This window comes from Lagenorhynchus albirostris, chromosome 3 (assembly GCF_949774975.1).
Source record: "Lagenorhynchus albirostris chromosome 3, mLagAlb1.1, whole genome shotgun sequence".
In the NCBI taxonomy this organism is placed as follows: Eukaryota; Metazoa; Chordata; class Mammalia; order Artiodactyla; family Delphinidae; genus Lagenorhynchus; species Lagenorhynchus albirostris.
Genome location: NC_083097.1, coordinates 169,139,110 through 169,407,742, shown reverse-complemented (window position 1 = coordinate 169,407,742; position 268,633 = coordinate 169,139,110). Strand labels below are relative to the sequence as shown.

General features: G+C 57.6%; 9 protein-coding genes, 1 long non-coding RNA gene and 1 other non-coding gene across 38 annotated transcripts; 7 read left to right on the top strand and 4 right to left on the bottom strand.

The window, feature by feature from the left end:
• Positions 1-11,497: 11,497 nt before the first annotated feature.
• On the top strand, positions 11,498-18,093 carry LOC132518747 (uncharacterized). The gene is made up of 3 exons (XR_009539943.1): positions 11,498-11,557; positions 15,929-15,993; positions 17,958-18,093. It is a non-coding gene; the product is annotated as an uncharacterized LOC132518747 (long non-coding RNA).
• Positions 18,094-59,641: 41,548 nt separating this feature from the next.
• Positions 59,642-59,748, bottom strand: LOC132518981 (U6 spliceosomal RNA). Its single transcript, XR_009540086.1, has one exon. It is a non-coding gene; the product is annotated as a U6 spliceosomal RNA (small nuclear RNA).
• Positions 59,749-78,154: 18,406 nt separating this feature from the next.
• Positions 78,155-113,929, top strand: TCF3 (transcription factor 3). 11 transcript variants are annotated; one of them, XM_060145677.1, is made up of 19 exons: positions 78,155-78,344; positions 80,264-80,395; positions 83,591-83,663; positions 96,940-97,013; positions 97,173-97,251; positions 99,968-100,035; positions 101,298-101,427; positions 102,099-102,148; positions 103,365-103,467; positions 103,550-103,719; positions 103,810-103,942; positions 104,351-104,409; positions 104,511-104,589; positions 105,372-105,445; positions 105,802-105,963; positions 106,038-106,140; positions 108,697-108,826; positions 109,011-109,239; positions 111,090-111,299. In XM_060145677.1, exons 2-19 carry the CDS (start codon positions 80,324-80,326, stop codon positions 111,153-111,155), a joined length of 1,854 nt encoding a protein of 617 aa, XP_060001660.1. In that variant the 5' UTR covers positions 78,155-78,344; positions 80,264-80,323; the 3' UTR covers positions 111,156-111,299. The 11 variants fall into 11 exon arrangements, with proteins under 11 accessions (XP_060001660.1, XP_060001665.1, XP_060001664.1 ...); XM_060145682.1 differs by lacking the exon at positions 111,090-111,299 and adding an exon at positions 111,531-111,678 and having other exon boundaries at positions 78,156-78,344; XM_060145681.1 differs by having other exon boundaries at positions 78,156-78,344; positions 109,011-109,246; positions 111,090-111,271.
• LOC132517795 (basic proline-rich protein-like) lies at positions 94,991-119,837 on the bottom strand. 5 transcript variants are annotated; one of them, XM_060145685.1, is made up of 4 exons: positions 119,662-119,837; positions 101,382-101,574; positions 100,990-101,124; positions 94,991-99,998 (listed from the first exon to the last, which is right to left on the bottom strand). In XM_060145685.1, the coding sequence occupies exon 4, from the start codon at positions 98,595-98,597 to the stop codon at positions 97,629-97,631; it is 969 nt and encodes a 322-aa protein (XP_060001668.1). In that variant the 5' UTR covers positions 98,598-99,998; positions 100,990-101,124; positions 101,382-101,574; positions 119,662-119,837; the 3' UTR covers positions 94,991-97,628. The 5 variants fall into 5 exon arrangements, with proteins under 5 accessions (XP_060001668.1, XP_060001669.1, XP_060001666.1 ...); XM_060145686.1 differs by having other exon boundaries at positions 101,388-101,574; XM_060145683.1 differs by having other exon boundaries at positions 101,397-101,574.
• Positions 118,679-122,575, top strand: LOC132517796 (cytochrome b-c1 complex subunit 10). The gene is made up of 3 exons (XM_060145688.1): positions 118,679-118,832; positions 121,769-121,917; positions 122,417-122,575. Exons 1-2 carry the CDS (start codon positions 118,783-118,785, stop codon positions 121,887-121,889), a joined length of 171 nt encoding a protein of 56 aa, XP_060001671.1. The 5' UTR covers positions 118,679-118,782; the 3' UTR covers positions 121,890-121,917; positions 122,417-122,575.
• A 7,894-nt stretch (positions 122,576-130,469) lies between these two features.
• Positions 130,470-141,797, top strand: MBD3 (methyl-CpG binding domain protein 3). 5 transcript variants are annotated; one of them, XM_060145666.1, is made up of 6 exons: positions 130,476-130,769; positions 136,451-136,610; positions 137,206-137,304; positions 138,169-138,259; positions 138,718-138,895; positions 140,039-141,797. In XM_060145666.1, the coding sequence occupies exons 1-6, from the start codon at positions 130,660-130,662 to the stop codon at positions 140,229-140,231; spliced, it is 831 nt and encodes a 276-aa protein (XP_060001649.1). In that variant the 5' UTR covers positions 130,476-130,659; the 3' UTR covers positions 140,232-141,797. The 5 variants fall into 5 exon arrangements, with proteins under 5 accessions (XP_060001651.1, XP_060001649.1, XP_060001648.1 ...); XM_060145665.1 differs by having other exon boundaries at positions 130,490-130,769; positions 137,167-137,304; XM_060145667.1 differs by having other exon boundaries at positions 130,498-130,673; positions 137,167-137,304.
• A 3,707-nt stretch (positions 141,798-145,504) lies between these two features.
• MRPL54 (mitochondrial ribosomal protein L54) lies at positions 145,505-147,423 on the bottom strand. Its single transcript, XM_060145664.1, has 3 exons — positions 147,264-147,423; positions 146,462-146,618; positions 145,505-145,883 (listed from the first exon to the last, which is right to left on the bottom strand). The coding sequence occupies exons 1-3, from the start codon at positions 147,379-147,381 to the stop codon at positions 145,751-145,753; spliced, it is 408 nt and encodes a 135-aa protein (XP_060001647.1). The 5' UTR covers positions 147,382-147,423; the 3' UTR covers positions 145,505-145,750.
• Positions 147,424-148,202: 779 nt separating this feature from the next.
• Positions 148,203-156,274, top strand: APBA3 (amyloid beta precursor protein binding family A member 3). 3 transcript variants are annotated; one of them, XM_060145661.1, is made up of 11 exons: positions 148,203-148,329; positions 148,981-149,583; positions 149,672-149,711; positions 153,473-153,618; positions 153,750-153,836; positions 153,933-154,094; positions 154,451-154,630; positions 154,750-154,962; positions 155,614-155,733; positions 155,827-155,967; positions 156,056-156,274. In XM_060145661.1, the coding sequence occupies exons 2-11, from the start codon at positions 149,008-149,010 to the stop codon at positions 156,125-156,127; spliced, it is 1,737 nt and encodes a 578-aa protein (XP_060001644.1). In that variant the 5' UTR covers positions 148,203-148,329; positions 148,981-149,007; the 3' UTR covers positions 156,128-156,274. The 3 variants fall into 3 exon arrangements, with proteins under 3 accessions (XP_060001644.1, XP_060001643.1, XP_060001645.1); XM_060145660.1 differs by having other exon boundaries at positions 155,614-155,967; XM_060145662.1 differs by lacking the exon at positions 154,451-154,630 and having other exon boundaries at positions 155,614-155,967.
• A 92-nt stretch (positions 156,275-156,366) lies between these two features.
• Positions 156,367-177,386, bottom strand: TJP3 (tight junction protein 3). Its single transcript, XM_060146745.1, has 21 exons — positions 177,209-177,386; positions 173,277-173,333; positions 173,051-173,160; positions 172,217-172,319; positions 171,635-171,983; positions 169,829-169,932; positions 168,614-168,773; positions 168,228-168,336; positions 165,751-165,809; positions 165,448-165,514; positions 165,143-165,299; positions 164,202-164,310; positions 163,845-164,082; positions 163,041-163,252; positions 161,808-161,903; positions 159,430-159,500; positions 158,799-159,009; positions 158,611-158,711; positions 157,986-158,273; positions 156,974-157,020; positions 156,367-156,595 (listed from the first exon to the last, which is right to left on the bottom strand). Exons 1-21 carry the CDS (start codon positions 177,224-177,226, stop codon positions 156,493-156,495), a joined length of 2,769 nt encoding a protein of 922 aa, XP_060002728.1. The 5' UTR covers positions 177,227-177,386; the 3' UTR covers positions 156,367-156,492.
• A 12,444-nt stretch (positions 177,387-189,830) lies between these two features.
• Positions 189,831-249,915, top strand: PIP5K1C (phosphatidylinositol-4-phosphate 5-kinase type 1 gamma). Of its 8 annotated transcripts, XM_060145656.1 has the most exons (19): positions 189,831-190,025; positions 218,587-218,618; positions 220,045-220,137; positions 221,992-222,122; positions 222,951-223,068; positions 228,206-228,358; positions 229,659-229,958; positions 230,699-230,904; positions 232,612-232,695; positions 233,929-233,977; positions 235,850-235,934; positions 237,589-237,750; positions 238,548-238,686; positions 238,777-238,809; positions 239,970-240,074; positions 242,582-242,681; positions 244,100-244,177; positions 246,731-246,814; positions 247,110-249,915. In XM_060145656.1, exons 1-19 carry the CDS (start codon positions 189,932-189,934, stop codon positions 247,110-247,112), a joined length of 2,049 nt encoding a protein of 682 aa, XP_060001639.1. In that variant the 5' UTR covers positions 189,831-189,931; the 3' UTR covers positions 247,113-249,915. The 8 variants fall into 8 exon arrangements, with proteins under 8 accessions (XP_060001639.1, XP_060001640.1, XP_060001641.1 ...); XM_060145657.1 differs by lacking the exon at positions 244,100-244,177; XM_060145658.1 differs by lacking the exons at positions 244,100-244,177; positions 246,731-246,814.
• Positions 249,916-251,569: 1,654 nt separating this feature from the next.
• Positions 251,570-264,496, top strand: CACTIN (cactin, spliceosome C complex subunit). The gene is made up of 10 exons (XM_060145650.1): positions 251,570-251,785; positions 254,120-254,606; positions 257,165-257,260; positions 257,719-257,864; positions 258,638-258,800; positions 258,887-259,001; positions 262,162-262,354; positions 262,866-262,988; positions 263,079-263,359; positions 263,860-264,496. Exons 1-10 carry the CDS (start codon positions 251,613-251,615, stop codon positions 264,348-264,350), a joined length of 2,268 nt encoding a protein of 755 aa, XP_060001633.1. The 5' UTR covers positions 251,570-251,612; the 3' UTR covers positions 264,351-264,496.
• The last annotated feature ends 4,137 nt before the right edge of the window (positions 264,497-268,633 follow it).

Sequence of the window (268,633 nt, the reverse complement as noted above, 5' to 3'; positions counted from 1 at the left end):
CGGCTCCCCTCGCCGCCACCTCCCGCCGCCTTGCTCTCCGCCCGCCCCGGCCCCTTTCAGCGCCAGGCAGGCCGGAGTGGGCCAGACTCCGGGCTTCTGGGGTCCCCTGCCTCTGTCTCCGCCGTGCCCCCTGGGGACTGGTCGTACCCGGGGACAGTGGGCGCGGGTCGAGGACAGACTGCCGAGGTGAGGCTGGGGACCTTGTCTCTGGGTCTCTGATTCCCTGTCTCTCCCGAGGGTCGTGAAGGTTACTTTCCTACCTGGCACCCATGAGTCCATCTTTAGGGAGTGCGCAGGAGCGTGGCTGAGTGGAGGTCTGTGATCGTGCGCCCCCCGACCCACACAGACCCCCCAGGAGGTGGTCCCTCTGCTCGTTCACCTCCCTCTATCTCAGCACAAGTAGGGAGTCACAGCCCCCTACAAAGGTCTCTCTGGAGCGAGTGTGCTGAAAGGGGGTCCTCAGGCTGGGTCACGGCCTGTGCCTCCCAAGTGTCTGGATCTGCCCCCATGTGTGGGCACCTGGGCCTCAGTTTCCCCAGCTGTATAATGGAGCGCCTGGCCTCAGGGGTGCCCAAGGCACCTCCCACTTCCAGGTCCTTCTAGTTTCCTTCATCTCCAGCGTGGGAGCGGCTTGGGGGTGACTCTTGAAGAACCCCTCTCCCCCTCCAGATCAGGCAGGCTGAAGGCACATCCTCCCACCTTCCCACAAAGCCCCGGTCCAGCTCCACGCTCTCCCTGGGGTTTCTCCTATTTTTTTTTTTTTTTTGCAGTACACGGGCCTCTCACTGTTGTGGCCTCTCCCGTTGCGGAGCACAGGCTCCAGACGCGCAGGCTCAGCGGCCATGGCTCATGGGCCTAGCCGCTCCGTGGCATGTGGGATCTTCCCGGACCGGATCACGAACCCGCGCCCCCTGCATCAGCAGGCAGACTCTCAACCACTGCGCCACCAGGGAAGCCCCGCTTTTAGGGGGGAGCGAGGGTGCTCCTTTTCCTCACCACGTGGAGACAGGTGAGGTCCAGGGATCTCTGGGAACTGGGATAAATGAGGGGGCCTCCCACACTCAGAGAGACCCCCCCCAGGTAATCCCTCTATTGGAATAAGATGCAGATCAGGGAGGGGAGTCTGGAGTGGCCAAGCCAGACCCCAAGGGGTGTCCCCATCTGAAGGCCAGAGTGTGGGCTGAGGAGGGACTCGCCAAACCGGCCCCACCCCTTCTTCCTTCCCCATACATCTGCCCCAGGGGGAAACCTTTGCCTTTTCCAGAATGGGGAGGGGAAGGGTAGAGCTAGTAAGCCCTCTGCTAGGGTACCCTGGGAACCCCCACCTCGAGGGGAGGACTAGGGCTCTAATCTGCGGGCGGAGGGAGGGGAAGACCCTATCAGCGAGCTAGCCCCCCCCCCACCGCAGACCATTGGGGCAGCCCCTCCCTCACCACCTTCAACAGGATTCCCGCCCCTGTAGACGCGGCTACGCATTGGAGGTTTGATTCTCTGAACTGCCACTGGGCTTGGACCCTGTGCCAGGGCCCTTTCTGTGTCTGTTTCCCCTTCTCTGACGGGGAGGAGGGTGCCTTCCTGCCTGCCCCAGCTGAGAGCCTGGGGCACATCTGTGTTTTCCATCATAGCGGGAGAGGGAGGTGGGGGTCTCTGAGTGTGAGGGAGTTGGGGAACCAGGATGAGCTGACCCCCAGCTTTGGAGAATTGGACAGTAGAATGGCCTGGGGTGGGATAGGGCTACAAGGGACCCCTCTTCGTGCCTTGTGCTCAGGACTTAGCATTTAGCGGCTGCCTACGCTTTCCCAGGCACGCACACTCTTCACCGAGCCCCAAGGGGAAGTTGCACGGCTGCTTTGCTTCTGCCTCAGGTCCAAGGTAGACTGTGGCACTGATTGTTCTGCCATTCTTCCCAAGGGCCAACACTGCCCCCAGGTCCAGGTCCATGACGTTTTCAATTCAGGACTTATATACAGTTTCAGGTTATAGATCAGTACACCCATATTCCAGGTAGGAAAACAGAGGTGGCAGAGATGGGCAGGTCTGGACAAGTGAATATCACCCTCCCCATGCAGATTCCAAGTCTGGGAGGTTGGGTTCTGGCTGTGCGGGGCTCCAGCCCCCCGCCCCCCCATCTCACTCGCCAACAATCACAGATAATTAAAAATAATCGTGGGATCTAAAAATCAATCAGCCTTCATAAAATGATCGCATCCCAGGCCCAACAAGCGCAGATCAGGCGGGTGCGGGGGGGGGGGGGTCTCTATGGGTGGGAAAGCTAAGGTGGAAGGAAGTGCTCCCAAAGTCAACCAAGGGGTGCTCTGTGGGGGTCAGGGCCATGCAGCCTTTTACCTCCATCTTTATATAAATATTTCCTCCAGCTTCTCACTTTCACTTTTATAACAAGCATGTGTGCCTTTTCTAACGGGGAAAGCGTCCATTTTGAAAGAGGAAGACCAGCAGCTTTGAGATGAAGGAGCCCCCTCCCCTCTGCTGCCTCAGGACACCCTGAGCACCTCCACTAGGCAGGGGATGCCAGGCGGGGGAACCAGGCTCATCCAGGTGTGCGCAGTCCTGCACCCCTTTTAGGCTGGACATTCAGACACCCACAGGGACAGGGATCCCGCTCCCGCAGAGGCTATGGTCCCCCTGGGAGATTGAGCAAAAATTTGCCACCCTCCAGAGAGTGAGCGGAGAGCCCCCCTGGAGCTCCGGAACCGGCTTCCCCCACCAGTGGCCTTTTAGTAATTAGTAAAATAGAATTGAGCTGACCACGGACGGGCCGGTGGCTCAGGCCCTGATCGATCTTGGGTCATTAGGCAAATTGCGGCAGGGGGAAGGGTGGGCTGGATGGGGGCAGGGCGACACGCATCCTCGCCCCTGCCCCGACCTTGGCCACGTGGCGGAAGCTCTCTGGCCTCAGTATCCCGTCCAGGAAAATTGGAGTTTGACGCTTGGAGCCCGCGTCTGTGCCTGGGGGTGCCTCGGCCCACGCTGGGCTGCCTCTGTCAATGCCCACCCTCTCTGTGCACAGCCGGGCCTGGGAGAAGCCGGGAAGTGCAACACCGCATCCCCCTTACCCGGGGGCTTGCAGCGTCCCGCAAGCGGCAGGGAGGCTTGGCTGGAGCTCGGGCCTCCTCCCCGCTCCGGGGGGCCCAGCCGTCTCCTCCGGTTCAACACCCCCAATCCGCCCCAACTCGAATCAGTACCGTCCACCTCCTCTCTTCTTGGACAGGCAACATTCCTTGTTGTTTTGACTCCAGATCGCAGCCAAAAATATGGGGGGGGGGGGTGTTATACTCAAAGTTTTCCCTTTCCGGGCCTCTGCTAGGCCCCTGCACGGTTCTCTGCTGATTCTGTGATTCGATTTGTCGCCCACGGAAATGAAACTCACCAGCCGCTGCGCACCTTCCTTTTTGTTTAGAGCGAGGTTTTAATAAATAGTGACGATTAATGTCCCCCTTCCAGTCCCGCCCAGCCCGAGATCCGTGTCAGCCCCAGGTACAGTCCCCCAAACCTGCAGACGCCCCAACTTCTGGCCGGCTCGCACTTGGCTGGGCCCACGTGCTCCTCCAGACTCCTGCGCCTTCGTTCGGGCGGGGTCGGAGGACTTTATTTAGATTGGGGGTGTGGGGGGAGGGCGCTAGACTTTTCCTGCCCGGCCGGGGGTCCCGGCCCGGCTGCCCTCGCGGCGCCCGAAGGTTCCAGTCTCGGACGTTGGGTGTGCGGACATCCCAGCGCCGAACCTGGGGCGCCACGACGTTGGGGTTTCGCAGCTGGCGGGCAGAACGTCCGAGCTTCCTGCCCGCGGTCGCGGGGCGCCGGGTCGCGCTGGCCCGCGGGGTGGATGCTCCCGCGGGCGTGTCGGCGACAGCTGCGCCCGATCGATCCCCGCGCCCGCCCTGGCTCCGTTGCCCGCGCCACGCCGCGCGGCTCCATCGAATCCTCATCGCTCCTGGGCCGAGCCTCCCGCCGCGCTCTCCGCAAACACCAAGCTTGTTTGCGCCCGGGCACCCGAACCGGGAGCCCGCGGCCGGCGGGGGGTTCCCTGGGGCCCCGCGTCCTCGTCCCTCTCCCCCAGCAGCTCGGCCTCCGCGGGCCCGGGAGTTCCAGGCACAGATAGCGGAGAGAATTCCACCCCCACCACTACGACTCCGGGTGGGTGGTCGCGGCCAAGCCCGGGCTGGAGCGCGGGGCGCCCGGATTGCGGAGCTTGGGCCCGCACCTCCTGCCAGGTCTGGAAAGTGACCCGCAGGGGCGAGGGTACCCCAGGGCTCTGGAGATCTGCTTGCTCACCTCCCGCCCGCTCCGCCTGCTTTCGCTCCCTCTGCGCGCCGGGGATCGCGTGCAGGTCCCGGAGCTGGGCTGGGGGCCTGGAGCCTAGGACGCCGACCTTGTAAATACGGAGAGGCCGAGTTGGAGGCGCAGCCAGAAGGGGCTGGGGACACGAAGACGCCCCCCTCAGGCCCGAACCCCTGGTCTCTCGGCTCCTTCGTGATCACAACCCGTCGTCCCCACCCCCCCACCCCCCGCCGCCTGCTAAGTGAGGAAACTTCGACCTTGTTCCGCGGTGTGCAGTCGGGGAAATTGAGGCCAGGCCAGGCAGGGCGCGGGCTGCGGCCTCCCGGAGGATGGGAGAAGGGGGCGCCCCACTACCCAGCTCCGCTGACCGCGCGGCCCGGGCATCGCAGGCCGCTGACTTCCCCGGCGCAACGAAACCCGCTTCTGGCGCCCGCTCCGGAGAGGCCGGGCCATCCCCGCGGCCAAGCTCCGGCCCCGACAGTGAAGCGAGTCCCCCCACCCTGGGCGGTCCTGAGCGTCCTCTGCCCTTCCCGGAAGGGACGCTCCTTTGACAAGTAAAGGTGTAAATATATATATATTTAATCCACTACGCTTTCGTCCTTGCAGAAAGGCGGCCCGCGGATCTGGACCTGGGGGTGGGACGGGGCACGGTGGATGGGTTCGGGGAGGCGCCAGGCCGGGTGATCCCGGCCGGACTGCAGCGGGGCTGACCCTGGGGTACCTCCAGGAGCTACCTTGGCCCGGGTCGCAGCGCGGGCTCTGCTGAGCCCGAGCACGCCAGCTTCGACCCCCGGGAGGGTCCTACCCTGGATCCCCAGAGCCCCGGACGAGACGACAGAGGCGGGGGTGGGTAGCACAGGCCTGGGAGAGCGCCCACTTTTCCGATACGGAGACGGAGGCCCAGCGGGGACGGAGGACTCTGCCCCCCCCACTCGGGGAGGGTCCGACGCCCCGCCCCCGTGGGTTACCCTCCGCGGCATCCGGCAGGGGAGCCTCGCCCTGGCCTGGCGCCCCATTAATGCGCCATTTATCTGAACACACCCGTGCCCTTTCCGCTGGGCCAGGAAGGGGGAGGGGAGGCAGAGGAGGCTTCCCGGCCCCATCCCCAAGGCTGCCCGCCCCCTACCTCCTAGCTGCCCTCTAGGTCTGTCTCTTTTGCTTGCACCCCTGGGGGCTGAGGGGATCTAGGAGACTTGTCTGAGGGACACTGAGAAGTTGAGAATGGGACCGGGGTGCGCGCCCCGCCAGGCAGAATCTACACGTCAAGGACGGAGGAACGGAGCTGGGCTGTTCACCTGATTTAACAAACCCCTCTGCGCAGTCCCCACCCCGGAGCTGAGGCTGCAGCCCCCGCCCTCCAGGTGTAGCTCCTCTACTTGGGGAGGAGGAGACAAAGATTACAGACACTCTTGCCCCTGAGGGCAGGACTGGGGGGAGGGAGCAAACTTCCTGGAGGGGAGGACCTCGAGGCTGGGTTTTGTACAACGTGCAGGAGTCTGAGTCAGGTAGGCGAGTCCACGGATGAAAAGACCCCTTCTAACTTGGGGCAGAAGGGAATGGAGCAGGGGCAGGAGGCTGGCGTTAGCTCACAGGCCTTCATCAAGGAAATATTTGTTAAATGAGTCAATGAGATAAAACTGGGACCTGACGGGAGGGGGTGGGTGTCAAAGCCAGGCCTTGAACGCCAGGCTAAGTGGGGCTGGGCTTTCTCTCCTGGGCTGGGATGCCAGCAGGAGGGGGTCCCAGTGGCCTCTAGAACAACTCCTTCCAGCCCCAGTCTGTACAAAGAAGCATCCTCATGGATGTGGTGGGGGCTGAATGCCTCCCCCTCCCCCCAGGGCGGTGACAGTGGGGGAGGGAGAGGTGTTTGTTCCTGAGCCCAGCAGGTGAGTCACCGAGGTGTGCGGGAAGGAAACAGTTTTCTCCTTCCTTCTATCAGCTGCCGCCTTCTTCCTCCCTCCCCAGGTGTGTACATGAGGGGGTTCCCCGAACCCTGGCGGGTCACGCGCCCAGCAGAACCCGGTTCTACCTGCCTGCCCTCCCCCCACCCCAGCAATGCTTGCTGTGCGCTTGGGGAGGTGAGACTCTGGGGGAGCAACGCTAATCATCCCCATTTTTCAGATGAGGAAACTGAGGCCCTGGGAGGTTCAGGGATTTGCCCCAGACCCCCAACCGGTGAGCCGACCGACCCCAGGCCTGAGTCCCAGTGTGTGCCCAGTTTGCATGTGTTGTGGACACACCGGTGTGTCCAGCTGGGGATAGAGTTGGTCTTGGCGGCAACGCTGAAGTCCCAGCCGAATCTGTGGGGCACGGGGTCCAGCTACACAGAATATCCCTGCCTGCGGTCCCTCCCTTCAACCCAGCGCTTTGGACAGTCCCAGGGACTCGGGGGAGGGGTGATGAGGAGGAGACTGAGAGGGACACTCCAGCCTGCACTTTCAGGGCGTCCCCTATTCAGGGCCTGTGAACCAGCAGCCGAGCCATGGGGGCTAAAGTTTGGAGGGGCTCCTGCCTCCTCCCCCATGACTCCCACCCAGCCAGATAACCATTAAAGGAACTGGGGAAAGGTAGGGTCAACTGGGCTCCTCCAGAAAAGGCCGCTGCAGTCCCGCTTGAACTCTCTCCAGCTTGACTTCTGGGGAGCCCCGGGAGTGGGGAGAGCAGAGCCTGGCCCAGACACCCCAACACGGAGGGACTGAGAGGGTCTGCCAGGAAGGAGAGGGGGGTCTTGATGCCCCCCTCCTCCCTCTTCCCTCCCCCATCCCTCCCCTTCCCCCACCTTCTCCAGCTATTCCTCCCCCTCCTTCCCTCCCCCACTTCTCTCCTCCCCTTCCCCCTCCTTCCCTCTCTCCACTCCCCTCCCCTCCGCTGCTAACAGCTGTAACTGCTGGTTAACCCACTTCCTTAACAAGCACCCTGGCCCCCAGCAGTCCCTGCCGGCTCCCTGTGTAATTGCCTCTGTAATAAATCCCCTACTTTGGCTGGGTAGGGACCCAGCTTCCTCCTCTTTACTTAAGATACACACACACACACACACACACACACACACACACACACACACACACACACACACACACGCATGCATGCACAACATAACATTTCTATTATTATCGACCTCAAACTCCCTGTGCATCGGGAGGGAAGAAGCCAGGCTCCCACTGGCTGTGTCTCCCAGGGGAACTTGGAGGGAGAGACCCTCCAGCCCCCTCCTCGCCTGCCCTCCACATAGAGGGAAGGTAGGCGGGAGGGCAAGGGCCCTGGTGGAGCGAGAAATCAGGGATGTGCTCCCATCAGGAGGGTCCCCGTGTGGGCTGCTAGACCTGGGGGGCGGGGGGTCCCCAGGACCATAGCAGTGGCAGGAGGGAGAGGGGTTGGGGAGGGCCGAGGGTCATCTGGTCGACCCCTCGCTTGTTTTCTGGGTGAGGAAACTGAGGCAGAAGCCAGGCTCCTGCCTCCCAGAGTGCTGAGCAGCTCTCGGCTGCCTGGGAAAAGCCCTCTGAAGGTCCCAGAAGCATAGCGGGGGACAGGGTGCAGGGGGACGACCCATGTCAAGCCAGCTAAGTGCCGCCATGGCTGATTCGACCCCTCTGAGGGGCGGCCCATTTCACAGATGGGAAGATTGAGCCTTGTGCTGGCTGCTCCGGGGAGCCACTGACCCCCAGGGGCGCCAATCCCCTGTGGGTGCCTCTTTGGCTCAGGGTCCTTGGTACCAGGGCTTCACCCCCCCAAAGGCAAGGGTGAGTTCTGAATGTGAACCCCAGTTCTCCCTTACCCACCTCACGGACCCTGTCAGCGCCCCAACGTACTCATCTGTGGAACGGACACAACACATACTCGGTGCAAACCCGAGGACACCTGGGTGATGCCCAGGAAATGCTTGTGCGGGTGCGACCACCGAGCTGTGTCTGAGGGAGAGCGAACCGGGTGGGGGTCAGAGGGCCCCCGAGGCAGGGCCAAGAGGACAGAGCCTGGCATTGATCTGCACATTGATCCTGGGAAGCGGCAGGAGAGAAGGGCGAGGGGCGGGCAGAGGCGAGGGGGGCTCCTCCTTTCCCCTGCAGGCCCCACAGGACCCCGGCCACACTTCACAGGAGGTTCCAGGGCGGCGGTGCCAGGCACATGGTGGTGGATTCAGGCGCCTCTGGTTAGCCAGCCCTCGTTTTGTGTGTTGGTTCTGGAATGCCCAGTCTGCCACTGTACGAAGCCCCTGATTTTCTGTTTCTTGTACCTTCCCAGGGCTATTTTTTCCCCCAGTTTCTCTGAATGGGGCAGAAATGACTGGGCAGGGGCAGGGCTAGGGCCCTGGTTTCAGCATCCTTGGGCATCATTGAGCTGTGGGCCTCAGCTCACCTCCTGCCCCCGATCCCAGCAGGTGGGCAAGGCCAGGGTGGTCACCCCCCTTTTATGAGTGAGGAGACTGAGGCCCCAGCTCCCCCGCTACCTTGACAATCACAGACTTGGGGTGTGAGCTCAGGCCCCCGCTGGTGGACTCTGGGTAACACACCCAATTCGTTGTGCCTTGGTTTCCCCATCTGTAAAATGGGGATCACGTTGAGTTACTGTGAATTGATTCAAGGGAAGTGCAGGGCCTTTGTTCTAATGAAGGTGGCTGGATGCATACTCAGGCCTGTGTTTGGAACCCGGGGCTGCACAAAGCTGCACGGAGGCAGCTCTGGAAGAGGGGACTGGAGGGTCTGAGGACCACACCCTGAGAGGCCCCACTGTGATCCCGTCATGTCTCGCTTCATCTGCTCTCCACCCAGAGTGTGCACTGCCCTGCCTCTTACCTGCTGTCTCTCTCCCAGGCCTGGGCATCCCCTGAAGGCACAAACAGGATTTGGGGTGCCCTGGTGTCCCCATCGCCCCGCTCAGGCCAGGACCGCTCAGTAGGGACGGACACCTGCCCGGAAGGTCCGTTCAAGCGTGCTTCAGCGGCAGGCTGGGGCCTGTGCAGTCCCTGAGGACAGCTAAACACATGGTGTGAGCAAGCATCCTGCCTCAGCCCTGGGCCCCTCATCTTCCCTTTGGGGGGGCTCTGGGAGGGGCATGGGGCCAGGCCTTTGTCCGGGGGTTGGAGGGGGGTCCCCAGCAGGCTGGTGCAGGGGCTTCACGTTGCTCGCTGGATCAACTGTTTCCCTGAAGCAGCGCTTTCCGTCCTGCCCACAGATCGATGTGTGGGTGGAGGTGCGTTTGCAGAAGATTATTGATGCTGGGGCAGCCCCACCATCCAGCTGTGGGTTCAGGAGCGGGGAGGAGGTGACGGCTGGGCAGCCTTCCTGCTGGTTCAACCCTCTCCGAGTTTGCTTTGCAGATCAGTCTCTGTACGTGTTTTCACTGAGGGTCCGTGATGGGTGCCTATAGCCCAAGATCTCAAACCCAATCTCCTGGAATTGAGCCCAGCTTCTCATCCAGATTCTCTATTCCACTTCTTAGCTGGTGTCCCTGGGCTGGTTCTCACACCCGCTCTGTGCAACATTTCCCTCATCTGCAAGAGGGGGTTTTACTGAGGATGAAATGAGAGAATTCATGTCAAGCCCTTAGAACAGTGCTCATCTGCTGAGCAGATGGGAACTGCTATCCTTATCAGCCTGTTTTGGGTCCAGAAAGTTGGGATGGAGGAGGTTGCAGAGGGATAAGGCAGCCAGAGAAAATAAATTAGAAATGAGGTCGAGAGAAGCTGTAGCTGGAAGAGAAGTTAGTCCATAAAACCCACAGCAGGTGGTTCTAAACCCAGCAGGTGGGCCACAGTATTGGCTCTGAGCTCCCCAGCAGGCAATGCGAAAAGAGAAGCACTTGCCGGTATGTTCATGCTTATGGCCACGCATACTTTTGTGGCCATTGCTAAGCCTGGTCCTGGACGTGTGCATGCGAGTGTGTGCCCGAGCAGGGTGTGCTCAGCAGAATTTTAATGGCCACGGAAGCTGCACCCACAGGTGTTGCATCCTGTATAACCCCCTCCCCGTGAGTGTGGGCTTGCGTACCACCAGTGGAATATGGCAAAGGTGATGGGTGTCCACCCATAATTACACTGTGTTATATAAGACCCTATCCCAGCAGAGATTCTCCTGCTGGCCTTGAAGAGGTGCGCTACCATGTTGAGAGGGGCCCCTGGAGTGGAGCATGTGTTGGGAAACAGCGGGCACGCTCATTACTGAAAGCCAGAAAAAATAAAGCAACCCGGACTTCAGTCCTACAACCACAAGGATTGAATTCTGTCAACATCCACGTGGGCTTGGAAAAGGAACTTGAACTCTAGAAAGGAACTCAGCCTGGCTGATACCTTGACTGTGGCCTGTGGGACCAGAGCAGAGGACCCAGTGCCCTGACTCCTGACCCACAGAGCCTGACAGATCGTAGATGTGTGCTGTTCCAAGCTGGTAAATTTGCGATGCTTTGTTATGCAGCAGTAGCTAACTGATACATGGTGTGCCGTGCTCTTGCTTTCTGCATTTTGATCGGGCATCAGCTCAGGGGAGGGTTCCTGCTCCTTAGTCAGTCATGCACCTGATCATCATTGGCACTCACATTTATTGAGCACCGACCGTGTGCCAGGCTCTGCACTAAGTATTTGATCTGGGTCATCTTGGTTCGTCCCTTCTCCTGTCACAGGAAATTGGGATGCTCACCATGCTCGTTTTCCCTACAGGGAAGCTGACACCTGAAGGTTGAAGTGAGCCCCCCCAGAGCATGCAGACGGTAAGCCGGGCCTTGAGGGTGTCTGGCCCCAGGGCCCCCCCTTTGCCTGTACCTGGAGGTATGGCCCTTGTCTGGATCTCACCAATCACTGGTGCTTCCCCTGGTGCGGTGGCCTTCAGAGAGAGGATCCCCTGTTGAATCAGTGCCCCAGAGGTGGGGGGCTGGCTGGCTGGGCATCAGGGAGTCTTCCATGGGACTGTGAAACCTGCTTATGTTTCAGAACCACTGAGAGTCGGTTCTGGTGCCTTGGGGTCCCACACAGGCTGCTCCCTTCGGAGGAGGTCTGAGCACCTCACTGGCCCTCTTCCCAGAGGCCGCTCCTCCTGGCTCATCGGGGCTCAGCTGGTGTCAGGGCCCTAAGGAAGTCCCTGACCCCTCCCTGTTTCACAGTCTCACACACCTATGTGTCTCTCACAGCGGTCATGTCACAAGTTGTAATGATATCTTTTTTCCTGGAATTTTTGGGTTAGTACCCTTCTCTGCTACCAGACGGTGAACTCCAAAAGGGCAGGGGTCAGGGGCCGCCTGGTGGTGGCTGTGGATCCAGTACCCTGCGTGGTGCACGGTAAGTGCCTAGTAACCGGCTGCCGTACAAGTGAGTGAGTGAACGAGGGATGGGTAGATGGATGGATGGATGAACAAATGAATGGGCCTCCCTACCTTCCTGCTTCTTGATCGTCATGAAAATAAGGCAGGCATATTGCAAACAACCCGAAGATGTATCTCAGCCTGGAGCTGCTGGAAACACCAGCTCCCCTGGCAGGGCGCATCGACCCACCTTGGGGCGGGTGGGCATCTGGCTTTGTGCAGGCAGAGGTGGGGGGCTTGAGGCGGTAGGGAGCTGCGATCAAAACCCACCCGGCAGCAATCAAAACACCCCCACCCCACTCCCGGCCATCTCTGCAGACACCCAGGCCTCCACAGCCAAGCGCGGGTCTGCTGATGGGGGGCTGCAGCGGTGTGTGTGTATGTGTGTGTAGGGGGGATAGCAGCCTCTGCGGCAACCAGGATGGAAAAGTCCTCTCAACACACAAAAGCAGGAAAGGCACATTAAAACCATTATCAATATTTTGCCTGGAAAAAATACAAAAAGCATTTTCTTCTCTGAAAAATTAATAACCTGAAAGACGGGGAGGCTGGGTTTGATGTCTGGCTAGTGGGGATAAGGTGAGGCTTTGGTCCCCGCAGTGGGTGCCTGGGCCCCTCTGAGCAGGCCTCCTCAGCCCCCACCTTCTCCTAGTCCCGGCCGAGGCCCCAGGGGGTCCCTCAATTCACCCCCATTCTCCCCTCTGGGGCGGGGGGCGTCCTCCTCATCTGAGTTCCTCCCAACCCTCCCCAAATGAGCCATGATCTCTCACCTGTGTTTCTGCTTGTCCCTCTGCTCACTCTAGGAAACTCCTATTCTACCTGCAGAGCCCAGTCCCAATGCCCCCGCTCTATACAACTTCCCCACCCCTCCCAGATAGAACCTTCGCTGCCCTTCCCCAGCTGCCCGACTCCAGCACCCTCACTTCCCTGCTCCAGGGACTCCTGAACACTAGGGCTCGCACTCTGGCCCACCCAGTGCCCCCCGCCCATCTCCCCATCAGCCTGGGGGCTTCCTGAGATCCAGACCAGAGCTGGCCCTTGGGACTTTGGCATCTCCCAGCGCAGTGGATCAGTGTCTGGACAATGAACAGGGCTCGTTTTGGGAGGTGGCAGTTCCCTCAACCCTCTTCCCTCCCTGCCTCCCCCTTCCCATTCACCCTTAGGCCCGGAGAGAAGATTCTGGAATATGGCTGTGGAGGAGGGGCAGAGCCACACTCTCTTCAGGTCTCAGTTTCCCTGTTTTTGAACAAGGGGTTTGAGTCAGATTTGAAATTTTGGAATCATTTATTCACTCTGGCGTTGACTCTGCTGCCTCCCATCCCCCCCACCACAAGGGCGAGGCATTTTTCTCATCTTACTGGGGACACTGAGACCCAAGGAGGTCCTGGGAGGTGTCTCTCAGAGGTCCTGCGTTCTGACGAATGAGGTCCCCTCCCATCGAGAGAGGACTGGGGAGCTGTTCTTGGTGCTGAAGCTAGAACCGGAGGTCTTCAGTCTGGGGAGAGGGCTTCCCCACCCCCAACCTGGCCAGCTGAGCTCCCTCCCCTGCCACAGCGTTCAGAGGCCATGTCCCCTCTCCCCAGGCAGGCTGGACAAGCCCAGTCCAGTCACATCGGGTTGTCCGCCCTCCAGTTTGCTGCCATCGCATCCTGAGGGGGCTCCCTCTAGCCCTGCCCCCTGTCTGGTCCCTCCCTGCTCTGTAGCTCCGGCGCCCCACCCCATCTTACCCAGCCCCTCATGTTAGCCCCACAGGGCTGGGAGTACCAGAGCCCAGCTCTGCCTCCCTCTCTGTTGAGCAAATGGACAATTGAAAGTGGTGGCATCTGGACACTGCTGGGTGACCCCACTCAGTCCCCGGTCCCTCTATGTACCCCAGCCTCCCACCTCCCAAAGCAAGGCTGCAGGAATCCAGAGCCTGACTCGGGTGGTCCTGGAGGACTTCCTGGGGGAGGTGACCCCACCAGAATCTGGACAGATGGGAAGTAGGAATGGTTCTCCTTCCACCACCACCCTCAACCCTTGAGCTGAGCTTGAAAGCCTGGAAGGGGGCAGCATCTCATCCTCCTGGAGGGGAGAGAACGGAGCTCATTAGGGGAGGGGATCAGACACGCAGCTTCGGCTGGGCGGGGGAGGCGCTGACAAGAGGGAATGTTTTATCGAGGTGGCTGCAATCTCTCTTCCAAGGCCAGCGGCCCCTCAGATATTGAGTATCCCTGTCGATGCCGCTAGCTGTAAGTGGAGGAAAAAAATCGCTTAATGGGCTGCTTGAGTCTCATCAGGTGGGTGGGTGCCGGGTGGCGGTGGACCCTTAAAGGGGCCTGTGTCCCCCCCTCCTCGGGCTTGCGAGGGCTTATGGAGGGGGGGGGCTCCTGATGGCTGCTAATAACCCTTCAAACAGTGATCCCATTTGCTGAGTTCCTGCTACAAGAGGCTGTGGAGTCTCCATTTATTTTAATCTTATAATCGCTCAAAGGATCTTTACTGCACCTACTGTGCGCCAGGACTGGACGGGGCGCAGGGGGAGCAGGGGAGTTCAGCCTGGGGATGACAGACCTTAAAGCGTGACCCAGACTAAGGGGGGCTGAAAGGGGGACTGGGGGCTGGACAGGCAGCTCCCCAAGAAGAGCACATTTGCCTTGAGAGCTGTAAGGAGAGCAGGAGTTAATTAAGTGAAGTGGGAACAGCATATGCAAAGGCTTGGTGGCAGGAGGAGGGCGAGCTTGGCAGCCGCTGTGTCCTGTATCTGTACGAGCCCCACACAAAGATGTGCCCCCGTTGCTTTGCTCAAATTTGAGCATCGTTCTCACTGTTTAGTACCTAGCTTTTTTTTTTTAATAATAGACTCTGCTTTTTAGAATAGTTTCAGTTTCACAGGAAAAGTGAACACTGTGTAGGAAATTCCTATATACACCCCCACCACACACACACACACACACACACACACACACACACACACACACACCGTCCTCTATTATTACCATCGGTGTGGTACACGAGCTACAATTAATGAACTGACCTTAATACATTACAAGTGATTGTTATCGGTTGAATTTTGTCCCTTGCAAAAGACACTGAAGTTCACCTGTGAATGTGACCTTATTTAGTAATCGGGTCTTTGCAGAAGATCAAGTTGAGATAGGCATTGGGGTGGGTCATAATCCAACGTGCCTGATGTCCTTATAAGAAGGGAACATCTGGACACAGAAGCACACACACAGGGAAAAGGCCATGTGAACATGAAGGCCAAGATCGGGGTGGTGCTTCTATAAGCCAAGGTCACCAAGGATCACCAGCAATCCCCAGAAACAGGAGAGAGGTCTGGAACAGATGCTCCCCCAAGCCCTCAGAAGGAACCAGCCCTGCCCATGCCCTGAGCTTGGACTTCTGGCCTCCAGAGCTGGGAGGGAATCATTTCTGTTGTTTAAGCCACTCAGTCTGAGGTCCCTTGTTAGGGCACGTTAAGGTCCATAACTTGCATTAAGGCTCACCCTTTGTGTTGTAAGTTCTATGGGCTCTCATGACATAATACTGTTCATCCAGCATTACAGCATCATACAGAATGGTTTTGTAGCCCTAAAAACCCTCTGGGCCCCGCCCATCCATCCCTCTTCCCCCAATGGCCGCATCACTGATCCTACTCTCATCTCCAGAGTCCTGCCTTGTCTAGAATGTCCCAGAGTTGGAATCACAGTGTGTAGCCCTTTCAGACTGGCTTCTTCCTCTCAGTCATGTGCATTTAAGGTTCCTGCGTGTCTTTCTATGCATGGCTTGTTAGCTTTCTTCTTAGTGTGGAGTAACATTGCATCTTCTGGACAATCCGTCCACCTAGTAGAGGACATCTCGGTTACTTCCGGGTTTGGGCAGTTAGGAATAAAGCTGCCGTCAACACCCCTGTGCAGGTTTTTGTGCGGACATAAGTTGCTGGCCCCTTTGGGGCAACTAGCCTTTGCACTGAATACCTCTTGGGAATATTCAGTGCCGCTGCCTGGGCAGCACTCGCCTTTGGAACAGCTGTGTAGTGCTCGGAGCTGCCGGCACTCTGTAACTGATTTCAAGAGCATCTTATCCCTGGCTTTTAGGCTGTTTCCAGATTTCTACTGGAACAACGAATGCCTCTAGGAATATACTCTTATGTAAATATTGCCCCACTGTGCATGCCCCCATGGGATGGGGTACATTTCTAGCAGTAAGAACACAGGCCAGGGGAATTCATTTACTATTTATTGAGTACCTACTGTGTGCTTGGCATGGTTTTAAGGGGCTCAGGACCCAGGGAGGAAGGGGACAGATAAAAGTTCTTGTCTTCGCCAAGCTTGCATTTTCAGTTTGGGTTTTAATTTTTTGTTAGATGTTGACACATCATCTTCTGGAAAGATCCACTCAAATGGACCCAATCACCACAAGTGTTTAATTGTGAGTAATTGTGTGTGTGTGTGATGGGCCTGTGAGAGGATCCTGGTGTCCCCTGTCCTCCTGGGCTGATGGAGATGGAGGTGGGGGGCTCCTAGTCAGGGTCCCTCGAGGGGCAGGAGTAGCCCGTAAGCAAACACGTCAATCACTCGATCAGTCGAATCAGGTTAATAAAGCTGCCAGATGGAGAGATGGCTGCGGAAATCCATGCGCCGGGCCAGGTCCGACAGGGAAAGTGTTCCAGGACAGCTGACACCCAGCAGGGCCGGTGCTTGGATGGGGTGGGAGGCACATCCCAGGGTGGGGGGACCTCTTGTCTAGGCCTCAGTTTCCCCATCCATCAAGGGGGTTTCCACGGCCGCCCTTGGCACAGTGTGCCGGTACCTACAGTCCAGGCCACTGTTCTTATCTACGGGTGTCGTACTCTCGTCCGGTCGTCCTGTCCTGGGCTCTGGGGACTGAGGACCGAGCCATGCTTTGGATGCGGAGCCCTGCCCTCAGACAGCTCCCAGGGGAGGTGAACATTTATGGAATGAATGCATCTCAGCATATTGTCCTGAGTGGGGCACCTGAGGCTCGTGAGAGACTGAGCAGGGCAGCAGTGAAGAGGTGCGGACCCGTGTTCCTGCGGCAGGGGCATCATCAGAGAGAAGGCAGGGAGGCCGGGCAGGGGCAGAGCGGTCTCGGGAAGCTGGGAGCTGAGCTTGCAGGAGCGAGGAAGGCAGGAGGGGCAGAGGCTCAGACACACAGCCTCACGCGCTCACGCATGTGTACCAACAAGGCACGTGATCCCAAGCACACGCACGCCTATCTAACCTGTAACCACTCACACACGGGCATGCACAGTTCTCACACACACGTGCAGAGGCATGCACTCACACACGATGCCTCCCACACACTCCTGCACATCATCCACATACTCACAGGCACACACACAGCTACACGCATGCATGCACCCACACCACACACACGTACCAACTCACCCTCGCACACCCATGCACACACACTAAGAAGACACGGTCAGGTGCACAGACCAGCCTCTGCCCCCTCCCCCTCCCCGCCCCCTCACACAGTGCACACACATACACACACTCACACCCGTTCTGTTCACATGCTCAAATGCACCCACATTTGCACACTCACACACACGCATTCAGGACTGCCTTGGAACCACTCACACATCACACACCCAAGCAGCCATTGTCAAAATTGCTCAGCCTGTGATAAAATCCAGCTTTTTCATCTTGCACACGAATTGGCCAGCCTCTCCCTCCCCCACCCCACTCAATAACCAGGTTAAAATAAAAATGGAATTCCAGCATCTGCTTTCAAAAATAACCCCACACACTCCACCGGTCAATGCAAGCTTCCTCAGCTGCTAAGAATTAGAAAGGCAAAGGCCAGGGAAGGAGACTGGGTGCAGTATGATGCGAAAAATAAAATAAAATAAATGCAAAACCCAGGGAGGCTTGCAGCTTTGTAAAGCGTGTCTGTACTGTGCACAGAAGCCAGGGAGGAGGCCTGAGCAGAATGACCACAGTTGATTTTAGGTGCGTGAGCCTGTGGCCAATGGTTGTGTCCTCTTCTATTCCTTTTAAAGTGGTTATAGAACTGAATTTAGAGTTTCCACCTCTGCAAAACAACGCTGATCTGTGGATGTGTGTGTGGGATTAATTGAGATCATTTAAATAAATCTCTCAGCACTGGACTTGGTACAGGATACATATTAAAACTGTTATGTACATTCAATTTTTTTTAACAATCACATATTTGCATCAAATAATTAATTCCTGTTTCTCACCCTCAAAGAAATATTTTTTGCCCCATGCCAGGAACCCTATCATTTTATTATAAACAGCATCTTTAGTTTTACAAAAAAGCTTCCTTTGACAAAATCCAATTGTTCTTTTTTTTTTTGCGGTACACGGGCCTCTCACTGTTGTGGCCTCTCCCATTGCGGAGCACAGGCTCTGGACGCGCAGGCCCAGCGGCCATGGCTCACGGGCCCAGCCGCCCCGCGGCACGCAGGATCCTCCCGGACCAGGGCACGAACCTGTGTCCCCCGCATCGGCAGGTGGACTCTCAACCACTGCACCACCAGGGAAGCCCTAATTGTTCATTTTAATAAACCCAATTGACTGTTGGGCGCTTTGGGATTTTTTTTTTAACTGGAAGGTTTAGGGCAGCACACATACCCCCACCTCCTTCAAAATAACCAGTGCCTTTTCTGAAGTCTGTACCCTTGCGTCTGGGCCTCCCTGAACTTCTGTGAAAGGGGGGTGCCCTTTAAACAGGAAGATCCCACAGCATCCCCGAGTCCTTAATTTCAACATTATATTATAGTTTAAATCATTGTCCTTCCTTACAGGGGCAGCCAGTGTGTAGGACCCAGTAAGCACTGGATAAATGTTTCTATCTCCTTTGGGGGGGGGTGACTAGTGGTCACACAGATGTGGCAGAAAGAATCCAAAGCCCCTGAGCCACACTTTCTGGGTGGCAGGCCCACCTTCATCCTATGACCTGTGAACCAGGCAAGGCACTGCGCTCTTACGAGTCTTGGTTTTCCCAGCAAGGGAATGGGGCCAGCCAGTCCAGGGAGATGGCCAGGTAGGGTTCGCAGATGCAGCCCCGTGCATGCTGGGGCCAGGGGAGAGCTGGGGAGGGGTCCTCGCCCCGCCTCCTCACCCCCTACCCTGGCTATTCAGTCGCCCCCACCTCAGGAAGCCGTGCATCCCCGAGATAAGACACGGGTCAATAAACTTTTTTCCAAGACGGGCCGGGTTGCTCCATCCTCCCCAGGCCCCCTTTCCGCCTGCATCTCCCTCCCCACGCCGGGAAAGGTCAGACGGGAGGCGACATCGACCCTCGCCCGGAGCCAGGCCCTCGGCCACGCCGCGGCCGCGCTGACCAACTGACCACGCGCAGCCGGGGAGCCCCGCGCGCTGCCGGCCAATGGGAGCGCGCCGAGCTGCTGTTGCTGGGCAACGCGGGCCGGGAGGAGGGGCGGGCCGACGTGCGATGGATCCGAGGCGGCCACGATCAATCCGGCACCCGTGCGCATGCGCGGCCCGCGGCCGGGAGGGATGCTGCAGCCGGCGCCCAGTGGCCATCGATCGCAGCGGCCCGAGGCTCTTAATAAGCTCGGAAAAGGGCTTAAGGGGGGGTGGTGCCCCGCCATCCGCCACCTCCTCCCCTCCTGCTCCTTTCAATAATAATAACTACAACAACAGCAGCAGCAGCAGCAGCTCACGTTCATCCAGCGCTGGACCATCCACTTATAATCTCCCAACATCCCAGCCAAAGGAGCCCGTTGGTGCCCAGTTTCATCCCGGAGGTGCATGCAGGGGCCACCCCGGGGCAGCATCCTGTCCCCACCACCCACCGGCTGAGTGGCCTGGGGCAGGGGGGCTCCGGCCTCAGGGTTCCCACCTGTACCGTGAGGTAAAGTAGTACCTGCCCGGTTGGGGTCTGCGAGGTGTCCCATTAAGCTCTTTGTTTCTAAGTTGGCATCAACCATGTTTTGTTCTCAGATGGGGACCCTGAGGCCCAGAGAGGAAAAGTCACTGGCTCGGAGACTGCACCTGTTACAAATTCAGGGCCGTCCCCACTCCTCCCCCTCGCTTCTTTCTGCCTCAGATTCATCTTTTTCACAATATTTATTGAGCATTGACAGACAGCTAGACTTCACTAAGTGCTTTGCACGTGCAAGAGTACAGGTTCTTCAAAATCCTGTGCACTTGGGTAATGTATCCCCATTTTACAGATGAGGAAACAGGAAAAATGAGGCAAGCATGTCTGGAGGATCGAGGCCCCTCCCTCCTTCTGAGATCAAGGTGTCACAGGGCCGTGCTCCCTTGTAAAGCTCTGGGGGGGGATCCTTACTGCCTCTTCCAGCTGCCTGTGGTTGTCAGCAATCCTGACGTCCCTTGGCTGGTAACCACATCACTGCAGACTCTGCCTCTGTTGTCACATGGCCATCTTCTCTCTGTCTCTGTGTGTCTCTCCTCTTTTCATAAGGACACCGGTCACTGGATTTAAGGGTCACCCTAATTCAGGATGACCTCATCTTAGCTAATTACAACGGCAAAGATTGTATTTCCAAATTTCCAAATAAGTCCACATTCTGAGGTTCCGAGTGGACATGACTTCCGGAGGACATTATTTGATTCACTGGGTGGGCATGGAGGGAGGCAGATATGATGGTGGCCTTCTGCATGGTCTCAGGACATTTTTCCATACAACTGGCTCCGGGCTAGGATCCCAGGGAAATGCTGACAGAGGCAAGAGGCTTTACCAAAATGGGCTCATGTGACCTCCAGCTGTCATGTGGTCAGTGTCTTTCACTTTATCACATGGGTATCTTTCCATGTCATTAAAATTTCTCCTCCTCCATCACCTCTAATACCCACCCAGCATTACCCGCAAGGAGGAGACATCTCTTTATCAATCCCCTTCCCTTGGAAAGCAAGGCTAGTCCCAGCACATGTTCTTTTTTTTAAAAAAAAAGTAAATTTATTTATTTATTTATTATTTTTGGCTGCATTGGGTCTTCGTTGCTGCGTGCGGGCTCTCTCTAGTTGCGGCAAGAGGGGGGCTACTCTTCGTTGCGGTGCGGGGGCTTCTCATTGCGGTGGCTTTTCTTTGTTGTGGAGCACGGGCTCTAGGAGCACGGGCTTCAGTGGTTGTGGCTCGAGGGCTCTAGAGCGCAGTCTCAGCAGTTGTGACGCGTGGGCTTAGTTGCTCCGCGGCATGTGGGATCTTCCTGGACCTGGGCTGGAACCTGTGTCCCCTACACTGGCAGGCGGATTCTTAACCACTGCGCCACCGGGGAAATCCCCCAGCACATGTTCTTTTGGCAAACAGCAAAATAGCACAGGGTAAGTGGAACAGGATGAAATCAGTTGGGGATCAGAACGTGGAAAATAAAGACGCCCCCACTGCCGCATGTCTGAAACTGGATAAAAAGCATTTAAAGTTTGTTACCCCACCTCAGGGGTGGGGAGGGGAGGCAGTATCACCAAAACATAGACAGATGCCCAGAGATGGGAATGGGCAGCCCTCATGGTATATTGTTCTTTGTAGTTGAGGTGAAATTCATATAACATAAAACTGACCCTTTTAAAGTGTACAATTCAGTGGTAACTAGTACATACACAGTGTTGTGCGATCACTACTACTGTGTAGCTCTGAAACATTTTCATCACCCCAAACTAAAACCCTGTCCCCAGTAGCCATCACCCCACCACCATCCACTCCTCCGCCGCCCCTCCCCCAGCCCCTGGCAACCACTAATCCACTTTCTGTCTCTGAATTTCCCTATTGTGGACCTTTCCTATAAATGGAGTCACACACTATGTGGCCCTTTGTGTCTGGTTTCTTTCTCTGAGCTTCATGATTTCAAGGTTCATCCATGTTATAGTGTGTGTCAGTGCTTTTTTCCTTTTTCTTAAGAAAATTTAAAAATTGTGGTAAAACATACATAACAAAATTTACCACTTTAACCATTTTAAGTGCATAGTTCAGTGGCATTCAGTACATTTACATTGTTGTTCAACCATCCCCACCATCTGTCTCCAGAAATCTTTTCACCTTGTAAAACTGAAACTGTCCCCGTGAAACACTGACTCCCCAGCCCCTCCCCCAGCCCCTGGCCCCCACCATCTACTTCCTGTCTCTGTGGATCTGACTCTCCAGGGACCTCCTGTGAGCAGGATCAGACAGTATTTGTCTTTTTGTGTCTGGTTTATTTCATTAAGCATCATGTCCTCGAGGTTTATCCATGTTGTAGCAAGTGTCAGTGCTTCACTCTTATTACGGCTGAGTAGTACATAACAATTCCATCGTACGGATGGACCACATTTCGTTTATCTGTCATCCGTTGGTGAATGCCAAAACTTTGGGTTATGGTGAATAATGCCGCTGTGAACATGGGTGTACCTTGGTGACTTTTGACCTCATTAACTTCCATGTGGCAAGTCCTGGGGCAGCAAACAGACCCCATATGGGACCAAGCATCCTCTATCCAACCCCACATGGGCCTCAAGACCCCAACTGAAGGGAATATACCAGAAGGGGTTCTGGACAGAGCCCCAGGTACGGCACAGGACCCACCTGAGTTCGAATCCCAGCTGTGTGACTTTGGGCAAGACAGTTTCCTGATTTGGGCCTCAGTTTCCTTGTCTGTAAAATGGGGGTAGCGAGCTCATTTCTTTCAAGCACAGTGCCTCTGTATGCAGAGCGAGTCTTCAGTGAACTTGCTGTTGCTGTTATGATGATGATTTTGAAATGATTGTTGAGTATCCTCACGGCTGCTAGACCCTCAGAAGCCCACACCCCCATCTCCTGCCTCTTCCTCCCCCCGCCCCAGGCATCCCCAGCCCTTAAGCAGCATGTGAATGCTGGACTTATTTCTGATTTATTCTGGGCCCCCAAAGAAATACATTTTCTTCAATTATTAATCATCGAGGTGTGAGAGATACACAGGAATGAAATTAACTGCCTGACCTTTGAGGAGAAGGACGCAGGGGTGGGGAGAGGGCAGCCCCTGTTCCAGCAGAGGTCAGATGGGGGTCCTGAAGTGGTGCTGAGACTCCAGGGTGGGTGAGGGGGGACTCATGGAAGAGACCAGAAAGGGGGTGGTCTGGTGAAAGGAGTGGGGGAAGGGAAGCCCCTTCACTTGTCTCTTCTCTTTTTTTCTCTTTTCTGTTTACCTCTTGGGAACCGGTCAGGTGGGGTCACACTGGTGGTGGGCTGGGGACTGGGTTCAAAGGCAAGAGGGAGCTGAGGGGGGTAGGACCCCCCCAGGTGGGCCTCAGCTTCCCTGACTGTGGGAGGAAGGTTCCGGCTTTGTGTCCCCAAAGCCCCCACCCCAGTGTCTGCTACAAATGCCCCCCAGTACCCCCTTAATCATGGCTGGGAGACACAGAATCAGACACAGCCCAAAGGAGGCCCCGGGGTGGGGCTTGGAGGATGAGGAGGGCTTTAGCAGGTGCACTGGGTGGGGACAGGACTCCTAGCAGGAGGACAAAGTCCGGGTGGGATGAGAGCACGCGTGACAGCAGCTGGGGCAGCTGGAGCACCGCTGGCTGGCTGGCGTGTGGCTAGACGTGCAGTGGGGCATGTCACAGGCTGCTGTCCAGCTAAGGTGCCTGGACCAGCGTCGGGGAGCTATGGGAGGGTTAGAGCAGGGGAGGGGCCAGTTCAGAGCTGGCCTTGAAAGGTCTCTGGGGGAGCCCGTGTGAGGTTAGGGCAGGAAGTGGTGACCAATGCGCCCTGGGGGTGGGGCAGGGGAGGCCAGGCCATGCCAGGACCGAGGCATAGCTTTAGGGGGAAAGTTGCTGAGCCACTTGTCACTCCAAATCCTCCAGAGGCTCTCTTTTACCTCCGGGATTAAAAGCTAAAGCTGCCACAAACACCGTGCACCCTCCTTCCGAAGACAGGTCCCAGTCGCTTGTCCTGAACGCCCCATGTGGCATCCAGCCTCCAAGCCTTTGCACATGCTGTTCCCTCTGCCTGAAACCCTTCCCCCCAGCTGAGAAGGAGAGGAGAATCACCCCAAAGATGGGAGGAAATGCAGAAGCCATAGACAGCAAGTAAGTCAGGAATTCTCGTTGGGGTACAGGTTACCACGCCCATTTTACAGAGGCAGCAACTGAGGCCCAGAGAGGTTAGAAACGCACTAAGGTCACACAGCCCAGCAGTGGATGAGCCAGGTTTTCTGTCTTAATTTCATATCACCCACAACAGCCAGGGAAGGATTTGGGGGTCTGCACGTGCACCGGGGGATGCTCTCCCCAGGCCCGGGGTGGGTGGGGGCGGGCGCGTGGGGCCTCTGCGGTGGGAGACTGGTCTGCTGGCCCGGTCCCTGCCCCCAGCCCACTGCGGCGGCCGCGCCGATCAGCAGAGAGCGATCGATGGAGTATTGAGCACTTTTCAAGCTTCGGTGATTTTCGTGGATTCAGTGTAAACCACAGCCCAGGCCCCCCGCTCCCATCGACCTCGAGCGGGGGCGCCCCTCCCCACGATCCGGCGCTGACAGCTCCTGCTGCCCGAGGCTCTGCACCCCAGCACGCCGCGCAGGGCCGCCCCCTCTCCTCCAGCAATCGTCCCGGAGAAGGTGGGGGCTGGAGGGCACAGACAGGGCAAGGGAAGGGGGGAGGTGCCGCGTGCACAGAGCCGGGGCGGGGGGTGGGGCCCTGGAAGGTGTGGGGCGGGGAGGGGCCAACTCGGTGTCAGGGGGTCCCTCGGGAAGGAGGGCGGGCTGGGAGAGCAGAGGCTGGTCTCAGGCTTCCCACCCCTGCGAGCATCTCTCCTTGTCTGGAATCCTGTTCTTCCCCTCCCAGGCCTGGCCCTGCTGCCAGCTCCAAGTCCAGTGGCTGCTTCTGCTTCTTGCGACACTCTGCCGTAGGGCTCCCCTCCCCCCGACCCCCATGCCGTCCTATTCTGAGAATGGCTTGCTGCTCCTGAGCCAGCAGGAGCTCTCCTCTCGCAGCACCTGCACAGGTACAGTAAATACTCGGAAAGAGAGTAACCGGTGCAGAATAGTCCCACTTAAGCACCTTTGTTCACCCACCCACGTGCCCACTCATCCACACATTCACCAGCGTGCCCATCAGAGTATTCATCCATCCACCTGCTCATCAAGTCACTCAACCCACCCACCCATCTGCCTTTTCACCAAGACACTCGTCCAGTATCCACCCACCCATCCACCCAGACAGTCAACAAGCCATACATTCACCAACGTACCCGTTCATCCAATGCCTCCTCCATCCTTCCATCCATCCATCCGTGCTTCTGCCTACTCACCCATTGATTTACCCACCCATCCTCTTACCCATTCATCCATCCATTTATCTGTTCTTCTAGCCACCCATCCATCCATCCATCCGTCCATCCATCCATCCGCTAATTTGTCTATTCATTCCCCCACACATTACACCCCTATTCACTCATCTGGCCATCTACTCACCCACCTACCCATCCACCCATCCATTCATCCACCCATCAGTCCATCCACCCATCCATCCACCCACCCATTCATCCATCCATCCATCCATCCATCTATCCATCCATCCATCCACCTAGTGATTCACGTGTTTATTCCACCCATTCATCCATCCACTTATCTATCCTTCTATCCACACATCTATCCATCCATCCATTCATCCATCCATCCATCCATCCACCTAGTGATTCACCCACCTATTCCACCCATTCATCCATCCACTTATCTATCCTTCTATCCACCCATTCATCCAGCCACTGATCTATCCACCCAACCATCCATCCACCCATACACCCATACACCCATTTGTCTATCCATTCTCCCACACATTACACTCCTATTCACTCATCTACCTAACCACTCAACCACCTACCCATCCACCCATCCATCCATTCACCAAACCTTTCACCCATCTTGCATGCGTTCACCAACTCACCCATCCATAAATACATCCATTTGTTTATCCCTTTATCCAGCCACCCATACAGTCAACAATCCATGCATTCACCAACATACCCAATGACCCATCCATCCACCTAGTGATTCACCCATCTATTCCACCCATTCACCCATCCACTTTATTCTTCTATCCATCCATCCATCCATCTGTCCACCAAGCCATTCACCTGCCTCCCCATGCACTTACCTATTCATCCGTCCAGTCGTCCCTCCATTTATCTATCCTTTTAGCCATCCACTCATCCTTCCTCCCACCATCCAGTTTCCAACCAAACACACATCCATCTGCCCATCTATCCACCCATCCATTTACACACCCATTCATTCATCAACCCTCCTACTCACCCACCCATCCAACCACCCTCCTACCCATCCACTGATTCATTCACCCTTCCATCCGCCTGTCCATCCACCCACCCACCCACCCATCTATTTATCAATTCACCCATTCATTCATCCACCACAGGCATTTTCCATGGTCCTTTCTGGGCCATGGTGATGCTGCCCTGTGGAGATAAAGGTGAGTCTGAGCTGGCCCCCGCCCCATAAGTTCCCAGACCAAGGACATTTTGCTCTCGTGCAACAACCATGTTCAGCCCAGACAAGGGCTGACACTCACTGCCCCCACCCCGGCTGCCCTGTCTCTTTGGACTCCACCTGCAGGATCACTCAGCAGATCTTTATTGAAACACGGCAGGGAAAAAGCTGGTGAGGCCCCTCACGGAGCTTCTGTTCTAAGGGGGAAGACCGGGGGAATAAAACAGCAAAGAAGCCAAGAAATTAGAATCATTTGCTGCAAGACTGATTCCCAAGCTCTCTGTTCCTGGCTGGACTGGCAGGTGGGGGCAGGTGTTTGTCTCCCTCCTCTTCTCCCAGGCCTGGGGGATGCAGAGCCAGGGTACCACGGGCCCCAGACCCAGGGTGGCCTCAGGTGAGGGGGGCAGCCGCCGGAAGCAGGGATGGGGGGCCGCCATGTCACAGCAAAAGAAGGAGATGGCGGCTCTGAAATCCCCCTTCATAATTAATAAATGAAGAATATGGTTGTTAATCGATGCAGCTGTGAAGAGGGTATTGATTCCAGCCTCTTGCTATTTTTTGTGTGTGTGTGTGCCGCTTAGATTTTTACACCTCATTTAGAACAAGGCTTCCCTGGGGAACTCTTAAAACCAAAAGATATTTGCAAGACTCCAGTGGGGCAGGGGGCAAAGGAGGCTGGGCTGGGAAAGCTGGGGGGCAGGGGGGCTAGGAGGCAAGTAGCAGCAGGCAGGGTGGGAGAGGAAGGCGAAGAAATATTCTTCATCATCAAAGTTGCCGAATCACTGTGTCTTCCCTCGAAGCACACATTTGAATATCTGATTAAGGATCAATTACTGTGGGTATTGGGAAAGGTCATTGGGAAAATTCACAGGAGGCCATGGGGGAAATTCGTGGGTAGAAAAATAAATCCCGTTATTATTTTTTATTACACAAACACTGCCTGTCTGTGGTGGCAAAAATGTATTAAAATGAGGGTCATCGTCCCTTACAACCAAAAGTATCCATCCCACCGTTCCAGAGAGAGACGTTTCAAGATTTCTCCCATACAGACATGTACATTTGTGGAAAATAATTGTACCTAAATATTAAAGAAGTTTGCAAAAATGGCTTCATACATTGTCTGTGATCTGCACGAAAAGATTAGCAGCTCTTTCTGATTAAAAAAGTAATATGTCACCGGGATCAGAAATAATTAGAAAATATTGAAAAGAACGGAGAAAATCTAATCATTGGTAATTTCATGCCTTAGAACTGAAACAGCAGTTCTCTCCCTTAAAAAAAAAATTCTCAGGTTTAGGCACCAAAAAAAAAAAAAAAAGTTTTTTCGTATTTTGGAATAATTTTAGACATAGAGAAAAGTTGCAAAGATAAGGCAGGGAACCCCACCCCAGCCCCTACCCTCATGGAAACATCTTGTCACTGATGTGTGTGTGTTACGACCGAGAAATTAACACATTTATATCTTATAGCCTTGATCTGTATTTCACCAGGTTTTTTGTAATATCCTTTTTCTGTTCCAGAATCCCATGCAGTATTTCATATCACATTTAGACCTCTCTTCTTTTGCGGGACGCGGTCCTCTCACTGTTGTGGCCTCTCCCGTTGCGGAGCACAGGCTCCGGACGCGCAAGCTCAGCGGCCATGGCTCACGGGCCCAGCCGCTCCGCGGTACGTGGGATCTTCCCGGACCGGGGCGCGAACCCGTGTCCCCTTCATCGGCAGGCGGACTCTCAACCACTGCGCCACCAGGGAAGCCCTAGACCTCTCTTCTTTTGATCCATAATAGTTCAGGCTTTTTTTCATGCAGATGTGCTTAGGGATACGAATACACCCATTTTTATAAACAGGGAATCAAAATGTTTTTCAGTCTTTCTTCCCACTTAATGTAATATTGAGAATATTTTTAGGCCAGCAGATATCCATCTTTTCTACAATTTTTGCTAACAGTATTTTGCTTGCTGACATAACTGAGTTTCTTTCCTTTTCCTCTTTTTTAAGATCGAGATGAAATTCACATACCATAAAATTAAGCATTGTAAAGTGTGCAATTCAATGGTTTCTAGCATATTTAGAGTCGTGCAACCAACTTCACTATCAAATTCCAGAAGAGACACCCCATCCCCATGAGCAGTCACTCCCCCAGTCCCTGGCAACTACGAATCCACTCTGTGTCTGCGCATCTGCCTGTTCTGGACGTTTCCCATCAGTGGAATCACACCCTGTGTGTCCTTCTGTCTGGCTTCTCTCACTGAGCATCGTGTTCTCAGGGTCCGTCCACGCTGCAGCGAGTGTCCGTGCTTCACTCCTTTTCACAACTGAGTGATATTCCCGTGTGTGGAGGGACCACATTGTTTATCCATAAACCACGGATGGGTATTTGGGCCGTTTCTACCTTTTAGCAAATGTGAATCATTCTGCTGAAAACACATGTGGTCACATATTTGTTGGAACACCTGTTTTCAATTCTTTGGGGTACATCCCGAGGAGTGGAATTGCCGAGTCATATGGTGATTCTATGGTTAAATTTTTAAAAATATTTATTTACTTATTTATTTATTTTGATGGTGCTGGGTCTTTGTTGTGGCAGGCGGGCTCCTTAGTTGCGGCATGCAAACTCTTAGTTGCGGCATGCATGTTGGACCTAGTTCCCTGACCAGGGATCGAACCCGGGCCCCCTGCATTGGGAGCATGGAGTCTTCACCACTGCACCACCAGGGAAGTCCCTATGGTTAACTTTCTGACTATCCAATTTTATTTAATTAGCCACCTCTCATTTAAGGCTTTATAATAATTTTCTCTTGTTAAGAGCGATCCTGTGATGAATATCTGTACCACATCTTCTCTGATGGTTTCACAAGTTAAAGGACAAGTTAAAGGTTTCTTTTCATTTGAAAAGAAACCTTCTCAGAATTGTCACCAAATCATCTCATTGAAAGGCTGTCGACACCCACATCTGTTCCAGTGGTGGGTATCATTATTCTTTTTAGTGTTGCTGCCCTAATAGGGAGGACATAGCATCTTATTTTAATCATCTTATCTCATTTGGGTCATTTGTCACTGCTTCTGTGATGTTTTGCTCATTTTCCATTGGGGGTACCTAAGTTTTTTCTTAAGTTGTAAGATCTCTTTACAGATGGAAGACGCGAACGTTGCCATTCATGTTTTCATATTCTTCTAGGTTAGTTAACCGTTTTCTATTTTTGCTTCCGGTGTTTTATTTTTAGCCCAATTTCTCTCTTTATACTTTCTGCCTTTGGTCACTTGCTAAGGAAGCCTTCCTCTCCACCAAATGATATACATCTGACTATCCTCAGATTGTTCTTTGTCTTTCCGGTACATCTGTGCTTTCACTACTTATGTTTAGAAATTTATTCCACCTGGGATTTATTTATCTCCATTTTACTGTCTTCCACAGCTTGTCACCCCGTTGTTGCCAGTCTGCAGAAAGCTCCTGTTGGTTCTGCGTATTTACACTGTAATTATCGTTAACACCTTGATGCCGCTTTATAAACTCTCTTGGGGTTTCCGCAATCCAATGACACCATCCCAAAATAGCAATGAGTGATTTCGTTTCCTATTTCAGCTGTACCCTGATTTTACAGCCCCCATGGGCATTGATTCAAGTGTTACCGCCCCTTCCGTTATTAACGAGGGCTATTTTGTTATCCTGCCCTATGGAGCTGGCTAGCACTTCCACGGTGGAGTCAACCCACCCTGACGATGTTGACAAATTATCTTCCATTGCAGGGATTTACCGGAAAGCTTCGTGGAAAACAGAAGGGGGCATGAGCCCATCAGAAGGACCTTGCCATCCCATTCAGCCCTCACTCTTGAGGTGCAGGCTTCAGGAATTTGGGGTTACCTGGTGCAGGTCCTGGGGTTTAGAATGGACCTCATGCCCAGCTCCCTGTTCCCAAGACACATGTGGGTCCCCAGTGAAAAAACTAGAAGACGCTATTGGGAACCTCTCTCTCGGAGACTTCCGTGAAGATTTCGTGTAGTTAACAACGATGCCAATGCCGGCAGACCTGTCCATTTCTTCATCACGTTAAAGGTAGTCTCCTTTTCCCGTTTTACCTAGAACCTCTGGCAAGTGTTTGTGGCATCTCCTGAGGAGCCCTTGGTTCATTTCCTCCGATCTATTAAGACGGTGAAGTCTATTTTTATTTGAATAGATTTTCTAACACTGACTAGCTTCTGCCATCCTGGAACCAGCTTTAATTGATGACGGTGGGGTGTTTTTTCTTCCAATATCTCTGGATTCACCTGGATGAGATGAATTTTTTTTTTTAATTTATTTTGTCCTTTTGCAGTTTTAATGGGTGGAGGTGGTCTGCAGATTTATTTTTCCTTTTATCTTTGGCAGGTTTAATATCGGGGTCCGCTGATATTGTTAAGATCATGGGGGCCATATGAATTTCCTGGGCAGCCGTAACAAGTACCACAAATGGGGTGACTTAATATGACAGAAATGTATTCCCTCACTGCCTGAGGACCAGAAATCTGAGGTCAAGGTGTCGTCAGAGCTGGTGGCTTCTGGAAGTATCTGAGGGAGAGTCTGTTTCTTGTCCTTCTGCAAGCTTCTGGGGCCTCTGGTAATCCTTGGCGTCCCTTGGGTTTGGCAGCGTAATTCAGATCTCTGCCTTTGACTTCACACGCACTTCTTATCAAATTGGATTTAGGGCCCATCCTACTCCAAGTATGACCTCATTTTCAGCTAATTACATCTGCAAAGACCCTATTTCCAAATAAGGTGACATTCTGAGGTTCCGAGGGGACGTGAACGGGGAGGGGGCACGGGACACTAGTTACCTCGTTGAGGGGTGTTTCTCATTTTCCCAGGCTTTGGGATAGTTAAATGGAATCACGTTGACTTCTCCTTTCTTTAACCTTGAAGGAAATTACCTGTGAAACCATCTCCGTCAGGCACCATCTCTTTTTTTGTTTGTTTGTTTCGTATGTTTAAAAATTGAGGTGACGTCCACACAGCACAATTAGCCGTTGTACAGTGTACAATTCGGTGGCGTTTAGTGCATTCACAATGCCAGGCAACCATTGGCTCGCTCTCGTTTCAAAACCAGTGTATGGGGCTTCCCTGGCGGCACAGTGGTTGAGAGTCCGCCTGCCGATGCAGGGGACGCGGGTTCGAGCCCCGGTCCGGGAGGATCCCACATGCCGCGGAGCGGCTGAACCCGTGAGCCATGGCCGCTGAGCCTGCGCGTCCGGAGCCTGTGCCCCGCAACGGGAGAGGCCGCGGCAGTGAGAGGCCCGCGTACCGCAAAAAAACAAAAAAAAAACAAAAAAAACAGTGTACTATGCTATCCACAGGCCAGTTTACTTTTTCCCAGCAAAGGTGTGGAGGTTTTTCCCCACACCAAAAAACTGTGAGACATCAGCTGAATGTCCTAAATTTAACTCAGTTCTTTTTTTTTTAATAGTTGAACTCTTATTTTTATTTTTTTAATTTTTTGACCACACCATGAGGCTTGTGGGATCTTAGTTCCCTGACCAGGGATTGAACCCCAGCCCTCGGCAGTGAGAGCACGGAGTCCTAACCGCTGGACCGCCAGGGAAGCCTCTTAACTCAGTTCTGATACCATCTACCTGAAGACCACGTCAGATCCCACAGGTAAGGGCTCAGTCCCACAGGACTGCCCCCACTTCAGATGGCAATGGAAAAATCCGGGCTGTCACCTGTGTTATAAACCCAAGGGTCCCATGACCCCCTCCTCAGCTTCGATTAATTTCCTAGAGTGGCTTCCAGAATTCAGGAAACCAGTTTACGTACTAGATGGCCTGTTTCTTATAAAAGGATACGACTCAGGAACAGCTACACGGAAGAGATGCCTAGAACAAGGTATGTCAGAAGGGCTCGGAGCTCCCATGTTCCGGGGACCATCCTCCTGGGAGCCCCCTGCCATGTGTTCAACAACCCAGAAATTGTCCGAACCCCGTCCTTTTGGGTTTTTATGGAGGCTTCGTTGTTGCATGATTGATAAAATCACTGGCTGTTGGGGATGGTGAACTCAACGTCCAGGCCCTGCCCCCTCTCCAGAGGTCTGGGGGGTGGAGCTGAAAGTTCCCATCCTTTAATCACTGGTTCCCTGTCCTTAGGGACAGTCCCAAACTCACCTCATTAACATAAACTCAGGCTAGTTGAAAGGGGTTTATTGTGACTCCCACAAGACCCCTCTATTTCTCTTGTCACTTAGGAAATTCCAGCATTTTACGAGCTCTGTATCAGGAACAGGGACAAAGGCCAAATATATATTTATTTTTATTAATTTCAATATCAAAGCACTCCAGTGGAAAACCCCTACCTCATTAGCATCACCCCCAGCCCCTCCCCCAGCCCCTGACAACCAGGAACCCACTCTCTGTGTCTGTGGATCTGCCCGTTCTGGACGTTTCCCATCAATGGAATCTCACCCTGTGTGTCCCTCTGTGTCTGGCTTCTCTCACTGAGCATCATGTTCTCAGGGTCCGTCCACATGTTATTGAGTGTCAGGGCTTCTCTCCTTTTCACGGCTGAGTGACAGTCCCGTGTGTGGAGGGACCACGTGGTGTTTATCTATCATCTGTTGATGGGCACTCGGGCTGCTGTGAATCAGGCTGCTGTAAACATTCATGAACAAGTATTTGTTAGAACATCTTTTTTCAAGTATTTTGGGTAGAGACCCATGGCTTCACCTGAGGGCAAAGCTCTCTCATGTTTTTCCTTGTGTTCTGCTGCTTTTGGGGTCAATTTAGAGAATTTACGTTTTTCCAAGAAAATCATCCATTTCGTCCCAGTTTTCACGTTCGTTAGCATAGGATCCTCCATCGTTTTATCTTTGTGCAGCTAAACGTCCTCGGTATTTATGGTTTCATAGCCTGTCTTTCATTCCTAATTCTCATTTGTGTTTCTTCTCTCTCTCTCTTTCTTGATTCCACCAGCAGGTTTATCTATTTTAGAGTGTTTTCCTTTTTTTTCAGAGAAGCAGCCGTGGGATTTATTTATTAATTCTGCTGTGTTTCTCTTTTCTAACTGGTTAATTTTGGCTTTTATCTTTATTAATTTGTTCCTCTGCTTTCACTAGCTCTGTTTTGGGGTTGTTGTCTTCTTGAGATGCTGACTTTATTTATATTCACTGTTTTTTCCTTTAGCCATAAAAGCGTTTTAAGGCAATGGATTTGTGCCTGGCCATCACCCGTAGATTTTGGGGAGAAGAGTTTCATTCTCATAATTTTTCAAGTACTCTGGAATTGTTTTGATCCGAGAATTAGTTCTTTTTAAGACTTTGGTATTTATTTCTAGATTTATTCATTGTGGTTGACAAACATCGCCAGCGTTCTTCCCACTCTTAGGAATGGATTGGGATTTCTTTGGGGCTCAGTAGGTGGCTGGCTTTTTTTTTTTTTTTTTTTTTGCGGTACGCGGGCCTCTCACCGTTGTGGCCTCTCCCGTTGCGGAGCACAGGCTCCGGACGCGCAGGCTCAGCGGCCATGGCTCACGGACCCAGCCGTTCCGCGGCACGTGGGATCTTCCCGGACTGGGGCACGAACCCACGCCCCCTGCATCAGCAGGCGGACTCTCAACCACTGTGCCGCCAGGGAAGCCCCTTATCCGTATTTTTAATCATCCTTAGGTGAAGGCAGATCTGAGACGACTACCATTTGCTAGAAAATAGTGTTCATGTCTTCTCGCTGAGTCTCCTGACTGCTGGTCCGTCCTCTCTGTAGTAGAGGCGTGAGACCTCCCATCTCCTGCTGGTGCGGGCATAAGGTGGTCCCACCACATAGAAGTCCGGGCATGTCTCTTTATCCCATGTCCCAGCAATTCTTCTCTTGAGTGAATGTCCCAGACAGATGAGGGCTCATGTCCACAAAAACAGACTTGTTGGAGATCATTCATAACAGATTTGTTCATGAGAGCCCCAAACTGGACATAATCCAATGTCCATCAAACCCAAATATCCCCATCTGCTTCCATTTATATGAATTTTGAGAACAGGTGAAACTGATTCTTGGTGATGGAGGCCAGGGTAGTGATGACTTCCAGGATATAGACTGGTTGGGGGCACGACAGAGCGTTCTGGGGATGGAGACGCTGTAGCTCTTCATTGGGATGAAGGTTACAGAGGTGTATCTATATATAAAGATGCATCTAGCTGTAAACAACAAAATCCTCTCTGGTGATTCTAAACTGAACATTGGCATTGCTGCCATTCAGCCCCACGATGGGGAAAGGGGGAGGAGACTGGGGGAGGGTGTCAGTAGTCACGTTGTTTTCTCTGGATATGTTGGTGAGCTCCCGTCTTGGCTTTCTGTTCATCCCAACAACTTAAAACAGTCCCTTCAGGCATGGCCGTATCCAGCTTCTGACCAGATCTAGGGAACTGCTCTGCCTCTGCATGGGGACACCTGCCTGGGTTCGGCAGAATAACAGCCCTACAAAGACGTCCCCATCCTGGTCCTGGTACCTGTGGACTTGTCACCTCACGGGGCAGAGGGGACTTTGCAGGCGGGATTAAGTTAAGGTCCCTGAGACAGAGATGACCCTGGATTCCCCAGGGGGCCCAGCGTCATCTCAGGGTCCTTATAAGAGGGAGGCAGGGGGGTCAGAGGCAGAGAGAGACGGGAGATGCCGCGCTGCTGGCTGTGAGGATGCAGGAGGGGCTGCGAGCCAGGGGTGCGGCGCCTCTAGAAGCTGGAAAAGGCGGGAACCGCTGCTGCCCTGGAGCCTCCGGAAGGACCAGCCCTGCCCACGCCTGCATTCAGCCCCGTGAGGCCTCTGACCTCCAGGGCTGCGTTGTTTTTAAGCCACTATCTTTGTGGCAGTTTGTTATCTCAGGAATGGGAAACTAAAACCCCGTGATTGAGGGAGGTCCCCCGTGCACCGGGGAAGGAGAGTCTGGCTGTCACCGGAAGCCAAGGCAGGGAGAAGCTTTGCTAGCTGCAAACACTGAGCCCATACGCTCTCCCATCGGGCAGCCCTCAGTGGCCGTGAACCGTATCCAGGCCCACTGAGGGGTCCCTGTCAGCCCTGGACGATGCCTTCAGCGCCTCTCCAACCACTGTCACAGGGAAACAGGCTCCTGGCTGTGCCTCCACCCTGTTCCGTAGGTCCAGGTGTGTCCTGGGCAGTGGGCTGGATGCAGGAGGTCTGGGGGCGGGGGCGGCGTTTGACCTTGCAGACTGGACGGGGAAGGAGGGGCCGAGTGGCTACGGGGTGGGGAGCCAGGGGCTGGGGGGGGCTACAGGCTGGCTGGTAGCATCCATCTCCCGGGCCAGTCAGCGCTCCCCAGCAGATCCATGCGGGTCGATGCAAAATTAATTAGAGTAATCAACTCGGCCGCAGCACCAAAAGCACCCACACGGGTTTCGGCCACTAATTGGTGGGAGCTGACAGTGTGTCCCCTGTGTCTTCAAGGTATTAACACTCCTCTCCCCACCGTAGATTAATTACCTTTTTGCATCTTGCACCTTGTGCGTTGCTCCTGGACCGGCCCTTCCTGAGGAGGAGGAATGGGGGTGGTGCGAGAGGGGGCCGCGTAGCAGACTCTGGGCCCCCTCGTGTCCCCCCAAGGATGTGGAGAGAGACTGAGACCCAGAGGGCAGCAGATGGCTGCATCCAAGCCTGGAGGTGCAGCCCCCGTGAGCCAACCAGGCCTTGGAAGCGGTGGCCTGCAACCCTGTTGGGTGTGGGAATCACAGGGACAATTGTCCACATATCCATCTACCCGTCTGTTCATCCATCCACGTGCATGGCCATCCATCCATGCATCCATCTGTCCATCCATCCACCACTCATATATTCATAATCCCTCTGTCCATCCTTACATCCATCCATCCATAGACCCATCCATCCATCCATTCGTGTATTAATAAATCACCCATCCTCCATCCATGACTCATTCATTCATCCATCCATCCATCCATCATCCATCCATCCATCCATCCTTACATCCACCATCTATAATATGTTCTTCTATTCATCCATCCATCTGTCTGTCCATCCATCCATTCATCTATTAATACATCATCCATCATCCATCCACAGACCCATAGATTTATCCATCGTCCATCATTCACCCATCCTTCCATCTGTCCATTCCTCAGTCCACCCAACCATCTGTTGACATATGGATGTGAGCACTTATTTACATACCTAGTCTGCCTACGTATTCACTTACCCATCATGGTTTCATTCATTCATTCATTCAGCCAGCCATCCTCCTACCACCTAGGCATTCATCCGTTGCACCGTCTACCCCTCAACTCCCTCCCCCATCCCATCAAAAGGTAACACTTAATGGATTGCTTACTGGGTGCCAGGCCTTGTTCTAAGACCTTCAGCTCTTTTCTCTCATCTACCCTCCACCCGCCCTTCCATCCTTCGAGCCGTCTAGCCATCCACCTGTGTCCCCATCCATATGTCTGTCTCTCCATCTTCCAGTCAACACTTACCTGGCCCCTCAGGGCAGGGGTGACTTATAGCTGCTGGTCCCTAGAAGGGACCCTCAGTCCTCTGCCAGGGGAAGGGACAAGCCTCAAAGGCTGGGAGACGGAATCTGAGTGACAGGAGTGGGGTGTGCGAGAAAAGGCGGACATTTCAACCGGGAAAGAGTCCTGAGCCCTGGGCTGGGGAGGCAGCTCTGCTCTCAGGGGACAATGCTGCCAGCGGTGAATTTTAAATTACAAGCATGTTTACTTTATTATGTGCAGTGGCAAACAATATTTTCAGCCACAGCAAACAGAACAGAGCAAAAAGACTGCTATCTCAGTCCCCCTCCCCAGGGACGTGCGTTATGTGGAGTCTGGGATCTCCTTCCAGGCACAGGCTGGGCTTGTGCGAGCATGTGTGTCATCCACCCATGTCTCTTTTGACACTCTCCAACCTCACAATTGTCCCTGGACCACTGGTCCACGCGAGCACTTAGAGATGGGCAGAGTTCGAGGGCCAGTCGGGTTTAGTCTGGTTCTGGGCAACAGCCTACCGTGTTGCAGTGAGCAAAAACCACAGTGAGGAAATTCCCAGAAGAGGAAACACAAATAACCAATCACACGAAAAACCGGAATTCATGAATGAAAACCTCAGCGTTCCGATCTGGTAGAATTCTTTTTACACAAGGAGCGGTGCGTTTGTTAAAACGCATCAAACTGTAGACTAAGATCTGTGCATTTCACTGTGTGTAAATTCTACCTTGTTTTTATCCCTTTTAAAAACGTTTTTGTACTGTGGTAAAATCTATATAACATAAACATTTACCATCTGCACCAGTTTAAGCGCACAGCTCAGTGGCACTAAGCACACTCACACTGTCGTGCAGCCATCTCCACCACCCATCCCCAGAACTTTCTCATCTTCCCAAACTGAAGCTCTGTGCCCATGAAACACTCACTCCCCACCCCTCCCCCAGCCCCTGCCCCCCACCATCTATTTTCTGTCTCTGTGGATCCGACTCCTCTAGGGGCCTCTTGTGAATGGAATCAGACAGTATTTGTCCTTCTGTGTCTGGCTTATTTCACTGAGCATCATGTCCTCAAGGTTCATCCACATGGTAGCAGGTGTCAGAATCGCCTTCTTTTTTAAGGCTGAATCATATTCCAGTGTCTGGATGGACCACACTGTGTTTATCCACCATCCATCAGTGGACCTTTGGGTTGTTTCCACCTATGGCGGCAGGGAATCATGCTGTTGAGAATATGTGTGCACGTGTACTTGTTTCCACACCTCTTTCCAATTCTTCTGGGTGCATATCTAGAAGTGGAATTGCTGGATTGTATACCTCGATGTTTCAAAGGTTAAAAAATGCCAACTTCCCTGGCTGGCATGGATGATGGCAAACATACATGCTGAGACACAACTAAAGGATGTGTATTTTGTAAAGGTGCTTTGGAGGTAATTTGAGAAAGTGTATCATCAAAGCCTTAATATTTGTCTCCTTGACGCTGAGGTTGTCCTGAAGGAAACTCCACAGAGTGTCCAAGTGCCCATATTCAGGGATGCTCTCGGCTGTCCTGTCTCCAACAGAAAGAAATTGGAAATGACCTAAGTGTCCAAAAGAAGACCATTTGTTCAATAAACGATGACATATCTGTGTCCGGGTATTGAAAGTGATGACTGCTGAGTATTTATTTGGGAAAATGTTCACATTATACTCTTGTAAATTGACAAGAGTGGAGTGTTTTGGATAAACCTACAGACAGAAAGAAAAGATTCCCGTGAATAGGAAAAAGAGTGAAAGGGCACACACAAATGTTTCAGAGCAGATATTGCAATAGTAGGACAGTGAACTAGTGTTCTGGGGCGCCTGAAACTAAGTAGCACAAAGTGGGTGGTTTAAAGCAACAGAATTTATTCTCTCCTAGCTCTGGAGGCCAGACGTCTGAAATCCAGGTGTCAGCGGGCTCGTTCCTTTTGAAGGTTCCACAGGAAAAACCATCCCAGGCTTCTCTCCCCAGCTTCTGGCGTTGCCGGCAATCCTTGGGTTGTGGCCACATCACTCCAATCTCTGCTTCCTTCTTCACATCACCTTATTCCTTGTGTGTTTCTCTGTCTTTTCCTTCCACCCTAAATCCAGAATGATTTCACATCTCAAGACCCTTAACTCCTTACATCTGCAAAGACCCTATTTCCAAAGAAGGCCCCATTCCGAGGCTCCGGTGGACATGAATTTTGGGGGGATGCTATATTCAACCTATGACAGATGGACTGGGTAATTTTTCTTTTATTTTCTCTGCTTTTATCAGGATTTTTTTAAATGTCTATAAGGTTAACAAATTACTTTTGTAATGTGAATAAAGCTCACATTATTTTAATATATGAAACTATATCACAGGGAGTTCCCTGGTGGTCTAGTGGTTGGGATTCGGCACTTTCACTGCGAAGACCCAGGTTCAATTCCTGGTCTGGAACTGAAACCCCCACATGCCACACAACGCAGCCAAAAAAGAAAAAACCAAAAAGGAAAGGAGGGAGGGAGGGAGGGAGAGAGGGAGGGGGAGGGGGAGAGAAGGATCACAGATTTGATCTTCTATTTAAACAGAGCTGAGGAATGGATTGTGACTTTTCTGGGCAAACTGGGATCCAGATGAAGATCGGTTTTTTGGGATGCAGCGATGGCTGGGGTTTGTAGTGTTTTTGGTCCCTCCACTAAGTAGCCCCCAAGTATGGAACAGAATTTGTTGACTTTGGGTCTATCCTGTTTGCCTCTCCCCTCACTGTCACGTCTCAGCACATGCAGGTCCCTCGCCCCTTGAACTTGCAGCCTAGAAACAAGAACTTGAACTTTGTCATGTTTGTTTGTAGCCTAAGGGTCACCAGGACCTGAGTGAGTCTCTCTCCTTTGAATAAAGGTGCCTGTGTGTTCATGTTGGGATGTGGTGGGCCCTGAGTTTGTGTGCCTGGAGACTCTTAGCAGGTCCTTCCCCACTTTGGTCTCCTGTGTCACATCTGACCTCCCTCTCCTACCATCTCAGCCCTGGCCAGTGCTTCTGTTACCCTTTGAGCTGAGCCAGAACTCAGGCTGAGTCCTTTTTCCATTCCAAGCCTCAGTGTTTCTCTCTCTAAAAGCGGGATGGACAGCAGGACCCACCTCTGACGTGGCCACCGTGAGGAGTCTGATCTGATCTTAAGAGCAACAGGGAGCCAGCGAGTGTCTTAGCAGGAGAGTGGTACCATCAAGTTGGCATTTCAGTCCCTCCAGCTGCTGTGACCAGAAGGGTGTCGGTAGGCAGGAACTGCTGGCCAGGGCACATGTGGGGCCTCCCCACCAGCTGTGGAGAGATTGACCCCCCAACTCTGCTGGCCTTTACGCAGGCCAGGGCTTCTGAGGCAGGGAGAGAGCTCTGTCCTTCAGACCACCCCAGGAATGCCTGCTCCTGGGGGGTTTCTTTATTTATTCCTGTTTCTATGTAAGGATGTGTTATCCTGCTGGCCTGGTGGAGTCAAAACTGACAGAGACAGACAGACAGACAGGGAGGGAGGGAGACAGACAGAAACAGAGACAGTGTGAGCTGCTGCTGTGGCTCTAGGTTCTTTTCTATCCTCCACCTGCTGCCCCTTCTCTCTCTGTTTCTGTCTCTCTGTCTCTGGATTCTCCCAGCCCACTGCCCCTCCCATACTGGGAGTTGATGCAATGGCTTTGGTGGGATGCTGGCCAAGTGTCCACCCAGAGGCCTGGGTGGTCTTGCCCCGTTCTGTCCAGTTGGGAAGAGAAGGTGGACACCTGGGACCACCAGCCTGGTGTCCACATGTGGGCAGCCCAGCCGGGGAGCCCTGGGAGAGCCAGCTGCCTGGCACCCTCAACCCCTTTGACTGTGGCTCCCTGAGGGTCCCTGCTGTCCTGGCGGCACCACCAATGGCCCAGGGTGACCTCTCCAACACGGCCAGGCCGCCAGGCACAAAAGACAAGGCCAGAGGGTCCACCACACACACAAATGTTCACACACGTCCACACACATCTGCACAGACCACACCGATGTCCACATTGGGGCACACGCTGCCCGGACATCTACACAGGCCACTGGTGGGCACACAGATACCGATGCAGAGCATCGCTGCCACACGGCTGTGTGCACAGGTGCACAGGCAGACAGGCATATGTCCGCGGGCACCCATGCACATGCGCACCCGCGCCGTCCATTCCCCCATCCCAGCCCCTTGTGCCCCTCCCGCTTCGATCTTGGCTGCTCTCGGCTCCTGGAAACACCAAGAAGCCATCGATCCGCAGCCTGGCCGGGGTGGAGGCTCCCGGAGGTCCGGCCACACTCTCCCCGGGGAGCTCCTTCGGGGGCCTCTGTGCGACCCCAGGCGCCCCCTGACCCCGCCCCCACCTCCGGGGGTGGAGTGTCTAGATCCCACAGTAGGTGCTTAATAAATGCCCCATTGTGGGGAGGGGGGGAATAGTTCAGGAAGTCAGCCAGGCCCTAGGCCGTGAGAGGGGCTCTCGCAGGCTCCGGAGCAGAGCCTGCCTCCCCCTACCCCCAGAGTCGCCCAATAAAATCATGAGGGAGGCCCAGTTACACGTGAGTTCAGCAAAATAATGACTATTTAGTGCAAGTGGGTCCCGAGGGCGGGTGCGGGTGCTCGTCCTCGTACTGGTGGCGCCTGTGGGGATCCAGCCCCCATCCATATAAGCCCCGCCCCCACCCACATAAGCCCCGCCCCCACCCCAGTGAGTGGGGAGCTAGGTTCAAAGCCCCTGTGGTCGCCCGCAGCCGGGACAGACGTGCAGACGGGAGGAAGTGCTAAAACTTGCACTTGCGCTAGAAACATATTTGCTGCTTCTACGAAATTCGAATCTCATCCGGCTTCCTGTGTTTTTTTCCCTCTGGCTGAGATGCTGGCTGAGAGCACTCCCCAGATCAAGATACTTTTATAGGAGGAGAAACTGAGGCTGGGAGGCTGGGGGTGGGGCATACCCCAGGTCACAGCCAGGGCAGAGGGACAGCAGGATTTATTTGAAAGACATGGAGACAATGGGGGGGGAGGGGCAGAGAGGCCTTGAGACCCACAGCCTAACGGGCAGGGACAGAGTTGGATAAGCGCAGCCCTGTGTGGCCCGGGCCAGGCCAGAAGGAGGATTTCAATCTGGGAAATTCATGGGGAGGAGCAGTCAAGAAGGGCTGCCTGGAGGAGAAGGCATAGGAGCTGGGGATGGAAAGAAGTTGGGGTTGACCACCCATGGGTAGGGCCTGCAGGCTTGGTCAGCCCCAGCTGCACAAGCATCGCTGCCCCTTCCTTGACTCCCCCACTCTCTCCCTTAGGAAGGAGGCACCCCATGCACAGGTACTGGCTGCTGACGTCCGTAACTCCCTCTCCCTTCCCAGCGGCCCCCGATTTCCATCCCCAAGAAAATTACGTGCCAGAGGTAGAGCCAATCAGAGGGGCTCATCCGGGGCTCCGGGGATTAAGTCAGGGTGGTCTTGTGACTTAGGTGATCCAATCAGAGCAAACCTCAGGCCTTGAATTGCTTGGGGACAATGAGGGATGTGCCTCTCTCCCTCTCCTTCTCTCTCCTTCCTTCTTTCTCTGTCTCTCTCTCACTGAGCTCAAAGGAGGGAAGAGGCTGCTAGCCATCAACTTGGGGTTCTGGTGACCAGGCTGTGCCGCTGGATCGAGCCTTACCTGCAGCTGCTACCTTTGGCCTTCAGCTCATAGGTCCATTCCACGGTTCTATTATTGGTGGCACTGAAATCCAGTTTCCTGTTTCTCATACCCACAAGCATCTGCCTGCTAAGGGAGCCCTGCTTATCTCAGGGAACTGGAGTTGTTTTCTGAAACTCACCCCCACTTTGCAGATGAGAGCCCTGAGACTCCAAGGGGTTGAGAAGTCAGCCAGGGTCCACCCCCAGAGGAAGATTCAAACACGGGGTGGGGAAAGGATAGGGAGTCGCTGGGTCTGCTCATCTGTAGCACAGACCCCACCTCACAGATGGCAAGGGTCCAAACGGATAAGGCATGGGGTGCTAAGCCTGCAGCAGGCAGGGCCAGGGGGCTGGGACCCCACCAGGAATGCAGACCAGGGCAGCTGCGGCAGCCCAGTGGCCAGCATAGGATTTTCCCATGGAAATCTCATGGCTTTTGTGATGGAAACTTGTTCAAACTTGAACAGTCTGCTGACAAAGGACATTCAACCAGGGTCTGGGTGGGGGCCCCAGGTCCACAGGGAGGTGAGGCTGACGTGGTCCCATCCTGGGCTGGGGGCTCCTGGGGGTGCTTTCTGGGGGAGATGTCAGGTCCTAGCTTGGATTCTGAGAGGGAGAAAGAGAGAGAGGTACAGACTTTGAGAGAGAGGTCTCTGAGAGACAGAGAGAGACAGGGACAGAGGGAGAGACAGAGAGACACTGAGAGGGATAGAGACAGAGAGGGACAGAGAAATGGAGCTTAAAAGAGAGACAGAGACTCACAAAGACTTACTGGAGAAGCAGAGGCCAACAAGAAAGGAGAGATAAAGAGATGCAAAGACACAGAAGACAAAGAAACACAGAGACATGGAGACAGACAAGATAGACAGAGACCCGCAAACATGGGAGCTGCAGAGCAGGGCCCGAGACCCTGATGTCTGGCCACAGAGGTGCCAGTCGTGCGTGCACATCTGACCCAGCCCGCCTCTCCCCCCACCAGCACCTCCCAATTAGAAGAGAGAAATCCCCAGTCTGTCTGCCTCGCCAGTTATTGATCTGCCTTCGTGGCTGTGGCTGGGAGCAGGTGGGGCTCCAGGGGGCAGCCTGGATGCCAGCCCCGGGCCTCCCTCCATATATCAGTATCATTATGATTCACAGGGAGCACCCCCTAGACTGAGGGGCTCAGCCCAGACACCCCCAATACCCGTGGGCAGGTGGGCAGAGGGCCAAAGGGGATCCACCTTGTCTCTGTCCCGTAGGAAGAAAAGACCCCAAGATCCATGGTCCCCCTACCCCGAGCCACTGGGCTGCCTCGGGTGGCCATCTCAGCCTCTCTGATCACCTGAGGGGTGTCCATAGGACCCCTTCCTGCCCAGATGCCAGGGACACAGGCACCCAGGACCTCCTGCAGATAGCCTCTTTGTTCTGGAAAGGGAGAGTCTCCTCCTTCTGGGCCCTCTCCAGTGGTCTCCACGTGGCTCAGCGGATCGAAGCTCAGGCCTTGGAGCCAGGCACAACCAGATCTGACCCCAGGTCGCACGGGGTTGGGCCAGCCCGGGTGTCCACGCCGGTCCAGTGGGGCAGTGTCCTGGCCATGTGGGATGCAGCGACAGTAACCCCAGAATCCTACTGCAGCTACTGGCAAGCAAGGACCTCGGCCCAGGCTGGCTCCTGTGCCCGGTCTCCATTCCTGGGGAGCCGTGCTGAGTGGACCCGAGGAGGGTTTCAGGGGACGGAGGTGAAGAAGACCACCAACCCCTCTCAGCCCCAGAGGCTCTGAGACCGAAAGTGGGTCCCAGACCCCAGCCTGGACCTGCCAACCACTTTGGAAAAGCCGCATATTCGCGTTCTCAGAAACTGGCTGTTGGAGAGAGGGTGAGGGAGGATGGGACCCCTTCACAGACGAGGGTGCTGGGGCCAGACCACAGCCCATGCTCTACGTCCTGCCTCGCTTGTTCCCCGAGCCCCGGGACCCTCCATCCACAGGCTCCAGTCTACACCAGCACAGTACCATCAACCACACGGCTCTCCGGAATTTTCTCCTGCTTCTTAAACGTGATGCTTGGAGCAGGCAAACTCCCCGAGTCTGCGAGTGGTGGGGCCCAACCTGGGGCTTTCATGACCTGCTGGTGATGGGTGACAGTCCCACCCGCCCCTCCCCGGCAGCCGGGTCCAGCCCATCTCTCAGGGGGTCCCTGGCTCCTATCAAGCCCAGAGCGCCTCTGTGGACACCCCCCCCACACACACCCCTGTGGAAGGCAGGCGCTGCCAGCACCCAGCGGGAAGTTCATGCACTTGACACGGAGGGAGGGCGTCTAACACACGCAGGGGACAAGCCCGATCGGCAAGGAGGTGACCCAGGGACCACCGAGCTTCCGTCAACTGATACTGTGTGTGTGGCCCACACCAAGAGGATGGCCGGCCACCGGCCCAGGAAGGGGTCAGGACCAGGGCCTCCCTGGCAGGGGTAGGGTTCTCACCACCCAGGCAGCCCCCGGGGTCACGGGACTCAGCTCCAAGCCATCCAAAAGGGCTTCTTAAACAGTCTCGTCGTCCTAGCCAACTCTCCTCTTCATCAATGCATAAAAATCATTAGGCACGGGTCCCGAGACCCCGATCGTAAACCGGCAGGTCCCTGGGGCCTGCGCCCGGTCGGCGAACGGCATCCATCCGGAGGCTCGCCCGCAGCCCCCCGCGCCCCCGCCCCGCCCGGCCCTGCGCTCGAGCTTCTTCCCGATCGATTTTATGAAAGCAGTTAGGGGTTCGCAGGGTTTCCGCCAGCGCTTTTATGCCCCTGTTTAAAAATTCTTAATTAAGCAGGTTTTTTCTGTTTACACTTGAACTAATTACACTTTTAAAACCAACAATAAAACATTAGGCCCAGGCTATTAAGGGCTTCGGCAGAGGCCTGCGATGCGGCCCATCCGAGCAATTCAGGAACTGGGTCCTTCCGCGGCAGATAGGGGTGCCCGGTGGCAGGCGGGTGCCCGGCTTCGCTCAAGAGGGTCCCTGAGTCTTATCCGCCTTCCTGGAGGGTGGGGTGGGGGACAGCAGGCAGCCGCCCGGGCCTGGCTTCCGCCCGCCCCCTCTGCGGTTGACGGAGCTATTGATCCCCCGGCCCTCCCCACGGCCCATCCTTCCGGGGATCCTCGGAGCACCAGGGTCTGTGCCAGGTGGGGCCCAGGGAGCGCGGGAGGCCGCAGGGGCCCAGGCGGGGTGCTCGGGGCCAGGGCAGCGGGGGCCGTCGGGGCCAGCTCAGCACCTGAGCTGGGGGCCTGTACAGGGCACCATCGGGGCCAATGGGCATTTTCTGTAGGACCAGCGGTCCCTGTTTCGTGTGGGATGAAGCCCCCATGCCTCTGGCCACCATCTGAAGCTCTGCCCGAGCTGCACCCAGCCCCCCGGGTCAGCCTTGCCCCCCACCACGTGGGCAACTCTCCCCGGGTCACTTGTAGTGATTCCACATACTCTAGACAAGCCCTAGACAGTGGCTCACGGGTTTCCTCGTAGGGGAAGCTTTCTGGACTCTGCAGCTCCCCCTGGACCAGCCGGGTGGCCACCAGGAAAGCTTCCATACCTGATGTCTGCCTTGCCTGCGGTGCAGTTCCGGACCCTCGGGGGTTCCGGCTGTGGGACCTTCTTCTGTCCCCACGAGTCACCAGGTGATCTCCAGCAACACAGGGGCCACTCTGAAGATAGCCAGCAGGGCCCTGGGGGCCCACTGGGGGCCTTGGCCCAAGCCCACCAGGCCCCGTGGAAGGTTCCAGGCCCACAGGCCACTGCATTCCTCTCCTGACAGCCCCGCTCCATTGCCCCAGGCCCCCGACTTGGCCAGCTTCACTGGCCTCAGGGCCCTTCCGTGTCCCCATCAGTGATGGCCCTGCAAGCCACCCATCTCCCAGCTAGAGACGCTGTCCACTGGCCCTCGTCTGGCCCCCACAGTTAGTCCTTCCAACAGTCTCCATCCTGCGTTCTGAGTCTCCCTGGAAGGGGCTGCCCCTGCAGCCTCCCTATGGCCTCGACTCCTCCTGGGCCTGCACCTCTGCTCTCACTCCTTTGGACCAGGCTGCAAAGGGCCAGAGAGTAAATAAGTTCAGCTTTCTGGGCCGGACAGTCTTCGTGAGGACAGCTCAGCTCTGCCCTTGTAGTGAAAGCACCGTAGGTGATGTAGAAGTGAGTGGGCGTAGCTGTGTGTCAATAAACTTTATTGATAAAAACAGGCCAAGGGCCACATTTGGCCCTCAGGCCATAGTTTGCTAACTCTTGATCTAGACCACCCCCAACACTGACCTCAGGGGGCTCTTTCTCACTCTCAGACCTGGTGCATACCTCCCCTGAGCTAAACCTCTTCTCTGCCTCTTCATTGGTGGGGGACAAAGGTCCCACTCTCCTGTCTTGGCTTGGAAGGCTCTTCAGGGCTTTGGCCTAGCCTGCCATCACTGCTGCCATTTACAGCCATGCTTTCTCTCTCACTGATGCTGTTTCCTGTGTCATCCACCTTTATCACCAGGCAAACTCCTACTCATCCCTCAAAGCCCCAGCTCCAATGCCCCCTCCTCTGCGAATCCTCACCTGGGTCCCAAGCATGGCTTTTGACCATAACTTCTCCCCTGCTCCACCCCCAACCCAGCCTTGCCACCTGGGCTTAAAAATATGTGTCCAGCCCTGTCTCCTCCCAATCCCAGGGATTCTTCCAAACCATGTCTTGGCCATGGGAGTGCTTTACCCAAGCCAGCCAATTGTGTAGTACCTCCTCCCTCTGGTTGTGCTAATTGGTCTAGAAATGAGCATGTGACCCACACTGGCCAATAAAAGCCCTTCCTTGGGGTTTTTCAGTCAGAGGCAGCAAGGAGGAATCCTTCCCTCCCTTACTGAGAAAACAGAAGGCTGTGTGCTTGGCACCGTGGGGACTCTTGCAGGGCAGCTGGACTGGGAGAATGAATCGGGCCCCTCTTTCATGCAGACAACTTGAAATCAATTACCATCACCACCAACACAGGGTAGGTGTTTCATAGACGGAACAAATACATAACCACAGCTCCCTTTTCCTCCCCAATCTCCTACTAATTTCCTCCACAGCTCATATCACCATCTTGTCTACCTTACATTCAAAATATTCAGTTATTCCTTGAGTGTCTCTCCCACTAGAATGCCTGTCTATTCACAGCTGTCTCCAGGCCCCAGGATGCAGGAACCGAGGCATAACGGGTGGGGCTTTGCTGCAAAATGAAAATGCAGGACCGTCTGTTCTGAGAGCAAGAAATGATGCGTCGTTCAAGGTGCTAAAATACAAAGCTTTTTCCTTTCTCCCTCGGTGTGTGTCTCTCCACTTGTCATGGTTTTTTTAACACTTGCGATTCCATGTCTTTCTAAGTAACGAAAAATGAAAAGTTTGAATGATCAGCAGGGACATTACCACCTGTTTTGTGCAATTCAGGTCGTTCTTGCAAACAGATACAAGATCGCGTACCTCGTATGCGCAGCGTCGCCAAAAACACAGTTTGGATTTTGTAGCCTGCGCCGGCATAAGCGTTTTGTTCTCATCAGAACAGATGAAACACAGCCCCAATCCTGGGTGTTTTCACTTCACTTCTGGACATGTGAACATTCTGCCAATGCTGTGGACGCTGGTGGTGCAGACAGGGCAGCAGGAACGTGGGGGCTCGCATTTCGTGTGTGGGTCCTGAGCTCACATCCTGCTCTGTGGTCCCAGTGGCCATCACTTACTAAACACAAGGTCAGAGATCAAATGATTAAGAGTCTCAAGAGGGTGGCAGCAGGGTGTTAAACCAAGTGTAGAACCCTCGGCGACTACACAGGTCGCCCGCCTGCAAAGCCAGCCCTGCTAGAGAGGCCTGGTACACAGCAGGTGCTCAATAAATGCTTGTTGTGAGAGTGATGGAAGTTGGAGGTCATCTAACCCCAGGGGCACAAACAGTTTCCGCAGCCTCAGAGGCTATGAATGGTGTCCCGGCTGCAAGGTAAGATCGGGATGAGAGGGGTTGACTGCGGGGGGTGTCCTCTGTGATGATCGGAATAGTGGCCCCCAAAGACACCCATCCCTAATCCCCGGGCCCTGAGGATGTGTCACCTCATGAGGCAGAGGGGACTTTGCAGGTGGGATTAAGTTGAAGGTCCCTGAGATGGGGGGGTGATCCTGGATTCCCTGGGGGGGGGCAGTGTCATCACAAGGTTCTTATAAGAGGGAGGAGGGAGGGTCAGAGGCGGAAAGAGATGGAGATGCTGCATTGCTGGCTGTGAGGATGGAGGACGGGGCCGCGAGCCAGGGATGTGGCTCTTCTAGAAGCTGGAAAAGGCGGGAACAGATGCTGCCCTGGAGCCTCCGGAAGGACCAGCCCTGCCCACGCCTGGATTTAGCCCTGTGAGACCCACGTCCGAGTTCTGAACTTGAGGACTGAGAGAGAGTGAACATGTGTGGTTTAAAGCCCTAAGTTTGTGGAGTTTGTTACAGCAGCAACAGGAAACTCATACACCCCCAACCTGCATGCTCCCGCCTCCCCACTGTGGAGGGAACCCTGTTTCATCCGTCCGAACCGTTAGTCTTCTGCAAATTGATTCTTTGAAAAAAGCGGTTCTGCCACTACGTGCAAAGATTTGAAGCCCCGGTCTGACCCCATCTGCCAACCACTCGGACAGGGAAACTGAGGAGAAGGGGGCAGCAGGGGGTCTGAACGATGGTCTGACTGAGCTGGGCTGAGCGTCCACCTCCTCAAACCTCTTGGTTTCACACCCCCACTTTCTCAGGTGCACGTTCAGGAGTGTAATGGGGCAGCCTCTGTGGAAAACAGTTTGGTGGCTCCTCAAAAAAGATAAACGTAGAATTATCACATGATCCAGCAATTCCACTCCCATGTATACACCCAGAAGGATTGAAAGCAGGGACTCAAATAGACATTTGCACGCCCATGTTCACAACAGCATGATTCAAAACAGCCTAAAGGAGGAAGCAACCTAAATGTCCATCAACAGATGATGGATAAACACAATGTGGTCCGTCTCTACGGTGGTACATCACTCAGCCACGCAAAGGGGTGAAGCCCTGACCCTCGCGACAACATGGATGGACCCTGAGAACATGCTGCTCAGTGAGAGAAGCCAGACACAGAAGGACCCACAGGGTGTGATTCCACTGATGGGAAACGTCCAGAACAGGCAGATGCGCAGAGAGTCGGTTCCTGGTTATCAGGGGCTGGGGAGGGGGATGGGGCGACTGCTGATGGGGACGGGGTTTCCTTTGGGGTGACGGAATGCTCTGGAACTAGAGGTGATGTTTGCTCACAGCTGTGAATGTGCTGAAAATCGCTGAACTGTTCACTGTAACATAGTTAGCTCTACATGAAGTCAATTTTACCTCCATGTTTAAAAATCCAGGGCTGCAACCTGAGGCTGCCGTCGCCCATGCCGATCGCTGCCCTGGGGGTGGGACCGCGAGGCCACACGGTGACCGTGCAACTTCTGAGGGATCCAGGGAAGAGGCCCCTGCCCCGGCTGCCCCACCTCACAGCCCCTCCCACGACGCCCTAGGATTCCAGTTCCTCCACCTCCAAAACTTCTCATTTTTTTTCCTGTCTGCGTTTTAAAGCCGTTCTGATGGATGTGAAACCTTTGATATTTGTAGCAGAAACTGGAGGCTGGGGGCTTCGACCCCTCCAACTTCCACCCACCAGGCTCCAGCTCCTGGGAGAACTGCCTGGTTTTCAGGCAGGGGTGGGGTGGGGAGACTGGGAGGGTGAGGCTCCGCTCTGGGTGCAGCCAGGTGAGGGGATGTTCCTCCTTTTCTCCTCAGTGTCTCCTCCCCAGCACTGGGGCTGGGGGCCTCCCTGCATCTCAGCACCCCGGCTACTGTCCACCAGAGCCCCACCTTCCCTCTGGGACACCGGGGTGGCCTGGGCCATGTAAGGACTCAGGTGGGAGCACTTGGTCAAGGATCAGCATCTCGCCTCCTGGGAGGCCCTGGGTGGGACCCCAGCCACACACATTGAGCGGCTGGTCCGCCTGGAGCGTGTGGCAGCCGTTCCCAGCCTGACATCAGGGTGGCCCCACCGCCCCAGCGCTGCCAACCAAGACACCCTGGGGGTGCCCTGGGCTGAGTCTGCTTCCTGAGCGAGGGGACCCAGAGATGGCCCACTGTGCAGGGCTCCTGTGTCCAGCATGACTTTGGGCCAGGACAGCCAGGGAGCCGTCGGGGAGGAGAGGCTGCAGGTCAGCGCGTCACCCCCTCCCCAGTGTGGGGAGGGGACAGTGGGCAGGCAGGGCCGAAGCAGCCCCCCAATCTGTGCTGAGTGGGTGTGAATTCTGGGCTCAAGTGGTTGTCAGCCCAAAGCCACAAGTGGACCCAGGTCAGGGCAGGGTGGGGAGGCCGTCAGCTCAGAACCAGCAGGTACGTGGGGGACGGGCCTGGTGGGCCCAGGGCCTGGAGGGGAAGGATGGGGGACACAGGCAGGAGGTGGGAGACACTGGCCTGGGTGGGGGGCTGTGGCTGGAGGGGGAAGATGGGGGGCGGCCGGAGGCAGGGGTACCATCAGGGCTGGTGTCTGCGGTGGTCCAAGCCCCCTGCCTACAGCTGCCATGTCTCTGGCTCAGCCGCCTTTCTGCGGGCAGGGGGAGCGTTTCTGAGAAGGAGAAGCAGTCCCTCAGGGTCTCGGGGCTTCTCAGAACTGTCTCCACCTCTTCTCAGAACTACCTCCTCCAGACCCATCCCCGGGCCCCAGCCTGACTCACATCAAACTACCACCTGCGGGCTCTGGGGAGGGGGTGAGCTCCCTGTCCCTCAGGGGGTGGAAGCGGTCGGAGAGGGGGCTGGGCTCAGACAAGGGCATGCCAGTCGGGGCAGCCATTTCAGAGCTGGGAAAACTGAGTTTCAAAGACACGCAGACCTGCTGCAGGCTGTTCCCGGGAGTTTAGAGGGACGCCGGGGCCCCTAAGGGGAAGAGGCAGCCCCTCCCTCCTCACCCCTCCCTGCCTGCCTGCCTTCCACACATCCAGGCTCTGGGGACACACCCGGGGCAGGGGGCCCAGCCTCCCCTGCAGGAGGTGAAGTTGTAATGAGGGTGGAGCTCATTTTACATGGGCAACCTCATCTCTGGCACCAGTCTGCGGCTCCAAGATCAGAAGACTTCCTCAAGGCACAAACCACCCCCATTTTACAGATGGGGAAACTGAGAATCAGAGAGCCCAGTGGCTGGCCCAAGGCCCCCAGGGGCCAGTGGGACTGGCTGCTCTGGCGAGTCTGCACAGGACCCCACTCAGCCGCTCCCTGACCATCATTTTCCGAAGTCGTCGTTTTTCTCTAACCACCAGCATCCTTCCCGCCAGGTCCAGAGAGGAAGGTCAGTTGGCCCAAGGAACAGGGGCACCTGGGGAGCCCCTCTCAGCCGCCCTGGGCAGATATGATTATTGTTGTTGTTGTTGTTATTGTTCGCCTGGCGCTCAACCAGACCCAGATGGGGAATCTGAAGCCTGGAGGAGGCTCCCTGCCCTGACCCCTCAGGCTGGGGAGTTTGTGTACCGTCTCCCCATGGCAGAGCTCGTAGAGGGACCACACACAGCTGCCCCTGCTTGCAGACCCCTATTAGCAACCTCTTTTCCATCCACAGGAAGCCCCACTGCACAGATGGGTAAACTGAGACCAGCCAAGTGGGGGAGCCGCCCGCCTGGGTGGCTCTTTGATGCTGGGCCAGGAGCAGTTTGCTTCCAGACCTGGCCGAGCTCACAACAGCAGCCGGATACTGTCGGCGCACGTGCAGGGCTGGGATTCCAGCTCAGCGGCTGGGCCTGAAATATGTTTATGAATCATAATTCCAGGCAGCCCTGAGCCATCAGGATCGAAGCCTTCTGTCTGGGCTCAGGCAGCTATGAAGGTAGGGGTGGGGACACATTACCACCTGTGCCTCTCCCCAGGCCGATGGAGGGGTCCTCCCTGATTTTCCAACGCCCTCCCCTTAAAATTGGACCCTAGGGACTTCCCTGGTGGTCCAGTGGTTAAGACTCCGAGCTTCCAATCCAGGGGGTGCCCGTTCGATCCCTGGTCAGGGAACTAAGATCCCACACGCCTGGCAGCAAGGCAAAAAAAAAAAAAAAAAAAAAAAAATTAAATCTGAATCTGGCCACTTCTCTCCACCCCTGTAGCTCCCGTCCGTGACGCCCCTGGTTTCCTGCCTGGACCTTGATCCCCCACCTCCTCCTTCCTTTCCTCCTGCCTGGGACAGCCTCCGTGGGGAACCAGAAGGGATTTCCAAAAGACAATTGCATTGTTGCCTGCCCCCTACCTTCTGGAAGCCCCCCATGGCTCCCTCCCTTCTCAGTAAAATCCAAATCCCCGACCACCCCACCCACTTTTCCAACCCGGGGTTTGGGGCTCTTCCACTCCCCATCCCTCACTCTGCCTGCCTCAGGGCCTTTGCACGTGCAGATCCAATCCGGGTCTTCTTGTCACCTAGGCAGCTCCTTCTCCTTACTCAAAGTCCTCTCCTTGGGGAGACTTCCCTGCCCCCCCAAGCAGAGCCTCCAATACCCCTTAGGCTCCACCCCCACCCCCATCCCTCCCTCGCACCCCACTCTGCCCCACAGCCCTGGAAGCAGTCCGTGTCCAGTTCTGTCTGCCACCAGCCTCCGGGACCTCGAGACAGAGACCTCTCTGGTCTCAATTTAATCCAAATTCTTCCCGGGTTGGGGAATATTTGCTACCTGAGCCCTGCCCTCAAAGAGGGGAGACCTTGCCTGACTCGCCTAGGCCCAGGCCACGCCCCATATCGACCACGTCCACATGTAAATTCAGCGCGCTTGCCACCACCCCCACGCAAGCCGCAAGCCGCCCCTCCAGAGCTCTGCTCCTGACCAAATGCCCCATCCCGCTTCCCTCCCCGCGACTCCAGAATGGTTCCACATTTGGGGGCTTTCGAGAGCCCCTTCATACCTCCCCCACTCTCCACCCCTTCCTGGTGGCATCGATTTGCCCCCGGCCACCCTCCACCTCAGCCCTTCCTCCTCCAGGTCTCAGTCCAATGCCCCCACCTCCAGGAAGCCCTCCCTGAATCTTTCACGGTTTTCTAGTTAGACCTTCATTTGTTTGTCTCTACCACAGAACAAGGTCACTTCCGATGTCCTCACTGCAACGTTCCCAGTGCCCAGACCGGGGGTTAGTACTTAGGAGGTATTCACAATATCTTTGTGTAAACATGCAGGAATGCGGGGTCTCAGTCCCCTCTTGGAGGGTTCCTGAAGACCCCTGCCTGGCCCGTTGGCCTTGGGAGGGCAAAGGTCTGCCAGGCTGGGCTTGTCTAGAGGGGTGTCCTGGGAGCTGCCTGCACCCTTCACGCCCTAGGATCCCCCCAGCCTGTTCAAGCCCACTGACCCCTGAAGACTTGGGGTGCCCTCTTCCCTGGCAGAGTTTGGGGTGCAGGGCCTCCTGGGGGATTCTCCACCCCCCTCCTGGCCCCTGCCCTGATACAGCAAGTGCACAATCAATGCCACAGTGACCACCCCCAAAGTCCCAGCCCTCAGAGCAGGAGGCGCCTTGGGATGTGTTTAAACTACATCCTAGAGCTCGATGCCCGGTTCACATGACTTCCTCTGCTCCCAGCTGACACATTCAGAAACGGGTGCTTTGTAGCCCTTTGCCAGGATTAAATGAAGTGATACTTTGGGACTTCCCTGGCAGTTCAGTCGTTAAGACTCTGCGCTTCCACTGCAGGGGGCACGGGGTTCCATCCCTGGTTGGGGAACTAAGATCCCGCATGCTGTGCGGTGCGGCCAAAAAATAAAATAATAAAATAAGATAAAATAAAAAATTAAGTAATACTTAGCTCTAGGCTGGTCCCATGACCCGCTGGGGGATTGTTACGTATTATTACCTTACTCCTTCCTCAGCAGGCTCCTTGCTCATCTGAGCAACGCCCCACTTCACAGATGTGGAAACTGAGGCCCAGAGAGGGGCTGCCCCTGCCCAGACTCCTCTGGCCGCCGGGCCTGGTTGGAAAAGATAAAGCCGTGAGCCGTTATCAGCCAGAGCGACGTGACGGATGAGCTGGAGAAATCCTCGCCGCCGTCCAGCTGCCCATCGATCGGGCGCTCCAGCCTCCGTGGCCGGCCACGATTAATTTATGTGGGACTGGAGAACACTAATTAAGTCTGTTTAAGAGGAAGTTAACTTTAATGCCCTGGCCACCCGCCTCGCTCACTGTGAGAGCTGCCGGGAGTTTCCGCGGGCGCCGGGGAGACCCCAGACGTGGACCAGCGGTGCCGAGTCTGGAAGGGAGCCAGCACTGGCCTGCCACATACCACCAGGCCACTGAGACCCGGCTCCCGGCCCTGCGAGATTCAGCTGTTCCAGCTGTGCACAAAGGCATGGGAGGCCCTCCTGGGTCGCACGGTAGAAGCCTCAGGCTGGCCCGGGAGGCTAACCCTGCTGTCAGGATGTGATGCAGGCAAAACCACCGCCACTGCGAGCCAACTCCAGCCTTGGTGTGCTGGTACCTCTGAGCATGAGGACAAAGGCTGGTACAGAGTAGGTGCTCAATTAATCCTCCATTCTCAGTGGGGCTTCTCGCTCCCACTTGCACCCAGTGTTGAGTTATACATCTGGGAGGCGCAGAAACTATCAACAATTGTAAAGCAACTATACTCCGATAAAAATTAATTTAAAAAAATAAACAAATCTGGGAGGCAGATCGGGGCCCCAGCCCTCCCCAACTTGAGCCCCCACCCCCGTGCCCTCCTGCAAGAGCACAGAGTCCTCAATGGACCCTGGAACCTTGGTCTCAGTCTGAGCCTCCCCTTCACGCTGCAGCCGGGCAGGATTTCTAAGGAAAGGATGCCCTTTCACACCTCTGAACCTTTGCAAGCTCTGGTCCCTCTGCCAGGAATTCCCTTCCCTCTTCACTCAGAAAATACCCACTTTCGCATCCTTCAAGCCCTCCCCCAGGCCCGGCCCTCAGCCCCTCTCTGACCCCCTGCCCCATCCCTGGATCTCTCTCTCTGACCCCACACTGACCTCCAGGGGGTTGGAAATATCTGTGCCCAGCTCTGTCTCCACTGCATCTGGACTCACCAGCTGGGGCTCCAGGTCACCCAGGGAACAGAGAGGTGCACCTGGGGGCACGAGTGAATGAATGAACAACTGACAAATTCTCACAACAACCCTGCAGTGAGAGATTATTGTTGTCATTGTTGTGATTCGTGCCTGCTGGGCAGGCCTGCTGCATTTGTGGAGCCTCAGTTTCCCCATCTGTAAAATGGGCACTGCAGCCCTCAGAGGCTGGACCAGAACCAAGACAAGAGGCCACAGCTGGGAGAGCTGAAGACACTGCCAGCTGGCCTCCCCAGGGCCCCTTGGACGTGCCCGCTGAGGGGACCAGCTGAAACTTCACACAGTCCCAGGCTGAGAGGGCCGGAGCTCAGCCTTCATAGTGAGCAACATGCAGAGGGGGGACTGTGGGTACCAAGGCAAGGAGAGTATGGGCCTCGAGATCCTGGCCCCGGGGCCATGACCCTGTGGGCAGTGGGCAGTGGGGAGCCCTGGCAGGTTGTAGAGCAGGAGAGGGCCCTGGTTGGATGACTGGTAGAAATGGCTTGGGTGAGGGACTTCCCTGATGGTCCAGTGGTTAGGACTCGGCATTTTCACCACCGAGGGCCCAGTTCGATCCCTGGTCAAACAGTGGGATCAAACAAGCCATGTGGCCAAAGAAAGAAAAGAAAAGAAAGAAATGTCTTGGGTGGGAGAGATGGAGACCAGGAGTCTGAATCCTGGCTTTGACATTTGCCTGCGTGTAACGCAGCCACACGGTGCCTCAGTGTCCCCTTCTGGACAAGGGGGACAATGACTGTGTCCATGACAGACTTGGGACCTGCTGGCCAAAGAAGTCAGCAAGGGTCTTGGGAGAGGAGGAGGGAACAAAATTGGCCCCAGGCCAGCAGGGACCTAGACATTCCTCAGGGGAGAGGCGCCCACCTCCCTCCTTAGATGCTTTGCCTCCCTGAAGGAGAATAAAGCAGCAAACCCCGAAAATCTCAGAATCCTGACATCCTGAAATGCCCGAATCTCCATGTCCCAGAACTCCGAGATCCCGGAATCCCAGCGTCTGGGATGAGCGGTACCCCTGGTGCCATGGAGTTTGTGTCCCTTTACACCTTTCTTCCAACCCTCATTCCTGCGTCTCTGCCACCTCCAGGCAGATTTCAATGACTACCCTTATTTTTAGATTTTTTTAAAAATAAAAACTTATTTCATTTGTTTTACTTTGGTGCACCTATTTTCGTTCATACTTTTCTTAACTTTATTAGTAACCCATTTCAGTGGAAATTTGATGGAAAATAGTTTTCACTTCTTTGAATAACAAACGGAGCAATGAAGAATGGCAGGTATAATAACATCTATGGATAGTCAGTAGTGGTGAAAATATTAAAACAATGTAGAAGCATTCAAGTCGTAACAAAGTTTAAGCTTAGATCCTCAGTAAAACACAGAGGCAGATGAAGCAGTGGATCCAGTGATGTGACTAATTTAGTCTCTGTGGCGTCCATAGGCTCGTTTATTAAATGAATGTTTTCTGTTTGTTTGTTTTGTGCTTATTTTTTTTTGCGGTACGCGGGCCTCTCACTTCTGTGGCCTCTCCCGTTGCGGAGCACAGGCTCCGGACGCGCAGGTCCAGTGGCCATGGCTCACAGGCCCAGCTGCTCCGTGGCATGCGGGATCTTCCCGGACCAGGGCACGAACCCGTGTCCCCTGCATCAGCAGGCGGACTCTCAACCACTGCGCCACTAGGGAAGCCCCCTACATGAATGTTTTAAATCTATCTTGATTTAGATTTCTTTTTTACATCTTTATTGGAGTATAATTGCTTTACAATGGTGTGTTAGTTTCTGCTTTGTAACAAAGTGAATCAGTTATACATATACATATGTTCCCATATCTCTTCCCTCTTGCATCTCCCTCCCTCCCACCCTACCTATGCCACCCCTCTAGGTGGTCACAGAGCACCGAGCTGATCTCCCTGTGCTATGCGGCTGCTTCCCACTAGCTATCTACCTTACGTTTGGTAGTGTATATATGTCCATGCCACTCTCTCACTTTGTCACAGCTTACCCTTCCCCCTCCCCATATCCTCAAGTCCATTCTCTAGTAGGTCTGTGTCTTTATTCCTGTCTTATCCCTAGGTTCTTCTTGACATTTTTTTTTCTTAAATTCCATATATATGTGTTAGCATATGGTATTTGTCTTTCTCTTTCTGACTTACTTCACTCTGTATGACAGACTCTAGGTCCATCCACCTCATTACAAATAGCTCAATTTCGTTTCTTTTTATGGCTGAGTAATATTCCATTGTATATATGTGCCACATCTTCTTTATCCATTCATCTGATGATGGACACTTAGGTTGTTTCCATCTCCTGGCTATTGTAAATAGAACTGCAATGAACATTTTGGTACATGACTCTTCTTGAATTATGGTTTTCTCAGGGTATATGCCCAGTATTGGGATTGCTGGGTCCTATGGTAGTTCTATTTGTAGTTTTTTAAGGAACCTCCATACTGTTCTCCATAGTGGCTGTACCAATTCACATTCCCACCAGCAGTGCAAGAGTGTTCCCTTTTCTCCACACCCTGTCCAGCATTTATTGTTTCTAGATTTTTTGATGATGGCCATTCTGACTGGTGTGAGATGATATCTCATTGTAGTTTTGATTTGCATTTCTCGAATGATTAATGCTGTTGAGCATTCTTTCATGTGTTTGTTGGCAGTCTGTATATCTTCTTTGGAGAAATGTCTATTTAGGTCTTCTGCCCATTTTTGGATTGGGTTGTTTTTTTTTGTTGTTGTTATTAAGCTGCATGAGCTGCTTGTAAATTTTGGAGATTAATCCTTTGTCAGTTGCTTCATTTGCAAATATTTTCTCCCATTCTAAGGGATGTCTTTTGGTCTTGTTTATGGTTTCCTTTGCTGTGCAAAAGCTTTGAAGTTTCATTAGGTCCCATTTGTTTATTTTTATTTCCATTTCTCTAGGAGGTGGGTCAAAAAGGATTTTGCTGTGATTTATGTCATAGAGTGTTCTGCCTATGTTTTCCTCTAAGAGTTTGATAGTTTCTGGCCTTACATTTAGGTCTTTAATCCATTTTGAGCTTATTTTTGTGTATGGTGTTAGGGAGTGATCTAATCTCATACTTTTCCATGTACCTGTCCAGTTTTCCCAGCACCACTTATTGAAGAGGCTGTCCTTTCTCCACTGTACATTCCTGCCTCCTTTATCAAAGATAAGGTGACCATATGTGCGTGGGTTTATCTCTGGGCTTTCTATCCTGTTCCATTGATCTATATTTCTGTTTTTGTGCCAGTACCATACTGTCTTGATTACTGTAGCTTTGTAGTATAGTCTGAAGTCAGGAAACCTGATTCCTCCAGCTCATTCTCAAGATTGCTTTGGCTATTCGGGGTCTTTTGTGTTTCCATACAAATTGTGAAATTTTTTGTTCTGGTTCTCTAAAAAATGCCAGTGGTAGTTTGATAGGGATTGCATTGAATCTGTAGATTGCTTTGGGTAGTATAGTCATTTTCACAGTGTTGATTCTTCCAATCCAAGAACATGGTATATCTCTCCATCTATTTGTATCATCTTTAATTTCTTTCATCAGTGTCTTATAATTTTCTGCATACAGGTCTTTTGTCTCCTTAGGTAGGTTTATTCCTAGATACTTTATTCTTTTTGTTGCAATGGTAAATGGGAGTGTTTTCTCGATTTCACTTTCAGATTTCTCATCATTAGTGTATAGGAATGCCAGAGATTTCTGTGCATTAATTTTGTATCCTGCTACTTTACCAAATTCATTGATTAGCTCTAGCAGTTTTCTGGTAGCATCTTTAGGGTTCTCTATGTACAGTATCATGTCATCTGCAAACAGTGACAGCTTTACTTCTTTTCTGATCGGGATTCCTTTTATTTCCTTTTCTTCTCTGATTGCTGTGGCTAAAACTTCCAAAACTATGTTGAATAAGAGTGGTGAGAGTGGGCAACCTTGTCTTGTTCCTGATCTTAGTGGAAATACTTTCAGTTTTTCACCATTGAGGACGATGTTGGCTGTGAGTTTGTCATATATGGTCTTTATTATGTTGAGGAAAGTTCCCTCTATGCCTACTTTCTGCAGGGTTTTTATCATAAATGGGTGTTGAATTTTGTCGAAAGCTTTCTCTGCATCTATTGAGATGACCATATGGTTTTTCTCCTTCAATTTGTTAATATGGTGTATCACATTGATTGATTTGCGTATATTGAAGAATCCTTGCATTCCTGGAATAAACCCCACTTGCTCATGGTGTATGATCCTTTTAATGTGCTGTTGGATTCTGTTTGCTAGTATTTTGTTGAGGATTTTTGCATCTATGTTCATCAGTGATATTGGCCTGTAGTTTTCTTTCTTTGTGACATCCTTGTCTGGTTTTGGTATCAGGGGGATGGTGGCCTCGTAGAATGAGTTTGGGAGTGTTCCTCCCTTTGCTATATTTCGGAAGAGTTTGAGAAGGAAAAAATATGGAACGCTTCACGAATTTGCGTGTCACCCTCGCGCAGGGGCCATGCTAATCTTCTCTGTATCGTTCCAATTTTAGTATATGTGCTGCTGAAGCGAGCACTAGATTTTTTTTTTTTTAATGGCAGAATCTGGGGACTTCCCTGGCTGTCCAGAGTGTGAGAGCTTCACGCTCTCACTGCCTAGGGCCCGGGTTCAATCCCTGGTCGGGGAACTAAGATATCATAAGCTGCACGGCGCAGCCAGAAAAAAAAAAAAAAAAAGGCAGAATCTGGAGTAAGGAAGTGGGAGAGCTTCACGATGTGTATTTTCTGTTCCTGGACCTCAGAAACTCCAGTCATGGGTTCCCCAAAAGCTGAGCCCAAGACCAGGGCTGAGTGAGGGTGGTTATCCAGGAGCCCACCCAGGAAAGATCTCGAAGGACACACCCCAGAATGGTCACTGTCGAGGACAAATGACGGGCACTTATCCATCAGGTCATGGAGGGATATTGCCCCTCGCCTCCAGTCCCTCCAGAAGCACATAGGAGGCCTCAGTCTCGCTGGGAAGAGGCAGCTGCAGCTATGCTGAAATTACAGGGGCCACGGGGCCAAGACTCTGGCCCCCAAAGTGTCTGCTGTTGGGGGGGCATTTGCTGAGTGTCACCCACACTCTGGGACAGACAGGGTCCCTTCCCTCAGCCAGGTGAGGCTGGCAGGGAAAACAGAGGACAAACAAATCACCAGGACAGAGTCACGGGTGTTAGAGACGTGAAGGAGGCCCCTTGGGGTGGGGAGGGTCAGGGAGGTCGGCAGCGACAGATGAGTTTGGATTTTCTCCACGGGGCACTGGGGAGCCATAGATGGCTCTTGCACAGAGGAGGGATGTGATCTGATTTTTGTTCTTGAGTGTTCCCCTGACAAGTCTAAGTACGCCAGCAGGCAGGGAGTCTGGGAAGGATGCACCAGGCAGCGGGCACAGCGTGAAAAAGAGAAGAAAAGCCACGCTTGAGCATTTTAGCCCGTGGACAGCTGGCTGGGCTGGTGTTTGCTTTCCAGAAGCAAGGCAGCAGGAGGAGGGCTGGTGAGCGGTGGAGTGTCCAGAGGGGTCAGTCTGAGTTCTCACCACCCTCCCCGATCGCTCCGGGGCCTCCAGGGATCTCACTTCCTGCTCCGGCCTCAGTCTCCCCGTCGGCCCAGGAGTGTTGGTGTAACCCTGACCCGCTGGGTTGTTTCACCCGGACATTGGCTCCTGGTGCCCTGGAGACCCCCAGACCTGAGCCTGAGCCCCTTGTCTGCAACCCTGGCCCTGCCGCCCACTGGCGTCCCCTCTCAGGCAACATCTTCATTACGGAGCCGAGTTGTTTAAATAAATGAATTAATATTGACGAACCATCAGTGACCTAATAAATGATTAGTTAAGGCACACATACATCACGCCGCGGGGATGCCGGGAGCCCTTAATTACTGCTTCGGAGGGACCTGCAGGGCCACGGCCACTGCCCTGCACCCCTTCCTGGCCCTGGGCCCCTCCCTGGTCACCCTGCTTCTCTCTGTGTCTCTGGGGCTGGGCAGGAAGGCAAACCTGGCCCGTCGCCCCATCCCTGCCCTCGCTCAGGTGTCCACGTGTCCTTGCAGCAGCCTCGACCCAGCCTCCCCGCCTGCCCCCAACGTCCCTTCCCTCCCAGCGGCCAGGAGGCCTGGTTCAAAGCATGACTCTTTCCTCATCCGCGTATCACTCTAATGCCTCCTGCGGCTCCCCAGTGCACTCCAGAAAAAGACCCCAGACCTCCCCATGGCCCACAGAACCTCCTGCATCCTGCTGTTCCCTCCGCCTGGAAGGCTGTCTCCCCTCTGGGCCCAGGCCACCCTGCTCACCTCAGCCTGCAGCCCCTCGGGGTGGATCTAGACGGATCTATGGGGTGGGGATGCCCCAAACCCAGGCCTGGAGGCAGCAGGGGGGACGGACGCCCAGCATCTGGGGCATCGGCCCTCCTCTGGCAGCCTTGTCCTGCTGCTGCCTCCGTTTCCCTAGCAGGATGTGAGGGGAGGTCCCTGCGGGAGGGGGTCAGATCTGAAGGACTGCTGGGTTCATTTCTTCTCTCCTCTCCCTCCACCCAGTGTCCGCTCACCACGGGCGCCTGGCCCTTCGGGGGCCCCAGGCTCAGGGACAGAGCCCGAAACAGATTCTCCCAGCCTGCGTAAAGCTGAGGGCTGAGCCAGGGGGAGGGATGGGGCCCTGCGTGTCTCCTCGCCACTGCCTGGAGACCCAGCCCTTTGGGGGTCTACAGTGGGGTAACATTGTCCAGAGAGGGCAGGGGGCCTGCCAAGGCCACACAGCCCAGTGGCCTCAGACCCTGCTCTAGGAGGGGCGGGGGCGTCCGTGGAGCTTCTCAAGTCTTCGCGGCCCTGAGCTCCTGGGCCAGCCTCTCCCGCCTCCCCCACAAGGCTCTTGATGGCCGGGGGCTCAGGGCTGGGGCACCCAGCAAGGCCATGGCCAGTGGCTTCTGGGAGGGGGTGAGACAGAGCTAAGAGGTGGGGAGACATGTGACTGCAGCAGAGCCCAGAGACAGAGATGGAGAGAGAGGGGTGGAGAGAGACAGAGAGATAGGGAGAGACAGAGGGTCACAGAGACAGAGAGACAGGGAGACAGAGGGACAGGGAGAGACAGAGGGATGTAGAGAGATGGAGGGCTATAAAAGGGCACACGGCGGGCCCCTGGGGGAGCCCTGTGCTGGGGTGTGCAGGGAAGACTCTGGGAGGACATGGGTGGATCCCTCCTCCCCAGCCCTCCCGTTGCCCAGCCCCCAGGCAGCCCCTCCCATGGTCACCTCTGGGCCTTCACGGTGCATCTATTAAGCTCCTGTTGTGTGTAGGGCCCTTCTGGCTGGCTGGTCTGGGATCGCCTGTGGGCGTGCTCCCCTCCCGGGACCTCCCTCTACTCAGACCCCCCCCTCCAATGGCCAGGCCCCTTCCCTGTGTGCCGTCCCTGGTGAAGCTCTCAAGGTCACACTGTGTGGTTTGGGCCCAAACCTGGCTGGTCCCCACTTTTGTCTAAACTGCCTCCCTGGCTCTGGGCCTCAGTTTCCCCACATTCAGAACCTCAGAAATACACGATCAAGCCCCTTTCCTCAGAGATCACCCGAGGGTCAGGCAGAGATGGATCTGGGTTTAGAACTCATCTTCTGGGCTCTGCAATAAAGCCCCACCACCTCCCTGACCCTGTTTCCTCCTTTGTAGGCCAGATGGGTCATATTTCCTGCCTCACAGGGCTGTTGAGGGGACGAAGGCGGTAGCTGGAGCATACAGTCTGCACTCAATAGATGTTGGGAATGATTGGATGATAGAGGTTTGCGGGATGATGAGGCTGGGAGGGTAAGCAAGAGGCGACATCCAGCCTAAGCCTTTTGGATTTAATTTATTGCTATTACCATTACTGCTAAGCACTATTGTTTAGCCAATCGACAAACGTTCACTGTGGAGCATTTGGAAGTGGGCCTCAGGGAGCCTCCGGGGTGAGCGTGGGTGGACGTAGGAATCAGCTCTCGCTGTGTATCCTGGCAGGTGTGCTCACGTGAGGGCCAGCAGGGTCCCGCATGCGCACACAGTAGGTGGTCAAGGAAGTCCGCATGTGCTCTGGCGTGCCCCTCCCACCCACTCCCCAACCCACGGAGGAGTGTGTGAGCCAGGCGGGTCCTGCGCGCTGCCTGCGCGGCCCGGTCCACGCGCGTGGGCAGGCCTCGGGTGAGTGAAGCTTTCTCCCCAAGCTTCAGAAGTTGGTGGTGGAGGGGACGCCCCAGCCCCGCACAGGCGCGGAGGCCCGTTAGTCCTCCCCACGCTGTCCTCCCCACTGGCCGCCTCCTCCGCCCACAGTGGGGGGTGAGTCTGCCTTCAGTCCTGCCCGCCACGCTCAAGCACCAACCAGAGGCCTTTGCAGGTGCAGAGCGGGGTAGGGTTGGTGGAAGGGCTTGTCCCCCAAACCGGTCCCTTCCCGACCCTTTCCAAGTGACCCGCCGGGGACGCGCCCCAGGAATAAGCCGGGGGCTGCGCGTTCTGGCTCAGCCCCTCGGGCTTGCGAGAGCTCAGGCCTCGGTTTCTCCGTAAAATGCGATCATGGGCTCCGCCAACCCACACCAATTGTTGCAGTGATGCGAGAGGCCGCGTGTAAAGCCTTCGCAGGACAGCGGGACAGCACAAGCCGCAGTTATTATTGATGGTAATAATACCAATTGATTATGTTTTTCTATATAGTGACTATTGGATTCACGCTCCCCGCACATGAGGCGCTCAATATATGTGGCTGGACAACGGCACACCCCTCTGTGCGCCCCAGTTTCCAAACATACAAGATGGGGGCACCGGTCATCCACCCCTTCGTCCCTCCCGGGAACACAGGGCCTCCCGCACCCGGGAAGCCCCCAGCGTCCGGGCCCGAGACCCAGCCCCATTGCCCTTCGGGGAGCCGTTTACAAGAAGCCTGCAGTCCCGGGGCGGCCCCCGCCAGGCTGCTGTTCCCAGCCCATATAATCTAATCGTGTTTCCAAGGTTGCGATCGATAACCCGAGGCCGCGCCAAAACGAGGCTCTTAAAGGGCCAGCGGCCCCGCCCGGCAGGCGGGGAGGGGGTCCCCAGCTGCCCCCCGGTACCTGCGGTACCTGCCGCAGGGTGGGAAGGCCCTGGGTAAAGAAAGGCTTTTGCGTCAGCACAGCGCGTTGCGGGCCCCCACCCCCAGGCTGTGTGGTCCTGGGCCAGCAGCCTGACCTCTCTGAGCTGGAGGTGCATCCTCTGGAAAAGGGGGCCCGGGAGGCCCACTGCAAACCACCTCCACATCTGCACCTCCCCGATGGGGAAAGTGAGGCTGAGGTATCTTCTGTGCTCTGCTGCGCCCCCAGCCACAGTGTCCCCACTCAGCCCCCCCAAGATCCCCCGAGGCTCCCATGGCCCTGCCTCCCATCCCCTCGGGCCAGGGCTACCTGTCTCAGGATCTATACAAACGCACTTAGCAATCAATGTCCTCACAGGCCAGGCTCATCGACCTGCCACCAGGCCCCCTGTGGCCCCAACCCCTCTGCCCTGCTCTGCGAAGCTGTGCCCCCCACAGCTGAGGAAGGGAGACAGCCAATTCCTCCTGGTGTGTTTGGGGACCTTCCCCTGCCCGGAAAGGGAAAAACCTAAAGGCCCCTGGGGGTAAACTCTTCAGAAGCAGTGATGGAAGAATAGTCTAGAAGCAGTGATGGTGGAATAGTCTAGCAGCGGTGACAGTGGAATCTTCTAGAAGTGGCGATGGGGAATATTCTAGAAGCAGTAATGGTGGCCTGCAGTAGCAGTAATGGAATATTCTAGAAGCAGTGATGGTGGAATAATCTAGAAGCGCTGACAGTGGAATCTTCCAGAAGCGGTGATGGCAGCCGGCTCAGGAACTGGAATGTGGACTTGCCTGGCGTGCTGTGGACACAGCCCTGGTTTCCAGGGCCAGCTCTGACCAGTGCCCGGCCAGGCGGCCTTGTTGTCAGCTGTAAATTGGGCTGAGGAGCAGGTCACATGTCGTGAGTGCTCGGAAGAACAGGCCTGGACCTGACTTGGAGTCACTGTGTGCCCAGGGCTTGCTTGATCTCTGACCCTGCTGACCCTACCCCCAGGGACCCTCTCTCTCCCTCCACACCTTGCCACCCCCACCCTGGCTGAGGGACCCCTGTCCTAACCCTGCAGCATCCCCCCACCCCACGCTCCAGGCCTGACCCCACTTCCTTGTCACTGTCCAGGTCCAGGGTCGGGGCTGCCGGGGTGAGAGGAGACTGATGGAGCCCCTGACCCCATGGCCACCGTTGCCAAGGAGATGGCCCCTGGGGGCTGGGCGGGGGTGGCCAGGCCGGGGGTGACAGGGAAAGAGAGAGGGAGGAGAGGGAGGTAGGGATAGAGAGAGGGGATGGACAGACAGAGGGAAGGACAGAGGCACGGAGGGAGGGGCGCACATCAGAGCCTCCTGGGCAGCATGTCAGCTCTACCAACAGCTGCGGGGTGGCCCGGGAACCGGCATTCACCCTCCCTGTAGTCCACCTTTGATGCACCACTGATGGCCTTCTGTGTGCACACTGGGCTTGGACCACCCGGGGTCAGCCTGCCTCCATGGTGGCCTCTCATCCGTGCACGCCCAGGAGACCAGGCGAGGCATCCTAGAAGAGGGGCCAATGGCACAGGGCCCCACAGGATGAATAGGAGTTTGAGGGGTGGAGAGGGAACAGTAAGGAAGAGTGGTGTGAGTGGAGAGGAAGGGGTGGGAGGCTGGGGTATCAGGCAGGCTCCCTGATGGTGGCACTTCTCCGAGGCTGGTGGACTGTGGCTGGTTGTCAGAGCCGGGCATAGATTTCCCATAATCATGGGGACTGCTGGGCATGTCCTTCAGACAGTCGGGCCTCTGAGCTGTTTCTCAGGTAGGTGCCCATGGGGTGCTGGACATGAGGGGTGACTTCACAGAGCACAGGTCATCATGGGGGAGAGGCAACAGTCGACCCCGAGACCTGGGCAACAAAGGAAAGAAATGGGGTGGGGGACCTTGTGGGGGCCAGTGCTGGCCAGAGGTGACGCCAAGCGGGGGACATGCCAGCAGAGTCCTGGGGAGGTCTGGGCCAAAAGCCATAGCAAAGGCCTAGATGTCAACTCGGCCAGAAGCTTCCTGTGCAGGAGCTGGGAGTTTGGAGCAGGTGACATGGAGCCTGTGGCCACCGATGGGAGGAGACTGAGGGTAGGCCATAGAGAGAGCAGGGAGGGAGCTGGATGGGCGTCAGGACCTCGGGGAGGACAAGGATGGCTTCACGGTAGTCAGGCAGCTGAATTGGTAGGAGGGGGTCCTGCTGGGACCAGGGTCTCCGAGGGGGGGGCCCGAGTGTGGGCTGTGGCTTTGAGTGAGCACAGGTGTGTACACAGATATACACATGAGCATGCCTGAGCACACGTTCATGTGCCCCATCACAGTGCACATGTGTGAGTGCCCCATCACAGTGCACATGTGTGAACACGCAATAAACATGCCAGAATATGTGGACACGTGTTTGCCAGGACATGCAGATATGCCAGGCAGCACGTGGAGACTTACACGTGTGACCATGCTGGAGGGCAGGCGGACAGATCAAGGCACAAAGGAAACGTGGACGTCTGGGAATGGCCAGCACGTGTGCACACGCATGAAAAAACATAAACACGCCTCACGGGTGCAAACACAAATGTGCGTGCATGTGCATGGACACGCCAGGGCACACGTACAGATGTGAACACAGCTGAGCACTCTATACCCAAACGAGCTGTTGCAGCCCGTGTGGGCACCCACGTCAACGTAGACACGCCAGCGTGCAAGCAGGACCGAGCGCGTGAGCACAGCTGAGAGCTGCGTACACGCGAGCACAGCGTACTCGCACGTGCGAGGACCCGCCCGGGCACGCGTGGACTTACCTGCGCGAGTCGCAACGCCGCCAGCACTCAGAACCCACGGGCACAGGGCACGCTCGTGCGCAGATGGTGGCCGCTCACAGCAGGCGCCCCGCGGGTTTCTGGGCGGCGGGCGCCCCCTAGTGGAAAATGGCCGCGGCCCGGGCCCGGCAGCGCGTTTGTCCCGGGTAGCGCAGAGGAGGGTCCAGACCGGAAGACCCCAGCGCCACCGGGTCAGGCCGGGAGTCAGCGTGGGCGTAAAGTGGTCAGCTTAGGGTGAGAATGGGACGGGAAGGTTTGGAGAAGCAGGGCGGGAGGGGTCTGGACAGGGTCAGGACAGGGCAGCCGGGTCGGGCCCCCATTTCTTTTCTCACCATTGAAGCCTCTCCATTCCGCCCATTGGCGTCCGCGCGCCCGGGTCCGGGGAGTCTGGCCCGGCTCGGTGTCCCCGCACCCGGGGGCTTCCCGGGGTCCCCCAGCGCGCGGTGGTCTCCATAGGGTGAGGGCTCCGATGCCGGAGGAAAACCGGCAGCCCCACCTCGGGGCGCCACCAGGTGGCAGCACGCGCCCAAGTGCTCACCTCGGGCCTGAACCCCAGGACCCCGAGTCCCCAGGGTCCAGCCCCCGCCCCCGCGGCCCCTGGGAGGGGAGCGGTCTTGGGAGGACCCTGTGTGACCCCAAGCACGCGGCCTCGTCGCTCTATGCCTCGGTTTCCCAGCTTCGTGATGGGGACCTGGAGGTGACAGGGCTGGACACATGCGTGGGCAGGGTGGCTCAGAGCACCGCTCAAGAGGTGACCTTGTAGGGAAAGGAGGAGCACACCCGGCGCGGGGAGGGAGGGGGCTGCATGTGCTAAGAACCCGAGGTGGGCAAGTGGGAGCTGGAAGGCGTCCTGAGCCTGGGTTGAGAGAGCCTGGGGCCAACTGTGGGGCGCACCGCACCCACCACGGGGGCTGCAGGGAGTGGGGGTGGGGGCGGGGCTTCTGGCCTGAACGCAGGAAGTGGGGATGACTGCTGCATCCAGGGTCTATGAGAGAATCCGCAGGTTTTAAGGCAGTCTGATCCTAAATTCTCAACTTTCCCGTTATGGGATGCTCAGGATGGAGCCGCCTGCAGAAAATTCCAGAATCCCCATTCCCGCCAGGGTTGATGCCCCAGTTTCAGGAGCAGAGACCCGGAGAGCCCTCGGGGACATGGTCCCTGTGACCCGAGGGTCAGGGATCCTGTCCGCAGAGACCCAGCCTGCCCCCCCCCCCGCCCCCGCCCAGTGAGGACTGCCCCTTCCTCACCCCTCAGCAGTTCCAGAGTTTCTGCACCTTTAACATAATGCGGCAAAATTAGCAGCTCTGCCTGCATTAATATGCAAAAATGCAAATCAGGGGGTGATTAAGCCACAGCCCCCAGAGGATATTTCTGCCTGGATGGATTCTATTGTCAGGGAAGTGCTGGCAGAGGTGGGGGGATGTGGCCTGGGTGGTAAGGGTCCTGGGGGGGAGGGTCACCCAGCTCCCTGCCTCTGCAGCGTCTTCCTTGCTGCTTCACACCCTGGGGGGCCGGGGGGTGTGGGTACGGACACAGTGGGCAGGGTCAGCCAGCTCAGCTTGCTGTGAGACCTGGGGGTGGGGACCCAGGAACTTGGCTGAGGGTGGCCCCAGGCCTCAGGGCTTTTGCATAGGCTGGGGCCCCCACCAGGATCGCTCCTGGCCTCTGTATCCTCTCCCCGGGGCCCTCTCGGGCCACCCAGCTCGGACCCCCGACAGGTTTAGATGCCTATAACGTGGCTCCTTGGTGACTGTTTCTTCCCAGGCTGGCTGTGACCCACCCCCACCCCCACCCCCGTGCCCTGGCCCGGAGAGGGTGCCCACAAACACTCTACAGGTGGGAGACTTGCTCGGGGTCCCCTAGCCCATGAGAGGTGTGTCCCAGGCTCCCCATCTGGGGAGGGATAGAGACCACAGTGAGGGTACAGAGGCCCGGGTGTCCTTCAGTTCATGGAGTCATGCAGGCGGGTCTAAGTGAAGGGGGGATTCTAATGCTCTGAAATGGGGCCAGCCCCGCCCCCAGCCCCGACGGAGGAGGCAGAGAGCGAGAGAGGGGAGACAGAGACAGAGACAGAGACAAAGAAACAGAGACCCAGAGAGACAGAGGGGGACGGGCAGAGAGAGAGATAAAGAGAAACAGAGACCGAAAGAGAGAGAGAGAGACACACAGTCCCCGTGCAGCCCCTCCCCGCAGAGCCCCAAGCTGGCGCGGGGCCAGCCACCAGCTGCTGCCTTCCCCTCCCCCTCCCCCTCCCGCCCTCCCTCCTGCACTCCGGGTGGGGGTTGGGCCCCAAGAGCCCCAGCTGCTGCTGCCACACAAGCAGGCCCGTTAGGCGCCCCACCAGCTGCCCCAGGACCCCGCAGCCCCCTGAGAGGGAGGAAATGCCTTTGCCTGTGCGGGGGCTTCTAAGTGCCTCTCTCTGCCTGACCTCAGGCCTCTCCCTCTGAGCCTTGGTTTTGTCACCTGTGAAATGGGGACCACCATCCTCCCCAGCCTCTCCACCCAGTGGGTGCCCACCGTGTGCCAGGCCCAGGCCTGGGGGCTGCCCTGCAGGAACTGGGGTGGGGGCACTGAGCAAGCAAATCAGACAGTCCTGGGCATTGGTTGGGCGAGGGGCGAGGTGAAAAGCCAGCATAATCGGCTGGAGAGTGAGGGAGAGAGGTGCTCCCGGCCAAGGGACCAGCCATGCAAGGGCCCAGCCGTGCAAGGGCCCTGAGGTCAGAATGAGGCGTGGTGTCCAAGGAGCAGGGAGGAGGAAGCCAGTGTTGCTGCAGGGGCTGGAGGGAGGCCAGGTCAGAGGGCACAGTCGGTGCTTCTGCCCCCAGTTTGCTCCTTCTCCGGATCGCCCCCCACTGAGGCCTGCCGGGACCCCAGCCCTGGCTGGGAGGTGTCATTGTCCAGCCTGACACAGCCAGGCCCCAGGCAGGGAAGGAATTCGGAGCTGGTTGTTCTGGTGGGTGAATTTCTCGTTCTTCTCTGTCCCCATTCTGCAGACCTTATAAGTGAGGCACAGAGAAGTCACGGGCCGCCTGGGGCCAGCTGGGGGTGGGAGGAAGCCAAGGAGCAGTGAGGGGCCAGGCCCCACCCAGACAGCAGGGTGATGGGGAGGTCAAGCCAGAGAAACCAAGAGCTGGGTGGTTCCGAGGGTCTGAGGAAGGACCTCCACTCTCCAGGCTCCATGCAAAGGGGGAAACTGAGACAGGGACCTTCAGAAGGGATGCTCCGTCACCCCGCATTACCCAGTTCCTCTGGGCAGTGCTTGGGGCCGTCCCTGCCCTCGGGGAAGGGGGCCCTCCCTCTGTGCTCCCCTAGCACCTGCCCGGAGACCAGGCAGCCCAGCCTCGCCCCTGGTGGGTGGCGTGCTCACAAGTCTGCTTTACCTGGTGAGAACTTGGGCCCCGAGTAGGGAAGTACCCCACGCTGGACTCTCTCCTCAGTGCTCCCTGTACTTGGCATAGTCTCAGGGTCGCCCTTTGTGGGGGGGCCTCCCTGGGGCACCTCCCTGGCTTTCCCCCCCAAGGACCCCGGGGCAGCTGGAAGCCTGCTCCTTCCAGGGAATGCCCAGTGAGCCTGGTCCCCGAGGGGGTCAGGGATCCCCCAAGTGGAAACCCACCCCACCCCATCCCATGGCTCTTCAGAGACCCAACTTCAGCCATGAGTTGAAAATGAAACTTTCTTTTAAGTTAAAAAATACCAGAACACACACACTCACACAGAAATACAATCCAACCTCTCAGCTCATCCCACCTCGTGAATATAAATATAAAGTAAGAACTGAAAGTTCCCCCTCCACCCCGCACCCAGAGGAACCGCGGAACCCTTGGGGCATTTCCTCCGCCTGTATTTCTTCAATACACACTTTTTTGCGTCGCAAAAACTTTACTCTCAAAATGGCACCATGGGTCTCGAACTTGCATTTTGTCTGAACAGTCCACCTCGGATGTCCTTCTGGCTCAGGACCGGTGTGCAAACTCCCTCTGCTGTCAGGCAGGGTGGTTTTCCTTGTTCAGTCACACTGGAATTTTCTCACGCATCCCCGGTTGCCCGCACGGGTTGTTGGGTTGTTTCTGAGTATTAGCTGCCACAAACCTTGTTCTAATGAACACCCTCATTTTTATTAGATTCCTGAGTGTTAGGGCTGGAATTGGAGGGAGTTCAAAGGGATTCAGAGCTTCTGTTTTGTTTTGGTTTTTTTTGCGGTACACGGGCGGGTCTCTCACTGTTGTGGCCTCTCCCGTTGCGGAGCACAGGCTCCAGACGCGCAGGCTCAGCGGCCATGGCTCACGGGCCCAGCCGCTCCGCGGCATGTGGGATCTTCCCGGACCGGGGCACGAACCCGCGTCCCCTGCATCGGCAGGCGGACTCTCAACCACTGCGCCACCAGGGAAGCCCAAAGTGTTTTCTTATTTGCGTATTTGTTTACACTTTTTTCAGTCATGAGTGACTAAGCTTCTTTTTCTCTGTCTCTCCAGTGGCCATTTGTGTGTCTTCATGTGTGAATGAATTGTTCCTTTCTTTGCACAGTTTTCAGTTTGGTTGTTTTCTTATTGATTTGTAGGAACTCTTTGTATACGAAGGACCCAAATCCTTATTCTCTTACCGTGTGGAAAATATTTTCTCCCCAGATGTCCCACCTCATCTAACCTCACCTGTCGGTTTGTTACAACTCAGAAGCATATTTACGGAGTCACATTTGAAGATGTTTGTCCCTTTATACCTCTGGCTTTTCTGCCTTTTCCACCCCCAAAGAAGGTAAGGAGGTGGGGGGAGATGGGAGGCCAGCCTTTTCAGAGTTTCCTCCAATCCTGGGAGCACAGGGAGCTCAGCTGAGTCAACAGATCCCACCCCACACACGCTCCCTGCTGGCTGCACAGGACAAGTAGGGGCCAGGTGGAAAGATTGCAGGAGATGCTGGGCAGAAAAACTGCATCATGTTGATGGGTGACACCATTGACTTGCCCCTTGTAAGCACCTACCCAGGGACCCTGCCCTCAGATGGTCCTGAGCATGGAGCCCTGCTGAGTTCGCCGCCTGGTCAGGTGGCTTTGGTCATGTGGCTGCATTCCTCTGGGCATCAGTTTTACCATGTACAACACGGACGCCGTATGGTCACTGCCTCACAGGGCTGAGGTGAGATTCAGTGAGATGATACCTGCAGGGAAAGTGCCACTGAGCAGTTCCTGGGGCCCGGAGATGACCCAGTCCAGCCCTGCCCAGGGTCATACAGCCAAGACTCGGGGTGGGGTGGGGGTGGGACTTGAACTCAAACCTGTTGGGGAGCAGGGCTGAGGGGCTGGGAGGAGTCCTCACGCTCCGGGTCCTCCCCTGGACACCCACCTGTCTGGCCCCAAACCTGTCCCTAGGAACCAGGAGCCCTGCTGGACCTCGGCTGCCTCACTGCCACCCTCCAGGCCTCCACAGCACCTGGGATGCCCCATGCCTCGTGGCGTGACAGTGAGCAAGGAAGCTTGGGCCCCCACCCGGGAGCCCTTAATCTGGCGCGAGTGACGGGGTGACAGAAACGGCAAAAAGACGGATGAATGGTGACAGGAGTTATAAGACAGGCAGGGGGCCTGGCCTGCCCTGCTGGCTGGGAAGGCTTTCTGGAGGAGGTGGCACCCAAGCTGAGGGCCGAAGGATGAGGAGGAGAGAGTCAGGCACAGCAAGAGGAAGGGTGACCCGGGAGGAGGGCACAGCCAGGACAAAGGCCTGGAAACTCACGGGGGGCTGGGGAGGGGCAGGCAAGGGGTCCCAGCTCCAGACAGGGTGGCTGGGACCAGGGTCGGTGCCAGGGCTCTCCAGGGCCCTCAGTGCACACCAGGGAACAATTTTGATCCCCCAGGCCACACCCAGCCCTGGCCCCAGCTGTGCCCTCTTCCTGATCACCCTCCCTCAACCTTTCAGTCTCAGCTCCTGTGTCCCCAAGGAAACCACGTTGCCCTCCTGGCTTTCCCCAGCACCCTTGAGTAAAACCCACACCCCTTAGTGTGGCAAGGTGCTGGCAGCCAGGATGTCCCCCTGTTCCTGGAAGGCACCAGGGAACAGGTGAAGGAGCTTGGGCGGACAGGTGAACCAGGTATAGGAGGCTGGCCTGCCTTAGGCAGGGGCCAGAGCCTTAGTTTGCCCATCTGAGCAATGGGTGGTTCCCACCGCATGAAGCTCAGGGGAGCTGCAGGGCACTGGGGAGAAGGGTGTGCCCTGGGTAGCTAGGAGCACCCCCATGCCGCCGCAGGCAGAAGTCAGTGGGGCCACCCTGTGGGTGGGGCCATGGGCAGCAGCAGGTCCCCTGCCCTGCCCCCCTCGCCCACCCCCACCCCCGCCCCAGAACTGGGCCGAACAATGCCTGGGGGCCAGTCCAGGGGGAGGCGCCCAGTGTTGACACGGGCCGCCCCGGAATGTGGTGGGACAGGCCCCCAGGGCCCCTGAGTCAGGAGCTGTGGGCACCGGGCCAGGAGGAGGAAGGGCAGCCCTCGACAGGTGGCACCAGCCCCCCGGGGCGGATGGGCACAGGGCAGGGGGAGGGGGCAGGTGGGGGGCCCGGGTGGGAGAGGCTCAGTGCGGTCGGGCTTGGGCCAGGGCCAGGGGCTCAGCTTGGTCTCAGGGTTTGATCCAGGGTAGGGGCTCAGAGCAGAATTGGGGCTCAGCTTGGGGCGGTGCTCATTCATTCATTCGTGCAGCCCCTCGTGGCCAAGCCCTGGCTCTGCCCCCTGGGGCTCTGTCCCCTGGGGCCTTGGCAGGGCTGGGACTGGGACGCGGGCTTCCTGTGCCCCATTCATCCCTGTCACTGGCCCTGAGACGGCCCTGCTCAGAGGAGGGCACCACTACTGAGGCAGTGAGGTCCCAGGCCTCACACCCAGTGCCCATAGGTGGCTGCCTCCTCACCCCCACCCCAGGCAAGCCTTCTGTTACCCCTCAAACGTACCCCCAGCCCACCCAGCTCACCACCCCACGGCCAGCCCCTCTCTCCCCTAAAGATCATCCTTCCTCCTCCCCTTTGAACTTGCAGCCTCCAAATGGCACCACTGGGACCGCTTCTCTCTCCTGCTCAGATCCCCACGAGGCTCCATAGTGACCCCACCATGGAGACCCAGTGCCCCTGACCTTCGCTCATCTTCCCTCCAATTGTCTGGGCTCCAGCCTCATGGCTTCCTGAAGTAACCTGTGCAGTGCCCCCACTCCCAGTGCTTCCTATTCTTCACCCACTGATATCATTCATCTTTCTGGTCACATCCAAGTGTCGCTGCCCCAGGGAACCCACCGCAGAGAAGGGCAAGTTTAGAGCCCCTCCTCGTGCCCCGGCAATGGGGAGGACGAGGCTGGGGCTCCAGGCACCCACCCTGCCCAGCCCTCCTGGCCCTCTGGCTCCCTAGGACAAGCTCAGGTGGAGGGACGGGGTCCCCTCCTTATGCCCACGGCTGTGAGCGCCAGGGGAGGCAGGCTTGGGGAGTGGCCAGCAGTGCTGCTTCATCGTCCACTTTATGCCCGCCACGGCCAGCACCTCCTCCCTCCTCTGCAGAGGGTAAGAAGCCCCCCACCCTGTATCCAGCGAGAGCCCTTGGCCCCAGACCCGAGCAACAGGCCCTGCAGAGACCTCTCTCCCAGAATCCAGGGAGAATGAATGAATGAATGAATGAATGAGCCCCGATGATGTCTGGGGTGGGGGTCATGGTGAGCATGGACAAATCGGGGCCAGGCCCCTCCACAGGGGTGGCTTACCAAGCCCCCAGCTCCAGAGGCAGTGCCGCCCCCTGCTTCCCTCGGGACCCTGAACCTAGGTTTGTGTGTGGGGTCTGGCTCGACTGATAAGGGCCCCTCCCTTCCTCCCGGGCTTCAGAAAAGCAGGGAGGGGCTGGGTGGGGGTGGGAGAGTGTTGGGGGTGGGCTTGTTCACAGCCCAGGAGAAGGTGCCCACTCTGGAGACAAATAAGCACGATGTCAGCAGGGTGGCCCCCAAGTCCTAAGTCCAACTGCTTTCTCTCCGTGCTCAACCGTGGCCTGCACAACTACTGTCTTCTGGAAGTTTACACCACCATCCCCATGTTCTGTCCCCAGCTGCCCCACTCACTGGTGGGAATCTGTCCTTGGCATGAGTTTGCTCAACCAGGAATGGGGTCCTCCTCCTCCTCTGGGTCCCTAACCCCGGCAGCGCACAGTAGGTTTGGCTTGGGGGGAGGGAAGGCAGCCCCAGGTGGGGAGGCAGGTCCCTGGCTCCAGCCTGCCTGCCCGGCTGGCACCCAAAGGAGAACAAAGGCCGCAGTCAGGGGGGGGGGGGCGGGCTGTGGCTGGCCTCGAGGGGCCCCTGGCACCAGCTGCTGGCTGCCTGTCCCCATGCCAGGGCCCTGTAGGGCACACCCGGGCCTCGGGGCTGGGCAGAGCTTGTGGCTGAGTGGGGCCCCCACGGGCTGCTCCTCCCGGTGACTCAGCCCCAAGCTGGGTCTCCCCAAGGAAGACAACGGTGGCCTGTGGGTGCCGGGAGGGCCTTCTGGCAGGTGTGAGCCCCAGCGTGGACTGGGCCCCAGGGAGGAGATTTCTAAACCTCATTTTCCTCATCTGTACAATGGGTTTAATCACTCAGGCGTGAGGACCTGACAGCCAAACATATGGATGGAAAGAGCACATTTGGGACTAAAGGGAGGAGCCTTTTTAAAAAATTAATTAATTAATTTATTTTTGGCTGTGCTAGGAATTTGTTGCTGCGCACGGGCTTTCTCTAATTGCGGTGAGCGGGGGCTACTCTTTGTTGCGGTGCACGGGCTCTAGGTGTGTGGGCTTCAGTAGTTGTGGCACGCGGGCTCAGTAGTTGCGGCTCTTGGGGTCAAGAGTGCAGGCTCGGTAGTTGTGGTGCACAGGCTTAGTTGTTCCGCGGTATGTGGGATCTTCCTGGCCCAGGGATTGAACCTGTGTCCCCTGAATTGGCAGGTGGATTCTTAACCACTGCACCACCAGGGAAGCCCTGGGGGGGGAAGCCCTGGGGGGGGAAGCCCTGGGGGATGCCCTGGGGGGGTAGCCCTGGGGGGATGCCCTGGGGGGGAAGCCTTTGATGGCTCATCTTGCCTTGGAGGATGGGGACTGGACAGGTCACAGTCACCAATGTGCGCCAGTGTCCAGCACCAAGCTTGGCACACTATCTGTGCTCAGTATTTGCATGGCCCATGAATGGATCATTCCCCTGCTTCGGTGGGTGTGTCAACTCCAGGAACACTGGCCCCATGCGGGTTAGAACCTTAGCATTGTCGGGGGAGAGGGTGCTGGCCCGACCTGAGTGAGGCTGGGGTCCCGGAGGGGCCTCAGCCTCAGCCTGGTCCTTGAGAAACCCCTCAGGCTAGGAGGAAGCCAGAGCAGACCATGGACTTGTGCGTTCATGGTTGGCCCAGGGAAAGACTGTGGGCTGAGGGGACCCTCATTTCGGACACCTAGGTCTTACAGTGGGGAGAGGCCGCAGGATGAACACACATGTCCTCAGCACCTACTCTGTGCCCATCAGCACCTACTCTGTGCCCATCACCCTTCCATTCTCCTGATGGGGAAACTGAGGCCAAGAGAGTGGCAAGAACTTGGCCGAGGTCACAGTGATGCTGGGAGGGATGAGGGATTTGAACCCCGACCCCAAGACCCTCAGTCCTCTCCCCAGACCTGTGGCACATGGAGGCGCTCTGGCCCAGACGGGGTCAGGGTGAAGGTCAGCCCAGTTTGCATGTAGCAGGAAGAGGCTTTATTAAAGGAGCCCCATGAGCTCCCCACCTGCCCCTGGGGTCTTCTCCACCCCCCTCCCCCCAGGACCCCCACTTTTCTTCCTTCCTTTCAGCCCTGCTCCCTGGACCGAGGGCTGCCCTGAACTGTGGGAACTCAGGGCTGCAGATGGGGTGGAAGAGCCTTCCAGGCAGAGGGTACAGCCAGGGCAATGGCCCAGAGATGAGAATGAGCGTGGCAGGTTCTGGAATAGTGAGGAGGAGGAGGAGGCCGCTGAGGCCGGAGCCCAGTGGGCCAGGGGTACCCGTGGCCTCTTCCCAGCCTGCAAGGGAGTGTAGCTTTCTCTCTGAGGACACAGGGGGCCACGAAAGATTGTGTTATTTTAAATTATATTAATTATTATTTTTATTCTGTAGGGTCTATGGTTCCCAAAAGCTGAAGAGCCCCTGGCTGTGTGTGTGGGGCCTTGGGATCTAAGTGGACTCTCAGACCACTGAGAGTCAGAAGCCCTGGTCCGGCCTTAGTACTGCCCAAACTCAGGTCCAGATCCCATTTTATGGATCAATAAACTGAGTCTCAGGCAGGCAAAGGCAACCAGCAAGTCAGAAGCACAGAGCGGGTTACACGTGGGGCTGTCTGACCCTAAAACAGAGCTGGCATCGGTGGCCTGGCAGGTAAGATTAGTCTGAATCGTTCTCGGGGGGGGGTCTGAAACGCTCGCCACACCCAGCACCGGGGTCCAGCATTAGGAACTCAGATACGACCGAGCCAAAACGGCCGTGCGGGCGGCCACGCAAACCTGAAAATAAAACTGCAAGCCCCACCCCCTACCGCTTCTCGCGGCCTCTAGCTCAGAGAGTCCTGCCTCTTCCTTCATTGGGACGAGCGAAGGGGGCGGGGTTGAGGCGGGGCCTAGTTACGAAAGGCCGAGGGCCCCGCCAATCAGGCTTTCGCACTCTCCGATTGGCCCCAGTCGCTCTGCCTTATCTTTCCATCTCACTGCCCTACCCGCTTGCGTCACGCAGTGCACTGAGACCACGTGCGCCTCCGCGCTGGAAGATAGTCCCTGCCCTCGACCCCGGCCGTTGGCCGACGGAACCCCAGCGCGCCCGCTCCAGGCTCCTGACTCCGCGGGACCTCAGCCGCGTTCAGCGGAAGCGTGGGGCGGGCGGCGGCGGCCGGGCGAGCGGGCAACGGCGGAGGGATCCGCGGACGGCGGCGGGGCGGGGCGCGCGCGGGGCGGGGCCTGGCAGGGGCGGGAGGCGGGGCGCGGCGCGGGGTGGGGGGCGGAACATGTCTCCCGCCGCAGGAAGATGAGGCAGCGGCGGCGGCCGCGGGCGTAGCGGGCCGGACCGAGCCCAGCGACGCGGCCGGCGGGCACCGCGGGCTCCTCGCACGCCGCCTCCGCCAGCGCCTTGGCCGCGTAGGGCCCGCGGGGCGGATACGCGGGGAGCCGGGCCACGCGCCGCCGCCCACGCGCGCCCTTCGGGGCCGCGACGCCCCTTTGTCCGGGGGGGCCGTTCATGCCGCCGCCCCCCGTGCGCTGCGGGCCGGGCCACGCCGAGCAGGTGAGCGCGCCGGGACCGTCCGCCGCTTGGTGTCCGGCGGGCCGGGCCTTCCCGCACGGCGGCGGGACGCGGGGACCCGGGGACGCGGGGCGGGGGCGGGCGGGGGGCGGGGGGCGGCGCGGCCGGAGTCATTGTTCTCCAACTTTGCGCGCTGGAGGGGGCCGGCGACGTGGAGTGCGCGCTCGGGCCCGCGCGCCCCCGCCGGCCGGCACTTCGGGAAAGTTTGCGGAGCCGGGCGGGGGCGCGGGGGGCGCCGCGGGGCCGCCCAACTTCGCGGCGGGGCAGCGGCGCAGAGGCCGCGAGCGCCCCTTCCCCCGGGGGCCCGGCCGGCGGCGGAGTTTGGAGGGGAGCGAGTGAGGGAGAGGGAGCGTCCTTTTGTCTGCGGGGAAGGTGCGCCGCGCGCCTGCGGGCTCGGGCCGGGGGCCGGGCCGGGGGCCCCATCTGTTCCGCGCTCCGCGGGCACGGGCGGCAGCTTCGGGGCGAGCAGCGCGGTGGCAGCGGCTGCGCCCCGAGCTTCAAAGGGTTCCCGGGCTGCGCCGCCCGCACCGGCTGCGGGGGGTGGGGTGGGGATTGGTTTCCCGGGCCTCCTCCCACCCCTCCCCCCCCAAAGGAAGACGTTTCTGCTTCTCTGCTCCCAGGGTGGCTTCACACGTCCTTCGAGTCCCCTTCGAGCCCCCAAAAGTTCTCGTGACACCCCAGAAGTGTTTCAGCTCTTCTAGAGAAGCCTGTTTAGCCCCCTCAGATCTGCCTTAAAATCGGTTTCAGCCACCCCACGAAAAAGTGCGGTTTCGTACTTTTCAAAAAAAGTTAGTTTCACACGCTTTCCAAAAAAGAAAAAGCTTCGCGGGGGAGGGGTTGCGCTGGGGCATCCGTTTCACACTCGTCTCCAGTTGGCAAACAAAGCGGGGGTTTCTCCGCTTCTGAGGTCGGGTCTCCCTCGATCTCGGAACCCCCTTTCGCTCGCGACCCCCGCCCGCACCTGGGGCTCGGGGAAGAGAAGCTGGCGGGACTTCACTGTCTGACTGTGGGACGGAGACCCTGTCTTCCTCTCTTTTCAGGGTGTGGGATGGGGCCCGGCAGGTGGATCCCCCCCATGCTAGAATGGAGCCCCTAGGGACCATGCGGGGTGGGGGGAAACCCTGGTCTTGGGACCCCCACCCCCGCAAGGGATGTTTTCAAAGTTGCTTAAGAATAATTCCCGGATACATCATGACAATAAAACAATCTAGGGTGTTGTTTTTTTTTTTTTTCCAGAATTTGGTTGTTTTTTATGGGGGGGAGGAGGTTAAGTGTAGTGGGAAGCTTTGCGGGTAGGTCCCTGCGCGGGGCGTCCCCCCTATTTAGTTGTGGAGCAGGAAGGGGGTTTCGCCGTCTTGTGGATTTCTTTTGCTTTGAATTTGGGGGTGACCGGGCCTTCAACGTGCTCTGACAGCTGCTGGGGGGGTGTCACCAAATTTCCCTTGGGGCGGGGCCGGGTCGCCCCTCCCCCTTCCTGGGGTGGGGCCAGTGGAAAGCCTGAGGGTGGGTGGAAATGGGAGAGGTGGCGGGGAGAGGGGCGGGTTCTGGCTAAGCTGGGAAGGGACCACTCCACCCCGCATCCAGTTTAAAATTTGCAACTTGATTCCTTGGTGGTCGCAGAGGGAGTTCAGGGAATGTACTCTGCGCTCCCCCCACATTGTTCAAACTCCCTGAGGGCTCTGGGGAGGGGTCTCTAGGGGCCCCAGTCCCTGAATTCTGGCTGTCCCACCCCCATGTCTCAGAGTCTGGGAGGGACGCAGCCTTGGAAGACCCAGATCCAGAGCAGTTAGAGGGGCTCTTAAAGAGTTCTCCCCCATCTGCTCACCTCAGCCACTGTCACTCATAGCTCTTCTTTTCTCCACCCCTCACCTCTCCTTGCATCCGTTGCGGGCACCCTGCAGGGCTGTCTCTAGGCCTGAGGAGCCCACCCCCGGTCCCTGGCTCCCCGTTGCCGCTGGAGAATGAACCAGCCACAGAGGATGGCGCCCGTGGGCACGGACAAGGAGCTCAGTGATCTCCTAGACTTCAGCATGGTGAGCGGCCCTCTCCGTCCCCCCCCCGTCGTCTCCCCCCTGCCCCCCGCATGCCCAGCTGTCCACACTCCTGCGTCCCCCAGACATTGGGAAAGAAGCTTGTGCCAAAAACACTGCCAGCATCTGGACCTCAAGCTCCTATGGGTTAAAGAGCCCCAGGTGGGGCTAGGGGAATTGGGGCGCCCTCGGATGGATGGGTTGACGCCTCCGCGGCGGGGTGCAGCTTTGGGGCCCTTGTCGGCTTCCAGAGGCACCCGTCGTCATCCAGCTGTTTGCCCAGGCACAGAGTGGGTCCAACCCACCACTTTTCAGTTGGGGAAACTGAGGTCCGGAGCGAGGGAGGGACTGCCCATGGCCTTTAGCTTTTCTCTGGGGAGGCTCGGCTGTGAGGCCCCAGCTTGGCTCTGGGCATGCAGTGACCTTGCCTTGGGACCTGTAAAACTGTGTGATCGGGGTTATTCATGCTCTCGTGGGTGCTAAAGATGGTGGGAGCCCATAGTCTAGGTGTCCTCTGTGGAGACCTTCTGTAAATGAGGAGAGGTCACAGGCAGTGGACGTGTGATTCCTCAGTTTATTGACACGAGAGCCAGTGCCGTGGGTCTACGGGGTGGCGGGGGGCAGGGGGATGTCCTCACACTTCCCAGGCGGTGTGCTCCATTTGACACAGCCCGTTCCCCAGCCAGGCCGATGGAGGTTCAGAGAGGGTACTGCCTTCCAGAGGTCACACAGCTCAGGCGGGCCCAGGGAGGCTGGGAGCTGGACCGTCCCTTGGAGGGCTGGGGGCCTTGGTTTGCCTGTCTGTGCAGTGGGCCACCTGTGTCGGGGGGAGGGGGGGTGGTCTGCGTTTCCTCACAAACCCAGGAGCTGTGTGTGGACTCCCTAAATCCTGCCCCCACCCCTCCCCCAGCGAGCACTATTTTGGTTTGAAATGGGTTCAGGGAGGATGCTTTCGGTCTGAATTTAATTCTCTGCCGGTATGAGGCCCAGGCCACTGAGGTCTGTCGAAACAAAAGTCCCCAAACTGAAACGACATCATCCGCCCTGCGGAAAAACACAGCCCACGGGACGGAGCGGCCGCGGCTCCGGAAGGGCCATGCCGGTATTTTTAAGCCCCGTTTTATTTTTGCGTCCCAGCTGAGGAATCAGGGGTGCTGTTCAGTTGTTTTTTTGTTAAACTGACAAGTCACAGACCACTGGGCCAGAACAGACCGGCTTGGGGGTCAGGGGAGGGGGTGGTACAGGTTCTGATCTCGCCCCCCCCACACCCACAGCCTCAACCACTTGCCCACCACCCCCTGCTGTCCAGGGGGTCCAAACTCCCCCGCCCCCCAGCTCAGACCCATTTCACAGATGAGGAAGGTGAAGCTGAGCGTGCGAGGTGCCCAGTGTGTGTCCTCTGGGAAAACCCAGAACTGGATTTTTGTTCGACCTCCTTGTTCCCGTGAGGAGAGAGGCCCTGAGGCAGCCCCCCATCACAGGAGGCTCACACCCTTTTCTTCCCACCTGCCCCAGAGACACTGAGTTAATTTGTTTTTTTGAAACAAATTTTCGACTGAAAAAATTTTGAAGGGAAAGCGCTTCTTTGGGGTAGGTCCCTCTAAAGTCAAGGAGGCAACTGCCAGTTCAGTGCCAGGAAAAGCGGCTCCTCCTAGCTGGTGAAACTGCACCTCTGCCCCAGCCCTGAGCTTCGCCTGCTAAGCTGGTGGCTCCGAGGGGGTGTGGGCCTCAGGTGGTCCCTGGGTCTGACGACAGCCGTGAAGGGCGAGGGGCCGGGGAGGGTGCTGTGGGCTTGTCTGGTGGCCCGACCGTGCTCCTCTGAGCTTTGCGTGTGCAGAGGCCCTTACGTGCCCACGATGCCCACGTGCGTTTGGGTTTCATAACAGCCCGCGCGGTGCGAACGCTGCGTCCGTTTCACAGAAGGGAATACTGAGGCTCCGAGGGGGGTGTGGGGGCCTGGCTGGGCTGATCACAGACCTTCAGTGCCCGCAGGACACAGACCAGTTCCCTCCACCCACCCCACCCACCCCGCGGCAAGTGCCACGTCAGCGGCCCCTGGCACCCTGGAGGGCGAAACAGAAACAGAATTGAGCACCACCCCCCTCAGACTCCTGATCCCCAGGCCTGCCCCTCCCCCAGCACAAGCCTCAGTGTCCCCAGCAGGAAAGGGGCCCGCCTTGAAGCCAAGGCCCTGGGTGCGGTGAGCACAGCCCTGCCCCCGGAGAGGACTACAGACCCCGTGAGAACCCGAGTCCTGGGTGTGCCTGGGTGCACACCTGCCCCGAGTCTGCACTCGCCCTGCCAGCTCAGCCTGTGGCCTCAGTTTCCCCTTCTGGAGAACAGGGTGTGGGGGCAGGACCCCCTTTCCTGGGTCACTCCCAGGGCTTGTGATGCTGCCCCAAGTCATGCCCACAGAACGCACACCCCCATGTCCTGCTTGTCAGCCGCTCCCCACAGAGCCTTAATGCTGATTGCGGCCACTCTAAATTGCTTGGTCCCCAAAAGAACCTCTGAAACTCAGGCCGTTGGGGCAGGGCAGGGTCATGGTTTGTTTCTTCTGCAGCACGAGGGTTTGTTGATGTTGGGTTTTCCCAGTTAATGCTGCTAAGCTGTTTAATCTTGAGGGACTTAACACTGGGTTTGGGTGAGCGAGTTGGGGGGGTCGTGGCCATGCACTCACACTTGGTGCCCGCCCACCCGGGAGAACTGCACTGTCATTGGCCGGGAAGGGTGCAGCTCTGAGCCCGGAGCCCGGCTCGTGGGGGCCTCCCCGCTCACCATCCCAGTGGTGGGGCCTGGCTGTCTTCCCTGCACTCCCACCGCTCGGGGTCAGGGGCTCGTGGGGAGGTGGATGCCGGGCTCCTAGGGTGAAGGTCGGGGTCCGCGGCTGGGACACGGGTGGGACAAGCGATCCACCTGGGAGTGTAAATGATCTCATTTTTTATAAAGTCAAAACTTGGAGAAAACTTTGGATCACTTTTAAGCGGATACATTGTATCAAATGCCTTCATGTTATTTCATTCCCGTAAAACAAATACAGAGGTAAACAGGGGAGTTTTCCCTGCTCCGGAGGGGCACCGGGGAGCCTCTTCCCACCAGGGCCCTCGGGGCGCCTCGGGCCTCCTGGGGGACAGGACCCCGGCAGAGCTGTGGCCCTGGGCTGTGCACCCCCCCCTCACCCCCTCTTTCTCCCCGCAGATGTTCCCCCTGCCGGTGGCCAATGGGAAGAGCCGGCCCACCTCCCTGGCCGGGGCCCAGTTTGGAAGCTCAGGTAGGACCCTGCTGGCTGCCTGGGGGCTTCTTGTTTGCTTGAGGAGATCACCGCGTGTGAAGGGTGGGCCCATGGAGGGTGAGGGGGGGCAACCGTGGGGTGGGGCTGGCTGCCGGGCGCAGTCTTGTGGACTAGGCACTAAGGGGAGAGGTGTTTGGGGGCAGCGCTCAGGCCCGCCAGGTGGAGTGGGGGTGAGGGGCCTGGGGCGGAGGTCCAGGTGCCCATGTGGGCGTGCGGTGGGGGGATGGTGAGCCTAAGGGAACCCCAGGAGGCGGCTGCCGCTGTGCTTGTGTGATTTGCCTTGGGGCTAAGGGAGGGAGCCCCGTGGTCAGCATGGTGTCACCGTCCACCCTGCCCCGAGAGCCTGGCCCCTGGTCCGGGTGTGGGGGACTCTGTGACTCACGAGGGCCTGGGTGAGCTGGGCACTTGAGCCTCCAGGGTCTCCTTGGCCCCAGTGGGGTTCTGGGTGTCCAGTCTATCCCCAGGGAGGGAACCTGAGGCCCAGGAGGAGTGTGATATGGAACCCCAGCTTTCTCCAAATCCTGTTCTGATCCTGGCTGTTTTCATTCAAGTATGTATTAGGTGCTGATCGTTGATGAGACCTGGCACTAGTGTGATCACCTGGCCTGGTTTGTTCGAGGTCTGGGGGGGGTGTTCCTGGGATCTGGGACTTTGAACGTTCCAACTGGGGTCATCCCAGGCACACCTGGATGAGCTGGTCACCCTGCCTGGTACTGAGTGCAGAGGACATGGCCCAGGGAGGACAGATGGCATGGCCTCAAGGAGCATAGAGCAGGGGTCAGGTTGCAGAGTGGTGGGGAGGGCAGTAGGGGCTGTCTCCACAGAGGTGTTTGGATGTTTGAGCAGAGGCGTGGGGGCTCAAAGGCCCTGGGGCAGCACCATGCCTGGCGAGTTGGAGGAACAGTGAGGAGGCCTGTGTGGATGGAGCAGAGTGAGGGAGGGGGAGAGGGAGGAGGGGTGGGGAGAGGAGGGGGGGAGGGCAGGCCGTGCAGGGCCTTGTGAACTCGGGCTTTTGAGAGGAGCCACGTGCATGGGGAGGAGCCCGCTCTGGCTGTTGGGAGGATATAGGGGACCCCTTGGGCAGGCCAGAGCTCTGCACGGACTTCAGTATCTTTTTGGGGTCTTGGGATGGGGGCCGTGTCCCCCCATGTCTCTGGGGTCCAAGATGGAAAGGTCTGTCTTTTCCAGATTCTATCAGGGTGTCTAGTGGGCTCTGGCTGGAGGAGGAGGGGGTTTCAAGGGTGGTTTGTACTCCCCCCACCCCCCCCTGCAAAAGGAGGGACATCGTGTTGCTGACCCCACTGCCCCACGCTGGCCTTCCTGTCCGCCTGAGGAAGTGGCCTCAGGGCTGGCCAGAGTCCTCCCTGAAGTGTGGAAATCCCCACAGGCCACCCTGCCTCCCCATTCCCAAAACAGCCCTGGGGAGCAGGGGGTGCTGCTGCTCCCCTGCCTCAGGCAGAGGGTCAGGCCCCGGCAGGCTTCCTGGAGGTGGTGGCACAGTCCCTCCCTCATCTTCCCCCAGGTCATCCCCCTGCTCTCTCCTGTTGCTCAGTGTCCACTTGGGGCCAGTAACCCCCAAGGAAGGGGCCCCTCCAGGACACCCCATGCCTGGCCCAGCCTGACTGGGACCCCTGTGAATTTTGCAGGTTGATTTTGTGTGGTTTCTGTAGCTGCAGCCCGCTCAAGGGCCCTGCCCTGGCCACTTCAGGTGGGGAGGGTCCAACCTTGTCCCGCTGCACATCGGGCTGAGTTTTCTTCTTCCCCACGAGGGTTGTGGTGTGGTTGGTCCAGCCCAGGAGGTCTCCAGTTCTGGACACACAGCTGGGGACCCCTTTCCCCAATTCATTTGAGCAGTTAGTGCTGTCTGGGGCGGGGGAGGGGGCACAGGACCGGGAGCCCTAAGACCTGAGCTCAGAGGTTCCCTCCTTGCTGCCGCTTCAGGCACAAGGCAGGCCGTGTCACCTGACACAGGTGGTGTGACTGCAAGCCTCAGTTTCCTAGTCTGTAAAATGGGAGTCTCCCCATCGGCAGAAGGTTCAGCGAGTCCTTGGGCGTGAAAGTGCCTTATAAACTGAGGCGTGGGGCGCATCTCGGTGTCTGCCTTGAGGGGGTGCAGGGGTTCGCAGCTCCAGACCCGGGAGCCACAGGATCTGAGACTGGTCCCTTTGGGGGGCTCTCCCAGCTCTGAGCTCATTTCCCTACTCCCTTGTTGGTGGAGCTGGAGACTCCAGGGGAAGGTGGGGGGGGTGGAAAGGTTGGTGGTCCAACAGCGGGATAGGGCTTGGGGAAGTCACCCCTTTCTGAGCCTCAGCTTTTTTCATCTGTAAGATGGGTCACCGCCCTGCAGACGGGCAGTGTCGCTTTAAGGGGACAAGAGTTTCTGAACGCTAGTAGGTCCCGCTCAGCCACATTCTCCCCTTCACCCTCCTTGCACGTCTTGGCCTAGTGTCTCTCTACTTAGAATTCCTTTGAGTCAACTTGCTTCTTTTAGATTCACTTCGAAAGGGCACTTCATGTTAGGAGAGGAGCAACCCAGGCCAGCGGGGACAGGTCTCTGAGGAGGGGTCTCTGAAGGTCTCGGGAAGAGGAGCTGAGCGTGTGGGGTGTGCGGGCTGCTTGCGCCGTCCCTGAGGCCAGAGGATTTCTCCTCATCATCTAGAGCAGAAGACTGCAGAACGGGGATAATTTTTCCACTCCCTCCCTTTTGGGAAACCCCAAGGCACAGATCTCTCAGTGGCAGCACGTCCTCTGCCACAACCTACAGGGTCCGAGGCCCCACGAGATATGGGGAAACACCTGCTGACACCGGAGGAGACGACGTCTTCCCTGTTTTCCTGTCTCACAGCTTTCCTGGTCTGTGTGACTCTAAAGGTAACGTTCCCTTGGGTACAAACCTAACAGGTAGGCAAGGCGACATCTACCCTGGTTCAGCACAGCTGTGCGGTTATGGCCTCAGAGTAAGTTTCCGGCTAGAACTGCCAGCCGTGGACTTGCTTCCACAGTAAGAATGTCCCTCTGGCGTCCCAGTGCTGGCTGTTTCCAACCTCCTCCAAATGTGCCGTTTCAATGGGCATTTACATGTTAATCATGGGCGATTATCTTTCCAAAAGCAGATTGGCCAGATGAGTTATTTTTTGATGAATTTCTGATCACTACCCCCTTTTTTCTTGGATTTAGTGAACTTTTTATTTTGAAATAGTGATATATTCACAGGAAGTTGCAAAGAAATGTGCGGGGCGGCCCCACACGCCCCTCCCCAGCCTCCCCAGCTGTCAATCCTGCAAGTTCCTCACATGACACCAACTCGGGAGGCTGACCTTGGTACGATCTACAAGAGTTTATTTGGATACTGTAGTTTATTCACAAGATCTGCGTGCCCACATTTGTGTGTGTGTAGTTCTGCTTGGTTTTATCCCGTGTGTAGTGCCATGAAGCCACCACCGTGGTCTGTTCAGAATTGTTCTATCGCCTCATGACCTCCCACCTGCTGTCACCCACCACCCACCACCCCTCACCCTAACGACCCCTGATTTACTCTTTTCCATCTTCCCAACTTTGTTGTGTCGAGAATGTTACATACATGGAACCATACAGCATGGAACCTTCTGAGATTGGCTTTTTCTGCTGAGCACAGTTCCTTGGAAATCCCTCCAAGTTGTTGGCTGGATCAACAGCTGGTTCCTTTTTATTGGTATCTGGTGAACTTTTTAAAACAACAGCAACAGTAACACTTATCAACAGCAACTTAAGTCAACATTTGTTGAGCGCTGTATGCCAGGCACTGAGCCTGGATAGTTTATTCTGAGTCCTCACTCCTCACAGGTTGGTGAAATAAGGGCGATTGTCATCTCCATTTTACTTACGATGAAGCTGAAATTCAGAGTTTATTAACCATCTCAGCTAGCCACCCAGTGTTGTTTCCCTGTAGTGTCTTGTACTGCTGCACTGTGCTGCACTTACTGATTTGTAAGAGCTTTTTATAGAGGAAGGATGTTAGTCTTTTGTGATCTGCAGCCTTTTCCTAAGTTTTCACTTATAACCGTTGTTGATGATGGAGACTTTTAATTTTCCTCAGTGCTTTACAGGTTTCAGTTTTATGTTGTCAAGTCTTCTATGTTGTTCTAGCTTTGGTGCCATTTCTGCAAAATCCTTGAGAATTAGATGACACAGTCCATTCTGCATTGCAGATGTGACAGTCATGAATGTGCCTGTACCTCATTCCATCAAGTTGAGGAATATACGGGAAAAGATGCTGGAGGGCAGAAGAGCATGCCTTTGCAGTTCTTGGCAGAGCAAAAAAGTGAAAAATAAGTGGGAGGTAGAGAACCTCAACAGTGAAGTGATCAAGGTTGAGCTTATGCAGCAGTTCCTGGCCAAGGGCACACATCCAGCTCACCCGTGGGAGTGCTCAGAACACACACCCCTGGGCCCTGGACCCAGAGACACTGATAAAAAGCCTGGGATGGGGCCTGTAAGAGTTTCCAGGCAATTCTGAGGGGCACCTCCAGTCAGAAGCCCTTACCTTTAAAGGCCATGCCTTGTAAAAGAGATCATACCGTTCTTATAAAAATTGGTCACATACCGTGCACAGAAAAAAACCTGTAACATAAAGAAAGTGACCAAAAAAAAGAAGTGACCAAAGTATAAGCCATATTCTTTGAGAACAATGTGGTAAAACTGGAAGTGAAAGACCAAAAAGCGTAGAAATAAGTAAAAAGCTTAATGACTTGGAAATAACAAAATTCTTTTTTGTTTATCTCTTGGGTTAAAGAGGAAATTAAAACAGGCTAGATGGAAATCAGCAATAATCTAAACACACTGAAGCTACAAGGTGCAGCTAAAGCTGTATTTAGGGAAGAATCATAGCTTTTGACAGTCTTCAGATACAATGAAAAGAAATGGAGTAAGCATTTAATTTAGGAAGTTCTAGGACAACAGAATAAACTCAAGAAAACCTTTCTTGGTGGTTCGAAATACCTTAAAGCATTTCCTAAATTGCCATTTACCCATGAATTTTTGTCTCATCTTTTTACCTTCCTGTTACTTTAGTACTACCTGGTGTCAGTTACCGTAGCTTTTTAGAATTATTACTAAATTTTTTTTTTCTTTTTCTTTTCTTTTCTTTTATTTGGCTGTGCGGGGTCTTAGTTGCAGTGTGTGGGATCTTCGTTGCCACATGTGGGATCTTTAGTTGTGGCGTGTGGGATCTTCATTTGTGGCATGTGGGGTCTTTAGTTGCAGCATGCAGAATCTTTAGTTGTGGCATGTGGGGTCTTTAGTTGTGGCATGTAGGATATAGTCCCCTCTCCAGGGATCAAACCCCAGGCCCCCTGAATTGGGAGTGTGGAGTCTTAGCCACTGGACCACCAGGGAAGTCCCCTAGTTACTTTAGCTTTGTGGTGTTTTTATAGTCTTCAATTGTTGTTTTTCAGGGTCCCCCACCCCCACCCCATATTCAGACATGCTGATTCTTCTTCATGATCTTTAGAATAACTGTTATGTCTCCTCCCACATCCCTCCAAAACAAACAAGCCTACCTGTTGGGATTTTGATGTTATGTTAAATTCATAGGTAAATTTCGGAAGAACTGTTTGTGTTTATAGTAGTGCATTTTCATATTTTAAGAACTTGGTGTTTTCTTCCTTAAGTTTTGACCCTTAATATTAAGTTTTTAAGATAAACTTTGAAAATGAAAGCATAAGGCACTTAGCCATTTTATAGTTTTCTTCCTTAATTTGCTCACATACTTTTGCAGTGAGGGTTGTTTCTAGGTGTTTTAGGATTTTCCATGCTGTGGTTTGGGGATCTTTTTTACCATATTTTCTACCTGGTTGCCTCCTGACATCCCCTAATTATTTGCATTCTTCCCTTGGCTTGGTTTTCCAGGTAAATCATCCTCAGGTCTCTTCCATCCTGGTGCGGAGGCCATGTGCCTTTTCACATCAGCAAGTGTTCGTAGAACCACATTGGGTGTGTGCTGTTTGGCTTCTTGTCAGCAGGACCGAGCCTGATCCTGGCTGTTGATTCAAGATAGATCTCTCTGACTGTCTGTGTTTATCATGTTCAGGGCGTTTCCTTCTGGTCCTATGTGACCATCCACGCGAGTGATTGGCATCACTGTGGTGTGTTGGGTGCCTCAGGACAGCCCCTGGTTTCCTCCTTCCCCACGTCCTGACGCTGTCCATTAATGGTTTTTCTCACCCAGCTATTCCCTGAATTTTGGGTTTGGTCCATATCCTTGTTTAGCTGCCAGACCAGATCTGCCAGCATCCGTTTTGCATTTTGCCTGCGTTCCCATGTCGTGTGGCACTGAGGCTTCTTGTGGCTCCCTGCCATGTTTCTGCACCAGTTTCTCTGGAACAGTCTCCAGCAAGTGGGGCCCCCCATTCTCTGGGCACTGGGGAGCAGACTGCCACCCTGTTTGCATGTGACACTTTCCCCAACTGCTTTATTTCTGCTGCGGCGATTGGCCTGTTGCGATTTTGTCCACTCCTCTTGTAAATTCTAGCATTTTGTTAGGGGGGAAAAAATCATCCGTTTCAGGCACATTTAAAAATGGTTCATGTTGCATTCTTTAATAATATAGGAATCCGGGCTTCCCTGGTGGTGCAGTGGTTGAGAGTCCGCCTGCCGATGCAGGGGACACAGGTTCGTGCCCCGGTCTGGGAGGATCCCACATGCCGCGGAGCGGCTAGGCCTGTGAGCCATGGCCGCTGAGCCTGCGTGTCCGGAGCCTATGAATCCATGTCTCAGTCCTGAATCTACTTATTCTTTTCGTTCCCTTGTCCTGGACCCAGCTGTCTCGTGTCTGTATTGACTTTTTTCCCAAAGAATCTGCTTCATTGACGAATCGATCTTTATCAATTAACTGCTTTTCTCTTCACTAGTTCTATTTAATTTAGTTAATTTATCCTTTTTTTTTGCCATGCCATGTGGCTTGTGGTATCCTAGTTCTCCAACCAGGGATCGAACCCGGGCCCTGGCAGTGAAAGCGTGGAGTCCTAACCACTGGACCACCAGGGAATTCCCCACTACTTCTGTTTTAATTCCTCCCGTTTTTTTAGTTTTTCTTTTCTTTTTTCTCTTTTGACTTTTGAATAGAAGGCCCGTTTGTTTATCACTGTTCTCTCGCCCAGTAATCATGTTGAGGGTTATAGATTTCCCTCCGAGGACCACTTTGGCCATATCCTGTTGGTTTCAATAATGCGTATTTTCGTTATTTATTTTTTTATAGATTCTTGGTAATTTTTTTTTTTTTTTTTTTTTTTTTTTTTTGCGGTACGCGGGCCTCTCACTGCTGTGGCCTCTCCCGTTGCGGAGCACAGGCTTGGTATATCTATGTGCGTCGGATTGTCTTCCTGAGTCACTCGTTCCAGAACTGTTTTCTGTAGGTGCTGTGTTCTCAGCTCTCAAAACAATTGAGTCTGCATTTGTCTTACACTTTCCATGCTTTTATTTTAGGTTTTCCCGTCTTTATACTTTTTCCTTGCAGTCGTGCCTGGTGTTTTTTCTTGGGTTGGGTTTGGAAGGCTGTGCTGCTGGTGGTTCTAATGGTTTTAGGGAATGTGCTGAAGCCTCCCGAGTCTGGCTCCTTCGGCCTCAGGAGTGAAGTCACATCTTGTTGTCCTGCAGGAAAGTGTTCCTCCCCAACCCTCCTGTTTGGTATAAACACGTTGCCACTCTTTAGAAATGTTGTTTCTCTTTGTTCGCAATGTTTGTGTCCGGCTGAGAAACACGTGTCCTTACTGTGTTCATTCTGCCACTTACGAGGCTTCAGTCTTCTCATCTGGGAAGTGAGGTTGATGGCGGCCACTTAAGGGTTCAGTGGGATAAACCACAGGAAGTGCCTGAAGCAGCACGACACCTGCGGGCTCTGGTGCCCGTTCTTGGGATGGCGTCGAAATTCCACTTAGTTTAACTTAACGCGTGGCCCAGATGTGCTCAGCATCCCTGCACCATTGCGTCCTCCAGACTCGCAGGGTCTGTGCTGGGACTCCCCTCCCTTGGGGTTGTTCTCCAGGGAGGGGTGCGGCTCTGGATGTGCACCTGGCTCCTGCCTCTTGTGAGGGGCAGTGGGTTGGGGGTGGAATTCCTGGGCCCTCGCCTTCCTTCTCTCAGCTCCAGCCCCATGGGTGTGTCATCGTGCGTGCGCAGCCTCCAGGGAGCGTGCGCGGGTTTTTCCGGGTTTTTCTCTAACTCCAGGTTTGGGTGTTTTTCCTGTTCCTCCCGGGATGCCGGCTCCGGTGTCTGGGCTCGTGTTAGGCCCTCGTGTCTGTTGTCTCAGAATCCCCCCTTCCCTGGTGTTTGGGGGCGTCTCCAGAACCCACCCTTCTGTTCGATCACCTTTTCTGCATTGTCACTTCTGCCTCGCCGCCTCTGACGCTCCTTTTTTTTTTTTTTTTTGCAGTACGCAGGCCTCTCACTGCCGCGGCCTCTCCCGTTGCGGAGCACAGGCTCCGGACGTGCAGGCTCAGCGGCCATGGCTCACGGGCCCAGCCGCTCTGCGGCATGTGGGATCCTCCCGGACCGGGGCACGAACCCGCGTCCCCTGCATCGGCAGGCGGACTCTCAACCACTGCGCCACCAGGGAAGCCCCTGACGCTGCTTTTAAAATCTCTTGTGAATTGGCAGCAGAAACTTCTTAGTTTTTCCTGCTTTGGCTCTTACTCTCTCCCTGAAGCCTTATCTTCCTTCTATTCTACCGCACCCACAAGCTCTGCAGTTGCCTTGAGGATGCATGGTGGTGGTCTTAGATGTGCTTCTGGGATAAATCCTAAATCTGTGAATGTCCATCTTCTGTGTTCCGCGCTTGTTTCGCCCTGGGCCTGTTTCTTGCAGGGAGGTCCCAGCTGGGATTCTGAGCTCATACTTGGCTGAGTGGTGGGGTGGGCGAGATCCTCCCAACCTCGCCCTTGGACAGAGGGGTCCCCCTTGAGACTGAAGCAGGATGGGGTCTTTCTGCTGTTGCTTTGGTCACGAATCTGAAATTCACAGGAGGGAGGGGGCAGGGCAGTTTCTGCAGCTGGGGGACCCCGTTCCTCTGAATTACCACGCATCTGTGGGCCCCCCACCTGAGGACCAGCTCTGCCCATTGGGGAAGCCTCTGGGGTTGGGGGGGTTGCAGCTCCGGGGGTTCAGGAGAGGTTGGGTTGGACCCAAGCCCTGGTTTGGGGGACCATCTGCTCTTGGAAATGGTGGGCTGTGCCCTCCACTCACTTCCCCTCCAGCCTCAGATCCGCTTGCTTGGGCGCAGCTCCAGGTCCCCTGTCTCCCCACCCCCACTTTCAGGGGCAGGAACGGCAAGGGCTGTGAGCCGCTCCGGCACTTTTCCTCCAGCCACTTGGAACCTGCTCCCTCTGGCGGGAGCTCCCTGGCGCCCTGGAATTCCTAGCAACTTTTGAAACTCTGAAGGCCAGAGACAAGCGTAGCTGCTTGTGAACACGGAGGGGCGAATGAAAAAGGGGGCGCATATAAGGCATGAGGGGGTCTGGGGCATGTCGTGCATCTCCCCGCAGCTTTCCTTCAAGTCTGAAGTGATGTAAGAGTTCAGAAGTTGCCCCAAACATCACAGGAAGAGAGGTGAGGACCCCACTGGCCCGTGCAGGGAGGCCCCGGCCCACTTGAGGAAGGACTTTCTCCTGACTCACACCTGTGTTGGGCTTGCCCCTCATGAGACCCCAGGTGCTGCTGAACAGGCCACCATCCCGTTTCTCGGGGATTTTAATTCTAAGGGGAAAAAGCCAGAGGGGGAGCTGACGGCCTTGGGGAGCTGATAGTGGCGGGAAGGAAACACTTACGTGAGGACCAGCAGACGGCTGCCCTCAGGTGCTGTTAATTTTTTCTCAGCTGTGATCATGGTGCATGGTGGTTATTTTTATTGCCGTTGCTACTTTAGTCTTTACCTGGGGGGGCCACACGTCCAGCACAGCAGCCGCTTAGCCACACAGGGTCATCTACTCGTGCGTTAATTAACATCTCGTCGAGTGGGGAGCTCTTTCCGCCAGTCCCGTGGTAGCTGCCTGTGACCGCAGGAGGATGGCACTGCCGGAGGACATTGTGATTGGCTGGATAGTTATCAGAGCAATGAAGAGGCCAAAAACAGATACTTGTCGAGGTTGTTTGGGGGCCAGCCCTGTTCAGGCAATGCTGGGGACAGGGGGCCAGCAAGGCAACCTCCCTGACGGGCGATGAAGGTGTGGGGACCACTGGGGCAGAGCTTGGGTCGGGGTTGGGGATCTGCTCACTTGTTGGGCAGGGAGGAGTGAGCTGGGGGCGAAGGGCGGTCAGGGAGGGGTCTAGTCTTTACCCTGAGAGCAGTGGGGAGCCATGGGAGAGTCTAGAGGGAGGGAGGAGAGGCAGGTTTTGCTTCCAGAAGCTCCCATCAGGCTGCTTGGGGTGGAGTGTGGGCAGGGAACCTGGGGTGGGGGGGACACTGCTGTACGGATGGGGCTTGACCCAGGGGACACAAGGCCGAGCCAGGCTCTGATCCGAGACCACGGGTAGGGGGCAGTGGAGTGAGGGAAGGGGAGAGCACGGCTCCTGGGATTTAGCCCGGGCACCTGGGTGGTGGGGTGCTGACAGAGCTGGGGCTGCAGCACGAAGCCCCTGACGACCATGGCTACGTGACAGGTTTGTGGTGGGGACGGTGCAGGGCCATGCCTAGGCCCTGTGACCACGTCTTCTCCACACTCCAGGTGCTGAAGTCTGGTAGTCTGGCTACTTCATACGGAGGGACTTGCTCCTGGAATCTTCTCCGTGCCTGGGTCAGCAGACCTTCCCTGTGAAGGGCCAGACAGCTTCTATCGCAACTGATCTCTGCGTTGTAACCAACACCGCTGTATACAGGGAACAAACGTCCGTGGCCATGCGCCAATAAAACTTTACTGACAAAAGTAGGCAAGGGCCATACTTGGTCCAGTCACAGTTGGCACACCTGCCCTGGAGGAATCAGCCGGGACGGAGGCCCCTCAGAGGGGCCTGCCCCCCCATGTCATCCAGCCAAGGGGGTGTCCGACACCGGCTGGAGCCCGGGCTGGGCGCGTCCAGCTGTGCCACACTGGTCATCCTGGCGGCAGCCCTCACGGTGGGCAGTTCTGTCACCCAGGCTGTCTCGGATCAGATCTGAAACTCCGAGGGGCGGGTGGTGCCCTTGGGCACACCCAGCCCTCTGCTTGTCCATCTCCCACCTCTTCCTGGGGGCAGGGCTGGGTCTGAGCAGAGAGATGACCTTTCCGGGGGCTGCCCTGCCACCACTTCACCTCCAGCACTTCAAAAAAAAGAAATTATATTGCAACAGCAACGTTTCATTCTATTAGTACATTTTAATTAGAACGTGAATAAGAGATGTTATGAATATTCATGATTGGGTTATTTAAAATGCATAATTAACCAGTGGGGGGTTAATAACTATTAATGGCAGCGGTGGGGGAGGGCCCATCCCTCTTTCTGTCGTCTGGTCTCCAGCAGCGGGGAGGCTGGGGCTGGGTGAGGGGGGTTTTACCAGAAAGGGCAGAGCAGGGCCTGGTTGCCTCTACCTGAAGCTTGTGGGGCCCAAGTTGGAGGGGTCCCTGGGTGTCGGCCTCAGGAGAGCCCGTCACCCTGCCAGCCCTCGGTGGTGGGGTAGGGGGGTGGGAAGGCCTGGCTTTGGCCTTGGACCTGGCCTCCTGCTCTCTTGCTCAAGGGTCCTGGTGACTCTGGGGCCCGTGGTGGATGCCCATGGGGGTGGGGGACCCAGAGCCGAACGAGCTCGTGGGCGGGCACCGGAGAGCGAGGGGATGACAAGTGGCCGTGGAGGGAAACGGGGGCTCGGGTGCTGGGCCTTCTACCAGGGTCACCCCCCCTTCACCAGCTGCTCTCGGCCCCAAAGCCCAAGTGGGGACTCAGGACCTTGGGGTGCAGACACCCCAAACCTGGCAGCACATGTTAGATGGATTTGTGGAGACCATGGGAGCTCCGTCTGACCCCCTGCCCGCCAAAGCAGCCCCCAGCTCCGCATTGTAATCACATTGGAAATTTTTGATTAGAAAACAGAATCCAACCGAGGTATATGAATATTTATCAGACTGGGAGATTAATATGCATAGTTATGCAAATCAGATAGCAATTAAACACCAACTCCCCAGGGGAATGATTAACTCAGAGGCACCAAAAGAGAAGGATGCAATTTGAAAGAAATTTTTGGTACAGATGCGCAGAGGAGGGCGGGGTGAAGGATTCCGGCTGGGGTGTTTGGGATGTCCACCACGTGGGGTCGGGGGTGGGGTGGGGTACGTCCCCTGGCACAGATGGCAGGGCTGGGCACGGCCTCTCTGGCTCAGCCTGGCCTGGGCAGCTTTGACTCAGACTCGTACGTGGACACCCCCAGCCCTGCAAAGTAGGGCGTTTGTGACCCCATCTGAAGAGCAGGGAAACTGAGGCACAGGTGGGAGGGGCCTGGGGACTGCTCCCGTTCTGCTTGTGCAGGCCCTGAGCCCCGTGGCCCTTGATGGACGGTGTTGGAGCTCACGCAACCGGGAAGGGTGCAGGCCCGTGTGCCTGCCTGCTGGGAAGATCCGGGTCCTGGGCTGGGCCCCTGGGCTAGTGTTCAGGGAGATAAGGGCCCTGCCCTGCCCACCCTCCATCGAAGGTCCTTGTCCCCACGGTGGCTAACCCTGCCACACCTGGGCCTCCCGGGCCCCGCCTATCTTACCGGATTGGATTTCTCCTTCCCTGCCGCCAGCCTGTGCCTGGCGGGTAGTCCGCGGCAGCTGCCGCTGTTACTTCAACAAAGGGACAGCCCCGCCTCTCGAATTGCCGGCGATGGGAAGGGGGAGGCTCCCACTCTCGAGATGAGAGATATCCTTCATTCCCATTCCCTGACGCCTTCATGAACCTGGGCCAGAGGGAGGGACTTGGGCCTGGGGAGGGAAGCCCAGAGTGCAAGTGAGGGCTCCGTCCAGGGTGGGCTGGGAGCTGCACGGGTGGGTAGAAGTGTGCCCCAGCAATGGCAAGTTTGCCAGCAGCTGGTGGTGGAATTGTTTCTTGGGCCGTGGACCCAGAGGTCTGCTTAGTGCCGGTGTGTCCGGGGTGCTTGCCGCTGGCAGTGGTGTCACCATGGGTAGTGCTAGGGTGGGTGCATCTGGACGGGCTCCAGCTCCAGGCTGGGTCGGGAGGGGCCTGGAAAGCTTCCCAGGTCGAGTGAGGGCTCCCCGAGGCGATGCGGCTGGTGTGGAGCGGCCAGGGGCCGGGCCCCTAACCCTGCCTTCCTGCCCTACAGGTCTCGAGGACCGGCCCAGTTCGGGCTCGTGGGGCACCGGCGAGCAGAACAGTTCCTCCTTCGACCCCAGCCGGGTGAGGAGCCCCTGGAGGCCTGAGACCCTGGGGTGGGGGTGGGCGAGCGCGAGGAGAACCCCGGCCTGGCCTGCAGGTGCTTTGGGCTCTGTGGCGCGGTCACATCCTGACCCAGAGGTGTCCCTGAGCCTCCCTCATCCCTGCCCGTCCCCTCTACAGACCTACGGTGATGGCGCCCACTTCAGTGAGTCCCATGGCACCCTCGCTTCGTCCACATTCCTGGGACCTGGGCTCGGAGGTGAGTGTCCACGTGGTCCCTGCCCCCACCCCCGTGCCCGCTCGGTCCTCGAGCACCAGGGCTTCCGGGATGGCCACCCAGAGCAGAGGACACAGGTGGGGACCAGCCAGGTGCCTGCCGGGAAGTGGACTCCGGAGTCCTGACAACCTGGGGAGGCCGAGTCTGAGGCCGGCCCCCTCGCCTGCTCTCCCCAGAGCACCGGCATCCTGACCGTGAGAATCAGCATCGGGACCTGGGTGAGGGTCCCCTCTCTAGCCCCAGTTTCCCGACCTGGGGATGGGGATTCTCAGAGCCTTCTGCGTAGCCAGTGGTAAGGACTCACCTGGCTCCCTAGGTCTGAAGGCCCACCCCCATCTCGCAGATGAGCAGACTGAGGCTCAGCGAGAAGGGACCCGGCCTCTGGGACCCTCAGGCCCTGGTTGGGTGTCCGAGCGCTGGCCCTGCTGAGCCTGGGCCCTCCCTGTTCTGAGGGAGTGTCGGGGTGACTGCCAAGCTGGCATCTCTGGAGGTTGAAAGGGGCCGGGGGGTGAGTCAGCTCCCACCTCAGGGCCTGGGCTGCGCACTCCTGGTGCTCCTGAGACACGAGGTCCTTGCACATGACAGCCGGGTGAGGTAGGCTCCTTTGGCACCGTCCCCAGCGGTTCCCAGGCCGAGGTGCATGGCGGCGGGGTTGGTGGCTGCTGGGGGAGGTGGGTGAACTCTCGTTGCCGGGCCCAACCAACCAGTGGGGCAGCCAAGGCCGGAGGGCCTGGGGTCCAGCCCTTGTGGACTGGCGCATGGAAGGAGCCAGACGGGCGAGTGTGGCCTGGGTGCAGTCCCAGGCAGGAAGGGGGAGCACAGTGTCCGGCACCCACTGTGTCTAGCGGGAGTCTGTGTGCATCTCCCAGACCAGGATGTGAGGGCTGGCCGGGTGGCCTCTGCACCTGCCACGACACCGGTTCCCCTCTGCTGTTCCTTCCTCCGGCTTCTTCCTGGCACGGGCAGTTCCCACGGCCGGGCCTGGTCAGCAGGGCCCAGAGCCCAGCTGTGCCACACACCCGCCACACGCCCCAGTGGCCGAGGAGCTCGGAGAGTGCAGCAGGGAGCCCAGGCCAGGCCCAGCGAGACAGTGGGGAGGTGGGCGCAGTTTCGGCCTCCCTGGGCCCTGGTTTTCTTGCCTGTGGACTGGGGCTGGCGATAGCCATGGTGGGGCAGCGGGCGGTGAGTGCCAGGCCCAGGGGGCGAGGGTCGCTCTGTTCCCGTGGGGCCCCCAACCTGGTCCAGCTCCTCGATGAGACCTGGTGGGTCTGCTCTTGGTGTCTGTCCTCCTTCCCCCTCTCATACGCTGATGCCCAGGCCCGGTGCATGGCTTGGGCACCCGCTGTATACCCACAGGGCTCGTGGGTCTCTCAGGTCCCCTCCCAGAACCTCTGTTTTCTCTCCTTGCCTCCCTCAGCCTTCCTTTCAGGATGCCCCTGCTTGGTGCCTGCTGTACGCAGGGTCAAACCACAGCAGCCCCACCCTGCAGTGGGGAGCCCAGAGCCCTGGCTGGGCTGGCCAGCTTTGCTTCCCACGTCCACCCTGGGAAGGGAGGGAGGAGTGCACCCTCTGGACTGGGGGCGAGTCCCTCTGGCCTCCAGGCTGTGGTTTGTTCATCCCTAAATGGGCCCCGTGTCGCCTGCCCTGAGCTTGAGCTGGTGGCGTGGCCTGTGAGGCATCTGCTGTGTTGGTAGGAGCGTGGTCCTTCTCCCTGTCCCCTAAACAGCATTTGCTCCAAGAGTCCACTTGAAATTGTCCTTTTAAAATCAAGGGGAGAGGGAATTTCCTGGTGGTCCAGTGGTTAGGACTCGGCACTTTCACAGCCGAGGGGCACAGGTTTGATCCCTAGTCGAGGAACTGAGGTCCCACAAGCTGCGCAGCGTGGCCAAAAAATGAGTAAAAATATTCAAAAAATAAATGGATAAAGGGGAGAATTCCCCCACACCCCCTGCCCAGTTTGAGAATAAACCAAATTAGTCAAGCATTCTGATTTCTTGCTCACGGTAAGGCTGGTTAAGGTCCACCCTCAGTCAGGACAGGTGCCCAGCTGAAGCCAGAAACAAACTGAAATTGTCCAGGTACTGATGGATCCAGGGACCTGCTTCAGGCGAGGCTGGATCCAGGTGTTTGTGTAGCTGCAGGAGTCTGTTCATACCAGCTGCTCTCTCGGGCAGGCTGTCCCCCCACAGCTCGGTCTTGCCCACCCACACAGAGGAAGGGCTCCTTCGCACTGAGTGGCTTGAATCCGCATCCCCAGCGATGCCACATGCTTGTTTGTGAGCTGACCCTGTCCAGGAGCTGGGGAAGGAGCCCAGGGCCTGGGTGCTGAAACTTGCAAGATACCAGGGACCTCGACCTGTCCCCTGGGAACCCAGCACCCTGGGGAGTTGACACCTCATGACCTTGAACAGAGGAAACCAAAGCTCGAGAAGGGCAGGGGTGGGGAGCCGAGTCGGTGCTGTCCCGCTCTGGGGATGGGGCACGGGGGGGCCCTGGCGGGTTTGCAGAATCCTCTGCGGGTCATCTGGGGATAGCGTCTGGCTGGAGCCCCACTTGTCCCTCAGCCCCTTGCCACTTGATGGGGAGACCAGTGTGCCACCACGGTTTTCAGTGTCGTGAACTTGTGGAGAGCCTGCTGTATGCGGGCGTGTGCCGGCCTCTGGGTCAGCTCCGGGTGACCCTCCTTCCTCTTCCACAGGCAAGGGCGGCGAGCGGGGCGCGTACACCCCCTTCGGGAGAGACGCAGGGGTCGGCAGCCTGACTCAGGTGAGGCTGCGTCTGCAGGGTGGGCAGGGGAGGGCGTGGGTCCCGTCGGCCCCCAGTGGCCCTTGGAGCCTGGAGAGCCCCCGTCTCCAGGTGGTTAGGGATGGGAGGTTCCCAGTGGGGGCCACAGTTACCGCTTGACTTCTCACCCCACCTTGTATTCCCTAGTTTTAATTTGAAACGAATTCGTCCCAAATTGCCTCCTGATCTGGGAAGGCTCAGCCAAGTGCTGGTCACTCTCCAGCAGCCGCTGAAATGGGCCCGGTCCCTGGGTCAGGCCGGGTGGGTTGTCGATGGGGAAAGGGGAGGCTGGGGTCCAGCCTGTGGGGCCCTGTGCACAGCTGAAGGGGTTCCAGGAGACACCTGCCCGCCAGCCTGCCCCCAAGTGGCAGACAGGGAAACCGAGGCCAGCCAGGTAGACGAGGCCTGACCCTCGCTCCGTGCTCCCAGCCTTGTGGTCCAACCTCGGCACAGTCCCCGGCCTGGGCGAGATTGTCACCCGTGGCCACCCCACTGGGATGCTGACGGGCCAGTTGCCTGGCACAGTGGTCCCTTGTGGCCTCCTGTCCCGCCCCACCTGGTCTCTCTCCCGCCCCACGCCCGAGGGCTTTATTCCCTGCCTGCAGTCCTGGAACCTCAGGGTGCAGCTAGGCCCTGCTGCAGGCAGCACCGCCTGTGTGCACACTGGGCCTCAGCCAGGTCACAGCCACTGAGTGCCCGTGGGCCCCCAGGTCATCGGCCAGGGGCAGAACGTGCATGGCCCCATCTGTCCCCACGACACCCCTGAGCCGTGGAACGTCTGACATGCCCATTGCACAGACAGGAGAGCCAAGGCTGCAGCACTGCGCCTCGAACCCCAGTCATTGTTGCTTTCCTGGGAACAGAGTCTATTTCAAACGCATGTCTGCGAGATTAAACCGTTTACCTTAAAAAAAAAAAGGGGGGGGGGATACGTACGAAGTAAAACACACAGATTCCCTTGACACCTGAAGCATAGTTGTGCCCGTTTAGCGCCCAGACAGCAACACATCTTCAGGCTTGACGGTGTTTCTCTCCTCATCTTTTTCCTTCATGAAAATGAATCGGTGGTATCTTAGATAAGAGAAACGCCAGCGGTGTCAGCAGGGAGGGACCTATGCCCCAGGTCACTGTCACCCCAGGACCCTGCCATTGGCCTGGGCCCTTGCTCTTGCCTTTGTTGTTTTAAACCAGAATGGCCTGGGGGCTGGGCAGGGGACCGGCTGCTAACCCTCCCCCTCCCTCAGGCCAGCTTCCTGCCCAGCGAGCTGGCCCTCAGCAGCCCGGGGCCGCTGTCGCCCTCGGTCGTCAAAGGCGGGTCCCACTATTACTCCTACTCCGGTCACCCTCGGCGGAGAGCTGCAGATGGCGGCCTGGGTGAGTGGGGCGGTGGTGGGGACGGCGGTCCCTGTGGGTCCTGGCGGTCGCGTCCTGTGAGGTCGGGCAGTGCTGAATTGGCGCGGCGAGGGTTCCACAGCCCTTGGTCGCTTCCCCAGCCATACACACCCTGCGCACCGTGCGGTTCTGTCGAAAGACGCTTCGTTTAGCGAGGTTGCTTTGATTTAGTGATGCTAAAGTCACCCACCCAGAAGTACACAGGTGCCAACGCAGGCCCACAGCGAGTGGGACCGGGATCCCAGCTTCCCGTCCGGGCCGCACTGGAGCCGGAAGGCCAGCGGCACCTGGCAACCATGGAGGCGCCCAAGCCAGGGTTGGGGCTTAGCAGTTTCAGCGAGGGGGAGCTTGCAGGTCCGGGACTCGGCGACCGGGCAACTGCCAGGAGCTGGGGCTCGCGGAGCAGGCACCGGCTCCCGTGTCCACGAACCCTGCGACCCGGCTCTCGGCACACACCCGCCCCCTGAGTTCACCACGTGGGCCTGAGGCTGGTTTAAGTCATTCTCTTAGTAGGGGAGCTTGGGGGTCTCTTCTCCGAGCTGCAGGGTGGGACTGTCTCCCACCCCCTAGTGACAGGAGTGTCCAAGCGGGAAGGGCCCCAGTGGTGAGGGCGGGAGCCTGGCCAGGGGTGCTCACTCCTCTTGTCCCAACAGACACGCAGCCCAAGAAAGTCCGGAAAGTGCCGCCGGGTCTCCCATCCTCGGTGAGTTGTGGGACAAACTGGCCCCACAGGCCGAGTGCCTCTCGTGACCCCCTCCCGAGGGTGGGCTGGCCCTGCGTGGGGTCTGACAAAAGCCCCATGGGCCCAGCTGGACTTCTTCCCTGAGGCCCCAGCCCTGAGGTAGTCGGGAAGTCCTTCCTTGGGTCTAGCCTGGGTCCCTCCTGCTTTCAGAGAAGGTGGTTTCCTCTGGCCGAGGCGCCTCAGAAAGGGTGTGAACGGGGTCCTGGAAGCGGGAGTGGGTGGGCATCCTGGCAGCCAGTTAGAGGGTTTCCCGCCCCATCCGCCCTGCTTGGAGCTGCCCTCTGTCCTCACCCCATGCCTGGTGGCTGGCGGGCTGCCAGGCCCAGCAGATGGTGCTGAGCCGTCAGCGGCTCCCAGCCCCGTGCTCCCGAGACTTAAATCACGTTGGGAGAAAAGGCACTTTGCTGGACTCCCCGGCTCAGCCACCACCCTCTCTGCTTGCCTTCTGTGCTGAGCCCCGGAGGCTGATGTGGCCCGTACCAGGCCGTAGGCCCAGAGGCTGTTTTAAGACTCAGCTCGTGATGTCACGTCCTGGAACATCAGAGCTGAGAGGCCCCTGAGCCCACTTTGTCCTACCATCTCTCGGCACTTGAACCCCGCTTTCTGCTCCAGTGCCGGGGCAGACGTGGCCAGTTGACCCCAGCACTTTCCTGCAGTGCCCAGCCGATCAGGGTCGGCACTGATCCTTGAAAGCCTTTGCTGTCTTACTGCTCTGGGGCAACTGGGGCAGAATATTCACCCAGGGCCCTGCCTCTGAGGCCCCCAGGTCTCGTGTGATCAGGGCTGGGGTTAAGGCAGGTTCCAGTGCTGGGGGCGGCACAGCTGGGCTCTGCTGGATCAATAGGAGTTTACTGGATTAAGGAGGGAAAAGGCAGTCTGGGCTGGGGGTCCAGTCTACAGAGGCCTCAGGCGCAAGGCTGGGACTGTGGGGAGGGCAGCAGGTGGGGGTGAAGGAGGAACAGCAGAGAGAGGTGGTAACGCGAGCAGAGCCTCAGACGCAGGGCTGAGGTGCGGTTCTAGAGGGAAGGTTTGGAGAAGCACAGGGAAGTGGGTGGTGGGGTGGACAGCCCTCCAGGTGGAGGGGGAGACCCAGCAGGGGGAGCTGCGAGGCGGGGGCTGGCCGGTCCCCACCCCCCCCGGCCCCTCCTGCCTCACCATGCCCGCTGGCCCAGCACAGGTGTACCCACCCAGCTCAGGTGATGATTACAGCAGGGACACCACCGCCTACCCACCCACCAAGACCCCCAGCGGCACCTACCCTGCCTCCTTCTACGTGGCAGGTACTTGAGGGCTCGCCTGGGTTGCCTGGGGCGGGGCCCGGGCTCCCTCTGCCCGCCCACCTCACCATTCCCCTCTCCGCAGACGGCAGCCTGCACCCCTCGGCCGAGCTCTGGAGCCCCCCAGGCCAGGTGGGCTTCGGGCCCATGCTGGGCGGGGGCTCATCCCCCCTGCCCCTCCCGGCAGGTGGCGGCAGCTCCGTGGGTGGCAGTGGCAGCGGTGGGTTTGGCGGCCTGCACCAGCATGAGCGCATGGTAGGCCCCGTGGGGTGGCCGTGGCCGGGGCGGGGGAGGTGGGTGGGCAGTGCCCCGTCTGACCCCTCCTACCCCGTCCCCTGCACACAGGGCTACCAGCTGCACGGAGCAGAGGTGAACGGCGGGCTCCCGGCTGTGTCCACCTTTTCCTCGGCCCCCACGGGCGCCTACAGCAGCGTCTCCAGCCACACACCCCCTGTCAGCGGGGCCGACAGCCTCCTGGGTACGGCCCCCTCACCCCACACCTCCGGTGGGCTCAGGATCCAGCCCTGGGTATCATCATTAACCGCATCCCCCTTGCCTGGCTCGGGCTCCTCGGGCCCCCTCAGACGTTTCAAAGTGGTTCCTCGATGAGTAGGTCCCACTGTTCATTTGGGGAAACTGAGGCGCAGCGAGGGGCTGCTCACCCCGAGCCCCACAGCCTGCCTGTCCCCAGAGCACTGTGGAGGTACGTGGTGAGGCGTGAGGAGACACCCGACAGAGACCGGGGCTGCCCAGGGCCAGGCTGGGGCATCCGTGCAGGCAGATGCGTGCAGAAGGGAGCTCCCCGTCAGCCGGGGCGAGCAAGCCCAGCCCAGGTGCTGGGGCTGCTGCATCCCAGAGGCTGGGCCTCACCTCTCTCCACCCACAGGCTCCCGTGGAACCACGGCCAGCAGCTCTGGGGACGCCCTTGGGAAGGCGCTGGCCTCGGTGAGACTCGGCACGTGGTGGGTGGCTGGGTCGGTGACCCAGGAGGCTGACTCCTGACCAGCCACGTGGTGGCCCTTTCTCTCTCCCTGTCCCCGTCACAGATCTACTCTCCAGACCAGTCAAGCAATAACTTCTCATCCAGCCCCTCCACCCCCGTGGGCTCCCCACAGGGCCTAGCAGGTCTGTGCAGCATGCTGGGGGAGGGGACTGGGTCTGCTGACTAGCCCCGGGTGGGCGGGGAGCTGGACAGACCACATGCCTCAGAGCTCACGTTCCCTTGGCCGTCGAGGAGGGCTCCCTAGAGGATGGGGGGCTTCTAAGCCAATGCTCCTAGGTCACAGCAGAGGCAAAGGTCAGGAGGTGCGACGCGGCAGGCCATGCGTTGTGAGCGTGAGGGGCATGTGGGATCCAGCGGGGGGGCCTGGGATGCCCAAGAAGCAGAGCAGCCCGGCCCGAGGCTCCTGCCTGGACTCCAGGACATGGGCATGTTGGCATTAATTCACCCCAGAAGCTGTTAGGCACCTACTGTATGCCTCATGTTTGGCTTTGCCAAGGGGGCCGGGTCCCCTGTCCCTAAGAGGTTGTACCCGGGGCTCAGCGAGGGGCCGTGGAGAAGTGAGGGCCACGGTCTCCAGAGGGCACACAGGCCTGCACGGTGCCTCTGGGGCTCCGGTGGGGCGGGACTGGGAGGGGCCGCCTGCCCCGTGGGTTTTGCAGTTGGAGAAACTGAGGCTCAAAGATGTGACCTGCCCACTGGGTTCACACCCCAGCCTGGCAGAGCTGTCGGGCCAGCTGGGCTGAGATTTAGACGTGGGTCTCTTAGACTGCTCTGTGGGCGTGGGAGCCCCTGTGTGGCCAGTCTGGGCATCACAGCCGCAGACTCCCAGCCCAGCCTTTCTCCTTTCCTGGGTCAGGCTGCACCGACCACCCCCCCCCCACTCACGCGCATCTGCCCCTTCCAGGGACGTCACAGTGGCCTCGAGCAGGAGCCCCCGGTGCCTTATCGCCCAGCTACGATGGGGGTCTCCACGGCCTGGTGAGTGTCCTGGGGGCTGGGGAGGGTGCACCCTCGTGGGAGCGCAGGGAGCAGAGGTGCTTGTGAACACACAGGGACACCCGTTTGGGGTGGGGGGTGGCTTCGCATGTCTGCCATGGCCACAGAGCCACATCCTGTAAGAGGTCTCAGGTGTCGTGGAAACAGCAGAATGTGCGACAGGACAGGTGCCCCTTGACCAGGTTAAACTTCTCAGCTAATTTGTTGGGAATAGGGTCCAAAGCTGGTGGGTGGCCAAAGCTGTGGCCGTAGCCTGTGGCCCGCGACGGGCAGCTATGCTGTTGGCAGCTGTATGGGGTCCCGGCGGCCCAGGCCCCTCACCCCTGTCCACCCCACAGCAGAGCAAGATGGAGGACCACCTGGACGAGGCCATCCACGTCCTCCGCAGCCACGCTGTGGGCACAGCGGGGGACGTGCACGGACTGCTGCCCGGCCACGGGCCGCTGGCCTCAGGCTTTGCTGGCGCTGTCATGCCACTGGGCGGGCGGCATGCTGGCCTGGTGAGTGCTGGGCAAGGGCAGGCCGGGGGGTCGGTTGGGGCCAGGCCAGCACTGATAACCCCCCTCGTCCACAGGTGGGCGGCAGCCACTCGGAGGACGGCCTCTCCAGCAGTGGCGGCCTCGTGCACAACCACGTGGCCCTCCCCGACCTCTCCCGGCCGCCTGACTCCTACAGCGGTAAGTCCCTGTTACGTCCCCTGTGCAGAGGTGGCTGCACCCCAGGGTGGCCCACACCGTGGGCCCGCCAGTAGGTGTCACTCCTCCTTGGAGCCACATTCCTCCTCTGGAAAATGGGGACTGAGAGCCACCCGCCAACCTTCCCGGTGGCCTATGGGCCCGGGACTGTCCACCCGCATCTCCAGTTGAGGAAACTGAGGTCCAGGGTAACTAACTGGGCACTGGTGCGGAGAGGGGGAGATGCCCCCTGCCACATCACCAAAGCCCTACCTGGCTTGGTGCCAGGATCCCACAGGGGTTGGGAGGGGCCCTGCTGCTTCCGGGGTGGGTTGCTACCTCTCTCTCTGTTCGCCCGGTCAATCGGAAGAGTCCCAAAAGGCATATGTTTAGTGTCCATCGTGTGTCTGGCACTTTTCTCGGCACCAGGGAACAAAACAGATCAGGCAGAGAAAGGGGGTGACTTGTGCGGAAACTGGAAGGTGAAGGAAGCGTGTCAGGATGAGTGCTGGGGAGAGAGTTGTGTGTGTGTGGGTGCACGCGTGCAAAGGCCCTGGGGCAGAGCTGTGCCTTGTGTGTTGGAGGAACAGCAAGGAGGCCCGTGTGTCTGGAGCAGAGTGAGCGAGGGGGAGAGAGGGAGGAGGGCAGGGACGGGAAGGGACGGGGTAGGGGATGGGGCAGGTCGTGCAGGGCCTTGGGGAGGACTTGGGCTTTTACCCCAGGGAGGTGAGGGCCCTGGAGGGCTGTGGGTAGAAGAGGGCAGGGCCTTGCTCAGGTGCTCATAGACGTCCTCTGGTGGCTGCTACTGGAAGGACAGACTGGGTGGGGGGCTTGGGTTGGAAGTGGGAAACAGGGCAGAGGGGTCCAGGAGGAATGGTGTGGGTGGATGCTGTGGACTGGCCTGTGAGGGGCCGAAGAGGGGGCAGTGGTGTGCGATTTCCAGGTGCTTTGAAGGATTTGCAGATGTGGAGGAGGTACGGTTCCAGTCTGTAGGTGGGGTCTCGGGGTCCTTGGCACACAGTGGAGTTGATGGTGGGGAGCCTGGGCAGGTCCCAGGTGGGGCAGGGTCTTAGGCGGGGCCAGGGTCCCGGGCAGATCAGGGGGGCGGGCATTGAGGGGCCTGGAGGAGGGTGCACTACATTGGATGCTGAGTTGAGGGCCCCGTCAGGGCAAGTGGGGCGGCGTTGGTGGAGTTCTGGGTTGTTAATTGTCTGGGGAAGCAGAGAAATCAGCAGTAGCGAGAGGGGCAAAGTCACTTGGCACGAGGTTAGCTATAGAATGGGGTAACGGGCAGGCTTGCGCATGCCCACTGGGGTTTGGGGCCCTGGGTGTCACAGGGTCCTGTCCCAGGGTCAGTTAATGCTGACCCTGCAACAGCCGGTGAGACCCAGGCCTGGGGAGGATCCAGGACTACACCCACCCTGCCCCCATCGACCTGGTGAAAAATGCGCTGTGCCACATGCTGCGCGCATTTGACCGCAAGGCCCCCCTGAACCCACCACACAACCCTCAGGCCCGCCTGAGGGCCCTGCAGCCCCAGAACCAGCCTGACTCTTGACTGGGTGTCCAGATTTTGTCACTGCACACCTGGGTGGCGTCTGGGGACATCTTTGGCTGTTACAGGGGCAGGGATGACGCTCAGCCCCCACAGGGCCCAGGATGCCCCGGCCTGGTGGCAGCAGTTCTGAGGGAGCCCCCGAGCTGGTCTTTTAAGCACTGCCCGCGTCGTGCGGTTCAGCTGCGGGAGAGCCCAGGCCAGTCCCGCGGCCACGTGGTGGTTTCAAGCAGCTGTGTGCCCTCGGCCGCGGGTCTCTTTATGTGGCCTGGGCCTGGGGTTTTGTGGGTCATTGTCCTACTGGGTGGCTTTCCCACCCGACTGCTTGCTCAGCTGCCATGCAAGGACCAGCCCTGGCCTCACGGGACACTAGGTCCCGCCCCAACCTGGGCCCACGCGTGGGCGCTCTTCCGAACCTTCCGAGCGTGTCTCCTGGTGGCGGGTGTGATTCTGGGTTGGAGGGTTGCTGGGCACACATGTGCCCGCCTTTTCCAGATAAGGCGGAAAAAGTGTTTTCCAAAGCGGTCACACCCATAAGCGATACTCAGACCCGCAGCATTTCAGCATTTTCTGAAGCGATGACGCAGATTGCAGGCTCCCGGGGGCCCTCCCTGCCCCCCTCGGGCTTCTCCATCACGTCCGCACTGACTTGTAGCAGTTCTTTGGGATCGTGGGGACCTGCCCTTTGTTGGCTTGTACGTGACGGCGTCTTCTGTCCAGTGGCGCAGCCGCTTATTTTCTTGGTGATGAGAAGTTCTCAATTTTGATATATTCAAGTTTATCGATTTCTGTTTCTTTTGAGGACAGCTCCTTAGCGTTTTAGGAAACAGTTTTCCGCCCCTGAGTGGCCACGACATTTCGGCGCACTTTCTTCTGAAGGCCTTTCGGTCCGTGGGGTCTGGAACGGGTGCCCGCGTGTGGCGTGAGGCCGGTGTCCCGCTCCTGGTGGGCTTCTGGGTGGCTTGCCGTTGCGCACGGAGGCCCCTGACTCCGGCCCGTTGCAGATCTCGGGCACGGCGCCGCCCCAGGGCCCGGCGACATCAAGCGGGAGGAGCAGGAGGACGGAGAGAACGTGGCGGCCGACACCGCCGAGGACGAGAAGAAGGACCTCAAGGCCCCGCGCACCAGGACCAGGTGCCGCCCCCCCCACCCCCACAGGCCGGCTGCGCACGCGCGCCCCGTGAGGGCGCCGGCTGCGCATGCGCACGGGGGCCTCTCAGGGCGCCCGTGCACACGCACGGGGCGCCGGCTCCCGAGGCCGCGGCAGGCCCTTGCCCGGCCCTGCCTCACTGTCTCCCTCTGGCCCCTGGCCCCGTAGCCCGGACGAGGACGAGGACGACCTTCTCCCCCCAGAGCAGAAGGCTGAGCGGGAGAAGGAGCGCCGGGTGGCCAATAACGCGCGGGAGCGGCTGCGGGTCCGAGACATCAATGAGGCTTTTAAGGAGCTGGGGCGCATGTGCCAGCTGCACCTCAACAGTGAGAAGCCCCAGACCAAACTGCTCATCCTGCACCAGGCCGTGTCGGTCATCCTGAACCTGGAGCAGCAGGTGCGAGGTCAGTGGGGGCGCCGCTCCCCTCCCCCACTGCTGCCCTCGCTCTCCCCTCCTCCCTTCCTGGAGCCCACCTCCCCTGCGTGACATCCCCCGCTGTGACCTTTCTCCCTTGCCCTGTGACCTTTTCCCTGCAGTGACATCACCCCTGCAGTGACTTCCTCTGCTGACTTTCCGCCTCCTACAGTGACCAGCCCCCCTTCAGCGACCGTTTTCCATTTCCCTGCTGTGACTATCCCCCCAGTGACCATCCTCCTCTGCAGTGGCCGTTCCCTCCTCAGTGACCATCTCCCTCCTGACCGTGGGTCCTTTGCCTAGCCAGGCCCCATTGCTGTCTCCAGTGGGTTTTTTTGGCCGTGCTGCGTTGGCAGGCGGGATCCTAGTTCCCCAACCAGGGATTGAACCCGCACCCCCTGCAGTAGAAGCGGGGGAAGTGTTAACCACTGGACCGCCAGCGAAGTCCCATCCCATTGTCCCCTCAAGTGAGAGGAACAGACTCTCGACTCCTAGCCCTGTAGCCCTGGGCACTTTGGCACAGAACTGTCTTCTCAGACCCCAAAGACTCCACCTGCCCAGCCCTTCCTTCTGAGGAAGCCCAGAGTCCGGCTGGCAGGGACTCGTGTCCCCTGGCTCCCAGAGAATGTCACTGTCGCTCTAGCTCTGAGCAGACACTTCGTGGGGCGCCTGAGCCCATCGGTCCCCACTTGCAGGTGGGGTTCACCCCCCATCCCCAAGGCTGAGTGAGGGTCAGGGAGGCTGTGTGACTCCCTCCAGCTGATTCCTTAACGACCCCCACCCCACCCCCGCTGCCCCATTAACCCTTTCTCTCCTGCAGCGCTGTCGCTTGGACCGGAGCTAGGGCCCTGGCCTGCCGCCCACTGTCCCCTGAGCTCTGGGGTTTCCGCGTCCCCACGGCGGCATGAGCGTCACGCCGCGTCCGCCCGCCTCTCTGCTCTCTGCCCCCCGTGCTCCCCCACCCTGGCCGCCCACCTCCTCATTCCCACCGGCTGCCCTCCTTACCTCGCACTTGCGCCCAAGCGCTGAAACGGCAGGGCTGCGACCCGGGCCTTTCCTCCCCCACGGCCCCCATCGGGACTTGAGGGAAGAAAGGGGCCCCGAGGCCTGTCTGTCAGTTTGGTCTGCACGCTTGTCCTGAGCTCCGGCCGCCGCCGCCACCCGCGGGGGTCGCTCAGGCCCGAGGGCAGGGTGGGCGGGCAGGACGGGCTCCCAGGGAAACAGGCAGATGGAGAGGTTGTTCGTGCAGAGCCCCACGCTGCGCCCCTGGGGGGCCTGAGCTGGGGTGTGGACCCCGTGGTCAGCTCTCTGAGCCCCTGTTCCAGACTCGTTGGGGGGACTCAACACTGTGCCCGCCACCCAGCGGTTAGAGCACAAGTGCCAGGCCTCAGGGTCCTCCAGGCAGGGCTCAGGGCGGCCACTCCAGGCCCAGCTCTCAGGCAGCCAGGGTCCAACGTGGGGCAGGTGCAGTCCTGTGGCGCCCAGGCATGAGGGGTCTCCAGGCTGTGAGCTGGTTTGCTTCTGTGGACTCAGCGTCCTGAGCTCTGGGAGCCCCAGGCCTAGCTCTCCTTCACCCAGCAAGCAGCTGCTCTGAACGGGGAAGGTCGTCATCCTGGGGGTGGGGGGCATGGGGCCTCCCTGTCTCCTGGCCAGTCCTGGGCACGGCGAGCGGGCGGGGGCAAGGGCTGTGCCCAGCTCCATGCACATGCGCGGGTGGGGGGTCAAGGCCCCACCTCCTGCCAGGCACACGGCATGCGCACTCGCAGCCAGCGGGTGCCCTCCCCACGACCCCCGCTCGGGACTAACGGGGCCCCGGTGCTGTGACCCAGCAGTACGGAGGAGGTGCTGTCCCTGGAGGAGAAAGACCTGAGGGACCGGGAGAGGCGCATGGCCAATAACGCGCGGGAGCGGGTGCGCGTGCGGGACATTAACGAGGCCTTCCGGGAGCTGGGGCGCATGTGCCAGCTGCACCTCAAGTCGGACAAGGCGCAGACCAAGCTGCTCATCCTGCAGCAGGCCGTGCAGGTCATCCTGGGCCTGGAGCAGCAGGTGCGAGGTAGGCGCCCGGGCCGGCCCCGCCCCGCCCTCCCGCCCACCGGGGACCTGAGCCGCCGGCGCCCCCCGATGCTCATCCTGCTCTGTAGACCCCCGGCCCGTATGGCCTTCTCGGGGACGGGGACAGGTCGAGAGATGGAGCAGCCGTGCGGGCCCCACCCCAGTTCTTCCTCCCCCCCCGGGGACCTTCTCCCACAGTGCTCTCCCCCTCCCCCCAGAGCGTAACCTGAACCCCAAAGCGGCCTGCTTGAAGCGCCGAGAAGAGGAGAAGGTGTCCGGCGTGGTCGGAGATGCCCAGATGGTGCTGTCGGCCGCCCACCCAGGCCTGGGCGAGGCCCACAACCCTGCCGGGCACATGTGACAGGAACGCTGCCCAGACGAGTGACCCCACCTTGGTCTAACCTGGGACAGTCAACGCCAGGCGCCTGGTCCCCACCCCACGCAGCCCGTGGTCAGCCTTGAGCCAACACCGCCCTGGGCGCTCCGGAGGCAACACCACCGCCAGGCCTCTGGCTTGATGGATCCTGAAACTGCGTCTCGGCCCTGCTGCCCAGGCCTGGGCGGCAAGGAGCATTGTTTTTGTTTTTGGTATATACATGTTGTCAGACAAGAAAATGAATGCCTTAAGTATAAAACGTGAAGACTCAAACATACCGTTCACAGGAGGGAAATGCTGTGCGGAGCCAGCTTGGTCGGCAGCCACCAACCAGCAACTTGTGCCTACGCCTGAGAGGTTTTTTTTTTTTTTTTTTTTTTTTAAGGAAAATAAAAGGAAACTTAGTTATGAGAGTTTTTTTTTTTTTTAATGTAGAAGAAAATTAGTAAGAATGATGCCTTTGGTCTCTTTTTTTTTTTAGCTTTTTTTGCATATGTTTTCTAAGCAACAAATTTTTTTGTATAAAAGTCTCGTGTGTCTTGCTATTTTTGCTGCTGTTTCTAGAAATGAGCATTGCATTTCATGATCAACAAGGTTATTAAAAGTTGTATTAAAAAGACCCCAGGACTTCCCTGGTGGTCCAGTGGTTAAGATTCCACGCTCCCAATGCAGGGGGTACGGGTTCAATCCCTGGTCGGGGAGCTGAGATCCCTCGTGCCACATGGCGTGGCCAAAAAACTTTAAAAAGATCCCGTGTAAACTTGAGGTGCCCCGGCCCCGGGAGCCACTGGACCAGGGGTGGCAGGTGCCGTCCAGTTCAGGTTCTAGTGTGGGGGGCTTGCTCTTGTGGTTTTGCTCCCTGCGAAGTAGCAGGTGGGCCCTTGCTTGGTGGGGGCCTCCCCTGCCAGATCTGCTCCCCTCCCTCAGGAAGGGGGACACCGTGCTGGGGCACCTCCAAGGAGGCAGGGACGCTCCCCTGTCACACAGCTGAGGTTCCTGCCCGCAAGCAGCTCGGGTCCCCCAGGCCCCTGCCTGCGGCCTGCCAGCCCCACATCCCTCCAAGTCCTGGGACCTCTCTCAGACGGGACTTTGTGAGGAGCAGCATTCCTGGGCCCGGGGCCTGCGTTGCTGAGCGTGGTGCTGGGGGGCCTCCCTAAACACCCCGTTCTTCATTCTCTGAACTCTGGCACAGAAACCCCCTGCTCCCCGAGTGGCCTTCCTGGTGTGGACTGGGGAAGCTACAGGATCCCCCTGCCCAGAAAGGCCCCCAGGCTGTGTCTGTCAGCGTCGACGCCCCACTGCAAACCAGGAGGCTGAGCCGCTCTCAGGCCCTGGGTGCCAGCTCCCAGGCTTCCCCAAGTAGCCCTTTCTCCTGTATGTTCAGGGGAACCCACTCGGCCTGGGCTGTCCCAGGTTTAAACAAAGTCCAGGGCGGTTGGTCACCTTACGTGTCACCTGGGTGTGGGGTCAGGCCTGCTGGGGTCTCACCTGCCCTCCCTCTACCCCCTGCAGAGAGGCCTTAGGTACCCCCAGGCTGGCTGCGTGCACCCCACCCTACCAGCATCCCAGGTGTCTCCCCCCAAACCCCCTCACTCCCCGAGCACTGGGGCGGCCTGACTCCTCAAGACTGGAACTCCCCACGGCTGGGGGCCGGGTGCCCCACGGGAAGCTTGAGGGAACCCCAAGGCCAGCAGGAGCGGGACATCCCAGCTTGGGGCCGGGGCCACCTCCAGGTCCCTGGGATCCCCTGGGGTCTGCCCCTAAGACCGATCAGGGGACTCTCCTTGGTGACTCCCCTGGTCTGTGGGTCTTGTCTCTCTTTGGGGAACCCGCCTCAGTTTCCCTCTGCCTCGGGCCTAACCCACAGACCCAGATGGGCAGGGGCTGAGGAGCCTCTGCGGCCCCCCTGAGGCCCACAAACTTTTGAACTGTGTATTACATATATAATTTAAGTTTTATATATTTTATATATATATAATGAGATTAACCCAGCACGGGAAAAAGTAGCCTTGGGGGAGGGGAAGAACTACAATTACAGGGAAAATTGTGCTCTGAGTGCCTCAGGATAACTGATTTTTTTAAAAACAACAAAAAAAAAGTTTTTTAAGTAGAATAATTTTATATAAGTGTCAACACAGCTGGCTGAATTCTTTGGGATTTTTAATAACGATCCTCTAAAGTCGATTTGGAGACCTGTACATAACAGCACTGTAGCAATAAATGTGACATTTTATGACAATACTCTGCTGTCCCTGGATCTTTCAGCTGCTGTGTGCTTACAGATGAAAAGAGGGGTTGGGAAGGTGGTGCCCCCGGTGTCGGCGTAGGCGCTCACTAGGTGGCCTGAGTACATCCCACCAAGGATGGCCCGGGGTGTTGTGGACTTATCCGCACTGCACATCTGGACAGCTAAAACAGCTCGGCGGGCGGGCAGGGGGCTTGGAAACCACAGGAATCTGTTCTTACACATTCTGCAGGCCAAATGTCCCAGGTCCAGGTGTGGTAGGGCCGCGTTCCCTCCTGACCACCCCCCCCCCCCAGGAGAGTCCTTCCTGCCTGCCTCTTCCAGCTTCTGGGGGCCTCAGGTGTGCCTCGGTTTGCAGCCGCATCACCCTGATCTCCACCTCCATCTTCAGGTGGCCTCTCCCTGTGTGTCTTGTGTCCAGGTGTCCCTCCTACACACACACCTGTCATTGCCTTAGGGCCGCAAAATCTCTAGCATGACCTCATCTTAACCAATCACATCTGCAAAGACCTTATTTCCAAATAAGGTCCCGTTCACAGGTAGCAGGGGTGGGGGGTGGTCAAGACTTGAACATGTCCTCTTGGGAGGACACAGTTCAGCCCTCAACCGGGGTTTGATGGGGTGGTGGTGAGCAAGGCCGCAGACACTGGGAAAGGTGGCCACGGTGATTCCTTGTTCTAGAAGCAAAGTTCCTCGGGCAAAGCCAGGGAACTGCACTTGGAATAAGGGCTCCCGGGATGTGGAAGCTGACTGGCTCCTGGCAGAAGGCCACTCCCTGAGTTAGTATGTATGTATGTATGTATGTATTTTAACATCTTTATTGGATCCCAATGCAGGGGGCCCAGGTTCTATCCCTGGTTAGCGAACTAGATCCCACATGCCTCAACTAAGACCTGGCGCGGCCAAATAAATAAATTAAAATAAATAAAAAAATAAATATTTTAAAATAAATAATGTAATACACCAAAACCCACTGAATGATTGATGCACACTGAATGGGTGAATTGTATGGTGTGTGGATTATATCTCAATACAGGTGTCTAAAAATATCTTAAAGGTGCCAAAATCCTTATCCAGGGAGGCGTCGCCTCTCTGTCCCAGCAGGGGTTGGCTCCATGAAAATTTCTTGAAGGAGCATCTGCTTGACTCAGGTCAGAGAAATCTGGTGGCAGGGGGTTGGGCACAGGGAAACTGGGGCGGTGGATGTGTGTGTGGCTTGACAGTGCCAGTGGTGTCGCAGGTGTGTTCCTGAGTCCAAGCCTTTCAAAGCCTGCGGCTCCCCATCTGCTGGATGCCCACCGGGCCCTCCAGGGCTGACAGAGAACGCGCAGAGCCCGGTCCTGGAACAGCCCTGACACCCACAGGCCAGGGAGGGAAGGGACATGCCTGACTGAGACAGATGGTGCCGGGCTGCAGCAGGGTGATGGGAACCACAAAAGAAAGGCCCACGTCCTGACCTGTGAAGGGCACCCTATTTTGAAAAAGGGTCTTTGCAGATGTAATCAAGTTAAGGATCTCAAGATCATCCTGGATTAGGGTGACCCCCAAATCAATGACAAGTGTCCTTAGAAGACAAGAGACACAGACGAGAAGCCACGTGACAACAGGCTGGAGGGATGCAGCCACAAGCCAAGGGATGCCGGGGTGGGGTGGGGGCGGGGTGGCAGGGGACAGAAGCTGGAAGAGGCAGAAAGGACCCTCCCTTGGAGCCTCCGGAGGGACCACAGCCCCGTGACACCTTGATCTCAGACATATGGTCTCCAGAACTGGAAGAGGATAAACCCCTGTTGCTTTAAGCCACCCAGCTTGTGGTCATTTGTCACGCAGCCACAGGAAATTAATAGCATCTGTGCCCTTTTTTAAAACGGCAAAACATCCAAACGCAACAGGGACTCTTCATACCCGCTGGTCGGAACACAAACAGATACAAGGACTTTGGAAAAGACTTTGGCGGTGCACCTGAAACTAACATGTTACACATCAATTACACCTCAACAATAATAAAAGCCTGTGGCAGTTTCTTCTACAGTTAAACATAAGCCTCCCCTACAAGTCAGCCAGCAGCCAGTCCACCCCAGTCATCCACCCAAGAGACACAAAGACACATGTCCACACAAAGACCTGGATGCAACTGCTCATTGCAGATTCCTTTCCCATCGCCAAAACGTGGAAACCACCCAAATGTCCTTCAACAGGTCAGTGGGTAAACACAAGGGTCCACCCACTCCATGGTCCATGACTCAGCAGTGGAAAGAATGAAACTCTGATGGAAACAATGGCTTGGATGATTCAAAATAGCTACGCTGTGTGGACAAAGCCAGACACCAAACAGAACATACTCTATGATTCTCGGTAGAAAAGTCTAGAAAATGCAGACTAATTCACAGTAGCGTGGTTGTAGGGGCTGGAGGGGGGAGTGGGTGGGGTCCCAAAGGGGCAGGAGGAAACTTCCAGGGGACGAGGGGGAGGTGTTCATTATCTCCACACTGTGATGGTTTCATGGGTGTGCACATATGTCGAAATACCAAGTTGTATGTTTTAAATACGTGCATTTTTGTAGGTCAAGTATACATCAGTAAAGTTGTAAAAATTGTAAAAGAAAAGAATCCAACAGATGAACGGATAAACACCATGTGGTCCCTCCACACAGGGCAACATCACTCAGCCATGAAAAGGGGTGAAGCCCTGACACTCGCTACAGTGTGGATGGACCTTGAGAACACGACGCTCAGTGAGAGAAGCCAGACACAGAAGGACACACAGGGTGTGATTCCATTGATGGGAAACGTCCAGAACAAGCAGATGCATAGACAGAGAGTGAATTCCTGGTTGTCAAGGGCTGGGAAGGGGGTGGGGGGTGGAGTGACTGCTGATGAGGACGGGGCTTCTATTGGGGTGATGGAATGTTCTGGAATTAGATGGAGGTGGTGGTCGCACAACCTTGTGAATGTACTAAAGACCACTGAATTCTACACTTTACAATGGTTAATTGTATGTTATGTGAATTTCACATTGATGAAGACAAGAAAAGTCGTTCCGTTTCCTGAGGGCCAGATAGGGATCCTGCATGGAACCCAGGAGGCCAGGGCAGAGGGCCAGCAGGGTGCGAGCGGGGCCAACCGTTCTTGCTTATCCACCATCTCTTCTGGTCACAGAATCCTGGTATTTTCTTTTGGGGATTCTCCTCCAATTTCAGCCCACATCCTCAAATGAGAGGGGCCAACTCTGCCCTGTTTCCACAGCACGTGAATGAGAAGCAGCTTGGGGGCATTTTCTGTGATTATTGGGAAAGAGGTGCCATCTTCCTGCAAGGGTTGCTGTAATGTCAACCAAGAGTTTCTGGGTGCCTCTGCTCAGAGTTCACCACAGAGTAAGGGCAACACAGAGGAAAGAAGAGCTGAGAGATAGAGAGAAGATTCATAATCATATTGCTAGACTCCTGGATGCAGCTGTGCCTGAAGCCATCTAACATGCCACAGAACTTCCTTCTGTTCTCTTAAGCCAGTTTTTGTTCTTCGTTTATCACTTGAAATGAAAAGCATTCTGCCTCGTGAGCTGAAGTGCATTAAGCAGAAGGAACAATGCGGCAGAGCTTCAGAAACTGCTGGATCCAGGACCTGCAGCCCCAAGGCCTCTATGCCCACCTCTGCTCATCTTTTCACACAGGTCTAGTCTCTGTCTCATGATTTCTAATCTCTGTCTCAGATTCTACAATCTCCAGGGTGGCCCCTACATCCCACTTTTTAAGTTTCCATCGAGGACAGAGACTTAATTCAGGTCCTCTCTGATCCCAAGCTCAAAAATCCCAGGGCAACTGGAAAGGCGGAGAAACAATGTCCAACTCAATAGCAACGAGCACCCCTCCTGCCCAGACCATGGTCTCCAACCAACCTCATGGTCGGAGGCCAGGGCTAGGTGAGAACCTGCAGCCCTCTGGGAACCGCAGTCTTGGAGGGTGCTGAGGGGCCGATCCCAGCAGGATGGGCTGGGCTGGGCAGACAAACCCCACAGTGTCCAGTCCGCATCTCCAAGCCTGCATTCGACGCTGGGACCCCGGAGGCGGTGAAAGGAGAAGGCGAGCCCGAGCGAGCCTGGGGCGGCGGAAAGCCGAGGGAGGAGGACCCACCTGTCCTGGGTCCATCAGCTAACAGGTGGCATCCTGAATGTTGACAGCGCGAGGAACCAGGCCTCCCTCTGCTGCCGGAATGAGGAATCACTCCCAATCGAAACGTGCAAACAATTTGCCACCGAGCCTCTGAGCAACAGACAACAAAATGCCAGCAAACCGAGGCTCGGGGAAGCGCTGTCATCTGGCCAAGGTCCCACACACAGCGAGTCCAGTGACAACGCCTAATTCCTCCAAAAGGGAGTTCAAATCCCACCCTTCCCCTCTGTGCGACTCTGGGCTTAACCCTTCCCTGTTTGGCCTGTTTCTTTAACTGTAAATAAAGTTCTGGCACGTAATAAGGACACAAACTCACCAGTCAAATGTCGCGGGCCACACTTAGTCGCTGGACGTTGCGCAGCTTGGGGCCACTCTGACCGCCGGAGCGGAGAGGCAGACCCCGCGTACTCACGTCACGTGGTCAGAAAGCCCCGCCTCCCTGGCCCGCCCACTCTAGTCTGCGTTCTTCAGACCCTCCCCGGAAGTGAGTGCAAATATTTTCCGAGTCTGCGCGCGCAGCGGCGGCGGTCCCCGGATCTCGAGCGGTCAGCCCGCCTGGGCTGGGCTGGGCCGGGCAGGGCGGGGCGGGGCCTCCCTGCGGGCCTGCGCGCTGCTGGGGCCGCGCCTGCGCAGTGCGCCCGAGCCGGAGGGGTCAGGGTCACCCTGAGCTGAGACGGCGCCGCTATGTTGGAACGGTTCGTGGGCCCGCGCTACCGCCAGCTGGCCAGAAACTGGTGAGGATGCGGCTACCGCCCCCGGACCCCTTGTCCTCCCAGGTCCCAAATGGGGAAACTGAGGCACAGAGCGGCGGCGCGGTCTGCCCCGCGAGTGGCTGGCCCCCAACCCTGAGGCGCTTTGCCTGGGGGCCGCGATGGTGCCCACCCAGTCCGCGCCCAGCACCCCCGGCTCAGCTCCTGGGGCTGGAAACTGACCCTATGCGCTCCTGGCTTTGCTTTTGTTTGACGTTGTTGTGAAGCCGAGGGCTGCGCCTGTCCTTGACTGACCCCCGTGGGAGGCGGGTGGGATGGGGGTGACCCCACGTGGCAGCCGGGATTGGGGAGCACACGACGTGAGGCGCTGAGAAACAGCGGGCCTGTACTCCGCAGTCGTGTCCCTGAGCCCCGGCAGGGACCTTCGGGTGGACAGTGACAGTGGCGCTTTACAGCTGGGGCGACCCAGGCTCAGGACGAAAGTCCGTCCCTGGCGTCGGGTGGGACCGCCAGCGGCCCCTGCAGCCCCTACCGCGGGCGGCTCGAGCCTCCGGGCGCTGTCGGTCCGTCCCCATCTGCGCGTGGTCAGAGCAGCGACCCCCTCATCCAGGGTTTCGTTCAGTCGGCAGCAGCACCCACTGAGCAACTGATGTGTGCTCGCACTTACCACTGAGTCGGGTGCCGGAGACACAGCGATAAACGGAACTTTCCTGGCTGACGCTCTAGGTCGTGGACCAGAAAAAAATTAAACCGATGTGATCCACGGCATGAGGTTGATGTAAAGTAATAAAGGGGGTGGGTGCAGTCCTGTCCCACCCACACTGGCTTCCTGAGGCCAGGAAGCGGGACTCACCCCCAGGAGACACTATGGAGTTGTGGGGTCTCAGTCTCGGAGCATCCGCGCTCACCAGCGGGGTACTCTGCACTCAGCGCCTCCGGGCGTCTTCCTGTGAGGAGGGGGAGGAGAGGTGGTGAGGGTGTAAAGAAGTCCCACGAGGGACTGTCAGCAGCATCATCACCTTCGGTGCCCCGTGGAGGTCAGGCGTGTGGCCACCTCCCTCTCTGTGAGCTGCACCGGGCCCCAAGGGGAGTGGCCAGGATGATGGCGGGGCGGGGCGGAGGGGGGCGGGCGGTGGAGGCCTCCCTGAGGGCAGGCTCCTCTGACCTCAGCACCCCTCAAAGCTGTTGGGCAGTGAGAGGAAAGATTCCCTCTCTGTTCGTGACACCTGCCCCAGAGCGTGTTCCAAAAGCAGCAATAACCCGGGACCCCACCAAGGCGCAAAGTTGAGTTGTACGGGCCTCTCCCCAGGGTCTCCCCAGGGAGCAGGGGGTGTCGTTGGTGAGGCAGGTTGGGGAGGGGGTGTTGCTGCTTCCATCTCTCCACCCCAACACCCCAGGCCCATGGGTTATGGCGATCCGGTGAAGTGGGCACCCATGCACAAATTCTGCCCCTGCACAGACCAGCGATGGAGCCTGTGAGAGTTCTCTGTCGCTGCATAACAAAGAGCCCACCAAATGCAGCAGCTTTGCAGACATTCATTATCAGTTACTGTGGGTCAGGAATTGGAACACAGCTGAGTCCCCTGCTCAGTGTCTCATCTGAAGGCTTTACTGGAGGATGTGTTTCCAGGTCACACCTGTGGTTGCAGCAGGGGGCCACCCTCAATCCTCTGCCACAGGGGCCCCTCTACAGGGCAGCTCACAAACTAGCAGCTGGCTCCCCGCAGAGAGGGTAAGAGCAAACGAGCACGCCCTGACGGAGCCAGTCCCTAAAAGTCCATCTCAAAAGTGACATTCCCTCGCGGTCCGGTCCAGTGGTTAGGACTCGGCGCCTTCACTGCCGGGGCCTGGGTTCAATCCCTGGTCGGGTAACTAAGATCCCGTAAGCCGTGTGGTGCGGCCAAAGAAAACCAAACCAAAACGAAAGAAGTGACAGCCCATCATCTCTCATATTTGATTTATCAGAGGCGAGTGACTGGATCCTGCCGACCTCAAGGGGAGGGGCTGTACAGGGGTGTGAACACCAGGAGGTGGGACTATTGGGGCCGTCCTGGACCCTGCCCATCAATGGACGTAAATGTGGAGTGTGGTGGTCTTGGAGTCCCTGCCTCGGCTCTGCACCCGGTGGGCTGTGTGTCTCGGGGGCATGGCTTGCCCTCTCTGTGCCTTGGTCTCATCTGTGAGACAGGGACCCTGATAACTCACACCTCCCTCAGTCCATCGGCTGTCTCAGGGATCGAGCTGCTGCAAACCACATTAACGTGCCTACCTGCAAAGTTTAGATATCCTTATGCTTTACAAGCTTGGGCTTTTTTTTTTTTTTTTTAGTGGAATTCCTCAAATAAAACCTTAATCAGGGACTTCCCTGGTGGCGCAGTGGTTAAGAGTATGCCTCCCAAAAAAAAAAAAAAAAAAGAGTCTGCCTCCCAGTGCAGGGGACCACGGGTTCGAGCCCTGGTCCGGGAAGATCCCACATGCCACGGAGCAACGAAGCCCGTGTGCCACAACTACTGGGCCTGCGCTCTAGAGCCCGCGAGCCACAACTACCGAGCCCACGTGATACAATTACTGAAGCCCGCACGCTCACAGCCCGTGCTCCGCAACGAGAAGCCACCGCAACAAGAGAAGCCACCGCAATGAGAAGCCCGTGCACCGCAACTAGAGGAAGCCCGTGTGCAGCAACGAAGACCCAGTGCAGCCAAAAATAAATAAATAAATTTACTAAAAAAACAACAAAAAAACCCCTCATGCATATCCTCATATGAAAGCAGATGGGAATGGAGTTGCCTCAGGGTCACTTGCCTGGTGCCTGCCCTCGGGGTCATCAGCAGGATGTGTCCACAAAGCTGGGCAGGGCCCGGTGTGTGGGGGTGGTGTGGGCACCTGATAAATGGCAGCTTGGGATGGGGGGGATCCGGCCACGCTACCGGGAGGGTGAGGCCTGACCCCCGTTCTTGCAGGTTACCCACAGTGGGCATGTGGGGCACCGTGGGAGCCCTGGGGCTGGTGTGGGCCACTGACTGGCGGCTGATTCTGGACTGGGTGCCCTACATCAACGGCAAGTTCAAGAAGGACGATTAATTAAACCCATCCCCCTCGGACCCCTCCGGTAAGTTTCAGCAGCTGTCGGCTGGTGTAGCCCGGGATTCCTGAGCAGCAGAGGAGCAGTGTTCCCCGCAGGTCCAGGGCTGGACCGGCAGGTGTTGGGGGCACACCTGGAGAACCCTGCCTGAGGGCGGAGCCCTGCACTAGCCTCCTGCCTGGTGGCGCAGAGCTGCCAGCCAGCAGCCTCGGTTTGTGGGGCTGGGGAGTGGGCGCTGCCCCTCGGGGCTCAGTCCTGGAGGCTGAGCCTGCACCCTGGGTGGGGCGGAGGGATGCCCCGTTTTACAGACAGGAAAGTGGAGGCTGGCCTCCCTGGGCGGGCTGCTGTGAGCACTGACGAGCCCGGCGCTGTGCTGCCCACCTGACAGCCCAGAGTGCACGCGCATCCCCATTTCACAGACTCCTAAGTGGCACAGCCAGATCTGGTGTTAGAGCCTGTTGGCGGCGTCTGTGCTCTTACTGGGCGCTCAGCATCTGCTGCTCACCCTGCTTCATTCCCCCTCCAGGTGTCTGGTGGTGCTGCCCCCTTCCATCTGCATCTGGAACGGCCCAGGCTCTTGGGATTGACCTCGAGGAAATACACGGCGCGAGTTAGGTTTCCTACGTTGGTGGAAATAACTTTGGTGTGTGAACACACATGGCATTAAACCTCACTCTGAAACCTGCTGGCCTGCACGTGCTCATGCTGGGGCTTGGTTATGTTGACTGCAGGCCCAGGGGCCCAGATGACCCGGGGAGCCTTTCAACTCCAAAACTGCAAATCTGCAGTTTCCCAGCGGCTGGCAGACATGGTTTGATTACTTCAGATGTTTAGTGGATAATACCTGCACGGGGTTTTTATCGATTGCTGCCTTAAAAAGTTACCCTTGACCTAGTGGCTCCAGACAAACATTCATTATCTCTCAGCGAGAATTTGGGAGTGATCTGTCTGGGGGGGTCTTGGCTGAGGGTCCCTCATGAGGTTGCAGTGGTGGCATCGGCTGCATGATGAAGGGTGGCACCGGGGTGGGGTGGGGAGTCGGGGCTTCCCGGCGGCCCCCTCACGTGGCTCCTCCCCACGTGGGCCTCCCAGACGCTGCTTGAGCCTCTCTACTACACAGCGGCCCGAGAGCAGGCAGGGAAGAGCCTCTGTGCCTTTTATGACCTACTCGGGACTCTCAGGCCATCTCCTGCTCCACACCTTATTCGGGAGGAGAATTAGGCTCTGTGCCTTGAAGGAGGAACATCAGAACCTGTAGACGTGTTAAACCATCACCGGGGATACAAAAATGAGCGGGTACACGAGGATATACTGCATACAGGCAGTTCCCTCCAACTCCTGCCAAGTTCCGGAAAATTCTAGAAACGTTCTATTTGTGAAGAAGAGCTATTTTATTAGTCTGTTTGGGCTGCCACAACAAAACACAGGCCAGGCAGCTTAAGCTACAGAATGAGTGTCTCACAGTTCTGGAGGCTGGAAGTCTGAGCTCAGTTCTGGCGGGGTTGGTTCCTGGCGAGGGCCCGCCTCCTGGCCTGCAGACAGCCCCCTTCTCACTGCATCCTCACGTGGCCTCTCCTTGACGTGAGCAAGTGAGCTCTCCAGGGACTCTGAGGACATGCTAATTCTAGGGGACCAGGGCCACACCCTTCTGACCTCATTTAACCTTAATTGTTTCGGGGGGGGCATCTCCACATACAGCCACACTGGGGGTTAGGGTGTCAGCATATACATTTCAGGGAGACACTTTCAGTCCACAGCAGCTTTGTATATTTTAACACAAGTAGTGGCATGTTCTACACACTTTTCTGCACAAACATTTTACACCTATTGCTTATTTCCTGGAAGCCATGCCACTTTGGAAAGCACAAAGCGTCATGAAAAAGTCTACAAATAAGGGATTTCCCTGGTGGTCCAGTGGTTAAAATCCACCTTGCAGTGCAGGGGTTGCAGGTTCGATCTTAGTTCGGGGAACTAAGATCCCACATGCTGTGGGACAACTAAGCCTGTGTGCCCCAACCAGAAGCCTGCAACGAAAGATCCTGCGTGCCACAACTAAGACCCAAAGCAGCCAAATAAATATTTTTAAAAAGTCTGCAAACAAATGCTGGAGAGGGTGTGGAGAAAAGGGAACCCTCCTAACACTATTGGTAGGAATGTAAACTGGTGCAGACACTATGGAGAACAGTTTGGAGGTTCCTTTAAAAACTAAAAATAGAATTACCATATGATACAGTGATTCCACTCTTAGGCATATATCTGGAAAAGATGAAAACTCTAATTCAAAAAGATACGTGGAGGGCTTCCCTGGTGGCACGGTGGTTAAGAATCCGCCTGCCAAAGCAGGGGACACGGGTTTGAGCTCTGGTCCGGGAAGATCCCACATGTCGCAAAGCAACTAAGCCCGTGCGCCACGACTACTGAGCCTGCGCTCTAGAGCCCGCAAGCCACAACTACTGAGCCTGCGCTCTAGAGCCCGTGCGCCACAACTACTGAAGCCCGCGTGCCTAGAGCCCGTGCTCCGCAACAAGAGAAGCCACCACAATGAGAAGCCCGCGCATCGCAACAGAGTAGCCCCCACTTCCTGCAACTAGAGAAAGCCCGGGCGCAGCAACAAAGACCCGATGCAGCCAAAAATAAATAAATACATTTATTAAAAGAAAAAAAAAGATACATGGACCCCAATGTTCATAGCAGCACTAGTTACAATAGCCAAGGCATGGAAGCAACCTAAATGTCCATTGACAGAGGAATGGATAATGTGGTGCATGTACACAGTGGACTATTACTCAGCCATAAAAAAAGGATGAAGTATTGCCATTTGCAGCAACATGGATGGACCTAGAGATTATCATACTAAGTGATATAAGCCAGACAAAGACAAATATCATATGATATCACTTATATGTGGAATCTAAAAAGATGATACAAATGAACTTATTTACAAAACAAATAGGCTCACAGACAGAAAACAAACTTATGGTTACCAAAGGGGAAAGGGGGGAAGGGAGGGATAAATTAGGAGTTTGGGATTAACGTACATTGCTATAAATGAAACAGATAAACAACAAGAACCTACTCTATAGCACAGGGAACTATAGTCAATATAATAAACCATAATGAAAAAATATGAAAAAATATACATACATGTGTATAACTGAATCACTTTGCTGTACACCTGAAACTAACACATTATAAATCTGCAATTCAATTTAAAAAAAAAACACACACAGCATCCTCAGTTTTTAAACGGCTGACTAGTACCAACATTTACTAACCAGTCTATTAGCAAAGGACATTCATTTCCTGTCATTTGCCATTATAACAATATCTGTGGAGTGAGGTTATTTCAGACATAAATGAATAGATGCCACTTAAATACCTATAAGTGACGGATTCTGAGATAAGTTACTCGATTTTTTTTAAAAAAATTTCTAACTCATGCAGATGTGGAGTGTCCCACAGCCCCCCATCAAAGCCTGAAACAAAAGGAAATGTGAGCCCCTATACACGAGTTTTTATGTATTTTTGTAATGGCTAATGGTTTTAATGAAAATATCTCAGTTTGCTTCTGTGAAAGCCAAAAGTAACATTTTAATAACTTCAGGTTCAGATTAAGTACAATATTTAGGCTTAAACTTCTGTGAGTTTTCATACAACTCCTTTTCAACATTTCAATACTTTTTCAACCACTTCAGTGTTCAGGGAGGGGAAAGTTAACCATCAAAAACTACACAAAGGACTTCCCTGGTGGCGCAGTGCTTAAGAATCCACCTGCCAATGCAGGGGACACGGGTTCGAGCCCTGGCCTGGGAAGATCCCACATGACGCGGAGCAGCTAAGCCCATGCGCCACAACTACCGAGCCTGTGCTCTAGAGCCCGCGAGCCACAACTACTGAAGCCTGCGTGCCTAGAGCCCGTGCTCTGCAACAAGAGAAGCCACCGCAATGAGAAGCCCACGCACTGCAACAGAGTAGCCCCTGCTCACTGCAACTAGAGAAAGCCCGCACGAAGCAACAAAGACCCAACGCAGCCAAAAATAAATAAATAAACTTATTAAAAAAAAAACTACATAAAAACATATTGTATAAAGGGGGACTCCCCTGGTGGTCCAGTGGTTAAGACGCTGTGCTTCCAATGCAGGGGGTGTGGGTTCGATCCCTGGTCGGGGAACTAAGATCCCACATGCTACGCTGAGCGGCCAAAAAATAAAATAAATTAAAATTAAATTAAATTAAATTAAAAAATAACTAAATAAATAAAATAAAAATATCTTCCAAAAAAAAAATCTTCCTACAATGTCTTGTACTAGGTTGGTGTTCAGTAAATATTGCGTTAAAAATGTATAAAGCGCATATCTTCCTCATTTTGTCTCACTTTAAAATGGCACAGTATTGTTCAATCTGTATTTAAATTTTTTACATTTTGTATACAAATAGCTCCTACAATTCAATAACAAAAAAAAAATCCAATCGAAAAATGGGCAGAAGACCTAAATAGATATTTCTCCAAAGATGGCCAATAGGCACACCAAAAGATGCTTAACATTGCTAATTATTAGAGAAATGAAAATCAAAACCACAGTGAGTTACCACCTCACACCAGTCAGAATGGCCATCATTAAAAAGTCTACAAATAATAAATGCTGGAGAGGGTGTGGAGAAAAGGGAACCCTCCTACACTGTTGGTGTGAATGTAAATTGGTGCAGCCACTATGGAGAACAGTATGGAGGTTCCTTTAAAAACTAAAAATAGGGACCTTCCTGGCAGCCCAGTGGTTAGGACTCCGTGCTTTTACTGCCGAGGGCCCCGGTTCAATCCCTGGTCGGGGACCTAAGATCCCACAAGCCGCATGGTGTGGCCAAACAAAAACAAAAAATAGAATTGTCATATGATCCAGCAATCCCACTCCTGGGCATATACCAGGCAAAACTATCATTTGAAAAGTTACAGGCACCCCAATGTTCATAGCAGCATTATATACAATTGCCAAGACATGGAAGCAACATAAATGTCCATCGACAGATGAATGGGTAAAGAAATTGTGGTACATATACAATGGAATACTACTCAGCCATCAAAAAGAATAATGCCATTTGCAGCCAACAGGGATGCAACTAGAGACTGTCATACTACGTAAGTCAGAAAGAGAAAGAAAAACACCATATGATACCACTTATATGTGGAATCTAAAATACAACACAAATGAACATATCTACAAAAGAAAAACAGACACAGAGGAAAAAACTTGTGATTGCCAAGGGTGGGGAGGGATGGAGTGGGAGTTTGGGATTAGCAGATGCAAACTATTATATGTAGAATGGATAAATAGCAAGTTCCTACTATATAGCACAGGGAAATACATTCAATATCCTGTGATAAACCATAATGGAAAAGAACATGAAAAAAATATGAATGTATGACTGAGTCACTTTGCTGTATAGCGGAAATTAAACACAACATTGTAAATCAACTATACTTCAATAAAATTTAAAATTTTTTTGACATTTCGTTCATCATGGATTGTTTGCATTCATTTTGGATTGTTAAAATATTGCATTAACTGCCATTAATCTTGAAGTTTTTGGCGCCCACTAAATTTTCTGCCCAAGGTAAGTGCCATAAATGCCTCATATTAGCTTGCAAGAATGCTTGGCTGGGGACATCTGTGGTTGTCACGACTGGGGGGGGGGGTCTCCCGGCATGAGTGGGCGGGGCCAGGGATGCTGCTCCACACCCTGCAGTGCCCAGGATGACCCCACAGAGAATGCACTGGCCCCGATAGCAGCAGTTGCAGGGCAGAGAGACCCTGCCTCCGAAAGTCTTTTCAAGGTCCTCACATGGCCCCTCCTGGTTTAATTTCTATCTTTCACCTTGTGGAGACGGGCAGGAGAAGGCGTCTGCTTGGGGACTGGGCCAGCAGGCCTGGGCAAAGAGTTTATTTCAAAGGAGCAGCGCCCAGCCCAACGGGAGAGGAGCTGGGCAGCCCCCGTCCCTCCCATCCAGGCCTCCTGGCCTCTCGTCTCTGCGTCTGCCGCCAGCACCCTGGGTCACAGCCACCCTCCCGGTCAGGCCTCTGGACCAGTCCCTTGAGGACAGTCCTTGGCTCGGGCCAAGTAACTCCCAGAGACCCACTGTCTATGGTCTGGGGTCAGCCTGGACCCGAGGGGTTCATATTCCCTGAGAAGCAAGTGAGACCGGCGGGGCTGGTTCTTGAGGTGGAGGCGTTGCTTTTCCATCATCCAACCATGAGGTCAAATCCAACACCACACGTCCATGGGTATACGGCTGTCAAAACCCAGGAAATAACAATGGAGGATGTGGAGAAATCAGAGCCTTTGTTCGCTGCTACTGGGAATGGGAAATGGGGCAGCCACAGTGGACAACAGTCTGGCAGTTCGTCAAAAAATTAAACACAGGGCAACAGGCATATGAAAAGATGCTCAGCATCACTAATCACCAGAAAAATGCCAATCAGAATCACAATAAGGTATCACCTCACACCTGTCAGAATGACTATTATCTAAAAGTCTACAAATAAAAAATGTTGGTGAGAATGTTGTGGAGAAAAGGGAACCCTCCTACACTGTTGGTGGGACTGTAAATTGGTGCAGCCACTATGGAGAACGATAAGGACGTTTCTGCAAAAACTAAAAATAGAAGTACCATATGACCCAGCAATTCCACTCCTGGGTATATATCCAAAAGAAGCAAAAACACTAATTCAAAAAGGTACATGCACCCCAGTGTTCAGAGCAGCACTATTTACAATAGCAAAGACACGGAAGCAACCTAAGTGTCCAGTAACAGATGAATGGATAAAGATGTGGTACATATATATAATAGAATATTACCTATAAAAAAGGAAATTTTTCCATTTGCATCAACATGGAGGGATTTGGAAGGTATTACACTAAGTGAAATAAGTCAGACAAAGATAAATACTGTATGATCCTGGTCATCTATGGAATCTAAAAAATACAGCAACAAAAAAGAAGCAGACTCACAGATATAGAGAACAAACTAGTGGTTACCAGTGGAGGGGGAGAGGGGCAAGATAGGGGTTGGGGGTGGGAGGTACAAACTGTTGGGTGTAAGATTGGCTCAGGGATGTACTGTAGGACATGAGCAATATTGCCAATATTTGGTAATAACTGTAAATGGAAAGCACACTTTGAAAACTGTATAAAAGTTACAAAAAATATATTAATGTTTTGCCCTTCTCAAAAAATGAACAAAAACAAAAAATTAAAATGTAGGATCGCCAGTGATTCCAGCTCTGGGTGTGCACCCAAGAGAAGTAAAAGCAGGGCTGGAGTGGTGCTGGGGTCTCCTGTCACAGGAAGGCTGACAACTTTTTCCTTTAAGAGTCTTCACGTGCTTTCACTGATTACAATGCACGCGTCTATCTTTGCAACTTTGATTTTTAAATTAAAACGAAATCGCACACACTGGGAGAAAACACAACAGCGACCAGTACTGCTCTCTGTGGAAGGCCAGGTCCTGGAGCACTGGGTTTGGGCCTGACCTGCACACAGGCATACAGTGCCCCGAACCAGCTTTGTAATGGGGTGACCGCTCGTCGATCAGGGTGCCTCCCGGCCACTATGCCCTTTGTCTGTGGGAGAGCAGCCCAGCTACCCCTTGGGGAACGCAGGAGGGAAAGGGACGTTAAGGAATTGAGAAGTTACACTTACCCGGGGACTTAATATAAATAAACAAGTGACACCTGCGGGCCATGGTCTTCGGCGTCCCGCCCAAGCCCCGCCTCCAACTAGAGCAGGGACCTGGGGGGCCCCAAGGCTGCGAAGACACCTGCAGGGAGCTCCAGGTGCGCGGCCCAGGCCTGCTGCCCTCGGGGGAGCCCAGGGCCTTCCCACCCGCAGCCTCCCCCTCCCCCAGGGACCCGACGCCAGGACAGGCCCGTCGGGAGGCCCAGCCCGCACCTGGCACTGCCCACAGCTAAGGCCACTCACTCAGCAGTCTTTTCTTAAGTACTTGACCTGGGCCGGCCAGGCTCTGCCCTGGGGGAGCAGGGCAGGCAGGAGAGGGCCTGGGGGAGGGAGAGGGGACACAAGGTGGGGCGGGAGATTCCCAAGTAAGGGCCTAGAGCCCCAGGAGACAGAAAGCGGCTGGACTAAGGAGGAGGCAGGAAAAGGGGGCCGATTCTGAGATGTCATTAAAGCGTCGGGTGGGCCTTGGGGTGTGGAGGTGGGTGGTCACCGACAATGACCCTAAACGCGGATGCCAGTGACGAGACCAGGGAAGCGGCGGGATGGCGGTCCGGCACTGAACGGGCATCCCGGGACACAGGCCTCAGAGGAGACGCGGGAGAGACCAAGGCGGACAGCGCAGCGGCAAGCAGGGGCCACCAGCCACTTGCGGGCGGGCCAGGGCGCAGGCGCGGAGCGGACGAGCCGCGCGCCGCCGCAGGCCCCACCTTCAGGCCGCGCGCTGATTGGCGCCGCCGCCGAGGGGCGGGGCCGGAGGCCACGGGCGGGGCGGGACCTGTGCGGCGCCTGCGCAGCACGGGGCCCCCGCGCGCGGGCGGGTGGGCGGAGCGGGCCCCCCGAGCGGGGGCTGGCGAGCGCGGGGAGGGGGCCGAAAGGGCGGCAAAGCCGGCGCGCGCCCGGCTTGGGGCGGAGGGCGGAGGCCCACGGGCCGGAACAGCCGCGGCAAGTGGCGGCGGCAGCGGTGGAGGCAGCTGAGGCGGCGGCGGCGAGCGGGGGTCCGGGCGGCAGCGGCGGCGGCGGGTCGAGGAGCCGGGCGCGATGGAGCGGAAGAGGTGGGAGTGCCCGGCGCTCCCGCAGGGCTGGGAGAGGGAAGAAGTGCCCAGAAGGTCGGGGCTGTCGGCCGGCCACAGGGATGTCTTTTACTATAGGTGAATGAACGTGCCGGCCGGGCAGGGCCCCAACGGGCGTCTCCCAGCGGCCTCTGCGGCGGCCTGGGCGCCCCGACCCGGGCCGCGGCCTGGGCCCCGCGCGTGCGTTGTGCGTGCATGCGTGCGTGCGTGCCGGCGCGCGGCGGGCGCTTGGCCCAGTGCGCGTGCGTGCCCGGCGGGCCCGAGCCCAGTGCGCGTGCGTGCCCGGCGAAGCCTTCGCTCAGTGTGCTTGCGCTCCCCCCGCTGCCGCATGGTCCTGGGACCGGCCCCGGGTTGGCGGCGGCCTTTGTTCGGCGGCCGCGGCGAAGCGGCCGGCTGGGCAAGGGGCACCCCGGCACGGGCCAGATGCCGCTGGGAGGCGGGGGTGGGGGCTGGGCTGTCCCTTTGGTTCTCGTGGGGCGCTCCTGGGGCCGCGCGCAGTCTGGGTCGGGTGGGGATCCCGGGTTTCAGGGAGCAGGGTTCCCTCTGGGGGACCAGGGAGGGCTGCCTAGAGATGCAGGTTTCTGGGCCCTTCACAGGGTGGCCTGGTCCTGGAGCTGCGTGTCTTTTAAGAGCCGCCCCTCCCCCATCCTTGGGCACCGTGGGTAGTGGCCTCTCCAGTCGCCAGACCGGGGACGCGGCCTTTGTGAGCTTCCCTCACCCAAACTGGAGGGAGGGCTGCCCTTGGCCCGAGAAAGGTGGCAGGGACCCCCCCACCCCCAGTGAAACAGAATCAGTAGGCGGCTGGAAGCCCAGCCTCAGACCGTCAACCACCTGCTGTTTGCTTTTTCCTTCCTTTTTTTTTTTTTTTCCTCTTGATTGGTGGAAGATGCTTTTGTTTCTGAGCCAGGCTTGATGGCTCCCTCCCCTTTGCTTTAGGACCCTGACAAAAGAAAAGCAGGCGGGACACCTGCCACGTGTTGAATGCCTGCCAGGTGTTGGGGGTGTGCAGCAGGTCCTGGGCCTTTGCTGTCCTCGCTTTGGGAGGAGTGAAGGAAGTGAGCAGGGTAAGGATGGCAGCTCATCCAGGACAAGCTCAGGTTCTAGTGTCCAAAGAGTGCTGGTGGCCCTCCAGTGTGTACTGTAATTGGCTGCCCCTCTCGTAATGTCAAGCATGAAATAGTGGGGTTACGATCATCTTTTAGGGAAACGTGTGTATTCCCCCTCACTGCGGCTGTCTGTGACGTCACTCCCTCGCTGGCTGTTTAGAGAAGCTTCCTTCTGGGTGCGTGAAGAGGCCTCTCACCACCGCCCCTCATTTAATTCTGAGCGCACTTGTGTTCTCACTTCTTCCTTTTAGGTCTGAAGAATGAGGCAGGTCTCTGTTCCCCTAGTCCTTTGTTAATTTAACAGATGCCTCTGCAGCACATGCTGGGTGTCCTGGCCATTCAGCTGGGAGTGAGACCTGGGCCCTCCCCTCGTGGGTGACAGCTGGTGCCCCAGCCATCACCCCATTGCTTTCATAGTTAACAGGTGATGACATATGCAGAGAGATGTGGGGGTCTGTGAGGGGCAGATTGATGGGAGTGCCTGGTCGAGCTGGGTGCGGGTCAGTGAGGGCTTGTCTGGGGAGGCAGCACAGAGGTGAGCCCTGGCAGTGGGGCCAGGAGGAGGGTCCAGGCAGCGCCAGCAGCCTGTGAGGAGGCTCAGGAGCTGAACCGGGGCCAGCGTGGCTAGAGGGCCGCAGCCTGTCATCGCCTCACCTCTTGTCCCCACCTGCCTGGGAACCTCTCCGGGCTTCCATCAAGTGGGACCCCGCTCCAAGGCCCCGCCCCCGAGCATAGGGGTCTGGTGGTAGGGAACAGCTCCAAACTGGGGCTGGACAGATGGAATTTCAGTTTTCCCACGGCTCCAATGAGAGGTGAGGGCCTGAGACAGGATGCGGGGTGCGGGGTCCAGTGCCACTCCCAGGTCTCTGGTGTGGATGACCTACCCTGTCCCAGCAGGTCGGAGGTCTGGGGGGGATGTGATATCTTTTCTGGAATGTGGGCCCTTGGCCTTCTCACCACCTGATGCCGAGCCAGGTGTCTAGGCAGGGAGCACAGATGGATTTCCCTGGTTCTCTCTCTCTCTTTTTTTTTTTTTTAATATTTATTTATTTGGCTGCACCAGGTCTTAGTTGCAGCACATGGAATCTTCGTTGCTGCTTGCGCGATCTGTAGTTGTGGCATGTGGGGTCTTTTACTTGAGGAATAAGTATCTAGTTCCCTGAGCAGGGATTGAACCTGGATCCCCTGCATTGGGAGCGCGGAGTTTTTTTTTTTTTTCCCCCGGTGCGCGGGCCTCTCACTGTTGTGGCCTCTCCCGTTGCGGAGCACAGGCTCCGGACGCACAGGCTCAGCGGCCGTGGCTCACGGGCCTAGCCGCTCCGCGGCATGTGGGATCTTCCCGGACCGGGGCACGAACCTGCGTCCCCTGCATCGTCAGGCGGACTCTCAACCACTGCACCACCAGGGAAGCCCGGAGCGCGGAGTCTTAACCGCTGGACCACTAGGGAAGTCCCTTCCTGGTTCCTTAATGCAGAGGGAAAGCAGATCTCCGGTGCTGTTGAGTCGGACAGACCTGTCCTTGGATCTTAGCCCTGCCCCTAGGAATGTGGAACCTTGGTTTGCTAGTCCAGAGAGTGGGAGAGAGCCAGTGTGTTCTTTGCAGGAGAGGTGGAGCGACCTCACAGACAGTTCTGTAGGACTCACCCACACACCCCTCCAGCTTGGTGACCTGGCCCTCAGGACTGGGAGATGGCGGTGGAGCATCTGGTTACAGCCGAGCATTTTCTTTGGAAAAATCATCTCCCTGCCTGACATTTACAATCCAGGCAAGAAGTTGAGGACTTGGAAGTTAGCGTCATTCTTTGGGGTGTGTGGAATAGAGAGGACTTTCCAGAGCTTTTTTTTTTTTTTTTGGCTGCACCATTGCAGCATGCAGGATCCTAGCTCCCTGACAAGGGATAGAACTCACGCCTCCTGCCTTGGGAGCGTGGAGGCTTAAACCACTGGACCACCAGGGAAGTCCCAGAGCTCTTTTTTTTTTTTTAAATAAATAAATTTATTTATTTATTTATTTTAGGCTGCATTGGGTCTTCGTTGCTGCACGCGGGGTTTCTTTAGTTGCGTCGAGCGGGGCTACTCTTCGTTGCTGTGTGTGGGCTTCTCATTGCATTGGCTTCTCGTTGTGGAGCATGGGCTGTAGGTATGTGGGCTTCAGTAGTTGTGGCACGCGGGCCCAGTAGTTGTGGCTCGTGGGCTCTACAGCGCAGGCTCTGTAGTTGTGGCGCATGGGCTTAGTTGCTCCGTGGCATGTGGGATCTTCCCGGACCAGGGCTCGAGCCCGTGTCCCCTGCATTGGCAGGCAGACTCTTAATCACTGCGCCACCAGGGAAGACCCCAGAGGTCATTTTAAAGGTGCAAATACTCAGGAAAGCAGGAAGTGCTTGGCAGGTTGACCCCCCTTCCTTGGGCAGCGGGCTCAGCTTGGCCAGAACCAGCTTCATCTTGCTGTTTGGGCCTCACTGGGCATCTCGGGTTACAAGCCTCCTTATAGGCCTGGGGTCAACACTCACTCATCACGGCTCGGCTCGTACAGCCCTGCATCCGGCCCAGGCCCTGGGCTCCGCGCTTGGTGCTGGCTCCATCCCCATGACGGCCCCAATGCTTCAGGGTCCTACCGACTCAGCCGAGGGCCACCGGGCTTCTGGCTACCTGTCTACTCCACCGGGTAGGCCTGTTTCCCTAGAAAGACCGCAGTGCTCATTTTTGTTCTACACCTGTGGTTTTACTGCAGAAGTTTTTTTCTTTTATTGGATAAAACAGCTCATTTTTCTGTCCCAATACAGATCTGCAAAACCTGTTTTTAAAATTGAGATATAGTTCACATTCCATACGATTCAGTCTTTAAAAGTATCCAGTTCAGCAGTTTTCATGCACCCATCACCACTCTCTAGTTCCGGAACGTTCTCATCACCCCAAAATGAGTCCTGTGTCCATTAGCTCCCCAGCTCCTCGTAGCCCCCATCCACTCTCTGTCTTGCGTTCACTTTTGTGACAGCTTCATTGAGGTAGGAGTCACATGCCATACTGTTCACCCGTGTAAAGCGTACAATTCACAGGTAGCAGCACCCACCACCACGGTCAAAGTTAGAGCCTTTTCCTCCCCCCAGAAGAGCCCTAGACCTTTAACTATCTCTGCCCTTAGCCCTGCTCCCCAGCCCCTAGTCTACAGTTCTGCGTTTCTGTTTCCCTGTCCTCATGCATTTTTTAAAGCAGAACAGCAGCAGGTGGGGTGACTGGAGGCCAAGAAGTGCTGGCGAGTGCTTGTCAGGGTCCTGGCCCTCTTTGTGGCCATAGTTGGAGCCAGAGTCGGGACTCAGGGTCCTCTGGCTCCTTTCCGCTGCTCCAGGCACGTGGACCCTGTTCACGTCAGCCAGCACAGAGCATAACGGAAAAATGGATCTTCCAGAAGAGTCCACGGGGGTCTCAGAACCCAAGGTGGTGCGGCTGGCCCTGACCCAGGTGAGGCCCTGGTGGGGCTGGAAGGGGTTCCACTCTTCACACTTTTGCCACTTGTCCGCAGTGCCCAGGGACACCTGGAGGGGGCGGGCGTGTGCTGGCTTGAATTCAGGCTCAGCCTAGAGGCTCTCAGAGGAGATCAGCAAAGTGCAGGCCCTCGTTAGCCTCAGATGGAGAGTGACAGGGACGTCCTAGACGGGTGCCAGGCCTGCTGGAGGATCATGTGTGCCGCTCACTGGTTTCTAGTACATTCAGGGCTGTGCAACCATCACCACTAATTCCAGAACATTCCATAACCCCAAAGAGAAGCCCCAGTCCCTGACAGCCAGGAACCCACTCTCTGTCTCTGGATTTGCCTGTTCTGGATGTTTCCCATCAGTGGAATCACACACTGTGTGTCCTTCTGTGTCTGGCTTCTCTCACTGAGCATCATGTTCTCAAGGTCTGTCCACGTTGTAGCGAGTGTCAGGGCTTCTCTCCTTTTTGTGGCTGAGTGATGCTCCCATGTGTGGAGGGACATCTGGGCTGTTTTCACTCTGCCCAGTGAGTCATGCTGCTGTGAGTAATTAGGTGTAAGTTATTATGTCGACATGTGTTTTGATTTCTCTTGGATACTTAGGGGTGGAATTGCTGTTTAACCATTAGAGGAGCTACCAGACTGTTTCCCAAAGTGGCTGCAGGAGTCCCCGTGCCCAGGGACGTGTCATTATTAGTGCTCACTGGGTCCCGTTCTGGTCACCTGTAGCATGAGCTCTGAGTCTGCACTGCAGCTAGAGGTTGGCGTTAGCTTTTCCTAGAAAGGCGAGTCCGCTGAGCTGGTCCGTGGGGTGAGCAGGATGGCAGAGCTTCACAGCCAGGTTTCAGGCTTTCCCAGCAGGTCTCGCCTGGGCAGCTCTTTGGTGCCCAAAGAGCCCCAAAACTGAGGTTTTACAGCCCAGCCCCCCCAGGACAGGTCCATAATGCTGTAATGGACCTGCTATCCTTGGGTCTTTTCTCGAGAACATGGCCAGATTCTGCTTCTGGAATGTTCCAGAAACTCCAGCCAGGCTCCCAGGGCTGGGCCCCATCCTTCCGAAGGTTGGGGCGTCCATCCCTGCTCTCGGCCTCAGCATCTGCTGCGCTGGGGAGAGGGTGGACCGGCTTGGCCTGGCGCCCCCCTCCCGGCTCCCCCCTCCGCTGACCGCGCTGTGTCTGCAGCCCGAGCGGGAAGAAGTTCCGGAGCAAGCCCCAGCTGGCGCGCTACCTGGGCGGCTCCATGGACCTGAGCACCTTCGACTTCCGCACGGGCAAGATGCTGATGGGCAAGATGAACAAGAGCCGGCAGCGGGTGCGCTATGACTCCCCGAGCCAGGTCAAGGTGAGCCCACGCTGACCGCTGCTGGGTAGGGCTCACCCACCGTCCTGGAGTTAGAGGCCTAGCTACTCACTGTGGGGAGCTCAGCAGCTGTGGAAAAGCAGAAAGAAGACAGGAAACCGCCCATCATCTGTCCCCAGGAGAGGCTCGGGCACGGGGCCTGGGAGGCGGCTCAACTCTGGTCCACACTTGGGTGCCTGGTGACCAGTGTGTCTGTGGGTCTTTGATGGACGCATGTTCGGGGGACTTTGTTCCCTGCCCCGACTGCAGAACAGAGGTGGCCAGGGCGCCCCCAGTCCCGTTCTCTGCGGAGAACGAGGCGCGGGAGGTGAGAAGGGCGGGGTGGGGGGGATGAGAGAGAGCAGGTGTGTGTACGGAGTCCCCGCTGCGGCCGCACCGAGGGCAGCGAAGCGGCTGGGCCTGGGCTTGGCGTTGCCTCTGGATCCGTGGGTGCCACGGGGTGTGTTGGTGACTGGGGCCTGTTCCCCGAAGCCCCTTGTGGGGCACGGCTTTCTCGCTGACGGGGAAAGCCCGCTGAGGACCCTGCCCGACCCTGCAGGGCAAGCCCGACCTGAACACGGCCCTCCCGGTCAGGCAGACGGCGTCCATCTTCAAGCAGCCAGTGACCAAGATCACCAACCACCCCAGCAACAAGGTGAAGAGCGACCCCCAGAAGGCCGTGGAACAGCCCCGGCAGGTGAGCTCCAGCACTTGGTCCACTCTTTAGAGCTGAGTCCGCGGGCCCGGGGCCCCAGCGCCGCGGTCAGGAGCCGTCACCCCGGGGCACGGTCCCGCGGGCACCAGCACTCGACACGCGTATGCGGGGCCTCCTCGGGCCGGCTGCTGTCTTGAACAGATTGAAAAGATCCCACAAATGCAGTTTTGTGATCTGTTTTCCAAAAACTGAGCCTTAGCCGCGTTTTCACGCATCTTTACAAACGCCCGGTAGATAGCGGGGTGTGGAGGTGCTAGGCCAGGGCAGGGGGCCATGGCCGTCAGAGGGGGAGACGCTCAGGGACCCTGCAGGGCATGGGCCCCGCCATGGCCAGCCGCCCTGGGTGCTGTTCCATTTGGGTTGGAGCCCTCTAGGTAAGAGGTCAGAAACCTGTGGGGCTGCCTGTCGCCCCCCTCCCCAGAGTCTGGAGGTGCAGTTGAGGGTGTGAGCTTGTTGCCCGTCCGGGGGCTCCTGGGTCCCCTGTCTGCACCAGGCGGTGCCCACGGACAGCGCTTGTTCGGGCTGTGACAGGGGTCGGCCGGGGCTGTTGCCCTGGGCCCGTGGCTCAGCCCGGGGTGGAGGTTGGACCTCCCAACCCCCAACTCCAGGGTGAAGGGGAGCCACAGACTGTCCGATGGCGCATCTGACGTCCTGGGTCTTCGTCCTGCCGGAAGCAGGGCTTGGGGTTTCTCTGCCCTGTGAGGACCCCGGGGCGCGAGCAGCCCCAGCAAGTGTGGGGGTCAGAGGTCACACTGAGACCCCCATCCTGGCCGCCTAGGGTCGCCTGCTGTGGGAGCAGGTGGCCTGGCCGTCCCGTCGGCCTGACGTCTGTCTGTGTGGCGGCAGCTCTTCTGGGAGAAGAAGCTGAGCGGCCTGAATGCCTTTGACATCGCGGAGGAGCTCGTGAAGACCATGGACCTCCCCAAGGGCTTGCAAGGTGACCCCCTGCAGGGGGCAAGGGGGAGATGGAGGAGGGATGAGGCCCGTGCTCCCCCAACCTGGGGCCAGCCGGGCTGCACCTGACGCTGGGGCCGCGTCTGGTCACGGGGTCCTGAAAACACTCGGGGGTCTGGTTTCCCTGCCGCGCCATAAAAGCATCCCTGCTGTCCCTGAGAGGGTAGTTGTCTCCCTGTATGTCGTGGAGTGACCGCCCCCTTCCAGCGTCCGGGTGTGACATGGAAATGGCCAGGGAGGGCTCGATTCAGACAGGAAGACGCCTGGGGGACAGGGCTCCTGGCCCTGCGACGGCTCCCCTGAGTGGGACTGCCCGTGGGCTGTGAGGCCCTGGCACACGCAGGACCGGGCAGGGCCCGCTGTAAAGGGAGGTTCAGAATGAAATCGGGGCTGAGGGGGCAAGGCTGGTGCCCGCAGCGACCACCCTCCCTTGCCCGGCAGGCGTGGGTCCCGGCTGCACGGATGAGACGCTGCTCTCGGCCATTGCCAGCGCCCTGCACACCAGCACCATGCCCATCACCGGGCAGCTCTCAGCCGCCGTGGAGAAGAACCCCGGGGTGTGGCTCAACACAGCCCAGCCGCTCTGCAAGGCCTTCATGGTGACCGATGAGGACATCAGGTAGCGTCCCACCCCCCCCCCCCACGCCAGTATCCAGGTGTGATGTGGAAGTGGCTGGGGGAGGGCTCGGTTCAGACAGGCGGGCGCCTGGGGGGTGGGGCAGCCTGCAGGGGCGGGAGAGGGCAGGGCTCTTGGCCCTGCGATGGCTCCCCTGAGCAGGACTGCACGTGGGCTGTGAGGCCCTGGGTCAGGGGGCGCTGGCACATGCAGGACCGGGCAGGGGGGGCTGAGGGGAAGCAGAGCGCGTCCCGGGCCCTGGATGCTGGGCCTGTGCTTGGCCAGGACCCTGTGGGTGGTGTCCAGGTGCGGGTAGAGCTGTCTGGGAGGGCCTCCGGGAAGGTGGTTGGAAGTGGCTCCTGGGCAGGAAACATCTAGAGGTGCTGAGAGGGTAGAACATGCGTGGTGTTCAGCTTTGAAACATCAGTGCACAGCTGAGGTTGGGAGAAGGCGGAGGGGCTGGAAGGCAGAGCAGCTGCACCTGGAGTGCTGTGGGGGGCAGTCTTGGCACTGCAGGTAAAAGCCAGGTGGGTGCGAGAGGGCAGCCCTGTGCCCCGAGAGAGGCGAGGACACGGCGGTGAGACCACACACGTGTACACACACACACACAGAGGTACACACGTGTGTACATACACTGCACGTATGCACAAACACGTACACATATGCATGTACACATACATGCACACATACACGTGTGCATGTTCACATACGTGTATGCACAGGGCTCATCCCTAGGGAAAGGGCAGGAAAAGAGCACGACTGTCTGAAAAGTCCAAGCAGATCTTTAAAGCACAACTTGCAGAAATAGAAAGTCAGTGAGGTGGGAACCGTAGGTGTCAGGTCCAGCAGTGGCAGTGGCTGTGGTCCTGCTGGGAGGAGGGACTCGTGGCCGGTGGAGGGGAGCGACAGGCACAGAGTCAGGTCCACGTGCTGAGGGGGGCACCTTAGAGGCGGCAGGGAGGGGACAGGGGTCCTTGGCCCGGGCCGGCAGCTGCCCTCTCAGCGGCGCTGATTTGGGGAGGGCCTGGGGGCTGTGCTGGGGCCGGGGGCGGGAGCGGGGGCGTCTGTCTGGACGGGGCGCTTGCAGCGCCCCCGTCTCCCCAGAGATGGACGTGCCCTGGCCAGCAGGTCTTCCTGTGTCCGCAGGAGGCAGGAGGAACTGGTGCAGCAGGTCCGCAAGCGGCTGGAGGAGGCGCTGATGGCCGACATGCTGGCTCACGTGGAGGAGCTGGCCCGGGACGGCGAGGCGCCGCTGGGCAGGGCGGGCGCTGACGGGGATGAGGACGACGGGGACCAGGAGGAGGGGCCCGACCAGGACCAGGAGATGGAGCACGTGTAGAGCAGGCACTGGCCGGGTCCCAGCTCCAGCTCGCGCGGGCAGCGACCACGGGTGAGGGGTGGTCCGGGTCCCTGGGGCCTGCCTTGTGCCAGTGGCAGCAGTGCTGGGCCGGGCGCCTCCCGAGAGCACCTGTCTTCAAGGAGGACGGCCTGCCAGGCACGGATGGTGCCCTCTCTGTCCCTGCACGGGCCCCACCCGCCTGCCCTCCCGCATGGGGCCACCTGCAGACTCGGCCCTCACCCTGCCCAGGCGTGTCCCCTCCCCTGGGCCACGGGGACATGGCTGAAGCACGGCCTCTCGCCTGATGGACCCCCCATGTCTGCCCCTCCTCGGGGTCATGGCTCCACACTGAACTCGGGCCAGCCTGGTCCCCGTGGCTGCTGCCCTGGACCTCTCGCACAGGACAGCTGCCACTGGGCCGCCTGCGAGGCTCCCCGCGGGGCTGGAGAAGCATTTGTGGAACTGTCTCCCCTCCCGACCTGCACACATGAGGGACGGTATCCCGGACCGCCCATCAGCCCTTCCAGAAGGGGATGCAGGATGGCTCCCCAGGGCCCACCCGGCGGGCACAGCGCTCCCAAGAGCAAATGGCACAACCCGGACATTTTCCTTCAGTAAAACTCATGGTAGAGGTGAGGCCGATGTCCACGTAGCTGCTTAACCTTCTGTCTGTTGCACACGGATGGGAACTCAGGCCTCAGCGCCTGAAGACCTCACTGTCTGCAGCCCGGCCCAGCCTGATGGTCAGCGCCGCGGACAGAGAACTAACTGCTCACGGCCGGACTCGGGCCAGGCTCCAGGCCAGCGCCGCCATCGGCTGACCTCCAGGCCTCGGTCTCACCTCATAGAACAGGGACAGTGGCGCTGATCTGGCAGGTGTGGGGCCTCCCACCACCTGGGGCTTCTGCATCCCCATCCCAGGCGCGTTTCCTGGCCAGTCCTGGGCAGCAGCCTCTGTGGAGCATGGGGTTTGGAGGCGGTCAGAGTCATGCTGTCCCCCCCTGCAGCAAGTGCCCCTGGCCAGGGGAGCTTCTGCTACCCTGAGTGGACCCCGGGCCAGCCCCCTTCCCTCAGCCCCAGGAATGCCCTTGGGGTGGCCCCCAGCCCCTCCATCGCCTGGAGACACGAACCCCGGGCCGGTGCAGCCCCAGGGCCCGCCAGTCCTGTCCCAGCCCTGCCACACGCGCGGCCGTTACTGTCGGGGGGGCGGGGGAGCCTGGGTCGCTGCCTCATCGGGCCAGACACCGTGGGCTGCCGTGGCCTGCCCGGCGGGGTGACAGTGGCAGTGGGAGCCCCTCGGGGCTGGGACTCGCTGCCCACTCCCTCCAAGGACTCTGGCCCAGGAGGTTGGGCTGACTGCATCCTTCCTAGTCCAGTCAAAGCACAAAGCCCTGAGGACTGTGGTCGCTGCACTGCGGAGGCCGCAGTGACACTGCCGGGGGCCAGGCCATCACGGGCCCCAGGAAGGCCCCTCCACAGAGGCTGCGGCCCCGAGGGAGGCTCCTGTGGGTGGGGTTGAATAAAGCGTGTCGGGCCAGCGTGGTCTGGGGCCTTGGTTTATCAGAATCCCAGGTTTTGTGTCGCAGCGCTGGGAGCCTGCCTGTGCTGAAGTTCATCATCCTGCCCTGGGTTGGGGGATGGGAGGGGATGGCAGACCCCTGGCCTCTCCCAGGCAGGGTGGGCTTCCCATGGCCCCAAGTGGGGCCTCCTGACACTTGGGCCCCGGCAGTGTTGGCGTGAGAGCTGGGTGTGGAGGCTTCCTGAAAGCCAGCACACTTGGGTACCTTCAGCGCAGTCCCCGCAGCTCCCTTGGAGGCCCCTGCCGACTCTGCGGGTGGGGGCGGGGCTGATGCCAGGTGCGCCCATGTCCTTCCTGGGAGAGATGAGGACCTGTCAGTGGGGTCCATGCCGGGAGCTCAGCGGGGGCTCCTCGCGGCCCGGCGCAGGGGCAAGGGAGAGGGTGTGGCTGAGCTGACCCTGTAGGCCCGGGCCAGTGCCGACAGGTGGCTGGGGAGGGCGGTGCTAGGACATCGGCCACACCGGTCCCCTTTTCAGCTGCCCTGCCACCCCTGGTCGGGTGGTCATTGCTGGCTTTTCTTTCGACCCAAAGCCAGGGCACGGGAGCTGGGAGGACCCTGGCCCCTCACCTGCCCAGGCACCCCAGACTGTTTTTTGCAGGCAGCAGAGGGTCTGCCTTGCCCAGGGGGAGCAGGGTCCCTCCCCAGCTGCCTGGACCCCCTCCTCACCCCTACCGTGTGGGTCTCACAGGTGTGGGCAGGGCGGGTCCTTCCGGAGCCTCCAGGGGAGCATTGGTTCCCGCCTTCAGCTTCTAGAGGCGCCGCATCCCTGGCTCGGGGCCCCTCCTGCATCCTCACAGCCAGCAGCGCATCATCTCCCGTCTCTCTGTGACCCTCCCGCCTCCCTCTTATAAGGACCCTGTGATGACACTGGGCCCCTCGGGGAATCCAGGGTCATCCCTATCTCAGGGGCCTTAACCCCACCTGCAAAGTCTCCTCTGCCCCGTGAGGTGACACTTCCACAGGTCCCAGGGTGACTTTGGGGTACATTAGCCTGAAGACAAGTTTTCCTGTCTTGCCGAGGCCGCCCCTGGCCACATGGCCTCAGCTTCCACCATCTCTTCTTTCATCCCCAGCTCATTCCAGCCGCTTGGGCTTTGTCCCCACTGTCCCCTCAAGGGGCATGAACAGCTGCTACAGAAGCCCTAGGACTGGCCAAGCTCGGGATGTATCGGGTTTGCAGAGCAAGGGAGCTAGAGGTGACCGGAGGCAACGATGCCTGGTGACAAGTTGGGAGTTTCCCGGTCAGAGAAGAGGCAGCGAGACTGGCTGGAGCAGAGGGGCCAGCTCGGATTTCTGGAACAGTCCACCGGGACCCCCCACCAGCCACATGTGGCTCGGAAGTTCAAACTGGTGACAACAAATTACATGTTGCGCTCCTCAGCTGTCCTGGCCACATGGGGCTGGGGGCCATGACTGCACAGAGCAACAGGTAACATCTCCATCCACACCATCTAGAACACGGGTTCTGAGCCTTGGCGGGGGCGGGGTGGGTGAGACCTGTAAGATCAGGTAAGTCTTGTCAAAAACTGACCACACAGGGCTTCCCTGGTGGCGCAGTGGTTAAGAATCCGCCTGCCGTTGCAGGGGACACGGGTGCTGTCAGGCCCATGACTTTTTGTTGAAACCATTTGGGAAAAGAAATTCTGTTTCTCCCGGGACTTGGAACTGGGAGAGTACGAGCCGCTGGGCAAATGGATCTGCTCAGAAGAGTGAGGCTGCTCAGCACAGAGGAACCCAAGCCGCAAGGGGGGCCTCCCCAGGACCCCATCCCCGCCCACACTTTGCACTTTGAGCCAGTGGATTCCCTCTTCTGCTTAAGTCAGTTTGAGCAGACATTTGTCACCTGCAGCCCAGAGTCTGTCCTTGACCACGTCCCTGCTGACCCCACCTGAGATGCGCCACAGCCGAGGCCTGACTTGGTGGAAAACACCGCCCCCTGGGAGCCTCCAAGGACCGTCCTGGGGCCCCACCTGCTCGGATGGGGGGGTGTTGGTCCTGCTCACGAAGGCATCACGGCCACCCTTCCCAGGGCTGAGCTGCACTCCAGGTTGGGGGGAGGGGGGAGCTGGCAAGGAATGGGATGTCACTGCTGCCTGGGGCTGGCCCAGTGCCCACATGACAGGGCACCTCCTTATGGGATGGGGCAGCCAGGGTCAGAACAGGAGAGTGCCGTGTTCTGGTCGGGGGCAGCACCCCAGTCGCTCCAGGCTCTGTCCAGGAAGCTACCACAGGTACCAGGACATTCCAGGAATTTCACTTCTAGGTCCTCACACCCAGATCGCCTGCCCACTGGGGCTCTCAGCTGGCCTGCTCACCTCCAACCTCCAACCTCCAACCTCAGGTGAACCCGATGGCCTGTGTGCTGTCTACACTGCAGCAGCCAGGCCAGCCATCCATCCAGTCATCCGTCCACCCATCCAACTTACGATAAGGACACGACTGAACAAAGCAGAGAAAGGCCTCTGCCCTAGTGGAGCTGCCACTCCAGTGGGAGAGAGACAAGAAGTACGATTTTAAAAATAAGTAGAACATGAAACACCTGCTGGTGGTAAGTGCTTGGGAGAAAAATAAAACCAGGAAGGGCGATCAGGAATGTGTGGCAGGGTTGCAATTTAATAGGGTAGTCAGGGGAGGCGTCAATGAGAAGGCAACATCAGAGCAAAGGCCTGGAGGTGAAAGAGGGAGCCTTGAGAACATCCGGGGGAAGAGCGGCGCAGGCAGAGGGCCCAGGGGCAGCATCATGCTTGGCACGTTGGATGAACAGTGAGGAGGCCCGTGGCCATTACAACTTCTGTTTTTACCGAGAGCCATGGGGAACCATGGGAGGGTTGGGACGATCCGCCTGCCCAGAACAGGCCACCAGCGAGGGCAGGTGTGGGGTAATCCGCCTGGCAGAGTCCTCCTAAGAGGATGAGGGCCCTCATTTTCCTGGGACCAGACAGAATTAGCCTCGGGGACCCTGCCCTGCCCTACCTGTCCAGCTCTGGAGGAGCCTGGAGGGCAAGAGGGCCCTGTTCCAGCCCCCCAGGCAGTGTGGTCCTGGCACTGTGTGTGTCCTCCAGCTTCCTTCAATCTGGTGGGCACCAGTGGTGGTGGATGGAAAGGAGAATGATGAGTAGGCCCAGGTCCCTCAGCTCAAGTGACTGGCAAATGAAGATAACCCCTGTGACCCTGGCAGAAAGGAATGAGAAGTGCCTTCCTTCTGGCTGGGCTTGCTGAACTGGATAGGGGGTGTCAGCTAGAAGCCCTGGAGCCACTCCTGCCCGAGAGAACTACCCACTGGAGTTAAAAGGACCCAGAGATGGAGAGCCACATAGCTGAATACTGAAGCACCTGGATCTAGCCGTGCCTGAAGTCAGACCGTGCCCCTGGACATTTCAGTTCCTGAAGCTCACAAAGACTCTCTTCTGCTCCGGATGACTTGATTCAGGTGTGAGTCCAGTGCAACCCAGAGCGGCTTGGCTAGAAAACCCTCCGCCTTGAGGATGGAGGCTGGGGCCTCTTGGGCAACACTAGGAATTCCAGGAATGAGGGTGAGCAGCTCAGTGAGGCCGGGAGGGGAAGATGGACCTGCAGATGCCCAGCAATCATTGAGGGTGGAGGCTGGGCCATGGGACCACTGGGTCTGAAGTGCCCACCTCCCCACTGCCTCCCCCAAGTCCCTCCTGGCCCTGACATACGACAACACCCAGAGGCATCTGGAGCCTGCCAACAATTGCCCCAAGAAGTCTTTATTGGCCCCCAGGGCCCTGATTCAGCTTCAATGCAGGGGCCACCCAGTAACCCCAGTGAGGGTGGTAGTCTCCTCTGTTCTCTGAGAAGTCTGTGTTTCCAGAAAATAAAAAGTCCAGGGGGTGGGCTGGGGGAGGTACCCCCCCACCGACCCACCGCATCTCCTCCAGGTCACTGGAGGGTCAGGGTGCTCTGGTCCCTCTCCCGCTAGAACTTCTGGTTCTTGCTCAGCCGGTTGTGGCGCCAGATGTTGTGTTTCCGCAGCAGCCGCCAGTACTCCCGGGTCTCAGGGTCCAGCTCCTCCAGATTCTTGGGGGGACCCACGTTCATCTGGAACAGCCTGACGGGGAGTGGGCAGAGTCGGGGTTGTAGAGCAGCCCCCTTCCCCGCGGCTCCCCCACCCCAGACCCCTGACCTCAGGGCAGTCCCTCCCCACCCTGAGGACATGGAACAAGGGAGCGCCCCTATCCCAAGGGTGCTGGGATCTGAGGTGGGCGCACGCCAAACCTTCTGCCTCCTGGCCTTTGTCCGTGCCGCCTGCCCACCTGTAAGGCCTCCCCACCCACTCGCTCAACCTTTCTAAACCTTCCCCAGCTTGAAGGATTGGCACGTGGCAACAGCTTCTGCATCCTGCCACTGCTCTCAGGGCCAAGAGCAAAATTCCCCCTGCAGCCCCCTGAAAGCTGGGCTCCATCAAGTTCCTGCCCTGTCTCCCCCTACTCTCCATCTTGCCTCCCGGAGTCCACTAAGAAACCAGGTGCAGTTCTGCCTGGAGCCTGTGCACTGGCTGTTCCTGCCCACCTCTAACGCTCTGTCCACCCATTCAGGTCGACTCACACACCACCTCCCCAGGGAAGCCCTCCCGGATCCTCAGATTCGGTTAGCCAGGCCCTCCTTACCCAGTCCTGGCACACTCACCACTCTGGGTACTCGGAATCCGGCTTCAGGACCACATCCTGGCCCTCCTTGTAGATGTTGACACCCATGGCGTGCGTGGTGAGCTGGATGGGGTCTGTACACACCTCTGGGTCCTTCAGGGCCTCACCGACCACAGCACCTTTGCCCCCCTTAATGACTACGGTGGGGGAGAATCATTTCAGCCCAGCTCCACCCTCGGGAGGCCAGCCGTCCCTTTCTGCCCTGGCTGGACCCTGTCTGCTGCATTCAAAATGATTTTAACTGGGACACGGATAATGCATGAAATGACACTGATATTCAGAGTAACCAAGTCATTCCTCTTCAATCCCATTTTCATTCCTTCTGTTTATCTCACGAAAAAAGAGCCTCCGCTGGCTGCTCTGTGTCTTTAAAACCTCACGTCTGCCAAATCCCTCCTTACAACAAAGGAAATCGGGCAAGGCTGTATCCAGAGAAAATTTAAATAACCTTGTTTTGGTTTTAATACTTAGATGGGCCCCAATTTCTGGTGATAACCTGCCAAAGGTGACTAATTTGGAAGCAGAAACGTCACAGGGACCCAAGTCCATGACCTACTCCTACCCCCGCCCCGACATTTAAAAAAAAAAAAACAAAAAAACCCTTGGGCCTGCGCACTGAGTCCAATCGCGCCCTAGGTACCTCAAACTGCGCCTGCGCAAACAGCTTAGCCTCTACGCTTGCGCGCTGACTCTAGGACGTGCCTCCCCAACCAGCGCTTGCGCACTACCAACTCCCCAATGTCCCTACCATTCTCATCTTGGTTCCTCCTAACCCAGCTCACCCGGTCTCTTGGCATAATCTCGTACATGGAGTCTTACAGAAGCGGCGGGGTCCGGGAGCTCCCGAACCCGCCAGCCGGCCGAGCTCCACGTAGCACCTAAGAGGCGCCTGGCCGCCATGACGTATCCCGGCCGCCTGCACGTTCACGTTTCCGGAGGACGTCTGCGGCCGAGGGGTGCTTGGGAGTTGTAGGCTCCTAGAGATTTATGGGAAATGTATTATTCCGGCCGTAAGCATACGTTAATTGTGATTTCTTTAAACTTTTGTAGATATCCCCAGGTACTGCACGAGGCGACTTCCAAAGGATGTCTGACTTCTTGCCCTTCAGTTACTTATCACTTAAAGTATCACAACTTATACATCCTTGATTCTAGTCAATGAGCAATTACTGAAAACCTAAAACTAATAAAAGTTAACACCATTATTAGGCTCATTATTTTCTAAATCTATTGCTAAATCTGTAACCAGCTCGATTTCGTTTAATTAGGAGGTAGGTGCTATTATTATACCCAGTTTACAACTGAGGAAGCCGGAAGTTTAGGGAGGTAAAGTTAAGCCAGGCGAGCCATTCGGCCGCCCTACTGAGTGCCACACCGGAGGTCTGTCTACAATATGGTCCCCGCGTCGCTTCCGGTGTCCCTGGAGTCGAAAGAGTCCGCCTTTCACGCTCCTTTAGTATTTTCCAGTCCTATTTCTTCCCATCTGCCATCCCTTGGAATAATGAGCAAAGCCGTAGCAGTCAAGCAGTGGCTTTAAACCGCACTTTGCAGTTCAGGAAACAGGCTCAGAAGCCAGCCCGAGCTTTCACTGTGCGTAAATGAAGGTTCCGGACTCGAACTCACGGTCCCAACATCTAACGCCCCCGCGCGGCCAGGCTGGCTGAGAGAACTACATTTCCCAGCAAGCCCCGCGGGCGTGCGCATGCCCAGTGGTCCAGGAGTGCTGCGCGGACAGATCTGCCAGCGCCCAGTCCGGGAATTGGCGAGCGGCGGCGACTGGCAGGACCGGACAAGCCAGGGAGCGGGGTTCTGGGGGCCGCGCGGGTTGAGGCCACCTCGGTTTGGGAAGTGAGTGTGCCGGCGGAGCAGAGCGAGGTCTGGAGCCAGCGCCTGAGGTCACGGGTCTGAAGTCTTGAGTCTGGGGTCCGCTAGAGGACTGGGGTCTTAACTCAGCTTTAGGCTCGAGTTGTGTCTTCAGGCTGCGTCTGAGTGGACCTCAGTCTGGGGTCTGAGTCTGGAGTCGATCTTGAGGGTGGCATTGGAGGTTTTGAGATGAGAGTCCGCTTTCTGGCATCTTGGAACTGTAGTATTAAGTCTGAAATTCTGGGTCTCAAGTCTTGGACTGAGGTCTTGAGTCATGGGTCTCGGCGACCTACACCGGTCGGGTCTATATAGTCAGAGTATGTCTCCAGCCTCCACATCTCCGGGGAGGAAGACTTGGAAGAACCAGGACTGGGGTGAACAGGGTCCACGGATGGGGAGAGGTCTGGAGCAACGGGTACAGGGGAATCCCCCGGGGTTTGGAGCTGGGAAGCCACAGCCTTGCAGCTGCTCATTCTGCACCTCAGTTTTCTCGTCTGTAAAATGAGGATCGTAGCAGAACCTTCCTTGTGGGGTATGATGGGGATTAAATTATGTGTTCTGTATGAACACATACCAGGTGAGAGCCTGGTACCAAGTTGGAAGCTAGGAAATCTCATCTTTGATTCTCTCTTTCAGATACTGGCTTGAGCCCAGGGTCCAGGCATGGAATTCCTGACAACCTCCCAACCCCCTCCAGGACCTCCAGCCATGGACTTGGAGGAGCCCAGGGACACACTTTCACCCTCTCAGGACCTCACCCCTGATTGCCCGTGGGACCCGGCACCAGGAGGCCCAGGCAGCCTGAGTCAGATGGAACTTGACGGGCTAAATATTCAGGACCTGCTGCAACAGTTTGAAGCTCTGCCAGGTGATCTGGTGGGCCTGTCCCCAGACGGACCCCCGTGCCCCTTGCACATTGCCACTGGCCATGGCCTGGCCTCTCAGGACATCACCGATGCCCATGGGCTCTTGTCCGCCGAGGCTGGCCGGGAAGACTTGCTGAGCCTCTTGCAGCAAGACGAACGCCCTCCTTCCCAGTCAGGTCCCCAGGAACCTCCGGACCCTGCTCCTCGCCTGTTGCAGCCCCCTGATGACCCAGAGGGGGATATGGCCCCCCAGGAGTGGGCAGAAGGAGCCTCTGTCGAGCAGGACGAGGGCAGGAGCTCAAGCAGCTCCCCAGAACTCTGGCTGGAGACAGTACCTCTGGTCACTTCTGAAGAGCCACCTGCCAGTGCCCAGGTAGAACCCGCCCCGCCCCCCCAGACCGCTCCACTTCTGGGAGCCAAACAGGAGGACTCAGGCCTACCCCTCTTCTGTCTTCTTCCAGAGCCCCGAGACCCTGGCTTCCTACCCTGCCCTCCAGGAGGGTGAGTGTCCCGCCCACCCTGGCCCCAGGGACTTCGGGGTTTCAGAACAGCCCGACTCAAGCTCCCAAAACCTGGCACAAAGTTTGCCAGTAACGAGTTGCTTCTAGAGAGACTCTGAGGTTGGGTTCGAGTAGATTGCAGACAACTGAAAGAAGAGAGACAGTCCTGAGAATGTTCTAGAATGAATAGGGAGCGTTAGGGCAGACTTGGCAAATTGTAGCACTTGATTCTAGAGCAAGGGTTGGTAAATTACCATCCGTGGACTTTCTGGTATGTTTTGTGAGCTAAGACGGCTTCTGCATTTTTATTTATTTATTTTTTAATTAATTAATTTATTTTTTGCCATGCCATGCAGCATGTGGGATCTTAGTTCCCCAACCAGGGATCGAACCTGCGCCCCCCCTGCAGTGGAAGTGCGAGTCCTAACCACTGGACCGCCAGGGAAGTCCCATGCATTTTTATTTTTATTTTATTTTATTATTATTTTTAAATTTATTTTTGGTTTTGTTGGGTGTTCATTGCTGCTCATGGGCTTCCTCTAGTTGCAGTGAGCAGGGGCTGCTCTTCATTGCGGTGCGCGGGCTTCTCATTGCAGTGGCTTCTCTTGTTGCAGAGCACGGGCTCTAGGCGCGCAGGCTTCAGTAGTTGTGGCATGCGGGCTCAGTAGTTGTGGCTCGCGGGCTCGAGAGCCCAGGCTCAGTAGTTGTGGTGCATGCGCTTAGTTGCTTCATGGCATGTGGGATCTTCCCAGACCAGGGCTCGAACCTGTGTCCCCTGTATTGCCAGGCAGATTCTTAACCACTGGGCCACCAGGGAAGCCCCCATGCATTTTTAAATGGTTGAAAAAACTTGAAAGAACATTTCTTGACAGGTGAAAACGATAGGCAATTCAAATTTCAGTGTCCGCAAATAAAGTTTTATCGGGACAGACTCATGCCCATTCATTAGCGTGTTGTCTGTTGTAGCTTTCATATTACAACGGCCAGACTGAGTAGTTGCAATGGAGACCATCTGGCCCACAAAATAAAAAATATTTACTGTTTGGGCCTTTGCAGAAAAGTTTGCCAGTCTGCTCTCAAGGCATGAGAAGTACCTGTTCTGGCCACCTGGAATGTTCTAGAACATTCTCCCCCACACTATCTGAGGCTCTAGGTCAAAGAACAAGTTCTGTGGTTGTGGGAAAGGAAGCTGGTTTGAACTTGTAGTTCCAAGAAGGTTCTAGAGTCATGGGTGGAGCTGTGATTCACCTAGAGAGTTCCAGACCTAGCATTTTGCCTGTGGTTCTAGATTAAAGTGACCTCAGCTGATGAGGGTGTTCTGGAATGATGAACAGAGCTGTCAGGTTCTACTTAGACTGGGGAGTTCTAGAACCATGGAGTGAATAGAATTTATCTCTGGTTCTAGACCTTTAGGAGCTGTACTAGAACTGGGCAGAACTGTCTAATTCAAGAAAGTTCTACAACTATACAACAGAAATAGAATTCGAGGCACATGTCACTTGAAATTTTTTAGTTATCCACATTAAAAAAGCAAACACTTTTTTAATTATCTTTTTTTTTTCTTTTAACATCTTTATTGGAGTATAATTGCTTTACAATGGTATGTTAGCTTCAGCTTCACAACAAAATGAATCAGTTATATACATACATATATTCCCATATCTCTTCCCGCTTGCGTCTCCCTCCCTCCCACCCTCCCTATGCCACCCCTCCAGGCGGTCACAAAGCACCGAGCTGATCTCCCTGTGCTATGCGGCTGCTTCCCACTAGCTATTTACCTTACGTTTGGTAGTGTATATATGTCCATGCCTCTTTATCGCTTTGTCACCGTTTACCCTTCCCCCTCCCCATAACCTCAAGTCCATTCTCTAGTAAGTCTGTGTCTTTATTCCTGTTTCACCCCTAGGTTTTTCATGACATTTTTTTTTTAAATTCCATATATATGTGTTAGCATACGGTATTTGTCTCTCTCTTTCTGACTCACTTCACTCTGTATGACAGACTCTAGATCTATCCACCTCATTACAAATAGCTCAATTTCGTCTCTTTTTATGGCTGAGTAATATTCCATTGTATATATGTGGCACATCTTCTTTATCCATTCATCCGATGATGGACACTTAGGTTGTTTCCATCTCCGGGCTATTGTAAATAGAGCTGCAATGAACATTTTGGTACATGACTCTTTTTGAATTATGGTTTTCTCAGGGTATATGCCCAGTAGTGGGATTGCTGGGTCATATGGTAGTTCTATTTGTAGCTTTTTAAGGAACTTCCATACTGTTCTCCACAGTGGCTGTATCAATTTACATTCCCACCAACAGTGTAAGAGGGTTCCCTTTTCTCCACACCCTCTCCAGCATTTATTGTTTCTAGATTTTTTGATGATGGCCATTCTGACTGGTGTTAATTATCTTTATAACATTTTTATCTTTATCTTTAATAACATTTAAATTAAGCCCATATATTTAAAATGTTATTTCAACATACAATCAACAGTTTATAATTTCACATTTTTTTTATGAGGGCTTCTAAATCCGGTATGCATTTTACACTTACAGCACATCTAAGTCCAGACCAGCCACATTTCAAGTGCACAATACCCACATGTGCCTGGTGGCTACCATATTGGATGGTGCAGTTCTAGAACCCAGAGCAGAGTTATCTGTTGTTCTGGAATGCTTAGATCATGAAGGACAGTGGGCAGAACTGGCTATCCTTTAAGTTCACTGGAATGTGGTTTCATTCCCCGTGGCCTGTGGTTCTCCAAAAAGCAATAGCTATTGATTAGAATATTCTAGAATCACTGGCACTGCTGTCTGGCTCTAGGTTGCTCAGGGAATTCTAGAGCCATGGGGGCGAAGCTTTTTGTGGTTCTGGGCTGGGTTGGGGGGATTCTAGAACCATGAGCAGAGTTGGATTGTTCAGATCATTCTTAGAATTGCCCCGTGCATCTGCAGTTGCGAGTTATTGAGGGGATTCTAGAACCACAGGAGGAGCTTCCCAATGCTACATTGATCAAGACGCTCTGGAATCACGTAGTGGAAAAGTGTGATTCTGGAGCAGTGTTGGTTTCTAAAATCCCAGGCAGAATTCTGTGGTTTGAGACGTGTCAGGGAGTTCTAGAATCACAGATCAGGAACCACCTGGGTTTCTGGACAGTATGAGAGTCTGAGGTATGTGGACAGTTGCCCCTTTCTACTCTGTCTGGGCAGTTCTATGACCACGGGGTAGAGTTGTCTGTGGTCCTGGGCCGATAGAGAATCCTAGAGCAGTGGGCAGAGCTGACTGGCTCTAGATTGATTGGGCTTCCAGAACCATCCAGCAGAGTTGACTATGGTTCTATAATGTCAAGGGTTTTAGAAATAGGAGTGGGACTGTCTGGTTCTAGCCTGACTCCTGGAATTCTAGTCACACAGGGCGGCGCTGGGTGTGGGCACAAGAGCTGCTTCTGGCTCTGGTTCTGGATACAGAGCCTGCTCCTGAAACCGCGTCCTCTGCCCGGGAGTCCTTGAGCTGTGGGCAGAGCCAGCTCTAGACTGACGGAGGGCTCTACATCCATGAGGGCCGAGCCACTGACCTGTGGCTCTGGCTAATGGGGTGGCTCTGGGGCCGTGGGCAGGCGTGTGTGGCTCCAAGTGCCAAGCCGCGGGGCAGAACTCTGTGCTTCCAGACCATTCAGGGCTCTGAGCAGAGCCCACAGGGGTGGACGAGCCTGGCAGAGGTTCTAGGGGGCTGACCCGTCTCTGCTGTCGCCCTCAGCGTCCGGCCCCTGTGACCACGAAGACCTCCTAGATGGTGTCATATTCGGGGCCAAATACCTGGGCTCCACCCAGCTGGTGTCTGAGCGAAACCCGCCCCCCAGCACGCGCATGGCGCAGGCCCAGGAGGCCATGGACCGCGTCAAGGTGAAGCCAGGGGCCGGCAGGTGGGTGGGCGGGTAGGTGGGCTGCAGGCCGGGTCCCCCGAGGCCCTCTGAGCCTGGCGGGTCAGAGTCTGGGTCTTTGGGGGCTTCCACGTCCCACCCCGCCCCCCACAGGCCCCCGATGGGGAGACCCAGCCAATGACAGAGGTAGACCTCTTCGTCTCCACCAAGAGGGTCAAGGTTCTGACGGCTGACTCCCAGGTACGGGGCCCAGGCCTGGCCTCTGGGGCGTGGGCGCCTCCACTGCCGAGCGAGGCCCCCACAGCCCACCCAGCCTGGTTTCCCCACCCCCTCCAGGAGGCCCTGATGGACCACGCCCTGCAGACCATCTCCTACATCGCTGACATCGGCAGCATCCTGGTGCTCATGGCCCGGCGGCGGCTGGCCCGGCGGCCGGCATCCCAGCCCCACAGCCGCCGGCTCTACAAGATGATCTGCCACGTTTTCCACTCAGAGGACGTGAGCAGCGGGCTCCGGGTGTCCTGAGGGCGAGGGGGAACTCACAGTGGCCCCTGCTTTCCACCAAAGCCCCACCTGGTCTCACTGTCACCCCAGCGTCCTTCCGTCCTCACCCTCCTGAAGGCCCTGAGCCATATATTCCAGGCCTTCCTGTAAGAGCCTCAGACTGGCAGCTGTCTCCCCAAACCCTCCCTGCCCCAGGCCTGTCTCCCTTCCCCTCCCCCTAGATGCTCGGCCAGCAGCTGGCAGGTCAGTCCCACTTGGGGGTGGATGGGCTGGTAGTAGGGATGTCAGTGGCTGGGGGGGACCTGAAGGAGGTGGGTGGGACCCCCAGAGAGGTGCCGCTCACCCCACAGGCCCAGCTCATCGCCCAGGCCATCGGCCAGGCCTTCGCCGTGGCCTACAGTCAGTTCCTGCGGGAAAGTGGGATCAACCCCAGCCAGGTGGGCTCCCAGCAGAGCCAGGGTGCCACGGGCCCCGGCCACCTCCACAACGGGGACCTCGACCACTTCTCCAATAGCGAGAACTGCAGGGAGGTGAGCAAGTGGGTCCCCCACCCCGGCCCACCAAGTGGCCCTGAAGCCCTCCCGCGCCCCCCACCCACCTCCTCCTGCCTCCTCCAAGCAGCCCTCAAGCGCCACCTGTGACCCCCCAGGTGTGCATCGAGAAACGCCGGGGTGAGGGTCTGGGCGTAGCCCTGGTGGAGTCGGGCTGGGGTTCCTTGCTGCCCACGGCCGTCATCGCCAACCTGCTGCACGGGGGCCCCGCCGAGCGCTCAGGGGCCCTCAGCATTGGAGACCGCATCACCGCCATCAACGGGACCAGCCTGGTGGGGCTGCCCCTGGCCGCCTGCCAGGCTGCCGTCCGCGTGAGTCCTCCGGGGTGGCCGGGGCAGAGGGCCTGCGAGGGCCCCCCAGATGGCAGTCCCCCCCTCCCCACACGGCCGGGAAAGTGAGCCCGAGGCCAGGTCTGTGTCTCAGTCCAGAAGGGGCAAGTAGAGCTTCAAGTCCTACCCGCACCCGTGCACTCTGGGAAACCGAGGCTCAGAGAGGGTAAGTCCAGGGACACCACTCTGGTGCGGGAGCAGGATTGGAACACAAGGCCTGTCCTCTGTGCCATGAGGCAGCAAGTGTATTCTTGAGTCTTGACCCTCGTTGCCCAGACGGGGAGACTGAGGTCCAGAGATGGGGAGGGGCCTGGCCAGGCCAGAAGGGCAAGTCTGACGCGGTTCACGTAGTGTGTTACTGAGTGCTTGTAACCCTGCCTTGTGGACACTGCTAGAACCTTGCTTTTGACCATGAGGAAACTGAGGCCCAGGGAGGTGAGAGGTGGCACAGCTCTGACTCCAAGGCCACCCAGCTCTGGCCTGCATTCTTAACCACTTCTCAAGGGGTCTTGTAGAATCTATAGGTTCCATTTTATGAGTGGGTAAACAGGCCCAGGAGGGGCTGCAGCCCAGCAGGAAGTTTGGCAGCCCCCCCGGAGGCCCAGCCAGGCCAACAGCCCCCATCCTGTACAGGAGGTGAAGTCTCAGACGCTGGTGACCCTGAGCATCGTCCACTGCCCGCCGGTCACCACGGCCATCATCCGCCGGCCCCACGTCCGCGAGCAGCTGGGCTTCTGCGTGGAGGACGGCATAGTGAGTCCCCAGCCCGCGGACCCGGTGGGGGGTGGGGGGTGGGCAGCCCCAGGCGTGGCCCCCTGGGCAGCGTGGCCCTTCCTGTCCCCCCAGATCTGCAGCCTCCTCCGGGGTGGCATTGCCGAGCGCGGGGGCGTCCGCGTGGGGCACCGCATCATTGAGATCAACGGGCAGAGTGTGGTGGCCACGCCCCACGCCCGCATCATTGAGCTGCTCACGGAGGCCCACATTGAGGTGCGCTGCGCGGGGGTGGGGGGGTGGGGTGGGCGGGGTCTGAGTGGGAGGAGGCCGCCTCCAGCTGCCGCCTCCTCTCCGCCCTCAGGTCCACATCAAGACGATGCCTGCTGCCACCTACCGCCTGCTCACAGGCCAGGAGCAGCCCGTGTACCTGTGACCGGCCACCTTCCCCCCACCACTGTGCCTTAGCCCCCGCCGGCCCCGGAACTCCGTCCGCGGACCCTCCTCGGCTGGCCAGGGCCCCAAAAGTTTCTTGGTTCTATATTATTTTCTTATGTAAAAAATTAAAAGCTTATTGAATGGGCGAAGTCTCAGATCTGGGTCTGTGGGGTTGAGGGAGGAAAGACAGCACCCTACTCTGGCCCCTTGTCCCTGGAAGTCACTAGAAGCCAGTGCTGTGAAAATACTCCATTTATTAAAGACCGGGCAGAGGGAGGCAGGTTTCCAGGTTCTGTGTGGGAAGCTGAGTCTCAGCTTCAGGGAGAAAAAGGGAGGACAGGCCAGCTGGCCACCTGGGAGGGGTCACAGGTCAGTGGCCGGTCCCCAGTCGTAGCCATCTTCGTCAGAGGACTCCACATCTCGGGCTCGTGTAAACTTTTTCCTCAGAGCATCCCGCTCATATGTCCTGGGGATCAGAAAATAGAACAGAGGCTGTGGGTGGGGAGGGTGTGGACTTACCTACCATTATCTGAGTTGACTCTGGGCTAGGCACAGTGGGTGCAGTCAGAGATGAGCAAGACTTGACAAACTCCTACACATCCTTCAAAGCCTGCTCCAAATTCCCCTCTTTCAGGGAGCCCTCCCAATCCTCCCAGGAAGAGGATTCCTACTCCCATGGCCCTGACTATATGGGACTTGGAATAGCTCTGTCTGGCTCTGTCTCACTCAGTAGGCTCCCAACACCATGAAGGCATAGCTTGGTTCTAGGTCTCTTCTCCACCCCACACCCTGAGTCCCAGGGGGAGGGTTGAGGTCCCCCAATGTGGAGTACAGGGGCTCTTACCGCATGCTGTCCTGTTGCCGTTGACCCTGTGGGTGGTGGCCGTCCACCTTGCAGAGGGAGAAAGGAGGTTAACACTTATCCCCCAAGTATGATAAACTGGGATGAGTAACCACTCCATCCCACCTCCCCACCTTTGCCCCCGACAGTGCTACCCACAGGCTTTCTCCTTGCCCCCACAGAAGTCTGGAGCTCATCCCCAATTTTAAATGAGAAAACAGCCTGGGACAGGGGAAGGCCTTGGCTGTGATCTCCCAGCCTGTCAGGAAAGGGGGAGTGGGGTTTCCCATCTGTGACTTTCCTCAGAGGGCTGTTGTCAGGAGTTCATAAATGAATTCGTATATGTCAAGTGCTTAGAGGAGAGCCTGCCCCATAATCAGGATGCCATGGACAGCTGAGCGGGTCGGGTACTGCACAACCCCACGGAGCACCATTCTACCAGAGACATCATAGACTCGTACATTTTTACATTTCCCTAGAGAGGGTCTGGAGGAATTTGTCAAATTCACAGAAAGGCACCTTGGAGGCTGAGGCAGTGGCACAGAGAATAAGCGCTAAGTCAATATTTGTTATTGTTAAACACCCGACTCCCATGGGCCGGGACTTGGACTAAGTGTATTCTGTTTAAACAACAAGCTTGTGGGAATTCCCTGGCGGTCCAGTGGTTAGGACTCTGAGCTTCCACTTCAGGGGGCCCAGGTTCGATCCCTGGTCAGGAAACTAAGATCCCACAAGCTGCGTGGCCAAAAATCAAAACAACAACAACAACAAAATAACAAGCTTGTGACGTCAAGACTTTACCATCAATCCCTGTATCTCAGATAAGGAAACTCATGCAGAGGTTAAATATTTGCTTTAAGTGACTCAGTGGTTCAAGTACCCTAGATCAAGGTCCAAGCTACTGATCTGGTCGGGGAAGTATCTGTTCCTCGACATCCTGGCAGAAAATAGGCTCCCTAGGTGTCCCAGCCCCATCCCAAGACCCTTGCTGGGGCCAGCCTGGTGCTCTGCTCACCTGGGTCCCCTGGTGACCCGAGGATCTCCCGTGATCTTGCAGGATCCGAGGCTCATCCTCCAGCACGGGCTCCGAGGACCGGGCCAGGGCTGGCGCCGGGGGCCCCTCGTCCACGTCCATGTGGGGCCCACCCTCGCCATCCGTGTAGCCCTCGCCGTCCGTGTAGACGCCGCCCTCGCCGTCTGTCTCATAGTCGCTGTTGAGCCGGCTGTCGCAGCTCAGATCCGCGGAGCTGTCAGCCAGGCTGCGGTAAGGGAGGTCCAGGTTGTCCTCTGAGGAACTGTCCAGCTGCGGGTGCACATGGCCTGGCTGAGCCGAGCCCCGGCCCTCCCTGATCTTAAGAGAAAACCCCGGACCCGGGACACCACCTTCCAAACTCCAGTCCTCAACCTCAAATTGAGCCTTAACCCTTGACCCCAAGGTGAGTTCTGACCATTGACCTTGGTCCAGACTGAGACCCCAAATCTGAGCTGAGCCCCAACCCTGACTCCAGCGTCAGGAGAAGACCCCAATCCCATCTCACCCCAGGAACCAGGTCCAGATCCTAGCTCAGGTCAAATCTGGGCCTTGGCCATGGCCCCTAACCCAGCCCTAACTGCGGCTGTTCCCAAACCCTCACAGGTACCTGGTCCTCGGCCGTCCAGATGGGCCGCGTCTGCTGCTCGCGGATGACAGCCTTGAGCTCTTTGTACCAGGAGTCGCTTGTGCCCTGCAGGGGGATGGTGGCTGCGGGTGGTGGGGAGGGGCATCAGCATGGCTGGAGACTCAGGCCAGGACCCACCGCCCACCCCAGACCCTAAGCTCCCACCCCACCTGTGAAGAGGTGGTCACTGTGCTTCCTCAGCTTCTGGGCCTGAGCGTAGAGGCGGCGGGAGCTGCGGCGGGAGGCGGGGGCCAGCCACTGGCGCAGTGCCTTGAGGGCTGTCCGGCTCTCGGGGACACAGAAGACCACGATTGGGTAGTACTGCACGTAGTTAAGGCGCTCAATGGCTGAGGGTGTCACGTCCAGGAGTGCGTGTTTGTCCTGGGCCGGGCCAATGTTGGGGGCCGTGGGGGAGGGAGACAGAGAGACAGGGGAGGGAAAAACACCCAGAGACAGAGCATCAGAGACAGGTGAAGAATCAGAGAGACAGAGATGAAGAGTCTGAGGTCAGAGTGGACCCCAGCCTCTCACATCTGCAGGCCAGCATGTTGGGGTGGGGCTTGGTGATAGCCCAGGCCACAGTGTCTTGAGCACCAGAGCTCCAGTTTGAGTCTCTGCCTCTTCCCAGGACTTGCTGCTGTGTGACTCTGGGCAGACTCTGTCTCCCTCAAGTCCCCCACATCACAAAGCCTCCAAGAAGGGGAAAACCACACTTGCGGGGTGTGGGGCCAGAACAGGTTGGAGACCTGGGCCTTGGTTTCCCCATCCGTGAAATGGGACCCACAGCAGAGCCTTGCTTACTTTCTCTGCAATCACCCGCACGGTGTCCAGTTTGATGATCTTGGAGGGGCTGTCGGTCCTTGACATGCTCTCTGTGGAGGGGAGAGGCGACTGGCAGCTTCGGGAGGGCAGTCCACTGGCCCTTCAAATTCATGTCTCCCTGCCCCTCCCCTGCTCAAGAACCCACCATGGCTCCCCATGGCCCTTGAGAGAAATCCTAACGCCAGCAGCAGCAGCAGCAGCTCCTGCTGGCCCCGCTCCTGACACCACACTGGGTCCCCTCCTGACCACGACCCTCACCTCCTCCTCCTGAACAGGAGTGGCTGTTACTGGCAGATGGGGAAACTGAGCCAGGGACATACGATCACAAGCTCAGAGTCACTGAGCCAACGACTGGCATGATGGGGAGACGGATGCATGGTCTGTGCTCCACACACTCACTTTCCCAGGCTCGGTCCCGACTCTGGGCCTTTGCTTGGGCTGTGACCCGAAAGAAGCTACTCTCCCATCCCCTATGTGTCCTCTAGGACATGAGATGGAGTACTGCTTCCTCTAGGAAGCCCTCCTAGATAGCATGGCAGCTGAGGGAGAAGGCACGCTGGGGCCTAAAAGGAGGGGGACGCATACTTGCCTTTTTTCTCTTTGTTGTGGTAAAATGTGTGTAACATAACATGTACCACCTTAACCATTTTTAAGCGCACGGATCAGTGGCATTAAGTGCATTCACACTGTGGTGCAACAATCCCCACCATCTGTCTCCAGAACTTTCTCATCTTCCCAAACTGAAACTCTGTCCCCATGAAACACTGACTCCCCATCCCCCTCCCCCAGCCCCTGGCCCCCACCATCTACTTCCTGTCTCTGTGGATGTGACTCCTCTAGGGACCTCCTGTGAGTGGAATCAGACAGTGTTTGTCTTTTTGTATCTGACTTATTTCACTGAGCATCATGTCTTCAATGTTCATCCATGTTGTAGTGAGTGTCAGAATTTCCTTCCTTTCTTAAGGCTGAATAATATTCCACGGTGTGCATGGAGCACGTTTTATTTATCCATCACCTGTCGATGGACACTTGGGTTGTGTCCATCTTTTGGCTGCCGTGAATCATGATGAATCTTCATGTACAAGTATCTGTTCAAGTTGCAGCTTTCAGTTCTTTTCACATGTCACAAAAAAAATGTTTTAACTTCTTTTTAACCATTTAAAATATATCAATACCATTCTTGGGCTTCCCTGCTGCCGCAGTGGTTAAGAATCCGCCTGCCAATGCAGGAGACACGGGTTCGAGCCCTGGTCCAGGAAGATCCCACATGCCATGGAGCAACTAAGCCCGCGCGCCACAACTACTGAGCCCGTGTGCCACAACTACTGAAGCCCGTGCGCCTAGAGCCCATGCTCCACAACAAGAGAAGCCACTGGACTGAGAAGCCCACGCACCTCAACAAAGAGTATCCCCCACTCACCGCAACTAGAGAAAAGCCCACGCGCAGCAACGAAGACCCAATGCAGCCAACAATAAATAAATAAATAAAAGAGCCACACCTATTTCAAAAATAAAATAAAATAAAAATATATCAATGCCATTCTTTTTTTTCTTAATTTATTTGTTGTTGGCTGCCATTGGGTCTTCGTTGTGGCACATGGGCTTTCTCTAGTTGCAGTGAGCGGGGGACTACTCTCCATTGCGGTGCATGTGCTTCTCTCATTGTGGTGGCTTCTCTTGTTGCAGAGCACAGGCTCTAGGCGCACGGGCTTCAGTAGTTGCAGCACGTGGGCTCAGTAGCTGTGGCTCGCGGGCACTAGAGCTCAGGCTCAGTAGTTGTGGCGCACAGGCTTAGTTGCTCCGTGGCATGTGGGACTTCCCAGACCAGGGCTCGAACCCGTGTCCCCTGCATTGGCAGGTGGATTCTTAACCACTGCACCACCAGGGAAGTCTCTGAATACCGTTCTTAATTAGCAGGCTGAATAAAAACAGCCATATTTGGCCCAGGAGCTGTAATTTGTTGATTCCCTACTCTAGCTTAATTGTTCCTGCAGTTGTTCATTTTTGGTCTCCTCAGGAGACCCTGTGTATTTGTTCGATGCTGTGTCTATAGCTCAATAGACAAATTTCTTGAACAAACAGACAACTGGCAATTGTCCAATTGGCTCCATTGGCAATGTCTGCTTGGTGAACTGTGTTAAGAAGGATTCTGAGGCTCTATCCAGGTAAAGGGTGGCAAGATTGTTTGAGGATGTCTGGCCCAGGGGTTGGAGGGGCTGCTGGCATGTTTGGCATGGTTGTTCTTACTCTTTCCCCCAAACAGCATCATTAGCAGCCCCCTTATCAAGCTGCCTCAACCTGGGAAAGGGTTATGAAATGATTCACCAGTGAGGTTGCTATGGGACCTGGTTTCTCACCTGCAATTTCAAACTCATCAGGCATCTCAGCAGTCAACTTCTGCATAGCAATGTCAGCCACAGGTCCCAGGATCACCACCGGGCGCTTGAAACTGGCTGCAGGGCAGAGAATCAATGACAAGAATCAGGATCCCATGTGGGGCAAAGGCTGCTAGCTTCTTGTGCAACTGCCTCTCCACTTTCTCCATAGTAGATCTAGCCAGGCCCACAGCTGCCCAGCTAAAGACTACAACTCCCAGCCTCCCTTGAAGCTAAGGATGGCCATGTGACTACATCCCGGCCAATGGGATGCAAGCAGAATGATGTGTGAAATCTGGGTTGTATCCTTCAAGGGAAGGTGTGAGACCTCTTGGCCTTCTTATACTGGGACTGTTACTTGAAAAGGAAACTTCTTGTTTATACAGTTTGGGGTCTGTCAGAGCAGCTGAACCCAGCTAACTGAGTGATTGGCAACCACCATTACAACCCTCAGGCCACATCTGATCCACTGCCTGTTTTTGTAAATAAAGTTTTATTGGCACAAAGCCACATCCAGCATGTCCCCTCTCTCCTGCCTTCCTGCAGAGTTGGGTCATTTGGACAGAAACCATCTGGCCTGTAAAGCCTAAAATACTGTCTCGCCCTTTGCAGGAAGAGCTTGTTTGACCCCTGGCCTCACCAATACTCCCTTTTACCAGTGCAGTGCTGCAGTGGGTGCAGAAGGCATCCTGGCCGGAGAAAAGCGAGTAAGCAGACCACTCTTTACACCTGACCCTTCTCTTTTTCTCCTCTCCTTCTCTCTTGCTCTTAAAAACTTGATATGTTCAGATTTCTAAACTTTCGTTGGCTGGGGGTAGAAATTAAGTACGTAGCCTTTTATGTTTGAGTCTTTTTCGTCTGGACGATGGACCAGCAGCTGGAAAGCAGCTGCTCAGCCTTTCCCGTCCTGGCTCACCTGCTATTCCCACCCTCCCTCCATTTTCTTTAAAAAGCCTCAGCACCTGGTTTTAATCCTTCTGCCCTGAGGCTGTGGGCAAGAGCTTAATCTCTTCCCTTCCTGAAATCTGAATGAGGTGTATTTTTACCCCTGGTTCTCGGGTAGGGAAAGGATCTATGTGCTGGTTTTGTGCGTGTGTATTTTCATCCTAAAGTAACCAAAAGGGGGTATTTTGGGTGGAAGGAGAGAGGTGAGGATTGTGGCTTCTGAACGCTCTTACTTGAGGGCCCCCCTCGGCCCCTCCCACCCTGGCCCACCTTCTCGCAGCACCACGCGTTCATATGGCGGGTAATGACCCTGTCTGGTCAGAGCCGACAGATCCTCACGACTCCGATGGGTGGTCTTCTTGGCTCCCCGACGAAGACCCCTCAGCCGCCAGAACTCGGCCCGTGTGCTGGAGCCCGCCGAGGCTCCAGGCCCAACCCCCACGGCCCTCTGGGCAGCCTCCAGACTGGCAAGCTGCTCTGCCCTGGAGAGAAGAGAGGAGATGAGTGAGCACCGGGGTCCGGGGTCCAGGATCACAGCCCCAAAGATGTCCAAGGCCGAATCCCGGGACCTGTGAATATGTCACCTCTCACGGCAAAGGGGACTTTGCAGGTGGGGTTAAGGCCCCTGAGATGGGGATGACCCTGGATTCCCCGGGGGTCCTAGTGTCATCACAGGGTCCTTATAAGAGGGAGGCGGCAGGGTCATAGGCAGAGAGAGACGGGAGATGCTGCACTGCTGGCTGGGAGGATGCAGAAGGGGACGCAAGCCAGGGATGCGGCGCCTCTAGAAGCTGGAAAAGGCAGGAACCGATGCTGCCCTGGAGCCTCCGGAAGGACCAGCCCTGCCCACGCCTGGATTTAGCCCCATCAGACTCATTTCTGACCCTAGAACATGAGAGGATAAAAGTGTGTTGTTCAAGGCCCCTAGGTTTGTGGTAATTTGTTACAGCACCTGCAGGAAACTCATGCAAGCGCTGACTGGTCAGCCCTGAGCCTTCTGCATGGCTCCCCAGAGGGAATCACCAAGGATGCTAAGTAGTGATGCCGTGCCCTGTCCCAGTGGGCGGTCCGCACCTGCTCTGGCTGGGGATGATGCCCCGCTCTTTTTCCCGGAGGTCACGCCCCATGCGCACCGCCAGCCAGTGGCCTCCGCGGGCGTGGCTCTGTCCAGGGCCGGGGTACAGTGTGTCCAGCACGTGGAAGACGTCTCCGCGGGTGAAGCCCAGGCCAGACGGCGGGCTGGGCTCCATCTCAAAGTGCATGCGGATGTAGAAGGAGTCGCCCACGCCGGACTGCACCATCTTCCGGAAGACTGTGGACAGGGAGGCTTCCTGAGCTAGCAGGGCCACAGCCCAGACCCGACCCCTCCCCAGGGCCTGGCCGTGGATCCCAGCTCCACTCTCACATACACACGCGCTCACACACACTCACTGTCCTGCTTCCTCTGCGTCACCAGTTCCACCTCCTCGCCCGGGGGCAGCTCCAGCAGGAACTGCACAGCCTCCTCCCGGGTCAGGTTCCGGAATGGAGTATCATTCACCTGCCGGGAAGTGGGTGCAGGGGTGGGACAAGGGCACAAGATCCCAGCTCTTCCTCCAGACAAAGCCCTCCACCCAACTCCTTCCAGAGCTGCTGTCAAGAGCCCCAGAGATTGGGGGACGGCTTTCCGAAAGGGGCACTGCCCTGTGGCAGCCTGGGCATCACACACACACACACACGTGAAGGTCTGGCCCAGAAACCAGGATACAGGGAATGCAATCGGTACAGGCATAACCGAGGCTCTGCGGGTTGTCAACATCGAGACATGGGAACGAGGGGCCACAGCTGTGACAGGACCAGGACACTGGTGAGAATTTTGTGATACTTGAAAGAGTCAAGACAGACATGCGGTCGTGACAGGGACACAATATACAGACCCGGACAGCAGGTCACAGACACTGATTATCATGGAGGTAAAGACACACAATGAAGGCGCGACCTGGATAAGGCCACGACCTGGACACGGGAGACTGGAGGTGGCACAGAAAGGGACTGTGGATGGACGCAGGGATCAAGGGTGTGGCCCAGGCAACATGGTCAGGACACGGTCAACTCAGTGACACAAACAAGGAGACTGTGACATTGATAACGAGGCAGTGACCTGGGAAAGGTCGTGAGCTGGACATCGAGGTCATGACATTGACAACAAGGATGTGACATGCACAAGGTCATGACCCAATCATCAAGGTCATGCCCCAGGCTGGGAAGCCTTAAAATGTTTGAATGTCTCTGGGGGTCTTGCCGGTCCCCAGGGGGTCCCCGGGGGTGGACACACAAGCAGTTACAGACTCGGGTACCACCCAGCAGGCCCACCCCCAGCCTCCCCCGCTCACCTGCAGAATCTCATCTCCCTCCTGGATGCCCTGCCCGTCTGCCGGGCTGCCCGCCTGCACCCCGGACACGAAGATGCCCACGTCATTGCCTCCGGCCAGCCGCAGCCCAATGTTTGCGCCCTTGAGGAAGCGGACCACCCGCGAGGCGGGGCTGTACCTGAGCAGTGAGGCAGAGACAGTCGGCATCAGGCCAAGGATGGGAGAGCCCCACCCCCATGCTGGTGCGAGAAGGCAGGTGATGGGAAGCAGGAGGCAGCCCGGGTGTGCGGGTTCTCAGCTGGGGGGCTCTGTCCTGGAGCACATACCCATGGTCCTCCACGCTCTGACCACTAGGCACGCTGTGCATGTCACAGCTCCTTTGCCTCGGGGAGTCTGAAAGGGAACAGCCAGTTTTTCCCGAGCACACTGATTGGTCCAGCCGCCAAACCTTTGCTGGGGGGTGTCCCTGCCCCTTGGAATGCAGCCCCCAGCCCCGCGCTTCTTCCCAGGGAACTGTCCCTGGCCTCTTAGGTCTGTGCCCGCCTTCCCCACTCTGCTCGGTAGAGCCTCATTGGCTGCGATCAGAAAAATCAGAGGAGGGGTGCTCAGAGTCACCACCCTCTGCTCACCTGGTTCTGACGGAGTCCTAGAATCCACTGAACCTTCCTGCCGAAGCTGGGGGCTCTCCCTGGTGGGGAACAGATTTGGGGTGAGGTGGGGGTAGGGGGATGTTGAGCAGCAATTTTTAGAAGAAGTTTGATTTATTGGCACTCAGGTTCTAATCCTGGTCCTGCCCCTCTGCAGCTGTGTGACCTCCGGCCCTCTGCTTCCCCTCTCTGAGCCCGTTTCCTCCTCCGAGCCCTGGGATGGCTGAGTCGAGTCAAAGCCTCAAAATGACGTGAGCCTGTGACAAACAGTCATGTTTACTGTTTTAATATTAATGAAAAGTTATAGAAGGTGCTCTTGACCCAATGTCTGTGTCCCCCCAAATTCATATGCTTAAGTCCTAACCCCCAGTGGGATGGTCTTAGGAGGTGGGCCTTTGGAAGTGACCAGGTTTAAATGAGGTCATGAGGGTGGGGCCCCCATGACGGGATTAGTGTCCTTATAAAAGACACCAGAGATCACTCTCTCCACCGTGGGAACACACAGCAGGAAGGAGGCCGTCCATGGGCCAGGAAGAAGCGTTCACTAGGAACCGGCCATGCCAGCACCCTGGCCATGGACTTCCGGCTTCCTGCCTATGGTGTTTTGTTAACAGCCGGAGCAGACTAACACAGAGTTAAACCACAGGACGGAAAGAAAGTTCCCTGAAAAATCAACCCACTGTTAGCACAGAAGAGTTACTTTCCAGATCTTTCAGATGCTTTCAAAGAAACGGTGAGGAAATATATACTTCTGAAAGAAAATCAAGATCAGGCCATATGTTAGCATTTCTGACATACAGCCTGTGAACCCCCAGTGCTGAGTGACTGGGGGTGGGGAAAGACACTTGAGAATGATGTACCCCCAGCCCAGGTCTCACGGGGCAGGTTCAGAGAGTACAGGGTCTGCATCGGAGAAACACATCAAGCTACTTGGAGCCGTCTGTCCACAGATCCTTCTGTGTGCCCATGGAATCCCTGGGAAGATCACACAAGAGTCCCCCAAACCCTTTGAGATGCTGCCCTGTGTCACTCTGCAATCCGGTTCATTCACCATACACAATGCCAAGTGCGTTTTCCCAAGGCCTTTTCAATATACTCTTGGAGACATCCTGTTTCATGGCTGTCTAATATTCCCAAGCAAGGATTATATTATAACGATCGTAACAAAGAGCATTCACTACGGGCCAAGCACACACACACCATCTCTTTGTGTCACCGCTAGTTAGTGCCCTAATTAGTGGTGGAGTAAGATCTGGGGCCTTGGCGTGGGCCCTCCTCTGGCCTCTAAAATGGACCACAATGACCCCCACCTCCTGGTCCTCCCGCTAACAGCCATGTGAGGGAGCTTAGAAGGGGATCATCCACTCCCAAAAGCCCACAGCCCTAGACTACGTCTTGACTGTAACCTCATGAGACCACGAACCAGAACCACCCAGCTAAGCTGTCCCCAATTCCTGACTCTCAGCAACAGTGAGGTAATACATGTTTACCATTGTCTCAAGCGGCCAGGTTTGGGGGTCATTTGTTATGCGGCTGTAGATAACAGATACAACCCCCTACTTCACAGGGGACTGCAGGCTTAAATGAGGTGCCTGTTACCTAATCCCCAAGTGTTATGCAATCATGTTTTTTAAGGCGTTGAATTGTGTACCCTCAAAATTCACCTGTTGTAGTCCTAACCCCCAGGATCTCAGAATGGGACCTCATTTGGGAACAGGGTCATCACGATGTGATTAGTGAACTTGAGGTCATACTGGGGTGGGGGCGGTGGCTAATCCAGTCTGACTGGTGTCCTTATAAAAGGGGGACATCTGGACACAGAGACACATACATGGGGGAAGATGACATGAAGACACACAGCGGGGAGACGGCCACCTGGAAGCCAAGGAATGCCGGAGGCTACCAGAAGCTAGGAGAAAGGCCTGGAACAGATTTCCCCCTAAAAGCCTTGAGAGGCAGTGTGGCCCTGACACCGTGACTTGAGTCTTCAGTCTCCAGGGCTTTGAGACCATAAATTTCTGTGGTTCTAAGCCGACCAGTTTGTGGCACTTGGTTACTGCAGCCCCAGGAGACTAACAAAGTAACTGCCACTCTGTCCCTTTTATAAACATCATCATAACGAATAAGCATCCTCTAATCCCTGCACACAGCTGTGGCTATTTCACTCCCAAGAGAACTCTCTAAAAGCCTTGCTCGGTGACAGGGCTTATGCATTTTGAAGTCTTCTAGGGCTTGTTGTAAAATTCTGTTATCCCTTCTGCTTTGAGTCCGTCCATATCTGGTTCTCCCAGGACCGAGAACCCTGAGCCACAATAAGGAGGCAAGAAGGACTGTGTGTGGAAGGAGAGGCCTCTTCCAGGCAGGCCGCCATGACTGCACCCTCAAGGCTACCCCATGTTGGAAAAGATAGGCCCATGTTCCCATCCCACTTGGCCATTCTAGCCGATGAGGTTACATACACGGGGGAGCTGGTTCGGCTGGCGTCCGGACTCCGCTGCCCATGCTGGGGTGGCGGTGGTACATGGGATGGTGGCGCCTGAGACAGTTCTGACCCGAGGTCTGAGATGTCTGCGGGGGAAAGCATGTCTCAGCCACAGGCACGCCTTCCAGGCTGCCATTTCACAGAGGGGCACATCAGGCCCCTCTAAGCAAAGGGGCCCAGACCAGAGTCAGGCTCAGCTGAGGGCCTCCAGCCCTAACTTGCTGTGTGGCCTTGGGCAAGTTTCTGTCCCTCTCTGAGCCTCTCAGGGCCAGGCTTCCCAACTCCTGCTTGGTCCTGCCTGGCACAGCCTGCCTCCCTGGCCCTCCATTTGAACCTCCCAGGGCTGGCCTCTTGGCCCCTCACCCTCCAGAAGGGAGCTGTCGCTGTCGCTGACGGCCGGAGGGATATTCACCAGGAACTGGCCTCGGTCCCTGAGCACCAGCAGAGTCAGTTTCCCTTCCGACTTCTCGATCAGTTGCCGTGTGTCACTCAGTGACAGATTCTCACTGGACACCCCGTTGATCTAAAAGGGATCAGGAAGGAGGAAGCAAGTTCATGAGAGATAGGGGATACTAGAAACAGATACCTTGGTGAGGGGGACTAGAAACACACAACCCTCAGGGGTTACTAAAAACAGACATTCTCAACAGAAAATGATAGAATTGCATTCCTGCTGTGAGAGGAGACTATGCCAATAACTGACCTCCAGAAGAATTCTAGAAACAGACAATTTTCTAAGAGGGGTTGGGGGGCGCTAGGGAAAAATTAAAAATGGATTGACTCTCATTTCCCCAGAGGGGGAAATTTCTCAGGAGACACTGGGAACAGATATTAGAAACAACTCTAACTGGGGGAGAGGGAGTAAATATGTAGATACTAGAAACAGACAATCTCTGGGCGGTCTGGAAACAGACATCTAGAAGTTGATTAGAAACATACAATTCCTAGGAGGGATTTAGTGTCATCTCCGCTCACCAGGAATCCATTGCTAACATTTTCTCTTGGGAATGTCTGTTTTCAGTAACCCTTCTAGCCCCCAGCCCCACCTCCAAGCTCTGTTTCAAGTGTCAGCCCCAAACTACTAGAAACAGACAATTCTTCAGGGTCACTAGAAACAGATGACTCTGAGGAAGCTCTAGAAACAATCAACCAGAAATGATTTGTATATCAAACACTAGGAATCACTAGAAACAGATTTTCAGGGGAGGAGTCTAGAAGGAAACCAAGCTCTTAAGGCAGAGCTGCTCCTCAAAGCCTGGTCTCTGGACCATTAGCATCCAGGCACCTAAGGCAGGCCCATGAATCAGTGCTGTAGCCAGCACGTCATGTGATTCTGGGGATACTAGAAACAGACAACCCAAAGGGGGTGCTAGAAACCGACATTTGGCAATGGATTTGCGGCAGATGCGGGGAAGGGGGGAAAGTCCTGCGTAGCCATCTCCAACCTTTGTGAAACAGGCCACAATGCAGGAGGCAAGTGGTTCAGAACCAGCTTTGCTGACTGTGCCATATGCCTCGGTAACACTGTTACCCTCTGGCCCCGGTCTCCCTGCCCCCTGACAGGAGGAAGGGGCTCACCTGTAGGATGAGGTCTCCTTCCTGGAGCCTGCTGTTCTGGGCAGCCAGGCCCGATTCTGTGATGTGCTTGATGAAGATCTGACTGCCCAGTTTGACCCCGAAATCTGTGGGTGGAAGAGGAGGGAAACTGAGGCAGGGCCTGGGTTCTGGGCTGCCAGGGGCTCTCAGACCTCAGCCTTCTCGCCTGCCCTCAACCATCCCATCTTCCAGGCTGCTGTCGTGCAGGGAGGGGGCAGGCTTCAGCCTGCTGCCCCTTTCCAGCGGGCACTCTCCCCCTGAAGGTGCCTGTCGGCGGGTGACAAAGCAGACCTGGTCCCCTGTAGTTGGGGGAGGTGGAACACACAAGCACCCGGTGATGCTGAGTGCTGGGAAGAGAGAAAGCTGGGGGACTTCCCTGGTGGTGCAGTGGTTAAGAATCTACCTGCCAATGCAGGGGACACAAGTTCGACCCCTGGTCCGGGAAGATCCCACATGCTGCGGGGCAACTAAGCCCGTGTGCCACAACTACTGAGCCTGCGCTCTAGAGCCCGCGAGCCATAACTACTGAAGCCCACGCACCTAGAGCCTGTGCTCTGCAACAAGAGAAGCTACTGCAATGAGAAGCCCGTGCACCGCACTGAAGAGTAGCCCCTACTCGCCTCAACTAGAGAAAGCCCACGCGCAGCAATGAAGACCCAACGCAGCCAAAAATAAATAAATAAAATTTTTAAATAAATAAATAATTAATTAAAAAATAAAAAGTATTAAAAGAAAAAAAGAGAGAGAGCGTAAGCCAGGAGGTGGGGAGAGTGGCCAAGGAGGGGCAGTTTGGGGACAGGTGTTGGGGGATGGCCTCTCTCAGGGGGTGACGTCTGAGCTGGGTCTTGGATGAAGCAAGGGAGCAAACCCTGCAGGAGTCTTGGGAAGGTCATTTCAGGTGGTGGGAACAGCCCGTGCAAAGGCCCTGGGGCAGGGATTCTGATATCATTGCACAGCAGTCAGCAGCAGGCACCTGAGAAGGAGCAGAGCCCAGGTTGTCCCTTCCCAACACCCTGATGACATCACCAAAGCGGCTTAGGGGTCACAACCCCAATACTCAGTGACATCACGATGAGCGTTTTCAGGATTATTAAAATTACAATGTGGGGTAGATATCCCAGTGTCATTTGTCACATCATGACCAGAATTTCAAGGTCACAATACTGCCATTGACTCAAGACAGGAATGAGAGATCACGTCCCTACTGTTCTATACCTACTAATCCCTCGACAGTCTACTGATGTCATGATGTGTGAGTTTCCCGTTGCTGTACCAAACCGCCACAAACGTAATGGCTATAATAGAACACGAATTTATCGAATAGTCTGAAATGGGCCTCATGGGGCTAAAATCCAGGTGTGGGCAGGGCTGGTCCTTCCGGAGGCTCCAGGGGAGCAGTGGTTCCCGCCTTTTCCAGCTTCTAGAGGCGCCGCATCCCTGGCTCGCGGCCCCTCCTGCATCCTCACAGCCAGCAGCGCAGCATCTCCCGTCTCTCTCTGCCTCTGACCCTGCCGCCTCCCTCTTATAAGGACCCTGTGATGACACTAGGAGCCCCGGGGGAATCCAGGGTCATCCCCATCTCAGGGGCCTTAATTTAACCCCACCTGCAAAGTCCCCTCTGCCCCGTGAGGTGACACATCCGCAGGTCCTGGGACCAGGATGTGGGCATCTTTGGAGGCCATTATTCTGCTGACCACACACCACATGTGATCAGATTTTGGGGCAGCAGTGCTGCCTGTTCCCGGGGATGCCAAGCCCCACTGCCGACAACGTGGCCCCCACGCTCACCGTCGCTGTCTCTCCTCCGCACCAGCACGGACTTCACGGGCCGCATGCGCATGTCCTGCCGCGGCAGCCGCTTGAAGCCAGACACCAGGGCCAGCCCGTTGGCCTCGGAGCCGCCGCTCGGGCTCCTGCGCCCATGGCTGCTGGCCTGGCTCCGGCGAGCTGTCCTTGGCCGGCGGGAGCGCTCGCCCCAGGAGTGGCCAGAGCCGCTGGACGTGTCACCCTCATAGCCCTGGCCGTGGTCAGCCTCGTCCAGGCGCCGCGGCCCATCTTCCTCATCTGAGTCCTGGTGTCCCAGGCCAGAGGTGGCCTTGGTGGCGGGCAGCTGGACTTTCCGGGGACGCTTCACTGTCTGTTAGGGCAGGCAGAAATGGTCGGGGTGGCAGGGGGCAGCTCAAGGCTTTGCCCCATCCCATGGAGGACCCCGGGGGACTCTGGTCTCTCTGGGTCTTAACATCCAAGCTGTGAATGGAAACAAGATTCCACTTGCTTGGGGAAGCTTATACTCATACTGCCCGTGGGCAACAAGACCAGGAGAAGTGGGGTTCAGCCAGGGGCTGCCTCTCCCACCGAGCCCCCACTCACAATGTTGGCCACTTTTGTGCAGGTCTTGAGTATCTGAATGGCGAAGGTGGAGGTGACACTCTCCATGGAGACCCCATTCACCATGACGATGTGGTCCCCTGTCCTGAGGGAGGAGGCCGGATCTCAGGGAGGAGACATCACCCAGGAGCCCCTCTCCCCAGGCCTGCCCTGAGGGCCCCTGGAAGGCACCCCCATGTGTACAAAGCCTGGTTCTGATTTACTGGTGTCCCCAGACTCATGAAGACATTTATCCTTCTGGGCCTCAGTTTCCTCATCTGTAAAATGGGGCTGATCGCAGAACCCACATAGTGAAATGCAATCATAGAACATAAGCTGCAATTACACCTGGTGTCCCTGTACCCCCTCACTTCTTTCTCTCAGGCCCCCTCTTCCTGCTTTTCTCCCCTTCTCTCCCTGTCCGTTTCGTACTCTCTCTCTCTGAAGCTGGTCGCTGATTCTGAGCTGAGCCATATCACCTGTCAGCCTCTTGGGTCCCAGAACCATTTTCCCAACATAACTCCCAGGAGCCTTCTATCCCCAAGAGCTCAGGACACTGGGTCTCTCTCCCTCCAGCCAAAAAGAGGTTTCCAGGATATTTGCTCTGGGAGCATCCTGGGGCCACTATGACCCCCAGAATCCATCAGAGGACCAGTGCCTTGAGGAGAGTGGGGGCTAGTCACTGTCTGTCCTTCTGCCAGCCCCAAGCCCTGTACTGACAGAGCTGGAAGGCGCCAGGCACTTTCCAGCCTCCTGGTTTGGGCCCACACAGTTCCCTCCTCTTGATGTGTCCCCCCACCCCCACCCCCGCCGGCACCCAGCTGCCTTGACACTCACTGTAGCCGGCCCTCAGCTGGTCCTCCGGGCACCACATCGGACACAACCACCGATCCACCGGGCCGGTCTCGGCCACCAGATATTGCAATGCCGAAGCCTCGGCGGGGGTCCTGAGGGGGGGATGAGAGACAGAACGTGATTTTGCTTCTCACTGGGACAAAGGCTGTCCTGCAGGAACCAACCCACCATTCCCATCAGCACCCAAGCGGAGGGAGGGAGGCCTCACCTTGCTGATCGTGACTGTGTGCTGTTCCCAGATGGTCAGCTCCTCCATGTCCAGCACCTGGTGGGAGGTGACAGGGAAGGTGGACATGAGGTCTATCAGAGCAATCAGGGCTCCCCATACCTGGGTGGGTGTGCAGCCTGGCTCTGACACTCTCATGGCCCAAGTCTGTGAGTTAGTTGCTACCTCTCCTGAGATCTCAGTTTTCTCATCTGCAAAATGGACTTAAATCAGTGGTTCTCAATCCAGGACCATTCTACCCCCTCTCCCAGAGGGCACTGGGTGGTATCTGGGGACATCTGTGGTTGTTATGATTGGGGGGTGCTCCTGGCATCGAGGGGGTGGGGGCCAGGGGTGCTGCTCAAACCCCTACATGTAGTGCACAGTCAGACCCCACCACAAACAATGACCCATCTCCAAATGTTAATAGTGCCATACTGTGGTGGGAGCAGAGGAAATGTTAGTCCTTGTCACTGTCCCTCTGGAAGGTCTGGCTCAGTCCCTGTGGTGGTGGTGGTGGGGATCTAGCAAGGCCTGCAGACACAAGGGTCTCACTCTGCTCCAGACACTCAGGGCTCCTGATGTTCCTCCCACACACCAAGCCCGGTCCTGCCCCAGGACCTTCGCAAGAGCCATCTCCTCTGCCTGGATCTCTCTTCCCCCAGATCTGCACCTGGCCCGCTCCCTCACCTCCTTCTCCCAACCACCCTGTCTGGAACTGGAATGCTTGCCATCCCACAACAGACCAGTTTATCCTCCTTTCCCTGATTCCTCGTTCACAGAACTTGTGATCCCTTGACACTCTCTAGGTTTTTAAAATCTGGTCACTGCCCTTCTCCCTCTAGAATATTGGCTTCAGAGGTCAGAGATTTTTATCTGCCTCATTCAAAGTTGATCCTGAGTGCCTGGATCATAGGAGAGATTCTATCTAAGAAATGAATGAATGAATGAAGTGCTTCCTTTGCGCTAAGCACTTCACAGGTAAGATCTCATTTAATCTGCTCACTAAGGGGCATTCTATTATGCCCCGTCACAGAAGAGGAAAGCCAAGCACAGAGAGGGGAAGTCACTTGCCAAGACAACAGAGCAGTTGAGGGTGGGGCTGGAGGGTGGGGCTGTGGGGCGTGAATTCTGTTATTTTCAAGCCCAAGGTACAGATGAGATCACAGGCTCTGGGAGTAGAGGTCACTCAGCCGGGAGATGATGCTGGCAGAAGCGGGGGATGTGGAGCCCAGCTCAGCACTGCAAGGGCGGGGGACTCCCTGTGAGCCCTCCGCTGGTGTGATGTGTTCTTGTGCCTTTTCTTAGAGGTTCCCGGGAGAGCAGCGTTCCAGGCTTCCCCGAGGTAGGAAGGGGGCAGAGAAGAGGGAAACAAAGCCAAGGGCAGGGCCTCACGGACACCCCTGGGAGCCAGGTCTGCTCTCTCAACTGAGCCTCAAATCCTGCAGTCTGCCCTTTGCTGGCTGTGGTGGTGCCTCTCCCAGCCTCATCTTCCCCATCTGTGAAATGGGTACCTCCCTCACCCCCACCACCCCGTCTTTCAGCGCTGAGGTGTGGGAAGCGGGCGTGGAGTCATGCACGAATAGCAGAAGGAGCCTCTAGGAGAGATGACAGTGCTGTTGTGAGAAGTAATAATAATGACCTTCTTCCTCTGCATAATATTACTAAGCAACACTATTCCGTGCGCTGCCAGCGAGCGCATTGCACGTACCCATTCATTTACTCCTGAGTGACCTCAGAAATGGCACTTCTCCTATTCCTGCCTTCCGGCCTTACAGGGAAGGAAAGGGAAGCCCAGAGAGGTTCAGTAACTTGCTGGAGCTCACACAGCGCGCCGCAAACCTTGGCAGCCCATTCCATACCTTTAATCTTAACCACCGGGCTTCAGTATCCTTCTGCTTTTTTTTTTTCTTTCTGAACTTATTTTTCAGAACAGAATCTTTTCACTTGCTTTGATTTTATGCTTAGTGTCATTAAACGGCCTCCCAGAATTTTGATTTCTTGGCCTTATTTTAAGAAACAGCCCACAGGGAGTCAGGGCCCCTAAGGGGGCAGGCACAGGTGGCTGGGGCTTGTCCCAGCTTGTGTAGGTTTGCCTCCATGGATACTGCAGGACTCTCCATGACCCATGGGGTCACGCCTAACACCACATCCCACCTCAACTTAGTTCCAAACATTTCCCTGGCAGTGCCCTGTGCCTGGTTACCCTCCCAGGATGCACACAGCTGCCCCGGACACTCAGGTCTCAGCTCAAACACAACCTCCCCAGGGGACCCTACTAGACTAGCCAATCTTCCCTGGCACCCTACCACCCCTCCCTACTTAATTTATGAGGTTTTATTCATGACATCCAAAACCATCTTAAATTATCCTGTTTAATCATCAGTTAGTGAGTTTCTGGTCTTTCCTCTTGGTCTGTGAAGGTTGGGCAGGGCTGTCTCTCTAGGTACGTTGGTGATGGGCCCTCCAATCAGCTCCTTTCCAGGCTTTTGCACATGCTGCGCTCCCTGGCAAACTCTTATTCATCCTTCACAGCCCCAGTGCCACTGTCTCTTCCTCCAGGAAATGAGTCCTCAAAGCCCCCCCGCCCCCCCCCCACACACATTTTACGTCTCTGATTACTGGGGCCTGGGATGTCCCAGTCCACCTGTCTCCCCTACATCCCTCTAGTCCAGGGATTCCTAGTGGGCAGGGCTGGGGGCCCTGGGACCCCAGCATTGTCCCCACAAGACCAGGCACGCGGGAGTTTGAGGAATGCGTGAATGGTGGAATAAAAGGCTGATTCCGCCAGGAACTCAACCAGGTACGTCCTGAGTTCCTAGCCTCCTCAGCCCCGCCTCCGTCGAGGTGCGCTCCGAGGGGGCGGCGCCCGGGCCTTCGTCCTCGCCCCCCGCCACGCGCGGGACAGAAACACCGGAGAGGAGACGCCTCCAGAGAGACAGGTCTTACCAAGGCACACCGCCCCGGGCACTTGGCTACCAGGCTGCTGTCCGCTCTCCCCCTCCCCACTCCAACCTCTGGGAACAACGGCGGGGGTGGGGAGGGGGAGGGGAAGGGGGGTCACAAATACTCGAGCTGGGGACTGGATTCTGGGAGCGGTTCCTTGCTGCCGGGAAGGAGGCGGCGGGAACCAGAACTGCCCGGCCCTAGAGCCTCGGGCGGTCCGGCCTGGGGCGAGCCAGGTAAACAGCCTAGGCCTGTTTACCCCTCTGGGGCCCGACCTGAGACCCAGCGGGGTGGGTGTGACAAAGTCGATTCAAGTTTCAGCCCTGGAGAGCGAAGTCCCCCCAGACAGAGCCACAGGGATTCCCTCTCGCAGCCCCGGTCGGCTTGCTCGGTGCAAAACGGGGCTCTCGACGCCCATGTCTACCAGGTCGCCCAAGTGAACGGCTCTGTATACAGTAGGCACCCAGTAAATGGGGATCCCCTCGTCCGCAGCCTAGCCGCATTCGCCAAAGCCGCTCCCGCCCACATATGAAGTCCCTGCCCACGGTTCCGCCCTTAGTGCTCAAGCTTAACTCCGCTGATCTCCCGGGAAACCGGGCACCTACTACGTGCCAGGCGCTTTGCAACACACTTTTGTCCTGGAATCCTTCCTACACCCTTCTATAAAGTGACCACCGTCCACTTTATAGATGAGGTTCGGAGACGCATGGATTCAGCGGCCCAAAGTTACGGAGAAAAAAATGGGATTTGAACTCAGGTCTACCTGCGAAGGCAGACCCAGGACAGAGGAAGCTCCCGGAGGCCGCTCTGGAGGCCAGTGGGCGCGGACGCCTCTGCCCGTGCAGCCTCGGGCTAGCCACCACATTCCTCTGGGCCTCAGTTTCCCCATCTGTTACCTAGGCAGAGGGTGATCTGGGGTCCTGGATCCAGGTCCCAGCCCTGACCCCAGCTCGGTCCCCTCTCCCTCCCGCCCTCGGCGGGCTACTCGCCTGGAATCTCACCGCCATAGTCCACCCGGGGGCCGTCCAGTGCCTCTGCCCCAGGGAGGTCTAGAAACAATTGGCCCCCACCCTGGCGTGAGGGAGGAGGCTGGGGAGGGTCGCGGCGAAGCAGGTCCCCGGCTCTCGCCCTCCTCCAGCCCGCTCCGCCGCTGGGGCTGCACCTGCACCTCTTCCTCCTCCGTGGCCCCTACCGGCTCCGCCCCCGCCCCGACACGCCTTCGGGACGCCGCCGAGGCAGCCTTCGTCCCCCTTCCCTTCCCAACACAGGATCCAGGCCCAGGGATGGGAATTCCAGGCCGGGTTTTCCGCCCAGCTGAGCACTAGCCAGCGGCGGGGCTGGAGACCAGCCAGGCAAGGCTGCAAGGAAGACCGGGAAGGGATTACAGCCGCGTTCGGAACGGAGCCTGCGCTTCGGAAAGTTTAACATCCGAGAAAAACTCTACATGTTGAAATTCAGTAGGGAGATCTCTTGGATTAGGAGCTAGTCAAGGGTCAGAGACCTCAGGAGCGTAGGGCTGGTCTCTCTCGGGTCACCCCCATCTTCGGGAGGTTTACCCTATTTTAGAGAGAGAAAACGGAGGCCCAGGGAGGCCAGGGACGTGGACTCTCTGAAGGCGCACAGCGGCCGCCTCTGGGCCTGCCCCGAATCCAGTGGTACCCGCCTGTCTTCACACCTAGCACCTGGCTGGGTCCCCAGCTGGGGAGGGCGGGGCGGCGAGGGCGGAGGAAATTCTTTAGGTTCCTCTGAGTTAAGGTCAGGCTTCTTTCTCCTCACCCAGCCTCACCCTCAGGAGCCATCTAGGAACTACAGGACGAGAGCAGGAAACCCTCTACCTGGGGGTGAGGGAGGGAGGAAGTCACCTGGATGGGTGGAGCCACCATCGGCCCCACCCGCACATTCCTTTGTGCTTAAAAAAAATAGACCTTGAGGCCCAGCTGTTCCTGTGCCCCATCTCAGGCCAAGGTTGAAGGGGCAAATCTGGGCATAGACACCCCTTCCCAGCCTCATCCAGTCAAGACTGGGCAGAGAGGAACTCCAGACTGTGGGAAGGGGGGAGGCAGAGGGGAAAATGGAGGATCAGGGAAGTGTTCCTGAAGGAGGGGGTATTGCCACTAGGGTTTTTAGGGTTGGATAAGAGTTTGCCAAGTGTACAAGACAGAGAATATAATCAAAATCTTTGAGGCCCCCAAAGTTGATTTCTCACCACTCCCCACTGCAGTTATCCCCCAAAACCTAGTCTGGAGACCCCAGTTAGCCAGAATCAACCCCTCAAGAGTCCCCAAAGGCCCCCAAGGCAATAAATATTTGCAGAAGCCCCCTTCTAAGGACCTGCTTGGAACCTCATGGCTAAAGGGGAAAGCTCAGTCTTTCCCGACATGACCTTGGGTCACCAGCAGGTGGCACACAACATGATTTTAGGTAGAAGAAAGTCAAATATTTTCTAAATAGATGTGTATTTGCTTTACTGACTCATAGGACAAAACATAAATAGGTTCCCCACTGCCACGTGCATGCAGGGGTTCGTGGCTGCGATTACTGGGGAGGACTGGGGAGGAGTTACTGATTGGATGTAGGTCTGGCAAAATAAGCTGGCTCGTGCTTATGGAGTGTTTGCTTTGCTCCAGCCACTGTTACACGGATATCCACGTGACCATTTTGCAGCTGAGAAAACTGAGGCCAGATGGGTCGACTGGCAAGCCCTACTAGGAGAGCTGGATTTGGCCCTGGACTTGGCTCTCTTTGACCCCACACCGCTCAGTCTATACCCGTGCTTCTCACTGTAGGGTAATTTGCCCCCCATCCCCCAGCCTGACACCCCAGGGAACGGTTGGGCCCCAAAAGCCAATAGTGCTGAGGTAGAGAAACCCCACTTTAAACCCCTCTAAGAAGGGGGGCAACCACCACAAGACACATGGTCTTCCTCCAGCCACCTCACATATTCATGCCCTGCTCAGGAACACTCACTGGGACTTCCCTGGTGTCGCAGTGGTTAAGAATCCTCCTGCTGGGCTTCCCTGGTGGCGCAGTGGTTGAGAGTCCGCCTGCCAATGCAGGGTACACAGGTTCGTGCCCCGGTCCGGGAAGATCCCACATGCCGCGGAGCGGCTGGGCCCGTGAGCCATGGCCGCTGAGCCTGCGCGTCCGGAGCCTGTTCTCCACAATGGGGGAGGCCACAACAGTGAGAGGCCCGCGTACAGCAAAAAAAAAAAAAGAATCCTCCTGCTAATGCAGGGGACATGGGTTTGATCCCTGGACCAGGAAGATCCCACATGCCTCGGAGCAACTAAGCCCGAGTGCCACAACTACTGAGCCTGCGCTCTAGAGCCAGGGAGCCACAACTACTGAAGCCTGCGTGCTTCAACTACTGAAGCCTGCACGCCTAGAGCACGTGCTCCACAGCAAGAGAAGCCCCCGTTCACTGCAACTAGAGAAAGCCCCCGGGCAGCAACGAAGACCCAACGCGGCCAAAAATAAGTAAATAAATAAATTTCAAAAAAAGAACACTCAGTGTCTCCCTAGTACCCATCGGATGACGCTGTGCTCAAATGCAGGGCTTTGGAGAAGGGTGCGTTCACTGCTGCCTCACAGGCCAGAGGCGGTGTCATTCATGCATTCATTTTCCCACCTATTCAGTCATTCACTCAACAAAAATATTGCAAGCCCCTGCTATGCGCCAAGTACAGAAAGGAGAAGTGATGGGGGACGGAATTCCCGTCTGAAATTGCAGTGCCAACTACAACCAGGAGGGAGCAGTGTGCGCATGGCCGGAAGGGGTGGGGGAAGGGAGGATTCAGAGAAACCTGTGGGATGATCCTCCTCTGCCCCTCTGAGCACCTACAGGGAAACTGAGGCCCAAAGGGGGTAGGGACTGGGTTGAGGTCTCCCAGTGTGGGTCGTGGCCGCCAGGAGGGGCGGGAGCCTGGGGGGTTCGTTCACGCTGGGAGCTTGGGGTCTCCCTGGTGTAGGCTGCTTTGCGGGGCTGCAGGAGGCTGAGGTCTTATCTGTGGCCTAACAGGTCTGACCAGAGCCCAAGAATGAAGCAGCTCTGCAGCCTGGCTGGGCGCTGGCTCATTCACTCGAGGTTTACTGATCGCCTACTGTGTATACCCAGCACTGATGCAGACCCAGTCCCTGCCCTAAAGGAAGCCAAGGGTCCTCAGGGGAGATAGACAATAATCAGATCATCACGTAACAGAAATAACAAGTTCGACCTAGATTTCTGAGAGCATAGGTACAGAGGCACAACTTGGGCTGGGGGCTCTGGGAGGGCTTCTCTGAGGAGGTGGTACTGAAATTAATAGGAGTGACCTAAGTGAGAGGTATCTGGGCAGAAGTAACAGCTAGACCTGAAGGAGGTAAGGGAGGCGCCACGGGAGAGCTGGTGCAAAGGTCCTGGGGCAGGACCATGCCTCGCGTGTAGGAGGAACAGTGAGGAGTCCCGTGTGTCTGGAGCAGAGTGAGCGAGGGGGAGAGAGGGAGGAGGAGAGGGCAGGGAGGGGACGGGGCAGGTCGTGCAGGTCCCTGTGGGCTGCGGGGAGGACTTGGGTTTTTACCTCCAGGGAGGCCGGACCCCGGAGGGCTGTGGGCAGAGGATGGGCGGGGCCTGACTCGGTGCTCACAGGCGCACTCTGGTGGCCACTGTCGAGAGGACAGACTGGGGGCTGTAGGCGGGAGCTGGGGGAGCAGAGACTCCAAACCCAGAGGCCCTGAAAAAAAAAATGTTTTAAATAAACATTTTATTTTGAGGACTTCCCTGGCGGTCCAGTGGTTAGGACTCTGAGCTTCCACTGCAGGGGGCCCAGGTTCAATTCGTGGTCGGGGAACTTAGATCCCACAAGCCACACAGCGTGGCCATAAACAAAAGAAACATTTTATTTTGGACTAGTTTTAAATTGACAGAAAAGTTGTAGATATAATTCAGAGAGTCCGCCTATGTTTCTCACACAGTTTCTCTCAACATTAACATCTTACGTGACCACCACGGTATATTTGCCAAAACTAAGAAGCCACACCCTCGCTATTAACTAAACATCCTCACTATTCACTAAACTCCACGCTGTATTCAGGTTTTACTAGTGTGAAATCTGCGCCAGGAGCCCATCCAGTATCCCACAGTGTGTTCACGTCTGTGTGATCACGTCTTCTCGGGCTCCGCTCCCCCCGTTCCCTGACCTTTTCCGTCTGGAGGAGACGGGTCAGAGATTTTCTACGATGCCCCTCGTTTGGGGTTTGTCTGATGCTTTCCTCATGCCTGGACTGGAGTTATGGGTTCAGCCAGAGGGCGCAGGAGGAAGGGCAGTTTCTGGGTGGGGTGGGCTTGCTGATGAGCACAGCACTGAGGAATGGCCCAGCGGTAGGCACCATGCGGGTCCCGGGGCACCTTAGGGCAAGTACTTTGATGTTGGAGGGAGGGGAAAGTGAGGAGGGGTGAAGACCCTTCTGGGGGCGGCTCACAGAGGGTGTCACCCACCCCCCCACCCCCTAGGTGGGAGGAAGCCCTAGAAGGAAGCTCCACGGCAGGGGGCACAGCAGTGCCTGATGAGAATCCCAGCCCCTCTGCTTCCTGCCTCAGTTTCCTCATCTGTATAATGGGACCTAGTTCCGACTCTGAGCGCTGCGATCGCGAAGGTTCACAAATTAAAGCAGCTGGCACGTAGCAGGTGCACAGAAAGGTTTGCCTGGGTGCCTTGAAGTTCCTCCACTCAGGCCAGAAGGAGGGAGACAAGCCCCCGCTGGGAAAAAATGAAAGGGAGTTATGATGTTCTCCAGAGCTGGATGGGGACCGCCTGCAAAATTGTCTATTTCGAGCTTCCATCGTTGTGTGCAATGGCTGGGGGAAGAACCCAGGCCCCTGACACCTTCCTCACCATCCCTGGTTTCAGTCTGGCCTCTGCACCTGTACCCACACCAGCTCCCCCCACCACACCCCATGAAAGGTCCCCTGAGACCCCACCCTTATCTGCCTTGAGGCTGGGCCTGCCACAGCGGGAATCTGTCCTGCTAAAGCACACAGCACTGGCCTTTCTATTCTGTTCAGAATCTTAGGTGGTTCCCCATGAGCTATTAATTCATTTGTGGAGTGCCTACTGCATACCAGGCACTGTTCTGGGAGCCTAGGTCACTGGAGAGGTAGAGCTCACAGACCAGCATGGAGAGTAGACATTCAACAAAGAAGTCGGGACTTTCCTGGCGGTCCAGTGGTTAAGACTCCGCGCTTCCACGGCAGGGGCCGTGGGTTCCATTCCTGGTCAGGGAACTAAGATCCCCAAACCAAAAAGTGAACAAACAGTCTCAGCAATGAGCGCGTAGTTAACAAGCTGTGGCCTTAGCTCAAGAACACTCCATAGCTCCCTAGCATTCGGTCAAGGATATTTATTGAGCATCTGATCAATGCCAGGCTCTGGGTATCCTCTTTAGTTATCCATGCTTCTTATGGTCTTCGAACTATTTTACAACTCTGTAAATGATAACAAACTGGTGGTATCTCAAAGGATTCTTGTCCATAGAAATACAAATGAATTTTGTCCCGTGGAGACCACTGATTATTTCCCTGTGGCTATTGACCACCTTTACAACTATTTGTAAATTCATTTCAGCATTGATTGCCTGTGTGTGTGTTCTTTCTTAATATTCTCTCCTTTTTAAAAAAAAATTTTTATTTATTTTTCGCTGCGTTGGGTCCTCGTTGCTGAGCGTGGGCTTTCTCTAGTTGCGGCGAGCGGGGGCTACTCTTTGTTGCGGTGTGAGGGCTTCTCATTGCGGTGGCTTCTCTTGCTGCGGAGCACGGGCTCTAGGCGCGCGTGCTTCAGTAGTTGTGGCACATGGGCTCAGTAGTTGTGGTGCACGGGCTTAGTTGCTCCGCGGCATGTGGGATCTTCCCGGGCCAGGGACCAGGGCTCGAACCTGTGTCCCCTGCATTGGCAGGCGGATTCTTAACTGCTGCGCCACCAGGGAAGTCCCAATATTCTCTCCTTTAAACAATCTGTAAAATCTTGCTGGTTCTCATATTAATTAATGAGTTAAGTAAACTCATAAAGCACCTGTTTGTTTTATATTAGTATAGAGTCATGCTTTACATTTTTGAAAAAAAAAAGATCCCTTAACTCCATTACACCTAAAGCCTTCACTCTAGCATCCAAGGCTCCTCCCTGAGGAGATTCCCAACTACTCCATCTTACCTGTTACCATCTTCAAGTCCCAGAGCATTCTTTCCACTTTTCTTCCTAATCATCCTGAACTCTGTCTTTCGTAGTCAGCAAATGCTGTTGGTTCTCCCCAAATCTGTCCAGAATCCGCCCACTTCTCCTCACTTCTGAGCCCCCACCTGGTCCACCGCATCCTCTCCCACCTGGACCAGCTCAGTCCCCTCCATCCAGGTCCCTGGTTACGCCCTCATCGCCCACAGTCTGTCCTCCCCGAAGCAGCCACCAGAGGGCGCCTGTGAGCACCTGAGTCAGGCCCCTCTGCCCACAGCCCTCCAGACTGCACGACCTGCCCCGTCCCCTCCCTGCCCTCGCCTCCTCCCTCTCTCCCCCGTACTCACTCTGCTCCAGACACACAGGCCTCTTAGCGGTTCCTCCAGCTCGCCAGGCATGGTACTGCCCCAGGGCCTTTGCACGGGCTGTGTGCTCTGCCTGCAATGCCCCTCCCCCAACTACTCACTTCTTTCAAGTCTTTGTTCAGATGTCGCCTTCTCAACGAATTCTCCCCTAATCTTTCTACTTAAGACTGTAAAACACCCCCCTGCCTGTTTTACTCCTATCCCTGTACGTCTTTCACTTTTTTTTTTCCTGTAAGGCTGACCATCCTCTAACCCAGGATACAATTTAGGATACAATTTACTTCCTTATTGTGTCTCTTGTTTCTTGCCTGCCTTCCTCCACCAAACCACAAGCCCCACAAGAGCAGGGATCTTTGTTTCTCTTGATCACCCCTGAATCCTCAAGCCCCAGAACAGCACTCGGCACACAGTAGGTGCTTCATAAATGCAGGTTCATTCCCTGGGCACCCCCGCCCCCCCAGTCATGTTGCCCGCTAACCTCAGCCCATTCCAAAGGGTGTCAGGCTCCACCCTGAGCAAACACAGCTCCCCTGGCGCCAGGCCAGACCCGAGGTGGAAGAACAGGAACCCAGACTCCCGAGGTGGACTTTCCCCAGACCTGGGGCCACACAGAAGCCCTGAGCCGGGGAGGCAGGACTCTTACAGGTGCTGAAACTGGGGTATTGGTTGGAGGCATAGGCAGCCCCCAGACCTCCCCACTCTCTGCAATTTGACTCCTATCAGGCTGACAGCCCTACTTTACTCTGCAGCCCAGGGCAAGTGGCTACCCCTCTCTGAGCCCGGGTCCAACCTCCGCAAAACAGGAAGACGATGGGACATTGCCACTGGCTTGGCATTCTGAGTTCTGATTTGGGGTGGGACAGTTTACCTTGACCCCTGCATGACTGGGAATCTATTACTTGCTCTATCATATGCTGTTCTCAGCAGCCCTGCGACGTGGTGACTCATTATACCCAGTTTACAGAGTGCAAAACTGAAGCCAGCTCTATTTGACTCCATGGGTCTTTCTCTCCAAACCCAGGCAGGGTGGGATCTGACAGTCGAGATGTCCCCCCTCCCAACCCCACAGAACCCAGATCTTAAGCAGCTCTGCTTCCCGGGAGTGACCCCAAATGCCAGGCCAGCTCTATACCCTGCAACTGGGACGCTCATGCCTCCGGAGCCCCAGAGGGCCCTCTTGGGCCCAGACAAAGAGCCTTGAGGCCTTGAGGTGCAATCAGACACTTGGTTGGCTGGGAAGTTCTCTTTGTCCTGCACTTTTTGGGAGCAAATGACCCAGAAAAAGCTCTTGCCACTGGATCCCTGTCTTCTCCTGGGTCTAAGCTTCCTTTGCCCGGAGACCATCCTGGCTCCTTGCCCGCAGTCAGCTCTGCAGACTGTTGTGACAACCATCCATCCGCCCCTTCCTGCGCTTCTCCGCTGGGAGATTTCATCCAGAGAAGAAATCAAGATAAGCAAGATAAGCCTCCCCAGAACCCCCCCGTGCCTCCCGCTCCAGCACCTGGAGAGGGGACGGAGATGAGATGCAATTGTCTGAAAACTTGGGGGCCTCTTAAGAAGTACCAGGAGGCCCAGATACCAAGCAGGTGCCAGGCTGCCTCACCTGCCATCTCCCCGCCAGCCTCCCCTCCTCAGTTTGGGGGATCAGAGGCCAGTCTGCGCCCCCTCAGCCCCCCTGCAACAGCCGGGGCCAACAATGACCCTCTGAAGTCTGTGGCTATGGCATCCTGGGCAGGCTGCCAGGGGCAGTAACTGCCGGCCAGATAATCCCTTAGAAACTATGTCAAATGCCCACACAGCAGTGTCAGTTTCCTGCTTTCCGGGGAGCCTGGTGGTGGTGGGGGGAGGTGACAGGGGGCCCAGGACCCCACAGTGGGGAACCCAGTCTGGACAGTTGCTTTGGGATGGTGGGCAGATCGGGGTGGGGGACTCACCTGTCTAGGAGGCTGGGTGGCCTCTGGGCAGGCGACAGGAGCTAGGGCCTGGGCTTCCGCCTGGCATCAGGGGCGGGGAGGGGACCCGAGGCTTGAGCTCTGGTCTCCCCACCTGTTTGCCCAACTTTGCCTCCCTGTGGTGGCCACAGGCTAGCCGGTCCCGTGCCAGGTGGAACCAGCAGGGCGACAGGCGCAGGCAAACCAGCGAGAGTGAGAGAGACCTGGTTGGGTGTGTGGCTCTGTTGCAAGGTGCTCTCACGTGGGAGCAGCTGATCTTAACCCCTGCCGGCCCAGAGGCCAGGGACGCCCAGTCCCGCCCTGCTTGCACTGGCCACTGCTGAGCCCTTGGCATCAGCAAGGGACTGGCTCATGTGGCAGGTCCTTGGGAGACATTTGTGGAAGAATTCAAGGATGAATGAATGAATGGCTCATCCCTGCCCCCCCATCCCCTCACTGCTCCCCTTGCCTTCCAGCTGGCACAGCATCCCACCGCTTGTGGCGGGGCTGCTCCTTCCATCCCCACAGATCTGAGCTCAAATTCTGCTTCTGTGCCACCAAGTGACCGGCCGGATTCCTACACTGAGAATTTTCTATCACTTCCCAGCTGGGCAGCTTTGGGCAGGTCACTGGCCCCCCAGTTTCCTTACCTAAAAAAATGGGAACAACGGGGACGTCCCTGGCGGTCCGGTGGTTAAGACTCCTCGCTTCCAGTATTGGGGTCACAGGTTCGATCCCTGGTTGGGGAACTAAGATTCCACATGCTGTGCGGCGTGGCCCAAAAAATATATGAAAATAATAATAATAATAAAATGAACACTAAAATAAAATTTAAAAACGGGAACAACACTGGCGTCTGCTCCTAGGGTTGTTTCCTACAGTAAAGTGAATGAATGTCTGTCCATAAAGTGCTGAGAACTCTGCTGGGTACACAGTAGAGTTGCACCTTCCAGCTGCGACCCACAGGTGGCTGGTCTGAATGAATGACATGCAGGTAAAATACACATCGGATTTGGAAGAGCAGCTGTGCAGAAAAGCATGTAAAATAGCTCATTGGTTTTACCTATCGATTCCCTGTAGAAATGATAATAGTTTTGAATGTATTGCGTTCAATGAAATATAGTGTTACAAGTTATCTCGCCTGCTTTTGGTTTTTTAATTTTTTCAAATGTGGTTGCTAGAAAATTTTAAATGACATTTAAAAAGTTAAACTGAAATGGGCTTGCCTTGTAGTTCTATCAGAAAACACTGGAATAGGAGCTTAATACGTATTAGCTGTGGAGCCTTCTGCAGTCACATTCTGTTGTCATTGTATCACATCTGTATTAGTTTCAAAGTATTTGTTAGCAGCTGAAACGCCTTGTGTCTTGTTTGCTTGTTTGTTTGTCGTCTAGATGTCTCTCTCTCTCTCTTTTTTTTTTGGCCACGCCATGCAGCTTGTGGGATTTTATTTTATTTTATTTATTTATTTTTTTTGCGGTACGTGGGCCTCTCACTGTTGCGGCCTCTCCCGTTGCGGAGCACAGGCTCCAGACGCGCAGGCTCAGCGGCCATGGCTCACGGGCCCAGCCGCTCCGCGGCACGTGGGATCTTCCCAGACCGGGGCATGAACCCGCGTCCCCTGCATCGGCAGGCGGACTCTCAACCACTGTGCCACCAGGGAAGCCCAGCTTGTGGGATTTTAGTTCCCAACCAGGGATCGGGCCCTTGGCAGTGAAAACGTGGAGTCCTAACCACGGGATCACCAGGGAATTCCCTAGATGTCTCTTCACTGAGGTCGGGGATTCGGTCCTGCTTATTCGTGTATCCTCCTGGCCTAGAACAGTGTCTGGTATACAGTAGGTGCCCAATAAATATTTGTGGAATGAATTAATGGAATATGGGGAGGGGGTGGAAGACTCATAAAGTCCCTCTTACCTGCAGGACCCAGTGCTGACAGCAATAGCCACGAGGGGGCGCCCGAAACCAGGCAACCAGCCCCAGCTGGGCAGCCTCAGTTTTCCATCCTGCAAAATGGGAATATCGAGCAGGCACTTGGGGGGATGAAGCAAGAGGAGCAAAAGCCGCTGCCCCACGGGATCCCGGCCCCTCCTCTCCATTCCCAGTTGTCTGAGCCAGTGGTTCTCAAATTCTATCAGGCATCCGAATTGCCTTGGGAGGCTCATTGAAAGACAGACTGTGGGTCCCCGCCCCCAGAGTTTCTGATGCAGGAGGGCTGGGCTGGGGCCCGAGAACCTACATTTCTAACAAGCTCCTGGTTGATGCTGATGGGGGCAAGTCCAGGCACCTCGCTTTGAGGATCACTGATGTAGATCTTCTCTGGAGACAGATTCAAAATGAATCAGGAGTTCTATCCATGGCGCGTGTCCAGAGAACTTCTGGAGCCTTTTTAAAAAACGGTGGCAAAATACACATAACATAAAATTTACCGTCTTAACCGTATTTAAGTGCACAGCTCAGTGGCATTAAGCACATTCTCATTGTCGTGCATCTATCCTCTCCACCCATCTCCAGATCTTTCTCATCTTCCCAAACTGAAGCTCCGTCCCCAGGAAACACTGACTCCCCAGCCCCTCCCCCACCCCGTGGTCCCCACCATCTACTTCCTGTCTCTATGGATTTGAGTCCTCTAGGGACCTCATGTGAGTGGGATCAGACAGTACTTGTCCTTCTGTGTCTGGATTCTCTCACTGAGCATCACGTCCTCCAGGTTCACGTACGTTGCAGCGTGTGTCAGAATTCCCTTCTTTTTAAGGCGGGATCATATCCCATTGTATGAATGGACCACATTGTGTTTGTCCATCATCTGTTGATTCCCTGGAGCTGTTTGACTCCTCCTCTCTGGTTAGGCTCAATTCTAACAGGACACAGTTAACCTAGGGGATCCCTCCACCTCATCCTGGGTCCTGTTCTCTGTGTCTTCCTTTTTCTTGATTTGTCTCCTTGTTTTGATGGAGAACATTTCAGGACCATCTTTCTAAGCCCTGGGTCGGACCGAGGCCTGCTCCATCTTGCTGATTCCCCCTTATCCCATCACCAAGCACCCCTAAGCCCAACCTTGTCGGCCTCCCGCTGACCTCACCAGCACCCTGACAATGAAGAGGGATCACGTGTCTGGAGTCGGACAGGCCTGGGTGAAAACAGCCCAGCTTCACCCACACCAGCAGAGTGTCTGGACTCCCCCACCTGCCTCCCAGCAGAAATCATTAATAATGAATAAAACTACTAATAGCAACATTTATTACTCCCCAAACCATGACCTCAGAATGAATGACTGCCTAACCAGATCGTTGGCGAGTTCACCATTAGACTTAAATAATATTATTATTCTTAATACAATAAGTAAAGGGGATGCTTCACAACGCGGTCCTTTGTGTGATTCCAAATATGTGGCTTCAGCTCTCTGGGTCCTGTTTTGTCATGTGTAAAATGGGGATGATAATAGTTCTCATCTGGTTGATCAAATTGTCTTCTAGGTGTAATGTTCTGTGTTAGGTATTGGGAATATGGTAGTAGTTAAAAAAAAAGGAAACAAAAAGCAGGTCCCTAACTTATGGAGATATTGCATATAAAGGCTTTAGCACTAAGCTTGGCATTTAAGGATGTTATTGTTTCATATAACTAAATTTTACTACGTTATATATCATAAATAATATTTTTACGTTACATATTGACATTACTTATTATAATACCATATTACTGTTTGTTTAATAGTCACGTTAATGTATCATGACAATATCACATACAATTTGTATATTGTGCATAATGATAAAAATTTGTTTCTTATTATTACGTAACTATTACTTATATCAAACATAAGCATATGTAATATAAATTTTATTTTTAATATGGTGATAATTTTTAACTGTAATTATTATTTATGCTCGTTATGTATAATAACGCTCTTACGTACTACGGTAATATTGACAGGAATGGCGCTGCCCTTCCACCCCTGGGCACGTGAGGGCGCTCGCGCCGCTCCTGGGGCCCGGGACGCACGCAGGCCCCGCCTCCGAGCCCCGATTGGCGGTGCGCGCGGTGCGCGATGGCGCAGCGCCTGGCCCCGCCCCTGGCCCGCCCCTCACTCCCTGAGCCCGGCCCCTTCCCTCAGCTCTCCAGCCGGTGGCGGTTGTTGTTCAGCGGCGGCTGCGGCCGCATCTCGGGTCGCAGCCTCCGGCCGGCCGGCCGCCCGCCCGCCGGCAGGTCCGCGCGCGGCCATGGAGCTGGAGGTGCCGGACGAGGCGGAGAGCGCCGAGGCGGGGGCCGTGACCTCAGAGGCGGCCTGGGCGGCAGAGAGCAGTGCGGCAGCAGGTAACGGTTCCGGACCTTCCTCCTTCTCTCCCCGCTCCCCGAATGGACCCGCCCTGCCCCCCCTGCCGGGGCCCAGTGGACCCGTCCGAGCGCCGGAGGGGCGTCGGGACCCGCAGCGGGGAGGCCGGGACGTTCCACTCGGGGGCGCTCGCGGGGGGGACGGAACGCCCCACTCCGGGGCTGGGGGACGCGCCGCGGGGCCCGAGACGCCCCGCCCTGGGGGTCGGGGTGGCGCCGCCCATTCCCGGGGTTCTTGGGGGAGCCGGCTGTCTGGGAGCGGGGGTTGGCGCAGGGCCCCATTCTGGGAGGCTGTGGGTGGAGCAGACCCCGTTGGAGACACGCGGGGAAGATGGGTCCTCACTTCTGGGAGGGGTGCGACCTCTATTTAGGACGCGTGGTGGGTGGGTGCACTGCCTCTTGCTGAGGGCGCTTGGGAACGACGTCCCACCCAGTGTTGTCAGGGGGCTGCTCTGCATGTGGGATAGTGGAGTACCCCCGTTCCGATGGGGGACCTTGCCTCCAAGGGGTGACGCTGTCCCACATGTTTCCCCCCGCCCCGACCGTCTGGACCCACTGCTCGGGGCCGCCCACTTTGCTGGTATCAGCTTCCGGGCCTCACCCGTTTCCCTGCAAGCCGTCACCCTGTGGGCACATCTTACTGGTCGTTAAGGGCAGGGGCTGCTGTGGCGGAAGTGGGGGGTCTCGGAGGCCAGATGGGTCAGCCTCCTGACTACCTCATTTTTGTGGAATTCACCAGACCTGGTTTCTAGTCCACTGGCCATTCCTTCCCTTTCTGGGTCTCAGTTTACCTCCTATAACCGGAGGTAGGTAGGGGGATGACATCTCCAGGCACCTTCAGTGCCAGGGCTTGCCAGCAGGTGGGGGAGGAGAAGGCCCCCTGCAGCCTTTTCCCTGGATGTTGGGGGGCTGCCGTAGCTCTGTAGGGGCAGTGCTTTCTTGAGCCCCTCTCCTTGGCATGCCTCCCTGGCCCTCTAGCAGAGCAGGTTTGGGGAAGGAGGCAGCCTCACCCTGCCCTGTGGGCCCGCGGTCTGCCTTTCCCTGGGGCGGTGTGCAGAGCCCAGCCACTGCCTGGTTCCTTCTTGGTCAAGGTTGCAGGCTCCCAAATAGGAAGTTTCTGGATCCGCAGAGTTCTCTGTTCCAGGCAGCCCTCTCTGGCGAGTCCCCTGTAGACACCCACAGGGGCATCCATCCTCCTTCTCCCCCGGGCCTCCCGAAGCTTCCTTGGCAGGCAGGGAGATGCTGTGCTGCCTGGGAGTTGGGAGAAATGTCTGGAGAAAGAGCCAGAGCGAGCGAGCTCCCCCGGGCTCCAGAGGACTCCCACCGCTTCCTTTCCTGCTGCCATCTGGAGCTGCTTGGTGGGTTACCCTGGTTCAGCTCCAACAATCCGGCCCTCTGGCTCCCGTTCTTTGCTGGCGGCGATGCCCTGCCTGGCCAGCCCCAGACATGGCAGAGGGACCCGGCTGAAGTCCTTTGTCAGCCCCCTGACCTCCGCCAGCAGCCCTCAGCCCTGTGCTGGGCAGAGACACAATAGACTAGGATGCAGTGCCCACAGGAAAGCCACACAGCATATATTTGTCTTATCAGGGGCTAGGTGATCTGGTGGGGGCAGATAAAGTCCCAGGCCCCGGCTGTGGTTGGGTCTGAGCACAGGGACCTGGCCCATAAGGGGCCGTCCCCGCTCCTGTCCCCAAACCCGCAGAAATCCGGTTCCCACAGCTGATCACTTACTTCACTCACTTTAGGGTTAATAGCTGTCTGTCCTCCGCCGAACCCGTTTCTCTTAAGTTTGGGGAACAACTGTCCATGCCTTTCCTGCTGCTCGAACAGATGCATAAACACACAGATGGGTCTGTTTGCTCACCAGGGGGTTCGTACGATGCCAGAGTCTCGATGCCTCTGCGCTAGTTTGGGGCTGGAAAGTTCTTTGTTGTGGGTGCCGTCCTGGGCACTGTGGGGTCCAGCGGCATCCCTGCCCCCACCCACTTGATGCCAGGAGCCCCCCCAGTCCTGACAACCACAGGTGTCCCTGGACATCGCCTAGTGTCCCCTGAAGACACAGTCACCCGGGGTGAGGGCTGCCGTACTTCACCTTCACCCATCATTCTGTAACTTGCTTGCTTTTTATCCATAATACGGCATTTTTTCCCCATGTTGGTATCAATTCTTTTCTTCAGAGAGAGAGAATATGGTGCTGTGATTGAGAAGGTGGAAACCCCTTATCCTGCCTGGGTTCCACTCAATTTCTCTGTGACCTCACAGGGCCTTGATCTCTCTGAGCCTCAGTGTCCCCATCTGTAAAATGGGGCCACACTGCCAGCTTTACCTGCGTTAGTGCATCAGCAGGTGGAGGGCGCTTGGTGAACTTTAGTGACAGCCCACCCCCTTTAGGCATGAGCTTCCTGCTGAGGGACGATCCAGTGGTTTCTGGAGCCGCCTTTTGCTGTTACAAGCGATGCTGCAGTAAACATCTTTGAACGTGGGCTTGTAGCCGTGGTACTTTCAGTTCTAGTGGTTGGAGTCCCCGCCTTGGAACGGCTGGGTCAGGCGCAACCAGATTGATGCCCGCTGGCTTTCTGGAAAGGTCCGGCAGGAGCCAAGAGAGACTATCTCCTCGCAGCATTGCCAGCTCCGGATGTTATCGGCCTCGGCCATTTTGGCCAATCTGATGGGAGGTGAAATGTATCGGTGGTGTTTTAGAATCCGGTTACTTTAAACTCCTGGGCTCCCGAGGCCCGGACCAGGGAAGGCCCGATGGTGTTCTCTGCTGGCTTTTGGGGACTCTGTGGAGTGCCTGGTTCTGTGGAGGATCTCAGGAAGGCTGGGCTCTTGGGCACATTCATGGGGCCCCTGTCGGTGTCCACGAGCTGCCTGTGGGCTTTGGCCTGAGCTGTGGCCTGGTGTTTCTGAGCAGTTTCCCTCCTGTCCTTCCTGCTTCCGTGATGTCTCAGAATGGTCAGCTGTGTTCCTCTCTGACCCCTGGCCCCTCCCACGTCTAACCTGGTGGCAAATGATGTCGGCTTTGTCTTCAAAGTGGACTGAAAATCCACCCATTTGCCCCCCACTCCCTGCCACCACCTGGTTCATCCATGTGAATTCAGCCCCATCATCCATGGCTGGCCTGGCCCCCTGTCTCTTCCTGTGCTCCCTCCCGCTCACTCCAGAAGGCTCCCACTAAAAGCTGACTCAGGCCCCGCCCCTCCTCTGCCCACAGCCCTCCAGGGTCCCACCTCCCTGGGACCTGCGCACCACAACGAAGAGTAGCCCCCGTTCGCTACAACTAGAGAAAGCCTGCACATAGCAATGAAGACCCAACACAGCCAAAAATAAATAAAATAAATAAATAAATAGAAGATACTATCTAAAAAAACAAAGAGAGAGGCTGATAAATGGGACCACATGAAAAGAAAAACACCTGCCTGGCATTGATAATCATCTTAAGAGAAGATGGGAAAAGCTACTTAAACTTACTTGTATCACGGATTTAAAAAAAAAATCTTCCATAATATATAAAGAGCTCCCACAGATCAATAAGAAAAAGACTGGTAAATAATTTGAAAATGGGAAAGATACAATCAGTATACAGTTCCCAGAAAATGAATAAGAGTCCTGAGATGTGTAGGATTAAATGCAGGAATGGGGTGAGTGGTGAAAAGGGGTCTGCCCAAGTCCTCCCTGCGGCCCACAAGGCCCTGCACGACCTGCCCCGTCCCCTCCCTGCCCTCCCCTCCTCCCTCTCTACCCCTCGCTCACTCTGCTCCAGACACACGGGCCTCCTCGCGGTTCCTCCAGCTCGCCAGGCCTGGTGCTGCCCCACTGTGCCCTCTGCCTGGGATGCTCATCCTCCATATCCCTGTCATTTGCTTCCTTAGTTCTTTCAAGTTTTTGCTCTACTGTGTCCTCTCAACGAGGCTTCCCATGACATTTGAGGGAGGCCTGAAGGAGGCGCAGGAAGCCAGCAGGGCCCAAGCAAAAGGCCTCATGTGCTCGAAAAGCAGCGTCGGGCCAGCATGGCTGGGGGTGGGGCCTCATCACCAGGGGCCTCCTCTGTAGCTGTGGGCGGATTGTAACCGCCGGCAGCAGCGTCCCTCATCTGCTCATTGGTACTCAACAATGGCCTTTGGAGGCAGAAGGCTGCCGGTTCTAATCCCGCCCTGGCCACTTTCTAGTGAGGCCATGTCCGGCGCTTGGGCCGGCAGCCTGGTCCTCTCCGTGGAGAGCCCTCAGGAGCCGGACCGCCTTTGCCAGCCAGGGGGTCCTCTGCCTCGGTGTCTCCATCTGTGAAATGGGCGTGATGACTGTGCCTTTCTCGTGGAGCTGGATCAGGTCGATTGGCTTGTAGAGCCCTGGAAGGGTGCTGCCCTGGCTGGCCCCACGTGGGTGCCAGCTCGAGGGACCGCTTCCCCCAGAGCCTGGGTGGGCGGGGCCGCCGTCTGACTCGGCTCATGGGGACGTGCGGTCACCTCTCGCTTTGCCCTTGGGCAGGGCCTGTTGGACATTATGGAGCACCTGCTGGGGGGGCAGGGGTCCGGCACCTGGGCTCCCTCACCTTCAGATTGGTGGGGGTCAGGATGCGATGGCGAGCTAATAAACAGGTGAGGCCCGCGGTTGCAGACTGGGGCCCCGGGTCCATCCCGCCCGCCGGTTTTTGTCTGTCACGTCTTCCTGATGCTTCGCCACGCCCTGTCATTCGCCTGTGGTCCACGGGGCTGTCTAGCTACAGCGGCAGAGCTGAGAGTTGAGACAGAGACCCGTGGCCTGCAAAGTCGGAGACACTCACTGGCTGGTCCTCTACGGAGAACGCTTGTTGACCTGAGTCAGACCACGCCAGCCCATGGGGAGCTGCCAGAGCAGTGAAATGGGCGCCGTGGCCCCAGGGGGTGACCAGGGCCTGCTGCTGCCAGGTGGTCAGGGGAGCAGGTGACCCAAGCAGCTGCGGTTGAGCATTCAGGCAGAGGGATCAGCAGTGCAAAGGGCCTGAGGCAGGAATGAGCGTGATTTGTTCCTCAGAAGGGGATGGGGGTGGGGGGGACTGGCCCTGCTCGGGGTCTGGTCCTGAGTCAGTCGGGTGGTGATGGTGGGTTTAAGGGCGGGTGGGTTTGAGGGGGGGTCTGTGTTTTTTTAGAGAGGAGGCTCTGCGTGCTGGTGGGGAGGGCTGCGGGGTTGGTGATCAGGGTGGGGCTGGGCAGGATAGGGGGCTTGGGCGGGGAGGGTGGGTAGGGAGGCTTGTACCTGGGAGATTGGTGAGGAGGGAGGGAGGTGGTGAGTGAGGGCCCAAGGAGGAGCAGGTATGGGGGATAGTCAAGGCCTGGAAGGATTGTGCTGATGGGTGAGAGAGAGGTCTGGGGAGGACATGCTCGGGGCCCAAGGCTGGTGGTATTTGGACCACGGATCTGGGTAGGTGGCCTGGGGCTTGACCGGGCTCAGCCCTGACTGGGTGAGGGACAGTGTGCCTGGCTCTCTAAGAATGAGGCAGGGGGTCCAGGATTCGGCGGGGCATGGAGAGGTGAGCCCCGCACCCCTGGCGGTGCTCGTTAAGTGACAGCCGTGTGGCCCGGGCATTTACCAGCCTGGTGACCAGGCCCCGGGCCCTCCTGTTCCCGCTGCCCACACTGAGCTGCGTGGCACCACGTGTGACAGGGCAGGTCGGGATCCCGCTGGGGATTTTCTGACTGCTGCCAGCTGGACAGCAGGGACTGCGCACGTGGGGGGATTACTGACCTGGGGATTAGCCTTGGCGCCCCTGTACTAGGTGCCACCAGGCCCCATGGAGGGGTTAGGGGTCCATCCTGAGGGGCCTCAAGTGCCTGAGCCAGTGGGAAGGCATTTGGAGACCTGGCCTCTGGCTCTGACCAAGGAAAGAGACCCCAGCATCTGCCCCAGTTGCTATTCTCTCTCGATCATGCGCGTGTCATGCACACACATGGGCCGTTATCCTGGGGGCACGGGGTTGCCCTTGAAGGTTTGGGGCTGTGGGGTGCAGGTCAGGTGTTCGTGAGCAGATGCTGCTGAAGACTGCTTGGGCCGGGTGCTGGGGAGGCCCGAATGAGACGGGCACGGTCCTTGTGTGCATGCCGGGGGTGCGGGTGGGGTGTGTGCAAACAGTAAGTGACGCAAGGAGAGAGAGGTGTAACACGGCAGGGGAAGCGAGTGCCGCGGGGAAGAGCAGAGCGGAGAAGGGGAGAGAAAAACGGGCGTGGGGGGAGTGATGGAGGCCAGGTACTCAGGAGGGGCGACGGGCAACATCTGAGCAGAGATATACAGGAAGGAGGGGATGTGCACTGAGGGGGTGTGGGGAGAGGCTCCCAGGCAGAGGGCACAGCCTGTGCAAAGGCCCTGGGGCAGGACTGTGCCTGGGTTGTTGCAGGAACAGTAAGGAGGCCCATGTGGATGGAGCAGAGTGAGTGAGGGGGAGAGAGGGAGGAGGGGAGGACAGGGAGGGGACGGGGCAGGTTGGGCAGGACCTTGTGGGCCGCAGGGAGGACTTGGGCTTTTACCCCCAGGGAGGAGGGATCCCTGGAGGGCTGTGGGCAGATTAGGGGCGGGGCCTGACTTAGGTGCTCACGGGCTACTTCTGGCCACTGTGGGGGAAAGACTGTGGGGAGGGAGGGTGGGAGCCGGGGACCACGGTGGAGGGGACTGTGCTGGTCCAGGTGGTGATGCTGGGACTTGGGCTTGGGTGGAGGCAGGAGGAAGGAGTGATGCAGAGCAGATTTTAGAAGCCGAGTTGACCGAACTTACTGAAGGGGTGAGTGTGGCGGGGGAGGGGAGAGGAGTAGAGGGTGACTCCCAGGTTGGGGTCTGAGCCCCTGGAAGGGCAAGCTGCCTCAGCTGAGATGGGGGACGGTCGGGCGCAGTGTGAATATGAGACATGGAGACGTGGGGGGCAGAGGACCAAGTTTGGAGCCCAGGGGGTGGTTGGGCAGACGGCCATGGGGCGAGGAGGTGGGGACGAGGCAGGGAAAGGGCCTCCTTGTGCAGAGCGATGACCGGGTAGCTGATGTGTCCGTGGGGGACACGTTGTAGAGCCCCTGGCAGGACATGGCCTTTACAGCGTGTGACGAGGGGAGGTGACCAAGGGGGCGAGCGCAGGTGGAGAAGAGGCAGGATGTAGGGTCCCAGCAGCCACGGGAAGCTCATTGGTGAAGCAGCATCCAGGCACGCCTTCCTCTCGGGGATCCCATGAGGATTAGATGAGCCAGCGCATGCGAACCGTCCAGGACGGGGCCCAGCTTGTGGGAAATGGAGGCCCTGTCTCTGCAAGCCAGGTCGGACGCGGAGAAAGCACGGGTCCTTACTGGGGTTTCTGCAGGATGGGAGGGCCGGGCAGCGTTGGCACCCTGAGCCAGCTTGGGATCGGCTCGTTCGGTGGCGGCGGCTGTGGGCTGGCATGGGCTCTGGCTGGGGGCGGTTGAGGCGGTGCCCCTGGGCTTGCGTGTGAGCAGGATGAGGAGTGCTGAGGGTGTGGCCCATAGTGGCTTGGTTGGCACAGCAGAGATGTGCTCACAGGCAGATGGTTTTTGATCTAGGGGTTGGCTGACTCCAGGAGGGACAGTCCCCAGGTCTGCAAGGTCCCTGAGATGTCAGAGCATCATAAGATGCACGTGATGAACCCAAGGTGAACCGTTCCAAGTTCCCTCCAGCAAGGGTGAGAGCTCCATGCCTCGCCCATTTCTTCCATCTTTGCCAAACTTATGGCACAAAGGGAGGTCTGGGTATTTATCATAACGTGAATCAGAGGGAAACGTGAATCAGAGGGAAATGTGAATCAGAGGGAAATGTCTTCACGTATTTTTTCCTTTTAATGTTTCATCTTTGTTTTATTAAAAATGTATCCCAGCAAAGGGAGCAGAGACTTGCCCGCCCAGGTCACATGGCAGTCCAGTGGCACTGGACTGCCTCACCTTGACAGCATTCTGCACTTTGTCAGAGCTGGAAAATGGAGCATCAGCCACCAGGGAGTCCTTGGTGCCTTTGCCCCCACAAGCATTCATGTCTCCACTCTGTCTTGTCTTGATTCCACACTCACAGACCCCTTTTCACCACTCACCCCACTCCTGCATTTAATCGTACACATCTCAGGACTCTTATTCATTTTCTGGGAACTGTATACTGATCGTATCTTTCCCATTTTCAAATTATTTACCAGTCTTTTTCTTATTGATCTGTGGGAGCTCTTTATATATTATGGAAGATTTTTTTTTTTAAATCCATGATACAAGTTAGTTTAAGTAGCTTTTCCCCATCTTCTCTTAAGATGATTATCAATGACAGGCAGGTGTTTTTGTTTTCATGTGGTCCCATTTATCAGCCTCTCTCTCTTTGTTTTTTTAGATAGTATCTTCTATTTATTTATTTATTTTATTTATTTTTGGCTGTGTTGGGTCTTCATTGCTATGTGAGGGCTTTCTCTAGTTGTAGCGAACGGGGGCTACTCTTCGTTGTGGTGTGCAGGCTTCTCATTGTAGTGGCATCTCTTGTTGCAGAGCACGCACTCTAGGCACGTGGGCTTCCGTAGTTGTGGTGCGTGGGCTCGGTAGTGTGGCTCTCAGGCTCTAGAGCACAGGCTCAGTAGTTATGGCACACGGGCTTAGCTGCTCCGCGGCATGTGGGATCTTCCTGGACCAGGGCTCGAACCTGGGTCCCTTGCTTCGGCAGGTGGATTCTTTTTTTTTTTTTTTTTTTGCGGTACACGGGCCTCTCACCGTTGTGGCCTCTCCCAATGCGGAGCACAGGCTCCAGACGCGCAGGCTCAGCGGCCATGGCTCACGGGCCCAGCCGCTCCGTGGCATGTGGGATCTTCCCGGACCAGAGCACGAACCCATGTCCCCTGCATCAGCAGGCGGACTCTCAACCACTGCGCCACCAGGGAAGCCCGGCAGGTGGATTCTTAACCACTGCGCCACCAGGGAAGTCCCTATCAGTCTCTTTTTATGGTTTCCCAGTTTGGCGTCATGATGGAAATGTGTGCTCTGTTCCGAAGTTACAGTTAAATTCTTCTAGTACTTCTATAATTTTACTTATTTTTTCTTTACATTTAAATTCTTGCTTTATTTCGCATTTATCCTGGCATGAGATGTACAAGGGTTTAATTGAGCCAAGTCTTCCCAGGTGGCTCAGGGTCAGCCCACCCCCGCTTCCTGGGTAATCTGCTTTCCTCACGGATTTCAGGTGCCACCTTGATTACAGACCAGATTCTTGCGTGTAGCTGGTCTATTTCTGGGCTTTCTGTTCGGTTCTCCTCGTCTGCCTCTGTCTTCGTGCAAAAGGCATGCCTTCAGCTACAAATAATAACATGCTTACTGGAAAAAAGCAGCAGCCCAGACCTGCAGTCAGTGGAAAGTGAGCATTTATTTGTCTTGACCCTCCGTTTCTACGGAGGTAATGACCGTTATTCCGGATGTTTACCTGTCTCCATATATATTATTATTTTTTTAACGTTTTATTTTGAAGCCTGTGGAAAGTTGCAGGGACACTCTGGCGACACCCACACGCCCTCTGCCAAGGGAGGGAGGGCACGCGGGGCCAGGCTCCGCCTCTGTCACCCCATCATCACAACTGATCCCCATGCAGCAGCCTCGTGTGATGTACGTTTCTGTTTAAAGACGCCTTGTCTGATACCAGTTGTTGATTCATTCATGGCGGGGATGTAACCCTTGCCTGAACTAAGCTCATCTGACACACGTACTGTCCCCATGAGCACGTCACCGTCCTCCTGCACGTGGGACACCGGCCAGCAAGCACTTCAGCTCTACGCTGGAGGGCCGTTTTAGATGCAGAATCACTCACCAAAAACACAAAAATGCAGAAAACATGGCACTAAAGAGACCACAGAAAGTACACTTGTCTGTGGTCTGAGAGCTGAACCGAGCAGGCAGGGCATCACCTGGCTCGGGCTCGCTGGGCACGTGTGTGGGGCACCCGAGACCTCGCTGCCCTGTGTGTGCCTGAGGACGAGCGTGGCAGCCCCCCACGTGTGGGTTACAGATAAATTCCAGCCGGTAGATGGACTTGAAGACGTGGAATCTGTAAGTAAGGAGGACGGAGGACGGGCTGTACATCCGATAAACAAAGACGCTCTCTGAGCTGAGTGCAGGGGTCACGTGGAGGAAATGGAACATCGGCGCAGCCCGCAGTCAGGATTCACAGTTTTGTGAATTAACCCAAACCTTCCCTTATGGTAACTTTTTTTCCCTCTCCCGGATTCAGTCCAGGATCCACATGGCATTTGGAGACGTGAGGTCGGCGGGGCCCTCCAAGGGCCCGAGACTGGACAAGCCTCCTTCCTGGGCTGACAGTCCCTCTGTGACCCTGACCCAGCCGCCTGAACCCTTCCACCTGTGGAGCCACTGAGAATGTGCCTGGTGACCCCCGGAGCCACCCTCCTTGCCTCGTTCCTCCTCCCCACTGTACAGTCCGTCCTCTGCCTGCTCCTCCAGGAAGCCCACCCGATTTCCATGACTGAGTCCGCCCGCCTTAGATCTTCCATGTGGTGATTGTCTGCTGACCTGAGGGCCGTCTCTGCCCAGAGCCTCGGGCTCTGAACTTTGGCGGCAGGCCGGTGCTCAGCCCAGACAGGTGTTAGGCTGTGTCTGTGGCATGAGTTGTGAAGGTTCTGGAACCTTCTTTCTCTTAGGGCCTGTGAGTTCTGGATTAACACCTTGCCCCCCACCCCCACCCCTGGCCCTGTCCTTTGCAAGGTTTCCTGTTTACCACTGTGGAAACACTTGCTCTGTGCAGTGAAATGGTGGGGGGGCAGTATGGGCTGCTGGTCAGGGCTTGGCCCCCAGCTGCACCCTCCCCTCCAGCCACAACAGACCCTTTCTTTGCTGTTCCTGGAGAATGTCCTGTCACCACAGGGCCTTTGCATGTGCCCCCCCCCCACCCCCAGAATTCAGCTTTCTCGGGATTTTTCTTTTCCCTCCTTTGGAAAGCTGCCGTGTGTTTCTGGCACGAAATACAGGCCTGGCCCCACCCTCATACCCACCTCAGGCACCTCTGTTGCCAGCCCCTTGGGAGGCACTCGCTGTGCACACCTGCCCTGGTCACACACCTCCTACTGTTGTGTTTGTAAAATGCAAGCAGACCTCGGAGACACTGCAGGTTTGGTTCCAGACCCCTGAAATAAAGCAAATACCTTAGTAAGGCAAGTCACATGAATTTTTGGTTTCCCAGCAGATATAAAAGTTATCTTTGGGAATTCCCTGATGGCCCAGTGGTTAGGACTCTGCGCTTCCAGTGCCGGGGGCACAAGTTTGATCCCTGGTTGGGGAACTAAGATCCTACAAGCCACGTACGGCCAGAAAAAAAAAGTTATCTTTACACTATACTGTAGTATTATTAAGTGTACAGTAGCATTATGTCTAAAAAACAATGCACATACCTTAATTTAAAAATACTTTATTGCTAAAAAAATGCTAACGGTCACCTGAGCCTTCAGAAAGTAGTAATCTTTTTTTTGATAGTAACATAAAATATCACTGACCACAGATCAGCATAACAACGTAATAATAGAGACAGAGTTTGAAATGTTGTGAGATATAACACAGTGTGACTCAGAGACATGAAGGGAGCAAATGCTGTTGGGAAAATGGCGCCGATAGACTTCCACAGACCTTCATTTTGTCAAAAACTCAGTATCTGCTCAGTGCAGTAAAGCGAGGTTGGCCTGCAGACCTCATTCTACTCTTAGACTTTTTTCTAAACACTTTTTTTTTTTTTTTTTTTGGCGTTACGCGGGCCTCTCACTGTTGTGGCCTCTCCTGTTGCGGAGCACAGGCTCCGGACGTGCAGGCTCAGCGGCCATGGCTCACGGGCCCAGCCGCTCCGCGGCGTGTGGGATCTTCCCGGACCGGGGCACGAACCCGCGTCCCTTGCATCGGCAGGCAGACTCAACCACTGCGCCACGAGGGAAGCCCTCTAAACGCTTTTTTTGAGTAACAGCTTTGTTGAGAGATAATTCACATGCCACATGGTTTTACCTATTTAAAGTGTGCAACTATATTCACAGAGTTATGTGACCATCACCACAATCGATTTTAGAACATTCTCATCACTCCAAAAGGAAGCCCCGTCCTCATGAGCAGTCACACCCATCCCCCTCCTCAGCCCCTGAAAACCACGAATCCACTGCCTGTGTCTGTGGATCTGCCTGTTCTGGACGTTTCCCATCAATGGAATCACACCCTGTGGGTCCTTCTGTGCCTGGCTTCTCTCACTGAGCGTCGTGTTCTCGGGGTCCATCCACGTTGTAGCGAGTGTCGGGGCTTCACCCCTTTTCATGGCTGAGTGATGCTCCCGTGTGTGGAAGGACACGTGTGTTTATCCATCGTCCGTCAATGGACATTTGGGGTGTTTGCACCTTATGGCTGCTGTGACTCGTGCTGCTGAGAACATTCATGTACAACCTTTGTGTGGACACGTGTCCTCATTTCTCTTGGGTGGACACCCCGCTGTGGTGATGCTGCGTCAGATGGAAACTCCATTTAACCTTCTGAGGAGCTGCCGCTCCGCTCCCACGGCGGCTGTGCCCCTTCCCCTCCCCCATCCTCACCAGGGGGTGGGGGGCTCACCGTGGTCTTGGTGTGCATTTCCCTGACGGTTAGTGATGGTGAGCATCGCTTCGTGTGCGTGTTGGACGTTTGTGTGGCCTCTTTGGAGAAACGTCTATTAAGTCCTTTGCTCGTTTTCCAGTTGGGTTAGTTTTCCTTTCATTACTGAATTGTAGGCGTTCTTTCTGTGTTCTAGACACGAGCCCCTCTTCTGGTGGATGATCCACAGTATTCCCTCCCATTCTGTGGGTTGTCTTTTCATCTTCTTAGTGGTGTCAGTTTTTTGTTTTTTGGTTTTTTTGCAGTACGCGGCCTCTCACTCTTGTGGCCTCTCCCGTTGAGGAGCACAGGCTCCGGACGCGCCGGCTCAGCGGCCATGGCTCACGGACCCAGCCGCTCCGCGGCATGTGGGATCTTCCCGGACCAGGGCACGAACCCATGTCCCCTGCATCGGCAGGCGGACTCTCAACCACTGCGCCACCAGGGAAGCCCAGTGGTGTCAGTTTTGACCAGCTTCTGTTTTTTTTTTTTCTTTGGCTGCTGTGCCTTGGTTGTTGTAGTGAAGAAATTCCTACCTGACCCAAGGTCGTGAGGATTTACCTGTTTTCTTCTAAGGGTTTTATGGTCTCAGCTCTTGCGTTCGTGTAGGTTTGTGGTGCGTTTTGAGTTACTTGTGTTGCTGTGGGCGGGACCCCAGTGTTTCCCCCGTCCAGTTGTCTGGGTGCCCTTGTGGCCTGGCCTCTGGTCATAGCGGGGGCCAAGACAGGCCCTGGCCCTGCCTCCAAGGAAGCCCCCAGTCTGGGAAGCGCGAGATGGACCGTAATCACCAGCCACACGTGGGTCCAGTGGTGACAGTGGTGTCAGGCCTGTCCCCTCCCTGCCCTCACCTCTTGTCACTGACTCTGCTCTGGCATCACAGCCTCTTGCCGACTGCCCCCCACCCCCTGCCCCCCCTCCAGCTCTGCAGGCACGGTCCTGCCCCAGGACCTTTGCACTGGCTCTTCCCACTGCCTGGGAGGCTGTGCTGGCTCTCAGCTGGCTCTTTCCTGTCTCCTTTCCCGGATACAGTCGTTGCTCAGGCCGAAGCCTGCCGTCTGGAATCAAGTCCATCCATCCCCTCTCGATCCTGGGTGACCTCAGGTGAGTGACCTGGTCTCTCTGAGCCTCAACTTCCACATCTGTCACGTGGAGGTAATCGTAATACCTGCCTTACAGGTCCGTTGGGCAGATTAAACAAATTAACAGCCCTGGCCTCATGGTACAGACTCGGTCAGCGTTAACTCTTTGTCCCTGCTGCCCTGGCTGGTCCCTGGAGTGACTGGAGGGTTGGAGCTGGTGGCTCGCACAAAGCAGCCTGTGCCCTGGGGCTCCTGCCCCCTGTGTGCCCTCTGAGCCAAGCCCTGGCTCCCTGGCCCCGGACCTCGTCATGACTCCTGGGGCCATCACCAGGGAGAAGGGGGTGGGTGCTAGTGCCCACGATCCTGCCAAGTGCCAGGCACCCCGGGCTGTTGATGTGCAGGAGGCTGTGATTGCTGCCCGCACGGGGCTCATGGCTACTAAGGGAGCAGCCACCGGAGGAGCAAAACTATAAAAAAGAAGGTTTAAACCAAGCAGACTTATAAGTGGCGGAGAGTGGGGTTGGGAGCCAGCTGCAGCCAGTGGTCAGGGAGGGTCTCTCTGAGAGGGTGGCGTTTGATCCAGGCCTGAATGGTGAGCTGGGGAAGAGCGTTCACGCAGAGGAGAAACACGTGCAAAGGCCCTGGGGCAGGACTGTGCCTGGCGTGTGTGAGGAGCAGTGAGGGGGCCACATAGGGGGAACACAGTGAGGGGGGGGGAGGAGGAGGAGGTGCGGGCTGGGAGGGCCCTCCATCTGGACAGCTCTCCCATCTCCATCCACTCTACTCATTTGTGCCTCAGGGGCCATGTTGAGACCCAGGTAGCATCGGTTAGTTATTGCCTTGTAACAAATTACCCCAGAACTTCGTGGCTTAAAATAGTAATAAACATTTATCATCTCACACTTTCTGTGGGTCAGGAATCTTAGGGTGGCTTAGCCCCAAACCTCGCGGCTCCATCTCTCACGAGGTTGCAGTGAGGCTGTGGGCTAGGCTGGAGGAGCCGCCCCCAGGATGGGCCCCTGCTGTGGCTGTGGGATCAGGCAGCTTGTTTGGCCTTGGAGCCTCTGTTTTCTCATCTGTAAAATGGGGCACTTGTAGCCCTTGTCTTACTGGGTGCAGCTGGGCAGTCAGCTCCACCATGCATGGCTCAGAGGGGCCTCGAAGTGCAGGAGCCCCTGTGACACCCCCAGGGCCCAGCTGACCGTCAGGGGCCTGGCTCCTGGTCTGGCCTAGGGTCTGGGGGCCCCTGGGAAATGGGGCCCAGAACTGGACTGTGAGAGCAGCACCCCGCAACCGGCAGTACCACCCCGTGAGCAACCAGGGGGCCTCCGGCCACGGCCCCGCCTCCCTCAGTGCCCTCGGTCTGCTGGAATCCAGTGCGGTGTGTGCCACCCAGCCCGGGCTGCTGGAGAATAAAATACATCTGGGAGGCAAACTGGGCCAAGAAACCTCGAGCATCAGTCCTGAGATAGCACGTGACCCTCTGCCAGGCACCTTCAGGGTGGGGGAAGCACTGTCCCCACCGCGCTCTGGCCACTGTCCTCCGACCTGGCTCCTGTCTGCCGGCCCCTTCCCGAGCACTGACGCTGGCGACCTGGTTTCCCCTGGGGAGCCCCTGTCCAACCCACAGGCAGGGCACCTCGGCCCTGGGTGAGTGGGACCAGGCCTGGCTGCATCAGAGCCTCACTGCTCTGGGACTTCATGTGGGACAAGAGGATGGAGGGGCTGGTCCACCCCACACCCAGGTGCCTGCCGGGGGGGGCAGCAGCAGAGCTGAGATGGGGAGACTGAGTCCTCGGGGCCCCCAGCCCAGTGAGGCTTGAAGCCCATCGCCCAGCCTCCTTGGTCTTGGTAGGTTGCAAGCTTTCTCTGTGAGGGGTTGGATGGTCTCTGTGGGAGCTGATGCTGCCATGATTGTGAATGAGTGGGTGGGGCCGTGTGCCAATAAAACTTTATTTATAACAATTGCAGTGGGGGTTGAGTCCCCAGGGCAGTTTGCCGGCCCTTGACTTACATTAACAAATATTCCCCCCCTCACACATTTTTTTTCTCCAAGCAGCGTGAATTGGGTTTCTGTCTCGACTCAAAACACCCAAATACCCCTTCTCTGAGCCCAGTTTCCCCCACTTAATAGGAGAGACGAGTAGGGCATCACTCAGGACAGGCTGGGCCGGAAGCACCACGGGCCGTGGCCATTCTGGGCCTTCAGCCCTTTGTCTGATGTCCAGCTTGAGGGAACGTGTCTGAGACTCGTGAGGGCTGCGTCCCCACTGCTCATCTCTGAGGCTCTTGGTGGTGCTTTTCCTCAGCCTCCTCCATGCAGCCATCCAGGGTTTCTTGCTCAGCCGATACTCACTGAGGTCTACTCCATGCCCAGCTCTGGGCTGGTGCGGGTACACTGAGGGGGCTGGAGAGGGGAAGCCTGCGCCGTGGAGCTCTCAGTGGAGTCAGGAGAGCACCAAAGGTGGGGTCACAGTGTGTCGTGCCAGAGGGAGAGACCCAGGCCTCCAGGAGAGGGTAGAGCCGGGACTGCCGAGGTCCTAGGACGGGCATGGGGAAGGCGAGCTCCACCTGGGTGTGAACCAGATGCGGCTTCCCTCACCCCAGCACCCAAATCCGCAGAGGAGGAGGTGCGGTGATAGTGTGGGCCCGGTGGAAGGCTGCGCACGGCCAGGCACATCTGTGCCCCGGGGCAGAGCGAAAGTCGGTCATCCAACGTGAGGTGAGCTTGCGCTCCGTGCCAGGCTGGTGCCGGCCCTGGCAGCGACTCTGTCCTTGAGCCCAGTGGAGGCGGGGACAGGTGACCAGATGGCCGCAGGGCCCCAGGCCAGGTTCAGGACAGGGTCAGGGAAAGCCCCAGAAAGGGTTCGGGAGGAAGCTTCTGGTTGCTGCTGTGCAGACGGGCCAGCCCAGCTTGGCCTGGTGGCCTGAGCACCTCCGAGAGTTGCCCTCGGGGGCTCAGTGAGTCTGCAGGGACCCAGCTGCACACGGGGCCCTGGGGACCCCCTGGAGCTCCACTTAGCTCACACTTTGCACGGGAGACATTAATCCCCACCCACCCCAGAACAGAAAGACTTTCTCCTTGATTTCCTTTTAAAGTTTTTTTATCTTTTGCTTTTAAGTCTTTCCCTGTCCAGGGTTGATTTCTGTGTATGGTGTGAGGCAGGGGTCCCCAGCAACTGGTTGTCTGGGTGTCAGGTGGACATTCCCCAGCAGACCTGCAGCGCCCTGGCATATACTGTCTGGCGGGAGGCTGCTCTCGGCTCCCCTGATGCCTGCCCTGCCCGGGGCTCAGGCCGCCCAGCTGGCTCCCCGCAACCATCGAGTCTGCTGAGAAGGGGAGGTGGCCGTGGCCCTGGAGGGCAACCACAACTCCCTCCCCACACAGAGGACTCCGGAAAGGAACCCAGGCACGCAGGGATGTTATTCCAAGGGCGAGGGTTGTGTGGCTCCCTGGAGATGTTGGTGTGAAGGGACACGAGGCCAGGAACCAGATGGGAGGGTGTGAAGTGGGCCATGTTCGCTTAGGGGGAGCTCAGACCTTGCATGGCTGCACACCTGGGTCAGCAGGGGAGCGTGTGGTGCCAGCTGTCCAGTGCTGCTTCCACCGTGTCCTGGCTGCGCCCCCATGACCGTCCCCACCGGACTCACCAAGTGAACATGCGTGATGAATGGAAGAAAGTGGGGGGGGTGACAATGGGAAAACTAATAAGGTGCGTTTGGGGGCGGCTTTCTATGTGCCTCAGACTCCTCTCCACACCCTGGGAGCTCAGCACTGTTCTTACCTGTTTGGCAGGGGGTAAACTGAGGCTCAGGAGGTTGGGACTTGCCCCTGAACTGCCAGGCTAGGAGGGGAGTTCCCCGTGTCACCTCGCGAGCTGGTGCTGTCCTGCCTCTAAGGACAGGGAGCTGGGGGGCGAGGCTGCCAGTCTGACTCTGAGCTCTCTAGGAGCCAGAGTGAGGAGGGAAATGGGACTGGCAACTGCTTCATGGTGAGAAAAGAGGCCTTATTTCCTGGTGCCAGGACCTCGTGTGTCTTGACGGCTTGAGTTGATGAGATACCTTTGCTAAGAGGGGGCCCTGCCCCCATTTGTCCCCCTGCCCCCAGTCCCGCGCTGTTGGGTAAACGGGCCCAGAGCTGTGTGGCAGCACAGCTGGCTCTCCGAAGGCCTGGCCTCCTGGAGCGTGTTTGCACACAGTGCACTTGTGTGGGTCTCTGCATCTCTCCGCCAGCTGCTGGATGGGCAGCCCGGGGTGGGGAAGGGGCTTGCCCTGGAGCCTGGTCGATCTCAGAGGCTGAGAACCCCACCCAGGCCCCGGGGCTTGCTGGCCATGCAGCCTTGGTCAAGCTCCGTGGCTCCAACCCCTGGTTTACCTGGAAACGGCACCAGAGCCTTCCTCCCCCTCAGGCCTGTGATGTGACTCTCGGTACAGCGAATGGTGACGTTGCAGCCTTTGAACTCGCTGGACCTCTGGACCTCAGCCTCCCTGGCTATGAAGTGGGTCCAACGGTGATTACCTCCCAGGGGTGTTGAGAGGGTTGGAGACTCAGCTAGTGGGGCGCCAGCCCAGTACAGGGAGGGCTGTGTGTGTGCCATAGCCTTTTATTACGGGGCACCTCAAACAATGCAAGGCAGACAGGATAGTAGGAGTAAGTATATTTTTATCATGAAATATTTTAAACACCCAGAGAATAGTATAATGAACCCCCATGTACAGGCTCTGCCCCCCCGTACCACACATCTTTATATTTGCTCCGGGTCTCCCCCCGGCACTGCTGATGTCAGGCTGGGTCATTCCCTGGGGGTATCCTGGGAGCTGTGGGTTGTGGAGCAGCATCCCTGCCGCCACCCACTGGATGCCAGGAGCCCCCTAGTGGTGACGACCACAGATGTCCTCAGACATTGTGCAGTGTCCCATGGGAGCAGGCCACCATGGGTGAGAACCACCTTTAGGTCACTCCCCTCACCGGGACGCCTGGGTGGCCTCTGCTGGGTCTCCTCTGACCCTGCACGGAAACTGCTTGCTGACCCCTGACTTAAGGGATAAACAAAAAAAGATTCATTTAACCTGCATAGTAACACATTGTTGTCTTTTATTTTATTGTGTGCTTTTCTGGGTGTTTAAACTCTCTTCTTATTAAACATTAGGCAAGGAACCAGTTTCCTCTGGAGTATTTTATCTGTAAAACAGGACCCTATACCTAAGGGATGCTCACTGAGGTTGTTACGAGTGAAGGAATGAAGGAATGAAGGAATGAGTGAACAGACAGAATATCATCTGGGAAGTCGCTTACTGGGGAAAATTTTTCATTCCTCACCTGGTTCCATTCACCGTTCCGGGGTGCAAAGTGATAAATGCAAAATCATAAGAGAAAACATATGCAAGAGGAAGGAAATAGCTTGTATTAATCCCCACACATTTTTTGGAGACCTGCCATCTGTTCTGAAGTTCCAGACCATGGCCCGAGTCCTCCCACGGTGAGGCCCCACGCGCTACGCCACAGCCCCAGCTGGTTGGTGGCTGTGGACTCGGAGCCACCTGGCTGTGACGGGGAATCAGACCTCGGGTGTGGATTCCTCCAGTGGGCCCAGCCAAGCCCCGCTGTGGGCCGGGCGGGGCTTCCCAGCATCCGTGTTTTCATCCATTCATTTGCTGACTCAGCGAGCACCTGCTGTGCGCTGAGCGCTGCTCTAGGCATCAGCTGTCACCTCCACAGGCCGTCTCCCGCGTGTCCCCAGCCCTGCGTGTCCAGCCACCTCCAGGATGTCCCTCCCGGGCCCCTGTCTCAGTGATAGGGGTCCCAGCCCCACTTCCTCCCATGACGGGGTCTCCTCATCCTGGCCGTCCTCCTCTGAGATTGCCCCCCGATCCGTCCATCCCCTTCTCTCCATCCTAGCCTCCCCTGCCCCAGCTCATTGGACCTGTAGTTACTATGCTCCTACTGTGTGGCAGCAGGCGGGCTAGGTCTGGGGAAGAGGCTGTGAACGAGACAGTCCGGTCTCTGCTCTCCCAGGAAGGAGCAAGGCGATCAAGAAGTTAGCTTCAGACAGTGATGTGTATCATGAAATAAATGGGCGCGGTAGAGGGTGCAAGGGGTTGGGGGTGGGAAAGGGCCGGCGTGGTTGGGGAAGGTCTCTGGGACGAGACATTCATGCTGAGACCTGAGCGCGGAGGACAGGAGCCAGCCACGAGGAGGTGTAGGGATAGCGCGTCCCAGGCAGAGGGCACAGCAAGTGCAAAGGCCCTGAGGTAGGCACGTGCCTTCTCCAGTGTGTGATGAGCAACGCCTGTTACGCCGTGCCTCGGGCTTGGCACGCTGGTGCTCAGTAGTGTCCGCTACTGCCCCTGTGATCACTCACATTCTTTGGGCAGAATCTGCTCAAAAATGTGTTTCTCCAAAGTTCAAAAACACCTGACATCAAAGGTGAAAATTCACCTTTAATCCGGAGGAAAAAGATTTTATTAAGGAAATCTTCAACCGTACTGAAAAGGTGAAAGAATTGGACAGTGGACACTGACTGATTACCGCTTGGATCCTACAATTAACATTTTGCTGTATTTACTTCATCCCTCCATCCACCTGCCCATCACTCCTCCATCCTTCTCTCCATCTAATTTTACGGATGCATTTCAGAGTTGCAGACATCAGCACACTCCACCTGAAACACTTACGTATGTGTATCACTAACTAGAGTTTGATATTTTTCAACATGTTCTTTGGGATGTTAACTACTCTGATCAGTTATTAACTCTAGACTTCTTAGCCTTCCCTGTCATTAATGCTGGCGGTAAAAGTCTGAGGTAATATAAAAATATGAAAGTTCTTTATTTCTGTCACTGTGTGGTGTTGACCACAGATTCACATCTATTCAGTGTCACACCAGGTGTGACCTTGGTGAAGGAAGGATTAGCAGCTGCCCTGTTAATGTCTTTTAATCAGAGAGGTCGTCTACATTTGACAGATTAAAATTAACCCAAGTGTGAAACCATGGATAGGCAGACATATAAGAGCAGATGGTGGGTGCAAAGGGCAGAAACTCCCAGATCCCACTTCTTCCTGACATGTCTGCAATATGACTTCAGGTGAGTCACTGATATCTGTCTGGCCACCTTGCTCTGCTCCATTTAATTCAATGATTGGTCAGTTGGTTCTCTTAGATTTTCTAAAATTTTGTCTTTTTTCTTTTCAATACTCATTCCTTTCACTGCATTGGCCAGTGCCCCCACTGGAGTGGTAACCCTCACAGCTGAACTCCTTGTCTTGTGGTTGATATTAATATGTTTACTGTGTTTGCTTTGTAGTTTTTTTTGTTTGTTTTGTTTTTGTTTTGGCCATACTGCTCGGCATGTGTGATCTTAGTTCCGCAACCAGGGATCGAACCCGTGCCCCCTGCAGTGGAGGCGCAGAGTCCTAACCACTAGACTGCCAGGGAATTCCCCTACTTGTTTATTATTTTTTTTAATAAATTTATTTATTTTATTTATTTATTTTTGGCTGCGTTGGGTCTTTATTGCTGCACGTGGGCTTTCTCGAGTTGTGGCGAGTGGGGGCTACTCTTCACTGTGGTGTGCGGGCTTCTCGTCGCGGTGGCTTTTCTTGTTGCAGAGCATGGGCTCTAGGCTCATGGGCTTCAGTAGTTGTGCGTGGGCTCAGTAGTTGTGGCTCACGGGCTCTAGAGCGCAGGCTCAGTAGTTGTGGTGCACGGGCTTAATTGCTCCGCGGCATGTGGGATCTTCTCGGACCAGGACTGGAACCCGTGTCCCCTGCATTGGCAGGTAGATTCTTAACCACTGCGCCACCAGGGAAGCCCAGCAGGCGGATTCTTAACCACTGCACCACCAGGGAAGCCCACCCTACTTATTTTTTTGTTGTTGTTTTGTTTTGTTTTGTTTTGTTTTTTTGGTATGTGGGCCTCTCACTGTTGTGGCCTCTCCCATTGAGGAGCACAGGCTCCGGACGCACAGGCTCAGCGGCCATGGCTCACAGGCCCAGCCGCTCCACAGCATGTGGGATCTTCCCGGACCGGGGCACGAACCCGTGTCCACTGCATTGGCAGGCGGACTCTCAACCACTGCGCGCCACCAGGGAAGCCCCCTACTTATTTTTAAGTAAAGGTTGTTCCTGCCTCACGACCCACCCCCGCTTTTTTTTTTTTTCCCCTTTCCTGTAGTTTCTTAATAGTTTTTTGGACATGGCTTATTCTGAGGTGTGATCGTAAGGTTTTTCACCTTTGACTTGGGATAACTTCCTAAATTTCTCCAAACCCGTGCATCTCCTTCTGTAAAATGGTGGTAATGAAATGTGGTCATTAAATTAGGGGTGTCTGGCTCAGGTACTCACCGGCGTCCTCTGGCCACCGTGGAGGGAACAGACCACGAAGGGCAGGAACGTGGATCCAGGCAAGTGAGGATGTTGGCCTTGTCTATGTAGATCTGCTCGCTTTTCAAGAAACCCAGGTTTATCTCCAAAACATTGTGATTTTGAAAGTTGACTCAACTCACATCAACGCTGTACGTCCAGAAAGAAAGCCCAGGTAGGGGGTTTCTGATGGTGTAACCGAGGGATATACTCGCCGAGCACGGGGCTGTGGAGTCAGGGATGCCTGGGTTCACACCTCTGCCTGTGGCTTTCCCATGGGGACCGTTGCCTCAGGTCCCCATGCAGACTGGGGAGGCCAGTACCCATGTCACCCAGTCAGTGTGGCGTTAGGGATGAGTGGTGGGGCGGGGCGGGTGATCTGTGGGACAGGGCCCGCACAGCGGCAGGGCGTGACGCTGGCTGTCACTACCGTGGTAAACGTCTCGTCCGAGGGCTTTCGACCACAGGGACTAGGACAGACGGTCTCACCTGGGCGACCCTGTCCCCTGTAGTTGTCATGACTGGGCGGCCCCTGGCATCCAGTGTGGGGGCAGGGTTGCAGCTCCACATCCCACAGCGCCCAGGACGGCTCCACAGAGAGCGACCCGGCCCTCGTGTCTGCAGTGCTGGGGGGCGGGCTGGGTCAGCGAGTGGGCTTTGGGGGCACCCGGAGCCCCCAACACTGTCCGCAGAGGGGAGAGGAGAGGCCGAGGCCGGGCTGCACAGAGTGTCACAGCTGACACGACAGTGGGTCCTCCACGAGGTGAGAGCAGGAGGTGGGGGTCCGCAGCAGTGACTTCTGTCTGGTTTGACTGCAGTTGTGTGCGCGCAGAATCAGGAGCAAAACCTCGGGCCTGATCTTGCGTGTCTTTGCTTCACTTCTCCAGTAGCTGATTCTCACTGTGTTTTATGGATGTCTGGCCCCAGGATGGGTTGGAAATAGAAGGAAAAACTGGTCCTTCTCCACCGGAGGTTGGGGGTGCGGTGGCCTGGAGGGTAGGCTGCCCTTCCTGAGCTCAGACACCTCCATCTGGTTGCATGACCCTGTGTCAGAGGTGGGGAGACTGAGGCCTGCATACTCTTGCTTTGCAGCATCACTGCTAGAGGGGCAGGGTCTGGAGAAGGCTCTGGTGCCGCACATCACTGGGTGGTGTTTTTGCAACTAAAGGGGATTCATTCCTTAAAAAAAAAATTTTTTTGAGATAGAGTTCACATACCGTAAAATTCACCCTTTTAAAATACACAATTCAGTTGTCTTTATTATGTTCGATTTGTTGTGCCACCACCACCAAAATATAATTCCAGAACGTTCCATCCCCCGAGAAAGAAACCAGTCCCCATGAGCAGTCAGTCCCCATCCCCTCCCCCCAGCCCCTGACAGCCAGGAACCCACTCTCTGTCTCTGTGGATCTGCCTGCCCTGCACGTTTCCCATCAATGGAATGGAATCACCCACTATGTGTCCTTCTGCGTCTGTCTTCTCTCGCTGACCATCGTGTTCTCAGGGTCTATCCACGTTGCAGCGAATATCAGTGCTTCATGCCTTTTTAAGGATGAGTGATCTGTCGTGTGGCACGTTTAACGCTTTTGTGAGCGTGAGGAATGCAAGTTGGGCAGAGGAGGTAAAGTGCTCTGTCCTTTATCCCTCTCCCAAAGGAGTCCCTGGAACTGGATCCTTATGTTCCTCTCGGAAGTGCTCTCGGTGTGGAGGTGTGGTACCTGCGTCAGTCAGCTACTAATGTGTAACAGCCACCTCGGAACTGCGTGGCTGCAAACTGCACACGCTTGCCTGCACTTCTGCCATCTGGGTTGGGTTCAGCGGGCGGCATGAAGTCTAGGAGGCTCCCGCGCTCACAGGCCTCAGGGGAGGGGGCTGCCTGCCCCCCCCGGGGGTCTCCCCCAGGGCCCCAGCAGGGACCCCGAGGGTGGAACCAGAAGCTGCCCACCTTCCTCACATCACACAGTCCCTTCTGTCGAATTCTGTAGCTCGGGGTGAGTCACACGGCTGCTGGCCACAGAGCCGTCCGTCCTTATGGGTTACAAGCAGATTTCCCGGTGTGGCTTGTGGGCAGCCCAGCCTGACCGGGGGCCCCAGCTTCCTGCCATGCCCATGGGATGCCCGGCTTCCCCGCGGCCTCCCTGCAGGACTCTGCTTCTGTGGCCAGACCTTTCCAGCTAATAGGGGAAGTGAGTGAGTGCTGGCCCTGGCACCGCTTCCTGCTTTCTCGGGCCTTGTGCTTTCTTGTTTGCTGAGTCACGGGGAGCCAGCCCTCTCCTGGGCACCAGGTGGGCAGTGCTCGGGGCACAGCCCCTGCAGTGACCCCACAGGCCTCATGTCCCCTGCCACCCCTTTCTGGAGGGACCTCTCCCTCTCAGCACTCAGAGAGCTCTGCAGGTGCCTGTTGGCAGGTGACAAAGCAGACCTGGTCCCCTGTAGTTGGGGGAAGATGCAACACACAAGCACCAGGTGGTGCCAAGTGGTGGGAAGAGAGAAAGCCGAGAGGTGGGGAGAGTGGCCTCAGAGGGGCAGTTTGGGGCGAGGTGGTCAGGGGACGGCTTTTCTGAGGGGGTGATGTCTGAGCCAGGTCTTGGATGAAGCAAGGGAGCAAACCTTGTAGGGGTCTTGGGAAGGTCATTTCAGGTGGTGGGAATAGCCCGTGCAAAGGCCCTGGGGCAGGACCAGGCCTGGCATGTTGGAGGAACAGCAAGGAGGCCTGTATGTCTGGAGCAGAGTGAGCGAGGGGGAGAGAGGGAGGGGGGAGGGCAGGGATGGGATGGGGCAGGTTGTGCAGGTCCCTGTGGGCCACAGGGAGGACTTGGGCTTTTACCTCCAGGGAGGTGGGACCCTGGAGGGCTGTGGGCAGAGGAGGGGTGGGGCCTGACTCAGGTGCTCACAGGTGCCCCCTGGTGGCTGCTGTGGGGAGGACAGGCTGGAGGGAGGGTGGGAGCTGAAGACCAGAGGGGAGGGGACTGAGCTGGTCCAGGTGGGAGAGGATGGGGGCTGAGAGGAGCCGGGGACAGTGGTGGACTCTGGGTAGACGTCAAGGTAGAAGAAACCTAGTGGTTTTGCTGAAGGACAGATGTTAAGGCCCCTCCCAGGGTCCTTGGGGAACTTTCTCTGCCTCATTTTCCACATCAGATGTAGAGAAGCAGTCCTGTGTGTGCTGAGGAGGGGGTGGGTCCCTCGTCAGCGGGCTTCAGAGGTGTCTGCGGGGAGCCCGGCCCGAGGCACAGCTATGCCCCCAGATTCCCCCAGGTCTCAGCTCTGCAGCGCCTCACACTCTCCTCCTCCCCCCGGCTATTTTTAAAACTTAATTTCCTTGAAAACAGGGTGGCTCATTCAAAAGATAATTGGTTACATCTTGGGCTGGGAGGAGTTCGACATCTTGGCTGGTCCCTGCCGCCCCTGGCCCGGCTGGTGGAAGCGGGTGCAGGAACCGCATGACCCCCGGCAACAGGGTCACCTGGTCAGGAGGGCGACTGACAGACGAGGTTCCAAAAGGGAATTGCAGAGAGTGAGTGAGAGCGTGTGGATGGCGGGACCCGGGGAGGCCATGAGGAGGCTCCTCCGAGGGGACGTTGGGGAGAGTGTCCGGGCAGAGGGCGCGGCGCCGTCCCCGGTGTTCCATCCATTCTCTGTCCTCCCCTTGCTCTGTCCCTGCCCTGTGACCTGGGCCAGCGTGGAGCCTGCCTGCTGCCCCTCCTGGCCTCACGCCTGGGGGTATTCCGGGTGGGGTGGGTCTCCCCCTTCAGCAGCCAGGAGAAGCAGGGGGGCCTGGGGGTGAGATCCAGGCACAAAGCGGGGAGACCCTGAGGTCAGTCCCTCAAGTGTCCCCAGGCAGGGCGGACCCGGCTGGGACTTTGCGTCCGATGCTGGTGTTGGCCAGGCCGCTCCCACAGGCCTGAGACTGCAGAGGCCTCGGTGGTGGGCTGGGGCTTGGGGGGGAATCGGGACCACCGTGTTGGACCAGCTGGACCCCGGGATGAGGGGCCGGGAGCTGCAGAGGATCGGGTGGGCACAGGGGTTGGGCTGTGGGCTCAGGTGCCCCAGGTGGGCCGAGAAGGGGCTGCCTGGGGTCAGACGAAGTCTGGAATGTTCTGCGTGGTCCACTGCCGCTTCCTGCCTTGTTCTCTCTTCCTTCCCCCACACCCCAGACACAAAACCATGCATTGTTCTGCTGTTGGACAGCCAACGAAAATATTATGTCGGCTTTCCAGCACCTTCCGCCACCCCCCCGGGCCTCGGGAGGGGCTGAGCCCAGGTTCGTCCCTGTGGCCAGGGAGCCCGGGCTGGGAGGCCCGCGTGTTGCCGGCGGGCGTGACTGTTGTGACCCACATGTGGCTGGCGTTTCCCGTTGTGGTGGTGGTATGCGCCTTCCAGGGCCCGTGGGCTTTGTCCTGCGTGGGTGGGGGTTCCCTTCTGTGGGCCATGCTGCCACGAAGCGCCCAGCTGGCTGCCCACCTGGCCTCAGTTTCCTGTCTTCTGGGGGTCGCGCACAGAGATGGGCACTCCGGGGAGTCCCTACCCTGTCCAGCCTGGCTGTACCACGGCCGTGTCATCTTGGGTTTATGTTCTTTATTGAGAAGTAATTCATAGATACCATAAAATTCCCTATTAAGTGTACAATTCAGTGTTTCTTGCACAGTGTTGTGCAGCCGTTACCACTGATTCCAGAACATTCTCATCCTCCCAGAGGAAGCCGAATGCCCGTTTGCTGTCAGTCCCCAGCCCCCAGCCCTGGCCCAAGCCGGGTGGATAGAGTGGGTGTTCTGACCCCTGACCTGGGCCTGCTGCTCCCCGGCTGCCCTTGTTCCCCCCACCCCCCTCCGTGGGCGTCTCTCCTCCCCCACCCCTACCTTCCCCGGATGGCCTTGTCTGCTCCTGGGGCTCGAACCCCATCTACCCCCGGACAGCTGCCTACAGCCCTGTCTCCAGCCTGGGCCTCCCCGAGCTCCTGACTCAGGGTCCAGCTGCCCCTTGACGTCTTCACGCAGGGGGTTCACAGGGCTCTCGCACTCAGCATGGCCACCCTGCACGCAACCACCCCCCAAACCTGCTCCTGCTGGGTCCCCCATCTTGGTCGAGGCAGCTCTCTCCTTCTGTGAGTCGCTCCAAGATCCTGAGTCATTCCCGACTCCTCACTTTTCTTCACTCCGCCCCCAGCGCACACAGCCTGTCTATCCTGACTTCAGAGCTAACCAGAATCCTCCCACTTCTCACTCACCCCTCCACAGCAGCCACCCTGGTCCACCCCATCATCTCCCACCTGGACCAGCGCGGTCCCCGCCCCACTGGTCCCCGGCTCTGTCCTCACCCTGTCTGTCCTCCCACGGCCACCAGAGGGCACCTGAGTCAGGTCCGGTGTGTTTCCCATCCCCGGTCCTGCAGGACTCCCACCTCCCTGGGGTAAAAGCCCAAGTCCTCCCTTGCTGATCTGACCCCCCACCTGTCACCCCAAGTCATCCTGCTGGCACTCGCTGCACTGTCCAGGCCCTTCTCTGCTCCCCCTGGGCTGTGAGCCCTTGAAGGCGGGGGACGGGACTGTCCTGGTCACCACTTGCCTCCCCTCTCCAAGCTGACACCTGGTAGATACCGGTGTCTGAGTTTCCTGTTGCAGCTGTGACAAATCACCACAAACTTGATCTGAAACCAGACAGATTGGTTCTCTGACAGTCCTGGAGGTCAGGAGTCTGACTCGGGCCTCACGGGGCTAAATCCAGGCGTGGGCAGGGCTGGTTCCTACCAGAGGCTCCAGGGCAGCATTGGTTCCCGCCTTTCCAGCTTCTAGAGACGCCGCACCCCTGGCTCGCGGCCCCTCCTGCATCCTCACAGCCAGCAGCGCAGCATCTCCCGTCTCTCTCTGCCTCTGACCCTCCTGCCTCCCTCTTATAAGGACTCTGTGATGACGCTGGGCCCCCCAGGGAATCCAGGGTCATCCCCGTCTCAGGGGCCTCAACTTAACCCCACCTTTAAAGCCCATTCTGGGATCAGAATGTGGACATCCTTGGGGCGACAGATATCTGCTGATCACACTCACTGAACAGATAATCCTCAGCAGAAGCCTGCTTTCTGGGTGAGGACACCGAGGTCAGAGGGGTCAGTGATTGGCCTGAGGCCTCCCCACGTGAGCCTCCTGGGCCCCCCAGACCCCAGCTGGGAGCCAGGCAGCATCCTTGGCTGGCCCGGCTGCCTCAGGAGCCACGCCGTCACTCCAGCCTGGGCCCCAGCCAACTACTGCTGCTGCCCCATCCCTGCGACGACCACCTGCCCTCGCCCAGGGCCCTCCTGGCGGTGGGCTGTGCAGTTTCCCCTCTCCCAGCCCCCATCTGTGCGGCCACGTTGTGGTGGTCGCTCCCGCAGCTTTTCCCACCTCGGGGCCCCTCGTCCAGCCCGTCTGCATCACATCCCCAGGCCGTTGGCCATGTGGGGTCCTCACGGCCTTGCCAGGGGCGCAGGGTGTGTGTATGGTGGCACCTCCATGACCCGACTGAAGTCTCCCTTCTCCCCCTCAGGTTCGGCCCCGAAGAAGACGACCCCAGTGGAGGTGAGTGTCCCATGGGCCCCACCCTGGCCTGCCTCCCGAAGGTGGACCGGAAGTGCCCGGCCCAGCCCGCATCCTGCTCCGTGGCCTCGGGCATCTCCCTGCACCTCTCTGGGCCCCAGATGCTGGCCAAGCAAATAAGCAACTGTCGTCAGATGGTGAAAACCTGTCTGTCCCGCCAGCGTCTTGAGTTTCAGGGAGGCGTGGGGCGGGCGGGAGGGCCCCGAGGATCCTACCCTGGGCTGTCCAGGGAGCGGGGAGGCGGAAGGGACCTGGAGAGGGTGGTGCCATCGCCCGCCAGCCGCGCCTCCAGGACGGCGCCCCAGCAGCCCCACATACCTGTCCGGGTCCCTCCAGTCCTGTCCACTCGCGTGAGCCCCTGGCGCCCAGTCCCTGGTCAGTTTCCGGTCACTCCCGGAGGCCGCCTGCGAGGGGCGTCTGTGAGCCCTGTTGTCCAAGGAGCCGCGGACAGCGGGTTAGAGGCAACCCAGGTGCACAGGAGCCCCCGCCCTGCCCGGGTGTCTGCCTTCCCTCCCAGCCAGGCTCCTCTCCCAGGACGCAGCTGGGCACTCAGGTCCTTCTTAGGTGAGCTTTGTCCACCTGCTGGGGTCCCGGAGGGCGTCCAGGCCGCAGGCAGTGGGGAGCCAGAGATGGGTGCGGAGCAGGGCTGGCAACTAACGTTCCCTGAGCGGAGCCTGGCCCCTGGTGGTCAGCAGAACAGGCTGGTCTGAGCCCTTCAGGTGGCGGCAGGTGCTTCTTAAATGTCTGTGACTCGTGGAGCCCCGGCCCTGAGCTGGCACCTGTGTCCCTCCAGGCCCCACTGCCCCATCCACCATCCTCCCCCTGTGATGTCACACACGGGGGCCAGCGGCTCCCACACGACTTTGCTGGGATGCCACATGTGTCCCCTGGAGCTGGCAGGAGCCAGCCTGCTCCCAGGCCAGCAGGACTTCTTCCCTCAGGGAGGAGATGCTGTTTGCAGTCATTCCAGCCCAGAGGGTTTCACCTGGCCATGTCTGGGGGCGTCTGTGGTTGTCACAACTGGGGGGCTCCTGGCAGCGAGTGGGGGGGGGCCAGGGATGCTGCTCCACACCCCACAGCGCCCAGGACGCCCCCTTCAGAGTGACCAGCCCCAAGTCAGCAGTGCCAGGTTGGGGGAGACCCTGAAATTGGGGCTCTTCTCCCCCCGCCTGCAGAGGGCCGGGGCTGCCGACCTTCCTGCTTTCTAGAGGAGCTGGCAGTCCTGGTCTGGGGGTGGCCCCCCGGGCGTGGAGCCCGAGTGCCCTGCATCCCGCCCCCAGCGGCCCCCGCCCTGGGCTCCGGCCGGGCGGCGACGAAGCCCCTTCTCGGCAGGATTTCTAGAGCACTCTGGCCCCTGCAGCAGTACCTCGTTGCCAGTTCTAAACACTTCCTGCTTCCTCTTCTCCAGGCCCCATTGATGACTGGACAGCCGGGCCCTGGCCACGGGAAGAAGCTGGGTCATCGGGGTGTGGACGCATCCGGCGAAACCACCTACAAGAAGGTTCCTGCTCTGCCCTCCGTCGGCGGGGGTGGGACGAGGGATCCTCGTGGGTGCACCGGGCCCTGAAGGTCGGGTGTGGGCCGCGGCCGTAGGTGGCTGGAGACTAGGTGGCTGGAGACAGTTGCTCTCGGTTGCTGGTTGCCGGCAGGTGCTCTGAGGCTGTACCACCTGCCGGGCTCCTTGAGTCATCTGTGGCCTTGGGTGTGACGTTGGGCAAGAGGAAATCACAGCTCCCTCCCTTCCCTCTGAAAGTGGGGCGGAGGAGAGGAGGGGTCGGGCCAGGGATGTGAGAGGCAACCCTGGGCCCCGCTGCCTCTGGTCCCCGCCCTCCCCCCGCCTTGCTGCGCCTCCTAAAATACCAGCTTTGCTGGGAGCCAGTGCATGCAGCCTATGAGTCACCCTTCTGAAGTGTTCAGTTAGGTGGTTTCTAGAGTATTCAGAGCTGTACAGCAATTGCCACGGTCAACTGTAAAACATTTCTGTTAACCTCCAAGAGAAGCCCCGTACCCCTTCGCCTCCTCCATCCCCTCCCCAGCCCCTGACAATGAGGAACCCACTCTCTGTCCCTGTGGATCTGCCTGTTCTGGACGTTTCCTGTCAGTGGAATCACACCCTGTGTGTCCTTCTGCGTCTGCTGCTCTCACTGAGCATCGTGTTCTCAGGGTCCGTCCACGCTGTAGCGAGTGTCGGGGCTTCCCCCCTCTTCATGGCCGAGTGATGAAGGGGGAAGCATTCATCGCGTGTGTGGAGGGGGAAGCATTTTGTGTATCTACCATCCATCGATGGACACTTGGGTTGTTTCCACTTTTCGGCTGTTGTGAGTAGTGCTGCTGTGAAGGTTTGTGTACTTTCGTGTGGACTGTGCTTCTCTCTCTGGGCTGCACACCTAGGAGTGGAACCGCTGAGTCCCATGAGAGCCATATGTAACCCAGTGGAGGAGCTGCCAGACTGTCCACAGCGGCTGCCCTTTTTTCCATTCTCAGCAGCCGAGCACAAGGATTCCACTCTCTGGGCCTCCATGGTGCTTGTTGTCTGTCTATCTGGTTCTGTCCCTCCCAGCACGTGGGAAGCGCGTCTCACTGTGTCCTGATTTGCATCTTCCTGGTGGCTGGTGGTGTTCAGCACCTTCTCCTGTGCTTGTGGACTGTCTGCATATCTTCTCTGGAGAACTGTGTTCAGTCAGTAGCATCTTGAGGGAGTGGCTCGCGGGGGGTGTCAGGAAGAGAGGTGGGTGCTGGGGAAGGGCTTGCTCCTGCAGTGGGGGTGCTGGGGACCAGAGTCAGTGGCTTGGGGGCCGAGGTGTCTTTCCTCAGTGGTGGGCACGTTGCTTAGGGCTCACAGTGACAGTAACATGAGCGGCGGTGCTGACAGATGGACAGGCAGCTGGTGCTTCTCCAGTGTGGGCGGGCATGAGGGTGGCCCCGGGAGGGCTGACGCTGTCACCTCCATCCTCGACCGGGGTGGGGACCGAGGAATAGAGAGGCAGAGCCCCTCGAAGGTGGACAGATGGAACCCTGGTCTCGGAAGTGCAGCCTGGGCACTGCTGTGTATTGTGCCCTCCCCGCAAAGGAAACCCTGGCAAAATCCCCCAAAGACCCTTGCTGTGTTGGGGCAGTTTTGAGATGTAGGAACCTTCTAGAAGCTGGATAGAAAACAGGCCTTGGGGCCGCGCCAGGTGGTGTTGGCGTCTCAGCCAGGCCACTTCCTTGCTGTGTGGTTGTGCAGGCTGAGCGACAGGCCAGATGCCGCCCCCCTGTCCCAAGGGGGCCTCCCACCTTGCTTCTCACCCTGGCGGCCGAGGGCTGGGCCAGGGACCGGCCCCGGGGGTCTTGATGTGGCTGGGTTTCTCCGCAGACCACGTCCTCCACCCTGAAGGGGGCCATCCAGCTGGGCATTGGCTACACCGTGGGCAACCTGAGCTCCAAGCCGGAGCGCGACGTGCTCATGCAGGACTTCTACGTGGTGGAGAGCATTTTCTTCCCCAGGTACCTGGCCCGGCCTGCTGGGGCAGCTCCCGTGCCTTCAGCAGCTCGCCTTGCTCGCAGACAGCGGTGCTAGGAAATAGTCTTCCCGTTCTCTCAGCTCCTTTCTCTGCCAAAAATAGCACTGGCCCCTCCTGGGGTCTCCTGGTTTTGAGGTCCAGCCCTGTGTCAGGATGTTAGTTTGCTGCTGAATCACAGGGACGCAATGTAATGGTGACTTTTAAAAATAGGGAAAGACAGAAGTTTGTTGTTTCTCGTGTGTGTGTGTGTGTGTGTGTGTGCCTGTGTGTGCGCGCGCTTGCGCGCGACACACTCGCACACTGATAGTCTAGGGCTGGTCAGGTGGCTCCGTGATGTTGGGGGGCCCGGATTCCTTCTGGTTTCTCCAGCATCTTCAATATGCTGCTTTACTTACCAGTGGCCCCCGGGGGCTGCCTAGGCTCCTGCCATCACACCTGCATTCCAATAGCAGGAAGGAGGAGAAGGAGAGCACATGCCCTTGCCCTTTAAGGGCATGACCAGGAAAGGACCCACATCATTTCTCCTCCACTCACAGGGGATTGGCTGAGCACAGCTCCCTGACCACACCAGGCTGTGGGAGAGGCTGGCAGTGGTCTTATTCTGGGCAGCCATGTGTACACCCAATGCTTTGGGCTCTGTTGCTGATGAAGGGAGGGTGGTTGTTGGGGGACAGCCCGAGGCTGGCCATGGCCCTTTGTCCCATCGGGAGCCCCGTGTTGCTTTTTGGATTGGCTCTTTGGGGACCTTGGGGCTGAGCCTGGGCCTGGGCAGGCAGGTCCCTCACAGACCTCCCCCCTGCTTCCTCTGCAGTGAAGGCAGCAACCTCACCCCCGCCCATCACTTCCAGGACTTCAGGTTCAAGACCTACGCGCCTGTCGCCTTCCGCTACTTCCGGGAGCTCTTTGGGATCCGGCCGGATGACTACTTGGTGAGTGTGTCCTCGGCTGCTGCTGCGTCGCCAGCCCCCGGCTCCAGCCCAGGCTCGCCGGCTCAGATCACCACCTGTTTGTTGCCTCTTGGTCTCTGTGGGGCAGGAACGTGGGTGCAGCGTCGCCGGGCTCCCTGCTCAGTTTGTAGTCGGGGCGGGCCGGACTTGGTTCTCGCTGGCTGTTGGCCGGGCCGTCTGTTCCTTCCAGACATTACAGTCTTCTGTGCGCTCATCCTGGAGGGACTGTCCCGTCACCGGCCATGCTTGTGCTCCTGGCCACCAGCCTGGACTCTGTCCTCCCGGCTCCGCTGTGGTTTTAGTCTCTCAAGTTAGAAAAAACAAAACCTAGGCCAGACCCTCTGACCTCGCATCCCTGTCAGGACTCCTGAAGGTCACGTCCAGATGGGGCTTCACGGCAGCAGCGTCTGGGTCATCGGCCAGAGTCTCCACTTCAGAAGGTCCTGCTGGTCTGTTCCAGGCCCGCCTGGTCACACGTTGTGACTTTGCACGTGGAGGCCTCGGCGTCTGCGAAGACGCCCACGTCTGACCTCCTGGCACCTGCCGTCTCCGGGGAGGCCCGATCCGTGGGTTTGGGGGGCCCTGACCGTGTTCCGATTGCTCCCGTTCGGGTCTTAATCTGTGGGAAGGCTGTGCCCTGAGCCGGGGCCACATCCTTCTGGAGGCCCAGCGTTTGCTCCGGCCGGGGACACGTGTGGCCTGGGGCTCCCCAGCTCTGCCCGGTCAGTGCCCAGAAGTCACCGAGTCCCACGCGACCTCCCCCATCCCAGCCCTGGGAAGAGCTTCCCTCGTCTGCGAGCCCCGCGGCGCGCGGAGGAGCATTTCGTGTGCAGCCTGGCGGTTCTACAGCAGAAAGGACGCCGGTTACCCAGACTCTGTGTTGTCATGTCACCGGGAGGGGAGACCTATGGCCTTGTTCACAGTTGGGGAGAAATGGCCTCGGTGTCCATTAGCAGGGAGTGGACAGTGGAACTGCCACGTCCACAGAGGTGGGCCACGGAGATGGCTGGGGCCTGATCTCGAACTTGATAAGTAAAGTGTAGGGACCTCAGACGTCTGAGGTCACCCAGCCCCACCTTGGCGACCTTCAACTTCATTCTCCCTGCTCCTCCCAGACGGGGAGTGTTCTCGTTTCTCCCTAACCTCCACTCCCACCAACACCGCCAGGGACAGGCAGGCAGCAGCCCTGTGGCCTTCAACATAGGCCATGGAGGGAGCGTGAGCCTGGAATGGCAGCAGGAGGGCGGAGATGGCCTGGGTGTTCTGGGCCACAGGGCCCTGGCGGGCTGGAAACTCGCTGGAAGGTTCAGACCTAAGGCGTGTCCATCCAGGGCCTGAGGGGTTGGGGGTGCTGCAGACAGGGCCTCGGGGAGCCTGCTGGGGTCGGCCGTCGGGGAGCAAGCTGGGAAACACGGCAAGGAAGTGGGTGCCGTGCGGAGGGCAAGTGGAGCCCCTCAGCCTGTGGGCCGGGTTGCTCCGAGCTGCAGGAGTGAAGCCTGCGCGGCGAGGCAGGGATGGACCGGGCGCCCGGACTGTCCCCGCCTCCCTCGCCGGCTCTGCCTCCCCCGGGGTTCCCCTCTCCTCCACGGTCACGGCCTCGGCCCCTGGCTGCCGCCCCCCGCCCCAGCTGCAGGCACCAGGCCCGAGTTTTTTTGTGCATAGTCATTCTCACCCCTTGTGAGACCCCTGTGCTCTCCTGGGGTTAAATGTCATTTAATCTCAGCTCAGGACAGCAGGGCATGGGGGTGGGGTGGGGTGGCGGGCTGTTTCCTGAATCGGGGGTCGTCTGCCCATGACCCCGTCCTGACGGTGGGTTACCTGGCTCAGGAGCCCCTGCTTGTCACCCGCCTGCCCCTCGGCAGTGGCGCCTAGTGAGGCCCAAGACCCACGGCCCCGACCAAGCTGCTCACCAGGGCAGCTGCTGTCAGCCATCTGGTTCCCGAACTTTCTCCTCCCGTAGACCTATCCTGTACAGAACTGGACACTTCCCTCTGCTGGGTTTTCCGCTCGACGTCCCTGTTCTCCTGCAGGGTGCTTCACTGTAGTCTGTGCCCAGAGGTGCCCGGCGGTGGCTGCGGGCCCATGCCTGGCGGAGCGCAAGGAGGGCGGGGCACCTGGGCGGGGCCTCTGTGCTGTGGATGTTTGTGGCTAGTGGCTACAGGCGGAGCGGGGATGGACAATGGCTGTGGCCGCGGCTGCACGCCCCTCGCCCCCGTCCGAGCCTTCCCTGAGCTGCTCTTGCTCCCACGGCCAGCCCTGCTGTCGGATGCATCGGAATCTGGCCACTCCTCGTCCTCCACCGATGCCCCTGGCCAGCCCCCGCCCCGCCCACCTGGGCACCCCGTCGGGCTCGCACCCCCAAAGTCCAGAGGGGCCTCTTAAGGCACAGATCACACCATGTCACTCCCTAGCTGTCCCCGCACTCGGAATAAAGGTCGGCCTCCTTGGTTCCCTTCCCAACCGAACTCCGCTGCACCATCCCCTTGGCCACCCGGCCTCCTCCCTATGCTGTCCTCCACCATCTGCACGCGCTCAGGGCCTTTGCACAGGCTCAGTCACATTCTTTTGCTCGATGTTGGCTCCTCAGGGGACACACCTTTCCTGGCCACCTGATCACCGTAACTGCCTCCAGCACGTCTGCCTTTCAACCGAGGGATATTTCTCTGTGCCCTTTGTCACCATCTGACACACTGTGTATTACTTTATTTATCTGTCTGGCTTCAACTAGAATGTCAGCTCCAGGGCTTCCCTGGTGGCACAGTGGTTAAGAACCCGCCTGCCAATGCAGGGGACACGGGTTAGAGCCCTGGGCCAGGAAGATCCCACATGCTGCAGAGCAACTAAGCCCGTGTGCCACAACTACTGAGCCTGTGCTCTAGAGCCTGTGAGCCACAAGTACTGAAGCCCACATGCCACAATTACTGAGCCCGTGAGCCTAGAGCCCCTGCTCCACAACAAGAGAAGCCACCGCGATGAGAAGCCCGCGCACCACGGTGAAGAGTAGCCCCCGCTCACCACAACTAGAGAAAGCCCGCGCACAGCAATGAAGACCCAACACAGCCAAAACTAAAAATAAAATAAATTAAAAAAAAAAAAAAGAATGTCAGCTCCAGGAGCCAAGGATTTGGACTGTTTTGTTTACTGCTGTGTCCCCGGTGCTAAGACTGGGCTGGACTGACTGTCCCCCCACCACTCCAGGAGAGATGCCGGAAGTGTTAGTGCCTCACTTGGGGTGGCCCCCGCCTGGGCCCCTGAGTGACAGCGAAGAACACAGCCCCAGCTGACCCACAGCAGACGCACTGTGAGTGCTGTCTGGGGGCTGCTTGTTAGCTGGCATATCCTGACTGTGCTGACTGCCGTATGAGCTGGCTTCTGCCTCCATCACACTGAGTGGGGGCAATAAAACTGCCGGCTCCTACCTCTCAAGGCTGAGGTCAGGCACCAGCAGACCAGGGGGTGCATGGAAATATGCTTGGGTGTCAGGTAGTACTGAGAAAGTGGCAGTTGGCTTTTGGTCAAGGGACTGAGGAAGGCCCCTCTCCTCCTTTGGACCTGAGTCTGCCTCTGCTGGTGCTCCTGAGAGTCAGTAATACGTGAGAAACAGGAGCACTGGGAACAGCATGTATCAGTCAGCACGGAGCAGATTATGCCGGGTAAGAAACAGACCCCTGCATCCGTGTGGCCTAAAATGACAGTGGTGTGTTTCTTGCTCACACTCTGTGTCCGCCCTGGGTTGACTAGGGGCTGTGCTCATCACTGGCACACTAGGCTGACGAAGCAGCTCCCACCCCAAACGTCTGGCCTCCGAGGCAGAGGGAGAGTTCTGGAAGGCACACAGCAGCATTTACATCTTCCAACCTGGGGATGACCCACCACTTGTGCTCACAGCTCACTGGCCAGTGCTTGTCAGACAGCGTCACCCCACCCCAGAGAAGCCAGGCAGTGCAGTCCTGCTCCGTGCTCGGAAGGGGTGATGGCGGGTGGGATCCAGGGTTGGCTGTCAGTGGGCTCCGGCTGTGAGCACCCCCACACCTAGTGCTTGTGGACACAGGGTAGCCTTTGGCTTAGGGGCCTGAACATCCAGGGGCAGCTGTGGCGTCAGGTGTAGTTGTATCCAGGAGCTGGGCCTAGGGCAGTGGGGTCCTGTGTCTGTCTCCCTGCTTTTCTCTGTGGATAGGAAAGGGGGCCCGTCCTCCACGCTGTGTATACCAGCGGTACTCAATTAGGATTTGGGGGGTGCAAGAGACAGAAAACCTGACCCAGACAGCCTCAACTCCAAAAAGTACTTCATTGACTCAGCTGAAAAGGCCTGCAGGCCTTGCTTTTCATTCATTTGCTTAACAATTGAGCATCTACTCTGTGCCAGGCACTGAAGTATGTGCTGGGAACCCCTTTTGTTATGTGAACAAATCATGTAGATATCCTTGTCTCCCTAGAACTTACCATCTAATGGTGCGGAGGGGGGGTGCGCGGGGACGATGGGCAGTGATCGCGGAGGTGGAACGTGGGTGTCAGGGACTAGGAGGTGGGGAAGAGAGGTGGGAGGGGCCAGGGTGTCGGGGGGGGGGGGGGGGGCGGGGGCCGGGGTGGGGCTGCTCACCAGGCACGCAGCTTCTGTTTTTGCCGTTCCCCGGTGCTGGGCTTCCACCCCCAAGGTCACCACGTGGTCCAGTGCGGCTGCGGGGTTCCAGGTGGGGAGGAGAGAGGGGTTCAGACAGGAGGTGCGCCAGCTCCTGCCACCCGTTTAGAGAGCCTCTCCCAAGTCCCACGCGGCAGCCTGTGCTTACGGCTCACGGGTCAGAGCTGACCGTCGTAGCTGCAGGGAGGCTGGGAGGCAAGTCGTGGCCAGGTGTGTCGGCTCCCCATATGGCCAGGTGTCTGTCCCTCACAGGAGAGGGAACACACTCTAGTGGGTCAGCACTGAGGCTGCAGGCTTAGCCCGGGCTCAAATCCTTGCTGTGTGGCCTTGGGCGAGACCGTCCCCCTCTCCAAGCCTCAGTGGCCTTGTCTGTAAAATGGAGCTGACGGTGACCAGTTTCGGGGTTGCCTGCCAGCCCCTGGGCCCCTGGGGGGGTGGGGGTTGGTGAGCACCCCGCCCACTCGCTGCCCCCCTTTTCAGTACTCGTTGTGCAATGAGCCGCTCATCGAGCTGTCCAACCCTGGTGCCAGCGGCTCCCTGTTCTACGTCACCAGCGACGATGAGTTCATCATCAAGACGGTGATGCACAAGGAGGCCGAGTTCCTGCAGAAGCTGCTGCCCGGCTACTACATGGTGGGAGCGCCGTGCCCCTCCAGCCCCAGCGCCCCCCACCTCACACCCTCCTCCTCCCTCTGCCCGAGGAGCCGTGGGCACTAGTCCCCCCACACCAGCACTACCCCCCACCCCCAGGCACCGGCATCTCCCTCCCCCCCGCACACACACCCCGGCACCACCCACCCTGGGCACCATCCCCTCCAGGCAGGCCGTCCTGGGTCACTGAGCCCCACCCGCAGGACCCCCTCACGTGGCAGGCAGGAACAGCCATCTGGGCCCTGTTGGCCATCCCCCCAGCCCACTGCCCTGAGTCACGGGTCCTAGAAATCATGGCTTCGCGCCTCGTGTCTCAACAGCCGGTGACTCAGAGAGGCGCTGGGGAGGTGGGCCTGGCTGCCAGCTGGCATTTGGGCCGCTGGGCGGGGGTGGGAGCAGGAGCCTCAGACTTGCTGGCCTGCAGTAGCGGGGGTCCTGATACACACACAGATGTGGGCAGGGGCAGAGGCCCCGGGCAGCTCTGCACAGGTCGTGACCCATCTCTCCCTGTGGGGTGCACCACCCACCCCAGCCGTGCATGATCTTGGGTGAGACCCCCGGCTCCCCTAGCTCACGGGGTCAGCAAACTTCTTCTGTAAAGGGCCAGACAGTAAACATTTTCAGCTTTGTGAGTGACAGCCTGTCTCCACGGCTCAGCTCTGCCGTGGCAGCGAGAGAGCTGCCACAGACGAGGCGAGAGCCAGTAGCCATGGCCGAATGCCAGTAAAGCTTCTCTTCTGGACACTGACGTGAGCACTTTACGTAATGTTCACATGTCACAGGACACTGTTCTTCTTTTATTTTTTTAACAATGTAAAACCATTCTTAGCTTCCGACTGTACAAAGACAAGTGGCCTGGATTTGGCCCTCGGGCCGGAGTTTGCTGACCCCTGCCCTGGACACGCCTGGAGGCCATGCCCGCCATCCCCCCAGTTTGGGCTGGGGAGGTGGGACACCTGGGTCTGACCTGGTGGGAAGCCAGGCCCAGACACCTCGGCAGCATCCCCTGGGGCCCTTTATGGAAAGGCTGTCTCTCGCTGGGCCTGACTCTGTAGAAACAGATCCTCCTGGCTCTTCCAGGTGGGGTGATGGCGAACTCATCTGGCTGGCTGTACAGTCAGGGTGCTGGGGGCGCGGAGAGAGGGACGAGCCTGGGAGAGGTGGTCAGGGTGGGCTTCCTGAGGAGGTGGCCTCTGGCCTGAGATCTGTGGGGCAGACAGGGTGCCGTGCAGGCTGCGGGCACAGCTCCCGGCGTCATCTCCAGTGACCCTCTCCTCCCCAGAACCTCAACCAGAACCCACGGACACTGCTGCCCAAGTTCTACGGACTGTACTGTGTGCAGTCGGGCGGGAAGAACATACGCGTGGTGGTGATGAACAACGTGCTGCCGCGCGTGGTCAGGATGCACCTCAAGTTCGACCTCAAGGGCTCCACGTACAAGCGGCGGGCCAGCAAGAAGGAGAAGGAAAAGAGCATCCCCACCTACAAAGACCTGGACTTCATCCAGGACATGCCTGAGGGGCTCATGCTCGACGCCGACACCTTCTCCGCGCTCGTCAAGACGCTGCAGCGCGACTGCCTGGTGAGGAGGGGCCTGGCCGGGGCCGTGATTACGGGGCCTCCATCTCTGAGACCCGGTTTTCCCACCTGTAAAGTGGGGACGCAGTGTGAGCTCGAGATACGCGCTCCCTCCCTGCCCCAGCCCCACCTCAGGCTGCGTTCCTGCTGCCGAAACAAAGCCCCAGGAGCAGCCTGGTGTTTTCAGGGAGGGCCCTCACCTTACAGCGCACCTCAGATCAGGCTTGTGCGGGCTCCAAGCTGCCCTCCATGGGCAGGTGCTTCTTAGGAAAAAAGAAAACCCGCCAGGCCCTTTGCAGGCCTTGCAACTGCAGTCTGCCCGCGCCCCCTTCGGCCTCAGAGGCGAGGATACGGAGGCCTGGCAGGGCTCAGGCCAGGCCTGGGTCCTCCAGGGTCCCCTCTGCACCCCGGCTCCCAGACCCCTCCCCAGAAAACCACCAGACACCTCAGGGCCCCACGGCTTTCAAGAGCCCACCCCCCAGGGCCCGGGTGTCCCCGTCCTGGGCTGCACCTTGGGGCCTGCAGCAGGAGTGGTGACCAGAGAACCGGGCTCCTGAACCAGGGCCAGGGCGGCCTGGCCTCAAGTCAGAAGCTGTGCCCCAGGCCCACCGCTGGGGTCCCCAGTGGGATGAGGATGGGGCCTCCCACCTGGCTGTGGGGACTGAGTGGACACAGACCCAGATGGGGGTGGGGTGTGGGGGTTGGGGGGCAGCTGGCGCCTCCCCCTGACCCCCGGCCCCACAGGTGCTGGAGAGCTTCAAGATCATGGACTACAGCCTGCTCCTGGGCGTGCACAACATCGACCAGCAGGAGCGTGAGCGGCAGGCCGAGGGCGCCCAGAGCACCGCTGACGAGAAGCGGCCGCTGGGCCAGAAGGCGCTCTACTCCACGGCCATGGAGTCCATCCAGGGCGGGGCCGCGCGCGGGGAGGCCATCGAGACGGACGACACGTAGGTGGCGGGGCTCGGGGGCTTCCCGTTCTCATCTCTGCCCCGGCCCCCTTGCCAGGCGAGAAGCGGGCGGGGGGAGTCGTGAGGAAGGTGAGAGGGATACGACCGAGTCCAGGGTCTGGCCTGTTCCTGGTTTGTCAAGCGGACAGCAGTGCCTACCCATCCCCCAGCCCCCCGTGCCCCGAGGGGTGGACGGCAGACACACAGCTGCGGCCAGGTGTTCTGACCAGGGCGTCCAGATCAGTCAGTCAGTAGATGGAGGTCATTGGCCATCCCTGTGGGAAGCACAGATCCCCTTCCCTCCCGCTGGGCCCCAGGGTGGGTTAAAGCGCCACCGTAGGCAGCAAAGCTGGAAAAGTGTTGAAAGACGGCCCCGGAGAAGGTGGAAGATACCAAACCCGGGACCCACCGGGGGCAGGGCTGAGAACGGTCCTTCCCTGGCGATGCCAGGCGGCAGTGAGGGGTGACCGGGTCCAGAGAGGAGTGCGTCCCCTGACCCCACCCACCACCTGGCCGACCTGGTCCTGCCCTGGGGGCTTGGGCGCGGTCGCTGACATACTCACAGAGTATCCCTACCACCCACCCTGTGCTTCTCACGTTCAGGGTCGGGTCACTTTCTCTGGGGCGTCCTGAGCACTGTGGTGGGGTGGAGCAGCATCCCTGCCCTCCAGTCGTGACAACCACACATGTCCCCAGACAGCATCACTGTCCCCTGAGGACAGAGTCGCCCCAGATGGAAACGGCTGCTGTGGACAGGTGTCACGATTGTCCCCTCATCACCAGGCATTGACCATGCCGGGAACTGGCGGCACCCTCCATTTCCGGACCCTGTTCAGTCCTTGGGGGGTAGGGGGCCCTGGAGGAGGAGGGTGGCATCCCCATGTCTTCAGCTGGGAAAAGGAGGCTCAGAGGTGGGGCTAGCCATCAGGGTGCAACAGCCAGCTGGGGGACGGGCCGAGGCTTGACCCCGGCCTGGCCACCACACTGGGCCGCCAGCTGAAGGGCCCTGACTGGGCTGAGGCTGGGAGGACACGAGCTGGCCCGGAGCTCAGCCGTGTGGCGTTCGTAGGGTTGGTGCCAGGCCAGGCGAGATGGCAGGGCGTGCAGGTGAGCTCGGGTGTGGAGTGTGGCTGGCAGAGCCTCTGGGGCCCTAATGACTGCAGGACAGCTGCTGCATCGTGCAACCTCGCTAAGTGCGCGGGGCAGGCTCAGCCTGGGGCTGCATGAGGCCATTAACTCTCCAGGTTGCACCTGGAAGCCTGGTCCTGCCCGGGAGCCTGCACGTGCACATGCGGGCATGTGTGCGTGTGCCTACGTGTCTGTGCAAGTTCCGCATGTGCACGTGTGGGTGTGCGCACATCTGGGTCTCATGGCCGGGACTCCTCTGCACCCTGTGGCCTCCAGCTTTGACTTGGTGAGCTGGCCGGAAGAGCTGCTCGACCCCTCACCAGGGTGGGGTTCCCAGGTGCCTGGACCCCCTCTGAGGGTCCAGCCAGGCTGCCATCTACAGGGAGCGTGTGGATCCTCAAGCCCCAGGCCCCATCAGTCCTGCCTGCGTCTCCCTCCATCTCTGTCCCTGCAAGTCCCAGACCAGGCCCAGGGCCCCAGGCTCGGGGCTCCAGGCCACCTCCAACCTGTGCCCCTGACAGGCAGGCCTGCCCCTGAGGCAGCTATGCAGGTGCTGATACTCTCGACCCCTTTCCCCAGGATGGGCGGGATCCCCGCTGTGAACGGCCGCGGGGAGCGGCTTCTGCTACACATTGGTATCATCGACATCCTGCAGTCCTACAGGTGGGTGCCCGCCCCCCATCCTGTGGTCCTCCAGGTGGGAGCCCGTGCCCCCTCCAGCCTGCGGTCCCACGGGTGGGTGCCTGCCCCCACCCTGTCTCCCCACTCCCCAGTGAGAGCCCGGTCAGGGCCAGTGCAGGGCTGGGTGGTGGGTGAGGTGTCGCCAGCTGACTGACTGTGGGCCCTGCCGTGTGCCAAGTGCTGGGCGGAACAGAGCAAGACGGAAACACCCTGTGGCTGGGAAGCGCAACATCTCTGGAAGGTTCCTACACTTCCAGAAATAAATGCTCACAGCCGATGCCGTGTGCTGTGTGGTCTCGAGTGTGGACACGAGCGTGGTGTAGCCGAAGGAACCAGACGCTCTTGGGTGACGGGCAGCTCCGTTACCCGTGCCTTGTGCTTTGCACGCTTACAGCAGTGAGCGTCTCTTGTTAGTTTTCTATCGAAGGAGTTACACACAGTCCAGGCGTGACAGGCAGGTTGTGGCCGTGGCGGTCCCCCTTTCCCGTCCACACCCCACCCCATGCCGGGAACTCCACTTGGCGTTGGGTGACTCCTCTGCCTGCTGGTCACCTCTTGCCCATCAGACGGCTGATGTTTGCAGCCTGTTTCCTCTCCTGAGGGCTGACCCCACCCCCTGCAGGCGTCTCCCTCCCGTTTGGAGCAGGAGCAGGCAGCTCCAGGGTTTCTGCAGAGGCCCCGGGTGGGGCAAGGGGAGCTCACCCTGAGGCGGAGGTGTGTGCCAAGGGAGGGGCTCCTTCCCCCTGCAGCCTAGAGGTGTCCAGGAAGGCTGCCTGGAGGAGGCAACATTCTCCCCAGCCCCGGTGTCAGGCGGGGCCTAGCTGGGGGTCATGGTGCAGGGCGCTCACTCCAGCAGCGAGGGGCCGGGCTCAGCCTGGCCCGTGGGAGAGAGGAAGGGTGGGCTCTGTCCCCCACGGGGGGCTACGTACCACGACCTTTCCACTGCCACCCCCAGAGAATGTGGTGGGAGCAGCCAGCAGGTGGGGGGGGGCGGTCAAGGGGGCAGGAAAGGGGAGGTGGCCTCTGGCTGATGCAACAGGTGGGCTCATTGCTCTAGACCAGGACTCCTCTACCCCCTTGATGCCAGGAACACTCCCACCCGTGCCAACCACAAACGTCCCTAGACATCAAGTGTCCCCTGGAATGGGCTTGCCCAGAAGAGGACCCCTGGACCTGAAGGTTTGGCTGACGTTCTGGGCGTTTTCTTCTCTGCAGGTTCATCAAGAAGCTGGAACACACCTGGAAGGCTCTCGTCCATGATGGGGTGAGCATCGTTTGTTCGTTCATTCCGTCCATCCGTCCACAAACGCACTGACCGCCTCCCTGGGCCAGGCACAGGTGCTAAAGAGCTGGGAGATGCGCCCCCTCTGGAGCTACAGTCGTGGGCCAAGGGGTCAGGGCTGAGACGAGGAAGCAAGGCAGCTGCAGGGTCCTCAACGAGGGGTCCGAGCCATCCGTGAGCGGCACACGAAGGCTTCCTGGAGCGGGTCGGGGGGCCCCGAGCTGAGTGGGAAGGATTCCCAAGGACAGGCTGACCCGGAGAGGCAGGGGCCGGCCAGGCAGAGAGCATTCTGGGAACGTGTGATGTGGAGGGCGTCTTGGGCCCCAGCTGCACCCTGGGGGCAATACTGCACAACTCTGACCCCTGCTGCCCCATGGGGGTGGGGCCTGCTTAGAGGGACCGGCTCAGTTATTTGAGAAAAGCTTGAAATTCATGTTTTCCTGTGAGCGCAGCCAACCCGTGAACACTTGCAGTGAATTACTTCAGAATGTAAAAGACTGTGAGGACCAAGAGTTGGGGCTGAACAGAGCCTGCCTGTGGGCCCGAGGCAGCCCGCGCACCCCTGGTCCAGCTGTGGACCCTCAGGCGGAGGCCTCTCCTCCCATGGGCCCCCCCGCCCCCCGCAGGCCAGCTCTCACTCAAGTGCTAAGGGCTGTGTGTGTGCCTGCAGTCTGTAAAATCCAGCACCCTAACTAGCCCGCCCACCACTCAGCGTTTGGAGGGTCTGGGGGACCTTCCGGAATAAGCGCTGAGAAGGTCCAGGTTACAGCTGGGCGGCCGCGACCCCCATCAGAGGATTTGGGTCGACTCCCCAGGAGCCTCAAATGTCGATGGAAGTAACCGTCCAGGTGTGAGCATCCTGGGGCCAGTAGGATGGCCCTCAGTGTTGGGGGCCAGGTTCTTCCTGTGTGTTGCTGCACACCCCCAGGCGTTGTCCTCAGCCCCTGGCCCCAGCCGGAGGGAGGGGCGCCCTTCCTCTCAGGGCGGAGAGACTCTTCCGTTATCTCAGCTCATCTCAGCTCGCCAGCCATCGGCCAGAACGTGGTCATGTGGCCATGTGGCCACGCCTCCACGCAGGCAAGGATAGAGTGCAGCGTTCATTGTGGGAGGCCACATGTCCAGATGGGTTCTGTTATGTTACAGCCGGGGGAGGACACCGGGCGGTGTCAGGGGACATCTGTGGCGGTCACACTGGGGGGCTCCTGGCATCGAGTGGGTGGGGACCGGGGATGCTGCTCCACACCCCATAGTGCCCAGGACGGCCCCCAGAGAACGACCGGCCTGCTGTCAGCAGTGCTAGGGAGACCGTGCCATAGCGGGCGAGGAGACTGGATCCCAGGGACAGCAAGGGTGTCCGTCCAGGGGCCCAGCCCGTATCGCGCCCCGACCGTGTGCCGGGCTCCCTGCCTCACGTCCCTACATCCTGGCGAGGCCGGCAGCCTCCAGTCTCCGCGTGGCACAGATGAGGAGCAGTGCGTGGCCAGGGCCGCCCCCACCTGAGTGCAGGACGCCCGGCCTGCCTGCCCCGAGGACACCAGCCTCCCTCAGCCACAGGGACAGGCCTGCAACCCAGCTTTCGAAGCAGGCACGGGCCGTGCTCTCCCCTACCCTTGCTTTAGAGATTCTTTCCGGTTTCTTGATTTTGATACTTATCTGTTTACCTCTTTGAAACATGGTTCAAAAAGTTAAAATTACAGATGCGATTATTAGGAAACCACCTTCCTGCTTCCCTGTCCCTACCTGCTCCTTGGGTCCCCTCCCCACAGAGGCTACATCCCGCCCCCGACACGGGAGCCTCCATGGGGCCACAGCGCTCACACCTGCCTGCCCTCGGGCCCCTACTTCCCTTCCCAGGACACCATCTCTGTGCACCGACCCAGCTTCTACGCCGAGCGCTTCTTCAAGTTCATGAGCAACACGGTCTTCCGGAAGAACTCCTGTGAGTGCCCAGGCCCTCTGGGTGGGGGCGTGGAGGGAAGAGGGCGGAAGATCAAGGGCAGGGTAAACCTGGAGCGCTGGTCCTGTGTTCAGCCAGCCTTGGGCCTCAGGCGGGGACCTGGTCCAGGGCACAGGGCAGTGGGGGTGGCCTTTGCCCAGTCCCAGTCCTCTCCTTCCCGCTCAGCCTTGAGCAAGTGATGCCCCCTCCGCACCTCAGTTTCCCCATCTGTACAGAGCCAGGAGGGGGAGGTGTGTTTACGCACGCGATCAGTGGGGAAGCACCGTTGCCAAGGAAATGGGACCTTGCCACACGGAAGCCGGCCAGTCATCAGCCCAACTGGGCGTCGTCGGGGAGGGCGCAGGGCAATCGTGGTGGCCATGGCCCATGGTGGCCTCTGGAGGTCCCATGTCCGTGCTGGGCCTCCAGAGTCACAGACCCTGGTGCACCCCAGGCCGGACCCCACATGGGGCCTGAAGGGGTCTTTCTCCCTACGTGTCTGTCGTCGGCCCCCCCAACCCCTCACCTACCCCCAAAAGGCAGGGTGCTTGTTCACTCTGGTCACTCCACGTCCCCAGCGTCCAGCTCGGGGCCTGGCACACAGTAGGTGCTCAGTAAGCATCTGTGGGCGTGGGGGTGGTCTTGGTGTGCGCCTTACTGTCCAGGCCTTGCACTCCATGGGGGCTCCACGCAGGCAGTGGGAAGGGGCAGGCCCAGTGTCTGGCTCTCAGCTGGGGGGCTGCTCTCACTGCCTGGGCCAGATGTGTGCGGGCCATGAGCCAGCGCCGGTCACCTGCAGCTGGCTCTCGGCACAGCTCCACGTTCTGTGACATCTAGTTGTACGCTGAGGTTGACTGTGGAGGGACCGTTTACACCATGGAAATCGGCAAATACCACAAACCCAGCCTCTGTCCCCAGAGAGCCGGTTGTTAACCTTTACCAGTACATCTCTTCCTGGAACCTTCTCAGGGTGCTGTGGTCCAGGGAGTGCCGGCCTCCAGGGACTGGATGGCTGTACCTAAGGCAAACCGAGCGCCTACTGTATGCGGGAGCTAAGCTCGCCATGCTGGGGGCAGAGGTCACAGGGCCCGCTGGGAGAGGGTGGTGACAGGTCCTGACGGGGCGCAGAGAGCGTCTCGGGGTTTACCCGCCTCCCCTGACCCTGATGTTGCAGACAAGGACTTGGGGGCCCCGAGAGCTGAGCTGCGTTCCCCAGGCCATTGCAGCCTGCATGGGAGCCAGACCCTTGGTGCTGAGCCCCACTGTCCCAGGCCTTGACTTCCATGTCAGCGGCGGGGCCGTGGCCGGGTGGGCTGCGACACAGTGGGTGAGGCCCCAGAGTGCGTGGCAAGTGTTGGGAGCTGCTGGTCTGCTGCTGTTTCTGGGGGCCGGGGTGGGAGTGCTGGATCCCCGGGGGCTCGTCCCATCTCTCTTGACGGGCAGGACAGGTACCTGGGGCTCCTGGCACCTCCCGAGGCAAGCCGGGTGGAAAGCAGGGCAGGCTTTCTCCATCAAGAGTGAAGAGCACTGAGGGACAGGCTGGAGGTGGGGCGGGGTGGGGGGGTGGCAGCCAGGCTTTTGTACAACGGAGGCACCGGGGGCTGCAGGGCCCGGCCTCGGTGCTGCCACCCAAGCACCAACCGCCCTTCCTCTGCAGCCCTCAAGTCCTCGCCGTCCAAGAAGGGCCGCGGTGCCTTGCTGGCCGTCAAGCCCCTGGGGCCCACCGCCGCCTTCTCGGCCAGCCAGATCCCCAGCGAGCGGGAGGACGCGCAGTACGACCTGCGGGGGGCCCGCAGCTACCCCACGCTGGAGGATGAAGGTGAGCAGGCGGTTGGGAGATAAGGGGGCCCCTGGGGCAAGGCGTCGTCCCTGGGGGGCTGGGAAGGGAGGGGTTCAGGGAGCAACAGCAGCAGTCCAACAGGAGGAAGCAGCCCCTGCAGCTGGGCCTAGCCTGGATGGGAAGGGGCGGTGACTGGAACCCAGCTGGGAAGTGGGGAGCAGCTGGGACGGGGCCCCCGGAAGAGCCACAGTGAAGGTTGAGCATAGACTTTGCCTCCCCGCCCACCCCCACCCCCTGCAACCCACGCCCCAGAGGTGACAGGCTCCCTTCACATCAGAGGTGCACAGAGACCTGGAGGGATGAAGTACTTGATTGGGTTGGGCCTGATGTTCTGGAAGGTCCCTCCCGTCCCCTGGGTCAGAGATTCCAGGCAGGGAGGGGCTGGTGGAAGAGCATCAAGGAAGGGAGAAGCTGCCTGTGCAAGAGGCCCTGGGGTGTGACCTGGCCTAGCCTGTTGTGTGGGAGGCACAGCAAGGAGCCTGTATGTCTGGAGCAGAGCGGGAGGGGGGAGAGGGCAGGTGAGGCCTGTGGAGCAGGACCCCCTGGGGGCCGAAGGGAGGGGTTCGGATTTCAGTTTGAGAGCAGTGGGAAGCTACTGGAAGGTCTTATGCCAGGGGGAAATTGGAGCACATCTGCCCGCTTAAAGCTGGCAGGGACGACAGTGTGGGGTGGCAGGTGGGAGTAGGGGGCATGGGTGGTAGAGGGTGAGCCGAGTTGTAGGTGGAGCCCAGAGGCCTCCCAGGCCCCCGCAAGTGCCCACCCACTCCTCGCCACAGGCCGGCCAGACCTCCTGCCCTGCACACCGCCTTCTTTCGAGGAGGCCACCACCGCCTCCATCGCCACGACCCTGTCCTCCACGTCCCTCTCCATCCCAGAGCGGTCCCCCTCGGAGACATCAGAGCAGCCGCGGTACAGGTGAGCAGACCAAACGTGTCCCTCCGCGGGGGGCTGTGTGTGGGCGGGGCCTCGCCCCACTTCTCCCACCTCCTTGTGGTCTCTCTGCAGGCGGCGCACGCAGTCCTCCGGACAGGATGGCCGGTGAGCTGAGACCCCAGCCCTCTCCCTCTTTCTCTCCCCCGCCCGCCCGCCCGCCCGCCCCAGTCCATCCCCTGCTTTCCCCACCCAGAGCCCTTCGTCTCTGACCACTGCTTTCCGGGCACAGATTCAAGTCAGGCTCTAGACCGCATAGGATATCTCAGGTGATTCTGTGTCTGTCTCCCACCTGGCTGCCCAGAGGACCCTGCTCCCACACGTGCCTGTTGGTTCTTCTTTCTCTTTTTATTAATATTTTTATTCTAAGAGATACAAAAAGGAAAATAGTTAAGATGTTTCCCCCTGCCTCATGCCTGCTCCCCTTTCTGGGAGCAACCCCCGGATGGAGTTTTTGTCTCTTTCCGGAGATATTTGTGAATATACAAGCAGACACACGTTCGGGCCTGTCTCTCCTCACATTTTGACCAGCGTGCACTCTGGGCGGCACACTGCCCCTTACTCTGTCACCTACCAGCAGAAGGTCACCTGTCTGAGAAGGTGGAGCATGTGCTGGTTGCCGTCCCTCTAATGGGCCATGGACACTTGGGTTGTTCCCAGTTGTTTCATCTTGTAACAGGACTGCAGTGAAGAGGGCATTTCTGTAATTAGTTTTTTTGGGATAATTCCTGCCAGTTGAAAAAAAAGTCATGGTACAAAACATCTTTGGTGCAAAGTGCATCCCCCTCTGTCCAGCTACCTGCTCTGATGTCAGCCACCATTTTGCTCCCTGGTGTTGCCATCCAGAGATTCTGCACGTCTGGATGCTGCAATGTTCTGACCCACCTGCACCACGGGTCTCAGCCTGGAACCCCAGAACTACCTCACCCCCTAGTCCAGGCCCCAGGCAGGTGCCTAGCTGCCCCCAGGGGGTGGGCGGGATCCAGGCCACCATTCACTCATTATGCCTCTGCTGGTGCCAGAGTCACAGGATAGCCCCAGGTGGACTCTTGCAGCCCCCAGGCGGGCATGACGGCCAGAGGGACCAGGTGCGAGCTGGGCTGGCTCAGGGCCCTGGTCTGATGGTGCGTGGAGACAGCACCTCGTGGAGGCTACCAGCTTGTTACCGGGACTGGAAGTTGGCACCGGCCTGGAGCTCTGCTGGTGCTCCTGGGGGTGGGGGGGGGGGTGAGGAAGGAAACTGAGGCGCGGCTTCCCATTGCCTCCAGGCCCCAGGAGGAGGCGCATGCGGAGGAGGACCTGCAGCAGATCACGGTGCAGGTGGAGCCCGCGTGCAGCGTGGAAATCGTGGTCCCCAAAGAGGAAGATGCGGGGTGAGTGGCCCTCGAGTCCCTGCGGTCCCGTTACTGGTTCCTGCATTCCAGTTCTGCTCTGGCCCCATTGGTCGAGAGTGGTCACGTGGCCAGCTGTCCGCTGGGCAGGCTGGGAAAAGTAGTCCGCAAGCTGGGGGCGGGAATGGGGCTTCCGGGGCGTGGGGCATGGGGGGGAAGGGAGCGCGTGATGCCGGGAGCAGTGGGGGTCTTACACTCTGGGAAGGGTTGCCTCCTCCAGGGCTCAGAGCCGCCCTGTCATCTGAGGTTACTTTCCCTCCCACCCTTCCTCTCTTTGCCCTCTTAGCTTTGCTGGGGCTTGCGAGACAGCAACTTACAAGCTTTTCAAAGAACCAGTTGGGGACTTAGTTACCTTTTCCCCTGTTGTGTTTTGTTTTTATTTCATTCACTGTAACTCGCTAGTAATGACTTCTTTCTAGCTGCTTCTGGTTTGTTTTCTCACTGTTTCTTTATTCCAGTGCTTAAATTCCTTTTTTTCTTTAATAATGAGGCCCTTAAGGCTATGTAGTCTTCTCTGAGTACTGCTTTTGCGGTGTCCCGTGGGTTTTGACGTGAAGCAGTTCTTTTATACTGACTCACATGTGCATGGTTAGTGATTTTTTTCTTATTTCCTCTTTGAATTAAGATAGTGGCTTTCAACCACTTGAGAGTGATTTTGCCCTCAGGGGAGAGTGGGCAGTGTCTGGGAACATCTTTGGTGGTCACGACCGGGGGTGCTCTTAACGTCATGGTGGGAGCCAGGGATGCTGCTCCACACCCCACAGCGCCCAGGATGGGCCCCAGCAGAGAATGACCTGCCCGATGTCAGCAGTGCTGAGGGGGAGACCCTGGACTAAGGCTTTTTAGGGGTGTCTCTCAAGTGTTTAAGATTTTTTGTTTACCTTCTTGGTACTTACTTCTAACTTTATTAGGTTTCGAGCTGAAGAAAATGGCCTAAAAAAGTCTACGCTTTGGGGAATTCCCGGTGGTTAAGAGTCTGCGCTTCCACTACAGGGGGCAGGGGTTCGATCCCTGGTCGGGGAACTGAGATCCCACATGCCGCTCAATGCAGCCAAAAAATAACGCTATTTTTTTTTTTTTTTTTTTTTTGGCTGGGTTGGGTCTTCGTTGCTGAGCGCGGGCTTTCTCTAATTGCAGTGAGTGGGGGCTACTCTTTGTTGTGGTGTGCAGGCTTCTCATTGCAGTGGCTTCTCTTTGTTGTGGAGCAAGGGCTCCAGGCATGCAGGCTTCAGTAGTTGTGGCAGGTGGGCTCAGTAGTTGTGGCTCTCGGGCTGTAGAGAGCAGGCCTAGTAGTTGCGGCGTACGGGCTTAGTTGCTCCACGGCATGTGGAATATTCCTGGACGAGGGCTCGAACCCGTGTCCCCTGCATTGGCAGGCAGATTCTTCACCACTGCACCACCAGGGAAGTCCCCAAAATTCACTTTTTAAGTGTCCGTGGACGCTTGGGAGAAAAGTGTCTTCTCTGTGAAAAGATGGAAAGTTCTCTACAAGCCTTTTCTGTCCAGTGTCTTGATTGGTGTCATCGGTTCCTTTATGTCCTTACTTGCCTCTTATCTGTTTGGGCTGTTTAATTTTGTAATTGCCTTATCCAGTTCTTCTTGCCTTTCCCATAATTTTTGCTTTATATGCTTTTTAGAATTTGTGTTCTATTTCTAGAGACTTTACTTAGCACTCCCAGCACACGTTCCCAGGTGCACTTTGCTATTATTTCACACACACGCACCAGTTCCTGCCACTGTCAGCTTTTTTGCCATTAACTGAAGTGTTGCGGTGGGAAATGTCATTCAGTCTTTGCCCCACAACACAAGTTGCCCTCAAACGTGACTGGAGAACCAGTTCTGCACGGTTACAGGTGCTCTTTCTTCTCAGAACTCGTCATTTCATCCAGGAGGTGAAATTTAGTCACCAGTCACATGGCCGCCAGCCAAGGCCTCAGGCACGTTCCTCACCTTCACTCTGAGCCTCAGTTTCCTCATCTGTAACACAGGACAGCAGCAGCATCCCCCCTTCCCGAGTGGAAGTTTGGTGGGTTCATTCACACAAGGCCCTCCGACAGGCCTGGCACCTAGTAAGTGCTCAGAAAAGAGGAGAAAGAGGTTCTGGCCCCTCGGGGGTAGGTGCCATGTGTCCCCACTTTACAGACGAGGAAACTGAGGTTCCAAGAAAGAACGTGGTCCTCATGGCTGCCCAGCAAGTGAGTGGTGAGGCGGGGATCTGCCCACAGGCGTGAAGCTGAGCAAATAGAGGGGGAAGGGCCCGCCTGCTCGGGGGTGGGCACATTGTTCCCTGGGCTGCAGCAGTGCTTGGGGGTGTTCTGTTTGTTTTGTGCGGGAACTAGAACGTGTCAGACAGGATGCATCCCTGCAGTCGGACTCCCTGCGTCAAGGACGGTGCGGAGCAGGGAGGGTCCTGGGGTGTGGGCTGGAGAAGGCGCGGGCTGTCCAGAGCACCCCCAGCCAGGACTCCCGTGTCTTCCCCGTGTCCCCAGGGAGGGGTCATCCCCGGCCTGTGCCTCTGCTGCCGTCGAAGTGGAAACTGCCAGCCAGGCCTCAGACGAGGAGGACGCGCCCGCCACAGACATCTACTTTGTAAGTCCTCCCGGGATCCCTCCCGTCGCCGGACCCTCCACCACTTGTGCTCACACATGCACACACACGCACGTGCCTGTACGAACCCACGTGTGCTTACACCCACACCCGTTCACACACGCGCACACTGCTCCCTCACAGGCTCGTGCTGACACGTCGCACACTCAAGGCGCCTGTGCACACCTGCACGTGCACTCACACTCAGGCACACGTGTGTGCTCACCTTTCAACACTCAGGGCCACGTGCCCGGCCAGCACGCTCACACTCAGGTGTTGGGGAGCACCCCCGTCCCTCACCATCCAGCCCAGGCCCTCCGGCCCAGGCCTCATGACCACATCTGGTCACGAGCCAAGGCCCTGTCTTCAGCGGTGCCCCGGGAAACATCTGGAGTCCTCAAGTGCTCGGCCCCGCTGGCCTGAGGGGAGGCCCAGGCCCTGGGTCCCGGGGCAGCCCAGGCTGGCCGTGGTGGGCTGGCATGACGCGCACCTTCTCTCTCTGGGTGGTGGGTGCGGAGGGTGGGCTCCGTGCTCAGGGAGGCCAGGGCCCCGCCGAGAGGGGCAGGTGGGCTCCACACTGCCGACTTCACAGGATGAGGATGCACAGCTGCTCCTGGACGAGGTGGCGTCCGTCAGAGTAGGAAGGGGCCCTGCCCCGGGGACCTGGGACCTCTCTCCAGAGCTGGGGGTCTCCTTCCCCACACACCTCCCATGGGCGGGCAGGGAGCTGAACCAGGAGCCTGGGTGAAGTGGGTGCCCGGGGGCCAGGGAGCCCCCGATAGTAGGTCCTGGAGCCATCTCCCTTGGGTGGCCCTGCTCAGGGATCACATGGTCCCAGTTACAAAAGAGAGGGCCAGACACGCGCCCAGCCGCCCATCCTCTTCCCGGACCTTCATTTTCACTTCTGACCCCTGACCCTGCCCCAGGAAAATGAGCCGGGGCCTGCCCCCTGCCCGGCGCTGGGCCTTGGGGCCTGTTTGGGTGAGCTTGGCCCTCCCGCTGGCATCGCTGCTTCGTAACTAACACCGGCCTCCCTGCTCTCGGTCCCCGAGCCAGTGCTGCCAGGGCACGGCCCTGCCTGGCCTGGAGGGTACCAAGTGCACCCTGTGTGTCCCCCCACCTGCCGTCAGCTCCCGCCGGGGCTGGTTGCTTCCCGCTCTCTGGATCTGGGGGAGGTGGCCCCTGGGGCCGTGTCCTGTCGTGTGCGTCAGGGTTCCGAAATCCCCGAGTGGGCGGCCGGGCCCCGCGCAGCAGAGAAGGAAGCCAGTGGGACCCCTGCCCGCACCTCCTGCTTGGCCAGCGGCTCACCTGCCCCTCCCGGCGCCCTCCCTGCCTGACCACCTGCCAGATCCCTGTGGCTCATCCTGTCACTTCATCCTGTCCTCTGTTTGCTTCCTCCCCCGCCCGCCCGGCCCGCCCAGTTCACCGATGGGAGGTACTGGATTTACTCTCCCCGGCATCGCCGACTGCGGGCCGTGACGCTGAGCTCCTCAGGGACTGTAAGTGACCGTGGCAGGCCTCCAGGGAGCCCAGCCCCGCCCCGCGCCATGGGCAACAGGGAGCCACAGGTCCTGGCTGTTCCTCTTCCTCTGAGAAGGGACTTGGGGAAAATGTCACTGTGGCTGAGGTCAGCCGCGCTGGCCCGTGTGGGGCTCTGTGCTGCAGGCATCCCATGGGGACGTTGCTTACTCCCCTCTGAGGTGGGCATCACTGGGCCTGCGGGCACACAGCTGGGGCTCCAGGGGCTGGCCTGGCTGTGGCAGGGTCTGCATCTGACCCCCATCCCCTGGCCGCCCTTGCCCCTTTTCCCACCCTCCCGGGTCAGGGACGTGCCAGGTGCCCTGCTCCCACTTGTTCAGACCTCGCTGCTGACGGCTCCCACGGGGTGTCTGTCCCCTGAAGGGGGTAGCGTCATGAGTCAGCAGCGGGACTGCAAAGCCAAGCCCTTAATTGCAGGAGAAAGGAGCTGGTGCCTCCATACCCATTTCACAGATGGAGACACCGAGTCCCTGGCTCTCCAGGGAGCCCCTGAGAGTACAGGGTAGACACAATCTGGATCCCAAGCTTCAGGCACCTGTGTGTCTAATAAACGCTTATCCACCCAGCGTGCCTGGAATGCTATGGGGATATTGTGTAGCGGTGGCATCGTTAGTACTTGTTATTGTCATTGTGAGCAATAAATGGGGGCCCAGAGAGGCCAAGTAACCTCCTAGAGGCACACAGCACTCAAACGGGCAGGACAAGGCAAAGGCCTAAAGCGAGACTTTGTGTTCTCAAGATGAGGCCCCTTGGAGACCACACTCCAGCCCCGTCAGCAGCCCCTCTGAGCGTCACTGGGTGTCGGGCGCTGCCGGGCGAGCCTGAAAAAGGGAGACTGCTTCCACAGCCCTCCCACCATGCTCGGTCCAGCCAGGGATGCCGCTCCCCAGAGATGGTCCCAGAGTCGGGGACACGTGGCGTGCAAGGGCCATGGGGTGGGGTGCTGTGGCAGAGGCTGCCTGGAGGGGGGTTGACACGGACTTTTGAGAAGCGCGTAGGGTGTGGGGAGGCAGAAGAGGAAGGGCGGTCTTGGCTGGAGCACCGAAGAGGCAGGAGCCTGGAGGCCGACGGGAGGAGAGGAAGCGGCAAGAGGAAGGCTGGACGCCGAGGCCCGCCGTGCGGGGCAGGCGTGCCCTTGGCCCAACTTCCGTGGGTCACCCAGGGCCGGCTCTTCACGGGGTTCCCTGCGGGACCCCTGTGTCATCCCCACTCTGAGCCCAGCAGGGCAGCCACCCCAGTGTCAGGGCCTGCTGTGGCCCCAGACGGGCCCGGCCCCGCCCCCCGGGCTCCCAGGTGGGCAGGGGGCCAGGGGGGTCATTGCTTTGTGACCCCCTGAAGGAATGAGCGGGGCCCGAGCTGGGGTCTCGCCCTGCTGCCCCAGATGCTTTGTGTGAACCCCTCCATAGGTGGACACGGTTCTCGTGGGTGCACGGCCTGGGCCCACATGGGTACCGGGACGGCCTGTGAGCTGCGGGGATGGTGGGGTGGTGGGGTGGAGAGGCGGCCGGCGGGCCCCGAGGGCAGCAGGGCAGAAGCTGGTTGCTGGTGGTGCCCCAACCCCGCCGAGGAGGGGTGGGTCTTGGGGTGCCATCGTGGGCTTAGGGGCCGTGGGACGCCCAGGGGGACGCGGCCAGGACAGGTGTGTTCTCTGGCGGCAGGGGTGGAGGTCACAGGCTGTGGGGGACGTTGAAGGAAGAGAGAACAGAAGGCGGCCGGGGGAGCCCCAAGAATGTTCTGGTGGTGAGAGCAGACCTGGGAGGGACGAGGGGGCCGGAGGAATGTATGTCCTCCCCGCAGTGGGACCCGGACTGGGACCCCACCCCAGACGCAGCTGGAGGAAGACCATCCTGTGGCCCCTCGGCGGCCAGTCCCCGCTCTGCCTGTCCCCAGGCCGGAACTTGGGCTCCGCTGCGCCCCCTCCCCAGGAAGGTGACCCCGGGCTCTTGGAGCGGGGCAGGGAGGCCTCTGCTGCTTGCTCTCTGGGTGGCGCCTGCCTGGGTCTCTCCTGAGCAAACCTGTGTGTGCCGGTGCTGAAACGCTTCCCGGGTCAGGAAATGGGCCACCCCCGTCGCCACCACTCAGGGCCCCCAGCAGAGGGTCTCCAGGGTGCTGCCGGGCTAGGCTGGAGGTCAGGGTGCCATGGCGGGGGGTGGGGGTGGGGGTGGACAGCAGAGCAAACCAAGCCCCGCCCACCCTCCCCGCCTCCTGCTGTGCCGGCCCTGCCTTGACACCCCCCCACCACTCACCGCTTCCTGCTGCCCGCCCCACCGCGCTCTGGCCACTCAGCCCCAGAGGCCCGGCCCCCCGCCCCGCCGAGCCCGAGGGCCATCCGGGTTGGGGCAGGTCCCCGTCAGGGAGAGGGCAGCGGGGGCTGAGCCGCCCACCCGTGCCGCCTCGGGGGCCCCCTCTTTTATTTCTGTTTCTTCCTTCCTTCCTGTCGCCTCTGTCGCACCTCCTCGCACCTTGCTCTTCTTCTGCGCCCTTCCCGCACGTGCTGCCCGCCTGCCCTCCAGCCCACCGATGAGAGGAGCTGGGTGTACTCCCCGCTTCACTATAGCACGCAGGCCCACCCCGCCTCCGACGGCGAGAGCGACACAGTAAGTGCGCCGCGGCTGGCCAGCCGGGCCCACTCGGGGCTCAGGCCTGTGGCCTTGGCCAAGGAGGGCCTGAGAGCCTGGCCTCCAGGCACCCCGGGACTGACAGGGAAACTGAGGCCCAGGGTGGGAGGGGCAGCCGGGCTCTACTATGCGGGGGCCTGTGTCCAGCCCTCATGGCTCCTGGGGTCCCTGGCCCTCGGCATCAGCTGTGGGGCCCGACCCGGCCAGGGGAGGCCCGGCGGGTGTGGGTCTGGCCCCGGCCCAACATGGCCTCACCCGCCCCCTGCCTCTTCAGTAATTCCTATGCAGGCACTGATGGAGCCGAGTGTCTGCTGCTGCCCCGGCTGCTCCCTGGAGGTGCTGCCCACCTGCTCAGCCCAGAGCTCGGGAGACGCCCGCCTGGCCGCCGGCCCTCACCCTCGCCCTCCCCTCGACGGCGCGGACGCTCGGGCTGCAGCGATCCCAATCCGGGCGACTCACCTGGCCCCGGCTCCCTGTCAGCTCCCTATGCCTGATACTGTGAACCCTCCTGAGTTTCCGATCATGTATTTATTTGGGGCCCTTATTCTTTGCACAGACATGGCAGCACACATGTGTGTTTTTTTAGAAAAAGAAAAAGGCCAAAAAAAACACAAAACCACCACACAATGGAAAAGAAAAAACTCCATTCCACTGCACTTCTGGTTCTTTGCTGTGCTTGCATGTGTCTTGCTGAGGGAACCAGGCCCTAGGCTCTGGGGACCTGCACCCCAGTGGAATCCATTCCAAGTCCTGGCCAGGATGGACGGGCCCCTGGGATGGAAGGGCCGCCGGGTCCCCAGGGCGCCTCTGGAGGCCTCCCATCGCGCCTGCCAGGTGCTCTTGGCTCAGGGTTTTGGGCCAAGAGCCGGACACAGTCCTTGAGGGTGGCCGGGCGGTGGCTGGGGGCGCTCTCCACCCTGTCACCCCTGCCATCTCTCAGCATCTGTTTCCCACCTCCCCGGTGACCTTGAGCAGGAATCACCAGGCGTGATTAGAACCTCCATGTGGACGCATGGCCGCCCCCTCTCAATGGAACTCAGGGCCGTGGGCTTACCTCTCCTCCAGAAGACGGACCAAGCTGGGAGGAGGCGGCCGGGCCCTCAGCCCACGGGACTTACCGAGAGCCGTGTCCTGGAGCAGAGCCCCACAGTCAGGTGCCCGGCCTAGAGGACCAGACCCCCTTGAGTAAGAGGACTGAGGTGGGCATCCTCTTTCTTTTTAATGGTGGGGGCACCAGTGCCGATTGAAGGACAGGAGAAGAAATTCTTGGTGAAAAGCAAATTTTTTTTTTTTTTGGATGGTCATCTTCAGCAGGGCAACCACTGCTGGGCCCAGAGCCCCACAGGTCAGCCGCCAGGGGCCCCTGCTGTGTCCACAGCAGGCTGCTGGAGCTGGCAGCTTTGCAGGGTCTCTCCCGCCTCTGGAGAGGGACACAACAGGGATGGTTTCCCCTGGCCCGCCCCGCCCTGCATGGGAGGAGCTGGGAGCTAGCGTGGAGTGGAAGTTGCACCTTCTGGGAAAATTTCTCCCCACCTTTGCCTCCCTGGTGGAGCCTGAGACAGCTGGAGAACCCACCGACCCAGGAATTTGATTTTTTGAGTCCATTGCAAACTGCGTACACTGCTGTCTTCGTGCTCGGCGGGCCCCCTCCTCGCCTCCCCGGCACAGCCTGCTTCGTGCGCCTGGCCAGAACCTGGTGTCTAGCTGCACCCCTCCTCCCTGGAGAACCGGGCTGCGCCCTGGGGGCTCTCCCCGCGCAGGGCCGCCAGGGACACTTCAGCACGAAGCAGCTCTGGGAAGAGGACCTGTCCGAACAAGCCTGCAGTGTCCTGGACTAGAAGCAAAACAGCGTCCTCCCCTCCTGTCCACGGAAGGTATGTCCAGACTCCAGAACGTCCTCGCCTGGACTTCACACGGGCGCCCTCTTCAGTGCCTGCCCCGTCCTGCCCAGGGGGAAGCGGGCTGAGTGGGCAGAGGTCTGAAGGGGACGAACAGGGACTGCTGAGTCGCCCAAAAGCCGACCGGAGTCCCCGCCCAGGCCCCCAGAGGCCGCGCACAGAGACACTGTGTCCCGTGGGGACCACCAGAGCATCGGGCCCCACGTCCAGGGCGCCCTTAGCCACCTGGAGCTGCAGGAGCTGGGCCCCTCAGGCTTTCCTGAGTGAACCACAGAACAAATGCATCAGTCCGATGCTGACTTGGAGAAATTTGCAAACCTTCTGGTGATCGAGACGTTTTCATTTTTGTGCTAAGTCATGAACACCCCTTTGAAGACCCCCTTTGTGTTAGTTGCATTCTTTGTCCCTTTTTCAGAGAACTGTCACACGGATGCAAAGTGGTCTGCGGACTGGGCCGATGGGAGGCATGTGCTTATGGTCAGGGCAAGGGTAGGAAGGCAGGACCTTATTTATCACGTATAGTGAACTCGCGGCCTTCCCCAGACCCCCAGCAAGGAGGGCCCTGGACCCAGCCAGCTGTCGCCCCCACCCCGCCCCAGGATGGAAGTCTGTCGACTCCTTTGTGGCGATGTCCTGGTTCTGTCGCAGCTCGTCCCTGACGGCTGCTGTCACTGCGAACGTGGGCACGAGTGTACAAATGAAAGGCGTGTTCTGAGACTGACAAGGTGGAACCTCCGGTGTGTCCCCTGCTGGCCTCTGGCCTCTGCCTCCTCTCGCCCTCTCCCTCCACCACCTGGCTCAGTGCAATACTCCCGTCCCACTGGGGCCCCCTGCCATGGTACTGTCGCCGCAGCCCCTCGGTCCCCACTCCGGGACGAGCACCCTTGGCCACCTCTGGTGGTTCAGTTGCATCGCCTGTCCCCATCCCAACCCCGTTTTTATGGCCGAACTGATTTACAAACACAACGAAACTGCAAACCTTGTGTGTCTTAATTCTCACCGGGGGTTCCGTGTGCTCAGCCCCCATGGTCTGGTGTGTGACAATCCGGGGCACAGCCTCCTCGGGCACAGGACGCCATCCCGCTCAAACCCAGAGCCATGGGCGCCTCTGTAACCGCAGCCACTGCTGGCCCTGTAACACTCATATGCAGCCCCGGGACCCCACCCCCCAGCCCCGCCATCCCCCCCCCCTTTTTACTTGGAAGAGATCTCTCTAATAAATCGGGTAATAAGCATTAGCCACCTCTTTGTCTCTCTGTGCGTTCCGATGGTCTGAGTGGGAGTTTAAGGACTGACTTTGAAGGAGAGCACAAAGAAACCTTAGTAAGAATCAAAATAATTAAATAACGACAACGGACCCGAATGCCTTAATAGTAGTGAGTTCCAGTTCAGCTCGGATAAACTTAAAAGCTCACATCAGTGCAACCCAGCTGGAAGGAACAAACACTCCCCGGAGTTTGTATTTGTTCTGCCAGAGTCTCTCAAGTTGAGTAATGCGTGGACCCCTTTTAAGGGGAAAATATTTCTCCCGGACTCCCAATTTGAGAAACACTGCATTGAAAATAAGATCCTGTCTGTAAACAAGCCCTTGGAAAACCCAGTTTTAATCCCAGACGCAGACGGCTCGGCTTGTTTATACACAAGACTAGGCGATCGAGAATGTGCTCACCTTACATTCAGAGATGAGTATCCAGATAAGCTCAAGGATGCATCTGCATCGGGAAAATCACCAGGACAACCCACATCCCATGACAGGCAGTCATCAAGGGTTCCCTTTGCGCCACCACCGCCACCTCGGCACCAAGCAGAGCATACAAAGCTAGCATCTAGGGTGGTGTTAGGAAGTTGTGTTATAAGATAAACATTTAAAGTATTAAGTGCCATTCTCTGGGGTGGGCTGGGAGAGCTCAGGGCAGGACTTCGGGACTTCGGGGTCCTTCAGATCTCCGGGCCTCCATTCTTGCCCCTCCAGTCTTGCCCCTGCCTGCCTGCCCTGAAGGGACCCCACCTAACGACCCCTTTCATCCCTCCCTGCTCAAAGCCCTCTTACGGTTCGCCAGCACCCAGAGGACAAAGCTGGACCACCAAGTTCAAATCCCAGCTCTGCACTGCCTCATTGAGAGCGGGAGTGTTACAGTGACTTTCACTCTCTGAGCCTCAGTTTCCCCCCCTATAAAATGGGTTAATGGGGAACTTGAGTTATCCAAGTTATGTTTTGTTTTTTTACCTTAACCCCTGAAACACATAGGTATTATTGGCGGGTGGTGAAGCATGATGGTGATTCTCACAGAGGGTCAGCCCAGCATCTAAGGCTTTTCCGTCTCCGTCCCAGCTCCCACCCCTCACCTCCTTGGGCAACCTGAACTCTCACCTACGGTGAGGCTTCCCCGCCTCCACAGGCCGCGAGACCTCGCCCCCGGGACACGCCTCCCTTGGCTACGCCCCGAGACCCCGCCTTCTCTTGATCCCGCCTCCTAGGCCCCGCCCACGCCGGCTCCAGTTCCTCTCTGGACCTGCTTCTTGGTCCCGCCTCCCAAGCTCCGCCCCCTCACAGTTCCTGGTTCGTCCTTGCTCCGCCCACTGCTCCTCTGGCTCCCTAAGGCTCGAGGACCCACCTGGGCCTGCCCCCAGTACTGCCTGAAGAACGAATCCCCAGCCCTAGCGACAACAGTCCGGCAGGAGTTCATTACGCAGGCCACGTTTGAGGACGGTGGGGAGGTTATGGGAGGGTCGGAATCCCCGAAGGATGAGCCGCGAGATGGGTTCCTATCTCCCTGCTCAGGCGTGGGTGGGGCAGCCAGGCACGCGCCGCGATCGAGGAAGGCCCCCGGCGCAGGTCCCGGATATTTGTGTCCGCGCCGACGCCACCGTCCCAGCCGATGGGTCGCGATACACGCTCTCGCTCGCGGTCGGCTGGTCGCAGGGGCCGAAGGCAGCGGAGGCGGAGTGGGAGTCGGAGTCGGAGCCGAAGTTGTAGCGGGAGCCATGGGCGGCGAAACCGACGTCGCCGGGACGACGAGAGGCGGCGCAGGCGAAGGAGCCGGGAGCGCAGGTAGGGTCGCTGTGTGAGCCGCGCTGGGGGTCCGGCTCCAGCCCTCGGGGAGCTGGGAGACCCCCGAGTTAGTCAGGGAGGGCTTCCGGAAGAAGGGGACGTCCGAGCACGTCGGGGTTAACCAGGCAGCGAAAGGAAAGCGAGAGGCGTTCCAGGCAGGGCGCCTGGTGGTTGGAAGTACAGCAGGAGGCGCCGTGAGCGAGGCGGAGGGGAGTCGATGAGGTCGGAGAGGAAGCGGGAGACCAGATCGTGCGGTCTTGTGTACCGTGGTGAAGGGTTTGACTGTTATTTGGAGGGGAGTAGGGAGCTGTGGAGGATTTTGAACCAGGGAGCGATGTGGTCTGGATTACTTTGCAGAACTCTTGCTGGTTTTCGCGTGGAGAAGGGACTGAGCGTGTCGGCAGGAGTGACACCAGGGAGGAGGAAGATAGTGCAGCTGTCCAGGCAACAGATGATGATGGCCTTCAGGAGAGGGAGGCTGTGGGGAGGTACAGTTGGAAAATGGGGAGATTTGAGAGGGATTTCCGAAGTAGAGGTGACAGCACTTGCCAGTGGAGGTGGGGTGTGAGAGGGAAGAACTGTTGATGGCAGGTGGCAGGACTCAACTGACTCCTGAGACTTGGTGCTCGGCCGCCCCTCAGCCCGCAGCCCTCTTCTTCTGGAGATGGGGCACCTGGCCAGACTTGGCTTGAGTCTGCTCCAGCACAAAGGAACCAGCACCGTGATAGGGACTGACTCTCAGACCTGCGTCCTAGTGCTGGCTCAGCCCATAACTGACTGTGACACTCAGGCCAGTACCTGCCCCACTGTCCCCCAGATTTCCTCATCTGTGCCCTCAGGATCTCCACGGGGCTTCTCCAGGCGTGCGCTGTCTCCCATCCCTCCAGCCTGTTTTCCACACCATAGCCAGAGTGACTGTTGTCAGACATAGCTGATCACCTTCTAGGTTTGAGAAGGTGGCTTTTCCTTTTGAGTCTCATAAGATCATTGTCACCTAGGAATTCCAGGAAGATATAAGCAGAGGGAATAGTAAAGAGATGGTTTAAACCAGGGCTTGGCAAATTACAGCCTGTGGACCAAGCATAGTTTTTACATGCTTAAACGGTGAGGAGAAAAAAAAAAACCAAAAGAATAGTATTTCATGACACGTGAAGATTATTTGGGTTGGCCGAAAAGTTCATTCGGGTTTTTCCACAAGATGTTACAGAAAAACCCAAACAAACTTTTTGGCCAACCCAGTATATGAAATTCAGGTTTTGGTGTCCAGAAGTAAAATTTTATTGAACAAATGTATGCCTATTTATTCATGTACTGTCCGTGGCTGCTTTTGCACTGTGACTGCAGGGTTGAGTAGTTGTGCCATAGACGCTCTGGCTCTTAACAGAAAAAGTTTGCTAACTCTGGTTTCAGCTCCTGGCCTTGATGTTTTAGCATTGGTTCACATGTAGTTGTGAATCTTGTTATTATCAGCTAGGGGTTTCTAAGATTTTAGTTATTCACAAGAATCAGCCACCCTAGAAATGTAATTAGAGTCAATGTCATTTATGAAGATTTGATTAGATTGGCAGTCTGTATTTACGTACTTGAAAATCAAATAATTGATTTTCATGGTGTAGATTCTTTGATGTGAACTTAGTAAGTGGAGCATTTGGCAAACTAAAGACAGATTTAGTTGCTCAGAGGCCCCCAACATTAAAGAATCTATCCCCAGGATTCGTATGTTGCCTTCCCTGCTCGTAGTGCCCTTCCAAGGCTCTGTATTCCCTACAGTCTTACTCCAGTTCACTACTGCCCGTCCTATAGGACCAGATAAACACCATCTTCTCCTGTAAGCCCTCCCTGGACACCTTGGACAGCGCTTGTAGCTCCTGCACCATCTGGCCCCAAGCCTGCCTCCCTGCCTTCCCCTCCTCCCTCTCTCCCTCTCACTCACTCTGCTCCAGACACACAGGCCTGCCTGCTGCTTCTTGAATAAGCCAAGTAAATTCCTGCCCCAGGGCCTTTGCTCTTGCTGTGCCCTCTCCCTGGATCACTGTTTCTCCAGATGACCGCCTAGCTCCCTCCCCCACTTGCTCCAGCGTTACTTCCTCAGAGAGATCGTCTCTGACCTCTCCACACCCAGTGCTGCATCACTGTCTTGGTAGCTCATGGTACCATCTAGTGTCACACTGTGTGTTTGTTGATGTGCAGGCAGGGGCCATCAATGTTTTGGTCACTGCCGTGTCCCCAGAACCTAGAACAGCTCCTGGCACCCAGCAGGCGCCCAGTAAAGGGCGGTGGGATGGATGGCTGGCCAGCAGGCAGCGAGCAGAGCTTCACGGGTTCCCTCTGCAGGTTGGATTCGGATGAGAAGCAGTGGCAGCAGCGGCGAGGCAGGCAGAGCCGGAGCCCCCCGCCAGCCCACCGGCGCTCCCAGGACCGCTCCTCTCAGTCCGACTCGGGTGACGAGCGGCAGCGGCAGCGGGGCCGATGGGCCCGCCAGTGGCAGCAGCGGCCACACTGCTGGTCCCCCAGCTCCTCCGCATCCAGCTCCGCGTCCCCGGGCCACTCCCAGAGCCCTCGGGCGGCGGCGGCGGTCCTGAGCCAGCGGCAGAGCCTGCAGGAGCGGCTGCGCCTGCGCGAGGAGCGGAAGCAGCAGGAGGAGTTGATGAAGGCCTTCGAGACGCCCGAGGAGAAGCGGGCGCGGCGGCTGGCCAAGAAGGAGGCCAAGGAGAGGAAGCAGCGCGAGAAGATGGGCTGGGGCGAGGAGTACATGGGCTACACCAACACCGACAACCCCTTCGGGGACAACAACCTGCTGGGCACCTTCATCTGGAACAAGGTGAGCCCGAGGTGGCCACCGGCCACAGCCCTTACTTCTGCTTGTGTTGCTCGCCAGGTCTTCCTGTGCTTCTGCCGCTTTTTGCTTCATGAACTGTTTACAACTTATTTTCAAAGACGTTGCTTAGCATTCTCAGCACACGTGCCCAGGTCGTACCTGGCCATCGAGAATGTATTTTTACCCACACGTGTGCACACACTGGCTCCGCCAGCTTTTCCCACGCTGTCTCGTGCGGTGTACAGTCTCAGGCACTCTGCCCACAGAACCAGCCTAACCTCAAGACAGCTTCTCAGCGTCACATGCCCAGGGTGGGATTTCACCTCAGAGCTGTCACCTCATCCTTGAGATGAACACTACACACCAGGACTTCTCCTGCGGTCCAGTGGTTAAGACTCTGTGCTTCCACTGCAGGGGGCGTGGGTTTGACCTCTGGTCTGGGAACTAAGATCCCGCATTCTGTGCAGTGCGGCCAAAACAGATAAATAAAAGACTAAAAAAACCCACAAAACTACACACCAATCCCTTACCCACCGGCCGGGGCCTTGGGCACTTGGAGTAAAGCAACACAATTTCCCTCGCAGTCCTGGAGGCCAGAAGTACAAAGTCAAGGTGTCAGCAGAGCCACGTTCCCTCTGGAGGTTCTGGGGAGGATCCTTTCTCGCCTCTTCCAGCTTCTGGTGGCTGCTCGCCACCCTTGGCTTGTAGCTGCATCACTCCAGTCTCTGCTTCTGTCGTCACGTGGCTGTCTTCCCTCAGTGTCTGTGTCCTCACGTGATGTTCTCCTCTCTGTGTCTCTGAGTCCAGAGTTCCCTCATCTTATAAGGACACCAGTCACTGGACTAAGGCCCAGCCTAGTCTGGCACGACATCAACTAATCACATCCGCAGAGACCCTGTTTCCAAATAAGGTCATGTTCCCGGATTCCCGGGTTGGGACGTGGACATACCTATGTGGAGGACAAATTCGACCCGACACAGCTGTGGGGAGGGTGAGAGCCGGTGGACACAGGCGGAAGCCACCGTATCTACCGCTGTCTACATACACTCTGAGCTCACAGCACCTCAGGGCCTTTGCACTCACCATTCCTCTACCTGGAGCACCCCCAAGCCCTCCCCATGGCTGTTTCTTCCTCATTATCAAGGCACTGCTTCTCCCTTCCTAGTGCTTTACTAACAGACGTGAATCATGCGCCTGCCAGGTGCTGGGTACCGTGTGGGCCCTGCACATGCGTCAGTGAGCGACAGAGAGAGACGCCTGTCCTTGTGCGGCCATCAGTCTCAGGGGAGGCTGGCTGTAAATAACTCATTTAGCTGAGTCCGCAGAGGAAGGAACGAAGGCAGGCGGGGGTGGGCGAGGAGGCTGCAGTTGAAACGCACGGGTCCAGAGAGGTCTCGTTGCAGAGGTGACATCTAAACACATGTCCCACTTTATGGCGTGTGATTCCTGTGGACTGTGAGCTCAGCGGGGCAGGCTCTGTCCCAGGCGCTGGTACGCAGTCGGCCCTCAGTAAATGTCGAATGGGTGAGCGGGCCTCGGGGCGTCTGAGAAGCCCCGGCCCAGCCTCTGAGGCCTCTGTAGTCGGGGGAGGGTACTAGACGGCCCAACTGTGTGAGCGGTGTCACGCGTCTTGTCCCGGTGTCCTCGGGGCGCTGGGCTGGCAGAGTGGGCAGGCATGGTGTTGGCCACGAACATGCCTCTCCGGGCTGGGCATTGGTCGAGGGCTCAGTGTCTGCGTGCGGGCTCTCCCCGTCCAGGCCCTCTGCAGCTGTTGTGTGTGGCCGTAGAGACGAAGTGCGGTCATTGTCACTGTGTGGCGGTGGCCCCGGGCCGGGCCACGCCGTGTCACCCTGGGGGCACGCTTTTCTGTGCACAGGGGCTCCTGGAACGACCCTCGGAGCCGGCGGAGGTGACAGGAGGCACGGGTCTTGGCACGTGCCACCCACAACAGTTGTGAGATGACTTGGGAGGGGCGGGGAGTCTCCGGGAGCCTGTGCCCGGGCCCCTCCATCAGGTGAGGGCACAGACAGGGAGGAGCCGCTCTCCGTGCTCGGGGTGCCCCGAGGGGTCCGTGAGCCAGGACCCCGGCGAGTGTGCTTTCAGAGTCCCCCTCTCGCTCAGCCGCTGGTTCTGCCCCTCCGCGTGGCTGCTGGGGGTCTGAGCTGCTGAGAGCCGGACACCACCCAGCCGGTGCGGCCAGGCTTGCGTGTAAAACAAGAGTCAGCAGCCCCAAGTAAGACTGTCCCGTGTGTGACATGGTCGTGTTCTGCAGGGGCGGGGCTGCCTCTCCCTGTGTCTCAGCACACGGCTCGGGGCAGAGGGCGCCCCACGATGCTGGAGTGTACTGAACCGATTCTGCAGGCGAACGGGGGGCCGCGTCTTCCGCTGGAAGTCGGGGTGTGGCCGCGGGCAGGTCACTTCTCCCTCAGCCTCGTGCTCCTCATCGGCAGAGCGGGTGCTTCGGTCTGGTGGATGCCCGCCTCGTAGAGCAGCAGGGGGTCCTGGGGTGGGCGGCAGGAGGGGGCATCGCTGCTCAGCGGGCGTGTCGTTGGCCCTTCCAGGCCCTGGAGAAGAAGGGGATCAGCCACCTGGAGGAGAAGGAGCTGAAGGAGCGGAACAAGAGGATCCAGGAGGACAACCGGCTGGAGCTGCAGAAGGTGGGGCGCCCCGGGCCACCCTCCTTCCCTCCTGAGGGCTCCCAGGCTGGCTCACCCTGGCTTACGTCAAGGGGGACCTGATTGGCTTACGTGGAGAGTCCAGGGGACATTGGCTTCAGGCACGGCTGGATCCAGGGGCTCGGGCAGTGACTCCAGAGAGCTGTTTCCCTCCAGCTCGGCTCTGCTGGCCTCTGGGATTTATTCTAAGACGCTCCCTGCTGGGTGGCCAAAGTGGCCCTGGCTGCTGAAGGCTGCTGTGTCTCTAGCAAAAGGAGGGCTCCTTCTGCCACAGGGTGTGTCCAGCGTTTCAGGCGTCCCCAGACCGATTCCTGTGTCCGGGGCCGGGCCATGGGTGTGGTCCCACCCGCCCCTAGGGAGCCCCCCAGCCTGACAGGATGAAGGCAGACCCACAAGACCCCCATCGTACGCTGGCCGCTCATGTCCTCGTGTGCCCACAGGTAAAGCAGCTGCGGCTGGAGCGCGAGCGGGAGAAGGCCATGCGGGAGCAGGAGCTGGAGCTGCTGCAGCGCGAGAAGGAGGCGGAGCACTTCAAGACGTGGGAGGAGCAGGAGGACCACTTCCACCTGCAGCAGGCGAAGCTGCGGTGCGTGCGCCACCCTCCGCCCGCCGCCCTCCGCCCGCCCCCGCCCCCGGGTGCAGGGAGCGCGCCTCGCCACCCCCCCGTGTTGCCCCTGGGCCCTCGGCTTTCCACCTCCTCCTCCTCCTCGGGGTCCCTCCTGACCCTCTTTCGGGCGCTGCTTCCCGTCGCTTCCTTCATCGCGCCTGTCTCCCCAGGGGCCGGGTGCCAAGGGGTCACACGAATGTGCTGCTGAGCAGAGAGTGCCGGGTGCCCCGCCATCCCCAGGCCACAGGGTGGTTCACTCAGCAGCCTCGTCTAGAGTCAAGAAAAGTGAGGCTCCTGCGGTGTCTAGAGTTGCCCGAGCTCACACGGGGTGTGTGAGCTCCAGGCCCGGCCCCTTCTCACCTTGCTGCTCACCAGCCGCGCCAGCCCCCAGGGGCTCAGACCTGCCTGGTCCCAGGGCTCCCTGGGGTTGGACCAGGGTCAGCCTCTGATGCGTTTTCCCACACACAGCACTGAGGCTCCAGATCTTTCACCCCGGGTGGGCCTCTCTGACCCTGTGTCCCCGCCCGCCCACTGCTCTTCAGACCCCTTGCTCCCGTCTCTGCCCCTTTCAGGGCCTGTGCCTTCCAGCTGACCTGTCTTGCTCCTCTGCCTGACGCCTCCTCTTCCAGGAAGCCTTCCCTGACCACCACCCACACGGGCTCCTCCCCTGGCTCCAGTCAACCCCCGCGGGCGAGGTCTTTAGGAGGGTGGACACAGCCCCAGCTTTGACACTGCCCCCCGCTCCCCGGCAGCTCCAAGATCCGCATCCGGGATGGGCGGGCCAAGCCCATCGACCTCCTGGCCAAGTACATCAGCGCTGAGGACGACGACCTGGCTGTGGAGATGCACGAGCCCTACACCTTCCTCAACGGCCTCACGGTGGCCGACATGGAAGACCTGCTGGAGGACATCCAGGTACGGCCCTGCTGTGCGCCTGGCACTGCTGCTGCCACCCCAGCCCCGGGCGTGCCTTCACCCACCGTCTGCACCTCCGCCTCCAGGTGTACATGGAGCTCGAGCAGGGCAAGAACGCGGACTTCTGGCGGGACATGACCATCATCACAGAGGATGAGATCGCCAAGCTTCGCAAGCTGGAGGCCTCGGGCAAGGGGCCAGGTAATGCGGGCCGGGCCACCGGAGACACACCGGGCTGTGCCCTCGGGGAGGCACCTCTGGGTCTGGTGGGAGCCGCTTGGGCCGGGTGGCTCCACAGAAGAGGCCTCGGCTTCCTCTCTGGGGGTCTCCCTGCCAGGGCCTGTCTGCGAGCCACCAGGGGGCAGCACTGGGCAGCGGGGGCAGCGGGTCCTGAGCGAGGCGCTCTCCCGCTGGCATGCGGGCTCACCCAAGCAGCACCAGTGGCTTCCTTTAAACAGCTGCTTAGCGCTGGGCTTTCCCGGGAGTGGCGTCTGTGGGTTTTCTGTTTGGGTTTCAAGTTTTCGTCAGAGGCTTTGTCCGCTTGAGAACAGGACCTGACTGCACTTGGCGGGAACCTGTGCAGCGTGGCGTGCTTCTTTAATCAACTTTTCTTTTCCTCAGCATGATTGCCTGCACATAATTGCAAGGGAGACAAGCTCTAAAGCATGGTCTCTCCCCCCAACACTGCTGACATTTGGGCCCAGACCGTTCTCTGTGGGGCCGTCCTAGGCCCTGTGGGGTGTGGAGCAGCCTCCCTGCCCCACCCACTCAGTGGCAGGAGCCCCTGGTCGTGACAACCACAGATGTCCCCTGACATGGCCCAGTGTCCCCTGGCGGGAGGCAGATTCAACTCCAGTTGAGAGGCACTGTTCTAAGAGCTCGTTGGCAACCACTGCAGTCCCACCCCTCCCGCCCCCCTGAAGCCACCGGCTTTAATGACATCTAGCTCCTGGGGGCCTTGAGCCTGTGTCACTAAGCTCTCAGCTCCATGTCAGTGCCCACCCATGGTGGCTGAGGACGAATGCCCTCCCTTTCCTGAGCCTGTGTAAGTGCTGTTCTCTGCTCAGTTGGGGGTGGTCGGGGAGGTTTCCTTCCTCTTAGGAAAAGGAGGAGCATCCTTTATCTTTGTAAGTGGAGTTTTATTTCTCCCGTAGCGGGGCACATCTTGTAGTAATTTCCAGAGAAAGGAAAGGACTCTTTGCTATCAGAAATGGGTGTCCAGGGGAATTCCCTGGAAGTCCAGTGGTTAGGACTCTGTGTTTTCACTGCCGAGGGCCCAGGTTCAATCCCTGGTCGGGGAACTAAGATCCCGCAAGCCACGTGGCACGGCCAAAAACAACAACGACAATGACGAAAAATAAATGCATGTCCAGAAACATCTGCTTTGGTGGCAGTGGTGCTGGTTGGGAGGGTGCTGCAGGGCCCTTGGACAGAATGACAGTTACAGGTGTGGCTCTGGGTGCACACCCGGGCCTCCCAGCAGCTTGGCCACCTGGGGCCGATCGGTGACCTCCCCAGAGCATGGTTGTTCCTTGCATCGCACGGGGTTGAGAAAACACCTCCGGGAGGCGTGGCCACTTGCGTGAAGAGGAGTGAGTACATGGTCGTCAAGCATTCAAAACAGCGCCCGCTCTTAGGATGCCAACGCCTCAGCGCAAGGACCGTGGGTGGGGGATTCTGCACCACCGACCCCACCTTCCCCAGGGGGTCAGACACCTGGGAGGCTCCCATCAGGCCCCCTGCCCCGTCCCTGGGCCCTTTCTCCCCACTCCCTCTTCCACCGCGGGTGGGTTGTCTGCTGCCACCCTCCTGCAGCTTCCTGCACTCGCCCCAGAGGAGGAGCCCCTTTCTGGGACCCCACATCTCTCTTTCCTGTGGTTTGTGCCCTCGCATCCTCCAGTAACTTGTAGAGAGAGGCAGGAAATTGTTGGCGTCCCACGTGTCAGGAAATGTCTTCTCTCCCCTTGGCTGGTGGCCGCGGGGCAGGGGGACGTTGTGCTGGGTCTCTTCCGTTTCCAGGGCTCCCCGCATGCCTTGCCCACGGTCCCTCCTGTGGCACTTCCCTTCCCTCTCCCCCTCCCTGCCACGTCAGTCACCCCTCTGTCCCCTTTCCCTTCTCGCGTGTTACGGTCAGGGTCCCAGGTGTCCTCAAAGAGAGTGTTTGTGTTTGTCTTCTTTTTGCCTGATTTCTGAGAGAAGAGGGGGAACTTCTTGTCTTCACCACTCCTGGAGCCCCTCAGAGGCGGCCTTCATTTTAAATTAAGTTGGCCCTTCCCTTTCCTTTCGCTTTTCCCCTTTTCTTTCTTCCCCCCCCCCCCTCCTTTTCTTCTCTTTGCAGCTGGGAAATCCTAACTGTACAATAGAGCGTGCAGTAGGAAGTGGGTCCCCTTACAATCCCTGTGGGTCCTCCCAGGGAGCATCTCTGAGGAGAAGCCTTCCCCCCACCCAAACGGTGCCACCCCCTCTCCTGAAATGGTGTCCCAGAGGGCACTCAGCCGGCACTCTCCAGCCAGGCCTGTTGGTGGACCCTTGGGTGGCATCCAAACCCAGGACCTGGCTTCCTTTAAGCAGTGGCTCAGCACCCGGGGCTTCTGTGGGAGCGGCGCCCACTGGGGCTGTCTGTTTGGGTTGTAAGTTAGCACCGGTGGCTCCATCTGTCTGAGCGAGCAGAGGCCTGGCTTCTGTTTGAGGTCTGTGCAGGATGCAGCTCTGCTTGGCCGGGTGTGAAGGGTGTCGCCGAATTGGGTTTTGGTCCCGTGATGTGTCTGCACCTGCTACAGACCGAGGCCGGGCTGCCGGCCCTGTGGGTCTGCTGCTGAGGCCAGGGCTGCTTGGGAGCCCAGGTGCTGATTCCAGGGTCCCAGGTTGGTTGGCTGGAGGGGACTCGGGTTCTTGACCCTGTCTGATCATCTGGGCTTGGAGAAGCCGGCTTTGGAGCAGGGAACACGAGCCGGTTGCCTGCCCCCACGTTCACCCAGCAGCTGCGTACGGAGCTCCCTGCCCTTGGAAAGCCGGGAATCAGGCATCCAGGCCAAGGGAGCAGTCTGGTAGTTGACGAAGGCTTCCCAGTAGAAAGGATGCTCTCGCTGAGGACTGAGGATGGCTGGGATCTAGGAGGCGGACTCGATGTGGAAGAACTTATTGCTGGTGGGAAGCACCCACCGCATGTGCAGGGGCCTTGGGGCAGGGCAGGGGTCGGAAGGGCACAGCGTGCTGTCTGATGAGCCACAAACAAGGAAGCCAGCCATTGTGAGGGAGAGCTGGGGTCAGGCAGCATTGGCCTCACCCTCAGGGGCCTCTCAGTCTAGAGGGTTAGGACCTGGGCCCAGCCCCATGCCGAGCAGCCCTCACCCCACTGCAGGTGAGCGGCGAGAGGGGGTCAACGCCTCGGTCAGTTCCGACGTGCAGTCGGTCTTCAAGGGGAAGACGTACAGCCAGCTGCAGGTCATCTTCCAGGGCATCGAGGGCAAGATACGGGCCGGGGGCCCCAACCTAGACATGGGCTACTGGGAGAGCCTGCTGCAGCAGCTGCGTGCCCACATGGCCCGTGCCAGGTGAGCTGGTGGGGCTTCCCTGGGAGCCACAAGCTGGGGCCCCAGCTGGAAGGCCCCCGCCCAGCCCCCAGCAGCCTGCCCGCCTTCCTTCCGGCCTCTACTTAGCACCTGGTCTTTGTTTTCCCCGGGTCAGCGGACATCCCAGGAAGCCCTCAAGGCTGCTGTCCCCCGCCTTCCACAGGCCCCGTACCCTCTGTGTATGAATTCTCCTCGTGCTTGGCGCTGTCATGTAAACACGGCCCCTGTCTGTCGCTAAGTGCAGTCACTTCTAAATTTATCCTCTTCCTCGCCTGTCCCCCATCCTTTTCCAGCCCAGCTTCGCCCTTAGGTCACGCCTGCATGTGAACACCCCAGTACAGGGACCTGCCCCCTCCCGGTGTCCGCCTGTGTCGTGGCCACTTGCTGCCCTCAAACTCCGGGTCCTTGCAGCAAAATGGGGGGGTCATGAGAAGTCCTTGGGGGGGGCCTTCCCCCTTGGAGTGTCAGGGTGACCACCCGGCCTGCGTTCCAGGCTCCGCGAGCGGCACCAGGACGTGCTGCGGCAGAAGCTGTACAAGCTGAAGCAGGAGCAGGGGGTGGAGAGCGAGCCCCTGTTCCCCATCCTCAAGCAGGAGCCGCAGTCTCCGGGCCACAGGTAGGCCTGGGTCTGGACGTCCCCTGCCGGGCGGCGGGACTAGAAGCCCCGCCCACTGCCCGCCCCGCTCAGTCCAGCCCTCTCTCGCAGCCTGGAGACTGAGGACCCGGCCCCCACCCCGCCCGGGCCCTCGGAGGGTGGCGCTACTGAGCCCGAGGCGGAAGCCGCCGCACCGGCGGAGGGCGAGGCGGACGGGGAGGCGGTGCTCATGGAGGAGGATCTGATCCAACAGAGCCTGGACGACTACGACGCCGGCAAGTACAGCCCGCGGCTGCTCACGGCCCACGAGCTGCCGCTGGACGCCCACGTGCTGGAGCCGGACGAGGACCTGCAGCGCCTGCAGCTGTCCAGGCAGCAGCTCCAGGTCACAGGTGCGGGGCGGGGCCAGCAGGGGGCGGAGCCTCCCCTTGGTGAAGGGGGCGTTGGTGGTGAACCCGCTCTCGATCCTGCTTTGCGCTCCGCCGCCTACTCTCTTGAGAGTGTCCGTTCATTCACCTGCTCGGTCGCTCGTTTGTTCGTTGTGGGCGTGACCGGCTGGCTGGTCCCAAGGACACAGGGGTGGTGGTCTTTACTTCCCGTGCCCAGCTCTGCTCTGAGCTCCTTATACTGCCCGCTTGCCCGGGCCTTGGCCTTCCTGGGCAGCCATCGTCCCGGAACAGCGGAGAAACGGCCTCGGAAAGGCCCCGGTCCGGGGGTCCCACTGCGGGCTTCTGACCACCAGGCTCTTCGGCCAACCCGGCAGGGGACACGTGGTGTTTGGTGCCCACCCGGGAGGGCGGGGGGCACCGGGCAGGCGGGCCCGGGTCGGGGCATGTGACCGGGAAAGGGAGGCTGCGGTGCCGGGGTCCCGGTTAACGCGCCCCGCCCGCAGGCGACGCCACCGAGAGCGCGGAGGACATCTTCTTCCGACGCGCTAAGGAGGGCATGGGCCAGGACGAGGCGCAGTTCAGCGTGGAGATGCCGCTGACGGGCAAGGCCTACCTGTGGGCGGACAAGTACCGGCCGCGCAAGCCGCGCTTCTTCAACCGCGTGCACACGGGCTTCGAGTGGAACAAGTACAACCAGACGCACTACGACTTCGACAACCCGCCGCCCAAGATCGTGCAGGGCTACAAGTTCAACATCTTCTACCCCGACCTCATCGACAAGCGCTCCACGCCCGAGTACTTCCTGGAGGCCTGCGCCGACAACAAGGATTTCGCCACGCTCCGCTTCCACGCCGGGCCGCCCTACGAGGACATCGCCTTCAAGATCGTCAACCGCGAGTGGGAGTACTCGCACCGCCACGGCTTCCGCTGCCAGTTCGCCAACGGCATCTTCCAGCTCTGGTTCCACTTCAAGCGCTACCGCTACCGCCGGTGACCGGCGGGCCCCCTCCCGGACCCCTGCGAACTGACCAGGGGTGTGGGAAGCCAGCAGCCTCCCCTGGCTGGGCCTCCTCCTTGCGGGGCCTCACTTCCTGGTGTGAACAGGGGTCGCTGCGGAGCCTGCCTCAGAGAGCTGAGGGGACCCACCACCAGGCGGGCCTGGGGCATTGACGCACAGGAGGGGCTGCTGATGGGATTTTCAGAGCCCAGGGAACCAAGCAGGCGTCTCCAGACCTCAGTCCTTGGATTGACGCTGAGGCCCACCCAAGAAACAGGCCCTGCATCACCGGGGCTTGCAGGGCGTTGCTCAGCCCCTGGACATGGCCAGCGGCTTCAGGACCCAGGCTCCAGGCCCTTGAGTGCATGTTCCCGGAGAGGCCACCCGGGGACGTCTGTGGTCCCCCAGCTCGCCCCTGGTGCTGGCTGGGGTCAGCCTCCGCCCGGTGGGCACGGAGGATGCGTCACCACCCGCCATCAGGTCTGGGAACATCCTTCCACAGCCACCGAGCACAGGAGCCCCAGGGTGCGGCTGTGGCGCCCCATCGGGCCTCTGGGCCTCTGCGCGTCCCTCAAGGCTGCGCTCCTAGAGCCATTTCCCAGCCACCACAGGGCTGCCCTCCTTGTTGGCAAGTCTCAGACACGGGCAGTCAAGGGCCTGGCAGGTACGATCACTCACCCAGTCATAGACTGTCAACGGTGCCCCAGGCGGGCCCACCCCAGAAACAGATTGCTTTTAGCGTTTTCTTACGGAGACATTTCCAACCTCAAGTGGTCAGAAGCCTGAAGGGCCGCTGCCAGCTCCTCAGACAGCCTCGCCCAAATACCCTATTTCATCTGGAAACGTTTCTGTTTCAGGCTGTTTCTCTAAAACGATTTTTTTAGGTGGGGGGGTGGGGGGGAATCTTGTTTATTTTCATTTAATTGGTCTACTTGTGAGATTGCATGTTTCTTTTCAATAAACATTTTATTTTGGAATAAGTTTAGGTTTTCAGAAATGCTGCAGAGATAGTCTAGTGTTCCCGCACCCCACACTCAGCTGTCCCCATTGTTAACGCCTTACGTAACCACAGCACATCTGTCACAACTAAGGCACTAAACAGCCAAGACCTTTTGAAAACAACCACCACACCTAAAGATAGTCAGTGACAGTTCCTCAGGGAGCCCCTCGTAGTCTGAGGGCTTCCTCCCGCTTTGTCCCCCACCCCCGGCCTCAGCTCCCAGAAGGAGGCTGTACTTCTGAACGCTCCAGGAGGTGCGCAGCTGCTCACCTAGGCCAGGGGACGATGCTCACTGGTGTCTGGGGACATCTGTGCTGGTCATGATCTGGGGGGCTCCTGACATCGCAGCGTGGGGGCCAGGGATGCTGTTCCACACCTCACAGGGCCCACGATAGCCCCCCACAGAGAGTAATCTGCCCCTGTGTCCCCAGCGCTGAGGCTGACACTCCCCAGGCCACTGGTCATCTACCAACCCCGACTTAACAATGTCCGAGGAGCCTCTGGCTCAGCTCTGGCCTCCACTGCCCTGCCCCACCCCACACATGCTCATACATCCGTAAACATGTTCTAGACAGCAGGGCTTGGGGCCTCGGCAGGGAAGTGCATCTGGTCATGGGATGCCCAATCCCCACTGCAGACCCTGTCCCACCCAGCCAGCCTGGTCCAGAATGAAGACTACCCTTTAGAGCAGAACACAGACCATATCCATCCCCTTTGGAACCCTCCACAGGTGTTAGTAATCAATTGCTGATTGCCAGAGCAATCTTAGAATCCTCTGGGCAGCCGCTACCAATTAATCCCTGGCCTGCTCCACTGTCATCGAGTGTGGGACAGGCCCCGGGAGCAGGGACGGGAGCAGGGAGCAGGGTTGAGTCGGGGGCAGAGCCGGGAGGCACTTTCGCGCCTAGCAGGGTGCTTGGTCACCAGATGGGTCGGGCCTTGTTCTGTTCTCAGAGCACAGGCTCTGTGTGGCTGCAATAGCCTGGCCTTTAGCCTGTGTTTTGTGGACCTCACGCCAGCCCTGCATGACAGGGCTTGTGTCCATTTGGGGAAACAGGCTCACAGAGGCACATGTTTTCAAGCCTAGAAAGCAGCAGTCAGGGTTAGAACCCGGGTTTCTCCAACCTCCCATTCCCAGCCCGTTTCCCCACCTGCCCCCCGAGGAGTCCTCCCAGCCCCAGCATCCTGGTTCCTCCTTACGCCCCTCCTGCAATCCGGGCAGGGAGTCTACCCAGGGGAGGTGGTGGCTCTGAGCAGGGGAACAAGGTGGCTGTGACCCCGACTCGCTGGGCACGTGTTTAGCCAGGAGCCCCCCGTCCAGAGGGAGGAGAGCTGGGCTCAGTCGCCCTCCAGGCAAGGAGTCAGGGTAGGGCAGGGGAGGCACTGAGTCTGGGGGGCCCCAGAAGGGACACTGAAGGCTCCCTGGAGGAGGGGAGGGATGCCCGTTCTGGGCCTGGGAGGACGGGGCTGCCGGGCAGAGAAGGAGGGTGGGGCCTGCCTTGCAGAGGAAAAGGCAACAAGTGCGCCCAGGGCAGGGCCGAATGCAAGTCCAGCTGCTGTACTCTTTCCCAGGGCACTGGGGAGCCATAGAGGGTGAGTAAGCTGGGCAGGGCACAAGTTGAGTGTCAGGAAGACCCCTCAGGCAGACTGGAGGCACATCACCCCACCCAGCTGCCCCATGACACAGCCCCAGCCCAGCATCCACCCAGTGTCCCTCAGATTGTCCCCAACCCCCACCCAAGCCTCTTCCTGCCCTGGGCTGTGAGAGAAGCTAAGAATAGATGCTCTCTGCCTGGCTCCCACAGGAAACCACAGCCATGGCCGGGGGGGGGGGGGGGGGGGGGCACGTCCTGAACCTGGTCTCTGTTCCCACCATCTGGAGCCCCCAGGCCATCTCAACCCCTCCCACGACTCCCGTGTGCCCTATGAGCAGGGTGGGGGGCGGGGGGGTGGGAAACGGAGGCCAGGACACCCCCAGCCACCAGCCCAGGAGGTGGGGGAAGCCCAGTACTCATATTCAGATCCCACCCACACGTGGCCTTTGACACGTCCTATCTGCCCTCCAGGCCTCAGTTTCCCCATCTATAAAATGAGCATTTTTACCCCCCGCCTTGCAGGGTCGTGGTGAGACCCAGGCTAATTGCAGGTCAAGCGCGCTTCTCTGACCCCTGCCCTGGCTACTTCCCAGAAGGAGCACTGTCCTTCTTATCTCAGGCCAGAGGAAGTGAGACCGGAACAGTCCCCTTTCATCTCACCCACCACTCCATCTGAAGTCCCAGCCCCACATCCTCTTCCCACCAAGTCTGCCCTCCTTACAGTTCCCCGAAGCCTCATGTTCTCTCTTGCCTCCAAAGTTTTGCACGTGTAATTTCTGCCACGTCTCTTGGACCTGTGGAACTCCTACGCATTCCACAAAGCCCCAGTTCTCAGTCCCTTCTCCCTTACCCCCACCCCAGGATGCCTTCCTGGCTCACCTCCTGGGCTCCTACCTAAGCCCTGTCACTTCCTTGGGCCCAGCCCTGAGCGCAGGAGAGTGGGACTGTCTGTATCCAGCTTTCTCTCTCTCCAGCCTGGGGGATCTTTGAGGGCAGGTCAGGTTTAGTCTACCTGTTCTACCACATGGGCTGCCACAGAGTTGCCCTTAAGGAGGGGGTGGGGGAGGCAAGACTGCCTGGAACAACTAGGCTTTACAGAGGAGAGGGCCTCGGAGCCAGGGCTCTGCCAGATGCATAGGAGTTGGGGAGATTCCTTGTCAAGGAAGAGAAGTTACGGTTAAGTGGGATGGAACAGAGGAGGTGCCATCTGGAGGGATGCAGAGGCCGGAAGGATAGTGGGTAGACCCAATGGAGGGGAGAGCAGGGCCAGGGCAGGAGTCCATCTTTCTCACTCAGAGCCTATACTCTGTGCCCCTCCCAGGCCCCCGAGGACTGGGTAGGGTGAGGTCAAGGCCAAGCCAGAGAGCCCCGGCTCACTCCAGGCCTTAACTGAGCGCCAAGGAGGCCCAAGGCCACCCCTCCATGCCCAAGCCCTGCCCTCCACACATCTTCGAAGGCCAGCCCCAGGCCCGTGGACCCCCTTCACCCACCTGAGGCCCAAGGACTGTGGGCAGGAAGGACCTTTAAGGAGCTTCTCACTTTCCTGCATCACGGTCCAGCCTCCATGCCTTTGCTCTAGCCGTACCCAGGTGGTCATCCTCTGCTTTCATGGCTTTGGGCTGATCAGACCCTGGCCCACAGCCCTGAGTGAGTCTGGGGGCTTCCAAGGAAGCCAATCCTTCCTG

Excerpts from the sequence above, each read along its gene's own strand:
- TCF3 (XM_060145671.1), top strand. The coding sequence starts at position 80,324 with ATGAACCAGCCACAGAGGATGGCGCCCGTGGGCACGGACAAGGAGCTC. Across the intron at positions 102,149-103,364 it reads CGCCGGGTCTCCCATCCTCG|GTGTACCCACCCAGCTCAGG; the intron begins GTGAGTTGTGGG and ends GGCCCAGCACAG. Across the intron at positions 103,468-103,549 it reads TGCCTCCTTCTACGTGGCAG|ACGGCAGCCTGCACCCCTCG; the intron begins GTACTTGAGGGC and ends CCCTCTCCGCAG.
- LOC132517795 (XM_060145685.1), bottom strand. The coding sequence starts at position 98,597 with ATGCACCGGGCCTGGGCATCAGCGTATGAGAGGGGGAAGGAGGACAGA.
- LOC132517796 (XM_060145688.1), top strand. The coding sequence starts at position 118,783 with ATGTTGGAACGGTTCGTGGGCCCGCGCTACCGCCAGCTGGCCAGAAAC. Across the intron at positions 118,833-121,768 it reads CGCCAGCTGGCCAGAAACTG|GTTACCCACAGTGGGCATGT; the intron begins GTGAGGATGCGG and ends CCGTTCTTGCAG.
- MBD3 (XM_060145665.1), top strand. The coding sequence starts at position 130,660 with ATGGAGCGGAAGAGGTGGGAGTGCCCGGCGCTCCCGCAGGGCTGGGAG. Across the intron at positions 130,770-136,450 it reads AGGGATGTCTTTTACTATAG|CCCGAGCGGGAAGAAGTTCC; the intron begins GTGAATGAACGT and ends CTGTGTCTGCAG. Across the intron at positions 136,611-137,166 it reads ACTCCCCGAGCCAGGTCAAG|GGCAAGCCCGACCTGAACAC; the intron begins GTGAGCCCACGC and ends CCGACCCTGCAG.
- MRPL54 (XM_060145664.1), bottom strand. The coding sequence starts at position 147,381 with ATGGCGGCCAGGCGCCTCTTAGGTGCTACGTGGAGCTCGGCCGGCTGG. Across the intron at positions 146,619-147,263 it reads AGATTATGCCAAGAGACCGG|TCATTAAGGGGGGCAAAGGT; the intron begins GTGAGCTGGGTT and ends CCCCCACCGTAG. Across the intron at positions 145,884-146,461 it reads GATTCCGAGTACCCAGAGTG|GCTGTTCCAGATGAACGTGG; the intron begins GTGAGTGTGCCA and ends ACTCCCCGTCAG.
- APBA3 (XM_060145660.1), top strand. The coding sequence starts at position 149,008 with ATGGAATTCCTGACAACCTCCCAACCCCCTCCAGGACCTCCAGCCATG. Across the intron at positions 153,619-153,749 it reads AGGCCATGGACCGCGTCAAG|GCCCCCGATGGGGAGACCCA; the intron begins GTGAAGCCAGGG and ends CGCCCCCCACAG. Across the intron at positions 155,968-156,055 it reads TCACGGAGGCCCACATTGAG|GTCCACATCAAGACGATGCC; the intron begins GTGCGCTGCGCG and ends CTCCGCCCTCAG.
- TJP3 (XM_060146745.1), bottom strand. Across the intron at positions 168,337-168,613 it reads CGACAGCTCCCTTCTGGAGG|ACATCTCAGACCTCGGGTCA; the intron begins GTGAGGGGCCAA and ends TTTCCCCCGCAG. Across the intron at positions 163,253-163,844 it reads ATCATCCCCAGCCAGAGCAG|GGCAGAGCAGCTTGCCAGTC; the intron begins GTGCGGACCGCC and ends TCTTCTCTCCAG.
- PIP5K1C (XM_060145651.1), top strand. The coding sequence starts at position 189,932 with ATGGAGCTGGAGGTGCCGGACGAGGCGGAGAGCGCCGAGGCGGGGGCC. Across the intron at positions 233,978-235,849 it reads AGGCTCTCGTCCATGATGGG|GACACCATCTCTGTGCACCG; the intron begins GTGAGCATCGTT and ends TTCCCTTCCCAG. Across the intron at positions 240,075-242,581 it reads CCCAAAGAGGAAGATGCGGG|GGAGGGGTCATCCCCGGCCT; the intron begins GTGAGTGGCCCT and ends CCGTGTCCCCAG.
- CACTIN (XM_060145650.1), top strand. The coding sequence starts at position 251,613 with ATGGGTCGCGATACACGCTCTCGCTCGCGGTCGGCTGGTCGCAGGGGC. Across the intron at positions 262,355-262,865 it reads GCCCACATGGCCCGTGCCAG|GCTCCGCGAGCGGCACCAGG; the intron begins GTGAGCTGGTGG and ends CCTGCGTTCCAG. Across the intron at positions 263,360-263,859 it reads GCAGCAGCTCCAGGTCACAG|GCGACGCCACCGAGAGCGCG; the intron begins GTGCGGGGCGGG and ends CCCCGCCCGCAG.